Source organism: Neolamprologus brichardi, chromosome 14 (genome assembly GCF_056152115.1).
Source record: "Neolamprologus brichardi isolate AB-2024 chromosome 14, ASM5615211v1, whole genome shotgun sequence".
In the NCBI taxonomy this organism is placed as follows: Eukaryota; Metazoa; Chordata; class Actinopteri; order Cichliformes; family Cichlidae; genus Neolamprologus; species Neolamprologus brichardi.
Genome location: NC_142117.1, coordinates 34,603,765 through 34,845,235, shown reverse-complemented (window position 1 = coordinate 34,845,235; position 241,471 = coordinate 34,603,765). Strand labels below are relative to the sequence as shown.

The window sequence follows — 241,471 nt, the reverse complement described above, 5'->3', positions numbered from 1 at the left end:
ACATCGAGCTTGCATTGAACCTCCCTCCAGTGGCCAAAGTGAGTAACTACAACACTTACAATTCCACGATCAGCAGAGACGTTAAAACGTTAAAATTACCCTTTAACAGTCAGGGTATTCACAGTCTGAAGTTAACAGAGTTGTAAACATTTATATAATTCCATGTTATCAAGCTATATTAAGCAAACACGGGAAAGAAGCGGTGGTCTGTGCTTCTGATCAGACTGTTTTTAATTTCAAAATTAAAAAAATGTAAATTAAGAGATTTTTGTTGTTTTGACCATTTTATTCAATACTGTAGGAAAACTGAGACTTTAAACCAGGTGAAAATATAAATATATAATGTATAAATACAAAATTTTCATATTTTACGTCATGCTGAGAGATCACTAAAAGACTGCCAACTATATCACAATCATTGGAAGGCAAAATGGAAGAAAATACAAATCTGAATAATAGCCTTGAGCAATGCTCCCAGAATGCATCACTCATCTGGCTCTGTGGACAATGACTGGTTTGCTCGAGTCGTCACCATCAGGACGCTGTGAGTGCGTCCCCCAAAATTTTCTGGAATTTCTCGCTGCAGTTGTGTTTCTTCAGGAGCCTTGAGTCTGAGAATCCAAGTCCGCAGCTGCTGCAGGAGTACGGTCTTTCCCCCGTGTGGGTCTGCATGTGAAACTTGACGTGCCCGAGCTGCCTGAACCTCACGCCGCAGACCTCGCACTCATACGGCTTCTCTCCGGTGTGGATCAGCTGATGTCTCTGGTAGTTCGTGTACATGCGGAAGGCCTTGCCGCATTGCTCGCATTTGTGCGGCTTTTCTCCAGAGTGCTGCAGCTTATGGATCTTGAGCGCCTGACGGATGATGAACCTCTTCCCGCACACGTCACACCCGAAGGGCTTCTCTCCCGAGTGGACCCGCTGGTGGTAGTCATAGGTGGCTTTGTAGAAGAAGGACTTCCCGCACGGGTTGCAGCGGTACTGCATGTGACCCGTGTGAATGAGCTCGTGTTTCTTCAGGGAACACGCAGTGTCGAAGCCCTTGTGACAGGTGCCGCAGCTGAACGGCGTCACGTCCACTATCGTCCTGTCCTGCCGGTAGATTACTCTGCGCCTGCCCCGCTCCCGTGACCGTCTCCTCATGACCTGCCCGTGCTTCTCGTCATGAGTTACGCTCTGGTGTCTCCTGAGGTGGCAGTTGTACAGAAACGTCTTCCCACACAGGTCGCACATGTACGGCTTTGAAGCGCCGTGAAGGAGCATGTGTGCTTTCAGCTTGTTGGCCTGAATGAAACCCTTCCCGCACACCTTACATTTGAACGGCCTCTCGCCCGTGTGGATGTGCATGTGTCTCTTCAGGTTCTGAGGGAGGGTGAAGCCAGCACCGCACGTCTCACAGGTAAACATCTTCCCTCTGTGGACCGCCTGGTGCGTCCTGAGCGATCGTCTCTTTATAAAAACCTTGCCGCACACCGTGCATTTGTACGGGTGCTCTCCAGTGTGGATGCTTCTGTGACACTGAAGGGTGAAGGCGTATTTGAAGCTCTCTCCACACTCGGAGCATTTGTGCGGCTTCTCAACCGTGTGCACGAGCTGGTGGGACTTTAGGCTGTATTTGGTCTTGAAGCCCTTCCCGCAGGTGGAGCAGGCGAACGGCCTTTCGTCCGTGTGCACCACCTGATGCGTCTTCAGCCCCATTTTCGTTTTGAACTTCTTCTGGCAGAGCTCGCACTCGTAGCTGGCGTACTTCTTCTCTTCGTGTCGCAGCAGGTGGTACTCAAAAGTCGCTGCGTTCCTGAACTTTCTCGGGCACTGGTCGCAGGTGAAAGGCCGCTGCTCTTTGTGGATGTTCATGTGCTTCATCAGGTGGAAGAGTCGGTTAAAAGTCTTGTTACAGATGTCACACACAAACACTCTGCCTTTCTTCAAAACCTCTGCTTCCAGACGCTTTTGGCTCTCGGTGTATTCGGGCTCCGCTGAGTCCGCGGAGGTACAATCTGCTGTGGCGTCTAAACAAAAGGAAAGATTGAAGTTTACACATATGATGCAGGAGAAGAAGCTCATTTATCATCACTTCTTACTGTGAAATCACCACGGCCAAACATTCGTGATTGGTTTGTTAGCTAATGAGCAGACTCTGTATAATCCTCCTGTCTGACGGAAATATGTCTGTGAAGGTTCTCACTCATCCAGGTCATCGTAGTCCAAGGAGCTTGGAAAGAAAAGCGTCTGGATTGAAATCTGGGACTCTCCAGACGCTTTTCTTTCCAAGCTCCTTAGGCCTCCCGTCTGACTTTAATAATGAGAATAATTTATAAAGTTACCTTCATTCTTTACAGATGTCACAGAGCGGGAAACCCAAGTGTTCCCATTAAGACTAAGTTTTAGCAGCTTGCACACTGGCTTTACTTTTAAGACCCAAAGGCTAATTTAAAGCTGTCTAAGGTTAGGATGCCCAGCCCCACAGCATTACAAGTCATCCATCCAGCCATCTAACCATCTTCTACCACTTATCTGGGTGGTAGATAAGCTCAACTATATCCTGTCAGTATCTCCTGACATCATGCACATGCTCCTTTGCTCAGGGAGTTGATGTTCCAGGTGCCACAAGGTGATTTTGGAAGCCAGGGATCAGAGAGCCATAACCTCCATCCAATCCACAAATCACCAGACCCTACAACCCTTCCTGTGGGCCCCATGGGCTAAAACCCGCCCACCAGACCCCTCTAGCCCACAAAGGCTCGTGGGTAGGACCACAGTAAACAGGTCCCATGCAGGGTACACTGGACCTTTTTATACTCAGCACAGGGGATGTCTGAAGATCTGATCTGAACTGCTCTCAGTGTGAACGCTCACCCACGACCAATTTGTCATGTTTCTGGTTATTTTCTAATTTAAAATCTGAAATCACACATTATCAGAGTCTTTGTTAGTTTGTTTTACTGAAAATAATTTCTATATTAACCATTTAAATTCTCACCCGGTCCATTGTCTGGTAAAGAAACTGCTTCCATCAGCTCCTCCATCGCCTCTCCACCTTCTGAACCTGAAGAATCTATACAGAATGAAAACAAAGACAGATTAATCGTGGCTGAAATCAGCTGCAGGTTGAAAATTTGTTTTCCTCTCAAACTGAATTTGTGCAGGAAGCCCGTCTAGCTGTCAGTTGACGAGAGCTGTAAGATTTTCAGGGCTCGTATTTACACCTTGAACCAGGATTTGACACAACAGGTGGCTCGATGTATCTCATCAACAGATGTATCCACCGATCAGCTTTCAGAATGTCAACTGTGAAACAAACTGCCTATTAGCAGGCAATTTCTTTCTTGCTTCACCACCATGTTTTCAAAATAAAATAACAAAGCTTTTCTTGGTGCAGTGGAAAGCAGGAAGTCTGCGGCAATGGTGCAGGACTCCACAGTGGAAGCATTTCACAGGGATTTGTGGCTAAAATAGATGTGTGTATACTGGGAAAAGCATTCAGGACCACTTAAAGCTGTGATGAGACAGTGAAGCCTTTTATTGAAAGGACAGCAGCAGCACTTGTTACTGTAATCAACATCGACAAGAATACTTTATCAAAGCACCTGTTCAGCAAGTTAAAGGCAAAGCTCCCATCCACCAATGGTCTGTGCCACACAGTGACAAAGCTACAAAATAAAGAACAAATATAAAAAATAAAAGCTATCTGATTGGAGATAATGTCCCAACTTACTTTGCTAGAATATTTAAATTTGGGAGATTTTTTATGACCCTTGCTGCAGGCTGAAAGCAGCCAACCGCTCTGTGTTTCTAGGAGAGACACCTGCAGCATGCAGGGTTGAGTCTGAAGAGCAATATGGGATGTACCACTAAAAAAAGAAACAACCCGTATTTTCATCATCTGGGACCTTTCATGGAAACTGACCAGTATCGCGTCCACCATCCACTTCAGCAGCAGGAGCAGGAGATGATGTGGAGACGCTCGGCACAGCAGCATCAGATGTCTGGTTGACTCTTAGCACTTGTGCAGCAGCAGCAGGAGGTGCTGGTCCTGTGAAACCCTGCACCCCTGGAGCATCTGCAGAAGCAGGAGGACATATTTGACCGACTCTTTGAATTCCAGCAGGAGCTGGTGAAGAACCACTGCCTCCATCTGCTACTTTATCTGTCCTTATTTTTAACTTCCCCAGTGGCTTCAGAGTAAAGACCTGCCCGCTCTGCTTAAACAGGACTGGGCAGCCATTCAGGACATTTTCTCTCCACACTCTGGCATTTTCAAAGCTTTCAGTCACGGTCTTTAGCTCACTCTCCAACTGTCCCACTTTGGCCTTCAGAGTCCTGTTTTCAGCGAGCAGCAGCAAAGACACCTGGGAGAAAACGGTGCTGATCTTTCTTGTTGCCTCACATGCTAACATCTCCAGAGTGCTGTCAAAATCCAACTGTGAGGATTAAAAAAACAGAGGAAACAACATTTATTTAGGGACTAAACCAAAGCACATGTTATCAGTGTAAACACAACATCAGATACATTTACTGCCATCAGTAGAGCTTGTATGAAGCGTTATGATAAAAATCATAATCACAATTACTTCACTACTTATCACTGACTGCGTGATAAGTAAATATTGAAAGAAAAGCGAGAATTATCGCAACACATCACTGTTTAATCACTACAATCTTGTTTTAAAAACTGCCGGAAGTTAAAGCTAACTGCGCAGCCCTGGAAATATTTGAACAAAGTAAAAGCAAAAATTAAAACCTAGTACTATAATCTAGCTCCTGTAATCTTACTATAACATTCACTTTATTAAAAAAACAAAACAAAACAAAAAACAGATTTTTTTCTTTTAAGCTAGCTTTAGCTTGACGAACGTCCGCCATCTTTGTTTTGCTTGGCGTCGTTGCCCTTCATCGTGATTTTACTCCATCCGTCCACTCTCACCCGAACACAGCGTCTCTGGCGTTTTTAACGTATCTGGTGTGCGTTGATAATAAACCGGATCTCAAAAAAACACTAACCGCTGACTTACCTTACGGTTCATAGTCTGTTCCTCTGCGTCGTTTTCTACTTTGGAATTTCCAATAACATCGACAGCGACCCGGATAACAGTCTCCATGATACACTTTGTTTCTGAATAAAACACCAAGTTTTCTGACATTTTCCCTCTACGGATAAAAACTGTTCGCTACAAGCGCAGAGAACTTGCCACTGTGTTAGCCCCATTCATTCAGGAAATGGAAGTAGTCCAACTGTAGAAATTTCAAAATAAAACTCATACAAAGCGCTTTGACTGCAAATGTTATTTAATTGCAATTTCGAGCAAGAAAAATAGACATATCTCAGAACTGAAATATAAAGTTATTAGAAAGTCACTTTACACTTCGACTTCTATTTTAAAAATGATTACACCTTTCACTGGGATTTTTGGGAATTCACAAAACATAAATTACTACTTTAATTCTTAAAAAAAAAAAAAAAAAAAAAAAAAAAATCAATTAAAATGCCCAAATTTTCACTTAAATTTCAACAGGCAAAAACTCCTACATTACCTTCAGAACATTTGAAGATGTATCCTACCTTAATATCTCAAATTTTAGGTATCATACAAGTAACTTTCATGTTTCACCAGATTTTTAAACAGCTGAAGTTAAAGAAAAAATAATAATAATACAAAACATAAATGCCACAACAATACTGCTGACCTCTACTGATCAAAAAGCTGATATCGTATTGACAGCTATTAAATCACGCTTAATCAGTCCCTTAACTCTAACATCTAAAGGGTGAGAGGTGCCAGTGTTATAGCTGTTTTTCACACCCACTTTTCCCACATCATAAGGACGAATGCACAGATCAGTATCAGCTGATATCAGCAAACACAAGGACATTTATCTACATCAGTGTCTGTCTTACATTATATTAGGCTGGCATAAAACTTTAGTCGAGTTATTTGTTGATGCCCAGATTAGTTAACATTAGTTGGTTTTAACATAGTTGCTGGTCCAGGATTTCACCAAAACTTTAATACCTCTTCAATCACAGGTAACCCTACCAGCTCTCCCCAGTACATTTTATTAAGTTATTTCTGTGTCACACTGGAGCCGTTTTCATACATGCACTGCAGCTTGCAACTGATTTCCTAGTTGATTAAACTCGAGAATAGAAGACAACTAGTCGACTAATCTGATGGATGAAGATAAACATCAATCTTACAAATGTTGTATTTGTATTAAAGAGCCATTTGAACCAATTAACAAATTCTTTAAATGCCACTGAAATGTGTGACACCGTGTAAAACTTTGCTCAGTTTTTTTGCAGACCTGCTGCATAAGGATAAGTCAGAAATTCCTTAACAAAAATTAGTGGGAGGATTTTGCAAAGCCAGAGGTCCAAAGAGCCAATCAACAGCTGTACACCAGCAGCCACATGTGTTTACTCATTACTGTAGCAAATCTGTAGTTTAGCATACTTGTGGGTTATATCTAGAGTTACTGTTTGCATTTTGAATCAACTCAGAGCTGTCTGGTGGCAGAAAACAGACTCTGGCTTGAAACGTTGAGCAAACACCGAGCTTGTAAAGCTTTTAGTACCAATTTTCTTAATGTGACAGGTGAGTCAATAAATGTACCTTCAAAATAAAAGCCCAGATTCATCCAGAGGTGGCTGTGAAACCTTGTAGAAGCACTTTTTTTTGTTTCTTTCATGCCTGTGCAGAATGTGCTTATGCATCGCCCCAGTCAGAGTTTGATCTGACACAACATATAACCGTTCCTGTAGCACAAAGTCGTACAGCACTGTGCTGATTAGCGGGGCTGTCATCCATCTTTCAGTCACAGAGAGACATCGAGAGCTGAAATACAGTGCCGTGTGAGACCCAACAGTTAACTGGCATTAAATGAACAAAAGATAACGTTAGTTTAAATGATTAATATTGCCGGCACCATTTAGAAAGAGCAGCAACATTCAAATGTCTACTCTATTAACCAAGGACATGTCAAGATCAGTACCTCTTCTAGGTACCCATCTGCAAATTGTAACCAACCTCCAGGGGGCACTGTCTCACTATGTTTTCAGACGTGAGCTGCTCTTCTTCTAACTTTCGATATTTCACATTTTCCTCAAGAGGCTTTGCACTTTCAAGGCTGCCGCTGCCTCGTAATGATTTGCCTGGTTTACTCGCTGCATCGGCTCATGGTACAAATTCACACTACACAAAAGTACGACCCCAGCTGATCCCTCTTTAACACAGTACTCAGATGTTTCAGACATGAAGTCACAACAGCTGTTTTTTTAACATTTTGTTAACTGTTCTAGTTGATGTTTGACGGTTTTAACCAAGAATTTACAGAAAGAGCTGTTAAAAACCACCAAGGTCAGTAGGATTAGGGTTAAGCTGCACAAGCATACAGATGTTACAAACTTCAACCCTACGGCTAACCAAAAGCAACGACCAGGTGGCTGAAGAAGAGGTTAACTGATGGAGGTGCTTGATGCAGTCTGTGCAGTATAGAGTCCACATGATGTGTGATGGGGTGCATGTGAGAGAAGAGCAGACAATTGTCCAGTGAATTCACAGCGAGTGAATCGAGGTCAGGCGTCCGGTCTGTGGCCAGGGGGCATCCTCCACTTCACTAAACTGCCAGTTTCTAGAAAAGCGAAGCAAATAATTTCCTGCTCAGTGCTGCAGTTAAACTACAGATGGCCCCGCCTGATTCTCTGGACTTCATGTATGAAAACAGCTTTGTTCAGCTAAGCAAAAAGGCACCGGGCCATGGGTAACTAATGCCTCCATTTCATTTATTAGTCCTACGTGCTATCAGGTGATAGCAGCCCCACGTCACCTACGACCCGTCACAGCTGTGCTTCTTGAGCTGCCGTGAATCAGAGAAGCCTCGGCCACACTGCTGGCAGGAGTAGAGCTTCTGCCCTGTGTGGATTTGCAGGTGGGACTTGAGCTGATTGGACTGGTGGAACTTCCTCTGACAGTACACGCACTCGAACGGCTTCTCCCCCGTGTGGATCCGCATGTGTCTGTAGAAGTTGCCGTCCGTCCTGAAGGCCTTGCCGCACTGGTCGCATTTGTACGGCTTCTCGCCCGTGTGAATGCGCTCGTGCTGCTTCAGACTCGCGGCGTGGAAAAAGCGCTTCCCGCACACGTCGCAAACGAACGGCTTCTCGCCCGTGTGGCTCCGCTGATGATAGCTGAAAGAGTATTTGTTGTGGAAGGACTTCCCACAGATGCCGCAGTTGAACTCCTTGTGCTCGCTGTGGCCTTTTTCGTGAAGTTTGAGCGAGCACGCGGCACTGAAACCCTTCAGGCATATTTTGCAGCTGTACGGTTTAACCAGCGACTTGTTCTGCCGTCGGGTCTGGAAGAAATTCTGCGTGCCGTCCGACTGCTCGCTCCTGTCGGCGTGCACGTACCTCTGATGTATCTGCAGCCTGCAGTTGAACAGGAAGGTCTTCCCACACAGATCGCACATGAACGGCTTCCTGGCGCCGTGGATGAGCATGTGGGACTTGAGCTTGTTGTTGTCTGAGAAGCTCTTGCCGCACTCCTGGCAGCTGAATGGCTTCTCTCCCGTGTGGATGCGAAGATGCCTTTTCAGGTTGTTATTCAAGCTGAACCTCGCTCCACATATGTGACAGGTGAAGGGCTTCTCTCCCGTGTGGACCACGCTGTGTCTTTTCAGAGCCGTGCCGGTCCTGTATGACCTGTTGCACACGGAGCACACGAAGGGACTGTCGCCTGTGTGCTTCCTCTTATGCACAGTCAGCGAGTGGGCATATTTGAAGGTCTCCTCACACATTGTGCATTTATACTTTTTGGTGTTTGTGTGAACCATCTGGTGGAAGCGAAGCGTGTCTTTGCTCTTGAACTCCTTCCCGCATGTCACGCAGCTGAAGGGCCTTTCTTCCGAGTGCACGGCCATGTGACACTTGAGCTGAACCGACGTCTTGCAGGTCTTGTCGCAGAGCTGGCACTTCAGCAGCTGCTTCCATTTCTCGTGGCGCAACAGGTGGTTTTCCAGAGACTGCTTGATTCGGAACGTTTTCCCGCACTGATCGCAGGAGAACGGCTTCGGAGGCTTCGACCGCTGGTGCCGCTTGAGATGGTTCTGAAGCGACTCCTCTTTCCTGTACGATCGTTTACACTGAGGGCACGGGAAGGGCAGCGGGGCTTTCATTGCCTCGTGGCGCAAAACGTGATTTTCCAGAGACGCCTTCTCTAGGAAACTCCTGCCACACTGATCGCAAGGAAAAGGCTTCTTGTGGACCTTCATGTGTTTCTTCAGTTCGCCTTTCCAGTGAAAACCGAGGTCGCAGTGCTCACAGAAGAACCGCCTCGCTGTCTGCGAATCCGTCTTTCTCAGTCGTCTGCCGGGCTCTTCAGCTGACTTGCTTTGTTTCTCCTCGCTGCCGTTGTCAACGGAAACTGGAAATTAAGGCGCAAATGTACAGATCGTTATTGTCCATTTCCACCCACACAACCCCCTCCTAAATCTCAAATCAACATGTTTATAGTCACATCTGAAAGCAACACCGGTACCTGCTTCACTATTAGCAGCTGCTCTTCTCGTTCGTCTTGTCCTCCCTGAAGCTCCTCCTTCCAAAGACTTCTGTGACACAACAGAATAAATCTGAGTTTGCATGAAAAGACTTTCCAAGCATCTCAACTAAAACATCCTGACACGCTGAATGCAGCTGACAAGAATTAGGATCTACTGTTTTCCAAATGGAGACATGAATGTGTCAAACAGAAACATCTGACCTTCTCCTGTGTCGAGTCGAGACCGCTGACAGTACTGGAGTCGGGACTGGGGACATTTTGAGGTGTAGAGCCCGGCGAGGCCGCCGGTTTGAGCACGATTGCTGCAGCTGCCGTCGTTTCTGAGACGGCCGATGACTGCGCTACGATTTGGCTGGCACCAACCAACAGCACCGTGGGAGCGGAGCTGACTCTGCCCACGAGCACCATGGGGGCGACCGCAGGTTTGGGGACGGTCACCGATGCAGCCGTGGAGGTGGGGACGACTTCAGCAGCTCCTGCAGAAATGGGCAGCGGGTCTGGATTTGATTCTTCTGCAGCCGATTCTGGGGCGTCTGGACTGGTGGACACTGACAGCACAGGACCTCCTGCATTTAAAGACAAAGTTACACATGAACTCACTGCCTGAGTGGAGCTGCACTTGACTACTTGGCTTCTTCTTCTATGAAATATATGATAATCGACATTATGTTTAACATGTTTATCATCATCCCAAAAACTCTAATTTATTTGTTATTTAGTTGAACTCGAGCTGAGATGATTTGCTAAAGAGGTTCGATCTAGAAAGTTACAAAAAGGTTTCCACATCAGGAACAGCTGCCCCTGTAGATGAGCTTTAAAATAAACGTTTACCTACATGATTAACTGGTGTCCCCTCCAAAATTCCCTTTTTCCAACCATATTTTTCTTTAATTTGATTTACATGTTGAGTTCAAAGGGAAGAGACATGGTTTTAAATTCAATAACAGCATAAATAAACAGGCAGGATTATAATCCTGAGATAAATAAACATAAAAAGGAGACAGAACAAAGCCTCGCTACTAAAACTGTGTCTGAATGGATCAGATGTACAAGTGATTCACTTTTAGAAACTGAATCACTTGGCTTATTGTAAATTTTGCTGCATATTGCACAATTAATCAGCACACCAATTACAAAAAGGACTCTGCCTCGAGGCCCAGTTTGAAGCTCATGTGTTAAACTAACAGCATGTGGGGTTAAAACTTTAATCATATGTGCACATTTTCAGCTATATCAACTTTTGTAGCAGGAAATTAACTAGACATATAATTCTTTTCTTTCTTTCTTTCTTTCTTTCTTTCTTTTTTGCCATATTCTTAACCCTATATTTGAGAACAGCAAAATAAAATTGGAAATTATGTTTCTGGTGTGCCACCCCAATATTTTTATTAGCCCCCATATGGAGAAACGAAACATGAAAAAGAAAATGCTAGCGTGTGTATAGTCATATATCTGATTGATCGATTAGTTGATATGTGACTGCTTCTCACCCATCACTGAGCCGTCTTGCAGCAGGACGTGAGTCGGGCCCTCGCTGATGGTCTTCAGCTCCTTCTCCAGCTGCTCCATGTCTCTGCCCAGCTGCCCCACTCTGGCCTCCAGCTCCTGCTCGAGCTGCCCGGCTTTCCTCTGGAGCACGTCCTCCAGCTGCTCCACTTTGGCCCGCAGAGCCTCGTTCTCCTCGAATAGCTCCGAGGAGAACTCCGTAAACACTTTGTGGATCTGCACCACCAGAGACTTCTCTATCTCTTGGATCTCGCCCATCCTCGCCTTTTCCCACTCCGTGTTTGGCGCCTCTTTCGCCAACACATCCCTGAAGACAGACAGAGTCGCCTGGATGGCCACTTCCACAATCGACGCCACTTCGCTGCCGAATCTCGGCTCCATGTTTGTTCACACGAACTCTCCGCCTGCTGTGTCCGAAACTCCGCAGCGCATTTTGAGCCCCAGTGAGGGGTTAAACCGGGTCCAGCTGGGCTCAAACCACAACACTCCTTCTTCCGTATCAACCGTCCCGTCCTTTCGTTCCCTGTGCACCTTTGAAAACCTTCCGTGTTGCATTTCCGCCTCCGGGGCCACACGCGCTTAGAAAATAAAAGCCCCTTCTACTTCTCGTTTATTCAACTAAGATTCTAACTTAAAATAACTAAAATAAAAAGTAGCAGCTTTTTTTTTTTTTTAATTAAAAGTTTCAGTGAATTTCCGAGATAATGATTTTATTAATTCATAATATTCAAGTGAATGTTTTACACTTTTGTGCATAAAAGCCCCAAACACATTCAAATTGAGTGAATGAAAAAAACATAATTAATCTTTAAGATTTTAAATAATAACTGTGTTTTTTTTTCGAAAGGGTAAAGACCCGAATTCTTAAGTGTATAAAGCATAATCTGTAGTTTTTGATGCCAAAATACGACTTTTATTTATATTAGGCTGTAGTAGTAGTCATATTTGTGCACTTTAGGAGCTCTCCACACACATTCAGATATAAAATCATTGTCGAATCACTTACCTCAATTATATATCTTAAAATGATATTTCATTTTTTTAATTTATAAAAAAGCACTTTGAAGGCTTAAATTCTGACCACGTCCTATTTCCCCACTTTTCGCTCTTCTGCATCAATCTTAGATTTAAAGTGAACTGTACTCATTGATCACTGTGCAGAGAAACAATAAGAAAACCGAATTTGGGTCTGTTAACAGTTAAACTTGTTGTTGATGTAAATTTCTAACTAGCCGATCACGGGGGTGCAACTCAGTGCTTTTAGGGACACTTACATGTAGTCACTGAAATATGCTGACGTTGAACCTGAACATCAGAATGTGTTCGGGTGATTTATGTGACTCTGAACATGGCGTGGTTGTTGGAGTTAGCTGGGCTGGTCTGAGTGTTTCAGAAACTTCTGATTTACTGGGATTTCCCCACATTACCCGCTCTAGAGTTTACAGAGAATGGTCTGAAAAGGAGAAAGTGCAGTTTTCTGGGCAAAAATGCCTTCTTGATATCAGAGGAGATTGGCCAGACTGCTCTGAGCTGATAGGAAGACAACTATAACTAAAACAACCAATCATTACAAGCAAGATATGAAGAAGAGCATCTATGAATGCTTGGAGCAGATGAGCTACAGTAGCAGAAGACCACACTGGCTGCCACTCCTGTCAGCTAAGAACAAGAAACTGATGCTAAAATTCGCACAGGCTCACAAGCTAAGATTGGAGAATGATGAAGTCTGATGAATCTCAGACCAGGTGATATTCAGATAGCAGGGTCAGAATTTGTCAAGAACACTGTGATGAAAGTGTAGATCCATCCTGCTTTGTATTAATGCTTCATGCTGCTGCCAGTGTAATGGTGTGGGGGGATTTTCTCAGCACGCTTTGGGCTTCTTAGTACCAAGCGAGCATTATTTAAACACCGCAGCCTACCTGAGTGTTGCTAACCATGTCCATCCTTTTATGATGACAGCTTACCCGTCTTCTGATGGCTGCTTCTAGCAGGATAATACGTCAGGATGTAACTCAAATCATCTCAAACTGATCACTTGAACATGATAATGAGGAACTTTAGAAATAACTTTTTTTTGTGTCTATAAAACTGACTGACACAGTAGCCAATATGAATTATACTGACCCTCAGTCATAGTGGAAATAAAATAGGAGCCCCCAGACCTGCTTAAATGACTCACAAAAACACACACACTCACACACACACAAAAGATTATCTTTCAATCTGTACTTTTCAATTCAAAGAAACAACTGTACAGAGTCAGTAATTTGCAGTTGGTTCTGATCATTTTGTACATTATTGGTTCATTTTTTCACCTTTTTTCCATGTCGGTAGTTTGTGTCACCCCTGTGTGTTACAGTGATCGTAGAATGGGACTCAAAGACATGCACAGCAGTACTGTAATAGAGACTATGTCATTCATGCAACCTCTTTGTCCTGATCTGTTTGTGTGCAGGAGGTGTACATCACTTTCATCTAGGCTTGTGGCACAAATAAACAGTCACACTTCAAGACAGACTCAGACTCCAAGATTCAACATGGCAAAAGACAAGGGGCGGTTTTCCCAGTGTCACCATGGATAAATTATTTTCACGTCTGTTTTTACAGAAAATACTTCTGAGCAAATAGATTTGTACATTTCCAGGCTGCAGGTTGCAGACAGGCATACAGAGAGACAGGCAGGCTGAGGGCAGACAGACAGTGGTGCTCAGGGGCTCCTGGGAGGGGACACGCTGTGGCAGCAGATCAGCTAAAACACCAATTTATATTCAGTATTTAGTATTTTTTATCTTTGGCTGGTGATAAAAATGTCACCACATTAAGGAGGTGGTCAACAGCACCAAACTAAAGCCTAATATTATTCATGACGTGATGATAAAAGTGATCATTTCTAATGAGTATCCCTAAAGAACATCCATAAATTCAACCTCTCGTCCCACCTGAACATCCACTGAACTTAGCAGCCCTGATTGTCCCCGTTTGTGTCTGAGAAAATAACATTTCGCTTCAGTGTACGAGCCCTTTTAACGTCTGCGAGTTTTCTTATGACTTTCTATTCAGGCAGTGTGTTCACGAGGTCCCGTTTTTCACCGCTCCTGACGTGGAAACAGAAGCATCAGTGTTTTCCTATCAGAGGCAACATATCAGGATCAACAGTGAAACTAGCGGTGATTTCCACCCTTAAAATAATTAATTGTTTGGTCAGTAAAAGACGAGCAAATACATAATCCTCATCATTGTTACTTTGAAAAACTTTCAGATATTCAGTTAATCCTGTAATAAAAATATTTAAGAAATTTGAGCAAAAGCATGATGGTAGTTTTTTGGTTGTATAGAGAATTAAGACCTAAAGTTATAACAGGGCAGTGCAGTAAAGCTAAAGAAAGAAAGAAAGGCGTGTCCAGGTTGGGTAACAAACAGACCATATAAAAGACGGACAAAGCTTTAAACCTGCATTCTTGCTGATGGCCAGCAGAGGGCGACTCCTGTAGTTATAAAAACAGGTGGAGTTGCATGGAAAATGTCCCTCAACTCGACTGCTCTGTGATCTCACTTTCCCGATTAGATTATGGGCTCAATCACTATTTTTTTAAACTTTTATTCAACACAACAAGATGCCTTTTAAATTTTTTGTAAATTATGAATTATTAAAGTCACAAAGGGGGACCAATCCGAGTATGTCCAGTGTTGGTTTCACAGCGAGATCCACACTCTTTCTGTGACATCTGGTTTCAAACAACTAAAATAGCAAAAGGTTGAAAATATCTTCAGGCTTCAAATCAGAACTTCACTCACTAGTGGCCAAGTCCATCTATTATATACAGTCTATTTAATAAGTACATAGCACAGAGTGTTATGTGTCGCTAAATATTAGCTTCTGAATGAAAACAGGACTTCTTCCAGGTTTAATTTTTGCAGTAATGTCACTGAACTTATGTTTCAATATTAATTACAGTCAGTGCTGTCAAAAGAAAAATGTAGTATAACAAAAGTAGCGTTTGTTTAAAGTTTGTTTATAGATTTTTCTATAAAAGGCCGGCTCTGCCGAGAAGGTTCTAGGACCACTCGCCAAAACGATGAACTGATTATTAAGCAGTTCGTTCAGTTAAAGGTTTTAGCTCTTGCATAAATGTCCATAATCTGTACACGAACTTTGAAGATCAAAGTGAATTTCACGCCCTTCTCAAAGCCAAACTGCATGTGACTGAACCTGAAAGGGTCACTCATAATACTTTAATCTTCTCATTTTGGCAACTTTTAACTTGTCCGGGTCTGACGTCCCTCTGCTGGATCCCCAACACCAGTGAACACCAGCCCTCAGCCCTGCAACAGGCTAGCGTCCCTAGTGCAAAGAAAAGGTTGCATAAAGTTCCATTGCTACCACGGACATCATCCTCACCATCATCGGCAACATTAATCCCTGAACACACTGCTCTACAATCCTCATAGACTTCATATTACTGCATACTACTGAGTGGTTTTGGTGTACAAGATGCAACATGTCAAAGTCTGAAGTGTCTGAATGGCATCAGAGAATCTGCACCAGTGTTTCCCTCCGCTTAAAAAAAAACAGTGCGTTTCATTTTTCGGGGCCTTTTTGGCCCCTGATCGTGTAAACAGGAGGAAACACTGATCCAACATGAAACATTTTCAACATCAATGATCTACATTCATTTCCAGGCAGAAAAGAAAACACTTTCAATACATTAACAACAAACCAAAAGGTATTTTTATTTATTACTTCGTGTCTGCCGACAGAATGAGGCTGATGTGAGCACAACAGACAGACGGGCAGGGTATCGGCGCACACGCCCAAACCGTCGAGCTTTCATTTGTCCCAATGTTTACCTTTCATATATTATCTAAAGTGTAAAGTTATTTGACTTGTTATTGGTTCAGCTGTACCCTGCGCGATCTGTTCTGTGTGTATCAGCAGAAACAAATCATGGAGGTTTATTATGATGCTGGATTCACAATCAGTCAGCCGGCTGGCTCGGTGCCACTTTAAACATGAAACTCTTTTCACTCTTGGTGTGTTTGTTGTGTCTGACATGCATGCAAATGATTGCACTCATGTGGCATTCTCATGAAATAAATTACAAGTTCTAAAGACATATTTTATGAGAAACAGAAACGAGGTCTGTAGGTCAGGAGGGAATTTAAAAATCCAGCAATGAAAACCTAAAATAAATAAATAAATAAATAAATAAGACCCAACACAATCAGCTGACCGATAACCATCTTTAACAAGCCTTAAATATGAACTCTATCCTAGCAAATATAGACACGAGTTGGATTCTTGGGCTTTACAGCCTTCTTACAAATAAATGTAAATGTTTTCTTGTAAAATATTACTGAAGTTATGTGAAGTCCTTCATGTTTGAGTTAAAAAATAACCTGGTCTTTAATTTAAAAAATGTAAGTATTGGAGTGATGCGTCTTTGATGAGCTGGCAGACTCTGTGACATGCAGCAGAAAGGTGAGAGAGCAGGTAAAAACCATGGGCAGACGGCGTTTTGAAAACTAAAAACACCAAAAGGCTGCATTCGAAGCTCTGTGAAGCAGCTGTGCACTGACCAAAAAATCGAATCAAAAAGAGAAAACACCTTAAAAAAGACAACCTGTTAAGCTCATTTTCAGCTCCATAGTTTTACTCTTGGACTCTAACAGCGTAGCTTTGCATGATTTCCATTTATACCGAGCCCCGGTGGAGCCCTTTAGTTTATCTTCTGTCTGAAACAAGCTGTTGTAGCTCTTCTCCCTAAAAGGCCATGCTCTCTTTAGTCCTGATTTCTTCTGAATGGCTGCCGCTGGCAAACAGAAGAAGATAAACAAGCATGATCTCAATGGCTGAACACAAGTGCTTGTGTTTCCTGTTCTCCAGTGTGGCTGCAGGGATTTTTTTTTAATTTTCTCTTGCATCATTTCCAGTTTAGAAGTCATAGTTTGATTTGTTCTAGGCCACAGGTGTGGGTTAAAATGCACCACATATCCTGAAACTGTGCACACAGCATCAGGGAGCATCAGGAGCTAATGCTCCAAGAAACTAACTTGGACGTGTGCCCTACGACTGAGGCCTTTCTATTTTATCTAGCTTTCTGTTTCACATGCAGTACAGGAGCTGCAAATAATTAATTATTAAAAATAAAATAACAATTATGCAAATGCATTTCAGCTGAACTTTAACAGAGAGCATCTGAAACACGAGAGCTGGAATGAGTTTTCATACAGCAGCGGTGATAATAACGTACTTTAAAAGAAGTTTAAATGCAGTCTGGCCCGCATGCATCTAACGGGGCAGGAAATTAATGCCACCATCCACCGCTGGTGCTTCACAAAGCTGCATTTACCAGATAAACGTGATGATTCTCATTTCCTGCTGTTTATGGCATCGTGGTGCGTTACCATGAAATAAAACATACACTTGTAACAGAGATGCTAAACTGCAAAGACGAGCTTCTTTAGACGAGTGATTTCTCTCCAAGAAAAGCATGCAATCTCTCACTTATGAAATATTTTGTCAGTGCCGTGTCAGCTCATTCGCTTTTTTATTAGTTGATCGCTTCAGTCATTTCCACCTGATGACTTTTAAGACTCGTTTATAACCTCTAACATTTTCAGCCTGATGGGTTTCATGTGTGCGTGCGAAGATGTAAGTCTATCTTTGTGAGCGAGGACCTGACTTTGAAAGACGCTCGGAAAGGTTTATTTGAAGGTTCAGAATCAGGGTTAAATTAAGGGGTGAGGGAATGTAGCATCACAAAGATAGAAGTACAAATGTGTGCATGGGGTGTGTGTACATGTGTGTTGTGAATGGGACGTATTGTATCCGGAAGACTGAGGCGGCATCTGAGGGGACGAACGTACTGACGAGTGTGAAGCACACACCAACACAAATAACCTGAGAGCTATGGAGACCCTGGGAGCGGAGAGCAGCAGCGCACACACACACACACACACACACACACACACACACACACACACACACACACACACACACACACACACACACACACACAAGATTTTGTTTTAAACTCTGTATAAAAACAAATTTGTATGTATAATAAATCAAAGAGAATATCCAGTAGTTTGATGTTGTAAGAGAATAAAAGAGTAGATGAGGCCTGTTTTCATCCCTGAAGGCCTCATTCATTAAAAACATGCAGATTTTGTGCTTATGACCAAACCACGAAAAACTGATCTAGACGGTAAAACAAGCAGATGACAATGAATGTTTCATTTTTATTAGAAATATCAAAAATAAAGATTTTTTTCCTATTTTATTCATTAATTTAAGTGGACCTCTTAAACTTAAACCACCTGTTTAAGGCCAATGATCATACTAGGAATACCCACCTGCCCCGTGTTTAATATGAGCATTTATCTACCACCGTAAAAGTCTATATATGACAGAATATAAATAAAACTACAAGAGGTCCACTTTTAAAATCATTTTAATGAATGAGGCCCCTGGGAACAAGACTTTTTATTTCTTCTGACCACCTACTGCTCACTAGAAAATCTATAATGCTAAAATAAAATCCTACCCAAGGGAAGGGAAACTGCTCTGCATGTCCTGGGATCTTGATTTGATACATTTCTTCTTGTTTTTTGTGTGCGTAACAAAGTTCTGAAGACCGACGTCTACTCTTCTCTTCTCTTAAACAGAGTCAGCACAAACCTGGAGATCAGTGCTGACTCATCCAGGGCAAGTGCACGCATGTGTTTACAGTGCAGTTTGTTATCTAAGTAAAACTATTATAGTTTCTACATGTTTTCATGGCCAGACCTCCAGACAGATGGGATACAGCGGAGAAAGTAAAAGAAGGTCTGTAAAACATTTTGGCATAATTTCATTCTGTTTGTATTTCCAAGGAGTAATAAGACGTAGTGTAGGATGTCTCGACTTACAGACAGATATATACAGTAAATAGGACACACAGACGAGAAATACATACAGACGGAGCTCGTCTCATAGAAAAAACAAACATGGAACAGCATGAGCTACGTTTTATCGCTCTACCAGCCGTCAGCCTAACAGCCTTCCCGTTGACCGTGACGCGCGTCTCGTCTCTCTCTCGCGGCGACGCTGCCCGGGGCTCCGCAGCACAAAGCGCCACCCTGCTCTCAGGCAGTTCTCCGAAACGGCCACCAGGGGGCGTCGGTGACTCTGTGCGTTCTCACAGAGACACAGAAGGGAGAGAGAGAGAGAGATAGAGGGGGAGAGCGAGAGAGGTGTCTCCTGCTCCAAATCAAATCCGTCCCGTCCGTCCTATGAGTGAGCCCGGGTCAATCCTTCGATTTCCATCCAAACACGACTGCTCTGTTGACAGTGTTGGAGGCGAAGAGGAGGAGGGGGGCGTTCGCAACCAGTTTATGGCCCCGCCTCCCAGCCAGAGTTCATACTGTGAGCTTCAATCCCAGCTCCCGTCCAAGCTCATTTTTTCTTACTGGACTTTTCTGATCGTTTTGCGTCCGACTTCCCAGCCCGCTCTGACCTCTCCGACCGTTCGCCCCTCTCCCTCTCCTTCTCTTTATCCCTCTCCTTCTCCTTGTCCCGTTCCTTCTCCTTCTCTTTCTCAGCACGCTCGATTCGGTCACCCCGGTCCGAACGCTCGCCGCCGCGCTCTGACCTGTTGTCCACCTTGCTCCCGTCGCGGCGCGTGCCCTCGTCGGTGGATGAGGTAGTTGGTTGGGGCTGACCCCATTTGGCAATCTCCTCGTGCTCTGAAATACTGGCGGTGATATTAGTCACCCACGTTTTGAGGTCGTCCTGCGATGGGAGAGAGGGGTACACAGACGTCAGCTGGCCGGTTCAGTTGTTAACATGAATGTTTTTAAGGTTTTCGATGACGTGCAGATGCACATCTTGATGCATTCTCAATCATCCAGGAAAATAAATCTCCAAAAGTTGATTCTGTTCATCTGGATGTAGCGTTAACGCTACATCCAGATGAACAGAATCAACTTCAAATTCAAAAATTCAAAATTCAAATTTTTTATTTGTCACATACACAGTCATACACAGTACGATATGCAGTGAAATGCTTAGACAACTGCTCGTGACCTAAAGAAAAAAAGAAAAGGCTATGAATAAGATAGGAAATAAATATGAAAATTAAAAAGGGTAAATTTAACCAGGAAGGAATAAAATAAATAAAATATAAAAATATAAAAATTAAGTTAAGAATGAGATAACTGTACAACACAAATTAGAATGAAGGGTAAATTTAACTGGGAAAGAATAAGATAAAATATATAAATTAAAGTTGAAAATAAAATAACTGTACAACAAAATACACAGTATAGAAATATATTTGGACTTTTGGAGGTGCAGATGCACAGTTACAGCTGCTTTCACTATTCTGAGGCGTGCAGGAAACAGAAAAAATGTCTCACCTCATCTTTTGCATGAAACAAAAACTCGCTGCCGTCCTTCGTTCTGCAAAGAGAGAAGAAGAGTTAAACTCAGCTTTAGAGCAGTGGTCCCCAAACTGTGGGGTGGGCCCCATCTGTGAGCCACAGAATGACAGTGTGGAGAAGAGGAAAAGTGCGAGTCATTTGCTACTGCTCTGACTTTTACTTAACTAAAATTCAACTTAGATCAATTTGGAAATCCCCGTGTCTGTGTAGCTTAGACGAGCGCTCCCCAACCCCCGGGCCTCGAACCGGTACCGGTCCGTGAGTCGTTTGGTACCGGGCCACGAGAGTTGAGGCTCAGGTGTGAAATGTATCGTTTTCAGGGTTTTTATCGGTTTTCAGCGTTATTTTGTTATCGTTTTTATCGTTTACTCAGTTTTCCTTGGTCTTTTCACGTGTGTTACGAATACATTTTCTTTTTTTCGGTACCGGTACTAGTTTTATTTTGTTGTATTTATCCGCGACACCTTAAAGGCCGGTCCATGAAAATACTGTCGGGCATAAACCGGTCCGTGGCGCAAAAAAGGTTGGAGACCGCTGGCTTAGACTACTTTAAGTTCTTCTTTAAGATTTGGAAAGATGTTTCACCCTATCATGTGTTCTATTTTTAGATTTCTATTTTAGTAAAATATCTTTCTGTAATTATTATGAGGTGTCAGACACTTTAAGGCAGGGGTGTCGAACTCCAGGCCTCGAGGGCCGGTGTCCTGCAGGTTTTAGCTCTCACCCTGGGTCAACACACCTGAATCAAATGATTAGTTCATTCCCAGGCCTCTGGAGAACTTCAAGACATGTTGAGGAGGTAATTTAGCCTTTAAATCAGCCATCTTGTATCAAGGTTACATCTAAAACCTGCAGGACACCGGCCCTTGAGGCCTGGAGTTCGACACCTGTGCTTTAAGGCATTTGCCTTTTTAATTTCAGAGATGAAGTAAACAGCCTTCTGATCTCAGTCACCTTCAACCAGCTGCTTCTGAAACACGACTCTCAGCTGTGGTTTAACTACGCTTCTAACGTCTAGTTATCGTCTGTAAACAGGTTCCATCGAGGGAGCTCATCCCATCGTGAACCCTTAGCTGACCAATCAGCATGCATTGGCAGGATGCTAACGATTCATGGCCAAAAAAATGGAAGAAAGTGTTGTTTCATTTCAGTTTGGAAAGATTATAAGTGTCATATTTTTGAAAACTAAAAGAAAATGTGACCTTTTTTGTCTAGAAGCAGGTTTTTAGCTATTAGAATACCAGAATTATGTACAATGGGTTTACTAGATCAAATCTGGGTTTGTCGTTATGACCAAATAAATTACTCACAGTATTTATTTTTTTTGTGCCCAGGCCCTAAAGAGTGAAAACACACTAACGACTTTAGTTTTACCCGGGTTAGCATGAAAGTGCCTGTCTGCAGTACATGTGAGTGTGAAAACAGCCGATTACTTGAGCGTGAAGACGTTCTTCTTCTTCTTGTAGCCATTGGTGACGTCGCAGTGGCAGTGGGAGAGGTTGAGCAGCGGCTCGTTGTTGTAGGGCGTCGTGGTGTTCTTGGCGTCCTTGTAGAAACCCAGCTCCCCTTTATTCAGCACGCAGTACAGGTTGACCCATGATCTGCTGTGGTGGGGGGAGGCGGGAGGGGAAGAAGAGGAGGGAAAAGGTGGGAGGAAAAGAGGAGCATGGGGAGGGAGGTTGGGTGGAGGGGTGGGGGAGCACAGGAGGAGTCAGGAAGAGCTGCAGAATCACAGTCGCTACACTAACACCTCACTCACCTGACCAGAGCAGACAGGTAGGTAGGCGGGATGAAGCAGCCCCAAGAAGGGAAGAGGAAACACACTGCTGAACAAACACAGACGGACGGACAGACAGACGGAGGAGGTGGGGGGATGGAGGGATGGGGAGGAAGGCTACGTACAGCTTGTGCGCACCTGTGTGCGAGGCTTACATGTGACTTACCTTGGAGGAGACAAGAGGAGCAGCCAGCAGCACCGAGGAAGAGAGGAGAAAGGAGACAGAGGAGTTTGGTTAAAATGCCGTTTTGGCAACAACGCGGCTTAAAATCCAGACATGCTCGTTTTCCCTCTGTGAGCGTGTTTACATGCACACAGCATTCCAGTTAATAGCTGACATCGGCAGTACTGTGCACAAGTTTCAGGAACTTGTTTATATTTTTATCTTCAGTCGCCCAGACACACAGTCAGAGTCCTTAAGGGCAACTTTCAGCCACAAGAAGAACAAAGAGTTCTGCAGCAGATGGTGTGGAAGCCAGTGTGAGATTACATAAAGAGACAGCCAGGCTCCACAGATGATCTGTGGCAAATCTCCACAGACCTTAAAAAGAAGTTTAAGTTTTGTTTACTTCACTTTCTATTATTTTATTTTAAACATTCTCCTTTTACTTTTAGCAGCTAAAACATTTGCACAGTACTGCCAGTATTATTCAGAGCAAGTTTCCGTGTGCAGCTTAATATCCTGATTTCAAACTCAACAGTAGATACACGGGTAAATAAAACAATGGTGCAAGTGATAAGTGATGTCTGAACTGCTCACAACACCTATTAAAAGTTCATTCTTGAAATGTTTTTCTATTGTTGGCTCTGCGTGATGGCGGGGAGTGCAGATATCCCCGACGTGGTCATCTCCAACCACATCCAGAGCTTTGCTTTGCAAGGCAGAAGAAAAATGGCTTAAAGGAGCGGTAGACTAAAGAAAAAATAAGGAAGAGCCAAAACTGTTGGGAAGAGTTGGAAATGAGCGCAACAGGTTCCCTTGAGCTAAAAAAATGTTTCTTAAATCTCTGTTCCTTGGTGTGGTTTTTTTTTAAATGTATTTTCCTAGTTTACAGTAGCAGATATTACTTTTCTCTTCCTGTACATTATGAACAGGACACCTCGGGAAGAAGTTTAAACTTTTTCAGACAAAATTTGACATGTGAATGCGCTCACAGCTGTAACCTCAATTTAATGCGAAGCATAGACGTGGAAGTTTGTCGTCCACTTTCATACACCTTTCACAGGCACCATACCCTAACAAGGTACCAGAATATTAATGTGCACATCAACTTACTTAGTGTCTCATCGCGTAGAGATGTAACAGAGACAGGTTGAATCTCAGTCCTTCCCTAAATGCATCCTCGCTTTCTTTCTCGGCATCAACCGCTAACAACGAGGAGCACTTTGGAGATTCACACTTGTCCGGATTTAAGCCATTCGACATTGTGCTTTACCTTGCCATGTACATAACAGGGCATGTACATACGACACACTCATCCATTGCCTTGAGTAGGTGCGTGAGCGGGACTCATCCACAGCTGGGAGGGGATGAGCTTTTAGCTGTGCAAGGTCAGCCCAGCCCTCGGGGGGCAGTGCAGAGAGAGACTTTCTTGCTGGTGTCTCTCTGGAAGAAGCAGGGTGGTCATCAGTGGAGGGCAGGCTGTGTGCATAAGTGTGTGTGTTTGACCAGCAGCTCCATCCCACAGCATTCCTCAGCCAGTCAGTCAGTCTCCTGTGTTTTATTCTGTGGGCTCGCGTTAGATCAGGAGGCATCGTAAGCGTCATGCATGAAGTTTTCACATGCGGTGGGAATCCTGCAGGCCTCTGATCTAATAAAGTGCTCTAATTACATCCTGATAATCAGCACTGACAGACATAATATATTCAGAGGCTGACATAAGATTTCCTTATTGTGTCACCAGCATCACTTTTACATTAGCAAATCCTTTTCCTGCTTCATGTACTACTGATTTTCTTACTCTTCAGTACAAATTAACAACTGCAGGACTGGGCGATATCTCAGTATCTGCTATGAAAGAAGATCTTTATAGCAGAAAAGTGCAGTAAGCCTTCAGGTCCTTCACTACATGTACAGACTTATCAGTATAAAATGCATTTACAAACCATGTTGGACATGGTCATCAGCAGAATGTAAAAGAGCCAAAGTTAGTTTGTATGGTATATTCAGCATATACCTGCGTTACGTATTTAAAATACAGAATATGAGTAACTGTATTCCGTTACAGTTACCGTTTAAAAAGGTGGTATTTAGAATACAGTTACTTTGTTGAAATAAAGAAATTACACAGCTTTTCCTGTTTCATATGTTCGGCTATGCTCTCTCTATTTCTGGTAATTCCACGCTGGCAGAAACCCAAACAAAACACGCATTAAGAGGCTCTAATGTCTGTGTCTCAATCCCGCGGCCCATGTCACCTCTACTTGAGGCCCGCATAATGACGTGAAGAAACATTTAAAAAAATTATTGTTCAAAAAATGATTTCATATGAAAGCAATAGGCAGAGTGTTACAGGCATCGCCCTAAAGAATGCAGGCTCAGCCACTGTGTTCGTGTTTTCCTCCGAAACAATAAGTTAGTTGGAGCAGCCTTTCAACGCCTCTCTCTGTCTCTCGCTAGCAAAGTTGACCCAGACAACAAAGTAAAGCTAGTTTTCGGCTACGAGCCGACACAGAACCCACCGTATTAGCCAGAGGTCCCTTTACTACAGTTCGGAGCCGCAAACCTGTTTTATATACATGCAGAATAGTTTTAATACGAGATTGCTGAACTGTTACTCATTTAAATTAAGATTGAAACATCTAGTTAGTATTGGTATGGAGAGTAACCTGCAGTAATAGTAATAAATCACACAGCAATAGTACATTCATGTAGTTGTAAAAAGTACGATAATATATTAAGTAATCCGTTACGTTACTCAATGAGAGTAACGTAACGTAACACGTTACAGAATACATTTTGGGGCATGTATTCTGTAACCTGTAGTGGAATACATTTTAAAAGTAACCTTCCCAACACTGGGTATATTTAGCCTCCTAGGACCTGGTGTCCACATATGTGGACATCACATTTTGGGTTATTTAGACCAAAATACTCAATTTTGCTCTACAAGGGCCTGATATCCACTTACGAGGACATTATACTGCTACTGTTCTATCAAAATTTTAAACGAACATCCTCATATGTGGCTCTGATTATTCATAAAAACAAAAATAAGGTAAAAAAAAAAATCTGGTAATTCTTTGTTTTTACATTCATCGGGCCCCAATCAGCCCAAATATCAAAGAGAAACTAAAAATGCATGCCGTGGAAGAGTTCGGGTCTTAGGAGGTTAATACATTTTCACCACTATACTATATTTCCAAGCCCAGGGAGAATAGCTGCTGTGTTGCTGCAGCTAATGGGGATCTTAATCTATTACACTAAGCTATACCTGCCTTCAGACAGATGTTTCCAGCAAGGAACTACTACTCTTTCCCCAGCTGCAATGACCAAAACAGTTATTTACCTTGCAAAACATCTACTGCTACCTAAATTAATTTGTTAGTGTAGCTGTGTGATTATTCTAAAGCTGTAGCTCAGTTTGGCCTTAAACTCAAAAAGGTAAAAACCCTGTTTTTGAGGTTCTGAAAAGAGTATTTCATTGCATGAACTAAGTAGCTTTGATTTTTCTCACATTTTTAACCTCTAGTTAAATAACTCCTTCAGTTTTTATTTGATTTTATTTAGTTATTATCCATTGTTTGGCAACGCTAAACAGGAGCAAGCAGAGGTTGCATGAGCGCGCTGACAGGTTAAAAACTCGATATATCGCCCAGCCCTAAACAGCTGTAATCTCCCACTGCCAGGCACAGGCAACACCACAAACTGTGACTACCTCCTTCTTTCCACCACATACAAACACAAGACAATCTAGAATGTTTTTGTGTCACAGAAAAAGGTAAAAATTCAAACTTCATTCTCAATAAAAATATAAAAAGGTAAGCTTTTGCTTTCCTGAGAAACTCCAAAGCTCTTCTGAGTATTTTCATGTTGAACACACGATGGAATCAACCTGTGAGCCTGTGTGTGTCATGCATCTGTTCAACATGTCCGTGTGTTAGCCTGTTAGCTCAACATGCTAAAGTCATGCCTCTGTCACCCCTGTTGAATTATTAAACGGAGGAAGCAGCAGTGTCATGAGAAAGTGGTACTTAGAGGGCTGGAAATGCTTTGTTCAAACTAATATTTAAGAATAAGTCGATGAAACAATCATTTTTTCTGCACCTCAATAACCCCTGTGGAACATAAATAGCTTTTAATTGATTAACTGGAATCCCTAAAGTTTGATACTCATGACATCACTGTCCATCCTCCTTCTCTATAACTCCTATCAGGTATCAGCTATCATTATGACCCTGAACACCCACCTATTGGTGCTCTTCTTCAGGCTCTCGATGTCCAGCTTGCGGAAAAGGAAGCCCTCGTGGTGTGCCGTATGCGTGGGCGGTTGGGGGACGATCGGGCCGCTCTGGGCTGGTGCAGATCTGGACCGCCGCGTCGTTTCCCCGGGCTCTTTGGGTCGTGGCCGGCGTCGTGGTTTGGGTCTGTCCCGAGCTCGAGGGCGGTCGGGACGGGAAGACTTTTCTGGTATCCCGTTAGGCAGTCGGGGCACCTCACCGCGGGCCTAAGGGTCGGGAGAGGCGATGAAGAAAAACTATTACTTATCCCAGTTTTCTCTTTTTAGGAAGTTTAGTCAAAACTTAGAATTAACCCCTAAATGCCCCCAAATATCACACTTTATTTATAAAGACTAAACCCAGACCTGCGCTGCTTCTCTTTCTTGTAGCTGCTCTACGATCTCTGCCATGGTGGACCTCTTGTCTCTGTGGAAAAATACCTACTGTTCACATCACAATTGATTCAACTCCCAAAACTGACTACAATAACATTCACTTCTTTTCTGCATAAATATCCACATCCAGATTAAAATGCACTGCAGTACTCAAAGTCTCACCCTCCTGCTGAGCGTCTGTCCGATTGCTCCTTCCCTGTGTCGTGCTCACTGGATTCCTGTCTCTCCAGCCGGTGCCTGTCCCTCTCTCTCCGCCGGCCCTCGTGGCCCCCGTGACCTTCTTGTTCGCTGGAAGTTTGCCTCTCCAACGTCCGTCTCTCCCGCCTCCCAGCGTGTTCCCTCCACACCTCTTGAGGCAGCTCATCCCTGCGCGCCTGGATTAGCTGCTCGCTGGACAGCTGCCGTTCTATCCTGTGGTGATAAGTGTGTGTCTGGCCCTGAGGCTCAGCGTGGCCCAAAGGGTCAGTCCTGGATCCTCGAGTCCCTCTGGTGGGCTCGCTGTGCAGACGCTCCCGGCTCGGCTCCTGAAGCACCACCTCGGCCATCACTGCTACCTCTGCTCTCTCTGTCCCCATCATCATATCTCTCTCCCTCCCCCGCTCTCTTGCCTTCTCCAGCCGGCTGGCCACAATCAGAGGCGTCACAGCATCATCTAAGTGTTTGATTTTGGGTTGCCGGAGATACGGGGAGGATTTTGCCTCAATTTCCCTCGCCGCTTGTGCCGGATGCAGGTGACTCATCACCTTTGCTGTCTGTTCCCTTGCTGTGCTGGCACTTTCTCGTGCCTGGTTGGCTGACACTAGCATCGCTGCTGTGGCTATAGATGCAATCGAGGATGCAGCCGGGCGGCCTAGACCTGCAGCCACACCCACTACGCCTCCATCCCGGACATCCAGAGTGTTTCGGTAGCTGGAGCCGTTCATCACAGGGGTGTAGTTGGCGACTGTTGATCCCAGGCGCCGAGTTGCAGATGACGGAGAAGGCGTTGGGGTGGCTGGCGAGGGAGATGGAGGAGAGCTGGCTTCGTTCTGTTCATATATAGTCTGCCTCATGACGGGGGAGACTGGGAGGCGGGGGAGAGTGGGTGGACTATGTGAGGCATCTTGGGGATCCAGGAAGACTTTACGACCCAGGAGGGGAGTTGGGGGCAGTTTACTTTGCTCTGCTTTTAGCTTTTCTACCTGCAGAAAGAAAACAGAACCAAGTCTTCATCAACAATTTGAGCATGTTTGGAACGTGCTACTGATTTTGTCTAAACTGAGGACATATTTGCACAGTGAGGATGATGATAATACCGTGGTGAGCCGCCGCAGTGAGCTGAATCGCTCTTCCCAGGTGGCAGCTGCTTTGCGGAAGGCTTCATGTCGACGAATCAGCTGTTCCACCTCATCTACGCTCCCTCCAAGCTCGTTGCTGTTGATAAACGGCTCCTGAGCAGTCAGCCATGCCTCTGCCACCACCGCCTCCTGGGCGAACTGGTGAACCTCCAACACTGCAAACAGGACAAATAAGAACATTAAAAAAAAAGAGAAAAAGCATCTTAATTTACTTCTAAATGCCAGATTCCTGCACATCCCTGTCTTTTTCACTTTTTAAGCCATTGCATCCACTCACATTGCTGCAGGACTTCCCAGTGCTTGTCCCACTTCTCAGACAGCTCACGCTCCTTAGCGATCACTTTGTCCAGCTTCTCTTTGATCTGAGAATAAAGATATCACAATTACATCATGGGTCTGTTTAGCTCTAGGGATGCTCAGAAAAAATTGAAATATTATAAGGAATCAATTCCTTCTCAAACATAAAATATAAAACATTTCTTAACATGGATCTCTAAAGTTTTCTGTCATGCATATACTGTCACATGGGTGCAGTGAGATCAGTGTAATCATTAAGAGGAAAAAGCTCAGGCTTCATTTTGTTTTCCACACTTAGTTTCATTGTATAGCAGGCACATCCTTGCTGGTCAAACCTTCTGTTTGCAAGAGGCAGCCAATTAGAACAATTTTTCCTTAAAGGGGGAGGAGCTATAACAGAGATACAGGATGAATTGAGAAGCTGCACCAAGCCCCAGCACGAAAAACAAGGGTGATTTTAGTGAATCATGTAAAGCCCCTCTAATAGAGCCTAAAGCTAGCAATATGACTCTGCAGAGGAGGCTAATTGACTCGTGAGCCCACTCAACCAGAGTCTTCAAAGTTATAAACAAACTGAGGTTCAGATATGCGTGTTTAAATTGGACTTAAAGTGACAGTCGTTATCATGTTTACTCATCTCACCTCTTCAGCTGCAGGGTTTCTAGCCGCCAGCAGGGTTTTTCCCATTTCAATACACTCCAGGATGCTCTGACTGCGAGCTTCTACTTCACTCTTAAGACTCTGGTGATAGTTCATCAGCACCTCTACCGAGGACACGTCCCTGCAGGAACCACACAGAACCTGAACTCACTGAAGACTTTCACTATGCCCACGAATGCTGACTATCACATGTTATTATAATGAACCATAAAAAGCAAAAGGATATTTCATATGTACATTTTTTAAAAAGAAAATAAACGAGTTTGATCGTAAACAGTGCATGTGGTGAACAGATATTGCCATTTGCATATGTAGAAGGTATTGTAGATACCTGGGCTTCTCTCCTGTCCCTATCTGACAGATGATCGAGTCCATCCACATGATCTGATCTCGGACCATGCCGAAGAACCTCAGCTTGTCCGTCTCTGTGGTGATCTGCACACGACACTCTTCGCAGGACGTTAGCAGCTCTTTCCAGCACTGCATCACTTCGTGCTCACGGCACGCGATGGCTTCGACCTTCTCGCCAGCGTACACCGTCCTCAGCTGGGCTGCGCTCTCTTGCAGCTGACGCACCTGGCAGAGCGTGAAGGGAAGCTTTAGTAAACAGCTCAACTGAACAGGGAAGAAACAGAATCGGAAAAAAGGAAAGAGAGAGTTTGTTTTCCGAGTGACGCACGAAACACAGCTGCCAAGACAGCTGTGTTTCGTCAGGGCCAAGTGGTACAGGCTCTGTCACCCGAGTAGGCACAGAACATCTGTGCTTTTGCATCTTTCTTGAGTAAAATGTAGCACTGTTCCTGCTGCCCAGGTGCACAACAGAGACTAGATCAAGCTAAATTAAATGCAGAGTAAGAAGATGGTGTTGCCATGAAAATGGCAGACTCACAAAGAACTAAAAACTTTACTATCCAATGAAATAGATTTTATGTCAATTTGATTTAATATAAACAAATTCACATAATTTAGTTCAGTTCAGTGTTTTCTATTGGTTATAAAGATGCATTAAAGTCTATAATTTCTGGATTCAGTTTCTGATATACTGATATTCTTTACTTTTTAAATCCACATGGGGGCACTGCACCAATTAGGATTACTCAGTTAGCCAGGTAACTTCTAAAACAGCATGCAAAAAATGATTTACACTTTTGTAATCAATATTAAAAGTCAATGCTAATGATTAATTAATTATTTTTTTCAAATTCCAGATGTTATTCCTTTCACATTTAAACTGTTTGCAGTCAGTAGCACAACTGTCACGGGCTGCCGGGGCAGACCATGTGGAGAGAGTAGAGGCAGACAGAGGCGAGGAGACAAAATCTGGACATAACGAAAAGCAAGCCTTTATTTAGGGCTGAAAACTCACGAAAATACAACAAGGCTTGAACATAACCTGGGAAACTATGACTCTCACTGTGACTTTATACTATGACGAGACAAGATAACAACTATGACTTGACTGGGAAACTGTGACAACGGGTAGGGAAGGTAACACAGACGATGCGACAATGAACAAAGGGAGACAGAGGACTTTAATACACACATGAGGTGATCAGGGGAAGAGGAGACACACGAGGACACAGTTGACTAGAATGAGACATAATGACAAAGGGGAGAGTAAAACTAAACGTAAGGAACCAAGAACACAAGACTCTTTCAAAATAAAACAGGAAACATGTGGACATGACATGAGCAACATGAAAACACACAGACAGAAAATACATGACACAGGAAATTGGGACAGACTCATAACTAAGGACCTAAACTATACTGCAACTCAAGACAATAACAAAGCTAAGACTTAACAGAATTTCAGAATTTCATGAACAGAGCACAATGTAAACATAAGAAAACAATACAAAAATAAGACAAAACGCTGGTTCAGAGACCCAGCCCCTCACAGCTACTTGCCATATTGCATCTGTTATGGAATTACAAATAAAAAAATCACTAAATAAGTTTCTATAAAGATTCCTGCAGACCAAATATAGATAATATCAATCGTCTTCCTTTAAGTCTCCTTTAATTTTTCCTTAAATGAAGATTAGAGGAGGTTCTGCTGATCGATGTGCAGCTGTACCTGTGTGACAAGCAGCTGAATGTCCTGCTCGAAGGTGTGCAGGAGTCTCTGCAGGGTGCTGGTGTTGGAAGTGCTGCCCTGCCGAGCCCGAACCTCAGGCAACCTTCGATGTTTGTCATCAATCTGGGCTAAAACCTGAAAAAAGGCAGTGGAGACATTTTGCCTGTTTGTAGGAAAAATAGGATAAATATAGAGAATAAATGTGGTGCAGCTTTGGGGAAAGTGTAACCAGAGACTTTATGTACCTACCACGACACCACCAACTTGTTTTAGATTCATCCGAGTCAGAAATCACAACATTTGGATGAGAGCGTGGCATGCTGAGAAATGCTAAAGTTCTGCACACATAACACCTTTTGCAAGGCTGAAACAGTGATTGTGTTGCTTAAATAAAAAGGGCAGAAATGCTCTATCGGCACCTGATTTACATTTTTTCTATTTTCTTTCTTTTTCAAGCTGTTCTCATCACGAAGGCCGATGTACACTGTGGTGACCCAACAAAAAAGAAGATAAAAGTGTGAAATTAAATTAAATGGATCTGCTCTTTATCATATCCTGCATTATATGTGTGTGTGTGTCCTTTCGTTTAATTTGTAGGCCGTCTCGGCTTTGCTCCTCTTACCTCTCTGCAGTCGAAGAAGAACTTGTGCAGCTGGTGTGAAGCAGCGAGCATCTGACCGCGAGTCTCCATGAGCTCCAGCAGGTCGGCCCAGGCTTCGTTCACTCCGTCCTTCCATTCGGCGATGGTGGCTGCTTCTGAGTGGCCGTAGTCGATGAGCTCATCCACCATCTGATTGACGGCTGTCACTCGCTCCTGGCCCACGCTGCCCGTTTCTGACGCAAACTCTGTAAACTTCTCCTGTAAGACCTGGAAGTGTGGCAGGTTCTTTACTGTTATTCACCAAAAAATCATTATTCTTTGTACGTTTTATTTACTGCAGCAAATCGATCTGCTAATTTTAATGCATTCATTCATTCAGTAGTCATACAAGTCCTATTAAAGAACATAATTAGACATTACAATCAAATGAGATTTGAGATTTTACTTGTAATATTTAAATTTCAGGTAATAAAATCTGTTACCTGAATCTATTATTCATGTGCAGATGCCATCTGTCGACACACTTACTGTGACATGCTCATAGTCTTGACCCAGTTCAGGCGAGCTGGCGACCACCTCCCTCTGAGCGATCCACTGCTCCAACTCATCCACCTCCCTGTTGAGCTGGTACAGCCAGTACTGCTGCTCCAGACGGCTCTTCCTCTCCTCCACCAGGTCCTTCAGAGACACGTACAGACGGTCTATCTGTGACTGACGCTTGCTGATCTGTTCGCTGTGGGAGAGAGGAGGAAGAGTGTAAGGTAAGGCACAAAAAAGCTCGAGAGACAGACATCCCTTCTACTTTCACGATTAGGATTTAAACTTTCCTTTCGGATTATTTATGGATCAGGATCTCGCCATCAGTTAGTGCTTCCCCACTCTCCTCTTTTTCTTTCCCCACGTGGTTTTATTCCATTACTGCAAGTCATTAACGTCTACTTTCTGCTGATTGTGTTCTGTCTTTTCTCTGCTTTCCTCTCACACCTCCACACGGTGGCAGCAGACGACTGCCCCCGAGCCTCCTCCTTCCTGTTACAACAGAAATCTTTCTCCCCTTCATCAGAGACGATCGTTTTAAGGTTGGTTTTCTTTCTCAAGTTTCTTTACCTCACAAAGCTCTTGTTGTGAAATACTGCTATAAAAATACAACTGAAGTGAATGATGAAAAACCTTTTATAATCCAGAGATTCGGTGCTTTTCTGTATTTAAGATGTTGTGACAGAAATTTCTGTCAGATTTTGTGCACGTGTTTAACTCCTCACCAGTCTGGATGTCCCATCTCCAGCAGCTGCCGGCACTGCTGTGAAAGCAGGCCGATGGTCTCAGCGTAGTCTTCGATGGTCTGTTCTAGGACCAAATGCTTCTTCAGCAGCTGCAGCGTGCTCTGCTCGTCCTGGCAGGAGGAGGAAGCGACACACAAAAAATGACACTTTAATTGCAGTATACACACACACAGAATAAAACTGCATGTAAAAAATCCTGCTCACATTAGGGTCCAACAAACACAGTATCACATATTCATATGACAATCGCATATTCTGCATAGAACTGTATGTGTAAGACGGCTCCTGTGATTTTAAAGAGTTTTTTTTTACTTCAATAATAAATATTTCAGACAAATTTTACCTTTCCCTTCTCCTCATTCATCATGTGCAACTCCTGCTCACTCAGCCAGGCCTCGACCTCGGCTGTATCGAAGTAGTACTGCTGGGCCTGGTACATGGCATCCAGGACCAGCTGCCTCCTCTCAGTCTCGGCCCAAAGCAGAGCCCACAGCTGGGACAGCTGGTCGTGACCTGCCCTGATGCAGTCTGCCTCAGGGCTGCGTATGGAGCCAATGATCCCCGCCCTCTCCAGAACATCATCAATTCTGCTCCTGTGGCTCTGCAGCTCCCTCTGAAGATTCTACAGCACAGGCAGAAAGAGCTATTTAGATGTTGAGAGTGTAAACGGATGGATCAGAACTCAGAGGCTGGACATTATCTTTATCACAAGTCATCAGTTATTTAGTGACTTGAGCTCTGAGTTTAAAGCTTTAGGGTGCAGGGGGGTCTATCGTGAAGAGGAACGGGACCTCTGTTAAGGTTTCAGGCTAAGGCTGCAGTTTAATTAGCGGCTATTCAGGTTTTCTTACCTGGTTCTTCTTCATTAGCTGCTGGACAGCCTGCAGAGTAGAGCCGTGCTCCTGAGACATGGCCATCGGGAGGCGTTCCTGGACCCACAACTTCAACCGCAATGGTATGAGGAAAAGAAATGAATGTTTGTACATGTATGAATATGTGAACATGCATGTCCACACCTCATGTACAGATTAAAGAGAAGCCTGGTATATTTCGCCTCAATTACAAATAGATAAAAAAGTAACAATAACAAAATGACAACATGCAATAACACGACTCCTGTGCTTTGTGTAGTGAGTGTGAAGTGGTTGTGTTGTCAGCTCACAATCTCATCCTCCAGGTCTCGTCCAACTTGATGAACTTCCTTGGACGCCAGCAGGATGCGTCGCCTCTCCTTCAGCGGCTCGATCAAACGCACCATCCTGGCCTCCACGGCGGCCTGTCGCTCCGCAACCGTCTCCTTGACCTGCGTCTGCTGCGGGATGGAGGATGCCTGCACCTGAAGCTGCCCTACCTCCTGATACCATTCCTCCATCTGGGTCTCCAGGGTCTGAGGAGGAGGAAGAGGAGAGGGTGAGTGTAGTTACCGGGCAGAAGAAGCAGGAGAGAGGAGACAAGAGAAACTGGATGGAAGAAACATGTGAGAGAAGATAAAAATGACATGAGTGAGATGAAGAGTGTGGCAGAAAACAGAAAGTTTACATGATTTTAGTTTTTTCACTTAAATATAGTTGTTTTATTCCCTGCAATACTGATTTTATTTAACTTTTTAACTTACCATGTCAAAGTTTATAAAACATCTTTTTAAAAACTGTAATAAATTCAGTAGATTTATATGTATTAAGCAACAGATGGCTAAGATGAGACTGAGGAAAACCCAAAACAGCACAAGAACAGGTGGTTAACAGACATGAAGTGTAGTGAAGGTTACTGTACCCCTTGCCAGGATGGATGCTGGGTAGTGGAGTTATGATGATGTGGTAAAGCAGTGCTAATGGCGGCCTGTTAAAGGAAGCTGTAAGCGGCATGCTGTGGGAGAGGAGAGTGAGAGATGTCTGGTGAAATGATGAAGCAATGAACGGATGAATCTGTGCGTCAGCCCGGGTCGAACCTGCTGTATAAACGAGTTCCCGCTTTGCCCAAACCACCACAGCTGGAGGGCAAATTGAGAGTTACATCCCAAGATCACACGTTTACTGGCAGATGTAATACAAGTGAGCCCAAATTTGGATTCTTTTATTGAGGTGACAGACCAAAAAAAGAAATTAATGCATATTCATCAAACTAGTAACCCAGCTGTTTAAGAAGCTCAGGCTCCAGACTTTTCTAAACGCTCAGTTTTCTTTCACTCTTGGTTTTGTATGAGAGGGAATATCTCTAATATGGTTAACAGGTTGCTGCACCCATTTGCAGCTCCTTTCCTAAAGAGAGGGGAAAGGAGCTACAACAGTTTTTCTTCAGCGAGTAGATGAACTTCACCCAGGCCCAGTGTAAGATAAAGGAGGACACATGCAAAGCTTTAACCTTGATCTGATGAACGTTCACCAATTTGTTCTCTATGCAAACTGTCATGCATGCAACAGGCTTTTTTTTTTTACTAGATCTATCAACGAGTCCACAAATCTTGACAAAGAGGTCAAAGATTTTAGGTTTTTAGGAATAATTTTAGATTCACATCTTAAATTTGACAAGCATGTAAAGAAGATTTCTAAGACGGTCAAGGCTAATCTGAATGGTTTTAAGTTAATTCGTCACTATATACCCACTTCAGCAGCTCAGTTATTTATGCATTCTATGATATTTTCGCATTTTTCATATTGTATGACAGTTTGGACCCAAGCAGCACCATCTACAATTCAGCCAGTGGTATCATTATATAATCAAACCTTAAAAATAATGGATAAAAAATCGGTTCGGTGGCATCATTGTCACATTTTACAGAAATATAACTTACTTAGTTTTAAGAGTTTTAATCATTGGTGTTAAATTAGTTTGTAAATGTATAAATAGGATGGCCCCAGAGTGTCTCAATAGATACATTCAGAGACAAGACAGTAATCGTGTTACTAGGAGTAAAGGGAACGGCAACTGCAAGATATTATATCGCAGATCTACATTCGGTCAGTCAGCTTTTTCTATAAAGGCTGCCATCTGTGGAACACACTTCCAACCGATATCAAACTGATTACAGACATTAGATCCTTTACATTGAAGGTTAAAGTGTGGTTAAAGGGAAACCAAAGTTGTAGTCATTTTAATTTTATTTTAAATTGTCTATCAATTGTAATTGTATTTATGATGTAATTTGGTTTTATGAAAATGTATGTTTTATTGTAATATGTATTTATTTAGATTGTAAGCCCAACAAGGGACAATTGCTGAAAATTAGCAGTAGCTATAAACTTATGTGCGGTACATCAGTCTTATGTCTTGAACTATGTTTAACTGCACTGTCCCTTTTAAATAAATACATTCAATTCAAATGCAAATAAAAAAATGAGTCCAGTGCTGTAACAGAGACCCGTAAACTGTCTGACTTGCACAAATCTATTTATTTGCAGTGCTTTTGCAATGTTCGAAATATCACCTGGGTCCTGATTCATTGACCAAGCGTTTTGGTTTCTTGGGTTTTGTTTATTATTAATGATCCCCGTGGCGATGCTTAGGTTGTTTATTTTTTGCGTACAGCTTGTGTTCCACTGGTCGGGTCTTCTCTATTGGTTATCATGCCTGTGCTCAGCCTGTTTTATTTTGGTAGTCTCACGTCTCTTGTTCCCAGTATTAAGCTCCAATAAACACTGATCATGATTAGTGTGTCTCCACTCTGGCCAAATCGCCCTTCAGTGTATTGTATTGTATTCTATGTATCGTATTATGTGCTGTTTTAGTCTCCTCTTGTGCTTTGTCGAGTGGTCCCTCATCCCTTGTTCCATGTTCCTGAACTTCTAATGTTTCTGGACATTTATATCCTGCTCTTTATTTTGGATTCTTCTAGACTTTAGCTTTTGCATCAACAGCATTAAAAGCTGATGGTTTGAGGCTAGTACCTCTGTCCTGCAACTCACTTCTCACACAGCGACACATGACCAGAGTAATTTCACTTTCTTCATGGTAAACCGCGTGTGGACGCCTGCTGCAACACTGGATCTGTTTGTCTCTCTGAAGCAAACAGCTACAGTGATACTAGTACTAATAAACGTAACAGGGGTCAACTGAACATTGAAACTTACTAAAGTTAGAGTATATTGTGCTTACAAATAAATAAGCACTAGCTGCATCCACTCACAGATGCCATGTTTATGAATAAGCACAGATTACTATTTTTACTCAATAAAACATCACAGTTTTCCCACTACAGAGGGCTTATCTCTCACTCTGACAGAATTATACATGAACCAGATGTCTAGTGTTTAAAATGAAGATAAATGAAGATCAATTATTACCTTAATGCTAGTGTTTGCCATAAGTAAATTATAACAAAATAACCAAATACGCGACAAACACAGATTGAGTCCAATAAGTCACAAACAATCAGCCTTTAACCAGGCAGAACAACCAGCATGATACTGGCAGCTATATGTGAACATATTAAAAACTTGTCACCGTCTGTATTTGTTGTATTTGTAAAATGATCTTGGGATGAGACTTGTGTTAAAGCTCACCTGGTTTGCACGAACACTGGGGTGCAAAATGCCGCAGCTCGTCTTTTAACTGGCACTCGAAAGTTTGAGCACATTTCCCCTGTTTTAGCTTCACTTCACTGGCTGCCCGTTTCTTTTAGGATTCATTTTAAAATTCTTTTATTTGCTTTTAAAGCTCTCCATGGCCTCGCTCCATCTTATCTCTCTGAGCTGCTACAGCCTTATACACCCACCCGCTCTCTCAGGTCAGCTGATCAGCTGCTCCTGCATGTACCCAGGACTGGGCGTAAACTTAGAGGTGATCGTGCTTTTGCTGTAGCAGCTCCAAAACTGTGGAACGAGCTTCCTTTAGAGATCAGACAGGCCAGTTCTTTATCTGTTTTTAAGTCACTCTTGAAAACCCACCTCTTTACCCTGGCCTTTGACACCATGTGAGATGTTGGTTTTTATTTTTATTTTTATTTTTTATTTTAGTTGTTTTTAGGTGATTCGATGCTGTTTTATCTTGTTTTTGTTTTAATATAGGGCTGTTTTAATTTTATGTTTTATGTGTTTTATTTATTTATTTTGCTGTTTTCTGTTATTCTATTGTTTTAACTTATTTTCTGTACAGCATTTTGTTCCTGTGCTGGGTATTTTAAAGTGCTTTATAAATAAAATTGGATTGGATTGGATTGGAACACTGACGGCTTACGTTGTGTCCAAAAACCATCAACGCAAATTAAAGATTAATGCTGGCGCGAACTTATGAGAAGCTGACTTTGCTGAAATGAGATGGAAAGCAAACAGAAAGCTGTGCAGGCGCAGCGAGAAATGTTGCTGTTAGTCATTTTCAAACACGAGGTTTTGTTTGAATATTAATGAGCTGAGGCCATCTCTGTGTAGCGACAACAACGTAAACAGTGATTCACTCTGAGATGGTTCAACATGCAAGGAAGCAAAGATGCAGAATTACGTTAACAGTTTAGGGCAAAACTGGGCTAAAACTACGGAAAAACTGAGAAAAAACCCACAAACTCCCCAAAAAAATCCACCCAAGAATACAGTTATATAAGGATAAACCTCAGTTAATTTACCAGATGTGCTTTTCTGTTCATTTACAGTTAAATATCTATTATTATCAGGTTAAAATTCAATAAAAGTCTAAACTCTGGAAACCAAGAACTCACTACCTGACAGATGAAACAGAAAAAGCATCTTTGTGCAAAGAAATCATAACTTAAACCACTTCAGAGGTTAGAGGAACGCATCTGTGGGTGAAATGGCTGCAGCAATGTGCCAAAAACCACTTGAATGTTACGTACGTGCAGTTTTTTGAGCTGCTTGTTGACGGTGGTCAGGTCCTGTCCCTGGTCGACGTAGGCCAGTTGACCCTCGAGCTGGCCCAGTCTCTGGTCGAGGCTTTCGTAACTCTGCACCAGCAGGTCGGCCTTGTTGGCTTCAAAAAGCTGGCGGGCTTTTGCCTGAGTGGTGCTCTCCAGATCCTGCCAGCACTCCCTGATCTCCTCCAGCTTCTTCCGCACCACCGGGCTCAGCTCCGGCTTCTCCTGGATCAGTTGCTGGCCCTCCTGGATGGACAGGAAATGAGGGGGAACACAGAGGGAGACGGGGGAGAAAATTAAGACCTTTTATGTCTTAATGCGAAAGGATTATTCATTAACATACCGAAAATGTATAATTAGCCCAGAGTACACGTAGATCAGAGGCAAATGTGCAAATAGAACATTTACTACTGAAAACAAAAGGCAATTAAGCTACAAAATGACACTTCATAATCACAAAAGCATTAAAAACACACAACCTATTATGATAATAAGGCCATTATGTAGTTTAATTAACACATCAATCAGCGAATCGACATCTCTAAATAGCACCTGGGGAGTACCAACATGAACGTAAAATCTCTGAGAATATATCGCTTTCATGCAGATCGCTTTGTCTGCACCGCTTTGCAAATTTTATTTAAGCAAAAATCTAAAACGTTTATGGAGATTGAACTCATAAATCTAAATCTAAAATTTAATGTCAAGCGGACATTAAAATAGGGGTCAATTTCTCTATTTGTAATAAAAATAATTATTGATCTCTAATCCACTTTTCACAATAAAAGCATGGTTGAAAATCTGTGCAGTGTAGGATATCAATGACGTTGTACATAAATAAACGAAACTATGAACCTAAAGCATTGAAAATGAAAAACTCATTAGTATACCAATTTAGTATTCAACCACCAGAAAATTAAATAGTAACAATTTTAAATATTTTTAATAGAAATATCAAACTCGTTAGCGTCTTAACTCTTAATTTCATACATTTCTAGCTGTTTCTGGGTTTTATAAGTCATTTTTGGAAGCTTTGGACAGACATTTAGAGACTGCACAATAAATTGAGAAAATACTAGTAAACAACAAAATAATAATCAGAATCTTTACATGGAGATGTGACGTAATAACGTGTAAAAAATAATATATAAAATACAAAACATATAAAAAATGAAGCAGGTATAAATTTATAAATGTGTTTCATCGCATTTACAAGTCTTCCTGTGTTTGTATATTGATTTTGTGGAAATGTTGTAGGACGTGTGTGTGTGTGTGTGTGTGTGTGTGTGTGTGTGTGTGTAAAGAGATTAAACCTCCTCCTACTAAAATACCTCATAAATTACCCCACACGTCCCTTCCCCCATCTCTCTCGCCTTTTCATATTTCTGCCCCTTTTGTACCTCATCCCATTCAGAACCATTACACACACACACACACACACACACACACACACACTGTATGAATATCAATTAGATGGGGGAGGGATTTCACTGAGGAGGCGAAATGAAAAAAGTCTGGGAGCAGGTGAACATGAGGTGCTGGTTTGTGTGTTTATTAGAAAGAAAGGGACCTAAAAACATCCCCCAATACGAACAAAGAACAAAGGATTTCCTATAAACAAACATAGAAAAGCATTAAAAATCTAAGGAATTAACTGTGGGCCAAACTTCCACAGACTTTAAATTATTTGATGTACACTGGAATTAAAATTCCAGCTTAACTGTGAAAAACAACAAACTGCCACGCTCGTAGGTTGCCAACTTGTCTTTATCAAAAAAAATAAAAATAAAATAATACTTGGTAATGTGTAGCTTTTCTTTGCATCTCAGGTTCTTGGTCAAAAGTTACGGACTGAAGCCTGCTACAAAAACTCCTTTGACCGCTACGGATAATCTCCCTCTTTATAACAACGTAATAACAAATATACAGGGGGTGAATACTTTTATAACTTAATCATTTGTATTCTTTTAGTTACATTAAAGATTACGCTTTATCTGACTAAAACTATGGCTTGCTGTGTGACACAGACCATCCACAAAGCTCTTGCTTTAGTCACTAATTAGCTGATATGTGCATATGTGTGTTGGATGCAGTTTGCTAACATTAGCAGATAACTTTGATGAACAATATATGGTAAATTCTGTATAAAAAATTAACATGGCAGTGGCTAAATTGCTAATGTTGAAGCTTCAAAATGCACAGTCCAAAACCAAAAGTTGACATCAAAACGTGTCTATCCTCAGATCATATCTGAAGTCCTTTCAGGTTCCTCTGAGGACCACAAACATGGGTGAAAACCGCACCTGTTGGAGGCGCTAGGCAAAATATGAGACAACCATAGCCTGTAAGGTTCATGTCCAGTTTGAATTAAAAGAATAAGTAAAAAGGGTAAATCGTAAAGATGTGAAAATGTGCAAAACTTTATTTTAGATTTGATTTTACTGTGCAACAGAAACTTTTTTTTTTTGAGTTGTCTGACCTATTTTTCTGAAGAAAAGACTAAATTTTCCACCATTTGGTTCTGGGTGGGTGGTACTTTTCAGACTGCCTCGAATTTTCACCAGGATGCTAAAGTATCCTTGAGCAGTGACTCATCATCCACAGAGGACAACATCCTGTCTCACTCACTCGAGTTATCATAAAATCTGCAGACATACAGAGCTGCATCATGACTGGAAACTGGAGCCCAGTGATGAGATAAGACAGCTTCCGGTCCAGACACCGAGATAAGCAGGGCAGTTACGGTAACCTACGGCAACACCGAGGTGTAAATGTGAGTGAGAGTAGGTCATAACCCTTTTAACCCTTTTTACTTATTCTTTTAATGAGTGGCCAGACTTCCTTCTAGAACTAAGGAGGATGGCAGACAGTAAACTGTAGTGCATATGGTACTCTATATCTGCCGTATACACACCATATCTGCAACTGCTAACTTAATTGCCACTATCTGGGTACAAATAGAGAGGTGAGAAGAAAAAGAAGCAAATATCTTCACACAATCCTGCACTGTTTTTACATCAACACACACAAACACAAAGAAGGAGAAGTGGAATTATAAGCAGACAGACCACTTTCCGATCCTTTCCACTGCTAGCGCGCTACGTTAGCGTTCATTCTTGTGTGGTGTCCCTCCGGCTGCTGGTGCGTGCCATCCTCTGCGGTGAGTGGGAGGGTTTGTGTGGGCTCGAGCAGCTTCACCCACTAGCTCAGAGCTGCTACTCCACACTACTCATACTGTGTAAACTGAGTCTGCAGTTCAGAGAGGAGCACAGTATTCCACAGCGCATACAGACAGCATGACAACATCCCACGGCAAGCGGGGAAATCTGTGTGAGCCCCACCCCGTACACTGAGCTTAGAGTACCTTTACAAGATGGGTCAACTCACTGTAGAAATACTCAGCCTGTGAAATCAGTTGTATAATGTATCATTAGATCAGATTACAGATGCCAACAGGAAATAAAGCATTAACCTTTTTTTGGAGACTTCACGTTAGGATACTGTTGCACTGATGCTAACTATTACTTCTCCCTTTAAGTGAACACCCTTGCTATCAAAAATAATTATTTATTTCAGTAAATAAAATTATAAAATAGTTGTTTTTTTAGGAAATATTCCATTACTGAAGGCCGATTAAAACCCCTCAGTCACAGTTAGAGTTAAATCATCTGTTACGCAGCAGCTGCCTGCAGTCTGAGTCAGAACCGTCAGGATATTTTTATTCTGAAAGGACAGAAATATGTTGCTTATCGTTTTCTTCTTCTTCTTCAGTATTTGCAGTAGTGATTATGGTGCGTCAATATTTAGCATAGAGAGTGCAATCTCCATAAACACTATTAACAAATATAACATGCCAGCAGGGAGCGTGACAATGAATTATTTAACGTGGAACGTTATTATTGTGCCGTGGGGCTTCAGACTCAAATACACAGTGGTACTGCTCCATGTGGGAGGGCCAGTTCAGCAGTGACCAAAGCTGCCAATGCACTGGAAGCTGCCACACAATGTTCATACATAACTCCCCTCCACAGCCCACAGTGTGTCTTTTTCACACTGAACATAAAACGTGGAGATAATTAGGCACTAATATAAAATACAATGACACTATCGGTTGGTTTTCCTCCTGTGCTGTTCAGCTCTTTCAGGTCACCACCCACCTCTGCTCCATCTGTTACAAAAAGGCTGAAAAAGGTGTTTAAATGGACATATTTCACTTCTCTTTCATGTCTACTCATCCATAATCTTAACTGCTTTTAAAGCTTAGGGTTGCAGGGCAGCTGGAGACCAACCCATCTTACATCGTATATAGTATATAGCATTACAAATGTTGATACTATTATTATACATAAGGTTTCAGATAATGAGGGTAGTGTATATACAAGTAATCCAGTCAAAGCCAGAAGCTCACTCTTCAGACTGCTTTAAGGAATTGTTTACTACTTTAAAAAAGACAGGGGCTCCATAAGATCCACGTATATGGTAAAAATAATTATTTCAAACTAGAGATGGACCAATCCGATATTACGTATCGGTCTGATACTGACCTAAATTACTGGATCGGATATCGGATATTAAATATCAAAAAAGCACCTCACAAAACTTGCGACACGGCGTAACTCGGCTCATAACCGTAGCACGCTGGAGCAGTATGCATCACGTGATAGAGCGGCTGTGGCATGCCAGACCTGTCGGTGGTCTGGTTGAGCATTTGGAGCCTCGCTACCAAACCGGCATTTCATCTCCGAGAAAGTTATCCCAGAGAGAAGTGAAGCAAGTGTGTAAGTTCATCTCTGAATGTTTGTAAAGCATTCCAGCGTTAAGCTTAACAACAGATATATGGAGCGACTGCCTCTCTCTCTCCCCCTCCCTCTCCTGCTGCTACTTCAGTCGTGAAACTGATTAATGATCAGCTGATCGGCTTTTCTGTCGCGAGTCCGTCTCTCTTCTTTGTTTATTGCTCACTTCTCACCAGAAAGAGGAAACCAGCGGCTGAACAACAGCAGCACGTTTAAGCTTGATAAGCTGTTGTGAGAATTTATTTATTAATACTTTCTACACCAGGATCTTTTTCTACGTAGCCGACGGCTGGTAACTGTGCAGGGGCGGATCTAGCAAGGTTTAGCCAGGGGGCCCGATAGGGCATGAACAGGGAAAAGGGGGCACAAAGACATACTTAAAAATGTCGAGCTTTTAATAAATAATTATCTGAATCTTACACCCAAAGTTTTAATCTGATGTAAAATGTATAGAAGTCCATTACTGTATATAGTGACTATTAAGTCTAATATACCCTAGTAAGCTAGTACTTTTTCCTTTGGGAAGGTACCATCTGTGCAGTCTGCAATTCTGTTGAAGAAGGATGTTGAATCTATTTAATTATTCTTGGAAAACAATTGATTTCTGTGCATTTTTATTCACACTACATCAAATTAAAGTTGATTACGTCGACTAAGCATCATGAGGTGGAGGGTGGTTCCCTATTTTTTTTTTTTTTGCTGGGAGTTGCAACCCTATTAGTTAGGTTGCTTAATATTTCTGCTAAGTACTCTTTAAAATCCCAGAATAGGGAGGATGGTGCAGGTTTAATTTTATTAGATTGATCAGTGTTGAACTATGAAATATTTTGGGTGCAGTGTATTTTTTGCATACAAGTATAACAGAATAGCTTTAGTGTTTTGTTTTTAAACTTGAGTTTGAACTTATACAAAATGCAGCAAGATATTAAAAAACAGTTTTATTGATTAAAAAACACACTATATCGAATTCATATCGGTATCGGCCGATATCCAAATTTATGATATCGGTATCGGTCATAAAAAAGTGGTATCGTGCCATCTCTATTTCAAGCTACAAGTCACTTTAAAAAGGAAAAATATCGCTTTAAATCTCCTCTTCTTTAACCTCCTAGGACCTGGATGTCCACATGTGGACGTCACATTTTGGGCTGTCTAGACCAAAATACTAAATTCTGCTCTACAGGGGCCTGATGTCCACTTACGAGGACATTATACTGTCACTATTCTACTGAAATGTTCTCATATGTGGATCTCATTTTTCTCAGAAACAAAAATCAGGTAACAAAAAAAATAAAAAAATAAAAAATTAAATCATCATGTAAAGTGAAGAAAAGCAGGAAGTACAGTCGTGCAGGACAGACAGGGAGAGTCTGATGGAGCACTGATGCTAACAGCAACAGATCGTCCTCATTCTGCTGTCTGGTGTGCGCTTCACAGCAGACATCTGCTCCCGAGCCCCCCCTCTGCCACTCTGTTGGTCAGTGGGTCTGTCACGCTCAGGCCACTGAAGCTACCGTGTCAATATTTACATGTAAAAAAAAAAATCTGCTCATCCAGCCAAATGGAACTGCTTGCTTCAATCCAGGTTGAAGTTTTCAGATTAATACGCAAATAAACTGTGGCTTTTTTTTTGCATTAAAATAATCTCAACTCTGGGTCAACTCTGACATAAGGTAAGAAACCAAAAACAGGGTCCAATGAATTCTAAAGTCTGAAAACATATTTATAATATTTGCTACGTGTCCACAGTCTTCAAGGAGATACAACTACAAATCAACATTACTTCTTCAAAAGAAATATCCAATGGCAGCGACCCGGGGTGATGGAAAGAATGTGATGGCTGGTATATATAATATGAAACTGAGGCACTGGTCATGTGATTTTTTGACACCTTGCACTTAAATGGAGACTGAAAGAATGAACAATTAGAAGAGACCTGCGTGACCGTCGCAGGGTTTCTGTAGGGTTTGCAGACTCATTTATTCATATCAACACATGATTCCACTACTCATGCTGTTGCTCATAAGAAAAGCTGAGGATAAAGGCAGCCTGCTCTGGGGCACTACATGTACTCACTCACACACGCACAAATGTCCACATACCATCCAGAAAATGCACAAATACAGAGAAAGAGGACGGCTGTTCTTCCATCTACCTTAAAAATGCCCCCATTTATTCCTCTGTGCTGCTGTAAAAGCGTCACTTTGACTTTAGGAAAAGAAGGACTTTATTCATCTGCTGAGTGCCCTGTTGGCTCGAGAGCATTAGAAAGCCAAAAGTGCTCCAGGATTAGGCAGGCACTTAAATTGTATGAACCTAATAAGACTTTACTCAGACTTTACTTGGGTTAGCTACCTGTGTTTCTTACATCCTGTATTTTGCTACAAATGTTAGCATTTTTGGTTTATCTTTGCAAACATCCACTTCATAAACAGGAGACGAGAGGAATTAGCAGGAGGCTGATTCAAACTGTTTTGTCTGATGAAAGTCTAACACAGAAACATTAAAAATAAATGCATTTTTTCCCATTTCAGTTACACAGCATGCAGGACTGTGTTTGCTATGTTTGTTCTCACTTAAAAATTAGCTAGCTTCAATCCTTCCTGTCTGCTGTTTTGGAGGTCTTGGAAGTCATTCAGCTACCTCTCCACAAGGTCTTTTGTTTTGTGGTCGGGTGGACTCCAGCTCCACCATCAAGGTCTAGAGCAGCTGACAGGAGCCCTTATTCTGCTTTAGAGATGTGATGTGAGCTGGAGGGCTGCTCCAACCACAGAGAATAGGTTTATGTGCTGCTGCAGAACGACGACTGTCTCTTGTTACTTATTGCTTATAGTATAAACATAAACTATGAGTAAGTCATTCAAGAAAACACCTTTGGCATGCACACAAAGATTCAGAGCCACAATAGTAGGATTTTAATCAGAAAATATAAATAATTCTTATGCATTACTGCTTTTAGACATTTCATATTTGAAAACTTAATTGGACAATTTTGCTGATTTAGGTTTACACCATCTGCTTGCTAGTTGACACAGAGCTGTCTTTGAAGGCTAGGAATATCAGGGTTGCAGTGCAGATAGTGCAGACAGACAGACCCTATGGCTTAGGAGCTCTGTAATGAGCACATATATAGAAAGACACCTACAACAGGTTCCCTGCAGAAATAAATGAAAAGAAGCTCCACATAGTGATTGTAGGGTCAACATCATCTATCCAGCTGGGCTCTATAATATGAAAACACCTATCTTATACTATCTTTCAGGTCTAGCACCTTCCTCAGCATTATTCTCTGTGTTCAGTTCAGTTCTGTGTGCTTTAATGGGAGCAGCATGGTCTGAACAGAGCATTTAAATATAACTGGAATAAAAATATATACTGTCAGATCTCCATCTTAGCTTAACATCTTGCTCTGAGTGCGAGGGCCTCATTGATGTTTTGCTGCACTTACCTACACACCTGCCTACACACACACAAACCTGCCCATACTCCCTCATTCACGCACACATTCTCTTATATACTGCAGCACCACAGGTCAGAGCTTAATGCAAACTGTATACTGTATGCAACTCTATATAGTATACAGTTTGCACTCGCATACAGTTATAGGGAACGTAAAAAGGTGCATCAATGGCAAGACAAAGTCGTATTTTTTGCACAGCTGGTAATTTGTTTATAAAACTTTTATAAAGCTGTACCGTACAAGCCACACAGATTGTTTTATTCTATGCATTTCAAGCATTCGAACCTAACAGGCAATTTTTAATCAATAACATGACTATCGTTACTTCCTCACACCCCCTGGACATCCTGGGGAGCATAACATAGTATGTCTTTGGACAGTTTGCACAGGAAGGTTCAAACCTAAAAACCTCTTGATATAACTGTCCGGGTTATATAACTGTGTCGCAGGCAAGACTCGGACCCAAATACAGGACATTTAATGCTGAACTCTTCCCAGACATACAAAAACACCAATGGTAGCTGAGAGAATTGAGAATTCAATCCAAGAACTAGGAAACTCCAGTGAAACATGGAAGGAGGTGTTAAGTCTAATTGTTGAATGTTGTCATTGTGTTTCTTAAATTTGTAAGGTCTAAGTTCAATCTATAGGATCAAGACATTTGTCTCTGACCACCTCTCCAGCCACTCTGTGCTGGGGGAGGTTTTATTGCAGATACTAGAAGATCTGTTTCTTGTGATGTTGCTTCCTGCTTTTATAGTCCTTTTGGTGAGCAGGAAGTCATGCATACAGAGACACATGCATACAGTGAGACACACACACATTCTTGCACATGCATACAGATGTTTACACATACACACACATAGTACCTTGTCTTAGAACCATTGGGGGGTTTTACAGAGGGAGGTGCTCTTGCTGTGATGTGTATTGTGTGAACTGTTTTCAGCAAGAGGAGGCCGTCGTCGGGGTGATTTTGCGGTAGGATTCAGAGTGCTTTCTGAGACACCGGCCGAGGCCTCCCTTGCTAGCAAGTAAAAGATGTTCGTCTTGTTTTTGTCGTTAACGAGAACAAGTTTCTAAACTAGCAGGGATGTGGAAACACAGACCCAACAGGAGGAATCACACAGGTCAATCGATAGCTATACACACAAGCCAGGTAACGATGGGAGAGGAAACAGGTGGGAAGACTGCTGACACTAATTGGGAAAATGAGACACAGGAAGTGAAATCTAACACAAATCACAGAACAGGGGTCAACCACCCGCCTCCAGCCCAAAGAAACTGATTCAGCCCACCTTAATTAGAGGGCAAAACAATATAAATGGATAATGGACAACATTTCCATCCTTCTGGTCTTATTCGTTGTATTCTTTTAGTCTTTTAGCGCTCATTCTGAGTGCTTAGACCAGTTTGGTCTGCATGTCATTATCCACTTCTAACATCAACAGGACAGTGAAAACACAGAAGAAAACAGTCCAAAAAAGCACGCGAGCGTATCGAAAGTGGTTTCTCAATCCTGTAGCCACAATTAAACTTGACTCATAGAGAGAAGTGCACAACACACAAAACAAACCCTGTTTTGTTTTGTTTTTTCAGACCCTAAACACCACGACCATGATCATATATAAAATGTTTCTCAAGCTTTGGAGGCGAGTAGGCACTGTTTTATGCTTCAAACAGTGGATGCATCATGACCGGCATCACAGTGACTCAGTGGTTATCACTGTGTAGAGCCCTTCTCTGTGGAGTTTGCATATTCTCCCTGTGCTTGTGAAGCTTTGTCCAGTTTTGGATCATAGTTCTCCCAGATCCCCCCATTTATCATTATTACTATTTATAGAGTCATTAATTTCTTTATTATTATTACTACTACTAGTAGTGGTAGCACTAGTGGTGGTGGTATTATAATTACTGATGATATTGGTCCTATTATATTGTTGTAATTGTTTGAATTATATGTCTTAAATATCCACATAATGCACATTCACATACATACACATACAACTCACACATAATCTTCATTAAATATGCAATTATGTACAAATGTTTTGTTGCTGTTGTTATTAGTTTTGAGATTTTCAGCGCACATTTTGTCCTGTCATCTATTCCACAGTTTAAACAAAAAACTTTATCAGTGTACAGTTAAGAATGAGATTCAATATGCAACTTTTCTATACAATGAAATAAAAAGTGATATAAATGAAATGACAGAAGAGAATAGAAATATGCACTCTAAGAGAAAAACAGGGCACAGTGTGCATATAGTGCAAAAACGTTACTAAAATTGCTCAGGTTATGCAATATTACAGCTGCAGAGCAAGTCTGAAGTGTAGTTAAAACCACACTTAGTTATTTCTCCAACCATATAAAAACAATGCTTTCTGTGTCGACCCAGGACACAGTGAGATTCTTACTTCTGAGAGTTTTGCTTCATGGTCTAACGCAGCGGTCCCCAACCCCCGGGCTGCAAGAGTTGAGGCTCAGGTGTGAAATGTATGGTTTTTAGGGTTTTTATCGGTTTTCAGGGTTTTTATCGGTTTTCAGTGTTATTTTGTTATCGTTTTTATCGTTAACTCGGTTTTCCTGGGTCTTTTCACGTGTGTTATGAATAAATCTTCTTTTTTTCGGTACCGGTACTGGTTTTATTTTGTTGTATTTATCCGCGACACCTTAAAGGCTGATCCGTGAAAATATTGTCGGGCATAAACCGGTCTGTGGCGCAAAAAAGGTTGGGGACCGCTGGTCTAACGTATTTTTTTACATTTTATTCTTCCTTCAAAGGCCAAAGCCAGAACTGCGAGTGAGATATAACACAGGCTACTATTTGACTTTTCTTTGTTTTCTGGTATTTGCAATCTAATGCAATGGTGGATGATTAGTGATTTTTTATTTCTATTGTACTCTTGGTACATTCACCACAAACCAATCAGCTCCAGTCAGCCGTGATGTAACGTAGAGAGTGTGTGAAACTTGGTTCCAGCAGCAGACGCTCAGATTGCCATTCTTAACGAGTTAATGAGGCCAATTAACTGTCGAGGATAATAAGTGACGAGGACAGCATTCAAAAGCCCAGTGGGTTTTGGGCGAGCAACTGGGTGGGTTAAGAGGGTATTTTCACCGTGCATTCACACATCCCCCCCTCACGCTCACGCTCACACTGATAAGCACAATCTGCTGCAACTGAACCAAATCTCCACTAACAGCGAGCAGCCTCTGTTTTGGATCCATCACAGTGAAGCTACATCACAGACATTACAGAATGACTCGGCAGCTCTTTACAAACAGCACATCGTCTTAAAGTGCACAGATGGTAGTTACATCAATTCTGACCCTGTAAGCAGAAAGTCTCAGGTTTTATTTGCAGTCAGAAAGAAGAAACTTGCACTAGTAGCTCAACAAAACCATATTAGCACATCTGTGCTCTTTGATTCTGTTTAGTACACCCCTTTTGTCGTCAAGCTTTCACTTTTAATTGTCACTCAGGCCATCCATTCACAAACTTCACTACAGAGATTATAAGCCACACATATTTAGATTTGTTTATCCGGCCTGTCATCAGGAAGCCCAGTCATCCTGCAGCTACAGTACGGCTATTGATTAGACACTACATTACACATTCAGAACACTGCAAACCTCAGCTTATTAGATTTGGACCTCTATACTACACTACATTAACATCTATTGCAGCAAGCTGAATGCCAGCACACCAAGACCTTTGTGTCTTACACTGAGACTGAGCGAGAGGGAGCTTTACATATGGCTATAATGGCTCGTCCATCTCAGTCGTCTCAGATTTTCTGACATTGACAGAAAGATGGAGGAAAAGGAGACGCAAGAATGGAGTCAGTGTGATTAAGAATTAGGACGTCTTTCTCTCTCCTGAGTCATTTTGAGGAGACGACACCTGTCAAATGTTTAGAAATGAGAAAAGATGATTGTTTAAACGCAAATGTCTGGCATCCGATTACTGATGCTTCGACACTGATTATGGACATACCGAGGAGTCATGGCAACAAACAATATCATTTGGCAAAAGTATAACCAAAGAAGACAACAAATGCATTTTTTCTTCAGAAGAAGTCATATTTTAAGTTTATATTTGGGCATTCTGGCAAAAGACAAACTCTAAATAATACTTGGAAAGTCAGGTTTTTGCCAAATAAACTTTAAATCTCACTCCACCTGAAAACAGTAATTGCATCATGTGTTAACCAGCCAGATGATACCTGTCGGACTGAAAAGCAGCTGTCCACGAGCACTTCTGTCCTCCCTTTGTTTATTATTGAAAGTTAAATCAGAGTATAAATGATAGAACCAGAATAAATTCACTTGTGACAGATAGTTCGATGCCCTTTTATACTGTTAAACAGCTAACAATAACCACAACTGTAGAAATGTATACAACAGTGAGCTGTGGCATTAAAACTACACACAGGTGAAGTAAATAACACTGATTATCTGTCAAGTTCCTGATCTGTGTTTTTGATTTTTATTATCATTCTCTCTCATGTTTCTTGTATTCATGTCTGTGATGGCTGCAACTACAGCCCCACAGTGGTAATACCCACCATGTTTGTAGAGGCTTATAAGTAACATAACATTCACATTTGTCTTTCTTTAAATATAGGCATTAGTTTACAGGATAATAAATAACTGGTTTTTGTTTAAAGTTAATTCACATATCCACATGACACTGTATTCTAAAATAAGTGCGCACATTTTAGTTTACACTGTTATGTATGATTAATCTTTTGTTTTCCGAGTTACCTTAGTTGCAGCTGCTCCAGCCCCTTGATTGAGGAGCCAAGAGGTGGAAAAGGGGCGGAGCGAGCTTTAAAGGAACAATACAAATTGGTTCATGCCATAATTCGGGACCATGGGGGGGAATTGGAGTTTATTATGTTTGGTTTAGTTAGGTTTTGTGTATTTTACCCCTTTTTCTGTTTTTGTGGGCTGATCAGCCACTATTTAAGTTTCCCCTTTGTCTTGTTAAGTTAGGTCAGTTTGTTTGAGTTATCAGTACTTTGAGTAGAGTTTTGTTATTTTGACCTCTTTTATGGGCCCAAGATTTTGATTCTTTTGTCATGATTTAACTAATTATGGTTTTTTTGGGTTAAATAAAAAATCATTTTTTTGGACGTTAACCTGTGCCTAATTTTTCCTTCACTGCTCAGTCCATCACAATGTCCTTCTGGACAAGGTCAAGGTGTTTCCTCGTCCAGTTTAATTTTGTGATTTTTCCTCCCTTGCATGACTCGTCCCGCCTCTTATTCTTGTTCCACCTGTGTCAGGTTTCCCACTTTTAAACCTTTATCAGTTTGTGTGTCTAATCAGCTTCGTGTGTATTTGTAGTCCCGTCGTTCTCCCTGTCACATTGTTGCCGTGTGTTACTTGTACTTCTGTTTTCTGGGTTTCTGTTTTGGGATCTCCTACTAACATGTCTCCTACTCCTACTAGCTCCTACTAGCATGAAGGAGCGTTTCCGCAGGTCCTTCCTCCCTGCAGCTGTCAGACTGTACAATCTGAACTGCTCCCAACAAACATGAATGTTTACATCAATGCTGTAACTGCAATAAGTTAGTTAATTAACCAATTCGCACTACAACCTGGTTTGCCTCCTACCTGTAATTATTTTTATTTAATTTAATAACTGTACAGTACTCTCTGTTTATAGTAACCATTGTCCTTAATGTAAATATGTAAGAAAAATTGTGTATGTTTCTGTTCTGTGTCCTGTGTACTGTTTGTTTGTATATTTGTCTTTTTGGCTGCTGTTACAACCAAATTTCCCCCTTGTGGGACAATTAAAGGATTATTCTATTATTCTATTCTAACAGCAGAGGTGCAGGTGGTTCCTTTTTACTGTCCGCTCTGATCCCATCACTCATCCATAATCTGATTCATATCAGACGGGTGTTGTGAATTACTTTACATGGGATGAATTTGTTTCCTCACTCTGTGCTCTTTACCTCTTATCCAACATTTTAAAAGGATTTAAGCATCCTAAATGATGGTGGACCTCAATCGATTTTCCAGGTCACAAAGCCGCAAAGGCAGACACGAGGAAGCAGAATTAGCAGAACGTAAAGCACCCAGAGTGAGAGAGAAGGGGAGGGATGGAGGGATGACCTTCACACATGAGCTCTACGAGGAGAGGAGGGAAGATGGGGAGAAGTAAGAGGGGACTGGGCAGCAGTTGCTTGGCAACCGTCGCCAGTACAGGAAAGAGGGGACACATTGCTCCAGTTGCTGCTGGCGGCTTGACGTCACAGCAAGCTGACGAGGCACACGGTGCTTCGTGATGATCTGCTGGGTTATCCCACGTCACCCAGTCGCACATCCAAACTGAGGGAAGATCGATACTTTAGTCTTCATCGTGTTCTTTTCACACACGGTCAAGTCCTGATTGACGACACAATCGCACGGTTTAGTGGTTAAAAACACTTCTAAACTGAAATGCATTGTGGGTGTGTTGCTAAAAGACACACAGTTAGAGCTGAGTAAACATAGTTTGACTCATAGAGTTTATTTTTAAAAGTCTTTTCGGAGCTTTTTTAGGCCTAGATTTACTGTCTAAGTGCAGCAAATTAGCAAAAAAGAAAAAGAGAGGATGTGATTGGTGAGCTACTAACAATAAGTTAATTTATAAACACAGACTCAGCCAATTCATTTCACTAATGACCAATGCAATCTATCAGCAGCACAAATGATCAATTCAGACTTGATGAAGGAGCATCTAATCAGCCAATCAAATGATTACAGTGTTACCATGTTTAAACTGCGCGGACACTCAGATCAAGGCAGCTGATGGAAAATCAATATATTTATATTTTAAGGGCAAACTGTTCACTTTCAGGGAGCTGTCTGAGGTCTGAGGTCCCCCTGAAATATCAAATAAATCAAAATTCTGGGTTCTCCCATAAAAGGTCTTGAATAATCAGACTGCATCTTATCTTAAGGACCCAGCAGAGTAGTTTGATCTCAGATGCTGGTTTAATTGTGGTTTACGTAATATTTAAAAGTGGAATGGGAGGCAGCGCCTTCAGCTTTCAGGCCAAACACCCTCTCTACTTTTAAGATTAGCCTTCAAACTTTCCTTTTCGATAAAGCATATAGTTACTGCTGGATCGGGTGACCCTGGATCCTGGGGGATTCCCGTGATGCACATTTTTTCTCTGGCTCTCTTCCACAGCATGCACCCCTCCCCTCACCCCTCACTGTCAGGCCCTGCCTGAGCCTGGTTTTGCTGGAGGTTTCTTCCTGTTCAAAGGGAGTTTGTTCTTCCCACTGTCACCAAATGCTTGCTCAGGGGTCAAATGTTCCTTGAGGTGACTATTGTTGCAATTTGGTGCTATATAAATGTATTTATTTATTTGTTATTTGTATGTTTATTTTGAACATCCATCCATTTTCTTCCGCTTATCCGGGGCCGGGTTGTGGGGGCAGCAGCCCAAGCAGAGAAGCCCAGACCTCCCTCTCCCCAGCCACCTCCTCCAGCTTATCCGGGGGAACACCAAGGCGTTCCCAGGCCAGCCGAGAGATATAATCTCTCCAGCGTGTCCTGGGTCTGCCCCGGTGGGACATGCCCGGAAAACCTCGCCCATCCTTGTCAGATGCCCGAACCACCTCAACTGGCTCCTTTCGATGTGGAGGAGCAGCGGCTCTACTCTGAACCCCGCCCTATCTCTAAGGGAGAGGCCAGCCACCCTTCGGAGGAAGCTCATTTCCGTCTCTTGTTTTCGCAATCTCGTTCTTTCGGTCACTACCCACAGCTCGTGGCCATAGGTGAGGGTAGGGGCGTAGATCGACCGGTAAATTGAGAGCTTTGCTTTTACACTCAGCGATCTCTTCACCACAACAGACCGATACAGCGTCCGCATCACTGCAGCCGCTGCACCAATCCGTCTGTCGATTTCCCGCTCCCTTCTCCCATCACTCGTAACAAGACCCCGAGATACTTAAACTCCTCCACTTGGGGCAGGAACTCATCCCTGACCCGGAGTGGGCACTCCACCACCATATTTGAACATGTTAAAATATAATAACAACAACAACAACTGAGAAAAAAAGAGACCAATAGAGAAAAAATAAATAAACAAAATGAATTGAATAGTGCTTCTATTACAAGCACATATTCATGCAGTACCTAAAAAGGCCAGCCACACTATCAGCTGTGTTCTTTCAGTCAGAAAACTGGCACTGTGCTTCTTTGGTGCAGCCCAGCTGAAGCTTTTAAATGCTAAACGAGGTTCTTGCACCATCATAGAACATGTGTCACGGCATGCTTTGACCCTGATGGTAGCAGTAGGAATAAAAACGGAAAAAGAGCCGGAAACTTGGCTTTAACCTGCTTTATAGAGGCATGTCAATTTGAAACACGTGATCTAGAACTACCAAAGACTCTCTGCGGCATTTAAGGTGCACAGGTCAGGTAACACGTTTTGGGCAGCATTTCAATCCCATGTTAACTGTGCCAACTGAAATACAGACACACGGCTCCACAGATGGAAGCAACTTAAAAAAAAGACACTGTACTTCAGTTCTCTATGACAAAAAAGGGGTGCATAAAATAAGTGCAAAAATAAGCTGCAGAGTCTCAGAGGACCCCACACAGAGACACAATGAGGACACAACCTTCAGACTGTTTGGACAGGAAGTACTACAACGAGCTGGAGCACAAAAAGCTTCACGGCATTATGGCTTTGGCTTGTCTTTCCTAAGCTTTCAGTGTACCCTTCTATGCGTCTACTTCTTTGTCTGTTTAAATTGTTTTAAAAATTTCTTGCAAATGTTATTATTCTCTAGACCTTTTTATACAAAGAGAGAATAAAACCTTTCTGGGGGGCTATTTTGCATTGCTTTGACGGTAACTGAGCTGAGGGTATAAAGTGAAGGTGATGACATACAACAGCACTAATAAACTGATGGCATGACCGATAAAGATTAGCCCGGGATGCCTCTAAAACAATATTTCTAACACTCGTCACGAGTGAGTACAAATCCTTATCAGCACTGCCATTTAAAAAAAACAAAGCCAAATACTGAATATTATCTTAAAAAAAATGCAAGTTGCTAAGCAACAGCCACTGAGAAGTCTTGTGGGGTGAACATGGCTGCCACATATGACTTCAGAAGCTAAACCCTGTCTATCTGCCAACAGCTAGACATCCTGGTGTGACGACAGTCTGCTCCTGAAGAGCAAGACTTGGGATGCTAGTGCTGATCACGTTGGCATTACGCATCACTACCCGACCTAACCTAAAATCTCTGACACGTAAACACGTCTTTGAAGAAGCAAAGAAGTGACGATGAGCCAATGAAATGTTTCACACAGCAAAATTTAAGAAGTACAGAAACACAGCAAACCAGCTAATGTCTACGGTCTGTTCACTGCAGTGTTTTGCAAGCACTTCTTATATATAGGTCACACATTTCAACAGCGCTGTGTTTCGAAACACTTCAGGTAAACTACTCTTACAGGCTCGCACTGGATTAAAGATGGGTTAAAAACAAAAAGCAGGAACACATGCTGAAAAGAATTCATTTATATTATTATATTATATTTTTTCCAGCATGCTCAAAGTTGAATTCATTGTATTTCTATTTCTATTTTACACTCTTAACCGTCCCGCTAATGAGAAACTGCCAGATTAACCATTGGACATGCTGGAAAGGACTGGAGAGGAGAGGAAAGAGGCTCATCCTGCAGTGTGAACAGGCTTCACAGATGTCTCGCCACACTTTTAATTTAGTTGCATGCTGTCCTGTTGGTCCTGTTTTAGCATATATTATCTTTTTTTAGTATATCTATCATGTGGATAGAGAAAATCTAATTTGTAAAATTCAAAGAGAGGAGATGCTGCGAGATTCTGTAGCTCTCTGGGTTGTTTTGTGTCTCCCGGTGTCGTGTATTATTTGTCCTTACATGTCACTTTTGTGTGTATTTTTAAATCTGCAAAAATAAAACCAAACATGTAGGCTGTTATCGTTCATTACTGACAGCCGGACTACATATTTTTCCTCTGAAGATGAAAGCAAAGAAATGCACTTAGCATTATTCTGATACTTCAGCTTGTGGGCGTTGAAACTGCAGTGGACGCTTTTATACATCAAAGTGGTAGCATATGTGGTGTGTCTTAACAACAGCAACATAAGCTACTTTTAAATTGTTTTCCAGTGTAGTCACAGTGTATTTTTTGTCTAATCATTATTTACACTGATTATTTATCCCAGATTGGGTTACAAACACTAACAAAAACACGCTCCATTATTTTTTTCTTCGAGGACCCTGCTTTAATATGTGATGTGCACTCTAAAAGGTGAGTGACTGGGGCAGAAACATGGTCTCAATTCACCACTTTTGCTTATTATCAAACAATTCAGAAACTCTCTGTTTCTCATCTGTCTCTTCATCATCTCCTTCTCCATCTGTAAGCATTCTGCAGTAACCTAAATCTACCCTCAGAGCATATGTTCCCTAAATGCACGTGACCCCTAAACGTGCAACAGAAAGAGCTCTGTGGTCAGAACATGCAGTGCTGCACCCTCAACAGTGAACCAGCCCGTGTTATGATATGTTAGGACTCTGCAACCTGGCTCATGTGTGTTAGCATATACCAACCTCACAGTGCCCACTGTAGGAGAAGAAAGTAATCAGACATAATGAGCAGCTTAAAGGACAGAAATATGTGCAGCTGCCTACGTTTACAGCCATCATCTGCTATCTTACAGCGAGCTGATTGGACGAGGACACAGACATAATGTAAAATGGTAAATGGCCTGTATTTGTATAGCACTTTACTAGTCCCTAAGGACCCCAAAGCGCTTTACACAACCAGTCATCCACCCATTCACACACACATTCACACACTGGTGATGGCAGCTACATTGTAGCCACAGCCACCCTGGGGCGCACTGACAGAGGCGAGGCTGCCAGACACTGGCGCCACCGGGCCCTCTGACCACCACCACCACGGGTGAAGTGTCTTGCCCAAGGACACAACAACCGAGACTGTCTGAGCCGGGGCTCGAACCAGCAACCTTCCGATTACAAGACGACCTGCCAACTCTTGAGCCACGATCGCCCCACATGAAACATGAAAGTCACACGACAGCAACAGCATTTTGTTTTTGAACGGTGACCTTTATGGTTGTGCAAATACTATTCATCCCTAACGCTGCGTAAATGCTTTGAGGCTGACTATTGGTTGCTTCTGGACATTCCAGGGCCTGGTTGCCTAGGTAACAATATAATGTATTTACAACTAGGTCATATGTCAGTCCACGGTATTCTGTCCTTTCATTGGTGGTCGCTTCAAGTGCTCGCCTGAAAATTTATAACAGTTTATCTCCGGTCCTTCCCACTTCATGTCGCTGGTGTTATTTCACCCGCAATTGGCGATTGGTATTTTGACAGTTAGTTACTTTTATTAGAGCCCATCCATCTACTTTTGCTTATCCACTTTAGGGTCACAGGGGAGCTGGATCCTATCGCAGCTGTCACAGGATGAGATGCGGGTAGATCCTGAAATCCTACTCACTATTCAGTAAGATAAGGCAGAGCTATAATTTCTCATATTTCATCAGCTGGAAATTTCAAATAATTTGCATTTTTGTTGGACAGTTATAAGACTAGTTGCCAACAGATACTTAATCATTTCTGTTCTCGTCCCAACATATCAAGAGTTTATGCTTTACAGTACAGTATGTGCACAAATACGAGTGTTGTGCCTTGATTCAGTTCCCTCTGCTTCCTGCAGGGGCGTTCACGGTTAGCCCTGCCCAGTATGACACTGCAGAGGATTGAGCCCCTATGCCATGGTCAGTGGTGCCCCTTCATTGTGATGTGATATGACTGAACCACAATACACTCGGCATAGCCTTTTTCAGGTTTCAGTTATCAGCATAAGAGCTCAGACTGATGATAATAAATGTAGTGTCAATGTTGTCGCTTCACTAGAAATACTGTATCTCTGTCTTTCCTCAGAGCAGATGCACTGCCAGGATTTGTTTATACCATACAGTCCATCAGATATAACTGCAGCCTGCTTACTAAATAGTTGCATGTTTCATTTTCTACAACAGCCCATATGGGTCCATCGATGTCCATGTGTCCCGTCAAATTTCTTTTGGCTGTCATTCTGCAGGGCCATCACATAAAATATCTAATTTTCTACTGGCAAGCGCCGAACGCAACCATATACTCGCCCTGATGGTGTTAATAAGCCTCGATAGATCAGAAGAGTATCAACTTCATCGCAATATCGACCATAAGTGGATTAAAGTAATAATTTCTGGGCCCGACACCCAGAAATTAGCATTTTGCATGAGTGATTTCTTTGTCTCCAGTCAGTGTTTTGTTTTGTTTTTTTACATAATGTTTAAACACAGCAGCTCAGCGGTTAGCACCACTGCCTGACAGCGAGCAGATCCTTGTTCCAGACCAGGCAGAGCTCTTCTGTGTGGCATTTGCATTTCTCCGTTTAATCTTCAAAAGTATGAGGAAAAATATGTGTCAGAGATGGTTTTACCTTGGCATTTAATAACACACTAGTTTAATGCTGACCAAAGATATTCCTTATTTCAAGGGTTTCACTTTCTGATTAAATAAAGGTTAAAATAAGAAAAAAGTCTGTGGTCAACATAAGCTGCAAAAACGAAAGTGTCATAACAAAGAAAAGTGTCCACTGCTGGACTATTGTGGCACTTTGCAAACCAACTTTTCAACTATTCAGCACTCAACGTATGCAGAGTGTCATCATCTCTTTTTGAGGGATTGCATGGAGCACGTCCCCGTAGCCTCTGTGTTTATTGAGTTTGCACAAGCCCAATGCAAGCAGGCACCAATGCAGAACCACAAATTCTGCATGAGTATCATAAACATATATTTTAAACAGTCGATAATCTCGCTGGCTTTTTATCACAGATGACCAGAGAGATTCCATGTCGGTCGATAAACAAAAAAAGTCATCTCAGTTACTCATATTATTTTTAATTTATCATGTTTATTGGCAAACATAATAAAAACAAACAACATAAGAACAACATAGTGAGATTAAACTGAAAGCTTTCTGTGGTATTCCAGGATAAACATATGTCTTGAAGCATCACCTTCTTTACTCTTCAGGATAAAAACAGAAGCACACAAAGGAGTCACAAAGAGCCACTAAACACAGCGATGCGATAGCGACTGCTAAATGATGCATGGACTACAGCTCTACTGACCAGTGCATCCAGATTTATGTCACTGCAGGCAATCAGAGCCCTTAACACAACCGCTCAAAGTCAAACATGTGCAACCTTGACATGCAGCCTGGGAAACACTGGCTAACCCAATTACATCCGCAGCTTTAGACGAGAGACTGATGTGCTGTATAAATCTCCTTAATACGAAACAGATCGTATCAGGACAGCGAGCAGCACAGAGGGCCGCGGCGCTCCCCTGCCTATTTAAAAACCCCTCTGTAATACTTTCTGCCCTTGCCACAGGCTTCGTTACGCTTTAAGTAAGTTTTGTACTTGAGGGTTTAATACAAGGACTAATGCATGAATCAGTTTACAACAAATATGGCATTGGGGGTCATTTTTAATCTTCAAAATGATTCTAATGCATCTGAACCTTCTGCAAAATCCTTTAACGGGTATTTTTAAAACAGAGATATATCACCAGCTAATACAAGACACACACACACACACACATATATAAAGCCAAAATGATTCAGTGAACAGTAAAACACATCTTTTCTTTTGTTCCCATATGTACAGCAGTCTTGATGTTTTGTTCCTAAAAGCTTTTTAAACCGGAGGCTCATTGGTAAAATTGCAAAGAGGCCTAGTTTTCACTTTCCAGAGCAACAAGCTACGTGACAACAAACAAAACAAGAGCAATTTCCTGGGAGTAAGTTTATTATGTCAACCACATTTCTATTATTTACTCATAATCTGAACCATTCTTTTATTACGTTGGTATATAATTCTACAAAAAATGCCATTTTTATCAAATGTGCATGTTGTGTCTGTTCCTGTGTTTAACTTAATCCGACCTACGTACAACAAGCCTGAATTTGGAACTAGGGCTGCCACGATTAGTCGACTAGTCACGATTACGTCGACTATTAAAATCGTCGACGACTGATTTAATAGTCGACGCGTCGTTTGAAGCTTTGTAAGATCACAAAAGACGCAGGAATAAGTAGTAGGATTTAAGAGTGTAATAATGGACTGAAACAGAAGATGGCAGCACTGCATGTACAAGGATGCCAGCTGCCGTTAAACCTCGAAGAAGAAGAAGGAGCTGTGTCCCATAATTCATAGCGCAGCCCAGCGCAGTTGTCAAGAATGGCGGCAGCTAGTTAGTTTTAATATTACTCTTATTATTCTTTCTGGGTCACAAAATAAACGTTTAACATATTTTCAGGCGAGAATGTAGCTGTGTAAACCTCAAATATCTGCTCAGTTTATCAAGACACCACATATTTTCAAAAGCGCTCCGACGTTTTCGGAGACGTCTGTTAGCCACTAGCTCGATAGCTCGCCGGGGGCAAGGCTAACTAGAGCCGTGAGAACACCGGACTCCCAGCAAATCGTTTTCAAACCCACCGCCGTATTTCGCTACTCAGGTTAAATATATATAAGTTACTTAGATAACTTAAAAATGTTATTGTTTGGCTTTTTTTCAGTATTTTATTTGTTCCTGAGTAAATCGGTTTGGCTGAGATTAAAGTTATAGTTTTTACACAGCTGAATAAATGTCAAGCAGACAACTGATTATCAGAAGTGTGAGATGCTCGAGAATATACTCCGGTGTCCTGTTATATTTTAGATAGCAAGGAGTTTATTAAACTTCACCGAAACAATCTGCAAATTTCATTAAAATTTAATAAACTATCATGTCTTTATTTTTAGTTAGCACATACCTTAAACACTTAAAGCTGTAAGCTATTGATAGTTATATAAGAGCAGATGCTGCTGGTGCAATAAGCTGTAAGTTTTACGTCCAATGGATGATGATCTGATTAGTCGACTAATTGCAAAAATAATTGGTGACTAGTCGTTTGTGGCAGCCCTATTTAGAACCCATCGTTTACATTTCAAAATCAAGATGGAGAGGGAATTTCAGGAGCATTTCATGATAGTTAATTCCTGAATAATTTTCCAAATAAAAACACACACAAAAGATGCCATATTCTGTAGTACAAACAACAGGAAACCACTGATGCCTAAAGAAATTTTAGAAACACAACTCTGTGTAAACATCTGCTTTGCCGGTGTTGCACTGAGAGCATTTGTTCTGCTCTGATGACGGCACGCATCGATGAACGAAAAACGCTCCAATCTTTTCAACTTTCTCACAATTTGCAACTTCCTGTCTCCATTATTGTGTAGGTAAGTCATGCTGACTAGAGATTTGACCGTTCTGTCCTCCTGCACAGAGATTAGCTGCTCAAACACTTCCTGAGTAAGGTTTTGCATGTATGGGTAGATGGCTTTCATACATGACATTTGGATAGTATTACAACAATTATGGATACATGTATTGCCATTATTCATATTAAAGTCACACAAATTGTGAGAGAGTCACAAGAGAAACAGCAAAAGTGCCCCAGGAGATGTTGCTAAGATATTACAGGAACCCAAGAAAATCACAGGTGTTGTTACATCACTACATCAGAAGGTCAAAGTTCACATGAAATACTCCAAAACGATATCTTTTGTCATTTACTCTGTGTCTATCTTGACATTGGTCAAAGTCAGACTCTATAACATAATATTTGCAGTAAATTTCAGAGTTGCACTTTAAAAAAAAAAATTGAATGGCCAAAAAACCAAAACAAAAACAGAGCGACACTGTAAAAGGAAATGTGCCTGCGAGGCTACATCACTGGGACGGCCAGCTGCACTTACCTTTTCAATTTTGTCCAGCCATTCCTTATTCTGGGCCAACTCGGCCATAAAAGCCTGGTGCTTCAGCCATTTCTTATGAAGCTTCTGGGTCTCGTCTCGACTGCTGTCCCTCGCCATTAGCATCTTCTCATACACCCAATCCCCCAGCTGGGTGAGACACACAGATACAGAAGGAGGTGTCAGTACTGGACAGTTACAGTAAATAAATGAGGAGCTGATTCTGCACAGAGGAATTCCTCACTTTAAAAGACGTGACCAGACCAAAGCATTCATCAGTAGGTACATATATTATTCTAATTCATGCATATATGATTCCATTAATTTGTTATGCAGAAAAACTGAATTATAGATAAAGTGTACTGTAACTAAACAAAGTCAAACACACACATTAAAATTTAATGATGCACAGCAAGCACATGTAAGCAGACACACGTGTACCAACAAGCATGGCGGCAGGGATCTACATGTGCACAACCCCTCACAGACAGTATCCTCAGCTTCAACACACCCACGCAGAAATCACCCCCCTACACACACACACCCCCGCTCTCCATCAAAGAGTAAAATGTGTACATTTTCCACACGGGGACCATCTGCGAGAGGCAAACGGTGAAAAAAAAAGAGCCTCACGCCTGCGCTGAGAGCATCACCAAAATATTCAGGTCAGCATCGGCTCCCTCGTCTCTGCCTCATCAACATTCTCATTCCTGCGTGTAATATTTCCACCTGCACCGCCAGCCCCGCACCTAAACCAGATATGCAAATAGAATAACCCGTTTACCGGCAGTGTTTAAGATCAGCAGCCCACGGGGTTGTGGCAGCTGCAGGCAGCCGCTGGTATCCGCATCCTCGCTCGTCTGCTGTCTCACGCATGCAAAGATGCTCTTCACCGCAGAGCCAGAAAGCAAAAAAAGAAAAGAGAGGACGGAAAGAGAAGAGGGGTGCCTTCTGCAGAGCCAAATACCCTGGGCAGTGATGCAAAGGTGAAGGGAAAACGCCAGGCAGGAGGGTAAATAACAACAATCCTGGAGAGAAGAGACAGACTGGAGACTTCAAACTGAGGCTGCGCTACCCTCTCTTCCCTCTCGCTCTGTCTCTCTCTTGCACTCAAACAGGAGAGAGAGGAGGGGCGGGGGCAGAACAGTGACGAGGGAAAGAGTGACGATGACTGAGAGAAGAAGAAAAAGAACCCCTCCTTCCCAAAACAATAAAATGGCAGGCAGCCGAGCCAGTACGCGGGCGCCCCTCCCCTTTCCTCACACCTTCAGCGAGCGGGCAGCTGAGTGAGCGAGCGAGCCAATCGGCTGGTTGGATGGTTGGAGGAGAGATGAAGTGTATAAGGAGAGGAGAGGGAGGAGCTAAAGCCTGGGATTGGAATTTTTAGGGGGGCAGGGGGAGCAAAGCCTCCGGGCTCACCGGTCACGGCTAATGATGCCGAGCTGGGGAAGGCGGAGGGGCGGGTGTGGACTTGGTGCACAAAGATGGATGAATGAGAGGGGCTCAAAGCTTTAACTGATGGAAGCCCATCAGTGTGCATTAACAGCTGAGCTCACGACTCTTCTACAGCTGCTTTTGTTTCATGTTCTCCTCCGTCTCCATGTACATCACCCTCTTCTATCATCCTTCTCTTCCTCTCTGCAGCAGTCCCAGGCAGCTGCACTCTCTGTCTCCAGCTTGCCTGACACTGCTGCAGTGGTAAAGCACAGAGAATAGCAAGAGAGAAACAGCAAAGGGACACTAAAAAGAAGGGGCTGATAATGGGTAGAGAGGTAGGGAACGACTGAATGATATATTTATGTTTGACGGCTCTACTGCTCCCCTTTCCTTAAACAGGCCACCGTCAGATTTCAGTGCACTTTCCCTCAATCTGTCACCTCATCCTTCACCTATCATCACACAGAACAGACAGGTAACAGGCCTCACATATTTGCACACATACATGAATTTGCAGACAGATGTGTGTGTGCCACTTGCTTGCAAAGGTCATGGGTGCACACACACACACACAGACACACACACACTGCAACTATAGCGGTCATGGAGGGTCACAGGCTGATGCCTCTAGAGAGTGTAAATGAAATGAATGAGCAAGGAGAAGGAGAGATTTTAGGTGCATTGGGGGAAGGATGAATGAGAACAGCTGACGTAAAAAGCAAAGAGAGGGACGGGGTGGGGCGTAATGGAAGAAAGAAGAGTGTCAAAGGAAGACTCAGAGTCATCATCATGCTATCAGGCTTCATCACTACTTCATCACTGTCCCCTAATTTTCCACTAATAGACATAAAAAAATGTACATCAGGAAAGCCGCCCTGGAAAACCCACACTTTGTAAGTATATATACACACACACATATATATATATATATACACATATATATATATATATGTGTATATATATATATGTGTATATATATATATACACATATATATATATACACATATATATATATATATGTATATGTGTATATATATATATATACACATATACATATATATACATATATACACACACACACACACATATATATATATATATATATATATATATATATATATATATATATATATATATATATATATATGTGTGTCTGTGTGTGTGTGTGTGTATATATGTATATATATATGTGTATATACACACACACACACACACACACACACACATATATATATATATATATATATATATATATATATATATATATATATATATATATATATATATATATATATATACACATATAGATATACACTGATCCACACTACCAGGCTATACAGCAATGACATTGGAATGTCGTTCGGGCTGGAGAAGTGTAGTCAGATGGTAACAAAGAGAGGGAAGGTAGTCAGAACTGAAGGGATTGAACTACGAGAAGGCAACATTGCAGACATAGAGGACAGTTACAAGTACCTGGGGATCCCGCAGGCAAGTGGGAACCATGAAGAGGCCGCTAGGAAAGCTGCAACCACCAAGTACCTGCAGAGGGTCAGGCAAGTCCTGAGGAGTCAGTTGAACGGTAAGAACAAGATCCGGGCCATCAACACATACGCCCTGCCCGTGATCAGGTACCCTGCTGGGGTAATAGGCTGGCCAAAGGAGGAGATAGAAGCCACTGACATAAAGACAAGAAAGCTCCTTACCATGCATGGAGGGTTTCACCCCAAGTCCAGCACCCTGAGGCTGTACGCTAAGCGGAAGGAAGGGGGTCGGGGACTGGTGAGTGTCAGCACCACAGTCCAGGATGAGACAACGAACATCCAAGAATACATCACGAAGATGGCCCCAACTGACAGAGTGCTCAGTGAATACCTCAGGCAGCAGAAACCCAAGAAAGAGGAGGGAGACGAGGAACCATCATGGAAGGACAGGTATGTACCACCGGCAGATGGAGGAGGTGGCTGATATCCAGAAATCCTACCAGTGGCTGGACAAAGCTGGACTGAAAGATAGCACAGAGGCACTAATCATGGCAGCACAAGAACAAGCTCTGAGTACAAGATCCATAGAGGCTGGGGTCTATCACACCAGGTGCAGGCTGTGTAAAGATGCCCCAGAGACAATCCAGCACATAACAGCAGGGTGCAAGATGCTAGCAGGCAAGGCATACATGGAACGCCATAACCAAGTGGCCGGCATAGTGTACAGGAACATCTGTGCCGAGTATAACCTGGAAGTCCCGAGGTCAAAATGGGAAATACCCCCAAGGGTGGTGGAGAATGACCGAGCTAAGATCCTGTGGGACTTCCAGATACAGATGGACAAAATGGTGGTGGCTAACCAACCGGACATAGTGGTGGTAGACAAACAGAAGAAGACAGCCGTAGTGATCGATGTAGCGGTTCCGAATGACAGCAACATCAGGAAGAAGGAACACGAGAAGCTGGAGAAATACCAAGGGCTCAGAGAAGAGCTCGAGAGGATGTGGAGGGTGAAGGTAACGGTGGTCCCCGTGGTAATCGGAGCACTAGGTGCGGTGACTCCCAAGCTAGGCGAGTGGCTCCAGCAGATCCCGGGAATAACATCGGAGATCTCTGTCCAGAAGAGCGCAGTCCTGGGAACAGCTAAAGATACTGCGCAGGACCCTCAAGCTCCCAGGCCTCTGGTAGAGGACCCGAGCTTGAAGGATAAACCGCCCGCAGGGGCGTGCTGGGTGTTTTATATATATATGGCTAATAAAAATATACATTTGTTTTATTTTTAGTTTTTTTTAATTACCTCTTCATCTGCTTTCAGCTGCACAAACTCAAGTCTCACATATCAGTGACAAACCACAGTTGTGCTGTTGGAGCATCCACAGCCTCTGTGTGAGTGCACTGCAACATCATGACATGAAGAACACTGGACACTTGAACCCGCTTTCAGTCTAACTTTAACTTTTTATCGCCAATAGACAAGTTGGCAAAATGTAACACTCAGAACATGGAGTCAACAAATAATACTAAAATGTTTAATTATTACTACATTACCTTTGACTAAAACTCTTGTTTGCGAGCAGCTTATTGATTTTGATAAAGACGTGCTGCTTACTTGTGTAAAAACAGTGAAATATAAAAAGTGTTTACTAATTTGTACCAACGTGAGAGAGAAATGGATCTGAAACCACTGAAACCAGAGAGTTTGCAGACACACAGATAATGAAGACATGCTGCTCGGAAATGCTAGATACAGATAAAAATGGAGTGTGTGTGTGTGTGTGTGTGTGTGTGTGTGTGTGTGTGTGTGTGTGTGTGTGTGTGTGTGTGTGTGTGTGTGTGTGTGTGTGTGTGTGTGTGTGTGTGTGTGTGTATTGAGCCAAGATTGCGAAACTGCCTAACTGCCTCAGTAATTATGGACCTTATAGTCCTTACAAACACTGTTTCACTAACTTCAGTAAACATTTTACATACATATGTCACACCGTGAACGCAGCGGTGCACGAGCCACTGCAGTGGAGCTCACGTACAGGTTTGTGGTTCAGACTGTTATCACACACAAACAATCAATGCAGGAGAAATAGCGCGTGCACGTGGTAGATGCCGTCATTTACACAGTGCTTCATGCAGGTGTGCTAACGAGACTGTTTGACTGCTGCAGGAGAAGATTGTTGATTTATGTATCTGTGCATTTTCAGATTTTTGTGTTCCAGCTGTTGTATGTTTGTTTTTTCTTACAGGTGCAGCAGTTGGTGATTGTGCATTTCTATTTGGACTCTATTCTTTTATTACATCTTGCACTACGACCCCCATGCACCAATGCCGTGCACCGGGTGTGGTAGGCCTTTGTGTTGCTCAGTGAACGGAGTTGATTCAGCACAGTCCTCCAAGCGATGTGCAGTAAATGTACTATCGTCAAGTAAAAAGATTTTAAAAAATAACGCTGAAAAAATTCAAAGTTATTCATTAAAACATTTTAATTAATTAAAATAAAATATTTAAAAAAAACCCAAAATTTAAACTCTAACAGCACCAAAGATCGAAAAATAAAAATAATAATAAATGATGATAACATGTATTTATTATGTTGCTCTTTTTTGTTTGATTTCTCTTCTGTTTTTTTTCTCCATACAGGTGATCCAGGTGTTTTGTTTGTTTTTCTTTTTGTTCCTTCCCCCCTTTCTCATCATCTCTTCTGCCCTCTGTTTTTCTCTCTCCCTCTCTTTCTTTCATTCTTTCCTTCTCCCTGTCCTATCCCCCAGTCATGTCTGTCCCGTCTGTAACAACCGATAATAAAATAAAATAAATACACAATTATAATAAAGGTCAATCAACTGGACCAACATGGCATCTTTCTTGGCCTTCAAACAACAATTCTGATGGCTAAAGATCCAAATGGGACAGGCAAAAAAATAAATGAATAAATAAATGATGATAACCATGTGCAGCTTCTCTCGTCTTCCATTTTTCCATGATATGTTTCACTCTACATCAGACACGTGTTAAAGTGTGTTGGCTGCATATTAAGTTCAAAATGCTGATGAGCTCTGATCCAGTTGACTGATATACTCTGCTCTACATCCTGCACTGAAATATGAGGATTGTGTGTTTATTAAAATTTAATTCATCATGGAGTCATTGACAGAAGAGCATCAACATTCAGCCTGTTAAATTAGATTTAGATATTTTTATTTCAGAAATGATTCCTAACAAAAATGGAGAATATAAAAACACAATCAAAGCAGTACAGGCCATATTATGAAGTGTTTGCTGTATCAGACAATCATGTTTCCAGTCTGCTGCATCACAACAATTTGAAATGCAAATATAAATGATTCACAACAATGAAAACAATATAGTGCAGATAAACATGGTGCTGTAATGAATCTGCTCTTAAACACAATAACAAAATACATTTTCCCAGAGAGATGATAATGATTCACATCAGAGTGAAGAACGAATACATTTACAACTGGTTTCTAACATTTATTATAGATCGAACTGATCACTGATAGAAACAGAAGAATATTCAAAATGATACTCTGAGAGATACATGAATGAGATATGGATAAACATCAAATCACATAAAACAAAAAAGCACATAATCATTATAAATGAAATAAAATATGAGTACAAAAAAATAAGAATTAAGTCGAAAGATAAAAAAGGCAAAATGTTTAAAATATATAATCACATAAGAGACTGAACCGTCCAGTCAGGTCACAGATTCATATCTACAATAACATTTTTGTTTGTTTTTGTTTTGATTTCTTCACTTCTATGTATTATTATTATTATTATTATTATTATTATTATTATTATTATAATAAGCATATTAAGTGTGTGTCTGAGCTGAAAGCTGCTCTCCTCTCCTGGTTTTGTGTGTCACACAGACCACAACAACACAAAGCATCACCTGCAGACCGCTGAGCAGTATCCACCTGACTCTGTAGAAGGTCGAGTAAACCCCAAAGGGCTCTCTGTAGATCAGAACTGTTTTTTCTGCTGACAAACACTCATCATCTGACTTTAAACCTATACACACATACTCTCCTGCATCTTCCAGTGAGACATTAGAGATTATCAGGCTGTCAAAGAAACAAGTGATTCTATTGTCACTGCAGAACTCACCATCATCGTACAAAATGTTACCTTCTGTTTGAATCAACTTAATGAACTTCAAGGCCAAAGTACTAGTTTTCCAATCATCAGAGCATCTCATAGTGACTTCATCTCCCTCTGAGAAAACCTTTACTACAGGTGGACCAAATTTAGGGCACACCAAAAGCCTGTACTCATCTTTTAGTGTTTCACCTACACAGCTGTAGTAACCTGAATCATTTAACATTAGTGATGGAAGCACCAGCGAGAAGTTTCGACCAATTTCTTGAACAGTATTGTAGGAAATTGCTTCCAACCTCCAAACTGGGGGCTGGTCATGAATGGGGTCCATGAAGGGACACTCCAGCACAGCTGTGTCTCCCTCTGAAGCATAACGTTCCTTTGTTTGTTTGATCAAACGTACAGAGTAAGCGCTCACACACTGCTGTTGGTTCATCACCAGGCAGATGTAAACAGTTTGTTTTTCATTGAAGACATGAAGAAGTGATGTGTTTGTCACCTCCAGGAAACTTTCTTGGACTTTATTCACCTTCAAAATTCTGTCTTTGAAACTACTCCGCCTGGCTTGTTGCCGCTTACTGTCAGGTCTGATCCAACGCACCGTCAGATTCTCACCTGCTCCTTTACATTGTACGTCTACAGTGGCATCAGTACTTGTGATATATTCTTCCTCCCTTACTGTCTTGCACGCAGTCAGGCTGATGTTTCTCTCATATGTCATGTTGCCCTGAGTCCAGCACACATCTTGGTACAGTCCAGAGTCTGAGTGGGTCAGGTTGTTGAGAGTAAATGAAGGAGAACCATGAAATGTCTCAGGAGCTGAGAGTCGTCCTGTCAGGTCTTCATGTACTGTGAAGTTTCTGTTCCAGGGGTCAGAGATGTTCCACAGGACCAGAGTATCTTCACCAACACGTCTGGAGGTGATGCAGGAGCTGTTTTGATCTGGGAGCTTGAACTGTAAAGAGCCTCCTTCTTCTCTTATGGCGATAAATTCTTCTGCATGAATGTTGCTGATGAGAGTGAACAGCAGGGAGAAGCAGAGCTGTGGGACTGCAGCCATCCTGCTCAGAGGTCTCGTGGTGAGTGTCGTACAAGCACTGACACTGCTCGCTTCATGAGCTTCCTGTTTGTGGTTGGAGGAGGAACGCCACTTCTTTATCACATCATCAAGGAACACTTTGAAGCATTTGGCTCAATATCACGCCGTATATCTGCTGTCACTCTTCACAGGCCAAAGTGTGGACACGGGTTTTTTTATACTTCCTGCATATATATATATATACAGTGGGGCAAAAAAGTATTTAGTCAGCCACCGATTGTGCAAGTTCCCCCACTTAAAATGATGACAGAGGTCAGTAATTTGCACCAGAGGTACACTTCAACTGTGAGAGACAGAATGTGAAAAAAAAATCCATGAATTCACATGGTAGGATTTGTAAAGAATTTATTCGTAAATCAGGGTGGAAAATAAGTATTTGGTCAATAACAAAAATACAACTCAATACTTTGTAACATAACCTTTGTTGGCAATAACAGAGGTCAAACGTTTACTATAGGTCTTTACCAGGTTTGCACACACAGTAGCTGGTATTTTGGCCCATTCCTCCATGCAGATCTTCTCAAGAGCAGTGATGTTTTGGGGCTGTCGCCGAGCAACACGGACTTTCAACTCCCGCCAAAGATTTTCTATGGGGTTGAGGTCTGGAGACTGGCTAGGCCACTCCAGCACTTTCAAATGCTTCTTACGGAGCCACTCCTTTGTTGCCCGGGCGGTGTGTTTTGGATCATTGTCATGTTGGAAGACCCAGCCTCGTTTCATCTTCAAAGTTCTCACTGATGGAAGGAGGTTTTGGCTCAAAATCTCACGATACTTGGCCCCATTCATTCTGTCCTTAACACGGATCAGTCGTCCTGTCCCCTTGGCAGAAAAACAGCCCCATAGCATGATGTTTCCACCCCCATGCTTCACAGTAGGTATGGTGTTCTTGGGATGCAACTCAGTATTCTTCTTCCTCCAAACACGACGAGTTGAGTTTATACCAAAAAGTTCTACTTTGGTTTCATCTGACCACATGACATTCTCCCAATCCTCTGCTGTATCATCCATGTGCTCTCTGGCAAACTTCAGACGGGCCTGGACATGCACTGGCTTCAGCAGCGGAACACGTCTGGCACTGCGGGATTTGATTCCCTGCCGTTGTAGTGTGTTACTGATGGTGACCTTTGTTACTTTGGTCCCAGCTCTCTGCAGGTCATTCACCAGGTCCCCCCGTGTGGTTCTGGGATCTTTGCTCACCGTTCTCATGATCATTTTGACCCCACGGGATGAGATCTTGCGTGGAGCCCCAGATCGAGGGAGATTATCAGTGGTCTTGTATGTCTTCCATTTTCTGATGATTGCTCCCACAGTTGATTTTTTCACACCAAGCTGCTTGCCTATTGTAGATTCACTCTTCCCAGTCTGGTGCAGGTCTACAATTCTTTTCCTGGTGTCCTTCGAAAGCTCTTTGGTCTTGGCCATGGCGGAGTTTGGAGTCTGACTGGTTGAGGCTGTGGACAGGTGTCTTTTATACAGATGATGAGGTCAAACAGGTGCCATTCATACAGGTAACGAGTGGGGGACAGAAAAGCTTCTTACAGAAGACGTTACAGGTCTGTGAGAGCCAGGGATTTTCCTTGTTTGAGGTGACCAAATACTTATTTTCCACCCTGATTTACGAATAAATTCTTTACAAATCCTACCATGTGAATTCATGGATTTTTTTTTCACATTCTGTCTCTCACAGTTGAAGTGTACCTCTGGTGCAAATTACTGACCTCTGTCATCATTTTAAGTGGGGGAACTTGCACAATCGGTGGCTGACTAAATACTTTTTTGCCCCACTGTATATATATATTAGGGGTGCAACGATACTCGTATCGATATCGAACCGTTCGATACAGTGCTTTCGGTTCGGTACGCATATGTATCGAACGATACAACATTTTTAATTTATTTTATCAACTTTCCTTCTGACGATGCTGTCTGTGTTGAGCGCTCAGTGGATCTGCGCTCGACAGTGCAGCCTAGGCGGAGTAGTCGAACACAGATTCACTGAGCGCAGGGCAAGCTAGCTAGACAGAAGTTAAGCTCGTTGCAACATGGCAAATTGAACCTCCCCCACCCTCATTCAGATCTGGCGTTTGGAACTATTTTGGTTTTCATGTGACGTATGACCCTGAAGGTAAGCACGTCATGGACAAAAGTAAAACAGTATGTTGGATGTGCCAGCAATGCTCAATTGGTGGGAACTAGTGTGTTAGCGCAGTTAGCTCGTTAATGTGTTGACGTCTTCCAGCCCCACTCATGAGGCGATCCGCGGTAGCTCGTTAACGGAGATTTGCCGTGTTGTGACCTTAACGTCATTTCAGATTAACGCTGACAGCACTAGTGGGAACACAACAAATATGACTGCACATTTACTCCGACATCATCCTAGTGCAAAGACAAGTGGAAGCAGACAAAAACAAGCACGCATGCTACAAACTTTACCCGAGTCATTTAGACAGCCGTTAGCACATGATTCTCCTTATGGGGACCTGATATGTTTAATATGCTGCTGAGAATATAGCCCAGAAGAAGCCTATAGTATAGCTTTTATTTTGGAAAGAGACATTTCTCCATAATAAACTCTCTTTTCCAAAGATGAGTGATTCCTCAATCAGATACAGGGCTCGCAAAATCGCTAGCCCGACGTCCTGGGGCTTTTTTCCAGTCGGGCTACCAAAATCTATCTCTGCCCTGCCCGTCGGCCTATCGTAGGAAGGAAAAATATATGTCAATGCTTTTGCATTCTTTCGGAAATGTAGCTGGGTAATTATGTCATTGGCATCGGCCACTGTCAATATGTGACATACTGAAATCGCGTTTGAATTTGCGCTTGTTTTTTGCTTTCACTTTGCAATCGCGTGAACTGTGTATAGAAAGCGACAGTACTGATTGGTGAGTGATGATAATTTGCGCACCAATTCCTCTGACATCGTCTTATCAATCGTTAGCTTACTATGCAAACATGACAAGTGAAATCTCCTGCAGCTTAAACATGTGAGAGGTTGATCGCGCAGAGAATCGCTGAGCGTTATGTTAGTGCGTGTGTAAAAGCAGCAGGATATATATTTTAGTTCTGCTGAGCCAAATAAGACAGGTCAGGGTGAAGAAGTGACAAAACGGAAAGGTTATGACAAATCAGACTATAAGGCAAAAAGAAAGTGCAGCTTTATGGTTTCATGGACAAAAGAATTTCTGTGGCTGCAATATGACGAGCTAAATAACCAGGGCTGCACATAAGTGGTCCGCAGGTGCGTATTCGCTGTCAAAATAAAAACCCGCACAAGATAAGAAGTTGCAACGCGTGTTTGCGTACATAAGATTTTAAGGAAGAGGACAGACATTTGTTTAGAACTCTTAAAGATGTCGAAGAAGCTCCTTTAAGCAATTACTGTGATGTTCCTCCACCTCCAAAGAAATGTCAGAAGGAGTCCGAACCACAAAAGAAGCGCGTATTCTTGGAAAAGTGGTTGCAGGAGGTGAGCTGGCTTCAAACAAATGATGAACGCACAGAGATGTGGTGCAGAATGTGCCGTGAAAATTTAATAAATGACAAATTAATAAAAAGGCATGAACATTTTTTTTGTATCGAAAAAATATCGAACCGTGACACCAAAGTATCGAACCGAACCGTGAATTTTGTTGTATCGTTGCACCCCTAATATATATATATATATATATATATATATATATATATATATATATATATATATATATATATATATATATATATATTAGGGGTGCAACGATACTCGTATCGATATTGAACCGTTCGATACAGTACTTTCGGTTCGGTACGCATATGTATCGAACAATACAGCATTTTTAATTTATTTTATCAACTTTCCTTCTGACGGTGCTGTCTGTGTTGAGCGCTCAGTGGATCTGCGCTCGACAGTGCAGCCTAGGCGGAGTAGTCGAACACAGATTCACTGAGCGCAGGGCAAGCTAGCGAGACAGAAGTTAAGCTCTCCTTGCAACATGGCAAATTGAACCTCCCCCACCCTCATTCAGATCTGGCGTTTGGAACTATTTTGGTTTTCATGTGATGTATGACCCTGAAGGTAAGCGCGTCATGGACTAAAGTAAAACAGTATGTTGGATGTGCCAGCAATGTTTAATTACATGAGTGGGAACTAGTGTGTTAGCGCAGTTAGCTCGTTAACGTGTTGGCCGTCCAGCCCCGTGCACAGGGCAATCCGCGGTAGCTCGTTAAAGGAGATTTGCCGTGTTGTGGCGTTAACCTCGTTTCAGATTAAGGCTGACAGCACTAGTGGGAACACAATGAATATGACTGCACATTTATGCCGACATCATCCTAGTGCAAAGACAAGTGGAAGCAGACAAAAACAACAAGCACGCATGCTACAAACTTTAGCCGAGTCATTTAGACAGCCGTTAGCACATGATTCTCCTTATGGGGACCTGATATGTTTAATATGCTGCTGAGAATATAGCCCAGAAGAAGCCTATAGTATAGCTTTTATTTTGGAAAGAGACATTTCTCCATAATAAACTCTCTTTTCCAAAGATGAGTGATTCCTCAATCAGATACAGGGCTCGCAAAATCGCTAGCCCGACGTCCTGGGGCTTTTTTCCAGTCGGGCTACCAAAATCTATCTCTGCCCTGCCCGTCGGCCTATCGTAGGAAGGAAAAATATATGTCAATGCTTTTGCATTCTTTCGGAAATGTAGCTGGGTAATTATGTCATTGGCATCGGCCACTGTCAATATGTGACATATTGAAATCGCGTTTGAATTTGCGCTTGTTTTTTGCTTTCACTTTGCAATCGCGTGAACTGTGTATAGAGAGCGACAGCACTGATTGGTGAGTGATGATAATTTGCGCACCAATTCCTCTGACATCGTCTTATCAATCGTTAGCTTACTATGCAAACATGACAAGTGAAATCTCCTGCAGCTTAAACATGTGAGAGGTTGATCGCGCAGAGAATCGCTGAGCGTTATGTTAGTGCGTGTGTAAAAGCAGCAGGATATATATTTTAGTTCTGCTGAGCCAAATAAGACAGGTCAGGGTGAAGAAGTGACAAAACGGAAAGGTTATGACAAATCAGACTATAAGGCAAAAAGAAAGTGCAGCTTTATGGTTTCATGGACAAAAGAATTTCTGTGGCTGCAATATGACGAGCTAAATAACCAGGGCTGCACATAAGTGGTCCGCAGGTGCGCATTCGCTGTCAAAATAAAAACCCGCACAAGATAAGAAGTTGCAACGCGTGTTTGCGTACATAAGATTTTAAGGAAGAGGACAGACATTTGTTTAGAACTCTTAAAGATGTCGAAGAAGCTCCTTTAAGCAATTACTGTGATGTTCCTCCACCTCCAAAGAAATGTCAGAAGGAGTCCGAACCACAAAAGAAGCGCGTATTCTTGGAAAAGTGGTTGCAGGAGGTGAGCTGGCTTCAAACAAATGATGAACGCACAGAGATGTGGTGCAGAATGTGCCGTGAAAATTTAATAAATGACAAATTAATAAAAAGGCATGAACATTTTTTTTGTATCGAAAAAATATCGAACCGTGACACCAAAGTATCGAACCGAACCGAACCGTGAATTTTGTTGTATCGTTGCACCCCTAATATATATATATATATATATATTAGGGGTGCAACGATACTCGTATCGATATTGAACCGTTCGATACAGTACTTTCGGTTCGGTACGCATATGTATCGAACAATACAGCATTTTTAATTTATTTTATCAACTTTCCTTCTGACGGTGCTGTCTGTGTTGAGCGCTCAGTGGATCTGCGCTCGACAGTGCAGCCTAGGCGGAGTAGTCGAACACAGATTCACTGAGCGCAGGGCAAGCTAGCGAGACAGAAGTTAAGCTCTCCTTGCAACATGGCAAATTGAACCTCCCCCACCCTCATTCAGATCTGGCGTTTGGAACTATTTTGGTTTTCATGTGATGTATGACCCTGAAGGTAAGCACGTCATGGACAAAAGTAAAACAGTATGTTGGATGTGCCAGCAATGCTCAATTACATTGGTGGGAACTAGTGTGTTAGCGCAGTTAGCTCGTTAACGTGTTGGCCGTCCAGCCCCGTGCACAGGGCAATCCGCGGTAGCTCGTTAAAGGAGATTTGCCGTGTTGTGGCGTTAACCTCGTTTCAGATTAAGGCTGACAGCACTAGTGGGAACACAATGAATATGACTGCACATTTATGCCGACATCATCCTAGTGCAAAGACAAGTGGAAGCAGACAAAAACAACAAGCACGCATGCTACAAACTTTAGCCGAGTCATTTAGACAGCCGTTAGCACATGATTCTCCTTATGGGGACCTGATATGTTTAATATGCTGCTGAGAATATAGCCCAGAAGAAGCCTATAGTATAGCTTTTATTTTGGAAAGAGACATTTCTCCATAATAAACTCTCTTTTCCAAAGATGAGTGATTCCTCAATCAGATACAGGGCTCGCAAAATCGCAAGCCCGGGAAATTTCCTGGGCTAGCGATTTTTCCAGTCGGGCTGCCCTGCCCTGCCCGTCGGCCTATCGTAGGAAGGAAAAATATATGTCAATGCTTTTGCATTCTTTCGGAAATGTAGCTGGGTAATTATGTCATTGGCATCGGCCACTGTCAATATGTGACATATTGAAATCGCGTTTGAATTTGCGCTTGTTTTTTGCTTTCACTTTGCAATCGCGCGAACTGTGTATAGAAAGCGACAGTACTGATTGGTGAGTGATGATAATTTGCGCACCAATTCCTCTGACATCGTCTTATCAATCGTTAGCTTACTATGCAAACATGACAAGTGAAATCTCCCGCAGCAAGCTTAAACATGTGAGAGGTTGATCGCGCAGAGGATTGCTGAGCGTTATGTGAGTGCGTGTGTAAAAGCAGCAGGATATATATTTTAGTTCTGCTGAGCCAAATAAGACAGGTCAGGGTGAAGAAGTGACAGCCAAAGAAAAGCTTACTACAAAACGGAAAAGTTATGACAAATCAGACTATAAGGCAAAAAGAAAGTGCAGCTTTATGGTTTCATGGACAAACGAATTTCTGTGGCTGCAATATGACGAGCTAAATAACCAGGGCTGCACATAAGTGGTCCGCAGGTGCGCATTCGCTGTCAAAATAAAAAAACGCGCACAAGATAAGAAGTTGCAACGCGTGTTTGCATACATAAGATTTTCTGGAGGAGGACAGACATTTGTTTAGAACTCTTAAAGATGTCGAAGAAGCTCCTTTAAGCAATTACTGTGATGTTCCTCCACCTCCAAAGAAATGTCAGGAGTCCGAACCACAAAAGAAGCGCATATTCTCGGAAAAGTGGTTGCAGGAGGTGAGCTGGCTTTAAACAAATGATGAACGCACAGAGATGTGGTGCAGAATGTGCCGTGGAAATTTAATAAATGACAAATTAATAAAAAGGCATGAACATTTTTTGTATCGAAAAAATATCGAACCGTGACACCAAAGTATCGAACCGAACCGAACCGTGAATTTTTTGTATCGTTGCACCCCTAATATATATACACACATACATACATACATACATATGCTTTATTTTTAGTTTTTTTTTAATTACCTCTTCATCTGCTTTCAGCTGCACAAACTCAAGTCTCACATATCAGTGACAAACCACAGTTGTGCTGTTGGAGCATCCACAGCCTCTGTGTGAGTGCACTGCAACATCATGACATGAAGAACACTGGACACTTGAACCCGCTTTCAGTCTAACTTTAACTTTTTATTGCCAATATTCAAGTTGGCAAAATGTAACACTCAGAACATGGAGTCAACAAATAATACTAAAATGTTTAATTATTACTACATTACCTTTGACTAAAACTCTTGTTTGCGAGCAGCTTGTTGATCTTGATAAAGACGTGCTGCTTACTTGTGTAAAAACAGTGAAATATAAAAAGTGTTTACTAATTTGTACCAACGTGAGAGAGAAATGGATATGAAACCACTGAAACCAGAGTGGCTCAGAGAAGAGCTCGAGAGGATGTGGAGGGTGAAGGTAACGGTGGTCCCTGTGGTAATCGGAGCACTAGGTGCGGTGACTCCCAAGCTAGGCGAGTGGCTCCAGCAGATCCCGGGAATAACATCGGAGATCTCTGTCCAGAAGAGCGCAGTCCTGGGAACAGCTAAGATACTGCGCAGGACCCTCAAGCTCCCAGGCCTCTGGTAGAGGACCCGAGCTTACACACACATATATATATGTATGTATGTATGTATATATACACACACAATTTTACTGGAGCTGATGTTGGAACCATGTGACCATAGAAGTGTTTATAGGAGGGATTAATGCTAGAAGCTCTCTCCTGACTGGCCAATGCTGCTCAAAGATTCTGTCTGTCGTGATCTTCTTCCTTCTAAAGTTAACCCAACTTCTGTTGGTAATCCTATGTATTTCTTAAACTAAAAATATAGTGTTTCTCATTAGGCACCTATGCAGATCTGACTCTGCCCTGTCACAGCGTCAGCATAAACAAGGCTTTTGACACTCAGAGGTGTGATTCCTTTTCTGGGCTCGGCTACAGCTGTTGATGTCTTTTTTTTGCGCCATCACACATCCTAATGTGTCGATTCCTACATGCAATTACAAAATGCATTGCTTTGTTCGGGTTTGTTGCAAAATAAATCCCATTTTGTTGATGGCAGAAGACAACAGTGTCATTAAATGAAAAGACCCAATGAGTTCAGGGCTAATGCTAGTTCACTGCAGATATTCTATGAAAGACACCACAAAAGGCTCAAGATATCAGGAATGTCAAACTCAGTACTTTTCCTCCTCAGCATGCAAAAAGTCATCCAATCTAAAAGCCTATGTGACAAAGCAAAAGCACTGGCAGGCTTGAGGGCATTTACAGAGTAACTTAGCATGTGCTACATCTATCTTTATAGATACCCACTATATTTAGCCTGTCAGCCTCTGGGCATACACCTGCTCTTTACTGAGAACAGTTCAGGAAGGGAATCCAGGTGAAAAGCCACTGCATGATCTGTAACTCAGTGTACTTCTTTGGTCCCCTTTTGTCCTGAAGACATTGTTGGACTGTGGAAAAAGTGGAAGAGACAGGCTGATGGGAAACTCTAAAGATGCAAGAGGAGAAAAATCAGCTTCATTCTTTTCAGCTTTTTTTGGGCTGACGTTGACAACATGCAGCCACCATTTCCTGATACAGTGTCACATGTGCAAGTTCACTGAGGGGCCCACCATCACCACCCTGTAACACCATCTGTCCTGTAGCCCTGCTCCTTTCCATCTCCCCTTCATATCCAGGGCATTTCCAAAATATTCATCAGCCACAACCTCCTAGACTCTACAGGATCTTTTAATAATTGCACAAACTTCTGCACAAATTAAAAAAAAAGAGTATAAAGAAGTATAACAATTCTTTAAAGGAATATATTTTTATATGGTCATTTCATGTTGAACTGCTCTGTCCACAAATAAAGTGGTACATGGCTTTTGGGGCTGACAGTTGCTAGTAAGCACCTGGTATTATGGGTGATCCTATAAAGCGTTTACCAACCACTCCTAAATCAGTCAGTGGTTTTCTTTACAAGTCGGAGCAAAAGAGAGGTACTTTATTTAGTCTCTCACCTCAACGTTAGATGAGAAGAAAGGAAGTGCTGAAATTCACAGACGGTGAAATAGGTAAAAGCACAAAGAACAAAATCCAGGAACGCTCGCTAAAGATCGCGCGGTGCAAGTATGATCAAAGTTTGAATATAGGGGTGTCCTTCATCTACCCCACAGACCAGACCAAAGCATTCAGTATAAACTGCATATGTGATGCAATTTTGGATAAAACTATCTGATTTTGTTGTAAATGTGTCAGCCAGTGGATAGAGAGCAGCAGTGAGTAACAGGAAGCACGAGGACGCAGCCTGGCCCGAACAGAAGAACACACCCTGCTAGCAGAGAGCTCAGGTTCCTACAGACTGACGCAGTGTCACTCATCCACTGTACACACACACCGACACACACTCAGCCTCCTTTTGCATGCTTTGTTTCTAGAGATATACATTCAAGACTTTATGTACACACATAAACAAGTCGTTGACACACACACACACACATGCACACGCACACTCATGTATACAGTGAGATACACTCTTCCTCCTTTGAATTAGTGATGAGGGACTGAGCTGCTGAATTATGCAGGAGACACAAAGAGAGAAAGTTGCTGAAACTACACATGGTTTTGGCCCAGAAAGAAGGAGGTGACTCCGCTGGGTGAGAGAGCAAAAACTGCAGGGGCGAGCAGAGGGGAGCCGTGTGCAGCGTAAACACACACGCACACACAGGCAGGAGGTGTGGACCATATCAATGATACTTTCCAACAATAGCAGTATGATTAAAGCGGGCATGCTCAGACTCCATTTGTATCTCCGCTTGCTGTTAGCATGTGTTTGCACAGCATAAAGCTGCACATAAAGGACATCTTGAGGAAGGTAACACCTCCCCCAAAAACAAAAATATTTAAATCATTCTTTTTAACCAGTTTTGCTAACCGAGGCTTCATTTGCTAGAGCATAAAATACATTTTTGACTATGAAATGGTGTGAAATAGCAGGAGAACACTTTGTTTTCTTTGATAAGCAGCACAAACTCCTTGTCTTTACTGTATGACGGCCATGTGCACAGTCAGCCCCCAAAGGCCCATTCTGAGCCAGCAAAATCTCTGCAGTAACTTGAAGAGATGTTTACTTTTGAATCTAAAGAAACTGATAAACAAACACAGACACTAAACTATATATTAATTGATCTTATGGCAGAAATATTCATATTTATATTCTGGAAATTCTCATATATTTAATTCATTTTTAGTCCCAAAGAATTCAAATTCTGTTAGAGAGCCATAATTATTAATCTCACAGAGAGCCTCTGAGAAAGCTGAGATTGTGCAGCGTGTTGGCAGGAGGTTTCTTCCTGTTAAAAGGAGAGTTTTTCCCACTGTGGCCACGTTCTCGCTCATACAGGGTGGTGTGATTTTTGGGGTTTTCCTCTCTATTAACGTAGGGCCTTATCTTACAACATTAAGCGCCTTGAGGCTCCTGTTGTGATTTGGCGCTATATAAATAAAGCTGAATTAAATTGAACTGCATTTTTAGCCTCTTACCTCATGACAGTCCTGGAGAAACCTCTGAAGTTCCCACTGGTCATTCAGTTTTTCCAGCCACTGCTGGGCCAGCCCTCTGTTCTTGTTTCCCCTGAAAAAGCAAAAGAAAAGGAGACTTCAATCAAAATAACTCTGATTTCATTTCAGTTGTTTAAATGTGTGTGTACATTAGAAGCATTAGGTAATTACATCAGATTTAGGCTCAGTCTTACGCATTAACTGAGTATGTGCACAACAATCTCTACGGTTGCTGTAGATTATAGAATATTTCACAAGTGTGATCAGTATCAGAGAGACATGGTAATGTTGCTAAAAGAGATCCATGTTTACTGCTGTTAACTGTAGATAAAGTCAAATATAATCACTTTATTTCTAACAAAAGCTAATGCAGTAAAATTAATTATTACGCGAGCTAAATAAAGACCATAAATCGCACTGTGCTTTGTTCATTTGTCTGTCTCCAGCAGAAAAACAACAACAACATATGCTTCTTCTCATTTCTATTGTGAGGATACACATAGAAATCTATAGCCACAAATAACCAGCCCCACCCCCCTCACACAACACGCCGCACAATCTCAGCTTTCACAGAGATTTCACGGACGGGTGTCAGTCCTGGACCAAACACACCACACTCTGCTTTCTGTCTTTTGTCTTGCTCTTGCTTTGATTTAAATCCTTTAGCTGCAATTATTCTTTGTATTATGTTAGCGCGGCAGTTTTTGCGCTACGGACCGGTTTATGTCCGACAATATTTTCACGGACCGGCCTTTAAGGTGTCACGGATAGGTACAACAAAATAAAACCAGTACCAGTACCAAAAAAAAGAAGATTTATTCATAACACACGTGAAAAGACCCAGGGAAACGAGTTAATGAGAAAAACAATTAAAAACAAACAAACAAAAAAGATAAAAACCCTGAAAACCATAAATTTCACACCCGAGCCTCAACTCTCACGGCCCGGTACCGGTCCGTGGCCCGGGGGTCACCGGGACCGCTGCTTTAGAACGTACAGCTGGGACTCCGTGTTTACTACAAGTAGCCTGAGGCCTCTTGACAAATAGCAGCTAACTTTTTCAAGTTACCAACTGCTTGAAGTGCTTTCCTGTTTATAATTTGAGATTACTGTTATATACACTATGTAAATATATAACCGGTATAGTTCAATACAGTAAAGCTACACACAAAAATCTTCCAACTTTCATTCATTCTAAATGTGTTCATAGACAGTGTTAGCTGCCAATGAGGGAATTTAAATGTTTTTATGCCTTTTTGATTAACATTAAACCTCATCAAGGTTATTATCGTTAACGAAAACTAACGAAATAACGAAAACTAGAAGTGAAAAAACATTTTCGTTAACGGATGGCAAGTACGTTAGTCGAGTCGTCTGTGTTGCTGCTCCGTCCACGCGCAGAATCATGTCAGGGAAAGTTGGAAGAAAGCGCCAGAGTCCAATTTGGGATTACTTTGAATATGACTGTGTTTTGGATAAAGCAAGTGTCTTGTAGTGGAAAGACACAAATTATGAGGGACATTCCTAAAGGGAAAAAAATCCCACAAACCTTAAAGTGCACTTGAAAAGCTCACACAAGAAGGCTAACCTAGCTTACCTTGAGAAGGTAAGGGAGCACACTCAACCCTCATCCCCAGAAAACAGAAGCTAACCCCAGGCAAGGCAGCGTGATGCATCCCGAGACAACAGGACGGGGATATCTACACAACTGTGTGAGTCAATTACCTTCAAAAAGTTTATCAATTCACTTGAACCAAAATTACGAACACCCGGTGCTGCGAGAGTTAATAGTCTCATTGGGGCCAAGATATACATTTTATAGTTGCCTGGTATCAATGGTTGTTCATTTGCCTTTATTTATCTATTTATTTAAAGAACCCATAGGTGGGAATGTGAGTTGTCTGTCTCTGCATGTTAGCCCTGCGACAGACAGGCGACCTGTCCAGGGTGCAGTATGGTAGCTGGAATAGCAACATACCCAAGGATAAGCAGAAGAGAATGACTGATATGATGAAACTGGGATTTTGTTACACTTAATTATTGCAAACACAACTAAAACTATAACTGAAACTAATCAAAACTAAACTGAAACTAAGGATTTTCAAAAAAATAAAAACTAAACTAAACCAGCAAACAATTGGTAAAAACTAATTAAAACTGATATAAAATTGAAAATCTGAAGTCAAAACTAAATAAAAATAAAAACTAATGAAAATTCATGAAACTGAATCACTGATCATCACCGTCCTCTGTTTCAGAGCTTCTAGTTACAAACTGTCATCAAAGATGTACGCGAACAGTCCCATAAAAATCTGAACACCTTCCTGATTTCAGTTCGGCTCTTCTCTGGCTCACGATCATCGTCCTGTACCTTTCTGTACCATTTTTCAACCTGGCTGCTATTTCTAGGTCACTGCTCCTGGAAGTCCTGTGCCAAGCTCGTGTCACGCTTCGGGTGAGTTGCATGATCAGGATTGTACTCATATTTTTTTTCACATTAATGAGATGTTGCAACCAGAATTTGTTCCCCAGGGTCAGACTGACCATGCACAGTTTCGCTGAGCATGTCAAAATGATCGTGTCATCATGTGCTGGCACACCACGCACAGAAAGTTTTCTTAAGGTCAGTAGTCTAAGCAGGAATTTCCAGATTTCCTTCTCCACGGCTCCCTCCTCCAGCTTTTTTGGAGGGATACTGAGGCGTATCCCATGCCATCTGGGTCTGCCCCAGGGCCTCCTACAAGCTGGACATGCCCTAACCACCTCAACTGGATCCTTCTGATGTGGACAGGCACCAGCTACCTCTAAGGCTCATCTCCACTGCTTGTATCCATCAACTCTTTCAATCTCTACCTATAACTCATGGCCATAGATGATGGTAGGAATGTAGATTGACCAGTAAACCAGCAGCTTCCTACCAGCTGCATCACACTGAATGAGTTGAAGGTTTTTACTCAATGGGAAATTTGGTCAAATTTAAATCAGATCAGGGCTTTGATTTTTTTAATAGACACCTTTCTGTCATTTTTTTAATCATACTTCAGACTATTAGCACTTACATTTATTTTCTCTATATTGTTTTGCATGTGCAGCACGTGGTACCTGTTGGCAAGAGTGTCGATGCGCTCCTTAATGCGTTCGGAGTAGATGTTGTTCTGGCTGATCAGACTTTCTCCTGCCTCGATTACAGCTTTGATCCTGTGCAGGTTCAGCTCCATGGTGGTGGTGAAGTCCTTGTGTTTCTTTATAGCTGCTTCCACTGTTTCCACTGTGGTGGGCAGCTCCACGTGAGCGAGCGCAGACTCCTAGAAGATAAAGACAGGAGAAGTCACATGATTTCTTTTTCTGGTTCAAGAACTAAAAGTTAAAGTGAAGGAGAAGAATAAATCTGATTGATACGAGTTAATATTGTTATTTTCAAATACTGATGGGTGGATTGCTGTTATTTGAATCCACATTCAAGTGTACATGCTTTTAGATAGTCAGCTGATCATACATTATCCATGTTTATCAGAAGGCTATTTTTGAGGATATCTGCGTTAGTGGTATGGTAACATATATATGACCAATCACAGCTCTGATTGGTCAACTGATTTTATAAAGGAAGATAAGAGTAAGAATTCATCTCTTTGTAGAATTATGAAGCAATAACACAAAAATAGGCTGAGAGCAACACAGAAGTTGGGGTGTGTGCAAAAGGAAACACGCAGTAGTTCAGCATTAAAAGTGCCACATGAATGTGTGTGTGCTTGAAGTACTTTAATCAGTAAGACTGCAATAAAAAAAGAACATGTTGGATTTACTTAATACAGTGGTTGCACACAGATGTTTCGCTTTGGCAGCAACACAAACAATTGAGTTCAATCAACACAAGTTAGTCATATTTAATCAACTCTGTGCAATTTGTGTTGATGAAACGTGATTGAAACATGTTTAGATGAAGTAAATTGAGCTCTTGGAATATTTTAATCCTTCACAATTTTCTCACTTTATTCCAACACTATTCAAGTTATTGATTAGTGTTGGAATAAATACTCGGTCACTTAAATACTACACGTTATCTTCATATTACATAATGTTCAACAAAGTCTACAGTGGTTAACATAACATTTTAATAGATTTACAGCAACTTCCACGTCATCTATCCTATTACTTTATCAAGGTTGGGCGGGCTTATCATACATGTGATAAGTCTATCATAGGGCTAATATGGGGCGATCGTGGCTCAAGAGTTGGTGAAATAACACCAGCGACATGAAGTGGGAAGGGCCGGAGATAAACTGTTATAAATTTTCAGGCGAGGACTTGAAGCGACCACCAATGAAAGGACAGAATACCGTGGACTGACATATGACCTAGTTGTAAATACATTATATTGTTACCTAGGCAACCAGGCCCTGGAATGTCCAGAAGCAACCGATAGTCAGCCTCAAAGCATTTACGCAGCGTTAGGGATGAATAGTATTTGCACAACCATAAAGGTCATCGTTCAAAAACAAAATGCTGTTGCTGTCGTGTGACTTTCATGTTTCATGTGGGGCGATCGTGGCTCAAGAGTTGGCAGGTCGTCTTGTAATCGGAAGGTTGCTGGTTCGAGCCCCGGCTCGGACAGTCTCGGTCGTTGTGTCCTTGGTCAAGACACTTAACCCGTTTCCTACTGGTGGTGGTCAGAGGGCCCGGTGGCGCCAGTGTCCGGCATCCTCGCCTCTGTCAGTGCGCCCCAGGGTGGCTGTGGCTACAATGTAGCTGCCATCACCTGTGCGTGAATGTGTGAGTGAATGTGTGGATAACTGGATGTGTAAAGCGCTTTGGGGTCCTTAGGGACTAGTAAAGCGCTACACAAATACAGGCCATTTAATACATAGAGATCAGAGAGTACCCACTGCAAACTAAAAACCTTCTTGCTGTGAGGCAATAATGCTAACCACTGCACCACAAAGCTGTCAATCTAGACTTAACAAAAGTAGGAAAGCTATGATTACAAGGCTTTTGATGCTGAGCGTGTGTTGTCTGCCTTTTATCCAGGGATTTTCCTGTGGTTTGAAATCTCCTGTGATCTTGTGGATTTCATGAGTCGAGGCAACTAACCACTCTTACTAGATTGTATCATGTGATCTCAACAAGAACAAATCAAGTTGTTGAATTTCATACAGATCCCACATGATTTAATTACGTTCACCATAGAAACAGGAAATTATTTTGTTCAAATTACAAGTTTGACTTCTGTAAATGTAACAACCAATTTCCTTTTTTTGGGGGTGTGGACAACATGACTATAATAATGTGTAACCTATTTGAACCCGGGTAGCAAAGGCGTGAAGCAAAGATGGCAACTGTATAAAAGAAGAAGTTCACCTCTTTTCTCAAACATATTCTGCTCCACAGCATGTTAGGTTACAGCATAAGACACAATTTAAATTTAGCCTAGTAACAAGTGACCATCTTTTGTAACACAGAAAACTCAGGGTCAACCTAGAAGTTACTTGGTTTACTTTGGTTTAGGGCTCATTAGTTTCACCTGTTTGTTTCCACCTGCATCTTCTCATATGTATTTTTTTTTGTATATACTTTATATATATAATCATGTCTGTTTTGTTTATTTGCATTGGTTAATAAAAGCACATATTTGACTTTACCTTTCTCTGCCTCGTGTTCTTTATCTAAATGTTTTGTTTGTTTTCTGTTATTTGAACATCTTTAGGTTTTGGTATAATAGTCAGAAACTGAAGCCTTTAAAATTGACTCTGCAGGAAAATGAGTCAAACAGAATAGAAGAATAGGCTCATTCACTGATAATGAAATTCTTATTTTAACAACTTAACGAGCCCATATTTAAACTCTACAATTTAAAAATGAACATCCTCTGAAATGGGTTGTACCATAAGCAGGAAGGACTATTCCTTAAAGTAATTACTTTGTTCTGTCAACAGTTTAAGAGCTGATTGAACAATTGCATTTTGTCTGCATCGACAGTAGTCTTCACATTCAGAGAAAATAAATCAAACAGGAATTAAACAGGGAGATGAAGACAGATCAATGGCCTGGAACATCTTTGATACTTATTGGAAAAAAAAATGCTGCTCTCTCTAAATCAACTCCTCCAGGCTAATAAGAAGAGCTGGTCCCTGATAAAGATTTGTTAGCAAACTGAAAGAGACGTCCCGGCCAACACACACATACGCGAGCAGACGTACACACACGGTCAGTGTCAGTTTTGCCTGTGACATTTCAGATCGGAAAAATTAAACCTTTTTACATGTAATACAGACACAAATGCTGACTGCAGAGCCAAAACTTCACCCGTACAACAGTTGAGGCTTTGAAAAAATATTTATAAAGCAATATGAGTATGATTATGATGTTTTAATACAGCACTTTAATACATTATAAAAACAAAAGCCCGGACATTATTTGGCCATCTGACAATTTCTAAATCTTCTTTTCTCATCACTTTAGAAACACTGATCAGGGTGGGAGGTGGTCATATCTTCTGTTCGAAGAAGGGCAGTCAATTAGAATCAAGCTGTGGTCTTAAAGGGGGCGGAGCTTGTTTCACACAGAGGTTGAACTGAGGGGCTTCAACAAGGACAATAAACCATGCAAAGCTACTCTAGCAGAATTTGAGTATAAAAATATGAAGCTGAAAATCAGTTGTCACTTTTATTTTGTTAATGCGCTGAAAAATAAAAGGCTGATTTTTGCAAACAAACGCGTGCTTTCTATTTGAAGAAAATCTAGCAAAGTAGAACGTGTATAATTGGCGCAGTCCTATAAATACCACGGTAACATCATATGGTGGTAACACAAAAACAGACATGAGCATCAGATGCCAACATCTCTTCCTCCTACACTTCATCAAGAAGCTAGAAAATACATATAGAGTTACTAGAAGCTGCTGCTCCAACACCCCATAACACAGACACACTGCAAGAAGACACCTGCTGACGCACACGTGCACACACACACACCCTCCCTCTCCTCTTTCTTTTGCTGGCCGAGCTTTAGGCCAACGCCCAGGCTAGCTGATGCTCTGCTGCAGCCACCAGGCATCATTAAATCTGTTTACAGAGACTTCAAGTTGTTTTGATGCAATAAAAAGTATAATAACAGAGTTTATTCATTATCATTTAGGCTGACTTAATGTCGTAGTAGTGGTAGACTATTTTCTCATCAGATGCTGACCTCAGTTCCAAGTTTAGTGTATAGTAACATGTGTCCATTTCAGCCAACTCTTTCTTTTTCTATTCCTGCTCCTTACTTTGGTTCACTGTTATAGACGCAGAGTAAGTAGGATTTATTTCTGCTGCTCAAAATAAGGATAAACAAATGACGGCATTAGCTGGGCTGCATATTCTTTTTCTTTACTGATTTTGTGTGAACTATAGAGCTCACTCTGGTCTTGTCACGGTCCTGGATTGGTGACCTGGTGTTTTGAGTTTTGTACTTTGATTTGTGATGTCATCATGGTTTATGACTGCTAGTGTTTTGGTTTCTGTTTTGTATTTCTATCTCTCTAGTTCTTCTTTGTTCTGTGACTTCCAGTTCTTAGGTTTTGTTCCTGTGGCCTCATGTTTAGTGTAGGTTTAGTTCCGTCTTCATATTTATTTTCTTGCGCCCCAGTCAGTCGTGTCTCATGTCGCAGTTTGTTTCTCCTGTCTCTGTGCTCCGTGTTCCCTCTATTCTATTGCCTCTGTGCCTGTCGTGTGTTTCCTGTTTTATTTTGATAGTCCCTGTCCTGTGTGCAGTGTGTCTGGTTTTGCTTCCCCTTGTCTCGTTAGCTCTAATTACTCCTTCTGTGTCTCTTTCCCTCGTTATCCCTCGGTGTATTTAAGCCCTGCTCTTTGCTGTGTTGTACCCTCACGGTGCTGTGGTTTTCCTCTGTGTTTATGGTACTGTTCAGGTTCTCTGTCTCCTGGTTTCCTAGTTTAGCTTTCTTGTATCACATATTAAAGTTTTATCCAGCAATAAAGCTGCCGCTTTTACTTTATCATTCAGTCTCAGAGTCCTATGTTTGGGTCCTGCATTCTGCCTGCCACACAGCACACCATGACAGGTCTGCCACCTTCTGAAGGAAAGATATCATGTCAAGGTAAATAAAAGCACAGCGAATATGATTCGCTCCCTCTGTAGCAGCAGTCTTGAAAGGCTCGCCTAAAAGCTGCAGTGTAGAAGCATCGTCTAGGCTTTCTGTCATTGGAGTACTTAAAGAAACTTCATCAAGAACATTGGTCTACTGTACATAAGGTAAATAGTGGAGATTTACTCTTACACAGGGTGTCAGTGCCATAAATAGATACCCAAATTTCAGGCCAATCCCACTAAAATTTCATTTTGCGCCACTGAGAGATGAAGTGACGCTGCCACACACACCTGGTTGTTGAGGAAGGATTCAGCCTGTTTGACGTCACGCAGAAATAGATGGAAAATGTGAGCCTGGACCAGAACTTCTCTCCTGCTTTCCCACATCTCCAGCAGCTTGTTCCAGCCGACATCGAGTTTCTGGAGCCACTGCTGCAGGGCGGCCTGTGGGAGAGGAGCCTCCTCGGACTCCAGGAGCTCATTCATGGCTTGCAGGCGCTCGTAGTCCTCTTCGTACCTGCGTGAACAGAGCGCTGCCCAGTTATTCTCTACACAGCCTGAAATAACATCACGTAATATATTGTAGAAAACATTCACCTACCGTCCAATCTCTTCCTTGAGAGCAGCGTGCTCGTTGATGAGCTTCTCTGCCTCCTCCAGATTGTTGGGCAGCTGCTCTGAGGCAGCGGCGGTCTGCGTCTGGACCAACCAGGTGAGGAAGGAGTCCAGGTCCTGACAAGACAGGGTAAGGAGCACGAATCACAATTCATTAATTATACATTAGTTCATACTCTGGAAGTTTGTGTAGACAGAAAAACTTTCTTTATGACCTCTACACGACATCCGCATACTGTTTGTGCTTCTTCACTCTTGCAATGTGGAATTAAGGACAGCGTGCTTTCAGATTACCAGCTGCTCTTTTGTTAATCCACTGCCATTAGGTAGCTGAAACTAATTAATTATTTTTATAGCACCCGCTTCTCCCCTGCCACTTTCTCAGTCTTCACAGTACCAGAAAATGGAGTCAGTTATTCCTTAATAATGACAGGTTGGCTGATAATTTAGCTTGAGGTCCTTTGGCCCTATTTAACTTCTATTCTCTTTGAAACTTTTCAAGTTGGTTTCTTTATTGAGCCCTGCAACAACGCCCTCATTATTTATCTAAGAGTTTATAAACATGTTTGGGGTTTAATCGTTCATAAACATAATTTCAGATTTGATTAAAGAGTCAGCAACTGAAAGACAGGCTCTAGAATTTATATCTCTGTAGGATGTTGAAGATGGAGGTGCCAGGAGAAAAAGGGAGGATTGGTGTGACAGAAGAGGATGCTAGAGATAGGATGAGATGGAGGCAGATCATTTGCTGTGACGAACCCTAAAGGGGCAGCTGAAAGAATAAGAAATATGTGTACATGAAGTCTTACCACGGCCTTGGTCTTTGACAGTCTACCCTCCTGCTTGCTCCTTGCTTACATTTATAGCAACTTTGAATAAAGGTCAAGGTCATAGTGAGGATTGAACCTCACTTTTTGCTCGCTGATGAATTTCAGTAGCAAGTGGTGTTCAGAGTTAAACACTTCTTCCTTATTTGTACCTGTATGAAGCTCTGCAGCCTGCTAGCCACCATCAGTGAGTCCTCACATCCCTGCAGGGTCCGTTTGAGCTCCTCCCACTCCACACTGATGCCATCAAACTGCACAAGAACCTCCATTGCCCGAACCGGGTGAGCAGTGGCCAGATGCTCTGCCTCTTCCTGCATCACCAAAGAGAAATGCAATTATATGGTGCTTCTAGCCTACTGATACCTCAGAGTACTTAAAATCATATATATACTTTTATACCTGTTGTTTGGCTTCTTAAACTCACTTAGCCACTAAATTAAATCCCTGAAATACAAAAAAATCATCTCTACTTGTCTCCAGTTATGTGTAAAATATTACTTTAGGGATAGATTTCAATTCTACAGCTGAAAAACGTCATATAAATGTTTTTTTGTGTAAATGTCCTACCTGTAAGTGCAGTAGTTTGGGCTCCAGAACAGACAGGGCTCCCTCCATAGTAGAGAGGCGTCTCTGCAGGGCGAGGACCCCGCCCAAATCACTGCCCACATACTGGGTGGCGTCAATGGCTTTTCTCTTGTCCTGGATCTGGGACTTGATCTCGGCGCACTCCAGCAGGTAGTTCTGCAGACGTAACATCGAGTCCAGTTGATCTTTCTTCTGCTCGACCAGCTCCACGATGCTGTTCCACCTGGAGAGGTGTGACAGACGGCGCACAATAAGACTGCAAGTGCACTTCAGGAGAGGCGAGTGTTGTTGTTGTGTGGGGAAAAAAACGTGTGATTCACGCCTACCACTTGCTTTTTGTAAAAGATTTTTTTAGTTGTGGATATTTACTAAGTGTGTAACAGTTACACACTTAGTAAATATCCACGGTTTGATAAGATGACATCCTTAAATCTGGATGACATTTTTACCTAATAAGCAGCAAACATATCAACCACCGATAACATCAAGGTGAAGCGATTCAGATTCAGTCATCTTCGTGTTGATGACGTGACGCTGTTATCTTTGTAAGTCTATTTTTAACATTTCCTTTGTGTTACTCCCGACTTTGAAAGAACTCGTTGTTGTTTTGACCTGATATGACCTGCTCTGATTCACGTGAGACACTTGTTTGTGCTCCACTCTGCTGCGGCTTCGGCTCAGCCTCACACGTCGTCATCCAATATGTTCACCTGAATCTACTCCAGACCAACAGATCTCAGTACACACCCATTCAGCCAAGATACACGCGCACACACTCACGCACATGTAAACATATAAACACAAATCCTTGTGACCGTACTGAGGTAATGTCAGACAGAGCGCTCAGCAGGAAAACATCTCAGTGACCTCAGGGCTGGAAACCTGTTTTAAAAACGATCAGTGAAAATTTTCATTGAATAAATCTGTTATAGAACTGGAGTAGTTATAATAACCTGACTGAAAATTAGGTCACTAATACTGTTTTGATTCTGCCACGGTCTTATTTTTTCCTCCTTCTTCTTTCAGCTGCTCCTTTTATTCTTCATCCCAGTGGATCTGCTATGCTATCCCTAGCAATCTCCTCTCAAACCAAATCACTTCATGTCCTCCTTCACTGCATCCACGAATCTCCTCTGAGATCCTCCTATTCCTCCTGTCTGGCAACTCCACCTCCAACATCCTCTCTCCCTCTGATGTACTCATTTCTAATCCCGTCCATCCTGGTCAATCTCAGTGAAAATCCTGATATCTTTAATTCTGCCACGTCTAGCTTAGCCTCCTGTCTTTTAGTCAGTGCTACCATCCCCAAACCTTACACCGTAGCAGGTCTGTAAACCTTCCCTTTCCCTCTATCCTTCTGTCACAAATCACCCCTGACACACGACTCCACCCACTCCACCCACTCCACCCTGCCTGCACGCTGTTCGTCACACTGCATTGGCATTGATGTGTTTTTTAAATACCATATAATCAGTAGTAGTAGTAAAGGTAGTGGTAGTATTTATAAAATGTTATTAGCAAGTGTTAAATGTATGTTATGTTAAATATCAGTACTCTTGCTGACTCTTGTTTGGCTTTTTAACAATTTATAGATATATACCAAACTGTAGATATTACATCAGGAATCATTTTGAAAGACAGAGAGTAAAACTGAGTGAGCTGTAAGCACGATAAACGTCAGGAGATGAGACAACCGTGTGCTTTAGAGAGAAATACGCCTTGAATTTTCCCTCCTACTGTTATAGACGGATGTTCTTTGTGCCACTTAAGCTGGGTAGAGTCGCACTGTGTTTAATATCATCAAATTAAGTTAATATATTATGCATTTAGGCTTTTACTACTGGAACACAATTCTATTAACCAATACAAGAGAAGGCGGTGAATAAAGATGGCTGCTTGTATGTTTGTTTTTGAATTTGGGACTCTTGGCCAGCCCCGTCTTAAATGAGGAAGCCAACACAGATGGTCACCCCAAGACCGACTCTCCACGTGCCAAGGTCACCGGACTCACGAACACCCGGCTGTCACGGACTCTGCTGCCAGACATAACTGGTCAATGAAGCGGGCTGAGACGTTTAAGCAAAAAAACAAAAACGCAATCCTATCTCAGGATCGACGTGGACAGAGATCGGAGGGAGGATGGTTCCAAGTTGCTACGATGTAAGAGCTGCGTGTCGAATAACTACGATGAGAAGGCAGGTTCAACTCCCAAACACTGCAATTAAAAAAAGCTGTTAACAAACCCCACAACAATTCACACTCTTGGTGTTTCTCTTCTCTCCCTGTGTGTCAGCTGACTTCCCTCCACCTTCCTCTCCACCCACCTACTACGCCCCTCCCCCTGCCTCTGGAGACAGTCAGTAAAATCAGTTCGCAAGCTGCTCTCCACAAACATGTTTACGCTGTTAGAGCTCATTTTCTGAAGTTTGAACCTTTACTAATAAATATCGTTTGTCACATATGGCAGCGCTACATTACTACCATGTATGTTATGTACTACAGCAGCGGTCTCCAACCTTTTTTGCGCCACGGACCGGTTTAAGCCCGACAATATTTTCATGGACCGGCCTTTAAGGTGTCGCGGATAAATACAACAAAATAAAACTAGTACCAGTACCGAAATTTTTTTTTTTTATTCATAACACACGTGAAAAGACCCAGGAAAACCAAGTAAACGATAAAAACAATAACAAAATAACGCTGAAAACCGATAAAAACCCTGAAAACTATACATTTCACACCTGAACCTCAACTCTCGCGGCCCGGTACCAAACGACTCACGGACCGGTACCGGTCCGAGGCCCGGGGGTTGGGGACCGCTGTACTACAGTGCTGTACTTTCGCAACTGAGGCTGATTTAAATATAATGTATAATAGCATCACAAAATTCATCGACTTTGACCTTATTCCACTCAATCACATTTTATCTTATTTTTAAACGTACTCAGAGAAGTCACAGCACTCCAATCCAACCAATCAACAGCCGACACAGGAACTATATTAACTATATTACTAATCTAAGGTTCATCTGTGAGTTGGTAGGCACATCTCTCTATTTGTTACCGTGGTAAATGATGCAGCTGAGTCTACTTTCTTTTTACTGAATCTATAATGTGAATTCGCATGGCATTTGTTCATTGCTCTGGTGTTATGAGCAGATGTGCTGATGTGCTGGCACTAAGTTGTTAATGAAGCTGTGATGTGATACTGACCGTGCATTTTTAAATAGAACTTTCCAGCACTTTGAACAAAGTACTTTCTTATGTATGAAAACAGGCCTTGACTCACATTAGCTTGTGAGTCTCAACTCTTGAGCCACGATCGCCAAGAGTTGAGACTCACAAGCTAATTCGTCTTGTAATCGGAAGGTTGCCGGTTCGAGCCCCGGCTCGGACAGTCTCGGTCGTTGTGTCCTTGGGTGAGACACTTCACCTGTTGCCTACTGGTGGTGGTCAGAGGGCCCGGTGGCGCCAGTGTCCGGCAGCCTCGCCTCTGTCAGTGCGCTGTGGCTACAATGTAGCTGCCATCACCAGTGTGTGAATGTGTGTGTGAATGGGTGGATGACTGGATATGTAAAGCACTTTGGGGTCCTTAGGGACTAGTAAAGCGCTATACAAATACAGGCCATTTAGCAGTATTAGCATGATGATCAGCCGTGGTTGTGTTCCCAGTTTAGGATTTGAGTATTCAGTTACTAACAGATGGATCCAGCCAGTATTACTCATGGTAGCTGCAGTAATGGTTATAGTACTGAAAACATAATTTGTAATTACTGTTATCACTTCGATTGTTGCTTTTGTTTCAGTACCTAGAGTTGAGGTGGTCCTGACAACCTCTGACCTCTGTAGAAGATGGATGACCTCCATCCAGGAGCTGCTGAACTATCTCATTAACATCCAGGATCCTTCCCATCAGGCTGTTCATCTCCTGGTCCAGGCTCTCAAATCTGCAACGTGAGGGTTTTAGTTTTGAACTGCAAAAGTTGGACTCAGCCAATTCTTGGTAACAGTTTAGACAACAAGACAGACACTGACCACCCAGCTAAGCTTTGGTAGGCCTGAGATGGTAAAACCAACTGTTAGCCATTCTGTCCTCCTTCCCCTCCTCCTCACCTGTGTGCCACGACCTCCACATCCTCCAGTTTTTCTGGGATCTCCATCCTTTCCAGCCACTGCTCCTTCTCGTCAATCCACAGCTCGCAGGCGTTGACCTCGCTGAACATGCGGTACACAGCGAGGGCGTCGTGAAGCCACTGCTGTCTGAGTACTGCGATTTCAGCAACCTCTGTGTACAGCTGCTCCACCTCTCCCATACGAACCTGCACCTCCTGCAGAGAGGAGGATGGAAGAGGAGACGGGAAGAGATGGTCGGACGAAAAGTTTATTAAATAATAAAGACATGGGAAGTGAAACATTCTTTTTTTGTTTAATTGTTGCGCCCGTACCCACCTCCTGTTCACGGTACCGCAGGGGCAGCGCCACCATGTGTTTGCGCAGTGCCACTACATGCAAACGATGTTTGTCAATGGCTTCACTGACCCCTCTGTGTTTCTTTAGCAGCGATTGAGTGGAGTACTCATCGTGTCCAAAGTCTTCACTGGACACCAGGCGGTAAGCGTCCTGCAGCCAGGCCACGACGTCGTCCGTCTCTGTGGAGAACTGGAAGAAGTTGAGCGCCTCCTGCAGGTGGCTGAGATGCTGCGCAGCCTGGTCCTCCAGCCTCTTCCACTCGCCTTTAACCTCCATGATGCGCTCCTGGATCCCCGCTGTGCCAAAGCTCTTCTCACTCAGAATCTGCTTCCCTCGCTTCATGGTGTTCTGGATAGGAGGAAAGATAAATTTGACAAGCCCCTTCTGGCTTGAGAAAATGCTTGATTTGCATGTGGCTGAAAAACAAATAAGCCCTAAAGACTAGAGGTGGGAATCACCATACATCCCACGATACGATATTATCACAATACTTAATGCACGATACGATATTATTGCAATTTTTAAAAATATTTTGCGATATTCAGATTCTGTACATAAAGGTAAACTTTATCAATATTCATTTTCTCTAATATCAAAGTCTCACACTCAGTCTTTCTCTCATTTCAGTTTTATTGTTGACAAACTGAACGGTTTGTATTACAGTCTAGTCCAACTTAACTGAATCAACCATCTGGTACAATTATAGCTATTCTGAACTATGCAGTTTATAAAAACTATGCAGCCCCTTCAGCAACTGAAGAATGTGAAAGTAAATTAAAACAAAATATAATTTTACATTAAATAAAAAAGTTTTAAACTTAATTAAAATAAAACATGTCTTAAATTAAAATAAGTAAACTGTCATGTTTATTGCTGCCAAAAAATAGTTAAACACATTTGGACAGTGAAGGAATGTCAGGATTCTTGCTCAGAAAAAGGATCAACATGCTCTGAAATCAGAGCAAATTTGTAACAAAATATCGATTTCTGCTGTCCCTGTATCGATACATTATTAACAAACAAAATATCACGATACTACACAGTATCGATTTTTTCCCCCCACCCCTACTAAACACCAAGAGACCTGGAGACCCCAGATCTAACATATTCATATTGTTCTCTTTCTTGTTTTCATTAAAAAGACCACCTGGTGCTTCAAAGTAAAGTTAACAAAACAAGGAGAACATGAAATTAATATCAGCCAATAGCATATAAAAGCTATTAAATAGCTTTTAATGTGGGCCAGCAGATACATCCTCAAAACGTGAACTCCAAATGGTCTTGGATGGGTTTTTTTAGATAAACTAAAAGAAATGTATATAATATATAATGTAATGTATATATAATTATATATAATGTAAATGCAGTCTGTGAAGTTTGGAGAAAAACTCTTACAGCAGTACATTTACCAGGTGCAGAATTGAAAACACGCACCTGCAGCAGTGAGCGGTGAGCCAGCAGTTCCCCAGCCAGAGTCTTGTGCTGTTGCAGTAACCTCAGCACACTGCTCAGGTCCTTCCCGTAGCCCTGAGCTCCCAGGATAGAGCTTTTCTCTCTGATCCAGGCCTCCGACTCTTCCAGCTCCTAATAGGACAAAAGACAAGTTTTAAAGCAGGACAATATTTGTAATGGAAAACTGAACAGGTTTAATGATTGGGTGGCCTGAATCCAGGGTGGGGTCTTTCTCTGTGGAGTTTGCATGCTGTCGCCATGTCTGTGTGAGGACTCCTGGTTGCTCCCATAGACATGCATGGGGCATAAAAAAATGTTCAAAGCTTTCTGAAGCATCCAAGCTCCTCAGATACTGGCTCCTAGGAAAAATCCCGGCAAGTTAATCCCGCCATTTTCCCCACAACCTGCTGACCCATCTCACCTGAAAGAAGGCCCACAGTTTCCTTGACTCCTCGAGCTCAGCACGTCTTTTAGTTGCCAGGTGTTTCAGCTCCTCCAGACAGGAAGAGACATGGTTGACACGGTTACAGATCACCTGTGGGTCACATGGTTGGTAACCTGTAAAAATGAGACACAGCATTAAATTTATTAGAACCGTGAGCCAGACACAGGATATCAACCTACTCACACCAAGCCTTATATACCAATTTTCCAATCATTGCTAAAGACAAATAAAATAAGTGTTTTACTGCAACACAATGTGTGTGTACATGTGTGTACCCTCTATTGTGGTGAACTTGAGTGCAGCAGTGTTGAGCGTCTCGACTCTCTCAGCCTGCACAGTAATATCGGCCTCCTGCAGGCCGTGCTTCTGCAGCAGGTCGCCCACCTCCAGTAGATGTTTCCCAAAGTCCCTCGAGAGCAGCTGGACCTGAAAGGAATGAAGCAACGGGAGGGCAAGAGAAATTAATGGAAGAAGAAATGATGAAACCAGAGGTTTCAATTAGAGATGGCACGATACCACTTTTTTATGTCCGATACCGATACCGATATTATAAATTTGGATATCTGCCGATACCGATATGAATCCGATATAGTGTGTTTTTTGATCAATAAAACGTTTTTTTAATATCTTGCTGCATTTTGTATAAGTTTATACTCAAGTTTAAATAAATAACAACACTAAAGCTATTCTGTTATACCTGTATGTAAAAAATACACTGCGCCCAAAATATTTCATAGTTCAGCAACACTGATCAATCTAATAAACTTAAACCTACTCAATCCTTCCTATTCTGGTATTTTAAAGAGTACTTAGCAGAAATATTAAGCAACCTAACTAATAGGGTTGCAAACTCCCAGCAAAAAAAAAAAAAAAAAACCCCACCTCATGATGCTTAATGGATGTAATCAAATTTAATTTGATGCAGGGGGAAAAAATGCACAGAAATAAATGATTTTTCAAGAATAATTAAATAGATTCAACATCTTTCTTCAACAGAATTGCAGAATTCACAGATGGTTCCTTCCCAAAGGAAAAAGTACTATAGCTTACTAGGGTATATTAGACTTAACAGTTACTATATACAGTAATGGACTTCTATTCATTTTACATCAGATTAAAACTTTGGTTGTAAGATTCAGATAATTATTTATTAAAAGCTCGACATTTTAAATGAGAATAAGAAAGAAAAGTATGTCTTTGTGCCCCCTTTTCCCTGTTCATGCCCTATCGGCCCCCTGGCTAAACTTTGCTAGATCCGCCCCTGCACAGTTACCAGCCGTCAGCTGCTTAGAAAAAGATCCTGGTCTAGAAAGTAATATTAAATAAATTCTAACAACAGCTTATCAAGCTTAAACCTGCTGCTGTTGTTCAGCCGCTGGTTTCCTCTTTCTGGTGAGAAGTGGGCCAAAAACAAAGAAGAGAGACAGTCGCGACAAAAAAGCCGATCAGCTGATCATTGATCAGTTTCACGATTGAAGTAGCAGCAGGAGAGAGAGAGAGAGGCAGTCGCTCCATATATCGGTTGTTAAGCTTAACGTGGGAATGTGGGAATGCTTTACAAACATTCAGAGATGAACTTACACACTTGCTTTACTTCTCTCTGGGAAAACTTCTTCGGAGATGACTGGTTTGGTAGCAATACACACAGCTGCTCTATCACGTGATGCATACTGCTGCAACGTGCTACGGTTATGAGCCGAGTTACGCCTTGTAGCAAGTTTTGTGAGGTGCTTTTTTGATATTTAATGGATCGGATTACATTTTTTATTTCTCACCGATATCCGATCCAGTAATTTGGGTCAGTATCGGACCGATACCGATACGTAATATCGGATCGGTCCATCTCTAGTTTCAATAATAAATATTGATATCTGTGTTTATATACACACGTGAAAAAACTGAAGTGTATATAGGACTCTAGTTACAGAGTTTCTTTTGACCCCAGTACTCGTATTTTAGGTGTAGTGTCCTTTTCACGCTCTCTAGTACCTGCATGTCCTCCATCCAGTCAATCATGTACACCATGTCCTGGAAGGTCTTCTGCAAGGCCAGATTCTTCTCCAGCCGGGTCCTTCTCCCAGCCACCAGCTCCTTCAGCAGACTCCACTGGCCCAGGATATTCTCTTTACGTGCCAAGATACGCCGGATATCGTAGTATCCTTCCACCTCCATCTCTGCGGCGAGTTCCACAACCACGCCAATTCTTTCCTCGTATGAAGCTATGTCTGCCTCGATGGCTTCGTGCTTCTTCATCGCTGCCTCGACTGCTGGTAGGTCGTAGCCAAAATTGTCCTGAAGTCGAAGGGGAAAACAAAGAAAGTCGTGATCTTAGATTTAATGACACAAGTACCAGTAATACACTGAGACATTTGTCCCCCCCTACCTGCGATACGAGTCTCTGATTCTCATTGAGCCAGGCTTGCCTCATGGTGGTTTTGTGGTCAAAGCGCTGAGCCAACAGCTCAAGCTTCTCCTGACGAATCAGCTCCTTCCGTAAAGCTACACCTCTCTCGTGCTCTGCCTTCTCCAATCTCTCCCAGGCCTAGAAGATGAATGACAATAAACTGATTAACAGTGTTGGAGAAAGGATTAAATGTTGTATATAAAACGTAAACAACACAGCTTGTGGGTGTATGACCTTGTTAATGTCTGAGATGAGCTTCCCATCATTAGGCACATAGGGTTTCTGGTTATTGGCTCTGAGTTTGCTTTGGATGGTGAAGAGAAGGACCTCGAGATTACCCTTCTCCTGAAACCTGGATGAGAAGCAGGAAGCTTTAGTTGGTGGGTCAGTGTCACAGTATCACAGTCATCTCAGCAAAAAATCACTCAAACAGCACGAAAGCTTGTTGACAGACGTGTTTCTGTCTGCTGTCCAGGGTTGTGCTCATTAATTTCTCACAGAGAGGCTACATTTAGTCTGAGAACCGTCTATTAAAATATCCACTAATATGTTTGCACATCTGCTTTTGTGCCAGATTCACAAGTCAACAGCTGGCTGTGAGCTGCTTAAGTCACCCAGAGCCTAACAAGGCCTATTGGATCATAGCAAGAGTGTGGACGTGTGTGTGTGTGTGTGTATCTGCTCTGTGGGTATCACTGCTGCTGACAGTACACTCTGAGGTGTCATGAGTCTAGTACTCTGTGCTTTTTCACTGTAAAAAAACCAAACATTCAAATGTATAATTTTACAGTTAAGGAAGTGAAATCATCCTGTGAGCAAAAAAGGAGCCAACAAATTCACACACTGTTTAGGAAAGCTGCACTTTAGTAGGAGTCACATAAAATTACACTACTTCATCTAAAATACACACATAACCAGTGTTGGTCAAGTTACTTGAAAAAAGTAATCAGTAACTAATTACTGATTACTTCCCCCAAAAAGTAATCCCGTTACTTTACTGATTACTTATTTTCAAAAGTAATTACTTACTTAGTTACTTTTTAAAAACACGATTTACAACTCGAATAGGTGATAAAGCGATAGATCTTTCAGCCCAATTCTACTTTTTCTGCATAATCCATCATACAAAATGTAATCAAATGGAAAAGTCTCTTTTTTAACTTGTTTTATTATTTTTAATCTTTTAATTTTATGCATCAAGTAAAAATTAAATTATATGCAACATTCTCTGACTGGAAGAAATTTGTTTAACATTTAAACTTATTTTCTGCACATTCCAGCACATAAAATAAAATATTTTTTGTGTTTACACTCAGTCTTTCGAATAGATGCAAGTAAAACACAGCAGAAAATAAATAAAGTCAAAGACTCAGCGGTCCTTTTGCTCTATTTTCACCTGTAAAGCAGGAGTGGGGTAGGCGGAGTTTTACCCTGGTGCAGGTGTGCCACGGTCAGTGGAAGAATCCGCGAGTTTCTCTGTGAGTTTCCCATTACGTCGTTGCGCACTCTGTGCTTGTTTAGGGGTTTTTTCGCTGTAAAAAGAAGTTTTCTTCCCACGCACAACGGACGCTAATGTTTTTGTCACTTTTTATGGACTCAAACTCAAAGTAAGGTCAGTACTTCCACGCTTTAAACGCTGCACGCTCACATTCTCTCCCGCACTTGATATATGATCCATTGTTGATCTGCACACAGCTGTTGTCACGAACGTTACACTTGCGTACGTCACTGTCATGAGACATTCTCGCAAAAAAAAAAATCACGGTTTTAGTAACGCAGTAACGCAGCGTTCCTACAGGAAAGTAACGGTAATCTAATTACCGTTTTTGCGATAGTAATCCCTTACTTTACTCGTTACTTTAAAAAAGTAATCACATTACAGTAACGCCTTACAAGTAACGCGTTACTGCCCATCTCTGCACATAACTAATATAAAGTATAAACTGTCTCTAGCTACTGTTTCACATAATTCTGGCTTCAGACGCTTACAGTCCATCAGGGGAGTAATGTTTCTGACTGACACAGCTACACACATACACAGCAATCTTATTTTTCTCTAATAGGGTGAAACATAAAACGTATATGGTATAAGCACAACGGTATATTTTTCTCAAGACTGGCATAAATTAAATGCATTAATTACATTAATAAATAATAAATTACTTTGTAAAGCAGATATAAGCAACTAATTCTGACACTTGAGAAGCTGTAGATTAACTGTTTTGAATCACAGATGGTCAGAATAGCACACCAGGTTACTGGTAGCAGTCACAAACCGAAGCTTATTTTACTATATGTGATGTAGTACAGTGGTCAGTCGTTTATCGTGGGAGTCATGTTCCAAAAATAGGTGATAGATGAGTAGCAAAGTAGCCAACTTTATTTTTTCCAAATATTATAGACGTTTTAAGACTGTAAAACCCGCTTTATACACTTTTCTCAGACAGGCATGAACATTTTCACACTTTTCTCTCTTGTTTAAACACTCTCAAAGTTCAGTGAAACCAAAGGCTACCATGGTTGTCTTTGATGGTGCAAAACGTTTCGTTGCATTTGTTGGGAGAAACCTTACAAACATACTGTACAGCACTTCAGACTCACACTGCTAGCGATCAAAGATTTATGTAAATTTGACAAGCTGAACACATTCTGTACTGTACAGGAGACACGGCACCAGATTGATTGACAACGGTCTGCAGCCAATCAGGACGCAGAACACAATGCGCTGTTAAAAAAAACAAAAAAAAACAAACACCATGCAAAATCGCACCCAAAAAATCAGCGAAACAGCGAGGCTGCGAAAAGTGAACCGTGTTATTGTCTTTTATTCATTTATATCTTTTGATTAAGCTTTTAGTAGAGGTTCTTGATTAAAACATTTATTCAACATATTACAGATATAGTTTCAGTTAGGTAGACAAAGTTCGTGTGAGGTCGAGCCACACACACACACACCTGCACACACTGTAGGTAGGCTTATGTTCTAGGTGAGAGTTCAGATATATTTGCTTGCAACTGGATTTTTGTGCGTGCAGAATTGCTAGTTTGTCGCAGAGCATGGCCCGAGGTTTTGGAGAAGCGAGAGTCAGAAGATGGACAGGAAGCACCTGCCGTTCTTTTCAAACTGTGTTAAAAGTCATCGTGGTTTTGATTTGACGTATGCATGTATTGTATCTGATGACGCATGAGGGGGCGTTAACCCTGATGAATCAAAAGCAATCTGAAGTGTCTTTTTGGGCGGAGATCTACAGCTGATGTTTTGCCCCACGCTGCGTGTGGTCATTAAAATCAATTGTTTGACCAAGCTCTTCTGGACCATGGTTGTTTTTACTCTCCTCCTCAATACTGAACCGTTAACACAAGGGACCACTGCATTACATATTTACATAATTAGTTGGTGTCGTTCCTCCAGCTGCTTCTTTTTAGTATCACTTTGTTTCCCAGCTTTAAGTTGGCCCCAAGGTTTTGGAGATGCGTTGCTGTCGTCAAATTCTTCCAATTACACCGTTTCTTATGAGTTTAAGACATTTGCAAATCAAATCAAACGTTTTACACAGCGTCACAACTTTTTTGAAATTGGGTTTGTACATGTGGTGTTAAAAAAAAAAGACAAAATATGTTAATCTGGTATTTTTAAAGAATCATCAAACTTACTTGATGGGCTTCTCTATAGTGCAGTAGGTGGTGAAAGCCTGCAGCTGCTGCTGAACTCCGGTCAGCGAGTTGGCAAACTTCTGGTTGCTGATGACCGCGATGGTCTTCTCTATCCACTCGAGGAGCTCCGATGCCAGAGCGTCATAGCGGTTAACAATCTTCTCTGCCTCAACGCAGTTGTCTAGCACCTGGTTCAGAGAGAAGAAAGTTGCGAGGAGATTCTGAGAGCAAGTTTGAGGTATGAGGCTAACAAAAAAAAGGCAGGAATAACCAAGAAACCCTTTAAGAATCATAATATGTGCTAGTAAAGTGATATTACAGTGATATTATTTGTTTCAGACTGCCTGCCCTTCATGTTTTAAAGCAATAGTGGCTCATTCATCTCCTCTCTGATGCTGTCAGTATGCAGGTTTTGTAGGCATATTTGGGAGAGCATGTGCATTACCTTGCCAACTCGCTTCCCCTCCACAATAAGAGCCTTCATCTTAGAGAAGTAGTGGTAATAGGAAACCACGTATGTAATGATGGACTTTTCATCTGGGTTCTCGGTGTTCACATCTGCACAGGAGGGAGGTGAAACAGAAAGATAGAAGAGTTAGCATCACCTTTAAGACCCGCACTTCTTCCTCTTAATATACAAGGATCTGTTTCTAGTATAGATCAGCACCACGGTCACTCGTCCATAAGATTTGAGAGTCTGAGTAAGTCTGAGTAATGGCTCAAGTCTTATTAACCCTTTAAGACCTACCATAGAACCAAGTCCGCCAGAGCTTATATTATATTTTTACATGCTGTGGAGCCATTTATGGGAGCATTTCAAGTTGCTATACATCAATACAACCATTACAGCCTAGATTTTAATAATATGTATGCATTAAGTGCATAGTAATTACATAAATTGCAAAAAAGTGCAATAAACTAAAAAAAAATTGAAAATCGTTTTTGTTTTTTTAACATATATTTCTAGTTAGAGAAATTTAAGAGGCTTATCCCTCAAAACTGTAAATACAAAAAAGTTGCACAAAATAGTTTCCCACCACAGGAAATTTATTTTAAGTGTCTTCATGGTTTTATTTTTGAAATACACCAATTTTTATATACTGCAGGAAAAACGAAAATAAATATTATAATGCAAATTTGCAAAAAAGCAGCATATGTATCAAAATAAACTATTTCCAGCAGTGCAATATGAGTCCTAAGCATCCCAGAAACGACACAGAAAGTCATAAAGTCAAAGATAACTTAAAAACACCAGTATAGGCTCATAAGACCCCGATGGTAAAAAACTAAATTTCCGCAAAATGATGTCATTTCCGGTTCCGGGCAGGTCATGGCGGACATGCGATAGTTTGTGCTGATGGATGTAGGAAGTGTTACAAACAGCCGATCGGATCGGCAAAGTGTGTTTCTGGAATATTATGTTTTTGTTGCTGCAAGTGCTTTTTATGCAGTTTTTGCAAAGCTATATGTGGAAGGAAACTGTGACCGAGGACAAGCTGATGACATAAAATGTAAGTACAACTCCTCCGGTTTCATATGCAAAAAAAATTATTGCGCTAGCTCACGTGGTTGCAGTGCTACAGGGATTTAAAAATAGTTACGCAAAATGGAGCGTGCCGCTCTGACCGGCTTTAAAGGGTTAATACATCAGATCTGTGCATGTCTCTCCTGCATAATTCTGAGTTCACTGTAAGACGTGACTGTTTTGGAGAAACTAAAACAATGTGTGGGAAAAAACATGCTTTCAGCTGCCATCTCATGGCCTCACCCTTCCACACAACTCACAGAAGAAGAAAAAAAGCTACATACGTTTAAAAAACGTTTTTATTGCACACTGGACAAAGTCTGAGCACATTTTCAGCGCACACACGGTTTAGAAGAGTTAAACATTTTAAACTTCCCTTACATAGCCTTTATCCTTGTCTTTTTAATCCATCATAAAAAGATTATAATGGAATGAGTACTGTTACATGCTTCATGTTTTAAAATCAGTTAACTTATAATGTTTGAAAGAAGCTGTGAGAACCTTTGAAGTGTGAGTTAATCTCACGTCTCCCAAAGAAAAATGTTTTCTATCTTCCTGAGTGCAGCAGGTTTTGCACTGTTTTGGATGTTGCAGCATGGAGTGTGGTTTGCATGACTCTCACCCTCAGGGTCCAGGAGTTTCGTGAGGCCCAGGTGCTGCTCAGCGATGTTAAAGGCTTGCTGCAGGTTGTGGGTTGCATTGGATCGTGTCAGCTTGTGGAACTCTATTAGATCAGGTCTGGAGGGCACAACGTGAAAAAACAAAAATTTGTGTATGGTTGTGATTTTAAAATTAATGTCAGTCACACCGCTTCTCCGTGTTTGTTTAAAAGTGTGTGTGAATATTTTTCGTCTTTTTGTTGGTAACGTGTTTGCATCTAAACAAAGGAGTAAAAACACATACTAACAGTGAAAACATGGTGAACTTCTAGCTGGTTCTATGCTGTGTAGGTGTGTCCTACCTGTGTCGATGTATTAGGGCGTTGAAGGCAAGGCCGTCCCTCCAGCAGGTGGTGAAGTTCTGGATGTTGACCTCAGAGTACCTGCGACATGGAGAAATGCTTTCCAAACTTAAAGAGCTCCAAATTACTCTCACTACATCCTGACTAGATATACAGTATAACACCTAAATGATTATGAAATTTGCAGTTTGAGCTTCTAGTTTCTGTGTTTTTATTTCACTGCTCACCCTGCAGTCTTCATCTGGCACCAAAGCAGCAGCGCATCCTTGGCAGAGCGGGTTTCTCTGTTGTCCTCCGTCTCTATTTTGATCACCTGGATCTGAACAAGAAGAAGACGAACCAAGAGTTTAGTGTTTTCTGTCTGTCCCTGAGACTCATATAAACACGCTGCTGCTTCATTTTTGGAAGAATAGGTTCACCTTAAAGACTCCACGTCCTTAATTTTCTCTCACATGTGCACAGTTGTAATGATGCATTCTCATATTAAACATGGCCAAAGTTTTCCTGTGATCCCTATGATGTAAACACTCAGGTCTCTGACAAATGCAGTAATCAGGATATCAGAAGCAGTAAAAAGCAGGTTCAAAGTGATGACGGCCCTAAAGGAGAAGAGCTACAACAGTTTGCCTTACACAGATCTGACAGAGTGCACCAAGGCCCAGTACAAGAATCATGCAAAGCTACTCTAGCAAAGCCTCACTGAATATTTGTTGCTGTGTTCTGGAGTAGTTCAGTGGGTTGAGCAAGAAATCTACATGCCAAAATACCACTGCAGGGGCCCAGGTTCAATTCTGCTCCAGGCCATTTTGTGTGCATTAGCCCTTCTGCACTCTCTTCCTGTCATAGCAAAAAAAATACTTCAAACAAATCAGTGCCAGAATTAAGCAAAATAGATTCACTTTAATAAAAGTAAATCAAGCTGTAAACAATCAAAAATGCTTCTGAGTGGCCACCAGTTAACCTGATTACAAACTCAATGAATGAATGTGCAAAATGTATTGTACTGTCTGTGTATTGTAATTGTAGAGGATGAAAGCGTTAGCTGGTTAGCTTATTTCTTGTCCACCTGCAGCTGTACCTCTGATATTTTCAATAAACTTTATTGACACAACTAAGCAGTGAATAAATAAAATGTGCAAGATGTCAAGTGACAAAGCGTGTTTGCAAGAAACGAAATGGAGCAAACGTCTGAGCCCCGACTTTATTCCCGAATCCTGAAAAAGAAACAGCAAAGCAAGAAAAACTACAAGCAAAGGAACAAAGAGAAAAATGACATGAGGCGAGGGTTTGGGTGTTAGAAACACACGGCTCTGTGTGCCTCCTGAGGACAACACGCTGGCCGTTACAACGCCTGATGATAGGAGACAGTGACAGCCGTTCAACCAATCACATCACAGTGACATGATCCAAGGTAATTGGGGACGTGGCACCCTGGAATCAGCTGCTACCCTAGTCGTTAGCCGCAACACTGCACACACACACTCAACCTTTTTAGTGATTTGTCTGTTGTGATGTAAACTGTGTCTCAATAGTCTGCTTTCTTCTCTAAAAAGGTACTAGAAAGTAAGAAAACACTTATTATCTTTAAATTCACATTGAATGTATAAAACATTAGAGCCTGACATTAAATATACCTCCAAACTGTGTCAAATATCATCAGTCAATACCTGAATCTGCATACATGGCCTTTTTATGACAATAAGTTATTATAAAAAGGTAAAAGATGGTCAATAAGTCTTGGATCAGACACACTGCCAGTGTGTAAGCTAAGCAGAAAAGCCACTCAATTCAATTCAATTCAATTCAATTTTATTTATATAGCGCCAAATCACAACAAATGTCGCCTCAAGGCGCTTCATAGATACAGAGAAAAGCCCAACAATCATATGACCCCCTATGAGCAAGCATAGCCAACCATATACAGCAACACAACTGAAGTGACAGCAAATAATAAGAGTCTGTTATTATTTGTGTATGGCTCTGTAAATACGGTAGCTTTACCTCTTCCTTCGCCTGTCAGTCCTCTCCCTTCTTTACTGCTTTTCCCTCCCTCTCTCTTTCTGCCTGTGTACAGTTACTGCAGTGGTCTGGCTCTACCTGCTGACTGGGCAAAGTAAACTCTCACTTTCACTGCTGGGGAAAAGGTGGAGATGAGGGCAGAAAAAGTGCAAGAGGAAACGATAACTCAAAGCTACCGTGACAACAGAAACCTCAGCTAACCTTGGACCGGTCTCAGGCCTGCTGACGTTACTCTTAGCACCTAAATGTTTGATTAAATCACCTTACTGATGATCTAAAAGGGCCTCTGGATTTGAAATCCAAAAACACTCAGTGCTACAATTGCTATTTATTCCCTATTTATTTATTTATTTATTTATTTCCTCGCTGTGTCACTTCCTTTCTTCAAATTTCCACATCACAGATTCCTCGTTTCATCCCTACCTCATTTTCCCAGTTAAGTTCACCTGAATACTCCCCAAAAGTTTAAAGTTTAATTAAAGTTTAAACAGAACCTTAGTCTTCATCATTTTAATATGAAAATGAAAGATTAAGTTTAGCTTGTTTCCTTTTTTTCCCCAAGTTTACGACTCCATGTGTCTGTTTTTCTTATCTTAAAGACAGTTGAGCCTAGAAAAGCAAACCTTAAAAGTTCACGGCTATATTTATTTCCTGCATCTTATTTTGAGGCCACTGATAACGGATGACTTTCTTGGCTTTAAGATAAAAATGAAAATTGAGAAAAGACAGTCAGGAACTTAAAATGTGGGTGACCTGTAGGAAAAGTGTTCTTATTTAAACACGACTAAAAGAAGAGCAATTTTAGAGACATAAATACCGCTTGACACTGGTTTACTTATTACTTTGTAAGTACTGTCAAACTGTTTAATAAATTCATTCATTTTTCATTTTTGCTTCCTGTGAACGTTAAACTTTATTGCTGTGGCTCCTCTGAGTTCAGGTTTGTGTCTTTGTTTTGCATTTTTCCCCCCATTGACCTGAAGCAGCTTTTTGTCTGGTTGTCCTACAACTTAAACATGAAGAAGTGTGATAAACTTTACTTTATCTTGCAATAACCTTTCTGATTTTATTATTCTAACTGTGACCATAACCATGTGTGAGGTCAACAAGCTCTGAACTTTGATTTCTTCTAAAACGAGATGTCATGAAACAGTGTGCGATGCTCTTGAGAGCTTTTACTTTGAAAAGACTACAGAGGAATTCAACATAGCCTCTGACTGGATTGTTGTTAGTGAGTTAGGTTGACACATAACTTGTGAGGAAGTGAATCAGAAGTACCGTAGCCACTGAGAAAATAACTGTTTCTCTCCTAACATTTTAATATCAAGTAACATAACAGTTCAATTATTTGCATGTTGTTTTATTCATACAGCACTTCATATATCTGTATGCACAGCTGCTCCTGGAAAACGAGGAAGATGTACAAAACAAACCTTTAAAGTCTTTACAAGTTATGATTGTGACTGTATCAAAACTCTTGGGCCTAGTTTCTTCAGAAGTGTAGCCTTTTCTTCTGGCTATTGGAGCACAGGTGCTACACCTCAAATATGAAACATGAAGAAATATGTATTTCTAAACCCTGATTTTAATGTGTGTTAATTATTAAGTTCAGGGAACAACCAGCGCTTATTTATCGGAACATCTCTGCTCACCGCTTCCCATCAGCCAGCTATTCTTTCCCTATATGAGTACTTGTCTCATAATTAGACACACGCACGCACGCATGCACGCACACACACTCTTCTGCACTACTCTCCTTTCTCAGCACATGCAAAATTGAAGAGGCCATCGACTGGTGGCTCATGGGAGCAGGAGCACGGGACAACAGCCGAGCTCACGGCTAATGATGGGAAATCTAGCAGACAGCTAACACTATAGTAGCCTAAACTGTACAGATTCAGCTGGTTGGGTATATTCAGAAAGCACGTAAGCAGTAAGTCTACTGAACAAATTAGCTTATAAATATGAGCTAAATTTAGCATATGCAACGTTCACGTGACCTTCTCATAACCTTGTTGTGTTTGTGGTCTTCACAGCATGGCAAAATAAACAGGACAAGGTAATGAAGCTAGGCAACGTAGACTAGCACCAGACACGTACGCGTGTCCTGCATGTCCACATGCTGCAAGACAATTTCTGCTTTTTTTCCCTTTTGTATTATTATTGTGATGGTTGAATTCACATAGAAGCTAAAAAACAAAAAAAATGCATTTACAGCGATATATCTTTAATTCTCAACATCAAAATTTCTTTTTTTTTTGTCATGTTGTAAAATAAACTTGACTGTATTAAAAACAGCTTTTATTTATTTTTTTCTTTTTGTTTAAACAAACTTTTAATCAACTTATACAACTATATCTGGCTCATGACATCATTCACATTTCACATAGGCTGATATAAGTGAATCCTTATAAACAGCCTGGTTTGATGGTTAAATAACAGTTTTGCCAAGAAGCACTCAAACAGCACAAACCTCTGCCAAAGCAGCTCCCTCTCTGCACTGTATTTACTTTTAAGGGAACATTATTATATTTCATATATGTTCATTTTGTCTTCTTTGTTCTTTTTAAACATACAAACAAGAGGTTTGCAGTGCAGTAAAATCATTATGCAGTAGCAAGTGTTGGATAATTGGTATGGATTTGTAAAATACAACATGAATATACTAAAACTATACTACAGTATGTTTCTAAAAAACTAAGCTGCTCGTTCTCCTTCTCATCACAATGCTTTTTTAAAGATATAATGCATTTTTGGGGTCAATTTGAACATACAAGTTCCATTTGTTGTTTTAACCATTTTTAAAGATGAAGGGATTTTATGAAGGTTTGGTTTTATCTGACGTTGACCAAGGTCAGAGGTCCAAAGCGACATTTAGAATCCCCATATATAACGCCCAATATTCCTATATGTTGTCAATACAAAAAATTGCACTAAGAAACGTAGCTTTAATGTTTAGCTCTATTTTACGGAGCCCCGCAGGCACTGTTGCCAACTTAGCGACTTTGTCGCTATATTTAGCGAGTTTTCAGACCCCCTTAGCGACTTTTTTTCTAAAAAGCGACTAGCGACAAATCTGGCGACTTTTTCTGGTGTTATTGGAGACTTATTTATGACGTCTTTTTGATGTGAAAGCGTGTATAGCTCTTACTCTCAACAAGCAGCGGGTGCTGCCGTGGGCACCTCGCCCGTGCCAAAGCGCTCACGGGTGGAGGATAGTCCTCCCCCAGCTGCTATCAGGGCAGGAGACGTTCACACCTGTGCATCCAAACTGCAAATGAATCGCGCATGAGCGAAGCCGGTGCTCCAGCACTGACTGTAAGGCAATCAGTTCTTCTTTTACTGTTATGCTGTTTTGTGGATCAGGTTTAAAACACACACACACACACACAAAGTAACTCCACCAGAGTGCCTATTTCAGGTCACTTTTGCCGGTCCAAGCCCAGATAAAGGAGCAGGGTTGGAATTGTGACATTAAAAAACAATAAATGCTAAAATAAATTTAATTCGTAGTTCTAAATAAACTCTAAATGCATTTAGGACGTTTTTTACTCACTTTATGTCTCTCCAACAACGTAGGTTACAATTATATTAGCATGACCAATTATGCAAATTAGGCGATGACATCATTTAGCGACTTCTGGCGACTTTTAGGACAGCCAATAGCGATTTTTCTTACTGAGGAGTTGGCAACACTGCCCGCAGGGGACATGGGAGAAAAAAAAATTAAGACGGACTTTTGCGAGATCTCGCAAAACAAACTCGGGATCTCGCAAAACTTTTGCAAAAGTGCTCCGACGTTTTCGGAGATCTGACACCCACTAGCTCGAAGCTAACGGGAGGTCGAGACCTACTACAGCCGGGAGGAACACCGCTTTCCCGGCACATCGTGCCTCGACCTCCCGGTCGGCTTCGAGCTGGCGGCCTCCGAAGAATGCGGCTAAAACTTTTGCGAGATCTCGCAAAACTTTTGCGAGATCACGAGTTTGTTTTGCGAGATCTCGCAAAAGTCCGTCTTAATGTTTTTTTTCTCCCATGTCCCCTGCGGGGCTCCGTAAAATAGAGCTAAACATTAAAACTACGTTTCTTAGTGCAATTTTTTGTATTGACAACATATAGGAATATTGGGAGTTATATATGGGGATTCTAAATGTCGCTTTGGACCTCTGACCTTGTTCAACGTCAGATAAAACCAAACCTTCATAAAACCCCTTCATCTTTAAAAATGGTTAAAACAACAAATGGAAAAACATTAAGACGGACTTTTGCGAGATCTCGCAAAACAAACTCGGGATCTCGCAAAAGTTTTAGCCGCATTCTTCGGAGGCCGCCAGCTCGAAGCCGACCGGGAGGTCGAGGCACGATGTGCCGGGAAAGCGGCCTCCCGTTAGCTTCGAGCTAGTGGGTGTCAGATCTCCGAAAACGTCGGAGCACTTTTGCAAAAGTTTTGCGAGATCTCGCAAAAGTCCGTCTTAATTTTTTTTTTCTCCCTTGTCCCCTGCGGGGCTCCGTACCATTTAGCATTATTATCACTTTAACCTTCAGATCAATTTATTGACCTTCAAGGACTGGACAGACTGTCACATGATATTTTTAATCTTTATATGGTACTGTCGACATGTTGACAGTACACACCACACTTATTACAAACATAGTTTTGAAGTTATGAGGCTTTTTCATCAATTTGCAACCAAGAAATCATTAAGCTGACCTTGGAGACCTTGTTGGATGTTGGGCAAATTAGTTAATGGATTGCTAACATGACCCCCTATCTCTACACCCCTACAAATTTTTATCAGAATTCTTTCCAAAGGTCATGTTAGCACTTACAGATAGGATGACATGCACGTATGCAAACGCTACCAAAAACACAACCATCACGCGGTAATAATCAGCGTACAACAACACACTTATTGATTTCTGTATCTGCAGATTTCTGTATCAGTGAGCTGTCTTGCACACCGTGAACGTTGATCCTCTCCGTCTCATGAGCATGGCCTGCAGAGGGTTGCACACGCTGCAAGTTAATTCTATTAGCAGTGCTGGCAAATGTGCTTTGTGGTGGGTAGCCAGGTCTAGCATGACAATACTCAGTCCCAGGAGAAAAGCTGATAGGCGACTGTGCACCGTGAATGTTACAGAGGCATCAGAATAATGTCATGTTAGCAGTGTGAGCCAATGCCATGCTGTAGCACTGAAGCAATATAAAGAGAAGCCATAGATTTCTGCTGTACTTACAGGGAAGAAGGTGATCCTGTATCACTGCTGCTGAGGCCTGGAACCCTGTGCGTGAGTGTGTGCATGTGTGTGGTATGTACATGCCAGAGGGTGTGCGATGAGACAGATGAAAGCCGGCTCAGGTAAGGTAGATAAAACAGTGTGCCCGTGTGTCCTTGCTGAAGAGCAGACGGGAAGGCGACTGCTACCGGTCAGACACTGAGTGACATTAAGGCTTCATCCACTAAACACGGCTGTCGCACACTGGTGACGCAGCGCATGTGACAGCCTTCCCCAAACCACCGAGAGATAAACGATGCGCTGCTGATCACAGCAACTTTGCACAGCAAGTTTCAGCAAAACCAGCATTCAAATATTACATCCGTAAAGAAACACTTCATATCCTGGAATAGAATAAAAGCACCTTTTTTCTATACAGTGACAAAGTTGGCTCATGAGATGTCCACGCTGCTGAAATCTGTCACGACGAATCTGTGTTTTAAATTTAAATTTACCTGAAAGCGAAGGATGATGGTCCAGATAAGGCCCAGGGTAAGGCGATGGTTTCCGTCCACAATGTCATGGGAACCAACGTTTTCCAGGTGAACCCTCTGCTCTTTAAGAAACTGCAGTGCTTTGTCGACGTTCTCCAGGCAGTGGATCCGCATTCGACCTCGTGTGGGCCTCGGCTGTGGCAGGAAAAAGAGTTTGAGTACTTGTAATAAGATAACTGTTATTATTGACATACTACATGCGGGACTATAGCAAACATTGTTAAAATAATAACAAAGACAGTCAAAAGGTTGGATTTACTTTTAGAAATGACAGGAGTAAAAACCACTGAGGAGAATCTGGGGATATTTTTAGTATAGGGGCATGTCCTTTCTTACAAATGCCCCCACTGTGAAATAAAGGAAAACTTAAGGAGACATCATATACCAGGCAAAGTGGTAACTGACTGGTAACAAACAGACAGACAAACAAAGACAGAACTGATTACATGCTCCCTCCTTTCAAGTGGAAAATAACCAGAAAAGGGCTTTCTGCAGAGCCAAAGACCCTGGACACTACGGGTCATAGGATTTTTTAAATGTTCTAATCTGTGAAGTTTACAGACGCCCTTCAAATTTCTTTATTCAATTTTTTAAAAGTCCGTCAATGAGGGCAAATATTCAGTCAAAATGAAATCAGCCAGGAAGAAACTGACAGAATGAACAAAAATGAAGGATTACAAAACTAAAACCATGACGGCTCCTACCAGCAGCTCTCCACTGAGGACCTCCAGCAGTCTGGTGAGCATGTATCCATCCCTCAGGTCGTTGTAAAGGTCAGATATGCGACAGGACACCCTGGCTAAATGAGAGTTGACCCACTTTGTAAAAGTCTTCTTTTGCACTGCATCTCGTTCATCTGAGGGAAATTAGGAAAGAAACTTTAAGTTAAAGGAACAGATACAATAATATCAGCTTTATATGTGAAATGATTAGATCGGAATCACTTCAAATGGCCCTGAAAGACCTTTTGTTGCTTTCAGCTGCATGCACGCTCATGCTCAAGTCGATCTAATACTTTATGAAATATTTTCTTCAAATACCTAAAACACAAGGTGCACATAATTCACTATTAAACAGTTAAGAGATGAAAAATATAAAAATATAAAGCACTTTGAAGCAACTGTTGTTGTGACTGGGTGCTATATAAATTACATTTTATTAAACTGCATTTGATTAACTGTTTAAAAATGCCCTGAAAGTAGGTATTATTCATTTTGTATATGAACACACAATACGGTCAAATGTCTGTATTTGTGTAAATGTGAGTAAGCATGTGCACTGATCTGCTTGTGACCTCTGACCTGCCAGGGCCTTGATGCGGGAGCACTCGAACAGTTTGGAGCTGGTACACTCTGTCTCCCAGAAGCCAGAGCCGATTGGTCGGTTGTTGTTGTTAAGCTGGCGCTGGGCTTCCGCGTTGTCCAGGTCTGGAGAGGCATTAGCCATCGCGCCCGACGCCCTGCGAAAAATCAAATGCTGTCAAAATGTCTGATATCAGCCTGTGTGTGAAATAAAGGATGTGATAACGTCGTCCTGGTAACATATAAAAATTAAATTTAAAAAAATCATGTGTACAGTCATGCTTGATGAAATAGGTTTTGAATGAGCCAATATAAATATCAGTGGATCTGATAGACATATATATATGTATGTGTGCACACTGGCACATGCAGAGGAGAGAAAAAGAAGTGGCAAAGACAAGTGCTCCATCCTCACAGGTGAAAAGCCTTTCGCACCTGATAATTAAACTCTCACTGACTTCACATGTCCTTATTAGATATCTCTTAACCCTTATTCAACCGCACAAGTTTAGCCACTGAAGCAAATTCAGACTCAAAATTCACCGTTCAATAAGGAGACTTCTGCAGAAATAAGGAGTCAATAGGTCATTTCCTGTTCATGAATGATGCAGTACCTGTCCTTGGCATCAAAGCATTTTACAATAGCAAAGCTTAAAATAGACTTAAAATGATTTGGGCATCTCATCTCTTCAGCCCGTCGCTTTGACAGCTGAAAGCAGGTACATAAAAATAGCTTCTAAACCTCTGCATGAAATCACGCTGTGCCGGCTGAGAGTTAAGAAACGGAAACATTCGAAACAAACAACAATGGAAAACCTCCTGTTCAATTTTCTGATATTCATCAGCTTCAGCTGCATTCGTTTGAAGAGCTCACAGAGATGTTTGATATCAGTTAGAGGCTTCAATTAAAATTAAAATGAAACCTTAACAGTGAGCACTGGATAATGTGGTGTAAATAGTCTGCTTCGAGCAATCCACGGTTCGGTTTGTGGCACTCACGACAGAATTCAGAGCACACATTAAAAATCAGGTGAAAACTTAAACGCGTCTCTGCTAGAACAGCTTGGAGGCTCTGAAGTAAAAATTTGGGTTTTTCCAAATTAAGGCACCAAAAAGATGGTACTGTCTGTTTCAGCCTTCTTCATACACACCCTCTTCAAATTTTTTAAATACTTTTTTTCTTTTAACGTATAAAGGATGTGTCATGCAAAAAATAGATGGTACCTCCTGTCTTTTCCTGAATTTGACAGTTTGTTGTTTTCAGTGTGTGTACATGTTTAGACATCTTTGTGAGGACACAAAATTGGCATGCTACTATACTTGTGGGGACTAAATGCCCGTCCCCACAGGTTTGAAGGCATTTTTGAGGCTCAAAATGTGGTTTTAGTGTCAGGAGTACAATTAGGTTATGGTTAGGTTTAGGCTGAAGGTTAGAGTTCGCATTATTTTTAATGGTTAGGCTTAGGGTAGGAACTGGTCAGATGGACTGGTCTGACAATTTCAGAAAGTGCTGAACTGCTGAGATCTTCCCACACAAACCATCTCCACAGTTTACAGAAAATGGTTTAAGAAAGAGAAAATATCTAATGAGTAGATACCATAGGTCAGAGGCAAATTGCCAGACTACTTCAAGCTGTCAGGAAGGCAACAATAGCTCAAATAACCACGTGTTACCACCAAGGTATGGAGAAGAGGGACTCTGAACACACAACACAGACCCTTCAAACTGAACAAGAAACTGAGGCTACAGTTTATACTCACCAAACGATATAAAGAATGTTGCCTGGTCTGAGTCTCCGTTTCTGTGACATTCAGATGGTAGGGCCAGTCTTTAGCACAAACAACATGAAAGGATGGATCCATCCTATCCTGTATCAGCGATTCAGCCTGGTGCTGGTGTGTGGGGATATAATCTTGACAAACTTTGGGCCCCTCGGTACCATCTGAACACGTTTTGTGATCACAGTGTGCCCATCTTCTGCAGGATATGACAGTGAGTTCACTGTATGGGCTGATCTATGCATCACTGTGCGATGCTATTATGCAAACGTGGACCTCATTAAGTCTTTCAGGAATGTGTCCAGCACCTTGCTGAACCTCCACAGTGAAGAATTAAGGCAGCTCTTAATTCTTCATGTTATTAAGCACTTGCCAGGTGTACCTAATAAAGTGACCAGGGATTATACGTATCACAACAGGCATTAGAAATATAAAAGCTCGTGTTGGTAATGATGTATAGAGCAGTGCGCTGGACATTAAATAAATCATAAATATTTTAGATGCACATTGGGAATCTAATAAGAATTCCCAGGTAAATACACCACATTCATCGTTAGTTTTCTCATGTTCTCACTCTTTGTGTTACACACACACACGATGAATGGAAAATACATGCAATGGTTTCTCTTGGTGAGGAGCAGATGTGACCACGGATATAAAAGATGCCATTTGGTGCTCTTCTCTAAGGCTGCTAACAAAGGGGAGGGAGGGGGAAGAATACATGTTTGTTTCCATGGCCCCACTGGGAATCAAACCCACAGCCTACTGAGCTTTTACACATGTGGGTTCAAGGGGAAAGACTGATGATAGAAATGTATTCTCTGTATATTTATCCAGAGGGCTTCTTTTGTCATTCACTTATTTCTCTTTAAACTTCTTACAAAGATAGAAAGTGATGTTTAAAAAACTGCTGGCTCATTTTTGTGGCTACATTGTTTCAGTATGGTTCTTGTTTTTTAGCAGATGCAGCAGTATGTTTGGTGGTCATCCTTCAGCATCCTAAAATCATTGGCCTTTCCAGTGTGCACTCATTAAAACCCCTGTCCTTGAAATGCCTCACAAGATAACACAGAATGAAAAATGTTCTCCCCCCTTTCCCCTCCCAATCCCCTCCCCCATTTCTCCCTATACCCTTCTTTCAACACATAGGAAGAATTCACCCAACAGTTACATGGCCTGAATTTGTATTGTTACTTTTTTAGTTAATGTTAGTAACACTATACTCGCCCATTAAGTTCAATTTATGTGACTGAAGATTTCAAGTAAATAAAAGGTCAAATAAGCATTTGATGTTACCGTTTAGGAAGGTTTCTCTGAAATTTTCCGCCTCAGACTTTTTCCCTTTTCTCTGTAATCTCTTTTTCCTGGCCTCCCCTTCCCTCTGCAACAAAAACCCAAGCTCACGGTTGTCACTATACCTAAACCGCTGGAAAAACAACATAGCCATATCGAGTAAATGTCAGCGTGCCCTGCAAGACAGAAAGAGAAGAAGTAGCTGTGCACATGCACTTAGCTGTCCTCCCTGGAGAGGATAAATATTATAGAGCTTTCTATCTGGTGATGGTGCAGAAAGAGGACTGCAGTGAAATCCAACAAAGTGAAGCCTACAGTAAATCAGATAAATTCATAGGTAACCTGAGTGAATGAAAAGACAACAATACAAAATGTTCTTTTCAATTAACTTTAACCTCTAAATAACAAAATACTAATAGAATTGTTTTAGAAATGTAAAAAAAGAGATAAAATTAAGCCCAATCTTTCAATAGATACATCTTCTCTACTTTATACAGCACATTTTATTCCTCAACTCATCGTTATCTAAAAAAAATATATACAATTTGTGAGAAAAAAAAAATCATGAAAATGCTGTATTCTTTGAACATTTGGATACTTCTAATGAAGTATTTATTTATTTATTTGTTTATAATATATTACCAGGTTTATTTTGTTTTCAAAGAAGAACAAAGGAGTCAAATGCATATGTTTACATTTATACTACAATAATTAAACAGTTGGGTTGCAAAGGTCATTCCTACTGCAATCCTTCCAGGCTCTTGCATGACTGCTGAATATTAGTGCAAACTGATGGCTCGGGAAAAAAGACTTTTCTTTTTTCTCGACACAAAAGCGCGACCTTTCCTCTTAAACATCCCTAAAACACAGGCTCTCCCTTTACGGCCGCACTAAGAACATCACGCAGCGCTCTATTTTGTGATTAGTTTTCAGATGAGTGGCAGCTGATGGTGTGATCTCAGATGTTGTAAATGAGCTAGCCCCTTGTTTAATGTCCCTAAATCCCTATACAGTTTTCACTCTAATCCCCCGTGTGGACTAAAGTCACTCGCCAGCATTTTCCTTCAGAATGTGTGAGAGCCACCTTTGAGGTTGGCTGCAGAGTCCCACCGTGCTCTGTGCTGACTGATATCACAAGCCATGAAGCCAGCAGGCTCATGTGAATGTTTAGACAGAAACACCCCAGAAACAACCAGGAGTACGAACATGGGAACCTTCACTTAGAAATATCTGTGGCCAGACTGATGTAATGACTATAAAGCAACAGAAGAGGCCTGCAGGTGAATCGTGTATCTGCACAAAAGAGGTCCAATGTCTAACGTGTCAATAGTTTATCTTATGATTGCAGTTTTTACTTAATTTTTGCCCATTTGCAGCATTTAGACTGATCATGAAATCTGCAGGGTTTTCTTTTTTTTACTGAATTTCAACCAGATTTAATATCAGACAATATTAGTTCTTTACAGACTTACTGATGTTAGCATTTAAAACAGCCAACAATTTTGCTTTATTCAGGTAAAGGAAAGAAATAATCTTCAAACATGCACCAACAGCCAGATTAAGTTCTCCACAACTGTGCTGCCATTATATCTCATTAATACAGAAGAGGATTAGGGCCACTGGAAAAAAAACTGAGATAAAAGTCAGAATTCTGAGATTAAGGTCAGAATTCTGAGATTAAGGTCAGAATTCTGAGAAAAAAAAAAATCAGAATTCTGACTTTTTTTCTCTCAGAATTCAGGAAAAGAAGAAGAAGAAGAAGAAGAAAAAAAGACGTGCCCACTTTTTTTCCCCCCAGTGGCCCTAATCCTCTTCCGTACATTAAGCCTCAGAAGTAACAACACATAACAAATGTTAGCGAGATCTGCTTACGTTTGTGTATTGGATTTTTAAATCACCACATATTAGTATCAGTCTGACAACACAACAACAACCTTATATCAGCTAGCCTCTGATTTTAACTCACCTCTATCACCGCATTAGGTACTTTCATGCAATCCAAAAAAATAGTGTTGCTGTTTCTGTTTCATATCTAGCTCGTTTATGAAGTAGGCCAAGTTTCTTTCAAAGATGTTTGCTTTCTAAGTGCCTCCTTAGCTTGTGGCACCATGCTAGCATTAGCCCTCCTGACAGATGACCCACTTTGACCGAGGGCTGCTAACATCCACAGTCCAGCTAAAAGCTAAAAGACGTCTAACTTTAAAGATACATTTTCTTCACATGGTGGATCATCCAACAAGCTTTCCCCTTTATTAACCTCTTGTTGTGTCTTTCTCTCATAAGTCTTACCATTTGACGATGACTAAATAAAGCTGGTTGTCAAAATTATCCTGTATCCAAACTGTGTTAGGTTACCTGTGGTGGACGTTTAAAACCTCTTTAGTTGATGACGACTGCAGGAAAAACCCTGTAACTGTTTATTTTTGTAAGGCGATAAAACAAACTGAAATACGGATTAAAGCCGGTGATTGGATTGGAAAAGCTGAATCACAACAAAAGTCCGCATCAGTCAAACTGCAGCCAAAATACATGACTGCTGTATCTGCGTGTGTGTGCGCGCGCACGCACGCGTGCCCTCTATTCTCCTTGCCTTGTTCTTTGCCGAACCTCAACCACCTGGTGTCCTAAAATCAATCAAATCAAACACAAGGCTGCTCTGGTGTGTGTGTGTGTGTGCGCGTGTGTGTTATCACCTTTATTCTAATAATCAGACTCAGCTGTTCAGGAATCAGTCAGCCATAGGCAGTCTCACACACACACACACACACACACACACACTGCTGGCTATCTGTTTTATGCTCTGTTTTGACACACTGAACACAGCCTGCAGGAAAGTTTTAAAAAAAATGTGATACTTGTAACACTAAATTCATTCTAATATTGGCAACAATATTATTATTATTAATAATAATATTAATAATAATAATATCAAACTTCTCTAACATCATTCTGGAAAAGCAGTTAATGTCCATGAGATCTTAAGATACTGTGTGATGTGTCTTTGTTGAAGAACCAGGAAAATATGAAAATATATTTGCTCAGCATTAGGTTTTATAAGTTCTTGTATTTTGCAGTGGATTAATTTAGATTGGTAGTAAGGGGGAAGGGGGGGGGGGGGGGGGGGATTTTAACCCCCCAAACAGCTGAGGTGCCTACTGTGGAGTGTACATGCAAACATACACGTGTTACTACTTGTCCTAAATCCACAGGCAGCAATCCTGTGCTTCACTTGAATGAGAATCAGAGTCATGTATGATATCGTGACCTGATTCTGTGCTGTCTGTAGGTATGAATGTGAGCATGAATGGTTATCTGTCTGTTTATATTAACCCTGTGATGGACTGGCGACATGTCCAGGGTGTACCCCGCCTCTCATACAGCAACAGCTGGGTTAGGCTCCAGCCACCCCCTGACCATGAATTAGATAAGCGCTTAAGAATGATTTGATAAATGACTGACTGTGTCACAGAGTAGCAGAGCTTCACGGATCGTAACACCACTGTTTTCGGTCATTGTACATTCGTCTCCTTTTCCTTGTCCAACCTCAGGGAAAAATACCACTGTGGGCAGTAAGCTAGAAGGATCAGCACCCCCCTTTCTTTGTCTGTATGAAGTATAAAATCAAAAAGCAGAACAAGCTCACAAGCAGGAGAGACAAAGAAAACAGCTTTATTATTACTTCTGACATCTGTTGTTTTTCTGCTGTAATACATTTTAGTGCTCAAATCAGATGCATCTTCATCAACTATTGATGTAGACTCCATCGACATCTCTCTACATCACTGCATATCAAATATTTTTGTCACCAGGTTTTTTTAAAGCTGTCTTTTGTGCTTCTTTGACTATGATACAACTCAGAATATGTTATGGTTTAATGGTTTTACTAACCACTATATTAAGAACACTTTAACTACCAGGAGTGTGGTGATAACATCAGATGCTACTGGACAAACAGAAGACACATTTAAACTACTACAGCTTCAAAATAGTTCTGAAAATAATGAAAATCAAATCAGAACAAGTGCCGATGTTGCCTGGTGAAGTTAGCATGTCCATCATAATTACGCACAGTCATGTCCCAGAGGATCCTGAACAGTTGATACCGATCAGGGCTGGTGAGCTTCAGAAAGAAAGTGCTGAGTAATACTGCTGATGATCTTTCATTCAGCCACATAAATACAAAACACCTCCAAATGTTTTATTCTGTGAAGGCCACGACAGAAGCGAGTCCACCATAGTGTTTCACACTGCATTCAGCGCACATGCAGACATCTATTAATCTGACCGCACTGGTAATTCAGCAAATATAATTTCAGTAGTTTAAAAAAAACTGTTAAAAACAACAAACTTGGACCAGAAAGTTTTAATAAATAAAATCAAAAACACTGATTCAGAACGGGGATCTTGCTCTGATGTTTATGTTGAACTCTCGGGGTTACAGACTTCGTAGGAGGCAGCTGTGCCAACACCGAAAGATCAAACCTTTAAACAGCAGCGTCCTCTCTGAACTCTCCATGGTGTTGGAAGAAAGAGCATGAATTGCATCTGTGGCCATGTGTTCTCTTTGACATCTTCCATATATTGTTAAAGCCCAGTAGATGCAGTGGAAAACCGCACAAATAAAACCAAACACTGTCATATTCACGTATGGAACCTGATAATATGAAAGAAGTTATACAAAATAAAACACTCATGTTTGGTAAGTTTTTACTGCTTAAATAATTTGTTACAGAGTGACGTGTCCTATTTTATTTTGTAACTATTTTTATATTAAAATATGATATTATTTCATTCCAATGTCAAGATCTGCCTGTTTCACAGTAAACTAAATTATCTCAGTAAGTCACCTTGAACTTGGCAACCTGTGATGATAATACTGAAACAAATGAAATTAGCGCTGGTAAAGACAGGACAGCAAAAATGGGAACTTTGCCCAGTGATATCGTCTCATCTCTCACTTTTAGGAGAGAATCTAGATCATATGAAGCTTTTCTGTTTTTCTCCAGGTGGACCTGAACCCTATATCACTGTGGTTTATAGGACAGCATCTAAAAGGAAATGTTCTACATCCAGGGTGGCCATCTCTGTTTCTCCCCAGGTGGTTTGAGTGTGTTTGCGTGACTGCGTTTCAGCTCAGTCGTGACTCTTTTAGCTGTTCTCTTTACTTTGAGGTTTTATCATCCAGACTCGTATCTGTCAGTCTTATTGACATGGGTATGAGAGATTGTGTCTCAGTTTTTCCTGTACATTTAAACAAGCTTTTGAACATTAACCCTTAATCTGTTCTTTTAAGACATGCCTGTCACATTTCAGTTGATTTCTTTAGCTTAATCAATAGCCTAGAATCCACAGCTATCCATTAGGGCTGTTTGAGTAGAGCAGAAATGAAAACCACAATTAATTTGGTCAATATTGAGATTATGATCTTTTAATACAACTGCTCGTAGAATTCATTTCTTGGGAGTAAATTTTCTTGAACTTTCATCCAAAAATAAAAAAGAAAGATTTTGAATTAAACCCTCCACAGCCTGGTTGTAGTGGCGGCACCCCGTCTCTATTTCACTCTTCTGTACCACCTTTAGGAGTCAGTCCGGCAACATGCATTTGAAACGCGAGCAAGTCCAGGTACTTTTCTTGCAAAAAATATGTTTATTGAAACTTTTAATTTACATGGCAAGACTCGGTCAAAAAAACTGTGTTGCTTCCAGCTTATCCGACTCCCCAACTACGTAAGTACAGTGTGCCGGAAGCCCAAAATACTAAAAAGCGCATTAGAACGTCGCACTTCTATATTCTAAACCTTTAACAAAACAGTATTTTGAAATTAACTAGAAATTATATTCTTAACATCAAACATGTATATTTCTCCTCTAATTATTTTACAAGTACCAATAAAAGTAACCTTTAATTGGCTCTTACACTGGTAGTCGGTAAATTTAGAGAGTACCAAAAGCAAAGTTAGAACCAAGCACAATAATCATATAATCATATAATCTCAGAGATTTTGTTTTGCTAATCACTGGAAGCCAAAATTGTAACTGAAGCTTAAAATCTGACTAAATGCACAGGCATATTATCCCATTAAAACAAAAACATAAGCCGAATATCTACACAGAACTGCATTCTTTTTGACAAAAAAAACTAAATGGATTTATTCGGCTCACTTCCAGCTCTATTTTTATTTATTTTTTCTCTTTTTTTTGCTTTTAAAGTAGCACTGCGTGGTTCACAGTTTTCTTGCGCTAAGCCTCGACGCATCCACCGCTGTCTGAAACATGCAGTTTTAGCTCTCCTCCCTTTAAGACGACTTTCTTCTGACTGGCTTAAAAAGCAGGTGGGAGGGGCTTCTGTGCCACAGCCAGACTCGTTTGCCTGAGATGACCATATTTGGAATATCTGCACTTATTGACCATATTAGAAACAAGCTTTCTATTTTTAAATTTTTTTTTATTTTTACAAATGTTGGAACCTGAGTTTTTAGCTTACAGAAACTACTTGAAAATGTGTTCAAGTTTATTATAAACTTCCATTATTGTAACAATATACGGCCATGGTAAAGAGACAGCACAACTCTTTTATATTCTATGGTTTTACATATCAAGATACAAATAAAAATAATCTCACAAAGTCGACCATGACTTAGTTTGTCACTGTTGCAGGCCGGATATGTAAAACCTTGGAATTTAAATAGGATTCAAAATAGGACTTACTTTCTTTTCACCCAAATTTCTATATACACATAAAAACACTTTTACAATGTGAAATTTACTTTAAACAATGTATTATTGGTCAGAGTTATCATTCATAAGTTTCCTGTTGCTTTGTTATTCAGGGATCATCTAACAGTGTAATTACTACTGCATGTCTACATCCATACATGTGTGAGCGTGCAGAAATGTCAGTTGTTACATCTTCTCCTCTAAACCACTCAGTGTTATTATGGCCTTCTCTCACTAGCTATGCTGTTGAAGTGAGCCACCACAATAAATCACAGTTTCACCAACAGCGTAATGTAAACACCCCCACGCCCCTCGCCCCGCCTCCCTGCTCTCTCCTTTTATTATCCTTCACACTTTTGCAGCTGTCCTCTCTCTATTCCCAACGCTCCCTGCGTCCTAACCTCTCATCCTCCTTGTCTGGCTTCCACAACTTGTGTTTTGGCAATTAGTATCTGACACGGATGCCTCTAAACTAACTAAAGAATGACCATAGTCTAAATGCTAACCGCCCCGGTGTCCTTGAAACAAACACTTAACCCTGAAATGCTGCATTGAAGCAGTTCCGTCATCAATGGTAATGTACAGCACGCAGTGACCAGAGAATGACGGTAACGTGAACGAGTGCTAATATAAAGCTGAAAGAAGAGCTGATGGATCCCATGAGCTTCTCTGGGTTGAATGTTTATCCCATCATTACTAGTCTGTAAATTATATATAAGTTTAATTAAGTCTACTTCCAGTTTCAGTCACGTATTCCAAAACCAGGACAAGAATTTAAATGTCATTGTGCTTTTTAAACTTTACCACTTAGTTGAGTCTTGAGTGTAATTTTACAGCCATCTGTAAAACTCGGTGGAGGCACTGATCTTTAACATTACTGAAGCAGTGTGAGATCAGCTTGACAGAAAACAGAACAAAAGTCCTTCCAGAAGCCAGGAGAACTATTTCTAAAGACAACATAAAGAACTGACAAGAAAGCTGACAACTTATTCCCATTTTCCTTGGAAGACATAAAGAAATAAGGGATGGCTCTAGCACAGGGGTGGGCAATCTCAGTCCATGAGGGCCGGTGTCCCTGCAGGTTTTAGATGTGTCCTCGAACCAAACACAGCTGATTTAAATGGCTAACATTTAAATCAACGGTCGTGTCCAAATTCATGGGCTGCATCCTCCTGAGGCCGCATTTGTAGACCGATTACGTCACAGCGACGCGCCGAAGGCTGTCCAAATTCATAGACTCCTCCAAATGCAGCCGACAAATGCGTCCTCCTTTTCCCCGAATTTGAAGGATAGGTCGGGTGTGTCCTTCTTGGCCCACCATATCCCAGAATTCATAGCACGGCCCAGCCAAGCTCCAGTTTCCGGCAATGGCGGCCGCTACTAAGTTTTAAAATTACTCTTATTAATCTTTCTGGGCCACAAAATAAACTTTAAACATATTTTCAGGCGAGAATGTGGGTTAGCTCGTTGATAATTAAAAATGAACACAAAAAACGGAGAAAGATTTCGGGGTCCATTTTCGATTTTCGTGCCGTGGTGCTGACAACCGGAAATACTCTGAATTAAGGGCGGGAGTAGATCGAGAAGGCTAGACCGTCCAATTCCATAGCCGTTTGCTTCCGGCCTACCCGACCTCCTGAGGACCCGGCCCACGTAGACCGCGAAGGCTGGGTCCTCGGGAGGATGCAGCCCATGAATTTGGACACGACCAACATGTCCTGAAGTTCTCCAGAGGCCTGGTAACGAACTAATCATGTGATTCAGGTGTGTTGACCCAAGGTGAGATCTAAAACCTGCAGGGACACCGGCCCTCGTGGACTGAGATTGCCCACCCCTGCTCTAGCACCTACTGCCCACCATTCTCTTTTATACCACTATACTTTTTTTTTTTTTCTATCTTTTTTCCCATCTTTCCCAATGCATGTGTAACAGGGGCACCAACCAGTCATATAATATGTACCCACAATGCAGTTTAACAAAGCCAGTTTAACCCAGCTAGCTGTCTGTGACTCTGCTGATCATATAAAATAGGATGATAGCTCATGATGTTCTCCTCCATTCTGATGTTGACTGTAGCTCAGGTGGCAGAGCAGATCAGCCACTAACCAGAAGGTCGTTGGTTTGATCCCAGGCTGCTCCAGTCTGCATGCCAAATATCCTTGGACAAGATACTAACCCTGTTGCTCTCCGATGCATCCATCGGAGTGTGAGTGTGTATGAATGTTAGATACTTAGCACTTAAGCTTGTGTGATTGGGTGAATGAATTAGTTGTATAAAGCGCTTTGAGTAGAAAAGCACTATATAAGAACCAGTCCATTTGCCAAATAAAAGAAATGTCTATAGTGTTCTTGTTCATCTACTGTAAATATGTGGCTCATTGTGATTTTAACAGTTTTGGAAGGGGGAGATTAAGTTATATCAGGCATTTGCTACACACATATATAGTGGAACAAATTAAAACTACAATATTAATTTACATGGGTACATTTTCCACAGAGCCTGTCGACAGAAACTTCATAAACTTCCCACTAATTCATATTCACGCCACATTTCTACCTCAGACCTTGCGTACGGATCAATACAGCTCCCGTGCAATGATGAATTCTCCAGTCAGCAATTTCTTCTCTTCATATTACTCCACCAGTGATCCAAGAATAGCTTAAAGTACCTCACGGATGCAGGACTGTCCATCTCTTTTGATATAGAAGTTAAATTTAGAGATAGAGAGAATGAGGGAGAGACAAATATATAACCAGACGAGGTGAGAAGACAATAAACTAGAAAGATGAAAATAAAGTGTGAAATTGTGGAATATAGATGTTAGAGAGATAAAGGAAGGAAAATATGGAAGAAGAAGTTAAATAGAAAGACTTCGGGAAAATAAAGAAACTGATCTGAGACAGATATTGGGGCATATCACCAGAAAGATGAGTCGAGTAAGAAAGAGAGACAGCTGCCAGTGTTAATCAGTCAGCGGCAGCAGCTCTGTGTCTCTAAGGCTTAATCTGGACCAGACCCTCAGTGCACCCCCTCCCCTCTTTTCTTTACTCTTCATCAATATCGTCACATACACATCATTTGGGGACATTAATCACAGCCTCTGCTAGCTCGCTGATATCCCATCTGCCTATTGACAATTGTGAGGAGAACGCTCGGTTACTAAAACGTCTAAAGACTGATTAAGTGATTAAGTGTCAGACTTTGGAGGGTTTGAGAAAAGTTCAAGACGCCACATTATTCTCCATTAAAACATAACTTTGTCAAAAAACGCCAAAGTTAAAGATATTACAAGACGCGACTGTCTCACATCAGTGCATATGTTCTGTTTTTACAGTTTTACAAGCATTATTTTATCAGTAGGAAAGAACATCCTGTCAACCACTGCCAATAAAATCAATTTTCTGTGTGATCACAGCCATCAAATCAACAGGAAGCAAGATGTGAACATGTTCATGTTGAACATGTGAACTCAATTCTACCAATTGTAGTAGCTAAATCGCACTAATTCAGCTGTCTGTACAGGAGCAACAATGATGGCTCATTTAAGATCAGATTAGATTTAAATGCCTATTGTAAACACTACTGTCTTTTAATACTATTACAATAACCCTGAAATTAAATAATAGCACTCACCTGTGCTTTAACGATTAAGAATTTCTTGTCCTTTATCTCCACGTTGGTAGAATTGTTGAGTCATTGTCTTATATTTGTGTTTGTATGTTCGTGTTTTTACTATTGATCTAACTCAGTTTACTTGTTTTATGCAAAGACTGTATTTAAAAGATGATGCCACCCATTCATTAGTGAAGTCGAAAGCTACGACTTGAGGATTTGTTGGTGTTTCTACGTGCGAAGGGTGAATCATGACGCTCCTTTCTGAAACCTAGAAGAGCCAAAATTGACGAAATGGACCTCGTCTTTTACTTATTATAACCTGAAGTGAGCGACTGAGCTCATAACCCTATGGCAAAAATGTTTACAGAGGTCACGTTTAAGGTAAGTTTTTTTTTCGTTTTCCTTTTTCTGTAAACCTGGAAGTTTTTCTGCAGCCACAGGAATCAAGAGGAACGCAGGAACTTTCACATTTGGCTTCGCTTTTCAGACCCGGAAGCTACGTCCATCTTTTATGCTCTCTGAGTGTTAAAGTGCTGGTGGAAAAGTGGGACAGGTGAGCTTTTAGAGCATCCATGTGTTGTTTCAAATAGGAAAAATGTTTGCTGCCTCGTGACTATAACAGATACATAGCAGTTATAGAGTCAGTGCAATAGCTTGTAAATGTTAATTTAAAGTTTATAGCTACAGCTACATTTGGACATTTTTCTGCTGGAAATGATAAAAATGACAGAATGCTGACACTCAGCCTTATTTCTCCCTGTAATTTCATATTTTCTATACAATTTTCATTCTTTTGCTGCAGTCAGGTTTCTGTTATTGATCTGTGTACAAACTCAAATGTGTAGCAATAATGTTCTACAGCTCTTACATTAACATTTAACAGTGAGCCGAACGTTGAACATTTAATCCAATCTAACTTTACGTTTGACTGTCATTCTGACCCAAACACGACTCCAGGTTTAATCCCAAACTTTATCCACACTGATATTACCTGACAAAATATATGGAATCTGGATCATTCTTTGAGGGAGTGATGCTGTCTCTCCTTCTCTCCTTCACACTCACACACAAGATCCTTCACTGTGACGTCAGACAGTACGCACTTTACACACTGCACTGAGTCACTTTGAGTCACTTCACCTCAGCACAGTGAACCCGCATCTGTAAGCAAGGGCAGCAACCACACCCAAAATCTGAGTCGACAAGAACACACCTCTTAAGACAGTGACCTTGTGGTCTGATAAACAACAGAGAGCTTCGGTGTCCTAAAGATGCTGTTGAGCATCCAGAGAAGACAGGGACAACAAGAAGAGTAATTCTATCCATTCTCTAGCTGAGAAACACCATAAATGTGTACAATATACACACTGCTGTGCAAAGATTTTAGACATGGTGTTCAAATATGATTCCATCGTGCAATACAAACGAAGAAGCAAGCTTGTTCTGCAGCAAACAAAGTCCCCAAAACATGCAGCCAAGCACAAAAAGAACAAGTTGTGCCCCCAGTCGCTCATCCCAGCCCTAAAGTCGGAAGTCTAGGGTTACGGGAATAGACACAGGAACCACGATAAGTCCTCTTGGATGATTGGAACAATCCCCCAACAAGTCCCTGAAGAAACCTGAACAACCTGTGCCATTTTAAAGGTAAAGTGTTTCTAAATATTTAAAATACATGAAGTAATCTTGCTTAGCTGGGTTCAAACTGTTAAACTTTTTTTATTACATGAGTGACACAAGACAAACTGAAATACCACAAAATGCAATGGAAACCTGCTGAGCACCACATGTGGTATGAAAAGGTTCACAGTACTGTGCACAACATAAACCCACTCAGAGACACTGGAGTAAGGGGCTCAAATGGGTCCAAAAAAAGTCACAAAACTTACAGTAAGTACCGTTAGCGGTTTGGTATTAATGATTAAATGAATTCAGATAACCGCATACCTCTGTTCACTTCTTCCCTCTTCTTTTATTCATGTTGTTCCAGTACAGTCACAAAGTAGAGATAACCAACTAACTCCCACCTGCATGCAAACTCCAGATCAAGACAGAAAGGACAAACCATGGCCCGTGACATGTCTCCGTGCACAACAGGGGTTGTAGTCACTTTTTATTGCAGCAGTGATCAAACAGACATTAGACAGGCTGCACTGCATCTCCTACTTGTGTTGCTGAAGCAGTGCATGCTGCTTCAGGCCTTGTCAAACTAAAGCATGAATTGAGTCAATCTACAACCACCCCTTCCAAGACAGCAACATCCCTCCAGGATTTGGGAAGAAAGGTGCAGAAAAGCGAGAGTAATGTAAAGTCACATAACGAGACCACAGGCACATTTTAACTTCCTACTAAAATACTGCATAGAGCATTACTGTCGATATTTATTCTTGTGAAGTTCTGCTGCAGTGTGCATACGGGTACAGTGTGCAGTCTGTAGCTAGAAACCAAATAAATGATCTCTAATTTAAAGTAAAGGTTACACAGAAGCTAAAACATGCAACCGCGTACCATAGCCCACAAATAAAACTAGGCCGCTTTCTGTTTCTCAGCTTATTTCTCCTTTTAAATTAGACAATCAGATCCAGCAGGCATCATAAGCACCTTTCCAGGCGTGCATCACGTACACATGTAAGTGGAAATAAGACACGAAACGGTCCGTCCCTTTGCCGGATCACTGCGGTACCCTGCACCCAAATGCAGGCCGGCATCCCGGCAAAAAAGGAGGAAAAAAATCCCATGCATCTCGACACCTTGCTCTCACACGGGGAACGAGACGACAACCAAGTGAAGAGGAAGCATCTTTTTGCGTTTTTATCGGCCTTACCTTTAGCCTCAGTGTCAGTTTTTTGGTTTGGTTTCGTCCTCCTTCACCAAGACGTCGCTGGCTCGAATCGATGAGGAGCGCGGTTTATCAATGGAGGAGACTGACGCTCCGCTTTTATTCCAGCAGGGTTTTCCCTCGATTAGTCCCTATTACACGAGGAAGCGGCTGGTTTGGGTAATTACTGAAGCACCGCGGGGGGTGTGCACTGTGCAAAAACTGCGCCTTAGCGCACGTTAAGAGCGCTGCGTGCCTGCAGCGCTGACCGCCGGCCGGGAGATGCTGAGGTTCAGTGCCGGTGGAGGGTGATGGTGATATCCATAGAGGTCCCAGTTTCCACCTGACACAACCTCTCCTTCCTCCTCCTCCTCCTCCTCCTCTCCGCTGGTGATGCTGAGGAGAAATATCAGCATCAATGGCAGAGAGAGAGTGTGTGAGAGAGAGAGAGAGAGAGAGAGAGAGACGCTGACGGTGACGAATTTTAACAGATAACCACAAGAGGCCGTGTTTCAGCAAATTGATTCCAAGGCCAAAGAAGAACAAAAAAAGAAATATCACAAAAGTTAGAAATACCAGCACATAATACATCTATGCGAATTTCTCTTTGAGATCAATATTCTTATTCTTATCTGAAAACACTACACATTTAGGAAGAAAGTCGAAGTTAGCTGTTGATGTTTCCTTTTTTAAAACTCCCTTTTAACTTTTTATTCTCTTTTTTCAAATAACATTTAAGACATTGTCACATGAAATAAGGACGTTATTTCATGTCTTTTAAGCGTGACGAAGGCTACATATAAAAAAATTAAAAGAGTTGCAGTACACCTGCAAAATGTTCCTCTTCCTTTTTTCATTTGCTCTCTTTAAGTGTCACCACATAATCAGGCTCCATCTTGTTTTAAAGAGCCCATAGTGCTGTATTAGGGCTTACATGTGGTTCCTGGGAATTTTAAAAGTAGAATGGGAGGCAGAGCCTTCAGCTTTCAGGTCCGTCTCTATGGAGCCAGCTCCCAGTTTGGATTCAGGAGACAGACACTGTCTCTTCTTTCAAGATTAGGCTTCAAACTTTCCTTTTATATAAAGTTAGTTAGGGCTGGATCAGGTGAACTTGAATCCTCCCTTAGTTATGCTGCAATGGGTCTAGGATGCTGGGTGATTCCCATGATGTACTGAATATGATTTGGTGCAATATAAATAAAATGTAATTGATTTGAAAAGCATAGCAGATCATCTGCCTCCATCTCATTTAGTGTCTTGCATCCTGACACTCAAACTCTTTGTATGTCCTCCTTTGCTACATCCACACACATTCTCTGAGGTCTTCCTCTTTTCCTCCTACCCGTCCTATCCTATGTCCAGTATATCCACTATTCCTCCTCTGCTCATGTCCTAACTTTGTTTCCAATCTGAACAGTCATGCTGATATACTCATTTCTAATTGTATTCATTCTGGTAACCTCCAACAGAAATCTGCCACCACCAGCTTTAACTTTCATAGTTTCTAAAACTATTAGGAATAAATCAAACTAGGTATATCAACTATAGCTCACATAGATAGCTCACTGCAGAGTAGTCACAGGTGGGAAAAAATGTGAATTATATTTACACCTGTTAGTGATTCTGATTGGCTAATTTATACGTAATGAACTGTTTCACCTTCATTTTAAGATCAAATATATTTTGTAAATCTTTATATTTATCTAAAAACATTTTAAAAATGTCTCTTTCATGGTAGTGGTTGCTATTCCTGCCCTGGAGTGACGCACAGGAGCTGAACGGCTCCTTTAACTCTCCATATGGGCGGAGTCTAAGATGCGGAAGTGCCTTCCTGTCAGGCCAAAGAGGCGTTTCGTTAAAAGCCAGATGTATTTTTAAGTGAATGTATCTTCTACTCCGGACACTCTTCAGCTGACCAGGTGTTGCTCTCTCGTGGATCCCGCTTATTAAGAACGATGTCGGACTCCATTAAAAACGTCGCGATATTTGGAGCCACGGGAATGACCGGGCTGGCGACCCTGCCGATAGCAGTAGCTGCAGGTGAGGAATAAGAGTAATGAAAATAAGTTACAGACGAAATAGAAGAGATCATATATTTGTGTAACTGTGCGGGAGTCACACTGGGGTCTCTCAGGTGGGTTTCGGCAGGTTTTTCATGCATTGTTACTGTTGGAGTTAAAGTTGGGAGTTTTCCGCACAGGCAAAACAAACTTTGATGCTTCAGACTGTTTTCTGAGCGTCCTCGTGCACCTGTAACAGGGTAGTTACACGTCCACCTGTGGAGGTTACAATAGGGTGATAAACATGAGGTCACGGGATTCCCTTGCGTAATAACCACATCTTAACTGTAACAGTTTAACAAAAAGCTGGTAGAAATGTTCCTCAGCCTGTTAAAATCAGAAGTTTCACATGAATATTTATGACATAATTATTTTTTTGTTATATCACATGTATTTGGTCAAGTTTTGTTAATTTTTTTAAAGGGTTGAATGGACTGAATGAACACATTTTAAGGCCTGATTTGTAAACTGTAAAATGTAATCGCTGATGAATGTCACTCTCTGCTGTAACTTTATGTAACCTCCATTAGAAGTACAGCTGCAATAACCCACTGCTCCTCTCACAGAATCCCTTACACAAACACACTGTGTCATATGATTCATTCGATTTAGCAACATTTCCTTTCCTTTTGCTCACCCATGGCAAAAAAAAGTCGACTCATGTTTAACGGCACAGGCAGCGTTTTGCTGAGTCACAGCAGTTTGTGACACAGAGAGCTGATAGTAAAAAGCTGTTCGCTATCTTGCCCCCACAGTAAAGGGTGGGATCTCTCCTGAAGCTGTCACAGAGTCACCAGTCAACCTGCATTTGTATAGCACTAATTAAACAAATTTAATTAAAAGTACAGGGAAGACTAGAATACTGCTAAAAAACTACAAAATTACATAGGAACACATTAAAAACAGTACAAGCAATAAAAGCTTCTGAAGCAGTTTGCTCCTCGCAGTTTCTGCACAATAACCAAACAGGAGAAAGTGACATCTTGAGTGTGCTGGTTGGCACCCAGGTGAGATGATCTGTTGTCATTGTGTCACCAAGGCAAGTCCCTGCTCCTTTATTGCAGCCACTAGATAAAAACAACACATTTCCATGACTGTAAGATCCTGCAACACGCACAGAAACCAATGACTTCAATACAAAACAAAAAGCACAGTATGCTATAAGTGAAAGTGTTTCATAATTAGGTGTTTATGGTCGAAGTTCAGTTTTATTTCCATGGGTTTTTTTTAGGATACAATGTGACGGTGCTGGTGCGTGACCCCGCCAAGCTGCCTGATGACCACAAGGCATCCAGAGTGGTGGTGGGAGATGTGCTCAAGAAAGAGGATGTAAAGAAGACGTTGGAGGGCCAGGATGCTGTTATTATCATCTTAGGCACCAGGAATGACCTCAGTAAGGCTGAAGAATCGCACATACAAGCAAATATAATAAGACATTAAATCAAAATGCTCTCTTGCAATCATATCGCCAGCCTACCTGAACTCAAGAGGACTTATTTCAATGCTTAAACTAATACCAATGGAACTGCATGGATTTAAGTTTATGTGGTTTCATGTATTCATAGCAATTGTAATTGCATGGAGTCACTGAATCTTAAAATTCAGTTTCCTTACATGTTCACCTTTTAGGAGAACGACTATATATTTCAGTGATGTAATAACGTAAAACACTCACTAGAGGTCACCAAAGTATTCTTATTACATGTAAAACGTGACATTGGGTCGGTTTGACATAATCTAAAAGACACAGTATAGAGATGAATGAGAATCATAGCATAAAACTAAATAACATATGCATAGCTTATTGAATAATTTAATAAATTAAGGACTGTATAGAAACTACTAACGCTATAAAAACTTGAGAAGTCTCTCCCCTCCAGGGCTGAACATTTCCTCCACAACATGCATGAACTGAGTCCTTGTATCCAGAGGGATGTTTGGCTCTGCATTACTTTTTGATATTTTCTTCAGAACATCAAGACAGTGTTTCTCAATTTTTTACTATTTCCTATTTTACAATGGTGAAGAAGTCTTTCAAATATCCCTGGATGCAGATGTGCATCAAGCCAAAATATTGTATCACTTCAAATCTGGACCAAAACCCACCTCTGGGAACAATTTCATGCAAATCTATCTACGACCTTTGAGTAATCCTGCTAACAGACAAGCCAAACAATTGCATAAACAACATTTAATTGACTTAAAAATAAAAACCAGAGCCAAATTTCCCACCAAAAACAAGACATTTCTTTTAAATTTTAAATGAATATTAACTTATAAGATCAATTAACTCACGTTATTGATCTTTTAAATAATCAGTTAAGTCACTAAAGCACATAATAGAGATTTGAGTTTATATTTATGGTGCTCTCTGAAACATTGGATTTACTTTTACCCAGTGGAGCTTCTGTAGGAATGAAGCAAAACAACAATCAAGTGCTGTTCTGCAGTTTTGTGTTTTGTGTAATATCTCAAATCTAATTTGTATTCATTAGGCCCAACTACCATGATGTCTGAGGGCACAAAGAACATAGTGGAAGCTATGAAGGCGCTTGGAATCCGCAAAGTGATCGGCTGCATGTCAGGTATGCCTCGCTGCGTTAAAAAAAGGAAGTAGAAGAGCTCATCGAAGTCTGTACAACCAATCATTTTCTCATCTCTTTTCTTCCCAGCCTTCCTTCTGTGGGATCGCTCCAAAGTGCCGCCACGTCTGGTTCCTGTGACGGAGGACCACGACAGGATGTACACCGTGCTGAAGACATCAGGGCTGGACTATGTGGCTGTCATGCCTCCTCACATTGGAGGTCGGTAGTAAGAGGAAGCCAAGAGTTTTTGTTGCAAAGGTCCATTTTTCAGCTTTATTCAATCTGGAAAAATTGAAACCAGCTAAAAAGAAAGTCCAGAAAAACAGTTTCTGGTATAGTTCAATATAATTTTAACCTTTATGTTAAAACTTATAACTCATCTGTCTGTGCATAAAAATATAATACTAGGTTGGCAGCACAATTATACCAAAACTTTCTTGTTAAATGCTGCCCTCTTGTGGTGAATTCTTATACTAAATTTTGCAGACGGGTTTTACAAAAGGTGTCTTTAATCGTGGCCTTGCCTTCTACAACGACGTGAGACGATTAAGGAAAGGAGTTAATTTTCTACACACATTTCAGACTGCTCATAATCTCTTTTCTAAATCAATGGTTAAAGTAAATATCTTCAGAATGGACTTGTACTCATTTACACTCAATGAAGGGAAGATTTGAGTTTGTTCATCTGGCTGTTACTTAGCGGTTTTGCTCTTCAAGCCCATTTGAGATAGAATGGGACAGTATGTGGGTCGTGGTCTAAAATGAGTGCAGCGTCACTGCTGCAAATCAGGAGAGCATTCATACATTCTCTTGTATTCATTAAATGTTTTCTTCTGCCTTCATCTCCAGGTGACCTTCCTCTGACAGAGAATTACGTGGTGACAGAGAACATGCTAAAGGGAAGAGCCATCTCTAAACACGATCTGGGACATTTCTTCGTCAAGTGTCTCTCCACGTCGGAGTGGGACGGCAAGACTGTTGGAGTGTGCGGAGAGTACAAATAGTCCTGCAGTGCACACTGCTTATGCCCCGTTTAAAATCACTTCCTGTTATTGATTTTGAGCAATGAATGAAGGGAAGAGTTTTGTGTTGAACTGCTAGTGTGTGGGGTTTTTTTTCCTTGCTTCGGTCTTTTCTATTCCCTTTTGTAATTATGATTTAGCATCTTTTGCTTGGTGTTCCTTTCTTATATTTTCTTTCCTCATTAGCTGCATATATGGTCATCTTTTTTTCAAATAAACAAGTGCCAAACCTGTAGTGTTACTTCAGCTCTTTAATTGCTTCTTTTTTCTTCTGCATTTCAATCATTACATGAGATGTGTCTTACAGTTCTCACCATTGTCCTAAAAATAAAAGACTTTACTGTAGTAAAAGTTGTGTTGAACTTTACCACATTTTCACATTTAAAAGAGAACTAAATCTGTTTTCCACTCCTCCTCGATGTTCGAGCGGGTGAAGTGGTAGGGTGTATTTTAAGCCGAAATGGTTGCAGTCTCCCTTGTGTGTCTCCTGCAGAAAAGACAACCAAGCATATGTAGCTTTTGCACAGTTCTCTGACCAAGCTGTACCAAGTCCACCGTGAAGAGGCTGCACAAATAAGGAAATCTTTTCACTTCAAAAATAAACTGGGTGTTAAAAAGAAAAAAAAGTGAGGCGTGAATACGCCCCTTTACACCGTTTCTAGTTTCACACATTTTACAGCGCATAGCAGTTCCACTCATTGACATTTATAATGCAAAGGTTATATTCAGGCACATTATATTATAAAAAGAAGGGACTTTAATACTCCTGGATTATAACCTGTGAATTACAAACAATACTTAAAAAGTAACTGCCTGCAAGGATTCAAGGATGGCTGCCAAGTGGGAAGACATTTCTAACAGGACTTTAATATAATTTAATTTAATTTAACTGGAAACTGTAAGTGATCACTTTGAAACTTGATATATACTATTCATTGATTTATTTATTTTTAACACTATGAGGTCTTAAGTAATCTCTGACGATGATCCCGGCCATTCTCCCACCCTGACCCTTTATTTTGGAGAGAATCAAATACATACATAGATTTTTTTTTAAAATCCCCAAGCTTTACCCGAGCTAACTGTTTTATTTTGAAAGTCACAACCGGAACTTACTTTATATTTTGAGCACGTCATACTTCTCAGTGCAGAAGCAGAGGAGCAGCTACAGCTGTCCTTTTAAAGTTGACTGTCCGGTTCTTCATGTGACTGAAAGTCGGATGTTACAATTAAAATCGAAACCATAAAAACATAAAGGCTCGTGATCTGGGGCAGTAGAGTGGGGCCTTCACTGACGGTCGCTTTCAGGTAAATAACTCTCTCATCTGCTTTGAAGAAGACTGATTCAAACTAATTAATGTTACTGGGCTTAAAATGACCTTTGCTGTGTATGACAGGTACATGTGGGATCCATACGTATTTTCCTTTTCGTTTATTCTTTCTTGTTTTGATTTTTCAGTGCCATGCTCAGAAATGTGTAGACATTTATGTGTATACATTTTAAAATTCTGAATTGGATATAAAATCAAATCTACTGGAATCATTTAAATCTTAAAAGTCTAGCATTTAACTTAAAACACAGATGAATTAGGACTCGCTGAATTTTAAGTTTATTCAGCAAGTTTTATTCCAGTTTTCTTCTTCTTTTAATAAAAGAGTCTGTATCAGAATCCAACTTCACTTGGTGATGTAATCATTTAGGAATTAGTGCAAAGGATATTATATAATAAGAATTTAAACAAGCTGGTAATTGCAGCAGGGGTTAATTTACACCATTTCCAAGTTTAATAAATGTAAACTTCAGAATATATTAGCCGTACAGCTGGTTTAGCGTGTATTTAACGCGTTTCGTAGATGGAAACTACTCTGGTGGAATGTAACGTATAAAAACTCCATTACCCACAATGCCTTCCTATAGCCAACCCCCAACTCTGAACCTCTTGGTATGAAACTCAAATCACGGGCGGGAGAAGGCGAAGGCAGACGTGAAGCTAACGACGTAAGAGCGTTTGGGGATTTTTAAATTAGAACAAGAGTTTTAAATCGATGTTTAATCGTTAACTTATTTATGAATGAACCGAGTAAAACTTAAGGGTAAATTTGCCAGTTAAGGTCGAAGCGAAGGCAGCAAAAGCATTGACGACTGAACTCACGGCGGAGAGACGGGAAGTGATTCAACAGGTTGGTTTGCTTAAAACTACTCTTACTTTCCACATGTGTTTGATCGCGAACTTATTGTTTGGTGGGCTAATTAAGATCGGTTTTAACTCCGTTCAGTCGATTATTTCGACTGTAAGTCGAATTAATTTGTATTTTTACCCGATGGCCTCGGGCGAGACAGTTTCCCTCCTACACGGTGAAACCAGCGTTACAACCCCCACTCTCCATTTAAAGTACCCACATTGTTATGCTCATTTACAGGCTCACCATTTTAGTCTGAGCTCTACAAGGGCAGGCCCTGAGATCGTTTTAACTGTTATTTTAAAACCCATGTGTTTCCAAACTTTATCCAGGGGTGTAGTGTTACGGATCGTCTCATTAATTTGCAGTCTTTTAGTAAAAATGCTATTTGGTGGTGTGATGATTCCCACACAAGACTGAGACATGGTTTGAAAAGCTATTTTACACCTAGATAAGTTGTTTGGATTAGAAAAATGAATTGTCTAGTTTAATGCAGCAGTTTTCTCCTCTGGCCTAGAATTTTTACAGTAGTCAAATGTAAAGGCGAAAGGCTGAGATTCTTCGAAAATTGCCCCACTTTTTGCATCTTAACAGGCATCACCTGGTTTGTAAAATCAGATGTGGGGTAAACAAAAAGCTTAAAAAAGGAAACCAGTCAGAATTTTAGACTCTTGTATTGTTATACCTGACAATCAAAATGTATTTTATGTACTAGTAATTTAACTGTAGTAATTAAATATAAATTATTTGCAATTTTTTGTATTGAGATCGAACTTTGTAATTAATTAGTAGTTAAAGCTTTAAAATACATTTACTGGGGTAAGTGCTTTCTTTAGGCTTGCCCCTGTGCTGTTATCCTTCAGCAAAGGGTACAGAAAAATGAGTCAAATTTATAGGATTTATTTTATGATCTTATAACAACTATATTATAAACTAAGGAGTTTATCTGCATACAGATAACTTTAATTTTTGCTTCTTCTTGATTTGCACAGTAAACTATCTCAGCAGATATTTTGATAAAGGATATGGTTAATTTAGTCGGTTTGCTTCCGAGGTGATTTGAACAGCCAACACACTTTTTTTTGGGGCAGCAAGACGGGGACAGTGGTTATGTTGAACCCTGCTAGTTACAGAAACTCTGTATGTTCATATGTAAATATAAAGGTGAAAGGCTGAGATACTGCACTCTGTTTTGCATCTTAACATCGTTCGGGCATCATCTGGTTTGTAATATCATTTTTGCGGTAAACAAGAAATGACACCTTTTGGTGGCACATTTTTTAAAAGTGGGGTGAATTTAAACAGATCTTTCACAGGCTTGTGGTTTGAGTTTGTTTGGGTTTTTTTTTTTCATACATAAGGCCCGAGGGCCAGAATCGACATGGCCAAGACTCCAATCTGGCCTATGTCCGGTTTTGGAAAATGTGAGGGTGGGGATAGATTGTGTAAATTTATTTTCATACATTTTAGAGCTTCTCCTACTGATAAAGATTGGTATATGGTGTAGTATTACTAAAAAATGATTTTTTTCCCCACTAAATACTTTTGAAATTATTATTATTAGTTTTTCTCAGTGGGTTCATGGGGAGAGAAAATAGAAATAGTCTGTGAATAAATGTGAATGAGCAGTGAGCTACTGGAAAATGTTCTGTAATTTGACACATTTATTTATTTATTTTTTTATTTATTGACAGATTTGCTACAGCAGCATTTCTTTCAGGGGAAGGTGTGCTGGTTGAAATGTCACTTCTTTTTCTTACATTAAACATCTAGTTAAATATCTTCACATCTACAGAAGGAAGAGTTTCGCTGGCTCGGCCCATTTAAGATCAACGTGTCTCACAACCATAATGAACTTGGCATCCCTGGTCTAAATAATAATGGATTTGATTTATATAGCGCTTTTCAATGCCACTATTCATTCACTCTCGCATTCACACACTGGTGGAGGCAAGCTACGGTTGTAGCCACAGCTGCCCTGGGGCAGACTGACAGAAGCGAGGCTGCCGTATCGTGCCATCGGCCCTTCTGGCCAACACCAGTAGGGTAAAGTGTCTTGCCCAAGGACACAACGACCAGGACAGAGAGCCCGGGGATCGAACCGGCGACCTTCCGGTTACAGATACGCTTCCCAACCCCCTGAGCCCTAAATAGTCTCTGTTAATGAAATTCAATCTTCACAAAAATCCTATTAATTTCTCTAAATATTTACTGTCTTAGACCATATATCTGGTCCTCAATAGTACCTTTTTTATTTAAAATACATTATAATAAATGCTTACCACATCCCCCAAACTAAAACAAAATCCTGTAGTTCTTTTTTTATTGATGAATGCTAGTCGATTACTTTATTGATGGTTGCAGCATTTTGATATTCTTCTTCTGGAGCTTCAGTTTTTTAATTCAAGTGATTCTAAATGTAAAAACTACAAAATATGACCCGTGATATATTTATTACAACCCAGTAACATTTGTGCCTTATTTTGCAGCTTAATGACGACGATGATGCCGAAGGGGCAGAAGCGCAAACTATCAATAGAGGAGGAGTCTTCCGACTATAGAGCTCCCACCTGGGAGAGCCAGCAGCAGTTTCTGCTCACAGTTTCCCTCAACAAGTATCAGTTCTCCCAGCAGCTACGTGAGCCCAGCCTGCGACGGTCCGTTCTGATAGCCAACACCCTGCGCCACATCAGCCTGCACATGTCTATGGTGCCGTCAGTCAACGTGGAGGTGTCACAACCTCCAGGTATTGCTTCATCTGCACTGACAGCAAGTATTGCCGCTGCAGCAAAACGTCATTGTGCTGTAACGGTTGACAGCTGCTCAGCTCTGGCCACCTGCCCCATGGTTTCCTTAAATTACTCACCAAATTCTACTGAAAAGACAAACTACTCGAGTGAATCAAATTTCCATATCAGTGTAGAGGATGATGAGGACTGGGGATCGATGTCCACTGATACTGATTCATCTCTTTCAGCTGTCATTTCCTCTATTCTTGCCGCACTGGACTCTACTATAGACGGGAATCCTCAGCCAGCTCCACGGATACCCCTCAGGCCCTTGGAGAACATGTCCAAGCCCTATGAGGGAAGCGTGGCCTTGGTAAATCACGGACTCAGAGATCCCGGTGACTGCAGGGAGCAGCAGGAAGACGGCAGCATGGAGGTAATGAGGTCCAGTTACCTTGGGGATTTCACTGTGGAGGACTTGTTCCAGGATATAGACACATCCCTGGTGGACATAGACATGGGAGTGATTGGGCACAGAAGCACTGAAGGTGGACACACAGCTGGGGATGACCTGTTTATGTACCTACCACCTTTCTCCCCCCACTCCCCTTTCTCACCACACTCTATAACACCCACCTCCCAAAATGCCCAGCCCGCTCTGATTGGCCAGTTGGCATGATGAATAAAAGGCAACACTTATTATGTATAGTGACTGTTGTAAGCCCCCTAAGAGCTGTCGACCGCCTTTAAAACAGTATCTTTGGGCACAGTTAACTGTGGAGCGACTACTTGTTTAAAAAAAAAACATTTTGTCAAATGTTGTGGCCGTCATTTAAGAATTTTGATGTTGTTATTTTTGTGTATGAATTTTTAAATTCACCTATCTTTTACACAAAACTACAGCGCTCCCAAAGTCCTGTAAAGGTTCTTTCCTTCTTTTTTTTTTTTTTTAAAAATCCTGTGTGCACAAGCTTTTTTAAAAATGTGCAAACAGGACAAATAAGTCGCTGGACTAATGTTAAAAAAGAGGAGGAAAGAAATCACCTCACTGGACTTCAAGGTCTCTGTACAACACTGAGAAAAATAACGATGATGGATTTAATCCATTTTAAGTACAAATTAATGGTTTGTACATTACTTCGCAGTCTAATGATGATCCCGAGGGGGCAGAAGCATAAACTCGCATCCTCCTCTTCCCCTCAATCCAAGTCTGATGTACCCATCTCCACTCTCCACCAGCATCTGCTTCAGTCTCTTATCAAAATCATGTGAGGGGAAGGAATTAGCTCGAGCATCTTTATCATAAACTCTGGTAGAGCTTACAAAAACGGCTTGCGTGCATGAACACCCTTCACTTGCCGTCTGCTCTGTCGAACATTACACAGCCTTTAACCGCGGGGACAGGTAAAGGTCTGCACTGTCTGGTATTTGCGGTCTCAGCACAGCTCTGCGAGTTAATGTTGAGGACATTCAGGCCTGCAGTGCATGTGTGAGCTGCTGTGTTTTCAGTAAAGCTCTGGGTACATCCACATTAATACAATTTAGTTTTAAACTGTAACCTTAACTGTGTTTGGACCTAACAATCACACCGCTACAGAAGACGCCTGACACTGAGAGTTTTTAAAAATGCAGTCCGAGCTTGGATTGTTTTTTTAAATGGTCGGCGGTGATGGAGCAGGCAGACATGCTTGTTTTCTAATGTGTCAGAAACGCGTGTCTGCACGGAGATCTTTTTCCTTTTAAAGGACCATTTTAAGATTTGCATTAGCCCTCGGTGTGATTTTTCTAGAGCCTTCTACTTTCTCTTTACACCGACGCAGGCTCGCTCAGTTTACCTGAACAGTCAGCATGCTAGTTTAGACGAGTGGTTCTCAAACTGTGTGGCATTGACAACAGGGTGAAAAATTTAAATGAAACTGATGTTTTTTTTTCCCTTTGTTGGGTGGAGGAATACGTTTGATGCTGTTGCACTGATGATATGCACCTTGTATAAGTAAAATTCAACTTTTTCCCCCATTTTTTTTCTTTGTTGGTGATTGGGGTGTTTTTTTGGCTTCTGAAGTGGGGCATGCCACAAAAAGTTTGAGAACCACTGGTTTGGAGAGATTTATAAGAACTGCTAAAACAATCAGAACGGAGATCATTTTCATTTAAAAAGTGTTAGTGTGGATGTAAGAAAAGGCAGCTTTGAGTCATGCACTGGTGTTCATCCATGCAGCGATTTGACTGTCAGAGCAGCACATGAGACAACTCCTTGTTACCACAAATGTAAAGTGTGAGCTCTGAGATTTGATTTGACTGATATTGGATGGAGAGGATGGCTGAAACACTAATGTTATAGGTCAAATCTTCAGTAGAGAAATCACTTAACCTCTTTTTTTATTAATGTCAGATGCTAAGTGATCAGGTCAGGATTTCAAACAGTAGAAATGGGCAGGAATCAAAGATTGATCAGGTGGATTAGATAAAGATGTCCACAGAAACAGCATTTAGTTCATTATCAAAATAGTTACCGTGTTTGGTGGATTTTAGCGTTTCACGCAGAGACTGAAAAGCACGAAAGCAGAATTAGTCTCGTCTGAAGAGTTTCCTCTGAGTGCAGCTGTGGCTCAGGAAATGATGTGACAGATGGTGGTTGTGAACCGCTCTGTGCACTGTTGTATTTTAGTTTTTTTTTTTCCTTTATTTTTAAAAAAAAAAATGTTTTAGAGCCTTTACAGTACTGTGATGATATACAAAACATCCTCACCCACTCAAGCGTGACAGTCCAAAGCCACTGGTCACGTCACCGCGGGTATCTGCAGCCGTTATGTAACAGCACTTTGTTGTTCAGATGTATTATTGATCAGGTGATTGAGTCCAGATGGTGCTGACTTCCACGCTGTGAGCCGTTCATGAATCAGTAGGTCAGTTTTAGCGGGCTTCACTTTCTCAGTGGTTTCTTTGAAATTGTGGCAGTTTTGTCATAATATGGATTCATAAGTTTGTTCAACTAACAGTATTTATTTTAGAAAAGGCGACACTGCAGGGAACAAGTTCATTTTCAGTTCTGTTTGATGTTACTGTAGGAACATGTAGGAATTTATACCAACTTTGCTAAAATACCTGACGGGATGAAATGTTTGAGGAAGCACCCGCAGTGCTGGTTTTTGTATTTTTATATCCAGGTCATCTATTGAAGTTGCTTTCTATGCATACGTCCTTTCTGAGTAGCTGGCTTGCAGCTCCAAAATATTTATGAATGACACGTTTTGTCAACAGTGAGTAATTTATTATCGTACCACACTGACATATTACTAATGGTATATTAAAATACCGTCATGGCAGTTATTTTATTTACTTTTTTTCCCATCTACGCTTTAGAGATTTGTAAGATATGTTTTAAAGTGTAGGGCAGAATGCCCAGATACTGTGTATTTTTGACAACCTGTTTACCTGTACTGATGTTTCGTAATAAAATATGCAACTGTGTAAAGAAAAAAAAAAAAAAAAGACTACTTTCATTATCTTTGTGCGTCACATACCAGAGTATTTTTTTATGTTAACCTCGTGTTAGAGTGCAGGGAACTTGTTGTCATGAAGAAACCAGTTTGGACATGATAAGCGACAATACTCAGGCTCTGGTGTTTAAATGCCCTCAGTTGATACTAGCAGGCAAATGTCTGACACCAACAACCAAACAACATTCAAAGTCTCTTGAATATCTTTTGTTCCATATTCTCATATCCCTGCCTTGATGCAGGGGTATCGAACTCTAGCCCTCGAGCGCCAGTGTCCTGAAACTTAAATGTGTTCCTTCTGCAACACATCTGAATAAATTAGGTCATTAGTAAAACTATAGACCTTGACTGCATGCTGAGGGGGCAACCCCTAACTACTCAAGTAAATTAAAACAAATCTAAGTGTTTGGAAAAATGTACTTTTATCCATGTTCACTCACTCATGAGCTGCTGTAACGTGAATCAAATGCCGAATTGCCACCTCAGCATGCAGTCAAGAATCTAATTTTATTCAGGTGTGTTGCAGCAGGGACACATTTAAAAGCTTCAGGACACCGGCCCTCGAGGGCTGGAGTTTGACACCCGTGCCTTAACGCATCGAGCTGCTGCCGTGCGATTGGCTGATATTTGCATGAACAAGCAGATGAGCAGGTTTACGGTACAAAGTGGCCCCATGAATGCACATGGAAATAAGATTATGTAAGCTGGCCAACTACCAGTTCAGCATACCAGTAACTGAACTTAAAATGGATTTTAATGTATTCACACACACACTATTACTTAAAAGGAAACTGGCACAAATCCAATGTTTGGCTTTGCTCTCACTTAAACTCTTGAGTGAAACAGTTGAAATGAAACTAGTTGGGCATTAAAGCAGATCTGTCATTTTCATTTCCAGCATCATATTTTCCACTTTGACCTTTACTAAAATAGCTTTGCATGACTCTCAGGTCAAAAATAAACTTACCATATTCTAGGCTTTGGTGCAAACGCTCAGTTGCTTTAACACAAGGGTGGTGGAACTCCAGACTTCAAGCGCTGGTGTCCTGCAGGTTTTAGATATCATCCTGGGTCAATACACCTGAATCAAAGGATTAGTTGATTACCAGGCCTCTGGAGCACTCCAAGACATGTTGAGGAGGTAATTTAGCCATTTAAATCAGCCGTGTTGGATTAAGGACACATCTAACACCTGCAGGACACCATCCCTTGAGGCCTGGAGTTCCCCACTCCTGCTTTAACTCATCTACCTTAAGTCAGATTATTTGGTTTTTGATTGGCTGTCCCTTGAAAAAACAGGGTTGAAACACAGCTTTTAGCTCATTATTTGCACATTTTAATCTTGCACCGTTACACACATAAAGCTTTTAAACATCACCCTCATTTAGTAGCATCCAACCTTGTAACAGTAAGGCAAAATAAAAATCAGTTGTTATCCTTCTTTTTTGTAGCTTCTAAAGTTCTTATATGTAACATTTTAAGATTCTGAAAAGGTATAAATGCTGTGAATTGAAGAATAAAAAGACAAACATGGCAACATATTACAAAGTTTCTTTAATTTACAGCTTTTCATAGTGAATACAAGCTACATTTTACTACACTACAACACACACACATCTTATTTTACAGTATTGGATAACTTCACTACTTTTAACTAACTTAACTGTTCACATCAGTTTTACTATTAAAGTGCATTTCAAGTGTTTCTCTGATGGACACCATTCCAGATGTTTGAAGTCACAGATGTGGACAGGTTTCTGTTTGAAATTTGGTCCTCTCTTAAAATTATTCACCACAATTAAACGCTCAGTTTTATTTATCTGGTGTCATTTTCTTTTCTTCATCCTTTGTTCACTCCCTCCATTCTTATGTTGAACATTTAAAGACATAATTATCAATATGTTGCATTACATACAGGCAGACGCTAGGGGGCAGCAGCATAAAGCAGGAGGTAAACTGCTCATCTGTGGCTTCTTTGCTCTTCATCACCCACATAAAAACGACTACTTAAACAATGTCTGATTAAATAAGATTCCCCTTAACGCTCCTGCTGCTTCAAATACTCAATCTGAGGTAATGATCTCAAGCTTTAATAAGTTTAATTTATTGCAGTTGTGATCATTTGTGGTATAAAGATAGAAAGGTTCAAACTAGCTCAAGTCTGATCAGTGCTATGAACATAGATGGATGGATAGGTGGGAGGTGTTTTGACCAGGAAGAAGAATAAGGAGATAAACAATGAATGCACCCACATAAAAAATGTAAAATATTCAGCTTCAGCACAAATACATTAAAGACAATATTTGTTTGTCAGCGAGACAAACCTGTCGCAGAAAAGCAAGAAGACCAAAGAGGAAACAAAAAAGGTAAAAAAACAAACAACTAAACTGTATCAGAAGTTTTAGGCCGAAGCCCATCATGTGCAATCCTGACTGTAAACAGCACAGTTACACTGGTGTGTAAGAGGGAGATGTTTCCTTTTAGCCCTGGTTGGGAGAATCTGTCCCTGTGTGCAACACGAGGTGCAACACCCACTCCTGAACTCTTTGGTGGCCCTCTATTTCTCAAATACTCAATCCTGAAACTCCTCTCAATCCTCTTTAATATTTCCTCCAATGGATTTTTTAAATGAGTTGAAAAGGAAGAAAATAAACAAGAAGGAGGAAAAAAAGAAAACTGAGACAAGAATTCAGAATCAGCCCACCAAGTCCTCGTTCCATCAGCGGTTCAAGACGTAGGGATTTGTGAGAGATGGAGCTTCTTTCCCTTTTCTCTCCGTCCTCACAGCTCAGCCCCTGTTGATGGTGTTGTAGGACACCTGTGATCCCGGCTCAAGGTGATTGCTGGCACCCTTTTCTGTCTGCCTCTGGGGACTCTCGCCGTGATCCACGATGGGCTCTCTGTCCTCATCCTGGTCAGAATCTTCACAGCGTGGCAGCTGTAGCATGGTAGTCAGGCCATGCACATCAGACATCTTGTGGAAGGTGCGTAGCAAGAGGTACATCATCATCAGACCCAAGAACAGGTACACTGGAGACAGAGAGAGAAGCCAGGAGGGAAGGGATGGATTTTTTTTAAATGTAAGGATATTTAACAGAATTTGACGGGTGATTAATTTCGATAAATGTTTCAGCCTTTCTTCTGCTGTGGCTCCAAATACCACATAAAACCACATGTAGGTATTCTCTCTTTGACCGTGCTGGTGAGCTGCTTATTATGCAACACTGAGGTTGGAAAAAGCAACACTGCAGCAGGTGTGATACTAAATCTATCAGCTTATGAGAACCAGCAGGTTATGAAAATGTTAAAGCTCTTTACAGCTTTTAGGCATTGGTACACCACCAGTACATGCAACCACAAATAGCTGTGTGGTGCATTATGTGCAGAATTTCAAGTATATTATTTGTTGGTATTAATTAAAAATAAATACTACAAAGATGCATGGTTACTTTATGATCTTAGACAAGCAAGAAACTTAAAAATTCATGTAGCCGGTAAAGAGAAAATAAGTCAGAATACACTTGACTAAAAACCCATTTTTAAACCAAAAGGAGAACAAAAGTGCCCTCAAGGTGGCAAAGGTGAAAATAAAATCTCAACCTTTGTTACTTCTGCTCTGATTCTTGCGAGTGCCTTAAAGAAATCCGTGTGCTTTTACTGTGCAATGTGTGCATTAAGTGGTTCAGGCCATGAGCAGCAGTCACTCACAGCACAAGCAGGCCAGCTCTAAGAAAACATCATTCGATGTTACAAATGTAACGCATGTTTTATATGAATTAGTCTGACTAGGAGTTTGAATCTTGTTGTCACAGACTATAAAACTCATCATGGTTAAAGACAGCAGCTGGTGATGAGTTTAAGATTGGTTTAAACTCCAAACTTCCCAGAAGATTTACTTCTCACTGTATCTGTGTAGGTTGCCAGTCATTCAGGTTATGGTAGTTTTATTTAAAGCCAAGCAAGACTTGTTTTTTAGGTTCGGGGATTCCCGGGTATTTATTTGCAGTGCAGCGGAAGAGCCCTGCAGCAGTTTTGACTTGTTCTTACTTAGGCAGCGATCAGTCTGTTCAGTTTGCAAGTTAATAGGGTCAAGCTGGCAGCTACGATCAGTTTGTGATTATAGATATGATTGGTATAAGTTGTGCTTATTGGTGCAAACTAACTCAGACTGATTGCCAACATACTGGGAATCCATCTGTTTTTAAAGTAGACAGCAATCACTTGCAAACCTTCACAAATCAGAGAGCGATTCCAGTCAGTCACCATGACTGTTTGGAGAAAGTTTGTCTCCCACAGGCAACCTGTGGAGGTGGTTATCCAGAGTGGTTGAAGGTGTTGCATAAGGTTAACAAGGTTGTTCCTCAACTAACCGAGGTGCATATTTATCCAGCATGTCCTGGGTCTGTCCCAGGATTTCCTCCTACTTGGACATGCCTGACACCCACGTATGAGGGTATTAGGCCAAACTAAGGTTTTGTTTTTTGTTTTTTTAACTTGACTGCAGTCAACCAGTCGATTCAGTTGATTGGACATGATTTGGAAAGGCACACACACAGAATAAGTTAACAAAAACTGATGTATTCAACTGTACAAAATACGTTTCAACATGTCTGAAGCCTTTAAATAGCATAACTTTATAGTAAACATCATTGTACGTATTGCATTCAACCTTAATTTCACATAATCCTGCAAAGAATGACTTAAATACCACCAGCAGGAGCGACGGAAAACTCATAATTCTCATAATGCTTAAGAAAATGGCACGACGACTGAAAATGATAGAAACGTCTTTGCTAACAGAAAACTGCTTATACACACTTTCCAGAAGATTACCTACTTTCATTTACCACATCCACGTTATTTTCTGAGTTATACATACATATATATAATTGTATACAAACAGCATACGTAAAGTGACAGAACACAGTCCTATAGCATGCAAACGTAGGTCTGCAACGCTCTTCAAAGCACCTACACTGCTACCAATGCATAACCATGACAGCATGTTTAGAAGGAAGAGGAGCTAAAATAGTTTTTCAGTTTTCAAAAAAGGTTCCTTTTCAATTTTACCACACAGCACTTCGGCTGAGGAACAATGCATCAGGCTGCAGTCTGTCACTAATCCTCTCCAGAACCACCAGGGGCTGTTTGGGTTAATCTGACTCGACCTACACTGTTATATAAAGCAGCCTGAGGGACAAGAGAGCAACATCGCCGGCCTCTGTGAGCTACTCCACTCGGCCTCCTTCCAAACTGAAGCCAAGGGATTAGCTGTGGGCAACACGAAAGAAAACACAGCTTTCAGCAGAGCTCCTGAGCTCCTCATCAAAATGAAACACGTTAACAGGTGAGATCAAAGGAGTTTAAAGTACTACAGGGTGAATTTTCCTTTCTAGTTAAATTGTTGGAGGGCTCTGAGGAAAATTAAAGAAACTGTGTGAAATGCTGCATTCTCTCAACCCTGTAAACAGCAGACCTCATTCATCCCAGTGTGTGTTCGTCAGATATTCACTGTAGATATTCACTCTGACCGAGCCCACAGAAAAAAAACAAAACAGCAAGCCTGCTTTTAGACAAAGGTCATTCCAGCTCTGACTCGATTACCGAAAGGAAGCCCACAAATGGAAATAACCTCCATCATGTGACAACAGAGTTTTTTGATTGCCAGAAAAAACAGACGGGCACCTATGTAAGGTTTTAAACACGATGCACACATGCACATTTGACTCATAGGGGAATACCCGCCTACACAGCGGTGGGCAATTGCGAAACGGGGACTGTCGTGACAGACCTCAATTCTGCTCATAATTATCTCTTTATAAGCTTATTAGTGCAGCCCTCTCACAAATACCCCCTCCATAGTATCATATACACTAATAAACATGTTATGGAAATGCACTCTATAAAGAGCACAGTCTTCATTTACTAATAAAACAAACAGTTTAGAAGCTCAACTTTAACATCAGCCTGTTAAAATGCTCAGAGAGCCTTAACATGCAGATGTTAAGTGTGTATTGATCACCACGGTCACCTCCTTATTTTAGCTGCACTGTAAAGTATGGCGAGTGTTGGTGCAGAATGAAAAGGATTTGAATGCATGCACCAGAGTTCATAATTATCCCAATAATTCCAGCGATTTTCAGACACAATTGGGAGATGTTGGTCAAAGTCAGAGAAATGAAAGCCCTCCAGAGGGCGAGGCAGTCTTAATGCTTATAAGTAACCTTCAAACACCTGTGAGCATTTATCTGTCGTTTTTATAGAATTACCTAAATTAACTTATTTCATTGGGTCACAAGAAAAAAAACAAAAAACCCCCCGCACGCATAGAATAATAGATTTCAATTCAACTCCATCCTGAAGACAAGAGCTCTTTGTTTCCTATGCTCGGCATGGACATGGATGTCTATATACCACTAAACAAAAAGGTCTTCCGGGGTTATGTGGGCTATAATTACAGCCGATGATTGATCTAAGCACTTAAGGCCGACTTCACAGTCTGAGTGCTGTTGCACTTACCGAAGAACAAACGTCAAAGTCAGATATCACTTTGTTTTGTTTTTGTGCGATTCTCCTCAAAGTCAGCTCTACTTCAAACAAGTTACACAGAAGAGTGAACTTCAATTTACAATTTATGAGGAAGCGAGAAACCGAGAAAAAGGCAGCGAGAGGTGCTACTTCTCACATCAGAGGTGAGAATGAAGACAAAGCCACAAAGGTCAAATCTGTCAGAGCAGCAGGACAAAAAAAGATTCAAGATTCAAGAGATTTTAATTGTCTTGGAGTGTAGAACATATTGCCAATGTGTTCTACACTCACAGATCTCAATGCATCTCATGCAGTTCCTTTCTTTGCATTGAATCCAGTTCTCTTATAAAAAAAAATACTATCAACTTTTCGGCCCCCAGTTCTTCTCTCTTTAATGGTTTTTGGAAAGACCGCCTTCCTCTCACTCTGTGCCTCTGCAGGTGTTTCAGACATTGTGGTGGACCTGCTCCCCTTTACAGCTCTGCAGGCATGTAGCAGCTACGTGTGACCCTCACAAGACAAACCACAGCAACCTCGGCGTGTGCCATGTACCCAGGTTATCAACCATTGCTACCACACCCACAGGTGCAGTGGAATTTCAGCTATATTCTTAGCATCAAAGCACAAACACCATGAAACAACCGGCTTTCTATCACGCTGGAACAAATCTCTAATGTTTTATTTTAATTTATGTTAGAGTTAAATAAATGATACCTTTTCTTTTTAGTGTAAGTCACAGGTCACATACAGCGTGTTTAGTGGTTAGTTACAGGAGCTGTCCAGGTTAAAAACCCGGTTGCTCCCATGTATTTACTCATCTTTAGTCACCACAGTTCAAGCAATGCGTGGAGATTTTCCAGTAAATAAAGGTTCACAATAAAAGCACACTGTACTGGATGTATTATTCTACCCATGTTTACCTTCTTACCTCTCTTTGTTTATTTCATTTCACCCTATTCTTAGCATACTACTGTGCAAAATTTTAAAATTTTAAAGCAGAGTTAAAATTTTGGCCGGACTGTGTGCGGCATCACAGGCACGCATATCCTCGTGCACATGCAAGTTTTATACAGAAGTTTCAGACATGAATATAGTCACCTAAGCACTGAACCCCAACTCAGAAGGTTGCTTTTACTTATTTATGATACATTTACTGTGAGATTAGGACTAAGATTAAAAATGGTGGTATGCAATTTTAAAGCATGTTTGTAAGACCCGACTGGGAGCTTAAACATGCACTGATGTGAGCTCTGCTGTGCTCTGGGCCATGATGAGACAACACCTTCTTCTCAAACATACAGATAAGCAGTCTTAAAGGAGAGGTGTGCTAGCCTGGGACTGTGACTTCAGGGCCATGTCGTTACTAATGACTTCCACATAAGTTGATCCACTAAAGTGAAGTGGATCAGCGAGCAACTTTGCATAGAATAAATGAACTTATCCATTTAAAACATAGTTGGACAGCTTGCACTTCATCTGTGTTAGCATAAAATCCAAACCAAGTAAAAGCTTCACTTTTAGACCATAAATGAAAGATGGAAGCAGTTGCCATACCACCAAATATTAGTTTTGAATTTAGCATCTTAAAACCTCGCTCCTCACAGCCAGATGTGACCGTATTTGGATGAAAAGGTGGAGTAATACGTTACAGACTAGAGCTAAATTATAGTAGTGTCTGCTAATCAGTGCCAAGTAATAAGGGGTGAACAGCTGATAGAAATGTAGTCTTGATCAAGATAATCATCTCGATATCATCTGCTGTTAGGAATCATCTTCTTGTGGCCACTAGATGAGCTGCAGTTTCCAGCTCTTTGTTTGATTTGTCAGAATCAGATTAAGTTTATCTTGTGTGTCATTACAAAATTAGCTTTCTTTATGCTTTCTATTAGCTTAACTTAACCTTAGTCTGCTTCCTCCTAACTGTGGTTATCAGCAGTATACTAAGTGGATTCACATCAGTTTTTGTTTTTTCCATTTTTATTTTATGTTAGAATCTGGCCGATCTGATGATATTACACATTCATTTCTCTTTTTCTAAGCCGACTTTCCTAACTCTGTGTCCTAACTCAAATTTGAAAATTTGACCTGAGCCCCTTACACAGAAATTATACATGAATTGTTAAGCGTTATGTTTTAATCACAGGCAAGTCTGACATGATCAACGAGAAAATCTGTGTCTGTGAAAGTAATGTAACATCGGTTTGATTAGAAGCAAGTAAGAAAAAGAGCCAAAAATTACTTTAACAATGTGGTTTATCTGAGCTGTAACCTGGTTCAGCCCGTGGCTGCACAGTAATTGAGTGCACTGGACGAATGCATTTCTAGTCAAACGGACTCACCCATGACAGCACCAAGATACAGTGTCCTATACTTCTGCTCTGGCTGCATCCCTGGCACAAAATCCCCCAGTCCAATGGTGCACAGAGAGATGAAACAGAAGTAGATGCCATCCAAAAAGCTCCAGGACTCCTCCAACCTGGTGAAGATGGCTGCTGGCACCACAAAAAAGCACAGCACCACCAGAAACAGCAGCAACACAAAGTGGACAGCAGTGGCGGGCCGAGGCTCCAGGCCCGATCGCTGAAGCAGGGTCACCGGAGCGAGGACCAGAGGGTACAGGAGCCTCTGGACACAGGCGGTGAGCACCAGCATGGTGAAGGGAACTCCTAACAAGGCGTAGAAGATGGAGAAAGCTTTCCCAGTGTCAGACAGAGGAGTGGAGTGACCATAACCTGGAGGAACAGCAACATGACAAGTTTTAGAGGAAGTGGGAAATTAGATGAGATGATAGAAATTGTTGTGCTTTTTCTTTACGAGAGTCATTCAATAAATCTAAATGTAATTTAATTAAAAACATTAATGTAACACTTTAAAATATTTGAGCTGTTTTGTGATTTTGCAAGCTGCTATTTCTGGTGCTGTTGAACTGCGTTGGATTACAAAAAAGGGATCTTATGTATTTTGTCCTTACTGATATAACTCAGACGCGCAAAAACAATATAAACAGTATAATGCAGTCAAATTAGCAGCTTCCACATTGATCATCAGCACTCAAGTCAATACAACTCCAAAGGTTTCTAGCAAAAATGGAGCATTAGAACATTAATGAGTTACTGGACAGCTGTAGAGCATAAAAATAGATTAATATGCAAATGAGCGCACTGATGTTACAGAGTCAGGTAGAGTTATTGGCTGCAACAGCAGCACGTAATTTGCCCCAGACTATTTAACTTGAAGCTACAGAAAAACAGCAGCTTTAGTCAATGTCAGGGCACCAGTGCTGGTAGGAAGACAATAAAATTCAGACTCCGGCATAAGCAACTCACTGAGGATCTGTCACAACTGCCTACAGGGATTATCTACCAGCAGAAGTGAAACTACTGCAAATGAATCTTCTGCTGGAGCTTTAACCTGGTGGCGTGATATAAAGGCTTTACAGCAACACAAAGGAAAGGAATGAAAACAACAGCTGAGTTAAAAGTACCTCAGACTGAAAACACAGAGTACTGACCAGAGAAAGATAAGACCAGAAAGGACTGTATCCTGTAAAACTGTTTATACAGTGTAAATATATATGTAAATAATCAGCCGGGGTGGGGGTTAGGAGGTTCCTTTATATTTGGTTTGTGCAAACAGCACACCATCTGCTGTATGTGATCACAAAACATTAGGTTAGAAAACAGCTTTCATTGTAAAATGGAGCTATAAAACAACCATCCAGCCCGCCGCCTGTGCAGAACATCTGTAGCCCTTTAAGTTACAGCTGTTTGAGGAAAAAGTCTGAATTCTGCCTGCATTTATTTAAATGGTATTTTTAGCCTGTGAAAGAATGACACAAACATTCCTGAGTAATAAAGAAAACATTATTATCCAGTCCTGCCATAATAACGTTATCCAAATCACCGGCCACATTTGGATGATGTGTTTAAAAAGGTGCTGCCGGGTGTTCAAAGTACAAAGCTGTCTTTGTCAAAATCATCATCCTCTCCAAAGGACACGGGCAACACAACCAAAACAAACAAAAAGCAGCAATGCTAAGATGGGTATGGCGCTGAAATCACATGAGCTGTGTGTAAAGTGTACGACTACAAAAACCTGGGCAAATGTTTCTATTGCCACAGACTCGTCTGTCTGCAGCGTGAACGTGGTCACAATGTTGATAAGACAATGTTGATGTGCACGCTAAGAATGAGCACAGCCTTGGTTTTCTAGGGGTCGTGAACTCATGCTTTAAAAACATGATGTGTTTCTCAAACTAAAGACTTGATGTCACTTTGACTACAGAGCAGCTGAGATGATGACACGATCTCCTGTCAGTTAAACCGAAGCCTTCGGGCGTTTAACAGAGTTCAGCGTGAACTCTCGTTCAAAGCAAGCACAGGTTCAAGGCAGATGTAGCTAAAGTTACTGTGATGTTACACACACACGCACACACACACACACATGCAGTGGACTATACTCATCTAGACAGCAGCAAATACCATAGAAAGTACCATTTCCCACTTTTAGTGTAAACTGGAGGGCTTGTTAACGGACACATGGAACCGTTTATCTCTGACCGAAGCAGACCACTCCACACGATGATGCCCAGTGCTGATATTGCCCGTTGGTTTGATCTGACTTTGCAGTTGTCACTTCAATAGTTATCACAAATAGATTACATTGAATTAACAATAACTAACACCCTTTACCCTGTTTTGCCTCTGACACTACCAAAGCTCCACTTAGAGCCTCAGTGAGATTATCCGAATTAAAGTTTATATCCAGGGGCTTATTCAGTGAAAAGGTACACAATTAGATAAGACAAATACATTTATTTAAAGCCATGGCAGGGTCGGAGATAATGTTTCTCATATTTTTTAAAACCAGCAAAACACAGGAGCTTACAGGCCTGTCTTAGTACGGAGCTATTGTTCTTTGTGTTGTTTGTATTGCATATATACAGAAACATTTGAAGACTGAATCAAGAATGTAAACAAATCAGGGTAAAAAGTATCGCCCTGTAAAATGAATTTGGGAAATTGAAAATTTTGCTTCTCTTTGTGATCGTTTTCCATGTGTTATGATCATTGCACAGTTATTAGCACCTCACTCCTTTTTTTGGTAGCTTCTTGATAGCGCTGCAGTTTTGATGTAGATCTGTGGCCATCTTTCTGTCACACCTTAGTAGTTTTTGTTCCTGGTGTACAACAAGGTCACTTTGTCCTTGTCTGTCATTTCTGCTCTTATCTTTAATGCTTTTGTGTCCCTGTAGTAAGTGTTGCGTCTCTGGGTGTGTCGCAGTATGTTTGATCAATGATGTCAGCCTCTGATTAGAAGGCATTTAAAATCACACGGAAGCTGTTGTTTGGCGTTTAACATCTGACAATATGCCATTTATCCAATGTGCAGTGTAACATTTCATCCACTCGGTCCCAGCTATACCGCCTCATCAGCTGTTAGCTGCCTGCAGACTTTTTAGTAAGTCCCCCTCCCACCTTTGCTCTGTCCAAAAGTTCAACAGTGACACTGACAAACATTACAAAGAACATGAGCTGGATGTTTTCTTTGCTGTTAGGGAAACATGTCAGTCACTAAAGCAGGGGTGTCGAACTCCAGGCCTCGAGGGCAGGTGTCCTGCAGGTTTTAGCTCTCACCCTGGGTCAACACACCTGAATCAAATGATTAGTTCATTACCAGGCCTCTGGAGAACTTCAAGACATGTTGAGGAGGTAATTTAGCCTTTAAATCAGCTGTCTTGTATCAAGGTTACATCTAAAACCTGCAGGACACCGGCCCTTGAGGCCCTTGAGTTCGACACCTGTGCACTAAAGCTTAAATCTAGACATGGTGTGTGGTAAAGCAGGTTGAATTTTTTTTTAATTACTCCCCAAAATGTCCACTGATCGTAAAAAAAACAAAACAACTATTGTTCCTTCTACTCAACATACTTGTTGTAGTGAGAGACTATAATTTTCACTATCTAAGTGCATCTGCTGCTTCCTCTTTTTGCCTTGAATTGAGTACCAGCATGTTAAAAAAGCCTCAGTGACATCATAACGCAGCTAAACACGTTACACCATTTAAGGAAGTGTCACCCAGCCTCTACTGAACACAAAGGGCCATTCTGTTCTGCTTCATGCATGAATTTGCATTTCTTCAGCGATCATGCGCCAGTGTCATTTATAACAGCAAGCCTGTGAATGTGACCGCCTTCGCAGCAGTTTGCCAACCCAGCGGAGCGCGGTGCAAGAAGAGCAGCACGAAGACAGCTGCTGCAGATGTTTGATTGTGACATTCAGTCAAAAACTGTCAAGCTCAAGTCGCCAACTTGACAGCTAATTTCTGACAGTTTTATCTTAAACTGTTAGTTTACTCTTTAGGTTGGTTATACACACAGAGACACTGGGAAGACTCAAACATGAGGGCGCAGCAGACACATCGTTTGCTCTGTAGGTTGACCTTCGCCCATTATTTTCTAGTCATTGATACATGCATACTCTTTCTGTAACTTTAAAGCTAGAATTAAAATCTAAGTGTACAGGTTTGTATCTAGTATGTCTTTAACATTAATTCAGATTTGCCACCACATCACAAGCTAGTGTGAGACAAAGTACTTCAGTGGCAATATACTGCAATACCTTTGAAGTATAGCACAAAGGGGGGCAATATTGACATGTTAATATTGAATAATAATGATAATTTGCACAAAGATACAGCAACGATTATAGATAATTCCAGCTTTTTTGGGGTATTTATTTATTTTTCAGTTACAAAGATATACTGTGCATGATTGTTTTGCAATGTATCACAGAGTCACTGGATTGTCTGACCATACCGTGAGAATAACATGTCACGAGTTAATCTGAGTCCTACCCCTAGTCTCATCAGAAATACCCTGAGTATTCAATTCAATGTCATTTCATTTATAAAGCGGTAAATCACAACAACAGTTGCCCCGAGGTGCTTTATATTGTAAAATAGAGCCTCTACAATAATAGAGAGAAATCCCAACAAGCAAACAAGCCCCTTTGAGCAAGTATCAGTTAACAGTGGGAAGGAAAAGCTCCTTTTTAACAGAACCGGGCTCGGGGAGGGGCAGTTATCTGGACTGAAAATCTGTCACAGTTCCTACACTCTACAGAGGAACAGCAGTGAGTGTTTAAAACCGATCTGTAAAACACAGTGGAGACTCTGTTGTGTTTTAGATTTGCATTTCAGCCACAGATGTTGGAGATCTTGTCACAATTGATGGAATTACAAATGCAGAAAAGTACCGTCAGACTTTTATCCACCATGCGGTACCATCTGGAAACAGTCATTCCAAACACACTAACAGTACAAAAAAAAAAAAAAGCACACAAAGCTAGTTTTCCATTGTGTTTTTCTCTATCAGTCATAGGCAGTGTTGGGAAGGTTACTTTTAAAATGTATTCCACTACAGATTACAGAATACATGCCCCAAAATGTATTTTGTAACGTATTCCGTTACGTTACTCAATGAGAGTAACGTATTCTGAATACTTTGGATTACTTAATATATTATCATGCTGTTTACAACTATATGAATGTGATTTATTACTATTACTGAAGGTCGCAGCTCATAGCCGAAAACTAGCTTTACTTTGTTGTCTGGGTCAAGTTTGCTAGCGAGAGACAGAGAAAGGCTGCTCCAACTGAACTTACTGTTTCAGAGAAAAACACGAACACGGTGTACAGTCAAGTCTTAATAGCTTACTTACAACTGGGCTCGTCAGGCTCTCTTCTTGGCTGCAGTGGTTATTATTATATTTACATGCTTCCAGCTCCCGTTTTTTGCTCGATGACAGCTCGTACTTTTCCTTTTTCTCCCTCCTCGTGCTCACAGACACATAACGGGTATGGCAGTCCATTCTCCCTGCAGCACGGACTACACTGCCTATGATGCTACATTCTTTAGAGCTATACCTGTAGCATTCTGCCTATTAGCTTAGCACAACAACAACAAAAAGGCCTCTCTCACCCAGGAAACACACACAGAGAGAGCGGCACCCTGTAACCATGGCAACCGTAACGCTGCCACCTTGAACTACAGAACGTAGCTGTCAAACAAAACCTAAACAGTCCTGACCCGCCACAATATGAATCAGGAAAATACCGCCCTGTAATCCATTTATCTCAACAAAGTAACTGTATTCTAAATACCACCTTTTTAATCGGTAACTGTAACGGAATACAGTTACTCATATTTTGTATTTTAAATACGTAACGGCGGTACATGTATTCCGTTACTCCCCAACACTGGTCATAGGTTGGCTCCACCAGCGCCTGGACCTTAACATAATGCATTTCAATTCTGCTGTGTATCACATATGGTGATTCAAAGGGCTTCACATGCAAAAAGAAAAATAGTCCACATATAAAAATTCAAAAACTGCAACAGCTGGATCCCCAATTTTTCTGTCAGGAGTACTGAACAGATTACAGTTTGGCAGTGGAGGAGCTAAAAGGGCATGTTGGACTATGAGGAGACAAATTGTCAGATATGCAACATCGTACAAGTTCAAGTAAGATTTTATATATGAGTATTTTAACTTTAGTTCTGTAGGATACCAGAAGCCAGTGTAGCTGAGACTGGACCAATGCACTGTGTTTTATAACACAGAGATTTGCAAAACAGTTGCTAAAGAAACTGTAAGTACCAAAGTCCATCATTTTACATAAGTTGGTCTGAGTGGAGAATAACAATTCTTTCTTCCCAAACTGATAACTGCGATACCATGAGGACAGAGTGGCAGTTAGTGGAGCAGCGTGACAGAATAGAGCAAATAAATATCCAAACAAGAGCTTTTAATGTCCTCCAAGAAGCCTGAAGAACTGATCCTGGAGACTAATTAAAGAAATTACAAGAAAGCTTGGCTAAGAGAGTTCAGGCTGCGCTGGCGATTAAAGGCGATCAAACCGAACGTTGACTCTCAGGTTCATCAGAATTGTACAAACTCCGCTTTTGCTTTATGCACTGAATTTGCACAGGTTTCAATAAAACATTGCATTCCCATTTTCCTGGCAAAATTAAGAAATAAGGACAGGCTTGAGACTTTTGCACAGCACTGTACTTCACAGCAATTAAAAATCAAAACAAAAAGTAAGACCTGAATGCCATCTCATTTACAAACCGCCCATCTGGCTCGGCTTGTTTTTCTAGACATTATTCTTTCAGCTGAGGTTAATTACGTGGCTGAAACTGCAGCTTTAATCACAGACACAAGAACGTTGTGACAAACATTTTTCCTTCCTGTTACTTAACATCTCAGTATATGTCTCGCTGGCAGTGCCCACCATGCACTGCTTTTGCATTTTCTCAACATCCTGTTTAAACAGGATATACATAAAATTAAGTGCACATTGTACCATTTTACTGGGACTTGAAAAAAAAGTGGGTAAATGTGCATTTTTAATGGCAATAACTAAACCGGCTGAGAAGCTCTGGAAGCAGAGCGTGAATTTGTACCTCTGAACGACAGACAGCTCTGTGGCTCGGCTGAGAGAGTCCCACAGAGGAGTCCCAGTGTGTCTAATTAAATGTCGAGGGTGTTGTTTTATGACACTGTGTATCCACAGCAAACCTTCACTGGATATTTTCAACAACACGAGGAGCTATTTGGTAAAAATGCATGAAAAATAAAATGAAATGTGTAGAATGAAGGGCTTTTTTAATGCAGGATTTTGTTAATCCATGTTAGTTGCAGGTTTATTTGCCCAGACAAGGATCGAACCAATCTTTGCTCAAACCTTTTTTCAGCTGAAGTTTTCATTGAATTTTTTTTTCCAGCCTGGGACCAGAAAACCTACTGATAATGTACAGTCATGTGAAAAAGGAAGTTTTCACTGGTCTCTGCACAATCTGGTCAGAGCATTTGTGTCAACAATTCCACCAGATTCCCAGGAAGCATGTGGAATTGTTAACATCCCTGCAAACTCACCCTAAGGTCAGACTGTGCAATGCCCAACAACTACATCTGAGATTCCACAGGCCCCAGAGTGGGTGGCTTCATAAAGATGTGAGAGACTGCTAATTATACAGAAAACCTTTAAGTTACTGAATCACTTAGTTTTCTTTCTTTTCTTCTTCTTCTTTTTTTTTTTTAAAGAAACAAGAGTCCTTTGAATACTCTTTTTCACATGATTGTATATTTAACTGATTGCAATGACACCATAGAACAATTTGCCAAATGCCAAAGATCAAATTTTAAGGTTATATGTATTTGTAATGAAATTTCTAATGAAATTCTTGCATTGTCACTTAACTTCTCTCATAAAGTAGCAGGACTTAAGAGGAAGCCTAAACCCTCTGTTTTAATGTGAAATGATCTGATCCTACATTTCCCATCATGCAGCAGTATCTACTCCTCTGGTTCTGTCATAAGCTCTCCAGTTATGACTTTAAAGTCTCCAAGCCCATTTCTAACACACTGACACCACTTATATGAATTTTGCGTGTACAGAATACCATTTTCCGTCCAGCCTAAAGCCTGAAAAACAAAATAAATATATAAACAACTAACCTAATCGTATCATCAAACACTTAAGTAACTAGCATTTGGTGCAATGTGCTTTATATTTGGGCCTGCAGGTAAGCGAGTCGTTCAAGGCCAGCAGAACACCACAAAGAACCCAGTGTGGACAACCTGGCTGGTCCCACAAAAACCTCTGTGATGTATTCTGCTCTCACACAGCTGAACCTTCACTTCCTCTAACATCCAGGTCAGAGTGCTACATACCGAACAGGTGCTCAGATCACACAAGACCCACGAATATTTTGGTAACATCACCGATGTGTGATAATCAATTTATGATAATCAATTTCCCCTTTTCTTAAATACCTGCTTTCATACTTTCAAAGTAAGACCCGAAATAAATCACATGATGAGGGAATTTCCCTCATCTACACGCAGATTTGGGAATTTTACAGATTAAAAGGAAACAACGTATACCGGAAACTTTTTTCTCCCCTGAGCTCGATACATCGGTTTGCGTTTAGGTCTTAAATAGCTCAAGTTTGAGTCACAGCTACAACATCCATAACACGTGGCAACGTAACTCCAGAAAACTGCCACCTGCATTTAACCCAGCATTGTTTTTGTGTTTCTCTCCTCATACTAAAGCCACAGACGTCCCCTCATTAGACTGCAGACGTTCTTTGGTTCAGCCTGTTTGAAGTTTACAGTAACGCGTAACTGCCGAGGCTCCACTGTGCGCAAAAACGCCCTCAGGTGTTTCCTCGCCAAACTTTCTTCACACTTTTGTTTGCACTCACCGACAGTGGTGACCAGAGTGTTAGCGAAGAACATGGACGATGCCAGGTCCCAGTTTGAGGTAGCGGAGGTGTTTCTGATGACGAAGACGCCGTACTTGTTGGCCGCCAGCACTTTGAGCAGAAAGTTTTCGAGGGACGCGGCGCTGACGCAGCTCTGGTTCAGAAACTCTTTCTTCAGAACTTCCATATCATGTCGCAGCTTGTCCTCCATCGGCCGCTCGATGGTGGAGAAAATCAGGGCTCCGAAAAGCAGGTAGATGACATAAAACAATATAAAGCCTACGAGCAACAGCCACGACCTGCCTACTAAAGCCATGTCTTAGGTTTAGTTCTGGAGCTACTCTCTCTGTTCCTCTTTGTGTGAAAACTGTTCGGGGGCTGTCCTAATTGAACTTGAACCCCTCCTTGTCACTGCATCCTCCTCCCACAGCAGGAACAGGGGGTGTGTTCAGCTCGGAGTCCGTTGTGCATCCTGGGTCCTGCACGAATCCAGGTGTGTTTATTCGTTTAGTAGACTTAAATGATCACATCTTTCCCGTGACACACCCGTCCCTAATTTCAAGAAAAGCCTGAAAAATATTACCACTGTTCTTAAGAATCACCAGAAGAAAATAATCTCTGTGCTTGTAATTAAAAACGCCCGAAAAGAAAGAAAGAAAGAAAAAGACAAACTAGAATAATAGCGTCTTTTGGCTTTTTGTGTGTTCAGGTAAAACCAGAGGGAGACACGGGCGTGTCTGTCGCAGGGCCAACACACAGGGACAGACAACCATCCACACTCACATTCACACCTAGTGGTAATTTGGATTATCCAATTAACCTATCCCCACAAGCTGCATGTCTTTGGACGGTGGGAGGAAGCCGGAGTACCCGGAGGGAACCCACGCAAACACGGGGAGAACATGCAAACTCCACACAGAAAGACCCTGTGTGGAATTGAACTCAGGACCTTCTAGCTGTGCGGCAACAGTGCGGCAACAGTGCTAACCACCGTGCCACTGGCGATCGTGGCTCAAGAGTTGGGAGTTCGCCTTGTAATCGGAAGGTTGCCGGTTCGAGCCCCAGCTTGGACAGTCTCGGTCGTTGTGTCCTTGGGCAAGACACTTCACCTGTTGCTTACTGGTGGTGGTCAGAGGGCCCGGTGGCGCCAGTGCCCGGCAGCCTCGCCTCTGCCAGGGTGGCTGTGGTTACAACCGTAGCTTGCCATCACCAGTGTGTGAATGTGTGCGTGAATGGGTGAATGACTGATTGTGTGAAGCGCTTTGGGGTTCTTAGGGACTAGTAAAAGCGCTATACAAACACAGGCCATTTACTGTGCTGCCTTACTTACGGAACAGTAATACCGTATTTTTCTTGCGTATTACGGCCCAAAGTGTTTTTGCTTTTATTTTGCATGTTTTGGGCTCAGAGGAAGTCCACACCCTTCCACACATTTAGCCCTCCTGTGTCCTCCTCTGAATGTGCCATTCAATATTTTGATAAGCAGAAGAAAAGTCATTCTGTATCCTGATGATGATAAGAAGAAAACACCCTGTGAAATCCGCTAAATTCTTTTACCGTTCAAAACTTTGTTCAGTAGTTCTTCGTGTAAACTGAGTCTATTCTGCCACGGAGTTTAAAGAAATCTTAAGGAATTCTGGTCAATCAGTTTCCATGATATCCATGATCATCCCACTGACTTTCCACAGCATTTTTAATGCTCACATGGACAAACGATATATGATTTATTCTTGGACTATATCAGAACTGTTCATCCTGATTTAAAATTCAAAATAATCTTTATTTGTCTTACACTCGGCCTTTGTGTGGCACCTCAGTTCATCCTCTATCTGAAAGGTTGTTTTACTACTTTTACCCCTCCCTTTAAGAAAGTTTTTTGTTTTGCTGCTGATCAACTGCTGCTCACTGAACAACACCTGAACAACAGGTGGGTGGAGCTGTTGTGCCCGAGCTGACCAGGTACCGATGTCATCACAGAGAGCCAGGAAGAGAAAAAAAACCCAAAACTGTTTGAGCTTTTGGCTCAAAGGGATTGCTTGTACATTCATTGGTCTTATTTTTCAAAACTTCATGTCTCATCCATCCATCCATCTCTTCTGCTTATCCAATTCAAGGTCACAGGGGCCTCAGCCTTTCCAAGCTACAGGTCGTGACTATTACAGGTCCCCTTTAATTAAAAGTCCCTTCAGCAGCTACAAGTGTGAGTGTAGTAATTTTATCTCTAAGTACAACATGTTACAAAAACATATAATTTGTTCCATTTGTTTAGTTGAATCTATGGAAACTGCAAAAGATAAGGCATAAAATGGTATTTGTGCACCAACAAGGTGATTCCCAAACGGCTCTTGGCCAAAAACTTGGCATATATCAGCATACTGTAGTGTGCAGTGTGGACATAAAAAAAATTAAAGAAACTGGACAAGTTAGTCAATGTTTTGGGAAAAACAAAAGTTCAATTATCTGAAATTCATGTCCTTAAAGGGGAAAAAATCCTGCAAAGACCTGACACAGGCCTGAGAGACACATCTGGCACTTCAGTTGATCCAGCTGTTCATGAAGCTTCAGCAGAAATGGTCACGGTGTAAGGGTGGCTGTCAAGAAGCCCGTCTTAAGGAATCATCATGACAGAGAACAAGCTGCAAAGAAGCGCTTTGAATGTCCTTCAAGAAGCCTGGACAGCTATGCATGTCATCTGTACTGTATTTCTGGAGGAAACTTAGGAAACAAAGGCGGAAACTTAACTGAGCTTCATGTGAAGGTCAGATGGGAGTTCCTGGGCTGTTCGGCTCTTACCCAGCGGTTACTAGGTACAACAAAACACTCTCACTGTGCTCTGCTTGCTTCTCCTGGAAGTAATCGCTGGCTTGTCTGTGCTGTTTATGCATAAGGCCAGCTGACTCATGGGGTGTAAACGGTGAGGTCAGGGCAGTCTGCTGCTCATCTGCCTGTTTTCGACCCTGCAGTATAAAGCTCTGTTATGATAGCACAGCAGGCAGGCGGCTGCTGTGACTCAGCAAATAAAGTGCTTAACTCTCTCTGCGCCACTGATCTCGGAAAGAGGTGATGGTGACATGCCACACAGGATAATCTCGCTAATACTGGATTATTTATCACGTTAAAAAGTGAACCAGTCCATGTCTTCAGCTTCTGATAAAATAAAATAGACTTTATTAGGCGATAGTGCTGCTAAAGCTGAAATAAAATATGATCTTCTATAAATATGAAAAAATTCCTTTACGTTGTATTTACAGGCATCTGTATGCAGTGATTTTGTGAATCACTTCAGCCCCTCTCGCAGTCTGCAACATGAATTATTACATGCAAGAACGCAGCTTGATATTTTACACGCTGTTTTCCTCACACGATGTCCCAGTTGGTTATCACAATGTGCACTATTATATGTCCTTGTATTAATAGTCAGGCTGTGATGGTAAACAGCCAACAGGCCAGAAATCTTTTGCCGTGTGACCAGCAGCTTTTTACCAGTTCAGCAGCTGGTATCAAGTTTGGGTTTTTTTGAAGCCACATTTAAAACACAGGCCATCAAGTTTAGCAGACGTCTGGCTTGTTTTTTGATGTTCCACACCGTTTTGCTGGCATATGTTACAGAAGCAGCATTAAGTGTCATTAATCCTGCAGAAGTTGATGACTGTTCACATATTCAATACGAGGGATTTTATTCTAAAGTAGAAATTTACAGATTTTACTTTTCCTGATGATGTAATATTTTCTAAAAATCAACATAATGCAATGTTTTTGCATAACAGAGTCAAAGTGAGACTAATTTTAATTGCTCTGCAGGTAATTAACTGAATTCTGCCCTGTAGACTAATGAAACCTTTGACCTGCTGGAGGGTACGTGACAGTAAAAGGCAGATATAATAAAATGCATTAGGCTCTATGTGCCACAAATATTTAATGAAAATCAATTAAATAGATGTCATTAAAAGCCAACGTTAAATGGTGCTAGAATAACAGCGGGGACATTATCACGAGTCCTTCAAACATGGCCTGCAGCTCAACACCACCCAACAGTGGTGACCATCACACGGTGTTTAACTCTCCAGTTCCCAAAATACGACAGATTATGAAACTGTGAGGACAGAGCAGTAAATATTTACAGCTAGTGAGAGCAGATGTGTGTTACGCCCCCTGTCGGTGCAGCTCCTTTGCCTTGAACCGTGTGGAGTATCTCCAGAGGTGGAGACATGTTTGAAGCTAAATGTGAAACAGGATGATTGCGGAAAATATCGTGACCTCATTCTCCTCAAACTTCCTCAAGTGAAAGTGTGAAAATGACAGTCTATTAAATGTTTGGTCAGTTTTTAACCAAAGCAGAAAAAAATGTTTCTATTTTGGTTTCACAGTTAAAAAATAGTTTGGGAGTGAATTTTCTAGTTTCAGTTTTTTTTACAGCTTCTGTTTGTCAGGCGCACAACAGTTTCTATTCTCGAGAAACATTCGGATCAAAGCCTCTTCAGGTTAAGTTGTCTTGATAAATTATATCAATGGCTTTCACAAAGACGAGACATATTTTCTGTATCTATATATTTCCTGTATAAGTATAAGAAACATGGACCAAAGTTATGGACTTATGAACAAAGTCCCACGCTAATCCATAGAGCAATCAAGCAGATATATGCTAATATATTAATTAGAATAATGTGCAGCAATTTTAGCAAAGAGTAAACCTAAAACATATTTATGTTCATTAATTGTTTGGTCTGATTCCAGAAATCTGAGGATAGGTCATCACCCACTGACAGCTGGTAAGTGAATCTGATAAGTGGTTAGGAAAACAGATGGATGGGTTTGAATGTTTTTCATGACACGCTCAATGAAAAACCCTCATTGACTCCATGAGACGTTAGCTGAATTACGTCAGGTCTGACTTCTTCTTGGTCTGTCTGGGAAATATTTGTTCGTTTCGTAATATTTACAAAGGACTAGTGAGTGGATTTCAAAATGTTCAAACATGGCCCAGAAGAGCAGACCATGTGATGATTTTATCTGAGTTACTAACAGTGTTGGGGAGTAACGGAATACATGTACCGCCGTTACGTATTTAAAATACAAAATATGAGTAACTGTATTCCGTTACCGTTTAAAAAGGTGGTATTTAGAATACAGTTACTTTGTTGAAATAAATGGATTACACGGCGGTACTTCCCTGTTTCATATTGTGGCGGGTCAGGACTGTTTGGGTTTTGTTTGACAGCTACGTTCTGTTGTTCCAGGTGGCAGCGTTACGGTTGCCATGGTTACAGGGTGACGCTCTCTCTCTCTCTGTGTTTCCTGGGTGAGAGAGCGCCTTGTTGTTGTTGTTGTGCTAAGCTAATAGGCAGAATGCTAAAGGTATAGCTCTAAAGAATGTAGCATCATAGGCAGTGTAGTCCGTGCTGCAGGGAGAATGGACTGCCATACACGTTATGTGTCTGTGAGCGAGGGAGGGAGAAAAAGGAAAAGTACGAGCTGTCATCGAGCAAAAACGGGAGCTGGAAGCATGTAAATATAATAATAACCACTGCAGCCAAGAAGAGTGCCTGACGAGCCCAGTTGTAAGTAAGCTATTAAGACTGGACTGTACACCGTGTTCGTGTTTTCCTCCAAAAACAATAAGTTCCTTGGAGCAGCCTTTCGATGCCTCTCTCTGTCTCTCGCTAGCAAAGTTGACCCAGACAACAAAGTAAAGCTAGTTTTCGGCTACGAGCCCGACACGAACCTGAACCGTAGTAAAGGGACCTCTGGCTAATACGTCAACGTATTAGCCAGGTCCCTTTACTACGGTTCGGAGCCGCGGACCTTCAGTAACAGTAATAAATCACAGCAATAGTACATTCACGTAGTTGTAAACAGCATGATAATATATTAAGTAATCCAAAGTATTCAGAATACGTTACTCTCATTGAGTAACGTAATGGAATACGTTACAGAATACATTTTGGGGCATGTATTCTGTAATGGAATACATTTTAAAAGTAACCTTCCCAACACTGGTTACTAATCAGCCAGTGGTTCCCTCTTCATGAAATCAACAGGTCACATAATTCTGCATGTCAGGAGGAAGCATTAGCCAACACGCAGTATCATTTTATTACATCAGTCAACAAGGCGACAGCTGGATTCTCCTCATTGTGACAGAAAATATCCAATTTTTTCAAGAATTTGAATGTTGTATAAATGGCGCGCACTCACACACTCACACACACACACACACACGACTGATTCTGAATTTCATCACAGATGACAGAGTTAACAATTGAAATACACAACAGAGCGACTTAAAGTTTTCTGAGGTGACACAAATTAGAAACGCGGCGCATGATCGGCATAATGTGAACAATATTCTCATAAAATATCATTTTGACTGGCAGCTAAATTCAAGTTTTGCCCATGAAGTGGACTCGACTACAGAACAGCGCTGAACTAAAACGAATGCACTGAAACATTCGGCAGACAAGAAGCGAGACAGGAAGACAAAGAAAGAAAGAAAAAGGTGGAACATCACATGCTTTTGTTTGAGTCCACTTCAGTGTGTTTGAGAAACAAGACAAACATTTCCTCCTGAAATCACTTCCTCAACCTCGTAAACATTGGCACTTTCTCTGTTGGCACTAACTGGAAGACAAACTTGTTTCTCTGAGGAACCAGAACAAAGTTGAGACCTGTTCCTGTCACTGGCTTTTCAGTAGCAAATACACAATGAAAGCACATGCATCAAAATGTCAAATGTAAACAAAATTAAAACAAAAAAATCTTGATCTTTCTTTAGTACTCATTATTATATCTGCTCTAGGCTTTTGAAAAAAATAATAATGCTCAACTTTGATCTTCTGTGTGATGACACGACTAGACAAAAGGTTTTTCTGTTACTTCTACTGAGCGTGTGCATGAATCCAGGTGATGGTGACATCTGTAGAGGTTTCTGCTACAGACAGGAAAACTGAGGAGGAGTGAAGCTGTTACAAAGGGTCAGGCCACCACATTAATGGAGCTACAGAACAAAAACAAGCATCGTGTCATCGAGTCTTCTTCTCTAATTAAACCCAGAGATCTTTTCCAGGAGGAAGACTGGAACTTCATGCTACTTTCATAAAACGTGGCTGGAAATATAACTACAAATCTAGTTTTCTGGATAGTTCCCATTTACCTGACTTGGCACTCGATAATACAGACATGCCTCCATCACAATCACTTATTAGTCCAATTTGAAATAGCTGAAAAGCACAGATGCTTGGGTAATTTAAAATGTCATGCTGACACAGTTAGTCTTGTACCTGTTCTGCTCATTCAAAATTCACACTGGTCATTGATGCAGCCGCGCAGCTCATACTCTGTCTGAAAGCTGTATTAGAGCTGCTCCTGATTGGTTTGAACACGGGTAGGTGGGGCTTTAGTGCTCACAGCCACACCTGTGTGACTGAAATGATATGCAGGAAAAAAGTAGAAAATAAAACTGTGTTCGGAGTAGTCTGACGTCAGAGCTTTAGGCTCAATATTTGAACCCATGTTTAACATGAGCATCCATCAATGTAAGAGTATATACATGACAGGAAATAAGGAGAAGCCTTAAAGGCCCCTTCCATGAAGTAAAGCTGTGTCTTCATGAGTTATAAATGGCTTGAAACTTAACCAATAACCTCAGATGTTCTTCCCCTTTCAGCCTGACATATTCTATGAATATGCTTACAGTATACAGCATATAGTATATGAAGAACGCCAGTTTTTCAGAACTGGGATTTTCCTACTTAATAAAAAAATCTATTTCAAATTTAAACTGTAGTGTAGTGCAACATTATTTTATTTGTCTGTTAGATCAGCAACACTGGAGGCAATAACTTTTTGCCCCAATTACACTCTTCCATATCTGCACGACAAAAAAGAGAGACTGCAAATGAAAGCTAAACAACCGGCATGTCAGCTTTCCAAAATCATGACTAACAGGGCCGCCAATGTGTGTAAAATGATGTCTTATATACCCCAAAAGGTTGATTCTGTTCATCTGGACGTAGCGATTTCAGTGGGAGAAACGTTTCGTCGCTCATCAAAGTGACTTCTTCTGCCTTAAATATTTATTTTTATTATTTAAGTTCACCCCATGTGAGTTTTATCTCCTTTATATTTATTCTACCCTTGAGACAAAAAGCAGTGGTACTTCAGATCTATTTCTGTTTATGGAGGAATAAATTAGAGTGCCTTTAAGGTGGCGGCGTGTACCTTGTAACAGGTCACAATGCTCCAAAGAATCTCAGTAGATAAGGTGGAGACTTAACGGTTGGTAGTGGTGATAGTGAACAAGGTGATGAACACGTGATATAAAAAAAACACTCCCCCAGTATACATCAGCAGGTGGTGGAGGAGACACCAGCTCTCCTCACTGTCTCAGGCTTAAATAACCAGGAAGTGTGCAAAGAGTCAGCAGGTCGATGAGTGCTTGACTTGCAGTTTAACATGCTGTGAATCCGGCGCCTCGGGAAACATGTTAAAACCTGGAGTCCTTCATTGTGAATGCTGACAGCCAAACCAGAGCTGAGGTCCACAGAGTTACTCCATGATGTTCCTGTTGTAGTCATAGGACAGCCGTCGCTTAGCAGCGGCATGTTGAGCATGCTGATTGGCTGAGGGGAGGCCAGGGGAGAGGCGGCAGTTTGCTGTCGAGGAAGCAGGTCTGCTTTCCTGCAAAGATGAAAACTAAAATCAGCAACACAGCTGACTACAGCGTAGTTTATCAACTAGCCGGAGAGAAGGTTACAACAAACATGAACAAATGATAAAATCAAATCCATTATTCAAGAATAATTGACTTGTCGTAGGCTCAAAGCACACAGTGCCATTAGCTCTGATTAGGATGACACACCAGATGTGAGCGTGGTTTCCTTGCGGATCTTACAATGAAGACCAATTATCAGAACTGTGAGGTGTGAGCTCAGACGAGGAGGGGGAGCACTGACAGCCTTGTAGAAACAACACCTCACACTCCCCTCTCTCTTTCAGGACGCCTGATCTGTGAATAAACTGAGATTTCTAATGTGAGAGTTGAATTGGCCTCTGCCTCCTTATAACAAAACTTCCAGTTGGATCTGCAAACGCACACACAAACACACAAATCTGGAAAACATCAACACTGGATCGTACCCAGAATTCTGCTGGTACAAGTGTCCTCAGCTATGCTGCCACCTGCTACTTTTCCCTTTGTTATCTTGTATCTATTGTTTGAGTCTGTCCTTGTTCCTTGTCAGATTGTCCCTCATGGCCGTGCATCTCCTTGTTCTGTGTCTCCTTGAAGTTTGCTAGTGTTTGAATTCTTTGCTCCTGCTTTAGATTTTGTATTAATATGAATATTCAGTATTAAAACTGTTTTTTTTTTAGTTTTTAGTCACATAGCCATCATATAACACACGAATAGGCAACGACTGGACTTAAATATGAGACAGTTGTTCCCTTTGACCTACTTTTTAGTGATTCATCCACATATTTATATCTATGGCGGTGAGTTACAGTCAGTGATTACACTGCTATGTTGTCAGTTTAAAATGTAGCAATACCTATAATGAGCATGAACCATTAGCAGTAGTTCAGGCAGACCATAAAGTGGAGCTCTGCCACAAGATCAGCTGATATTGACAAAAGCTCCAATCAGCTGATGGTTCAGCTGATCCTCTTACGGGCACGAAATACATGCTGTGGATCTGCAGCCTGATTTGCAACCCAACAACAGCTTTTTTCAGAGCCATACCACCAAATATAGATTACTCCAGATAAAAACACATTATTTGACTCTAGCTGTCCTGGCTCCACATCAATCATCCAGTTCTAATAAGTCTGTAGAGATTATATAAAGCATTTGTTGGTGGCCTCTTTGTTACCGAAAGAGGCCACCTACCAAACCCCTTTCCCGAGTAACGATACGCAAACCTCTCTAAACCAGGTGGGAAAGGCGTGTCCTGAGGAGAGCACAGGTGGAATTTTGGGTCAGCTATATTTACTGCAATATACAACTTACAAAAAGCAATGAATCAAATTAAAATTGAACATATTTGTTCACATTGGCAGCTTTGATTGGTAGCGAGGAGGATTACAAAATTCGTGAGCAAGGGAAGTTATCTGAAAAATATGGAAAAAGACATTCCTGTGCCAAACAGAGCCATCTTTCAGGAAAATCTAGGTAATGCTAACAAGGGAGCCGAAGAGACAGCAAACATCCCCTCTGACAGAAACGTGGCCTACTTCAAAAGAGCACTCAATCTGAACCAGAGGCAGCGAGACTGCTGAAGGTACTGCGTTAGGTCCAGATGCTGCAAAAGTGCCTGCAATCAAAAGACATACTGACAACATTTCAGACTATTTTCTGCAGAAATAAACACAAGTTCACCTTCAAATTTTGGCTTGCACTAACCACCCGACAGCTGAAACACCACCCTACTTCATCCTGTCCTCCACTGTTGTCGCCTACGTAAACAATATCACTCTGACCTTCAGTGAACATTTGATTTGTGCATGCTTTATCATTGCTGCACAGCCAGTACGACACATGTAAACATCTATTGTCTGATAAACTGTAGGCCCCCATGTCAGCGCTGCACGTTTGCACATCTGGATATAACACAGATTTCAAATATACTACCTCAAGTACCGTCTCTTTTCAGCCGAGGGCATCTTTAACCTTAAACAGCAACACTTTGCTTCTCCTTTTTTTGGTCATTCCCTCCAATTACCTTAAATCTCCACACCTCTTTTGTTTGTTTTCTCAATGTGTCTAACAATATTCCTCTATTATAGCTCATCCCGGTGGTAATTTTTTGTAGCTTGTATCAATAATAGGGCTGCCACGATTAGTCGACTAGTCACGATTACGTCGACGATTTCGTCGACGACTGATTTAATAGTCGACGCGTCGTTTGAAGCTTTGTAAGATCCCAAAAGACGCAGGAATAAGTAGTAGGATTTAAGAGTGTAATAACGGAGTGAAACAGAAGATGGCAGCACTGCATGTACAAGGATGCCAGCTGCAGTTAAACCCCGAAGAAGAAGAAGCTGTGTCCCAGAATTCATAGCGCAGCCCAGCGCAGTTGTCAACAATGGCAGCAGCTAGTTAGTTTTAATATTACTCTTATTATTCTTTTTGGGTCACAAAATAAAGTTTAGCATATTTTCAGGCGAGAATGTAGCTGTGTAAACCTCAAATATCTGCTCAGTTTGTCAAGACACCACATATTTTCAAAAGCGCGCCGACGTTTTCAGAGACGTCTGTTACCCACTAGCTCGATAGCTAGCCGGGGGCTAGGCTCACTAGAGCCGCTGAGAACACCGGACTCCCGGCAAATCGTTTTCAAATCCACCGCCGTCTTTCGATACTCAGGTTAAACATGATATATAAGTAACTTAGATAACTTAAAAATGTTATTGTTTGGCTTTTTTTAAGTATTTTATTTGTTCCTCAGTAAATCGGTTTGGCTGAGATTAAAGTTAAAGTTTTTACACAGCTGAATAAACGTCAAGCAGACAGCTGATTATCAGAAGTGTGAGATGCTCGAGAATGTACTCCGGTGTCCTGTTATATTTTAGATAGCAAGGAGTTTATTAAACTTCACTGAAACAATCTGCAAACTTCATTAAAATTTAATAAACTATCATCTTGTCTTTATTTTTAGTTAGCACATACCTTAAACACTTCAAGCTGTAAGCTAATGATAGTTATATAAGAGCAGATGCTGCTGGTGCAATAAGCTGTACATTTTATGTCCAGTGGATGCATGATCTGATTAGTCGACTAATCGCAAAAATAATTGGTGACTGGTCGACTATCAAAATAATTGTTTGTGGCAGCCCTAATCAATCTGCAGAGGTTTTAGCTTTTGTAGTTCATAGCTTAGCATAATTTTATCGTACCAGTCTCAATTTGATTTTTTTTTTAAAAACATAGTTACCTTTCTTTAAAAAGTCAAAACATCATAAACGTTATCACATAGAACTATTCTCAGTCTTCTATCTTTATGTCTGAACTGTTAATTAGAAAGGTTACTGAAGACTTTATAATTTAATAATTGCTCAATTAGAAAATAACACCCCAGTCAAATGATAATGAAAACCAAAAAGTGATATTTTCACACCACATTCAGTAGCAAAGTAATTAAACAGCAATAACTTATATTTGAATTTATGTACAGTGAAAGATGCAGCATTGTGGAAAAATTAACAACAAAAACTATAATTGAGTAAAAATCGGGGCTGTTTGTGTACTGAGCGTTCTGCATAAAACAGCAGTCACATCATTTGAATGAGGCTGCAGGTTTCAAGGCTATCGGTCAAACAGCACTATGAGTTCATGTTACATGTTAAGGCTGTGTTGACGAATTCAATTTAAGAACCGCGAAGCTTCACAAATTGAAAGTGAACACTAAGTGCTCTGTGCTAATTCCCCTGCAGCAAATTATGAGCAAAGAGACGGAACATTTGCTGTAAAATTTGATTTCTTAAGTGTTTTCTATCAGATTGTGAACACTGAAACATGTCCGCAGCGAGCGATTAAGACGCACTCGTCTCCAAAGCTGCTGGGCTCGCATTTCCATGTGCATGGTGTCGGTCTTTACTCACAGTGTGCGGCTGCTCCAGGTGTAAAGTCTTCAGCAGCAGGTTACGAGACACGCCGTTGGCTCTCTTGTATCTCTGGCCGATCATTTTGTTCAAGTCGTGGAAACTGTCCAACAGCCTAAAGGTTCAAAGACACAGACACGCGATTTCATGCACAAGAAGAACATTTGTTTTAAATGATTGCTTTTCAAAGATTCAAGATCAGATACAGACTGAGTGCAAAACTTGTCTGCACCAGGTTTAAGGATTATTTCACATACAGACATCTTTTAAATCTGAAGAACATAAAGTGGGCCTGTTAAGATTCTCCTTTTTTTTCTTTCCCCATATAATTCTGTATGGAAGTCAAAAGCTCAGACTGCTCCAAACGCTTGGTTTCCTACTCTGCTTCAAGTGGTATAGTGGTTAACACATTCATCTTACACACAAAAGATCCCCAGTTCAAGACAGGGAGGAGACACATTCCCAGCCTGAGGGGTCACAAGCCTGGATAAAGAGGAGGGTATGTGGTGTAAAACTTCTACAAAATCCAATATGGATGCAATCTGCTGTGGCGAACCTTTGGGATAGAAGTACGTTTCTTTCTCTGTCCTATGTGACAGTGTGGTCAGCATGGTCATCTTTGTGACCACAGAAGCCCCGCCCACATAAAAGAAAGCCAGATCAAAGGTGTCCTTTAGTGCCACTCACATGTATTACACAGTGAATGTACTGAGGCAGTATACCAAGGCCAAATATAAGGGAAAAAAAACTATTAATAGCAACGTTATTTTACTAGAATCAAAGAAAAACGTAGAGTGCTGAAAATGACAGATAAAGGCCTCGTTTAAGAGTTTGTTTTCAAGTGTGTTCTTCTAGGAAATAGTTCATTTGATATAAAACTCTCCAGTTCAAGAAAACATCTCTATAATTAGAGTATGATATGGGAATCTATGTGTTAAGGTATCTGTGATAGTGAATATAACATACAACATATAACATACAACAGTCCATATTAGCTCAACTGCAAGTTGTATCAAACGCATTTTCTCCCATAAAGACGACATCTGACAAGCCCACCCATCTGGTGTGGTTTTACGACCACTAGAATAGTTCCCAGGTTTTTTTAAGGGTAGCTGCACAGGCAGAGAGCACCCTACCAACCCAGTCATTTTGTTCTGTAAGCATATCTGAAATTCAAGGGTTGCTCCTATTAGGCTGTCCAGGGGTACAAAGTTAAAAACATGTTTGCTCTGACAGGTTATAGTCAATTCTAACAGTTTTTTGAAATATAGTTGCACTTCACACAATCACCACTAGGTGGCCACATTTTCTTTCAACTTGTCAACGTATAGTGTTTTATCTCGTAAAACCACCGACACCATAAAAGAACATCAAATTATGCATTTTGTATTCATTCCTGTTTGACTCGAGTAAAATGACACAAATGATTTAGAGAAATATTCAGTGTTGGAGGGACAAGGAGGTAATTTTGTGAATAATTAAATTAAAAAAGGACCTGTATGTACAATGATATTTCTGTTTTTTAAATGAACCCATACAGATTGTTTAAAATGAAAGTTTCCCTGAATGATAGTTTTTGGTAATTGTTACGAGTATTTTCTTTAAAAACAAGTATGAATATTTAAGAAAAAGCGTCAACATTATGTAAGGAAAACACAGTATTTCTGTTAAAATGGTGAATTTATGGAATAGTTTTAAGAAGAAGAAAAAGTTCAATATTTATGAGAAAGATCTAAAAAGATTTTGTTCTCTTTTATCAAATCAGTTTGGAGAATTGAAGGGTTTGGTGAAGGATGACAATCTGTCAAAATACAATCATAAAAATTTGCAGGAGTAAAACTGAGTCTGATGATTTTGGGGGTCTGATCCATTCAGTACAGAGTACTTATGCAATAATATAGAAATAAAAACAGTATTTATGACTGGTTTCATTAGCCCTGAATCACAGCCTACTTTATCATCCTTCTAGACACTAGTGGGAAACATCCCATCCAATCTCTTCCGCTTATCCTTGTGGGAAACGGTGGGAAACACACGTTACTAAATTAAACTTGTGCTGTCTTTGGTGAAAGCTGAAACTAATGATTGAAACCAGGAAAGTGTTTACTGATGGCATGGATAAAGAGAGCTGAAGAATGTACATTGAAGGTACTTGTGCACCAACTTCACTCAGGTTCTTAGGTTTATTCCCATCCATCTTTTATCTAGAGCCATCGCTACACATGATGGCCTTCGTCAGCACGGTTCACCTACCCCTGGTCTTGGCTTGCTCCGCCTCTGAGGAGCTGGCTCAGTGTGGGAACAGTACTGAGGTCACAGGAGTCACTTGAGGATGAACCAGTAAATGAGGGGAAGGCTTCAGCAAAGACAGCCGCCTGCAGTAAATACAGAGAGAGCTCATCAAATACAGCTTGAGAGCTCAGCATCCGCAAGAAAACAGTCAAAACACAAGCATCAAAAACACATTTGCAGCATTTAGGAAAAAATATGCATTTATGGTTCATTGCATGAAAAGTTAATACTTTATTTTCATAAAGGCCTCCTTGTGGCACCACAGGCACCGACTTATTTAAAAACAGCCAGTCTCCTCCTCTCACTCTGCTTCACTGCAGTTTTGGGCAGGGCTCATTTTTCATCTGCATCTTTGCACTGTGCTTAATGTCCACTGGGAGACTCTCCCCGCAGTGCTGACTTCTTATTTTTTAATTTTATTTTTAAGGAAAAAAAAAAAAGCTGGGGTAAAGCTGGAGAAAATACTGATTAATTTTTACTCATAAAACGTAGTCACTCCTCCCGCAGGGTTACATCAGGGTGAGCCGTGTTTCCATGGTAATGGCACAGCCAACTTAGAAAAAGGGGGAAATTTTAGGTCACAGACATATGCACTTTCAACTGGATAAGAATTAGTGACCCACACAGATAACACTAAAATCACCCCATCTCTCACCAAAAAACAAAAACAGAGATTTGGACGTGAAACTAAACTCCTTCTCTAACTTATAGTCAACATACAATACACACACGAAGGTTTTTGCACATTCCACCCAGTGCCAGCTATATCTACCAGACACTAAGAATAGCAGATGGAACAAATAATGCATAGAATTACACATGAATAATTCTTTTCTACTGCATGATCCACAGGGGACTGAGTAACTACACAAATAACTCCCTGAATCCACCGAGCATCCCTGATCGATGGTACAGGAAGTGCAAACAGAGGTTAGAGTCACAGAGACAAACCACGCAAGACAGAAATTCAATGCTGTGACACAAATGAACCAATCCTGAGGAGTTTGTGGACTCAGTGAAGTGGATGTAATGGCCACTTTAGCTCTTACTGAACAAACAGAGCCGTTTTTATAGCAGTTACTGAAGGACAACTGTACCAGGTTCTGATTGGCTGAGAGTCTGTCTCTCCTCTCCTCCACAGCACTGGCTGGCCACCACTGCTCCACAACGTCTCCACCTTCATCTGATGAATCCTGAGGGAAGGCTGTCCAGGTGTCGTCTGACTGGTGGAACGAGCTGTCCGTCTTGCCTGGCGTCCAGAGGGTCGACTCACTGGTGATAGCATGCTTTCCAAGTGCTGTTATCAAACACACACACAGGCACATTAAGTCTTAGTACATACAATGTACTTTCGATGCTCTTAAAGGATATTAATGGGCATTAACCCTGTATTATAATACAGCAACAGCAGCATTGGTGCTAAAGGTGACAATAATTACTAGGATGGCTTCCAAACAGGGCCAGTTTATCCAAATGAATGAAGAATCCTAATAACTGTTTTGTACAAATGTCCACAATCGTTTTTAAATGCTGGAAAATTAAATTAAATTCTACAGACCCTACAACACATCTAACTAATAATTTAAGAAATCTCTGTCTGATCTTCACTAACGGTTTATTCAGTCTACTTAAACCTTGACACGTTTCTAAGATGCTTTAGATGGTTTCAATTCATGGAGTCTTACTGTTGCAGACTAAACCGTTCCTGTCGTCCTCATGTGCTCTGTGCAGATGGATGCAGCTAACCTATAAAATAGACCTGATGCTTTTTAAAGGGAAGTACAGACTTTAGTCTTCTGTGACCAAGAACTGGAAAAGCAGTTCAGAAGATGGACGGACAGACAATATGTGCATCCAAAATACTGTTGACCAGTCCTGTCCTGTCCAGTGCTCCCCCTCCCTTCCACTGGAGGGTTCTTCCTGTTGAAAGGGAGTTTTTCCTTCCCACTGTTTCCCAGTGCTTGTTAATAGAAGGTCGTCTGATTGATGGGGAGTTCTCTGTATTATTATTGGGTCTTTACCTTTCAATCTAAAGTGTTGTTTTGATTCAGTGCTATATAAACATATTTAATTGAGTTAAACAGAATTAGAAAGTAGTATAACACAGAAATACTTAAAGTACAAGCCCATTAATGCTGGTCAGGTTGGACCATCAGTTTTATCCATGCTCTCACGCACGGTTTTTGAGCAATGTAAGAATAACAACACTGTAGTCCAATAACATTGGTGGTTAAGCACTGGGGGGTTGCCAGTCATATTTTAGGGGTATGGTGTGGAGACATGCTCCCATTAAAAGGTGTATAAAGAGCAGGCTAAGGTCATTTACAAACTGCAATCGCTCTGATGCTCTAAAAATTAAACTGGATTCTCACAAAGATAGTGGTTATATTTTAAATTATTATTAGATGTGCCAGAATTAAAACCCACAGTTCTAGTAGCTCTTCAGCTTTCTATTTGTCAGCAGCACAGCAAGACAACTTGCATTTATTATTCTGTCCCTTGTCGTATCATTGTGTTGTCTATGGCTGTGACTGCTTCCTGCTGTTGCTTAAAAAGTTGCCTGCTGTACCAGACTCTGCGGGATTCTTTGAGTTTGTATGTTGGACTTTAATCTCACTGCGTGGAAACATTTCAGCGAATATTTGTATCTCTCTTCGATCCCTGCTGCTTTGACACGTCTACACGTCGCTCTCCATTGCTCGGTGCATTTATCCGACGATGTATCTATCAGACACTTGTCTGTGAGACTGTTTCCTTTTCACCCGTTGCCCAATAACCTGAGGCTAACAGGAGAGCTCACTGGCCTGTTTGCTTCCTCCCCCTCTCTTAGCTCGACTCTGAATGATTAATACCGCGTAGTGAGACGGGGAGATCAGTTAGGAATCCAGGTCAGGACAAACTAGTCTTATTTCCACTGTGCTGGTAAGTGATGCCTACCAAGGCAAGAAAGAACTCTGCATATTTATCACAAGATTAAAAGTACTACTGCTCAACAACTTATTTACGTCATCTAAGTTACAGCATGTGCTTGAGTGTACAATGATTAGCTGTATGATTATCAGGCTGCCTTACTTTAACTCTTTACCCCCATTTCAGGCCTGTTTACAGAACAAATTGACTAAGTTTGCATCACATGTTAGTGAGGGTGGTCGCTGCCTTTGCAGGTACCCTTCAAACTGCATCTTTATTGATATACACCGAGGGATCAAATGTATCATTATGGAGGAATGAGTTAAAACAACCTGTTCCGGAACACACGTCTAATCAAATGTTTTTCCATGTTTTTTCTGCCTCTCACTCCTTTTATTTCAAGCTAATTTTTTCAACCTTGTTGTTATATTCAGTGTAGATTTATAATATGTATTTTCCCAGATTTCACACAGGCACAGCCTGACCTCTGTTTGCAAATGCTATGAAAGGTGTTTGTTACACTCTACTGTAGCTATTCATTAAAAGACTTTTGGGTCATGGTGAACTACTTCACTTTATCCACTGTGTGAAACAAGTAGATTTATCTCCTCCTCCTTTTAAGCCAACATTTTCCTGATTGGCTGGCCCTCATTGAGATGCTTAAACAGAATGTGGGTGGGGCTTCAGTGCCTGAGATTGCCTTATTAGGGATGCCCATCATAAGTGACATCATACAGAGCCATGGATAGAAAAAAAACAACTTCAGCCATGTTTAATATGGACATTTGCTACTGTAACTCACATGTTTATTGAAAGCCCATTTTTATTACTAATAATTAAAACCAAAATAAACTAAAAGGCCAGATAAGTGTGAAAATATGCATAAGTAATATGGGTGAAGCAAGCCTTTAGGTTTTATAGCTGGTCCTTTAATTTTTGCCCTTTTACATACATCAGTCCATCTGATGATAAATGGTGACTGATAAGCCATCAGCAACATGTTAAAATAAACAGAAATACTTTTCAGTAGAACAGACTGAGACATAATTATGCACCAACCTCAGCACAGCCTCATTTAGCCCCCCTGTGGAAACTGGGCTTAACATGATTTAGGTGATTAGCTAAACGGAGCAGAATGAGGGATCATTACGACTGATTAACACCGGCTGTGAGAGAAAAACAACGAGGCGCAAGGAGTAAAAGATCTGACATACCTGCGCGTGTCTGCTTCAAGAGTGTAGCAGATAAGAGCCATCATACTGTCACACTACTAATTAAATTCATTGCTTTATTTTGTTCATCATACAGTTCTTTAAAAAAAGCCAATAAAAATATTTTCTTCTCAATTACCTTCTTGCACTGAATGATGGTGTCCAATATTTTTTAATTCCACGTACCCAGGAAGCTTTGAGATGGGTTTAGTTTTGTTCCTCCATGAGTTTGTTAGCAGGATTAGTCGAAAAGAATCAGGCAGATTTGTAGGAAAAGTTGTACCAACGATAAGGAAGGGCCCAACTGCCTTTTGGAGTTGATCTCAGTCCAGTATTTTATTTTATTTTTTGAATGGATCTTTTGAGGGCGACAATATTAAAAAACTGCAAAATATCTTGATGTTCTCTATAAAAAACTAACTTAATTCCAGATAATTAGATCTCAATTCTTGAGGAGGGAGTTAACAATGCAGTTTAAGTAAGGACTTCCAGCTACTTTATCAAACACATCTTCATAAAATAGAAACTACAACAGCAACAGAATTTTGGAAAGATAAAAGTAAATACCCACTTGTGCATAACTACTTGTGCGCTTCTTGAAAACAGATTGTGTGCACTTGCATTCCTCAAAGTGTACAAAAGGTTAAAAATGCACTAATTCTCTGAGGGAGTCGTTGCCATTCACTCTTTGTTTCCCCAACACAACACAAAGAGTGTTAAAGAGTCTAAATCTGCACATTTCTGACTTTTTTTCTGAAAATCCCTGAAGCCTTTCTGTGGCAGCCTTGTTATCCAGGACCAAAAGATCCAAGTCTACAGCACACAGAAAGGCAAATTTACAAAAGATCCCAAAGGAGTGAAAGAGATACTAAAATGAGAGGAAAGCCTGGCTCGTAAACACAGAAAGGGACAGAGAATGAACAACCACGAGACTCACCAACACTCTCTCTGCTCCCACAAGGCACTGAGGCAGACATGGTGAACTCCTCGCTCCAGGCTGGCTCTCCCTCCGCCTGCATGAACACTCCAAACTCATCTTCCTCCTCCTCCTTCCTCCCTTCGTCAGTGGCCACGGTGGAGCCACTCTCCACCTCACCCTGCTCCTCCAGCTCTCTTCTCTTCCCTTCTTGGCCTCCTTCTCTGTCTCCTGCTGTTGCACTGACTGCCTCCTCCTCCCTCTCCTGACAGGGCAGGCCGGTTGCCATGGATCCCAGGGTGGGCAGGGAAGGGGCAGGATTAGCCTGGGAGAGCGCAGGGGAGGTGGGGAGATTGGTGCAGGCAGTGTTAGTGATGTTAGTCTCTCCACTTGGTTCAACAGGAGCATTACTTGTTTGTGCACAGGTGTATCCATCCTCCTCCTCCCACTTCCTGTGTTCATCTTCAACCTCCTGTAACCTCCAGTCTTCCTCTGAAGCACAGTTTATCTCTGTCCCTTCATTATTATCTTTGAGTGTGACTTCTCCTTTACCTTCATCCGACTTCCGAATTTCCCCAGCTCCGTCTCCATGTTCAGGATTGAGGCTCTCTTCTAAATTTCCTTCTTCTGACTCCGGCTCATCTTTCGTCCCACATTTGCTGCTCTTGTCTGCCACAATCCTCTCGCCTGACTCAGAGATGGAATGATCTCCATCTGTGAGGGGTGAAGGTAACACTTCCTCCTCATTTTTAAACACAGATTGAGGTTTATTATGTAATACCTCATTCACAGTGGTTTTCTCATTGGCCTGTTCTTCTTCACCTGCGACCCCAGAGTTTTCTTCCTCTTGCTGATACCCCTCAACGTGATTCTCCTGCTCAGCCTGAACCCAACAAGTTTCACGGTCAGCACTGCAGACGCTGCCCTCTATGGGTGCGGCTGACTTGTTGAAACTGAGGGAGACTGCAGTGCTGCTGGAGGCAGGCGTAAAGACTGCACACCAGCTGGAGAATTCATCAAGAGCCTCGCTGATGTTCTCCTTTTCATCTTTAACATCTGCACACTCAGCCCTTTTCTCTGATTCTTCACCTGCTTCATCGAGATCAGAAAATCCGTTTACATTAGCCCCTTCTTCTTCTTCACGGGGACATTCACTTGGTTTTCCCTCAGTAACGCTGTTCTTATGTCTTAAACTATCAGTCAACCCAGAATGTCCATGGGTGACGATATCTCCTTCAGTGTATCTGTCCTCTTGTTCCTCTGAATAGCCATCCTTGCTCTGAGAAGCTTGTGTCTTCTGCCCCTCGCTGCTCTCAGTTTCTCTCGTTTCTCCCACATCGCAGCTGTCGTGGGAGTCACTGTAAGAACGAGTAGATTCTAGGTCAGGGTTTAGTTCAGTCAAAACAGAGCTGGAAGACTCTAACATGCCGAGGTCTCCCTTATCCTCCTCTTCATTCTTTTGCCTTTCCTTCCTCATTCCCGTCACCTCACTGTTCAGCCTGTTCGGGATGCCTCCCTCGTGTCCATCCTGGCTTTTCCTCCTCTGTGCTCTCCTTCCACACTGGACGCAGGATTTAGGAGAAACGCTGTGGCTGCATCGGGCTCGCCTGCTGTCCTGCTGTGGGGTGGGAAACTGTTTACAGTCCAGGCCTCCTTTGTCTTGCTCTTCCTGCCTTTCTTCCACAGCGATTTCACCAGCAGGAACTTCCCTGCTCCTCTGCTGCCTCTCTCTGCTCACGCCTGTTTTCTCCCGGCACGCTGCATTGCCAGACTTCCTCCATCTCCGCCCCGATCGCACCCTAACCCGGTTTGCTCCGGTCTGTGCCGGTGGAGTTGGCCCAGCTGGAGTGTCTCTGCGTCCTCCTCCTACTCCAGTCTTTCCTCTCAGCCATCCTCCGACCACGCTGGATGCTGCACCGGTTGTCACTCCAGAGTTGGGCTTAGCTGCTGAATACAAACAGCTTCCTTTCTCAGTCCGGAGGAACAAACACTGAGTCTGAGTCTTCCCGCTGCCCTCTGAGGTCTTCAGAGTGGCAACTGTTACCAAAGCTCCGATTCCAGCCTGCCTACTGTCCACCCCCAGCGGAAGCCCATATCCCATGCGACCCCACTCGCCACTCAGGCAAACATCTGCAGGCCTGGGGCAGGACGCTGAACTTCCTCGACCTGCAGGAGGAGCTATGGGTGCTTGTCCTCCTCCCAGCAGATTAGCAGTCTTGTGGCGATTCCTGGAACACAGGGCCCAGGCACGGAGACCCCGAATGAGCGGCAGATCTGCCAGTCCCAGCTCCAGTCGGCTGGGGAAGGGCAGAGAGGCTCTGGAGCATTTCTGGAGCATCTCCCGGCTAGAGCCTGACATGCTCAGGCACGGGTAGTTGTTGTTGTTATTCTGCTGGAGCATAGTGCTTGTTGTGGGCCTCATCTATGTTTTATTAGTTGGTTTTTGCTTATCCTTTATTAAAATGCAGCCTGTCGGCTCAAGTTCAATTCTCATTTGTGAGAGGGAGCGCTGCTACAATCAAGAATCTATTCTTGATTCACAGCCTGACAGCTCAAAGGCAAAAAGATCATCATTTAGAAAAACATCACTGGGCAAATTTCTCACTGATTAATTCTGACAGTGGTACCGAAGACAATGTTTTCCTAACATGGGCGGAGGGAGATGAATCTCCTTGTAATCTCATATCTTAGCAGATTATTCTGACTGCATCTGAAGACAGAATCTGTTGTTTTTCTGACAGGCGACCTGCCACTGTTTGCATCTATAACTCCTCAACTTAGAAAGTCTCCTGATGAAGAAGAGAAACATGCAAGTGTGATGTCCAGCTGTCGGTGCTGATGAGAGCAAGGGAAATGAGAAGTTTGTTTTCTTCCAGGCTGACGCTCAGTGACGCCGTCTCCGGAGCTTCGCCGCCCTCCCCGTTCACTGGCCTCTCCTCACTGAGGACTGACTCAGCTGTCACAGAGCACCCTGCAGGGGAATGGGTAAAATAAATAAATAAATAAATAAATAAAACAAACATGGAAATTAAAGACTCATTGTGCAGACTTATTATAAGGTAGTGTGATATGATTAAAGAGCAAGGATCCTGCCAAGAGGAGGCCCAATCCAGTAAACCAGGATGAGCTAATGAATAAAAAGCTTAAATATTAAAATGATTTAATGCTGACTTCACTTTGGTTTGGCTCAATGAGTTGCAGCTATAAGTCAGTGTGGGAGGTGTGAGTCTGTCAGAGGTCATGCATTTGAATCCAAAGTGACTTCTTTTCCCACAACTCCGACCCAAACAGGCTCTTTTATATATATGAAAATGGGAACTGACACCATTTGCATTGTGGTGAGAATTAGATTAGTTGTTGCATCAGCCACACACAATCATCCAGTAGACTAAAAACGAAACACAGGTGGCCATAAACCCATAAATCCACTTCTCCTGCCCACACAGCTTAAAGGATTTACCCGAAGAGCATCAATAACCCGCCACATAAGCGACAAAAATAGGTTTGAGCCACGTATGTCATACTTAGCCTACTCCTATCAGCACCACTGTGATGAAGATGAGCCACGTCAAACCACACAGTGTACCAGCACTACCTGTGTTCCCAGCCAGCATGTCCTGAGAGGGATGCCCACAGCCGAGTGCTCATTGTTTCTTACCTTTTTTGAAGCCCCGGGGTCTCAGGTCCAGGCTCTGGATTGAGTGTCCTTTACTTAATGCCCCTCTGCTTCCTTATTGTTTACAGACGAAGCCTATTCTCCCTCCTCTCGGGCTCTGGAGCATCCTAAAGTGGAATCAGCGCCGCCTCATCTTTCTACTCGGCCTGCACCGCAAACGTTACAAATCGCTCGAACATCCATTCAGTCCTGTCCCATCGTTTAAATCAGAGCACAGCCTCTCCTCCCGACTCGTTCAGCCATTGCGCATCATCTCATCCGCCGCGGCTCGGCATCGTGCGCCGCCGCATCTTACCGCAGTAGCCTCCGGTGTGCACAGCGAGCAGGATGACGAAGAGCTAATTTGACTTACAGCCCACTCACTGATAGGAGGCGTGATTCGTGCCACACAGAGCAGGGAGAGGTGAGGCGAGCGGAAGTGTATGGAGGGTTCGTGATGCCACACTTAGGGAGAAAGAACACACTGGTCTAAAATACAGAATCTATTTGTTTGCTACTGGGAGCTTCAGACCTAGAGCTAGAATTTAACACAAATTTATCATATGTACGTTGGTTTCTGACATTTTCAGAGGTGAATATAACATGTAATAAAAACACAGTGTCTGGACTTTTAACCATTCCCCATTAAAATAGTTTTAATGTGTTCATTCTGAAAAAACAACCAAACAAAATGGGACATTTGAGACGAAATGTGTTTTTTAAGTACAGGTGAAAGAATCCCAGTGGCAAAATTATTATTGACTGGTGAGTTAATTAAAATAACTATTAGAAAAAGTAACAAATCACAGAAAAATATGGCTACTTTTGCTTTTTCTGGGCACACTCCCAGTTTCTCTGATGTATTCCTGAGATATGACAAGCAGCTTTCTCTGAAAATAAATAAATAAAATCAATAAAATTAGTTGATTTTTTTTCAGTGTGCAGCAGAAAAATATACACAAGAGAAACAGTTACGGAAAGTGAAAATGTCACCCACAGGTCACCTATGAAAGTATTTGTGTTCTCTCCATATTTCTATAAGCATTTGAAATAAAGGAGTAAATATTCTGAAATTTTAGAGGTCATTTTTTATATTACTTGTTAGCTTAATTTGCCAAAATTACCAGTAGAGGCTGTGTTTACATAAGTCACTTGGTCTACAGTGCTACTGTTTATGTAATGGTTGAGTTTCATTGCATTAATAACTGTTTATTTTTCTACTCACTGTATTATCTTCATTATCTATATTAGGACAGTGAGTTAGTCACCTATCAGAGAGCCAGTACCTGTGCTTGTTGTAGTAAAAGTGCAGACTAGATGCTACTTTCACCCATAGTTTATGATTTTACCGTTTTTTTGTGTGTGTGTGTGTTTGTGACAGCATATTGGATATTAAGGTACAGTGTGGAGTATGTTTAAATTTTTATGACACCATCTAAGAGGTGTTGATTTTAGTTTCAGTGATTACAATTCTAGTAATTTATGTTTCCATTGCTTAGCATTAGCATTTACCTTGCTAACCCCTTGCTAACGGAACTTGCAAGGATTCATCCAAATATGGTTAATTCCAGCTCCAAACAAATACAACAACAACAAAAACACCCTGGTATCAGCCAAAAGAAACTTTATTTTAAAAGGGATGAAATTATGAGATTTTAAAAATGCTGAAATTGTTCAGTGAACTGAAAACAGTAAGTTTGTAGCTGGTGATGCTGCACTCTCCCCTGTCTCTGCTTCATGGCATTGTTTACTCCTCATACAGCATTAGTGTAGCCTCACATACTCTCACCAGAGCGCCTACGTTTTCACAGCATCATCACAGCAGCAGATGAGTACACACACACATAGAAAGAAGACGTCATACATCCATGTGCACAATTTACTTTTTTCCTCCAAAGTCCTCCTCTCCAGACATTTTCAATAAGCCTCATTCATGTGCTATGCATCTTTTTCATAACTCTAATATAAACAGGCCAGTAAAACCGAGCTTTGGTATTATATAGTCAAAATATTCAAAAAGAAATACATTAAAGATTATTAAGAGTCTTAATTATTTTTCTGGATTTAAATGGGCTTCCAGACCGCTGCGTTTCTTATATTAGGAATTTAAAATGTACATGTTGTGCTTTGTTCATATGTTCTGTCATACTCTTAAATGGTGTATGCTTATATTAAATAAAGCTGTTTTCAAATGAGGCCAGTATACACATACCATAAATTGCTATATACTGCTTTAAATAGCCTTTTCAGTCATTTTTTTATACCCTTGGCTAGGGATGATGTCATAGAGGAAGGATCTCCCTAATATGGTCAATTAAGGCACAAAGTGCTACACACAAGCTCCACCTACCCGTTGCCCCTGTGAGGGGCATCCATTCAGGGGGCAGATGGTTTATGAAAGTTGGGTGGCCTTAAAGTGAAGATTTAAAAACAGCTTGTTTCAGACATTTAATGAAGTGAGGATCTGCACCAAGGCCCAGCTTATGATGACTCTGAGACTAAAAGAGACTAAAAGATGTGAATTATGCAATATAAAAACATGGAGTAGGAAATAATATTGTCTCTTTGAAAATTTCACTGAAATTTATTAAAAATTTGACTACAGGACAGAAGAGTTTTTGTGTGAATATTACTTTATTTAAGTAACATCTTTACAAACATTCTTTCAGTGCAGCTCTGACAAAACACTTGCCACTGAAACCCTTAGAATCAAAAAGAAATTCGAAGACCTCGTTAAACCAGAAAGTTAAAAATCTCTCTGCATGTACATCCTACCTCAGTGCGCGTTACCTTCACATGTCACTGCTCGTCTCAGCTTTTTTTTTTTAAAGCTCTAGTTCTCAGCTGCAAAAAAAGGCACTGTGCTAAACGTTGTTAATGAGACAACTCTTTTATGGATTCATGCATTTTACCACGCAGCTTCATTCCATCAGTCAACCAAATAAAGGAAACACAAAAGTGTTTATTCTTAAATGTTTTACATCTACTTGAAAACAGAAAACCGTTCAAAAAGCCTGATTGGTGTATCCTCTAAGGTAGGACGTTTTAACAGAATACCAGAAAAATTACAAACATGTTTATAAATGGTAAGTTCTTTGTTTATAAATTAAACTTAAATATCAAAATTTAGAGACATAAAAACTGATATTCAAGAAGATTATTCCATTTTAAAACAGTTTATACATTAAATAGTAGATACATTGTTTAAAATGTACTGGGTAAAGGCACTTAAAGTTTCAATCACTCTGACAGTTACTTTTGGTGTTTTTAGAAATAAATATTTGTTTTCTGGCCTTTTTTTCTAACACGATTGCTTTGCAACAAGATCAAGACACGCCACCCCCACTAGTCTCACTCTAGCAGCCTTTTAGCAACTTGGATCAACAGAATAAACTTTACAGTTTCCTCTCTAAAATTTCTGAATTTCTGGTTTAAATCCCCAAATTTCCGTCCAGCTCACTGCGGATGTTTTGAAACGCAACAATACTTAACAGCCGAGCTTCATAAATATCAGTGTATTTTAAAGCTACAGCCTCATTCACAGAAAATACAGTGGTGCCCTTTTTTTTGGCATTGTACAGTAAAAACATTAATAAAAAATATATTAGCAGCAGGTTGGGCTAAATATTTGAGAGCAACCTATAACCAGATAGTCACAGGTTTGATCCCCACAGCAGAAAAAGAGTCCAGAGCGTCCTGCTTACTCACTGACCTCTGGAAAAAAAAAAGCACAGGCTAAACGTGCTAATATATAAAACTATGGCAAAAAAAGCCCATAATCTCAGAAAGTTCACACTTTTTCTTCAAGATCAACAAAACATTGTTTCAGGTCAAAACAATATCATTTATGCTTTGGTAAATATGAAAATACATTATGAACTGAAAAGGAAACAGCTTCAAAAAAGCAATTATATTGTTTTATTTACATAAATATTCCTCTGGCCTACGTTGTGATGGTTCATAATGAAATATTTTTAAATGATCATGAAACTGAATCATGAACCATGAAGTCTATGTGAGTAAAAGACTCTTTCCAGCGCATTTCAAACACAAAACAAAAATAAATAATGAAGCAGTCCGACATGTTGACATTCAGAGTGAAACCTTTAAAAACCAAACAAAATCGGATAAATAATTTGGACTAAACTAACAAACTGTAACAAAAAAAGTCGTCACATGTAAGATGAGAGAAGGAAGTATATAGTAATCTTTAGCTATAATAATGACAATAATACTGCTTGATGTAATGTTATTGTAGTTCATCACATTCATACATCATCTATGAAAATATAATATAATTTTTTTGTTAAGGCACAGATGAACCCCAAATTAATATACATGGTGTTCCTCTGGGTTGTGTTACTATTTATCCATCTAAATTGATTTGGTTAGAGTTGCCCAGTTTTGGCGATATTAGCTGGAGAAATGATGCGTGGAGCCCACAAATAATCAGTTCAAAAAAGTTCAGTAGATAAACAGCACTACAGGTCAGAAGAAAAAACAAATGTATCATTAATTTGGGGATGAACTGTCCTTTTATTAGAGGTTTACTTTATATTAACACGGCAACCTCACAAAAAAACATAACAACAATAACAAGAAAAGTAAAATACATTAAAGATACCATTCCAGCATCTTCAGTACTTTGACACCTGGTGAGCTGCTGTTGTTGTTTTTGTTGTTGCTGTGGTCGTTGAAGACTCGTCTGTTCGTGTTTCAGCCAGGTGGGTGATTCTGGTAGTCTTTGTCACCATGGTGACAGTTCCCTCCTTGGAGGAAGAGATTTGGTGCTCTTCGGTCATTTGCGAGGTGGTAAAGTCGAGCCCTGAGGTGTGGAGGCAGAAAGACCCCGAGACATCTGCCTCACCCCCTACCTCACCTTTCCGCTGGGCCTGAGGAGAACCCTCTGGAGTTATCTGGAGGAAGCCTGCGAGGTAGGCCAGGAAATAAGAGAGAAATGAAAGGAAAAGAGGAGGATAGGTGAAGAAATCAAGAGGGAAAAGAAACTTAGTCTTATGTAGAAGAGACAAAACAGAAGAGTATATAGATTAGAGATTTATTTACCAGGCACACAAAAAAATATACAAAAAACATCAAAGGTAGCAGCAAGAATAAAGTATAGATAGTGTAAAATATATTCTAATAAATCCTGTGGTAATATAGTGAAAAAAACAAAATCCAGACATAACATATGAAAACCACATGCAAAATTGATTAAACATCATTGTTGAATGTGTAGACTTTTACAGTTTTTCATTTTCTCATTTATATGCTGATCTATCGTCTCGAGTCTTACAGTTTTCATAATGCAACTAAACGGGCAAATTTAATAGACGGAGTAGATACAAATTTTGATTTTTCTAAATTTTCCATGTAGTGCTTTGATAAAAAAAAAAAATCTCTATTTTCTTGTCCTTACTATATTTATTAATATATATATGAGCTCAGGCTATGCATTTTTCTTAAAGAAACATCAAACACTGGCTGACTAGTCTTTTAGTGTGGCAATGCACAGTGATTCAAATGAATGCAGAAGAATTTAAAGCTGACTGGGTTGGGTTCAAAACCTGCACAAAAACGTTCTGGTAAAATGCTGCCATCTTGTGGTGAAGTTTTTAATTAAATATCTCAGAGGGTTTTTACAAAAAGCGGCTTTAATAATAACATTAACAGCAGTATTAACGTAATGCCAGCCCAATAGCATCTCCTTTAGCCTTACCTGTGGCATGTGGCTTCAAGGTGACCTTTGGGACCTTAAACCATGAGGAAGACTCTCTTTCTTCTGATTCCCTGCTTTTGCTCTCCACCTTGCTCCAAGCTTGAAACTTTGTTGAGGTGAACTCCGTGGCAAAACCAGAAGGGGACTCTGAGCTGTCCCTGTCCAGCATTTCTGTTCTGGCACGAGAAGACACCAAATCCTTCAAAGGCTCCTCAGTGAAACCCCCTGGTAACATTGTGCTTGATTGTACTTCTTCTGGTGATGAATGCTTTCCCAGTCCCCCACTTGTTTCCATGTCTGCTCCTCTTGCACCCATCTTCCCATATAGACTGGTGAACTCCACCTTTGGGAGTTTGACTTTACCACTGAATGCCACCTTCTCTTCCTTGGAGCCCTTGTGAGGGCTTTCACCATTGAGACTTGAACTTGAACCTTCTCTTTTGACAGTGTCACCACCAAATGATGCAGATTTGCCAGACGAAAACGACACTTTAGGCATCTTTATTATTCCCCCCTTTGACTTTTCTTCTTCTGCCCCTTCTTTTTCTGCACTTGCAGCAGCTGACTTTTGGCTTGGCTTCTTTTCGATTTTGGGCATCTTCACTTTGACAGTCTCTGTTGCTTCCCCTTTTAAGGGACTTGTGCTTGTAGCAGGCTCATTTGTTGTAGGAGTGTCTACCAAGACAAAAACTGCTTTCTTTACTTTAGGCATTTTAGGGCCCTCATACTGAATTTCTGGCCCATGGACATTCACACTTTCCTCTGGTGAGGATAGGGAAGGTAATGGGATGCCAAACTTCGGGATTTTGATTTTCTTGCCTTTTTCTGTTTTGCTGTCATCTCCATCTTGAGATGAGCCAATATCAAACTCTATGTCTGGTATTTTGGGGAGTCTGATTCCTGCATGTGGAGATGAGGAGCCACCCTCTCCTTTCACTTCTGTTTTTAGACTTACACTTGGTAATGTAACTTCTGGTACTGGATGGTTAACACGATTTTTGTCATCTTTATGACCATTCTGGGTTTTAACTTCAAAATACTCAAATCTTTTTCCACCGTTTTTCTTTTTTGGCATTCCAATCTTGAATTTTGTTCCTTTGACTTTAGGCCCTTTTACTTTGCTGCTGGTTTCTGTAGTGACATCTAAGTCAGGTAGATCAACCTTTTTCCTGTCCTTTTTTCCCTCCCCTTTATGAAGTCCAGTATCAAGTTCTAAGCCTCCTTTTGGACCTTTGATATCTATTGTTGGGACTTTTAATTTTAGGCCTTTGTGCTCACCCTCAAAATGCAAATCAGCTTCTCCAAGAGCCCCAGTGTCCAGATCAGCCTTACCACTTGGTAAGTTAATCTCTGCTTCAGTGGTTTTAGCCATTGGCAGTAGTACTTGTCCCTCTGGAACTTTAATATCAGAACTGGTTACTTTCATCTCTACAACAGGTACCACACTACCTTTACTTTTGCCTTTCGGAAGTGAAATATCAACTTTTGGCATCTTGATATCTGGCAGTTTGATGATTCCTCCCTCTGTCTCCATTTTCTCTGCTGGTGTATCAATGTTTACTTTTCCCTTGGGAAGTGATATGCCCACATTTGGCATCTTGAACTCTCCTCTATCTCCCTTGATATCTGCCTCAGGACCTTGCACTGAAGGTTTTCCTTTAGGAAGAGAAATGTCAACTTTTGGCATCCTGAATATTCCTCCCTCACCCTTAATTGCAGCGTTGGCACCTTCAGTCTCTCCCGTTGGAAGTGAAATATTGACTGAAGGCACTGTCATATGTGGCATTTTGCTGTCATCTCCCTCAATTTCCATCTCTCCTTTAATTTTGCCAGCTTTTCCTTTGGGTAGAGAGACGTTAAAACCTGGCATTTTGACCTGAGGCATTCTGATCCCCCCCCCTGCACCTCCTTCCAGCTCGATCTCTGCACCTTCTGTTTTTCCTTTAGGTAGTGAAATATCAACTGAAGGCATATTGATGTGGGGCATCTTGAATTTTCCAGCTTCTCCTTTGATCTCCACATCTCGAACTCCTGGACTTTCAACTTTTCCTTTAGGTAGAGAAACATCAACATTCATTTCGAGATCTGCACCTTCAATCTTTCCCTTGGGTGCTGAAATATCAACTGAAGGCATTTTCATTTGTGGTGTTTTGAATTTTGCTCTTTCATTTCCTTCTGTTTCAGTCTCTGCATCTCCAGTCTTTCCGCTGGGCAGTGAAATATCAACAGAGGGCATGCTTAGATGTGGCATCTTAAATTTTCCACCTTCCCCCTTTAACTCCACTTCTGGACCTTCAATCTGTCCTTTGGTTAGAGAGATATCAACATCTGGCTTTTTCCAGTGAGGCATCTTAAATTTTCCTTTGCCATGTCCTTCTACTTCAACATCTGGACCTCCAATCTTCCCTTTGGGCAATGAAATATCAACAGAAGGCATGCTTAGATGTGGCATCTTGAATTTTCCACCTTCTCCTTGAATCTCTATCTCTGGACCTTCAATATGACCTTTAGGCAGAGAAACATCAGCATTGGGCATTTTCAGATAAGGTGTTTTGACTTTTGCTTCTCCTTGTCCATCCACTTCTATTTCTGCCTCAGTACCTTTGAGTTTTCCTTTAGGAAGCGATATGTCAATGTTGGGCATTTTTATGTGAGGCATTTTTAACTTTCCCTCAGTAGTCTCCTTCATTTCTAAATCGGGTGAATCAGTCTTTGCTTTTGGAAGTGAAATATCAAGTGCAGGCATATTAAAATGAGGCCTTTTGAATTTTCCGTCACCCCCTTTTAGCTCCAGGTCTGGTCCTTCAATCTTTGGAGACTTTCCTCTGGGCAAGGACACATCAAGGTCTAATTTGGGGAGAGAAACATCAATCGTTGGCATTTTGGGAATTTTAAGGTTTCCCTCATAACCTCTTATATCAGCCTCTGTGACATCAACTTCTGCTTTTGGGAGAAGAACCTCAGTCTCTGGTGTTTTAGCTGCTGGTAGCGAGAGCTCAACAGAAGGCATCTTAACCTTGGTTTTAGCTTCAAGGTCACCACTTGGCTTACCTAGGTCTTTTTCTTTAGAGACAAAGCCTGGCATAGAAAACTTTGGTAGTTTTAAAGAGACATCAGGTGCATGGAAGCCACCTTTCGCCTCTACATCTGCATCCAGTTTTGCTTCAACTTTTTCCGCTGGGAGTTCAGTTTTGGGTGATGATATTTTTAACTTGGGAAATTTCATTTTGTATTTTGACATGTCATCTGAGTTGTCAACATTGATATCCGGTTGATGAATGTCAATTTTTCCCTTTTTCCCTTTAACATCAACATCAGGACAAGAGACTGATACATCTGCAGCCTTCTTGGACATGCCAAATGAGGGCAGTTTGATTTTAGGTTTTTTCACCTTGACTTTTCCACCTCCATCAAACTCCACCGACGGTGCTCTGATCTCTCCTTCTACATGTGGTGAACTGAGTGAAGTATCTCCCTTAGGTGCTGGTATTTCCAAGTTACAGCTCTTTGTCTTTCCCCCAAACCTAGGAAGAGTGAAACTAGGTACTTTGAGGAAAACAGGTAGATCAAAGCTGCCCCCTGAAGAAGGCCTTCCTCCTTCTGCTTTCAGAAGTTCTACTTCCACATCATCACCTTTGGGTTTTGTAAGGCCAAAATTGAGATCCATCTTTGGAGCTGAGATGTCAACTGTTGGTAGTTTTACTGTGGGAAGTTTTAGGGATGCACCTGGACCTTCTAGACCACCTGTCCCTATATCTTCATTCTTAACTTCCAATTTGGCAGGATTAAGGCCTCCTGTAAGACCAGACATCTCCAAATCTCCAGATGCATCAGGACTTGGAGTATCAACTTTGAAGCCTTTAGCTTTTACACCAGAGGGCAGGCTGAGGTCAAGGTCAAATTTGGGCAGATTTATGTCAAGAGTTGGCATGTGGAATCCACCTCCTTTTTTATCAACTTCAATCTTTGGGATATCAAACCTTCCTTTTTCAGAGAGTCCTTCAATATTGATATCTCCCTCTACTTTACCCTCTGGAACTGTGACCTTTTCTCCCTTCACGTTGGGTCCTTCCACTTTGATATCACCTTCTGGGAAGTTCATCTTTGGAAGTGAAATATCAACTTTGGGCATTGTGAATTTGCTTCCTTTATTGCCAGGACCTTTGATGTTGAGGTCAATTTCTCCGTGTGCTTTTGCTTTAGGGAGTGAAATATCAATTTCAGGTATCTCAATTGTCCCACCTTTAGTATCAGGGCCTTTTATTTTTACACCACCTTCTGGGAGACTGACTTTAGGCAAAGAAACATCAAATTTTGGCATTTTGAATTTGCCACCTTTCATCTCGGGGCCTTCGATATTTATGTCACCCTCAACCTTTCCTTTAGGAAGTGAAACATCAACAGATGGAACTTTGATCTTCCCTCCCTTGACATCAGGACCCTCAAGAGTGACATCTACATCCGGAGACTTCATTTTGGGTAGTGAGAGATCCAATGATGGCATGTCGACAGTGGGCAATTTAAATTTCCCCCCTTTAATATCTGGACCTTGGAGGTTGATATCTACCTCTGGAGACTTGATTTTAGGGAGTGACATATCACCTCTGACTTCAGGTCCTTGGATATCAACATCAAGTCCCTTTGCTTTAATTTTAGGAAGAGAAATATCAACTGAAGGCATGTGAAACTTGCCACCTTTACCAGTATTTCCTTCAATGTCAATATCCACATCTGCTTTTCCCTTTGGAAGAGAGATATCAGCAGTGGGCATTTGAAGTTTCCCTTTGAAATCTGGTCCTTCAACATCGACTCCAGCCTTTGGGAGACTGACTTTAGGCAAAGAAACATCAAATTTTGGCATTTTGAATTTGCCCCCTTTCATCTCGGGGCCTTCGATATTTATGTCACCCTCAACCTTTCCTTTAGGAAGTGAAACATCAACAGATGGAACTTTGATCTTCCCTCCCTTGACATCAGGACCCTCAAGAGTGACATCTACATCTGGAGACTTCATTTTGGGTAGTGAGAGATCCAATGATGGCATGTCGACAGTGGGCAATTTAAATTTCCCCCCTTTAATATCTGGACCTTGGAGGTTGATATCTACCTCTGGAGACTTGATTTTAGGGAGTGACATATCACCTCTGACTTCAGGTCCTTGGATATCAACATCAAGTCCCTTTGCTTTGATTTTAGGAAGAGAAATATCAACTGAAGGCATGTGAAACTTGCCACCTTTACCAGTTTTTCCTTCAATGTCAATATCCACATCTGCTTTTCCCTTTGGAAGAGAGATATCAGCAGTGGGCATTTGAAGTTTCCCTTTGAAATCTGGTCCTTCAACATCGACTCCAGCCTTTGGGAGACTGACTTTAGGCAAAGAAACATCAAATTTTGGCATTTTGAATTTGCCCCCTTTCATCTCGGGGCCTTCGATATTTATGTCACCCTCAACCTTTCCTTTAGGAAGTGAAACATCAACAGATGGAACTTTGATCTTCCCTCCCTTGACATCAGGACCCTCAAGAGTGACATCTACATCTGGAGACTTCATTTTGGGTAGTGAGAGATCCAATGATGGCATGTCGACAGTGGGCAATTTAAATTTCCCCCCTTTAATATCTGGACCTTGGAGGTTGATATCTACCTCTGGAGACTTGATTTTAGGGAGTGACATATCACCTCTGACTTCAGGTCCTTGGATATCAACATCAAGTCCCTTTGCTTTGATTTTAGGAAGAGAAATATCAACTGAAGGCATGTGAAACTTGCCACCTTTACCAGTTTTTCCTTCAATGTCAATATCCACATCTGCTTTTCCCTTTGGAAGAGAGATATCAGCAGTGGGCATTTGAAGTTTCCCTTTGAAATCTGGTCCTTCAACATCGACTCCAGCCTTTGGGAGACTGACTTTAGGCAAAGAAACATCAAATTTTGGCATTTTGAATTTGCCCCCTTTCATCTCGGGGCCTTCGATATTTATGTCACCCTCAACCTTTCCTTTAGGAAGTGAAACATCAACAGATGGAACTTTGATCTTCCCTCCCTTGACATCAGGACCCTCAAGAGTGACATCTACATCTGGAGACTTCATTTTGGGTAGTGAGAGATCCAATGATGGCATGTCGACAGTGGGCAATTTAAATTTCCCCCCTTTAATATCTGGACCTTGGAGGCTGATATCTACCTCTGGAGACTTGATTTTAGGCAGTGACATATCACCTCTGACTTCAGGTCCTTGGATATCAACATCAAGTCCCTTTGCTTTGATTTTAGGAAGAGAAATATCAACTGAAGGCATGTGAAACTTGCCACCTTTACCAGTATTTCCTTCAATGTCAATATCCACATCTGCTTTTCCCTTTGGAAGAGAGATATCAGCAGTGGGCATTTGAAGTTTCCCTTTGAAATCTGGTCCTTCAACATCGACTCCAGCCTTTGGGAGACTGACTTTAGGCAAAGAAACATCAAATTTTGGCATTTTGAATTTGCCCCCTTTCATCTCGGGGCCTTCGATATTTATGTCACCCTCAACCTTTCCTTTAGGAAGTGAAACATCAACAGATGGAACTTTGATCTTCCCTCCCTTGACATCAGGACCCTCAAGAGTGACATCTACATCTGGAGACTTCATTTTGGGTAGTGAGAGATCCAATGATGGCATGTCGACAATGGGCAATTTAAATTTCCCCCCTTTAATATCTGGACCTTGGAGGCTGATATCTACCTCTGGAGACTTGATTTTAGGCAGTGACATATCACCTCTGACTTCAGGTCCTTGGATATCAACATCAAGTCCCTTTGCTTTGATTTTAGGAAGAGAAATATCAACTGAAGGCATGTGAAACTTGCCACCTTTACCAGTATTTCCTTCAATGTCAATATCCACATCTGCTTTTCCCTTTGGAAGAGAGATATCAGCAGTGGGCATTTGAAGTTTCCCTTTGAAATCTGGTCCTTCAACATCGACTCCAGCCTTTGGGAGACTGACTTTAGGCAAAGAAACATCAAATTTTGGCATTTTGAATTTGCCCCCTTTCATCTCGGGGCCTTCGATATTTATGTCACCCTCAAACTTTCCTTTAGGAAGTGAAACATCAACAGATGGAACTTTGATCTTCCCTCCCTTGACATCAGGACCCTCAAGAGTGACATCTACATCTGGAGACTTCATTTTGGGTAGTGAGAGATCCAATGATGGCATGTCGACAGTGGGCAATTTAAATTTCCCCCCTTTAATATCTGGACCTTGGAGGTTGATATCTACCTCTGGAGACTTGATTTTAGGGAGTGACATATCACCCCTGACTTCAGGTCCTTGGATATCAACATCAAGTCCCTTTGCTTTGATTTTAGGAAGAGAAATATCAACTGAAGGCATGTGAAACTTGCCACCTTTACCAGTTTTTCCTTCAATGTCAATATCCACATCTGCTTTTCCCTTTGGAAGAGAGATATCAGCAGTGGGCATTTGAAGTTTCCCTTTGAAATCTGGTCCTTCAACATCGACTCCAGCCTTTGGGAGACTGACTTTAGGCAAAGAAACATCAAATTTTGGCATTTTGAATTTGCCCCCTTTCATCTCGGGGCCTTCGATATTTATGTCACCCTCAACCTTTCCTTTAGGAAGTGAAACATCAACAGATGGAACTTTGATCTTCCCTCCCTTGACATCAGGACCCTCAAGAGTGACATCTACATCTGGAGACTTCATTTTGGGTAGCGAAACGTCAAGGGATGGTATATTTAGTTTCCCACCTTCAACCTGAGGGCCTTCAACATTAATTTCAGGACCTTTGGGTTTGATTTTAGGAAAAGAGAGGTCAACAGATGGCATGTGAAACTTTCCACCTTTTCCAATATCTCCTTCAATTTTTCCTTTTGCTTTTCCTTTGGGGAGTGAAATATCGATTTCTGGCATCTCAATCTTTCCAGTTTTAATGTCAGGACCTTTTATTTTGACACCACCTTCTGGAAGACTCTCTTTTGGTAAAGAAATATCAAATTTTGGCATTTTAAACTTGTCACCCTTCACTTCAGGGCCCTCAACCTTTCCTTTAGGAAGTGAAACATCAACAGATGGAATTTTGATCTTCCCTCCCTTGACATCAGGACCTTCAAGAGTGACATCAACATCTGGAGACTTCATTTTGGGTAGCGAGATATCCAATGATGGCATGTTGACAGTGGGCAATTGAAATTTCCCCCCTTTAATATCTGGACCTTGGAGGCTGATATCTACCTCTGGAGACTTGATTTTAGGGAGTGACATATCACCTTTGACTTCAGGTCCTTGGATATCAACATCAAGTCCTGTTGCTTTGATTTTAGGAAGAGAAATATCAACTGAAGGCATGTGAAACTTGCCACCTTTACCAGTATTTCCTTCAATGTCAATATCCACATCTGCCTTTCCCTTTGGAAGAGAAATATCAGCAGTGGGCATTTGAAGTTTCCCTTTGAAATCTGGTCCTTCAACATCGACTCCAGCCTTTGGGAGACTGACTTTAGGCAAAGAAACATCAAATTTTGGCATTTTGAATTTGCCCCCTTTCATCTCGGGGCCTTCGATATTTATGTCACCCTCAACCTTTCCTTTAGGAAGTGAAACATCAACAGATGGAATTTTGATCTTCCCTCCCTTGACATCAGGACCCTCAAGAGTGACATCAACATCTGGAGACTTCATTTTGGGTAGCGAGAGATCCACTGATGGCATGTCGACAGTGGGCAATTTAAATTTCCCCCCTTTAATATCTGGACCTTGAAGGCTGATATCCACCTCTGGAGACTTGATTTTAGGCAGTGACATATCACCTCTAACTTCAGGTCCTTGGATATCAACATCAAGTCCCTTTGCTTTGATTTTAGGAAGAGAAATATCAACTGAAGGCATGTGAAACTTGCCACCTTTACCAGTTTTTCCTTCAATGTCAATATCCACATCTGCTTTTCCCTTTGGAAGAGAAATATCAGCAGTGGGCATTTGAAGTTTCCCTTTGAAATCTGGTCCTTCAACATCGACTCCAGCCTTTGGGAGACTGACTTTAGGCAAAGAAACATCAAATTTTGGCATTTTGAATTTGCCCCCTTTCATCTCGGGGCCTTCGATATTTATGTCACCCTCAACCTTTCCTTTAGGAAGTGAAACATCAACAGATGGAACTTTGATCTTCCCTCCCTTGACATCAGGACCCTCAAGAGTGACATCTACATCTGGAGACTTCATTTTGGGTAGCGAGATATCCAATGATGGCATGTCGACAGTGGGCAATTTAAATTTCCCCCCTTTAATATCTGGACCTTGGACGTTGATATCTACCTCTGGAGACTTGATTTTAGGCAGTGACATATCACCTCTGACTTCAGGTCCTTGGATATCAACATCAAGTCCCTTTGCTTTGATTTTAGGAAGAGAAATATCAACTGAAGGCATGTGAAACTTGCCACCTTTACCAGTTTTTCCTTCAATGTCAATATCCACATCTGCTTTTCCCTTTGGAAGAGAGATATCAGCAGTGGGCATTTGAAGTTTCCCTTTGAAATCTGGTCCTTCAACATCGACTCCAGCCTTTGGGAGACTGACTTTAGGCAAAGAAACATCAAATTTTGGCATTTTGAATTTGCCCCCTTTCATCTCGGGGCCTTCGATATTTATGTCACCCTCAACCTTTCCTTTAGGAAGTGAAACATCAACAGATGGAATTTTGATCGTCCCTCCCTTGACATCAGGACCCTCAAGAGTGACATCTACATCTGGAGACTTCATTTTGGGTAGTGAGAGATCCAATGATGGCATGTCGACAGTGGGCAATTTAAATTTCCCCCCTTTAATATCTGGACCTTGGAGGTTGATATCTACCTCTGGAGACTTGATTTTAGGCAGTGACATATCACCTCTGACTTCAGGTCCTTGGATATCAACATCAAGTCCCTTTGCTTTGATTTTAGGAAGAGAAATATCAACTGAAGGCATGTGAAACTTGCCACCTTTACCAGTTTTTCCTTCAATGTCAATATCCACATCTGCCTTTCCCTTTGGAAGAGAAATATCAGCAGTGGGCATTTGAAGTTTCCCTTTGAAATCTGGTCCTTCAACATCGACTCCAGCCTTTGGGAGACTGACTTTAGGCAAAGAAACATCAAATTTTGGCATTTTGAATTTGCCCCCTTTCATCTCAGGGCCTTCAATATTTATGTCACCCTCAACCTTTCCTTTAGGAAGTGAAACATCAACAGATGGAATTTTGATCTTCCCTCCCTTGACATCAGGACCCTCAAGAGTGACATCTACATCTGGAGACTTCATTTTGGGTAGCGAAACGTCAAGGTTTGGTATATTTAGCTTCCCACCTTCAACCTGAGGGCCTTCAACATTAATTTCAGGACCTTTGGATTTGATTTTCGGAAAAGAGAGGTCAATAGATGGCATGTGGAACTTTCCACCTTTTCCAATATCTCCTTCAATTTTTCCTTTTGCTTTTCCTTTGGGGAGTGAAATATCGATGTCTGGCATCTCAATCTTTCCAGTTTTAATGTCAGGACCTTTTATTTTGACACTACCTTCTGGAAGACTCTCTTTTGGTAAAGAAATATCAAATTTTGGCATTCTAAACTTGTCACCCTTCACTTCAGGGCCCTCAACATCAAGGCTGCCCTCAACCTTTCCTTTAGGAAGTGAAACATCAACAGATGGAACTTTGATCTTCCCTCCCTTGACATCAGGACCCTCAAGAGTGACATCTACATCTGGAGACTTCATTTTGGGTAGTGAGAGATCCAATGATGGCATGTCGACAGTGGGCAATTTAAATTTCCCCCCTTTAATATCTGGACCTTGAAGGCTGATATCTACCTCTGGAGACTTGATTTTAGGCAGTGACATATCACCTCTGACTTCAGGTCCTTGGATATCAACATCAAGTCCTGTTGCTTTGATTTTAGGAAGAGAAATATCAACTGAAGGCATGTGAAACTTGCCACCTTTACCAGTTTTTCCTTCAATGTCAATATCCACATCTGCCTTTCCCTTTGGAAGAGAAATATCAGCAGTGGGCATTTGAAGTTTCCCTTTGAAATCTGGTCCTTCAACATCGACTCCAGCCTTTGGGAGACTGACTTTAGGCAAAGAAACATCAAATTTTGGCATTTTGAATTTGCCCCCTTTCACCTCAGTACCTTCGATATTTATGTCACCCTCAACCTTTCCTTTAGGAAGTGAAATATCAACAGATGGAACTTTGATCTTCCCTCCCTTGACATCAGGACCCTCAAGAGTGACATCTACATCTGGAGACTTCATTTTGGGTAGCGAAACGTCAAGGGATGGTATATTTAGCTCCCCACCTTCAACCTGAGGGCCTTCAACATCAATTTCAGGACCTTTGGCTTTGATTTTAGGAAAAGAGAGGTCAATAGATGGCATGTGGAACTTTCCACCTTTTCCAACATCTCCTTCAATTTTTCCTTTTGCTTTTCCTTTGGGGAGTGAAATATCAATGTCTGGCATCTCAATCTTTCCAGTTTTAATGTCAGGACCTTTTATTTTGACACCACCTTCTGGAAGACTCTCTTTTGGTAAAGAAATATCAAATTTTGGCATTTTAAACTTGTCACCCTTCACTTCAGGGCCCTCAACATCAAGGCTGCCCTCAACCTTTCCTTTAGGAAGTGAAACATCAACAGATGGAATTTTGATCTTCCCTCCCTTGACATCAGGACCCTCAAGATTGATATCAACATCTGGAGACTTCATTTTGGGCAGTGAGAGATCCAATGATGGCATGTCAACAGTGGGCAATTTAAATTTCCCCCCTTTAATATCTGGACCTTGGAGGCTGATATCTACCTCTGGAGACTTGATTTTAGGCAGTGACATATCACCTCTGACTTCAGGTCCTTGGATATCAACATCAAGTCCCGTTGCTTTGATTTTAGGAAGAGAAATATCAACTGAAGGCATGTGAAACTTGCCACCTTTACCAGTTTTTCCTTCAATGTCAATATCCACATCTGCCTTTCCCTTTGGAAGAGAGATATCAGCAGTGGGCATTTGAAGTTTCCCTTTGAAATCTGGTCCTTCAACATCGACTCCAGCCTTTGGGAGACTGACTTTAGGCAAAGAAACATCAAATTTTGGCATTTTGAATTTGCCCCCTTTCATCTCGGGGCCTTCGATATTTATGTCACCCTCAACCTTTCCTTTAGGAAGTGAAACATCAACAGATGGAACTTTGATCTTCCCTCCCTTGACATCAGGACCCTCAAGAGTGACATCTACATCTGGAGACTTCATTTTGGGTAGCGAAACGTCAAGGGATGGTATATTTAGTTTCCCACCTTCAACCTGAGGGCCTTCAACATTAATTTCAGGACCTTTGGGTTTGATTTTAGGAAAAGAGAGGTCAACAGATGGCATGTGAAACTTTCCACCTTTTCCAATATCTCCTTCAATTTTTCCTTTTGCTTTTCCTTTGGGGAGTGAAATATCGATTTCTGGCATCTCAATCTTTCCAGTTTTAATGTCAGGACCTTTTATTTTGACACCACCTTCTGGAAGACTCTCTTTTGGTAAAGAAATATCAAATTTTGGCATTTTAAACTTGTCACCCTTCACTTCAGGGCCCTCAACCTTTCCTTTAGGAAGTGAAACATCAACAGATGGAATTTTGATCTTCCCTCCCTTGACATCAGGACCTTCAAGAGTGACATCAACATCTGGAGACTTCATTTTGGGTAGCGAGATATCCAATGATGGCATGTTGACAGTGGGCAATTGAAATTTCCCCCCTTTAATATCTGGACCTTGGAGGCTGATATCTACCTCTGGAGACTTGATTTTAGGGAGTGACATATCACCTTTGACTTCAGGTCCTTGGATATCAACATCAAGTCCTGTTGCTTTGATTTTAGGAAGAGAAATATCAACTGAAGGCATGTGAAACTTGCCACCTTTACCAGTATTTCCTTCAATGTCAATATCCACATCTGCCTTTCCCTTTGGAAGAGAAATATCAGCAGTGGGCATTTGAAGTTTCCCTTTGAAATCTGGTCCTTCAACATCGACTCCAGCCTTTGGGAGACTGACTTTAGGCAAAGAAACATCAAATTTTGGCATTTTGAATTTGCCCCCTTTCATCTCGGGGCCTTCGATATTTATGTCACCCTCAACCTTTCCTTTAGGAAGTGAAACATCAACAGATGGAATTTTGATCTTCCCTCCCTTGACATCAGGACCCTCAAGAGTGACATCAACATCTGGAGACTTCATTTTGGGTAGCGAGAGATCCACTGATGGCATGTCGACAGTGGGCAATTTAAATTTCCCCCCTTTAATATCTGGACCTTGAAGGCTGATATCCACCTCTGGAGACTTGATTTTAGGCAGTGACATATCACCTCTAACTTCAGGTCCTTGGATATCAACATCAAGTCCCTTTGCTTTGATTTTAGGAAGAGAAATATCAACTGAAGGCATGTGAAACTTGCCACCTTTACCAGTTTTTCCTTCAATGTCAATATCCACATCTGCTTTTCCCTTTGGAAGAGAAATATCAGCAGTGGGCATTTGAAGTTTCCCTTTGAAATCTGGTCCTTCAACATCGACTCCAGCCTTTGGGAGACTGACTTTAGGCAAAGAAACATCAAATTTTGGCATTTTGAATTTGCCCCCTTTCATCTCGGGGCCTTCGATATTTATGTCACCCTCAACCTTTCCTTTAGGAAGTGAAACATCAACAGATGGAACTTTGATCTTCCCTCCCTTGACATCAGGACCCTCAAGAGTGACATCTACATCTGGAGACTTCATTTTGGGTAGCGAGATATCCAATGATGGCATGTCGACAGTGGGCAATTTAAATTTCCCCCCTTTAATATCTGGACCTTGGACGTTGATATCTACCTCTGGAGACTTGATTTTAGGCAGTGACATATCACCTCTGACTTCAGGTCCTTGGATATCAACATCAAGTCCCTTTGCTTTGATTTTAGGAAGAGAAATATCAACTGAAGGCATGTGAAACTTGCCACCTTTACCAGTTTTTCCTTCAATGTCAATATCCACATCTGCTTTTCCCTTTGGAAGAGAGATATCAGCAGTGGGCATTTGAAGTTTCCCTTTGAAATCTGGTCCTTCAACATCGACTCCAGCCTTTGGGAGACTGACTTTAGGCAAAGAAACATCAAATTTTGGCATTTTGAATTTGCCCCCTTTCATCTCGGGGCCTTCGATATTTATGTCACCCTCAACCTTTCCTTTAGGAAGTGAAACATCAACAGATGGAATTTTGATCGTCCCTCCCTTGACATCAGGACCCTCAAGAGTGACATCTACATCTGGAGACTTCATTTTGGGTAGTGAGAGATCCAATGATGGCATGTCGACAGTGGGCAATTTAAATTTCCCCCCTTTAATATCTGGACCTTGGAGGTTGATATCTACCTCTGGAGACTTGATTTTAGGCAGTGACATATCACCTCTGACTTCAGGTCCTTGGATATCAACATCAAGTCCCTTTGCTTTGATTTTAGGAAGAGAAATATCAACTGAAGGCATGTGAAACTTGCCACCTTTACCAGTTTTTCCTTCAATGTCAATATCCACATCTGCCTTTCCCTTTGGAAGAGAAATATCAGCAGTGGGCATTTGAAGTTTCCCTTTGAAATCTGGTCCTTCAACATCGACTCCAGCCTTTGGGAGACTGACTTTAGGCAAAGAAACATCAAATTTTGGCATTTTGAATTTGCCCCCTTTCATCTCAGGGCCTTCAATATTTATGTCACCCTCAACCTTTCCTTTAGGAAGTGAAACATCAACAGATGGAATTTTGATCTTCCCTCCCTTGACATCAGGACCCTCAAGAGTGACATCTACATCTGGAGACTTCATTTTGGGTAGCGAAACGTCAAGGTTTGGTATATTTAGCTTCCCACCTTCAACCTGAGGGCCTTCAACATTAATTTCAGGACCTTTGGATTTGATTTTCGGAAAAGAGAGGTCAATAGATGGCATGTGGAACTTTCCACCTTTTCCAATATCTCCTTCAATTTTTCCTTTTGCTTTTCCTTTGGGGAGTGAAATATCGATGTCTGGCATCTCAATCTTTCCAGTTTTAATGTCAGGACCTTTTATTTTGACACTACCTTCTGGAAGACTCTCTTTTGGTAAAGAAATATCAAATTTTGGCATTCTAAACTTGTCACCCTTCACTTCAGGGCCCTCAACATCAAGGCTGCCCTCAACCTTTCCTTTAGGAAGTGAAACATCAACAGATGGAACTTTGATCTTCCCTCCCTTGACATCAGGACCCTCAAGAGTGACATCTACATCTGGAGACTTCATTTTGGGTAGTGAGAGATCCAATGATGGCATGTCGACAGTGGGCAATTTAAATTTCCCCCCTTTAATATCTGGACCTTGAAGGCTGATATCTACCTCTGGAGACTTGATTTTAGGCAGTGACATATCACCTCTGACTTCAGGTCCTTGGATATCAACATCAAGTCCTGTTGCTTTGATTTTAGGAAGAGAAATATCAACTGAAGGCATGTGAAACTTGCCACCTTTACCAGTTTTTCCTTCAATGTCAATATCCACATCTGCCTTTCCCTTTGGAAGAGAAATATCAGCAGTGGGCATTTGAAGTTTCCCTTTGAAATCTGGTCCTTCAACATCGACTCCAGCCTTTGGGAGACTGACTTTAGGCAAAGAAACATCAAATTTTGGCATTTTGAATTTGCCCCCTTTCACCTCAGTACCTTCGATATTTATGTCACCCTCAACCTTTCCTTTAGGAAGTGAAATATCAACAGATGGAACTTTGATCTTCCCTCCCTTGACATCAGGACCCTCAAGAGTGACATCTACATCTGGAGACTTCATTTTGGGTAGCGAAACGTCAAGGGATGGTATATTTAGCTCCCCACCTTCAACCTGAGGGCCTTCAACATCAATTTCAGGACCTTTGGCTTTGATTTTAGGAAAAGAGAGGTCAATAGATGGCATGTGGAACTTTCCACCTTTTCCAACATCTCCTTCAATTTTTCCTTTTGCTTTTCCTTTGGGGAGTGAAATATCAATGTCTGGCATCTCAATCTTTCCAGTTTTAATGTCAGGACCTTTTATTTTGACACCACCTTCTGGAAGACTCTCTTTTGGTAAAGAAATATCAAATTTTGGCATTTTAAACTTGTCACCCTTCACTTCAGGGCCCTCAACATCAAGGCTGCCCTCAACCTTTCCTTTAGGAAGTGAAACATCAACAGATGGAATTTTGATCTTCCCTCCCTTGACATCAGGACCCTCAAGATTGATATCAACATCTGGAGACTTCATTTTGGGCAGTGAGAGATCCAATGATGGCATGTCAACAGTGGGCAATTTAAATTTCCCCCCTTTAATATCTGGACCTTGGAGGCTGATATCTACCTCTGGAGACTTGATTTTAGGCAGTGACATATCACCTCTGACTTCAGGTCCTTGGATATCAACATCAAGTCCCGTTGCTTTGATTTTAGGAAGAGAAATATCAACTGAAGGCATGTGAAACTTGCCACCTTTACCGGTTTTCCCTTCAATGTCAATATCTACATCTGCTTTTCCCTTTGGAAGTGAAATATCAGCAGTGGGCATTTGAAGTTTCCCTTTGAAATCTGGTCCTTCAACATCAACTCCAGCCTTTGGGAGACTGACTTTAGGCAAAGAAACATCAAATTTTGGCATTTTGAATTTGCCCCCTTTCATCTCGGGGCCTTCGATATTTATGTCACCCTCAACCTTTCCTTTAGGAAGTGAAACATCAACAGATGGAACTTTGATCTTCCCTCCCTTGACATCAGGACCCTCAAGAGTGACACCTACATCTGGAGACTTCATTTTGGGTAGTGAGAGATCCAATGATGGCATGTCGACAGTGGGCAATTTAAATTTCCCCCCTTTAATATCTGGACCTTGGAGGCTGATATCTACCTCTGGAGACTTGATTTTAGGCAGTGACATATCACCTCTGACTTCAGGTCCTTGGATATCAACATCAAGTCCCTTTGCTTTGATTTTAGGAAGAGAAATATCAACTGAAGGCATGTGAAACTTGCCACCTTTACCAGTATTTCCTTCAATGTCAATATCCACATCTGCTTTTCCCTTTGGAAGAGAGATATCAGCAGTAGGCATTAGAAGTTTCCCTTTGAAATCTGGTCCTTCAACATCGACTCCAGCCTTTGGGAGACTGACTTTAGGCAAAGAAACATCAAATTTTGGCATTTTGAATTTGCCCCCTTTCATCTCGGGGCCTTCGATATTTATGTCACCCTCAACCTTTCCTTTAGGAAGTGAAACATCAACAGATGGAATTTTGATCTTCCCTCCCTTGACATCAGGACCCTCAAGAGTGACATCTACATCCGGAGACTTCATTTTGGGTAGCGAGAGATCTAATGATGGCATGTCTACAGTGGGCAATTTAAATTTCCCCCCTTTAATATCTGGACCTTGAAGGCTGATATCTACCTCTGGAGACTTGATTTTAGGGAGTGACATATCACCTCTGACTTCAGGTCCTTGGATATCAACGTCAAGTCCTGTTGCTTTGATTTTAGGAAGAGAAATATCAACTGAAGGCATGTGAAACTTGCCACCTTTACCAGTTTTTCCTTCAATGTCAATATCCACATCTGCCTTTCCCTTTGGAAGAGAAATATCAGCAGTGGGCATTTCAAGACTTCCTCCTACATCTGGTCCTTCAACATCGACTCCAGTCTTTGGGAGACTGACTTTAGGCAAAGAAACATCAAATTTTGACATTTTGAATTTGCCCCCTTTCATCTCGGGGCCTTCGATATTTATGTCACCCTCAACCTTTCCTTTAGGAAGTGAAACATCAACAGATGGAACTTTGATCTTCCCTCCCTTGACTTCAGGACCCTCAAGAGTGACATCTACATCCTGAGATTTTATTTTAGGTGTAGAAAGATCTATGGATGGCATGTTTGGTTTTCCACCTTTGACATGAGGACCTTCAGTATTTATATCTGGTCTTTTAGATTTCATTTTAGGGAGAGAGATGTTAATAGAGGGCATGTTGAACTTATTGCCTTTGCCAGTGTGCCCTTCAATTTTCTCCCCTACTTTTCCTTTGGGGAGTGATATGTCAATATCTGGCATTTCAATCTTTCTTCCCTTTGTTTCAGGTCCTTTTAATTTGACATCACCCTCAGGAAAATTTACCTTTGGTAAAGAAATGTCAAATTTTGGCATTGTTATCTTTCCCCCTCTACCTTCAGGCCCTTCAGTGTTTATGTCAATGCCAGTGTCAACTTCTCCCTTTTCTTTACCTTTTGGAAGTGAAATATCAACAGTTGGCATTTTTACAACAGGAAGATCAATGTCAACAGATGGCACGTTGAATTTGCCTCCTTTTCCATTACCTTCAAAGGTAATTTCTGGTCCTTCAACATTTATATCACCTTGCTTTGATTTGATTTGAGGTAGAGAAACATCAACTGAAGGGATTTGAAAAGGTTCTCCTTTACTTTTTACTTGTATGTCACCCTCGGCTTTTCCTTTTGCTTTTCCCTTTGGCGGAGAGATGTCAAGAGAAGGTCCTTCTAGGACAAGATTTCCCTCAGGCATCTTCATCTTTGGTAGTGAGACATCCAAAGAAGGCATCTGGAATTTTCTTCCTTTGACTTCAGGGCTCTCAATCTTTACCTCTCCCTCTGGTGATTTCATTACAGGAAGAGAGAAGTCAAGTGATGGGACGTTGAACTTTGCTCCTCCTTTGGCTTTAGATTCAATATCAAATTCTCCTTCTTTGGTGGGCACCTTTGGAAGTGAGATATCAAATGTTGGGAGCTGGAACTTGTCACCACCACTGCCACTGAGCTCCACATTGGCCTCAGTGTTTGGCTTGGATAGTGAAAAGTCAACACCTGGAAGTTCTGGTCCTTCAAGTTTGACATCTGGGTCAGGTAGCTTTATTTTTGGATGAAAATTTCCTTCCCCTTTAACATCAGTCATTCCTGCTTTGCCTTTGGGAAGGATCAGGTCCACTTTTGGTAACTTGAATTCCCCTTCCACACCTTCTCCCCTTATGTTTACTTCTCCTGGTTGAGAAATGTCAAAATCAGGCATTTTGAATTTTCCATCACCACCAACATAATAGTCCATATGGACATCTCCACTGTCTGATTTGACCTTTGGGAGTGAGAGCTCAACAGAAGGTAGAGAGAATTTTCCTTCCACTTCTGGGCACTCAGTGTCCACCGATGATCCCATCTTAGGTAGTGAGATATCAACCTTTGGCATAGAGATCTTGGGCCCTTTAAAAGTGCCCTCGACCTCATCGGGAATTCTCCGTCCGCTGTCTAATTCCAAATCAATATCAGCTACAGAGATGTCACTGGCAGGCATGTTGATTGCAGTCTTCCTAATTCCTTCGTAATCTTTGATCAATATGTCAGTCTTTCCCTTCACTTTAGGCAAAGAAATATCAACAGAGGGAAGACCGATCTGCCCGTCTCCTTTGATTTCTACCTCTGGAGGTTTTATGTCAGTGTGAGGCATTTTGATGCCTCCAGCTTTTACCTTGATGTCACCATCAATTTCATCTGAATGGTGTGAGAGTCTAACTTTGGGTAGTTTCAACTTTGGCATTCTGACCTTTGCATCTCCTTTGTCTGCATCTACATTAACTTTTCCTTCAGCTGTTTCAGCTCTTCCTTTGATGTCCATTTCAGGAGCTTTGATTTTGATTCCCTTCACACTGGGCAAAGATGTCTCAGCTTTTCCTGAAGGGAGAGCAAACTCCACATCAGGTATGCTAACTTTAGATGCTCCCTTCTCCACATCTTTATTAGCAGACAAACTGAACTCCACAGATGGCGGCTGGATGTTTACCCCCGGAGGCTTCAGCTCCACAGATCCAGTTTCCAAAGTAGAGCCTGACTTTGTGTGTTTGCTTGTAGGAAATGTGATGCCAAACTTGTGTCCTTTTTCTTTGCTTTTCACTTTAGCTCCAGGCATTTCAGATGGGGAAATATTCACTTGTCCTTCAAACCGTCCTGTCTCCACTTTTGCTCCCTTTTTTGGGAACCTTGGAAAACAGTGTTTTCGAGAGGAAAAAAAGAAATAGGAAAGAACATTGTAATATTTCCCCAAAAGATTATATCTAATTTAAAGCACAACATTAAATTAGATATAATTTAATGTTGTGCAATTTAATGTACAACAAGCATTGTATTGTATTATTTGGAACTACCAAAAAGAAACAAACAAACAAAAAAGGCCAACCTCATCCTTTTCTTTGCCTTCCTCTCAACTGCTGCTCCTCTGGCTTCCTCTACTTCAACTTTTGGACTTTTCCTTTGTTTGAATTTGGGAAGAGAAAACTCTACATCACTCATCTCCAGCCTGGGAGGTGTTCCCTCTACCACCAGCTCCTCTCTTCGCTTCTCTTTTAGCCTTTTCAGACCAAAACGTCCACCTCGTTTCTTCTGAGTCTTGAATGGTTTGGTCCCCTTCACACTCTGAAAGAAACACGTGTGACAAGTCATCAGGTGATCAGTCAACAACATTTGAAGACCTGCATCTATCTGTACTATTTGATCACTCACAATATATTTTTTCAACACAATGGCTTTCAGGATTAAAAGTGATTACAATAAATTGATAAAGCTACTTTACCATTTTGGCCATCTTGACTTTGGGACCTTTGACCTCCACACTGGGAACCTTTGGGCGCACGCTGCCATCCGCTCCAAGGATGGTTCGCTTAAGCTGGAAGCTGACCCTATATGGCTCTGCGCACTGAAGGATTTTTAAAGCGTCTTCATACCTCACATTGTCAAAGTAGACTTTGGCACTTAGCAGCTGGTCACCTTCATACAGAAAAACAGTATGAACAATATATTCATGTACATCAGTTTGTGATGTATATTTAGTATAGGATGCATTTAGTGGAAAAAGTTGAAAAAGTAAAAGTATTAAATAACAAATAATTAAAGTTCTGTCAAGCTTGATTAATTGGCAAATTTAAATGTACACCTAAATCTGTTAGTAATCCTGAAACCAGTTGATTTTTTTTTTTTTTTTACAGTTAGCCATGACAATTAGGGCTGGGTATCGTCACTGATTTCTAGAATCGATTAGATCCACGATTCAATTCTATTTGAATCGGGGAAATTTTGCCTTAGACAGTCAGAAATATTATAATTCTGATCACTTATCAGTACATATCTATATTTTTATATCTATAAAAAGAAAGCTGACACAAAGTGAAGCAGAGCAAAGTTACAGAGGTTTGATTAGAGACACAGTTAAGCATTTTGCAATTTTGCATAATTTTAAAAAGTTTAAATTTGTTCAGAATTGAACAGCAGAAATGAGGGTTTCTTGTCGGAAGTAAGCAAAAAACCCAAAACAAACCAAAACGAAAAAAACAAACAGCGGCCGACACCTAAGACTGTTGGGTAAGTAAGCGACTAACGCAGAAAACAGAGATTTTTAAATGGGAAACTGTTCTTGAAGTGAGTCAGGAAGTGTGATTTTATCGTGGTGGAAGCAAAACAGCAAAAGTAAGAGGAAATTTGTGACGATGTTTATGTGAAGCGAAATGTGAAGCGTAGCTTGGATCTTCTTTTGCTGCTGGTTCAGTCAGTATTGTTTGGAGAGAGATAAAACCTGCAGCTTCAGAATCTAGCACAAAAAGCACAGAAGCACAAAACGCCCGCCGACGCTTCAAAATCAGTGAGCTGTCGGCTTTCAGCCCCGACGGCGTATCCGTGTCCGTGTACGTGCCGTCGGGTGAAAAGGCGACATCTCACTGATTCAGATGCGTTGGGTTGTGTTTGTGTTTACGTCTTCGTGCAGAATCCGTTTACCTGCTCTCATTTACTGTTTCAGCTGTTTGGTGGTTGTAGAAATTTTGTGAGGTTTAACCTGAGATTCTGGCGTTTCGGGCAAAATAAATTTAGATTTAAAAATCGATTCAGGATTTTAATGAATCGATATCATGTTATCCAAGCCAGAATCGTTTTTAATTGATAAATCGATAATCCCCCCCCCCCAATGACAATGTCATCAGAATAAATGCATTCAAAAAAAAAGTGGGTTAGAGACTCTTTGGAAATTGCAGACTCCCTGGTGAGTCAGGAAGTGTTTAATCAATATTTGAAGATTTTTATAAAAATTCTGCAACAAAAATAGGCTTCAAATGTTGTTGGAATTTGTAGATTTCCACCTTCTGGGTCAAGACTTGTCCTATTATCTTCTATTGATATTATGTTACATTAGATTTTTTTCCCCTTTTAACTTCAACTTAAATTCACCTTAATTTTATTTGCTTTATTTGGCCCCAACATTTTGGCTTTTTGTTTCATATTTCATTATATTACTGAAGCAATTCATGAACTCTATTTTTAAAGGTGGGATATAAACAAAGCTGATATGAAATAAAATGAGAACAGATGATGTGGAAAATGTAATATTGGGCTTTTCCCCCAAAATAATAAAGCTTTCTGTGCAAACTCCTTAAAAGAAGTCTAAATATCTTTTTAATTACCTTTTAAATCTTATATAAATGTTATGTATGCTAGTAGTGCTTTATAAAGGAATCAGGTGTGCTTGCAGGCACCTTGCTGTAGACTGAGGTGTTTAGCAGCTGGAGAGTCTTTGAGGACGTCTTTTACAAAGATCCCTCGCTCTCCTCCACCAGTCACACTGTAGCCGCTGGCTCCAGCTCCTGCCTCTGTCTCCACCACAATCTCCACAGATTTAGAGGCTTCCTCCACACTCTGCGACACACAGACACCAACACAAAACTCCGGTTATCCACGAGATTCTTTTTTTGTTTTCTTATTACCAATTCTAGTTTAGTAATAGCAAAAATATAGTTAAACACAAAACTAGTCATTATTTCAGTCTTTTAAAAGAAGTTAGTCAGTGCATAAATCCTGTGGTTTTGTCAGCCTGCATCACACTACTGCATCAGAATTGAATAGCAGGTCAAAAGCAAGTAAAAAATTGCTAAAACCACTTTTCGGTCTTGAATTTTAATTATTTTTGGGCTCCAATGCTGAGTAAATTTTGCACTTGTTTGAGTAGGTGCATGTTTTACTGTACTGTTCTCAACTTTACTTCAAAGTTCATTTTATCCATGAAGCTGTCGCAGAAGAAAGGTCATTCTATTCTTAGACTACATTCACTTTTCTACAGGCTGAAGAGAGGAAGTAAAATGCAGGAATAAGTTTTCTGTGTTTAGCTGTGCATCACCTGGCACATTACAGCTTTAAGCCATTGATACATAGAAAGGTAATATATTTCAGCCTGAAAAGTCTATCAGACTTCTGCTTACTGTCTGTTCATTTGCTGGCTCAGAGTCCATCTCTGGTTGGGCCAGCTGGCAGGTCGACTCTCTCAGATGACTTCTCTTCTGGCTCAGTACCTGCTTCAGCTCGGCATGGAGCTTCTCCTTCTGCACCTGCAACAACACAGATGACAGGGGTTAAGGTGCCATATCATGATGCAGCAAAAAAAGAAGAAACAAAATCACCAAAGTGGATTTGTTATGCTTTTTCTTGTTTTCTTAGTTTGTTATTTATGTTTTTTGTTTTCATGTGCTTTGAACTTCAAATTCTTACTTCCAGGTTCTGTTTGTAAGTTGTCACTTGCATTCCCTTCCTCCCTGCATCCTCCGATGTGTGAAAGTTCAAATCTCTACATCTCCCGTGTCAGTTATCGTCACTCACTTCCTGATTTATTTTGGTAGATATTTGTGTCTCGCATGTAATGTTTCTTCCTCAATTGTCTCACTGTCTAGATTAAGTTCAACTGTGCTGGTAGATGGAAGGAGAAGCGTTTCCATCTACCTGACATCTGCCTTCATGTGTAGAAACAGTCTATCTTTATACAAGCCTTTGTTGTCTTTTCAGCATAAGTCTCTGTAGTCCTGTTTATAGCCTTTTGGGAACCAGCTTCATATTCTTGGATTACACTTTATCTTTTCCCTTCCTGGACTAAAGCTATCAGCTTTGGAATAAAGCTTACCCTTTGTTTGTCAGCCAACAAACAAACATTTGTTTGTCTGCTGCTTAAACTTTGCAGTTCATGACACTCTACTGTATATCCCAAATTTTGCCTTCAGAGTGCCTTAAATCTTCAGTTTTAGACATTTTTCTCATGGCATTTTAGACCCACCACTTTTTCAAACTACTAGTAACTTCTGGCAGCCATAATGAGAAAGCTGACTCAAGGTGTGAGGGCTTAAAATGACTTATCATGCATAGGTACTTCAGTAGTGCCAAGAATAATTGTGTGAATCTTTGACATAAATGTAGTTTAACATAATGAAGATAAAAATAGATATATTTTCAGCAGTTTATTGTGTTACTTTCAAGCCTCTGGAAAAAATAAAGGACAAAACTATAAAATAACTGAAAGCTAAAAGATAACTAATATTATTATTTAGTGTAATACCTGTAAATGGTAATCAAGGAAAATAAACTTAAAATCAATTAAATTTTAAAAACAAACAAACAATGTAATTAATTGGATACATTTGTTATAAGGCACCCACTTTTGTTTTTGTATAGACTGTCTTGTTAATTGATAATTACATAAGAATGCAAATTTACAACATGCTTTTACACATCTAAATGTGAAAAATAAGAACTGAATTTTATTACATGCATTGTTGAAACTACATATTTAACCATGTAACTAAAAATATCACCTAGCTAATATTCAAATAATTTTGGCTAATTGATCTCTCTCCCCCCCCCCCGTCCTTCCAGCTGTTGTTGTTCCCACATGATAACAAGATAAATCCCATTCACATTGTTAGCAATGCAGACAAATGGGCACAAAATAACTGAAACCAGTATGTGTTACTGTCCGGTTCCATCCAACAGCAACCGCTTTTTGCAAAATCCTCCTAAAAGACCTCCTCCTAAAGTTGCTAACATTCTAGTTTGTGCGTTGGGGTGTTTACAGAGTCCCAGCACCTGCACTGTCACTTCAGCTTCATCATATTTAGACATTTTGTTGTTCATTTTGGGGCTGGCGGTCACCTGCTGCCGCGTGAAAAGACTGTGGAGTGACATTCCTGCTGAGCTGGGAGAAAAGAGAGCTTGTTTACGTGTGGGACAATGACCTCAGCATATCTGTCCTGGGCTATTGTATTCCAGTTTGAATGGTCCTGGTTTGTGTCCAGGTCAGGAGGTCAGTCACCTCTCTGCTCTGAATATATCCATATACCAAAATAGTTTTTTTTTTAATAGACATTTTCTGAATGTGAGTGGAGCTGTGATGGCTTTGACCCAAATATGAACCTAGCTAATAAAATTAGTGTTACCTAACTGAAATAAAGCAAAAACTAACTAAACTGATACTGTGTATAAGCTAAATAAATAAAGATTTTTTGGTTTTTTGGTTAAATTTTTAACACTAGCATCGAGAATCTGATATTTACATGACCAGAGATGGGCAGTAACGCGTTGCTGTAATCCGATTACTTTTTTCAAGAAACGAGTAAAGTAAGGGATTACTATTGCAAAAACCGTAATTAGATTACTGTTACTTTCCGTAGGAACGCTGCGTTACTGCGTTACTAAAACCGTGATTTTTTTTTGCGAGAACGTCTCATGACAGTGACGTCAGCGAGTGCGACGTTCGTGACAACAGCTGTGTGCAGACCAACAATGGATCATACATCGAGTGTGGGAGAGAGTATGAGCGTGCAGCGTTTAAAGCGTGGAAGTACTGACCTCACTTTGAATTTGATTCCATAAAAAGTGACAAAAACATTAGTGTCCGTTGTGCGTGGGAAGAAAACTTCTTTTTACAGCGAAAAAAACCCCTAAACTTCCAAGCAAGCACCGAGAAACTCGCGGATTCTTCCACTGACCGCTGTGGCACACCTGCACCAGGGTAAACCTCCGCCTACCCCACTCCTGCTTTACAGGTGAAAATAGAGCCAAAGGACCGCTAGTCTTTGACTTTATTTATTTTCTGCTGTGTTTTACTTGCATCTATTTGAAAGACTGAGTGTAAACACACACAAAAAAATATTTTATGTGCTGGAATGTGCAGAAAATAGGTTTAAATATTAAACAAATTTCTTCCAGTCAGATAATGTTGCATATAATTAAATCTTTGCTTGTTAAAAGATTAAAACTAATAAAACAAGTTTTAAAAAGGGACTTTTCCATTTAATTACATTTTGTATGATGGATTATGTAGAAAAAGTAGAATTGGGCTGAAAGATCTATCGCTTTATCACCTATTCAGGCTGTAAATCATGTTTTAAAAAGTAACTAAGTAACTAAGTAATTAATTACTTTTGAAAATAAGTAATCAGCAAAGTAACGGGATTACTTTTTTGGGGAAGTAATCAGTAATTAGTTACTGATTACTTTTTTCAAGTAACTTGACCAACACTGTACATGACTGATCAGAACCCTTTACACATACAGAAAGCTCCACAGCTGAAAAACGTTAATATTTAAATGCCTGTCAGTTCCTTCAGCAGCCACTAGAGGCTGTCTCCAAAGGTAAATCAATTCCCCCTAACCAAATTTAATTCAATTTATTTTTATTTATATAGTGCCACATCACAACAGCAATTACTGCAAGGTACGTTATTTTGTACGGTAAAGACCAATTCTGTAAAATTCATAAAGCTAGTGTAAGATATTGCCTGGTAGGAAGTGGCATTTGTTATTATACTGATCACAAAAAGATGGATTACCTAAAAGACTTTTCAGATACACTTTAAAATGACCCAAGGTTTTTACCTTTTATGAAAAATGGATGAAAAAGATGATTTGTCAGCGCTGTTGCTTTTCAGACAACCTTTTTTTTCCTTTATTGACAATTAGATTTGTAAACACCTTTATTCTGACACATGGATGCATGGCAGTAAAACTGAGTTTATGCATGAAACCTTCATGTGCATCCTATCACTGCTGGTCATTTTCTGTGTCTCACCACTCTCTCAGGGCTCTCCTGTTCCTCTGTGGAGCCGCTGTGGTGAGGGTTGCGCTGGGGGGCGGAGGGGGATCTGGAAGACGGGGGTGACCGCCTCTTATCTTTTACCTGCCCAGACAACAGAAAGTGAGATGTTTAAGCGCGTGATGCAGCAGTTTCTGGTGGTTTTACCCTTTAACTCAATTAATAAGATTATTTTGGCCCTGTGAACAGCTCTGCAGTGGAAGCTGTGGGAAAAATCTTAAGAACAGGGAGACGTATGTTTTAAATTTTAACACATATTGACATTTCTTTCTCTGCTGCTCCAGTGAAGCTGTTTAACAGAGGAAAACTGTACTGGGAATCTCCCAGATGTGAAAAAATGTAAGCTACAGTGTGCATGTCCAGCTCAGCAAACGTCCTCTGCATGAGCAAAATAAGATTTACAGTACAAGCTGTAGTCTTGTAGCTTGTTACTTTTCTGACTCTGTGTGCTAGTCATGCTTCAGTACCATCCAGTATCAGGATGAAAATCACAGTATTAAAAAGTGATGCAGGTTTTATTGCAAACAGTATTTGCAAAATACAGAAGCATTGTGAAAAATATACGTTTCTTTCTGAAGCAGCTACATTTTTTAATGTCCCACAGATGACTGGTGATCCTGTTGTTTGCATTGGCTGTGTTCTCCTATTGAAGCAGGTTTTTCAGAGACAGAAAAGATGAAGGTATTTTCTTTCAGGTGACTATTAACCACTATAAATTGAATTATGAAATAAACTCTTTGTGATCTACTTTATAATTTCATTTTATCTGATTAAATTTACCATGACATATTGTTGTTATTATGCTGCTGCCTCTAATTTGCTCCCTTTGGACTGAAACGGTGTTTCTCCCCAAGACTAATTTTAGACTAAGTCAAAGTTAAAAAAGGGGGCATTTACCTCTCGCCCCCTTTTCTAGAGGAAGCACGCCATGTCCAACCCTCCTATATCTCCTTCCTCTGCTTGTGACATGAACTCTTGCACAGATGATCTTGTCAAAACATTATGTTCCAACACTTTGACAGTGTAACCTCTGACACAAACTATAAATTCCCAGCACACAGTGAAAGCTGAATGCCTGTGATAATAGATCTTATAATTGTTCCCATTAGAAAAATTCCGTTTTAAACCATTTTGCTTACCAAATGTAATATTCCTGAAAGCTGTCTTACCATGCTCATATCTTTAGTGCTCACCCCGCAAGCTGCTTGTTCACAGACACATAAATGCACACATTTCCTCTCACAGAAACACAGCAGTCAGCAGGCATAAAACTTAAAGCTGTAATGACTTAGTGCTCTGTTTATGAGGTGCTACGCCACCAGAGATAATGTGCAGCTCGCTTCATAAAGTGCAATAATGCACTACATTTAAAATAGATTTGATTACAGCAAATGAACAGCAACAGTAAAATACGAAGCTGCGCAACATGACAAACAGTCACGTTCGTCGACGCTCGTTTCAGTTAAACAGCAGTCGCATAGAAGAATCGCTCCACTGACTGAAAGTGTCTGCTGGGTACTTAGAGCTGAAATGCTGCATGTTTTTTATAGTTACAGAATTATTATTATTATTATTATTATTATTATTATTATTATATACAGTCAAATGGAAATTGCTCAACTTTTTTCTTTGTGTATTGGGATAAGCAAACAGTTGATTCTTGGTCAAACACTGCAGTTACTTAATTAAAATCTAATATACTCAATTGACATTGAAAAATTACCTTTTTGTTTTTATGTTGTAATTTAAAGGAGACCTGTTCAGCTCATTTCCAGTATCGGATTTTTGTTGTTGGACAAAAAGTAGCATTGCGTGATTTTTTTGTGCAAAATCACCATTATTTATTTAAGACTGATTCCTTGGTTTCCTTTTTAAGGTCAGCTTTCTTCTGATTTGCTGCTTCTTGTAAACAGAGGGTTTAAATGTCAGGTGGGCGGGACATCAGCTAGAGCTGTTTGCCTGATATGACCACATGCCTTCACTATGACATCATACAAATCCAAAAGCAGAAAAAAATGCATGAAACTGAGCATTTGGTGGAGTCTGAATTATTATTATTTTTACTTAATGTTTGAGTCTCTGGTGGCCGTGTTTCATATGATCATCGACATTGTGGACAGAAAGCAAGAAAAAGGTATAAAAAAAACAACAACCCAAAACTGTCTAACGGAGAAGTGAATATTCCTTATATTTATCATGCCTAAAAATCTATAAAACTTTAAAATCACAATAACCTTTATGTATGAGATTATTTGCCACTGATTAGGAAATGATCTGCTTAAATCTCTTGCATGTCAGCTCTGTATTTTTAAGAATTCATGAATTTATGCCAAGATCTAAAGAAAGTCTGGTACGGGTTCTTAAACCTTTTTGACACCAGGGACCCTTTCGTGCACATAGATGTCATGAATTAGTTGCCATTTCTGTCTCTAAGGGAATGATGCATGTGGAGTTGGTGAATTATAAGTAAGGCAAGGCAAGTTTATTTGTATAGCACAATTCAACAACAAGGTGATTCAAAGTGCTTTACAGAGACATTAGAAACAAAAACAAATAAAAAGCATGATTTAAAATTGATTAAAACAAGCAAACAAACAAACTAATTAACAAACAAACAAACAAACAAACAAAACAGTATATAAAATCAAAACAGATAAAATCAGAACAGTAGATAAAATCAGTAGTTAAAATGTAAGTTTTGAAATTTAAGCTTAAGTGCGGATTTGGTGTTTTATTCAAATGCAACTGATCAACCTGGATTTTATTCAAATCCAGGTTGAGTCTTCAACCTGGATTTAAATAAACTGAGTGTTTCAGCTGATCGGAGGCTTTCTGGGAGTTTGTTCCAGATATAAGGAGCATAAAAGCTGAATGCAGCTTCTCCGTGTCTGGTTCTGACTCTGGGAACTAATAAAAAACCGGATCCAGATGACCTGAGGGATCTGGAAGGTTCACACTGGGTCAGGAGGTCGCTGATGTATTTTGGTCCTAAACCATTCAGAGCTTTATAGACCAGCATCAGAACTTTAAAGTCTATCCTCTGACGGACAGGCAGCCAGTGTAAAGACCTCAGAGCTGGACTGATGTGGTCCACTTTTTTGGTCTTAGTGAGGAGTAAAGTCCAGATGTCCACTTGACATCTGATGATGAAACGAACAGACTCACGGATACAGAATTATTTTTTGGAATTCTGACACTAGTTAAGAATTTGTCTCCTTTGTATTCTTATTTTCTATTCAAGCTGTTCAGACTTTTAAAAGCTAAACATGATAGTTTCTGCGTGCACCAAGATAGTTTAGCTTTTGTTTGGTTGTTTATGTGCAGATCTGCATATTTTAAAGTGACAGCTCAGTTTTTACATACACCTTGTTTAGAGTAAATTCCAAATTTCATTCATGCAGGTAACTCTTGGTACTGTTCGTATCAAACATTTTCTCTGTAACACCTGTAACATGACTTATGGGTGTGTTTGCATGAGCAGGAAGAAGGCTGTGTACTTACGGCTGGATCTCTGGTCTGGTTGAAAACATGGCTGTCCTCTTGGTCTCTGTCTAAAAGATTAAAAGAAAACAACTCATTGTTAATTTGTTAATTCATTGATTATCAATCAGTGATGAACAGAATGTCTTTGGTATTATCGTTAGATTGTACGGAGCATGTTAGTGATTTGTTGAGCGGCATAAAGAATGAGAGTGGAAGACCATTTTCCTGCATTTGAAAGAAGATAAACAAGGAAGAATGCAATTACCTCAAGTTTCTTTAGAAACAAAATGAAGATGGTTCAGATGTAAGTTCATTTTCATGTATAAATCAAAAGCAATGAAAGTGCGGATGCTTGGGAAAATTTGCCCAGCAAAAAGAGCAGAATATAAGTAGAACAAAAAACGCCAATAATTGTTGTTTCAGTGGACATTTGGTGACATAAAGCACTTTCTTTAAGACAGCACGACACCAGTCACTATTCACATGCCATCGAAATATCACAGCATCATGTAACAGTAAATTAGCCCCTTAGTGCTCTTGAGAAAATGAACATCTGGTATTCATGTCAGGTTTAAGTATATGGAGTTAGAGGCTCTGATATAGTGACACAGCTGTCAGTCTGAAGCTTCTGGAAGGGTTTACATTCTTTCCATAGTCTCAGTTATTGCTCTGCACTGACTGCCCGAGCCCAGCCATCTGCACAAACTGTCCATTCACACCTTTAGGAAACCAGTGGTCCCAACAAGTCTAAACTAGTGTCTTATAAATGTTCTGTAGAAATACTAAAATGCCAAAATTGTTTATTTTGGTAACTTTTCATGTCAGCAGCTGCTCAGAGGTGATGCACACCGCTATGCTCCCTGAAGGCTGATTAAATTATACTAGGAAAGAACTGACCTCCTTACAGGTGCACCGTCTGACTCTACTCACTCTTGTTGCAGTTAAAGGTGCCACAAGAGTTAAAATGGATGATAAAGCAGGGCATTTTTTTCATGTGACACTGCAAGCTTCTAGCCTATGAGAGTGCAGCGTTTCTTGGTTTTTGAGTTATATAAACTGTTCACATGGCACAAATGAACTTCATTAAACAAAGGCGATGTCCTAGAGACTGCAGTGCAGATACAAGCATGACAAATCAAGCTGTTTGTAGGCCAAACAGTAAAATACAGGTTTAGGTTTGTGCGTGTTTAAAATGAGGATTGATCAAGGCAAAAATACTTCCACTGCTTGTCTTAACCCTGTTCATGCTGAACCTTTCTGTTTATCCAGTGTAACTTGGCTGACCCTATGTGAAAAAGTGCCTAAAGTACCACCCTTGGCGGCAGGAACTGCAATCAGGCATTCGCAATATTGGAAGGATTTTCAGCATGAACAGTCTGTTTAAAGTCATGCCAAAGCTGTTCAATTGGATAAATCCAGACTTTCAAAACGATCTTGGCGTGTTTTGGATCATTGTCCTGCTGTATAATCCAAGTGCTCTTGAGCTTCGCGGCACAAACTGATGCCCGAACATTTTCCTTCTGGATTTTCTGGTACAGAGCAGATTTTCTGGTTCCATCAATTATGACATATGGTTCAGGTCATGAAGCAGCAAAGCACTTCCAGAACATCACTGGCGCCCACAAGTTTGACTGTTGGTGTGATGTTCTCTTTTTGAGATACTTTGTTAGTTTTACACCAGATTAAACATTAATCAAATCTTCTAAATAGTTCAACTTTTGTCCCATTAGTCTACAGAGTCCTGGGGTTCATTATTATCTTTTTTTTTTAACAAACGCGAGATGTGCCTTTGTGTTCTTTTTGGTAGCAATGATCTTCTCCTCTGAACTCTCTCATGGATGCCATTTTTGCCAAGTCTTTTTCTTATTGCCGAATCATGAACTGTGACCTTAACTGGAGCATGTAAGGCCTGCAGTTCTTTACAAGTTATTCTGGGCTGACTTGTCAATGCACTATTTTTGAAATTTCGGTAGGCCAGCCACTCCTAGGAAAGTTCACCGCTGTTCCAAGTTGTGGATGAAACCTCTCACTAGGGTTTGCCTTAGAAATGGTTTTGTAACTGAGTTTCTTTCGATCACGGCACGATGTGTTGCTTTTTGAGATCTTTTAGACTCCTTTGGTTTGTCAGACATGTTCTCTTTAAGCATGGCTAGAGAAATTTGTCTCAGCTTTGCAAAAGCTGTTGCTAATCAGAGTCAATTAATGATTGAAGGAGGTAATTATTCACACAGGGTCAGGTAGGTTTGATTAGTTTTTGTTCCCACACTGTATTCACTCATGATGATCTGAAACATTTAAGTGAGACAAATATGGAAGAAACAAATAAACTAAGAAATCAGGAAGTGACTGTGCACAGTGCATCTCCTGGACAAAGTTTGGTTTGTTGGAAATATTTTTAAGAACGTTCTTGAATTCATGGACTTGCCAACAACAGCACAACTCTGCAGGAATCACGTCTGTTTCTCTGCAATCATGTGGTTACTTTTCGGTGCCTCAGCTCAGCTATGTGCATGTGTGTGTGAATTTGAGTGCGTGTGTTTGGGAGTGTAGTGTCAGCGTGGATGCCGTGCCTGTTTGGGTGGGTAGGGGGTATCTGGTGTCTAGCGGGTCACAGGAACACATAACATACATTCGCTGCATCCCAGCCGTCAGTGTATCAGTCACGGAGGAGCAGGGGCACGAATTAATGTAACAGAACAACATTTTGAAGAGACTGATGCTTTTAAAAGATCCGCGGAGACATCAGAACCATCCCAGAGTACCTGCTAATTCACTGAATGGTGCTCTAGTAGTGACAGAGACTTCACCCTCACACATGTTTATTCTTCAAGGTTTTAAGACAATTATCTAAAAAATAATGATCTACTTTTAGATACTGAGCTCTGGAATAAGATGTTTTCACTCTCCTGTGTTTTCACGTGCATTTGAATATAGTTTAAACTTAAAATCAGACACGGACTAAAGACAAAATATGATCTTTAGAAACAGAATATTTTTATTTAGGATATTCTAACCCTTTCTGACTTGTTTTTGTGCTACTGAGAGGGACTATTTATCAAGTGCAGCGGCAGTAGCAGGTGTACCCACTGCACTGCTGTACTAATGGACCATAAGTGGCGTCAGAGTCTAAATGAGCAGTTGTTACTGAAATGTTTTATTAAACGAAAGTAGGCAAAACGGTGACAGAAATTTCCAGAGAGTGATGTAATTTTTAAATGTATATACAAACTATATAGAAATCGGTTCAATTATTGAAACTGTAATAAACGAAATAAAAATAAAAGACACTTAAAACACATTTTTACATTTCCTGATCTGTGAAATTAGAAAAGTGAAGAAACATTTTCAGGTGAGAATATTACAGTGAAAGTGTAAACATGCAGATGACTGGGGATTGTTAAGCTTGTGTAGGTTTTCACCTACAGCAGCTTTAAACTGCAGCTCTGTGCTGCAGATGGACAGCAACAGGTGGAGGAGGTGCCACTCCCTGGATGGAGCGAAGGAATGGAGGCATGGCAGTGGAGGAGGAGGAGAAGATTTGAAATGCCTCACAGAGTGGTCTTATTATAGATCAGACTCACATCTGCAGGCCCCCACACGCCTCACGACTGCCCCACAGACACCCCAGCATGTGTAGGTGTAAAGTAGTGAAGTGGGAGGGATTTTTAACCACAGTTTAAAACTTCCTTCAATGAAAAGAGGATGTTAGAAAAGTATCATTCCTCATACCTTACTACATCACTGCTTGATTGCCTCTTTGCTGCTGCTCTGATTAGTAAACAACCAGGCAAAATAGAGACATAACACTCGATTTATGCAGTCGCCTTGATGCCAGCTTTCGGGTGACGACACCCTGGAGTTCAGCTATGTATCCCCTATGTATAAGAACCAGAACCAACTCGTTCAGGCATTAAGGCGTTACACAGTGCAGTTTTATTTTCATATTTTTCATAGTAATTCACATAAATTACTTTCTGATTATTAGTTTTTCTGCCAATGTGAGTCTAGTTGGAGCAATATCAGCAAAATTACAAGGAAATTACCGAGCAGAGTTTCATGAAACATGCTGAGGACCTGGAGAGTGAGCAAAAGGATCCTTTATATACCATCAGGAAGTGTTTAGAAAGGCAGCCGAGTATAATTTGCAGTAAATAACACAAAAACGTGACGTGAAAACACAGGAACTAACAAACAACTAACAGAGTATGGCTGTTTATTGGTTTCAAACTGATTCCCAAAATGTTGACTGACCCCCATCCTTTCAATTTTAATGCAACTATGGGCAGTGGGAATATATTTAAAGCTAACCACACAAGTTGTTCAATTTGCACTGCAATGTTAAAGGGGAAACTGCAATCAAAAATAACAATAAGATGCTGGATGTTCACCCACTCAGGGGTCGGGAGTCCAATGTCCAATGTCACAGCCAATAACAGCATCTCTATGCTTTGGTTGTCCCTGAGAGAGATTACAGTTGGCAAAAGCAGCACTGCAGAGGGAGTCTGCATGGCAGCTGTTCATTCATTTTTGAGGGAGTGCCAAACTACTTTGAATAATACCCGCTAGGTGGATATTATGTAAAATTGGTACATAGTGGTGCAGATAAATCAAGAAAAATGTGGACTGCAAAAAAAGCAGGCGCAGTTTAGAAGACCTGTTTTCTTTGGGAGAAAACTTCCTTGATTAGGACTTTGGAAATTTGTGGCACTCATAAAAATGTGAAAATTAGCCTCTTTTAACAGTGTTCTAAAAAGCATTTAAAGTAATATTTACATAAAACAGGCCAGGGTGTGCACAGGTAAAGCAGTTTTGTAGTATTGTAACTGTATTAGTTTAGTTATAACTGCAAGTATTGCAACCATACTTACTGCTCGTTCGTGTAAATAACTATTCTGCTGCATCACAGGATCCACTCTTTTATTTTTCTTCAAGGCAGAATCACAGGGTATGGACTGAAACAACAGCCCAGGCTGGGAATTTGACTCATCTCCAGACCACTGTGTTCCTGTAAACTACCAGACTGCCGGTTTTGCAGTCTATCCCTCTGTTACCCTTTTTTGGGTTCTTCTACATTTCTACTTAAAACTACGAGAGGAAAAGGTTAAAGTGGATCACTGTGTTTGCTGTAGCTCACATAAATATACGAGGCTCAGCACACAGACTAGTCACACAAACCAATCTGCCTACACAGATGAGGTGGAAATATTAATGATTGCATTAACAAGCAAACCATCAAACATACTGAAGCGTTCTAAAACTTCAGGTAAAATCATTTCTTGAAATTGAAAACTACAGGCCAGAACAACCCTCGGGCAAGCGGGAAATGTTCAACATCATAACAGCAGCTGGAAGCCATTCAGGGATAAATCTCCTGGTTAAGACTAAGCATGTGTGTACGGTTCTCCTTCACACTCATCTCCTCTCTACACTGTGGATTTCACGGCCACTGAAGTGAAGACAACACACAGAGAGCATAATGAAACTGTAATGCACTTTTTAAAAGACGACATGTAAATGTAATCATGGCCACAGCTTTGAATTTGGAGATGCACATTATACAGGTGGTCTGGTATTTTCTGTATTCTGGTGAATTTTCAGGCAGTTTATTTAAAATTTCGAGTCCCTGACCTTTAGCGCAAATGGCCTGAGGTATGAAGTGAATGTTTAAAGCTTCTGAAGTGAGTGAAAACAAAATGAACAGGAAATACTTCCTTAAATTAAACCTGAAAAAGGTGGCCAAAAAACTTTGCCTGTATATGCACAGAGTCAAAGGTTCTTGGTTAAACCTGGGAGAACTTGTTTCATTTCAAACTATCCGGTCGTTAAGTCTGACGTCATTAGCCGTGTCTGGACCTAAACTCCGCTGCAGGTCCATATATCAAACGATCACTATGGCATTACTGAGAGTTGAAAAACTGTCTAAAGTCTTTCATCTTTAATAAAATGATCAGCGTTCTGCTCTACCAGGTGTAACAATTGAGTTTAACATCCAGGCATCCATGAAAACGGAATTTATGACATTTAACGGAGTTAGAAGTTAGCAGGAAGTTAGCTCGCTAGCTTCTATCTAAATACAATATAGCATGTCCTGACTGCGGGGTTTTGGCAAAAATTAAAACGTACAGCCCTGTTATCACTTCAAACATAAATGAAGACAGAAAACTAAACAGCAGTGACGTTTGTAGGGTTACTGAAGTTTGGCTAGCTGGTATATAATGATGTGCTACGTGACCGCTAGCGACACAGCTATGTTAGCATAATATAAACAAGCTAACTTTTTTTCCACTTTATAAAAGTTAACGTGAGTGTTCTCGGTGGTCAGGAACAAATGTAATCGCATGGCAGGATGCTGTAAAAGGACCAAACTTCAGCCAGGAGAACAACTGAGATAATCCAGAAGTAGGATTTGACACGTCATCACTTAACGACCGGATTACATCCATCCATTTACTCCCATTCTGCCTCCACCACACATCCGAGTCTGGGTAGTGGAGCTAGCACTCTAAAGAAAGACCCCAAGACCTCCCTCTCCCTGATCAGCTTGTCAAGCTCGTCTGGAGGGAAACAAAGGTCTTCCCAAGCCAGCTGAGAGATGTCCTTGTGTATGTACAAAATCAAAAAACTGTGTAGTGTGTATGGCTAGTATAAACACAGGCTCCTAATCCAATCAAAGTGCTTTGCACTGTGCACCGCAGCAATGCTGGAGTCAAAATGACAAAACCATGAAAAATATCCAGGAGGTTACAATTAAGCCCAAACGTGCACAGTCGTATAATTTCTAAGCAACATGTCCAAGACAGATACAGTAATATGTATTTAATAGTCTTATTCCTTGGTGCCTGACTGTTCTTACAATGGGCTCTGAATCTGAGGAAAAACTTGAAAGCCAAAGAGTGTGTTGGTGCTGTCAGCCACTCTGCATTTTGCCGAACAGGAGCTGGATTAAGTTGTCTAAAGTATATTTGATGGTGTGGGTGGGTTTATTTATGAAGTCAGAGTGGAAAAAAACTTAAACGGGCCTGACAGTACTTCACAGCTTCACTGCTAAGTTTGGGCAAAAAGCTTCTTTGCCAGTTTCACATGTAAATCGTTATGCAGTGTTTATCAAAGTCTGCTGGGATTAAGTGGATTTATATGCCAACTACAGCTCTGCAACATTTCTATGTCGCTGTAGGTCAGTGCACAGTAAAAACTCATAGATGCAGCCTTTCCTGAATAGAGAGCGTTACTTGGTTTGTCTTTACCTGTTGCACCAATATTATGATCAAGTATTCACACTAATAAGAGAGATGTCCTCTCAGAGAAAGATATTGGAACTATTTTTCTATTTTTCTAGTGTTTGGATTAAAGAAGCAACAAATTCTCATGTCCCTTAAAATGCAGTGGTTTTGTGTTGTTTGTGAAGTAATTATTTAAAAGAACAAATCACCTTTCAGTAAAATATATTGACCCCAATCACGTCCTGAGATGATCCATTCTTTCAGTTTAACTGTCAGTGAGCTGCAAGGAGAGCAAGGAGTTAGTCTTGTTCGTCACAGCATTTCTGGTTTCAGAGTCTACACAGTAGGGAAGTGAGTGATTTGGTGGACAAATCTTTTAAACAAATGTGTCTAATGGTCTGTGAACTCTAGTGATAGAGAAAAGAACTGCTTTCCATATTAGCCATGGTACATGTAAACATTTGGACGTCAGTAATGCTGAGCTCTCTGACACCCTGCTGCCTGATTTTCACATATTTTAAAACTATTTTTTTTAGGGATTAGACTTTCTGTACCTACATTTGTTCCAGAACATTAAATGAACAAAGTTGGGACATTATGGGAGTGGGAGACATTAAAAAAAGTCCTTAGTAGAAATCTGTGGGAGAATTCTGCAACTGCAAAGATGGTTGTTCCACTCTTACCGCTTAACACGGACCACACATCAACCAATCACACTGCTCCACTAACATGTGTGGGAGAGGTTCACGCTGTTTCTGAAGCAAAGACTGGCTAAAATAAATGACTGGCTTTTAGAAAGGTTTTGCCCAAAATCAAAGCCAAGATTCCTAAAATACCACATCAGCATCTTTAGCATTTACTTCCAAAGCTTAGTTAGATGGACTAGGATTTAATGGGTGTTCTATGATGTCCCTGGGATTTCTCTGCGTCTTTCGTGTGTATTTTATGAATAAATCTTCTTTTTTTTGGGTACCAGTACTGGTTTTATTTTGTTGTATTTATCCGCGACACCTTAAAGGCTGGTCCGTGAAAATATTGTCGGACATAAACCGGTCCGTAGCGCAAAAAAGGTTGGGGGCTGCTGTCCTACACTAGAAACAGTATTAACCCATTCACACCAATTCATACAAGACCTTACTTTACGCATTTTAAATGGTCTTTTTTTCCAATCATGTACATGGGCAGAGTGTTTAGCTGGTAGGAGCCTTAGTATCAGCATCCAAAGACATATGGGATAGCCTCCAAGCTACCCCGTGACACTGAACTGGATACCCAGTTAAGAAAATGGATAAATGGGCATTCATGGGACACCATATCTGTTTTGAGTTATGCAGAACTGAGCTCCAGTTCAGCTCCAGGTTACCACGACTCAACACATACCCATGTACCACTTTACACCACAGGTAAACGCGGTTGAATTAGACATTTTGTCCTCACAACCCACTGATTTCTTTTTCTATCACTTTAACAATGTACAGCTGCAAGAAGGCACTTGTCTGAACAACCAGTTTCGCTTGTCTGCTGTCAGTGTGTGACTGATAGCTGTGATTCCTTGCACTAGTTTGGACATCCATCACAAATTGTGATGATGTGATGTCAGCTGAATCGTTTTTGTTGTCCCGCAGTGCCTTAAAGCCGAAGCCTCATGAAACCGACCCTGCTGCTCTAATCCTGTTCAGCGGCTGCTTTAAGCCTATTAAAGATGGACAAGTTAATGATGTTATAGTTGGCTCAATGGCGGCCGGACTTGAGCATCAGGTGTCCACGCAAAGAAAACAAGTCTGCCCTTTAAAAAGTTGATAACATGTCTTTGACGTAACACATTACATAGCGCCTGACAAACAGCTGAGGATGTGTTTGTGATTTATTTCTAGAGAGGAGTATTATCAGCACAGGCCACATATAAAAATATTTTTTCTCCTCACGCAAGAGTTCACACACAGAGGAAATACCGCCACACTTTTTTACAATTGGTGGGAGACTGAGCAGATAACACAAAACTTACCGGGTCTAAATTTAGGACAGAGAGCAAAGGAAGGAAGCTGTTTCTATTCCAGTCTCCAGACTGACTGTAAATACTTCAAAACACATCAGCTCTTAAAAAAAGGAAAACAATGAAATCTGTGATTTAGCATCACTGGTTTGTTCTGACACAGTCTGTTCACGGACCTGATGTATGAAGTTGAAGTGGATCTACTTAGTCTAAACCAGGGGTGGGCAATCTCAGTCCACGAGGGCCGGTGTCCCTGCAGGTTTTAGATGTGTCCTCGAACCAACACAGCTGATTTAAATGGCTAAATTAGCTCCTCAACATGTCCTGAAGTTCTCCAGAGGCCTGGTAACGAACTAATCATGTGATTCAGGTGTGTTGACCCAAGGTGAGATCTAAAACCTGCAGGGACACCGGCCCTCGTGGACTGAGATTGCCCACCCCTGGTCTAAACAATTTCTTTCAAATTTTTAAAAACCTGTACAGTGGTCCCTCGCTAGAACGCAGTTCACCTTTCATGGTTTTTGTGCAATTTTGCATGCTTTTCTTAGTTTTTTTTACAGCGCATTGTGTTCTGCGTCCTGATTGACAGTGGTCTACAGCCAATCAATCTCCTCCATGCCGTGTCTCCTGTACAGTACAGAATGCGTTCAGCTTGTCAAATTTACATGAATCCTCGATCGCTAGCAGTGTGACTCTGAAGTGCTGTGCTGTATGTTTGTAAGTTTTCTCCCCAACAAACACAACAATATCGACAAAACGTTTTGCACCATCAAAGGCGCCTGTGGTAGCACCCAATAGGCAGAGGAAGATGCTAACCATCGCACAAAAAGTTGGACTTCTGGACATGCTAAAGGAAGGTAGAAGTTAACGTATTTTTCAGACCATAAGGCACAACAGGTTATAAAACGAAACAAAACAGTCAGATAATTCAAACTTTACTCAACTCATTCTTCTTGCTTCTTCTACTTCTGTACAATTGATTCATTGACGTTGAATTCTCTGGCAGCTGCTCTATTCCCAGGTTCTGAACCTGAAACCAGGGTTTGATCTTTGGTTTCATTCTCTAATACTGGACTTATTTTTCTACAAAGGTTTGAACTTTGAGAGTGTGAAAATGTTCATGCCTGTCTGAGAAAAGTGTATAAAGTGTGTAGTGAGGGGTTTTACAGCCTTAAAGCATCTATAATAATTCACCTATTATTTTATTATTTTTAGAGCCTAACTCCTGTGATAAACGAGGGACCACTGTATGTGCTTTAAAAAAATTGTTCTTGTCACCACTGGAAATGCAAAACTGCTAATGGATATGTAGAAAAACATTCACTAGAACATTACTGTCCACACAAATGAACAGAAAGAAAAAAAACACTGTTTTGTCTCATTTCATAGCGTTTGCTCTAAATCTACAAGCCATTTTGCAACCCACCTCCGACACAGCTCCTTCGTGTCTGATGCCACTGATGTTTGCTTTATTTTGTCCTCACTATTTTTCTGCACATGTGAACGAAGAAGCTGAGATGTCCCAGAACAGCACCATGGTGCCAAATGTAAATGACTGCAGATGGAAATAATCTTCATTCGATTGTTTTCCAGGAAACAGATGTTTGTCTTGGGGAGTGATAACAAACCTTCTGTTTGCCTGTATCATGACATATGTACTGGACTCTAATACTGAGTTGACTCTACTGGTATGTTGGAGCTGCAGGTGGAAAATCAGAAGAAATGCACGATGTAAGTGAGTAATTTAGTATTAGCAAAGAGTACAAGTTCTCCATGTTTAACAATAATTTAAAACAAATGCCATACTTGTTGTTCAGGGTGTGTTACATACAATGTTTTTCATATATCTTTTTTCCCATAATAGCTAACTCCCTTCATGTATGATGCTTATACTGAATGTCATCTGCATACACTGTAAATTCTGCATTTTGAAACAAATGGTATGTGAAAATGGAATATATCAGAAATTCAAAATATGACAATTTAGAAGTGATGCAACAACGTTATATCATGCAAGCCCACACTGCGTTGATTTTATTTCAACTTGCACGTAAGCCAGTGAAGCACTGTCCCAGAAACACATATTGGCAACAAACAGTGAACAGGAAACAGTATTAAACAGATTATAGTGAGAGGGTCACTTCAACCACATTCAAAACAAAAGTTTCCCACCTAAAATATCAGCACTTGTACGTGCAGAGAGTTTTGATGTTTGGATATGTGCAGCTCTGTGTTTTTATGAGGGACTCTGGATTAGTACCTGCAGTATAATACACACTGGAGTGTTTATAATGAGGCTTGTCATCATTCAATCTAATAAGGACATTGTTTTAGGAAAGATGCTCCACTGGTTTTAATTTACAGATAAAGGTTAGTTTACAGCTTAGCTATTTTATCGCCTGTCTAAATGTTACATAATATCTTTTCCACTGGAAGTCTGCAGAATACGTCAGTGGTGCAAAATTCAGTGGTGGACTTTGCTACTGGTAACAATATGGAAAATGTACAATTTAGCATTTTAGCACCCAAGAAATGCTTCAGCTTTTTTTTGTCCTGTTGGATATTGAACATTGATTGCAAAAAGACTGATTACCTGAATCTTAAACCTGTAATTTGTTACAACAAACTGGAGCCAAAAGGGAAAATGGTCTTCAACAGGTAACTTTAAACACACTGTGATTGGGTGACTATGTGCTGTCCTGTTTGAATAAGAAGAAAGAAACTGTGGAGCTCAGTGGCCTCTAAACCACGGGTGGCCCCGACTCCCACCGGGTCTTTTCCAACTGAAAATTTCAGAAGTGTTGCCGCCGTGCGCCACTTTAGATAAAAGCACCAAGCAAACAGCATCATGTCCAAACCATTGAAGATGAGAGAGATAGATCCCAGTGTGTTTCCTGCCCCTTTGAGACATCAGATGGGCAAAACAAGGCACACCCGGAGGCGTTAGCCTCTGGACAGGAAATGCCTCTTATAAACAGAAGTTTGTTTTTATTTTAAACGATTGAATTTTCACATAGTGAAAGACAGTCACGGCTCAGGTTAGCTTAGGATAAAACACACAAACTATAAACATCTTATAATGTGAACAAAATCTTAATTAACTGACAGAGAAAAGAAAAGAAGGGGAGACCAAATTTGAGGGGGGAGTTCTGTGTTCACACAACAATAAAAATTTTCTGTATGCAGAAGTTGTGGAACAGACTGAGTGATTGCACAAGCATGACACAGTTTAAAAAGACATAAAATAGTAGAGGTCGTTTTTGCAGGCAAGGAAGGAACAAAGAAAGGTTTTGATTGGATGTCTCACCAATTATTTATACTTATTTTCTATTTTTGATTTTTTTTAATGTATATATAGATGCATGTGCATGTATATGTATTTATAAGTGTGCATATCTATGCATACCTATTTCTATCTGTGCATCTTTTTGGTGTGTTATTGGGCTTATACAATAAATTTATAGAAAGATGAATGTAAACAAGGATTTATGAGCAAGAAGGAAAAAAACAGGAAGTTAAGTTACTAAATATTGAAGATGGGGTGTGATTAAATAACCTTATGCTTCTTCCCACTCCTTCTTCCTTATGTTTTATTGTGTTATTTTACCATGTTTAAAATAAAGCCTCAAAGAAAAGCGAAGCAAAGCAAAACAAGTGTGCTTTCAGGTCTTTTGTTTACAGGAGTCTTCCTTCCTGTAACATCCTCTCAGCTCTCTGCGTCCACCAGAGGAAGTTCACCCTGCATGTACGTCAAGTGGTGTTTCCTCGTGAGGTCTCCCCCATGAACTACCCCGTCAGCTCTTAACCCCACTCGACCCCTTAAATGCCGGTCTAAAACTGACCCCACCCATAACTGCAACCACCACCCAAAATCTGTCGCCAGGAAACTGCTATCATCATCCATCATTTCATTTCTGACGTCATTTATTCTCAGTTCAGTGTGGACACACACATCCACACACAGCAAATGTGTTCACCTAAACTAGTGGAAAAATGAAACCATTTTAACCTTTAACCTTTAGGGCGCTGGTGCAAATGTTGCTGGAAAGAAGAATCTGCCTTCTGGTTTCGCTGGTCTATTTTGGTGTTGTTGTCAAAGATGTAGCTTTTATCGCCTAAAAATGTCCAGTGCATGCATTATGTAATCCAGAGGGACGTATTTGTTTGTGATCTTCAATCACAGAGTGGGTGTGTTTTGGCTGTGATACCTCTGTACCCGCTTTAAGCCAGCGTACATACCAGGCTGGTAAGCGGTGAAGTTGGACCTGGGAGCCAAACAGATCCTGTGACCGTCACACTGCAGCTGTCACTGTGTGTAACATTAAGACAGGGACTACTGGAAATGACTGCGTGCTCTGCAGCATAAAGAGGTACTAGTACGTACACCAGGAGCTGGGTCACTTGGTGTTTTTACAAAAAAGCCTTGCTGGGACAGTTGTTTAAAAGAGCAGTAAACTACTTACAATGTTGAGTGGTTTATTTATGATGAGGGCACTCTGTTATGTGGGCTGAACAAATGGCACTGCCAGATACACAGTTAAAATAAGTGCTCTGATTAATTTTCAAGTGTTATTTCTCTTGGGTCTTTTGACAAAACTCCCTTATAAACTTGGAGCATAACGACATGTCATGCTGCAAATAGTTACCATAAACCTCAGTGAATACTCGAGTGTTTGTAACCAGCAACTGGCATGTTGGAATAAACACTAGCAGCAGCTGTCTTACTAAAACTGTCTTTGCTTTTAAACAGCACACTATTGTTATGCTCTCCAATGTCAGCAAACTGGAGTCTACAGGCAGCTCCATAAACTATTCTGCTCAGCTCTCAGCAGCTCCTGAGCTGCCAAATGTTAAACCAACCTTTCAGAAAAACAACAATGTGTTTTCAGGCAGATTTATAGCTAAATTATACAGACGCAGAGCAAAAAAAAGGGGAAAAAAACACTGCTGCTATCAGGAACACATGCTTTCATATTTGCTCTAACCAGCAAAAATCTTCCCCATCTTTGAGCACATTTTCCTAACAGCAACAAACTGGTATCCACAGACTGCAGTGTTGCATGAGCACAGACTTTATTAAACCACATCCACACAGCCTACCTTAATTTTCAACCTCAGCGTGTCCTCAAAGGTGACAGGCCCTCCACCTGCAGCAGCAGCAGCAGCAACAGAAGCAGAGCTCCTCTTCTCTTGTTCTTATGACTCTTTCACACTCACTTCGTGTTGGTCGGCTGCTGTCATTAATTTGTTGTTGGTACTTTTTTCTCTTTTCCCCCTCTCTTTGCTTTAAACATTTGCCCCCTGTCACCAGCCAGCCTGTTGCTCCCCTCACTGAAAGCTCAGGCCTGGCCAGTGCCCCATCTCGAGGAGGGATGCATGCAGCCACCCGATTGGCTGGAGGGTAGAGATATGCCCCCATATTAGGGCACCTGGAGGTGGGGCTGAACGACCATAGTAATAAAGGAGGGAGGAGAAGAAGATAACAAAGTTTGTGTCATAATAGACTGCAGGAGCAGCGAGTGTTTCTCTGTCTCTCAGTGCCTGCTGCAAGCTATTAAGACAGTGAATGAGAACAATAGGAAAGATGAACTTTATCATCTTAAATCTAAAAATGAGAACTTGTTAAAGCTTGCAGAATACATGATGCCAATTAATTATAATTATGATGCCAAGGAGATAAGCAGACTTAACTCTTAGCTTCTATAGAGAGACCCCTTTACTTGTTTCGAAGAGGAATGTAAATAATGCCTATAACAATATTGAGTTAATGATATATCATTTCTGAAACACAGACAACAGGCTATAAAACAAAAGCTCAAAGGTCACTCTTTACTTTGAAAACGCTCCTCCTACTCATCTGCTATCCAACTGCACATTGCTGAGCTTGCAAAATATGCCAGAGTCATTGATCTTCCAATAAGTTATAATGATTTAATATGCAAGAAAAATGGGACTGTTTCCAAAGAAAAGTGTATTGAGTTTGTGTAAGCGCCTGCTGTGTGACATCTGAAAGGTGGATTTTCTTTCCAGCAAGACGCCAACTGTTGGTTGCTTCGGCGTTTCAGCTGAGCCAATATAAACAAGAAAACAGCTCTAATAAAAACTCAGCTCGTCTGTGCTTCCAGTAAGTATCAGGATGAATTTATCAGTGAGTGATGTTTCTTCCTAGAAGCTATTTTTATCCCAAGTGGCTGAAAATAGGAACAGCAGGCCTTGGATCTTGTTTTAGAGAAAGTGTGATGTATTTCAAGGAGGCAGCTGCTGTTGTGAGCTGGATGTTGTGTGTGTATTTATATATGCTTGTCTCTGTGTATTCCTGCCTGAATTTGAGCATTGCCGTGCGTGTCTGTCTGTGTATTTGTGTATGTCTCTGTATGCTTCCTTGGATTCACTGATGATTTGCAGTAATCCAGCTGGTTGCAGAATTTATACAAGCCAGCTGGCGAGCCAAAGTCCTCTCAACTGTCATCTAGAAACCAAAAGATTACCTGCTGCTGAACTCGCTTTTCCTTTACACCCACTGAGCTGGTTGGGATTCAAGGATCTTCAACACTGTGGATGTTGTCCAAATATTAATGCAGTGGCACTGGGAATGTTTTTCTCCTCTCCTTTCAGAAGCATTAAAACATCTACACTGACATTTTCTAAATAAATCATTAACAGTATTATATTAAAAAAGTTCAGATTCCCTCCATATTTCCTTCCCTTGACATCCCCACTCATCTGAGAACTTGCATGTTAGTGTATACAAACTCATACTTGGCAGCTGCCACTTACAGAAGAGATTCAAGGTGGCACTCGTGCAAACCAAAACACAACCAACAACTTCACACTCACTGAGGTGAAACGAAGTGGAGAGGCGCTCACTCCAGTGGAAGTAACTCAGCTGCATAAAAGGAATTTGATCCTGGAAAGTAAACAACTTCATCAGCCGTAGCTGCAGGTTCCACTCCTAAATGCTCAGCTAAACTCTCCAGAGAAGGTGCTCCTACCCAAAGGATTCATAGTGAATATATTAAATGGACTGGTTCTGATATGCGCTTTTGCACTCAAAGTGCTTTATGCAACATGTCTCATTAACCTTCACACACATTCATTTGTAAGCAACTCCGATGAATGCATTGGGAGCAACTCAAGGTTCAACATCCAGTCCCATGAAGACTGGAGCAGCCAGGGATCGAACCGACAACCTTCCAATTAGAATATGACCTGCTTCCTGTGCCAAAGCCACCATATAATATCGTTTAGTCCAAAGATATGGGCTACTGAAAGAATGTGAAAAGGTTTACTCACATGAAAAAGGAATTCATTTTCAGTAACTGCATGGATAAATAACCTGAGGAGCAGAGAAGGAGGGATACTGTTTTTGGCCGCAGTGAGTCCATACCAAATAATCAGCAATAACAAAGTATGTGAAGAAAACTTTGGATTTAATTTACACCATGTAGAAACATGCATCTTGCTGTACCACCTCCAAAAACTCAAAATATTTCTTGCAAAGCCTTCTTTTGTCCCAGGAGGTGAATTAGTTTCACTTGGAAACACAAGGGTCTCACCCTCTAGTGAACTTTGTATAGTAGAATTATTAATTGCAAATGCTAAAGGTGTCTTCAACCAAAGTTTATGTTTTCTCCTCCTCTTCACCAAAGTTTCAAGAAATTTAGTTTAGTGATTTGTACAATTCCCTGCTGAC

At 41.1% G+C, this 241,471-nt stretch overlaps 8 protein-coding genes across 20 annotated transcripts; 2 read left to right on the top strand and 6 right to left on the bottom strand.

The window, feature by feature from the left end:
- Positions 1-265: 265 nt before the first annotated feature.
- LOC148098994 (uncharacterized) lies at positions 266-5,203 on the bottom strand. The gene is made up of 4 exons (XM_087851212.1): positions 5,013-5,203; positions 3,908-4,421; positions 2,981-3,055; positions 266-2,009 (listed from the first exon to the last, which is right to left on the bottom strand). Exons 1-4 carry the CDS (start codon positions 5,139-5,141, stop codon positions 535-537), a joined length of 2,193 nt encoding a protein of 730 aa, XP_087707338.1. The 5' UTR covers positions 5,142-5,203; the 3' UTR covers positions 266-534.
- Positions 5,204-5,280: 77 nt separating this feature from the next.
- On the bottom strand, positions 5,281-11,607 carry LOC148098993 (uncharacterized). Its single transcript, XM_087851211.1, has 4 exons — positions 11,045-11,607; positions 9,756-10,120; positions 9,534-9,603; positions 5,281-9,419 (listed from the first exon to the last, which is right to left on the bottom strand). Exons 1-4 carry the CDS (start codon positions 11,439-11,441, stop codon positions 7,825-7,827), a joined length of 2,427 nt encoding a protein of 808 aa, XP_087707337.1. The 5' UTR covers positions 11,442-11,607; the 3' UTR covers positions 5,281-7,824.
- A 1,667-nt stretch (positions 11,608-13,274) lies between these two features.
- On the bottom strand, positions 13,275-133,300 carry sptbn4b (spectrin, beta, non-erythrocytic 4b). 2 transcript variants are annotated; one of them, XM_087851208.1, is made up of 43 exons: positions 132,905-133,300; positions 116,677-116,834; positions 116,080-116,231; positions 115,337-115,510; positions 107,813-107,904; positions 107,586-107,666; positions 107,247-107,362; positions 105,545-105,657; positions 105,100-105,287; positions 101,680-101,797; positions 101,425-101,583; positions 101,031-101,333; positions 99,317-99,467; positions 99,018-99,154; positions 98,579-98,728; positions 97,124-97,492; positions 96,788-97,002; positions 96,484-96,621; positions 92,658-92,898; positions 92,243-92,401; positions 91,250-91,380; positions 90,940-91,165; positions 85,672-85,874; positions 82,552-82,642; positions 63,316-63,462; positions 39,139-39,402; positions 34,519-34,743; positions 34,208-34,297; positions 33,700-33,978; positions 33,336-33,466; positions 32,602-32,806; positions 32,095-32,340; positions 31,473-31,607; positions 29,724-29,968; positions 29,375-29,513; positions 28,713-28,797; positions 28,394-28,590; positions 27,261-28,279; positions 27,069-27,129; positions 26,674-26,930; positions 21,920-22,090; positions 20,463-20,505; positions 13,275-19,836 (listed from the first exon to the last, which is right to left on the bottom strand). In XM_087851208.1, exons 2-43 carry the CDS (start codon positions 116,819-116,821, stop codon positions 19,501-19,503), a joined length of 8,127 nt encoding a protein of 2,708 aa, XP_087707334.1. In that variant the 5' UTR covers positions 116,822-116,834; positions 132,905-133,300; the 3' UTR covers positions 13,275-19,500. The 2 variants fall into 2 exon arrangements, with proteins under 2 accessions (XP_087707334.1, XP_087707336.1); XM_087851210.1 differs by having other exon boundaries at positions 21,920-22,087.
- A 1,441-nt stretch (positions 133,301-134,741) lies between these two features.
- On the top strand, positions 134,742-138,806 carry blvrb (biliverdin reductase B). The gene is made up of 5 exons (XM_006805188.3): positions 134,742-134,938; positions 136,190-136,351; positions 137,454-137,543; positions 137,631-137,762; positions 138,393-138,806. The coding sequence occupies exons 1-5, from the start codon at positions 134,854-134,856 to the stop codon at positions 138,545-138,547; spliced, it is 624 nt and encodes a 207-aa protein (XP_006805251.1). The 5' UTR covers positions 134,742-134,853; the 3' UTR covers positions 138,548-138,806.
- A 925-nt stretch (positions 138,807-139,731) lies between these two features.
- sertad3 (SERTA domain containing 3) lies at positions 139,732-152,107 on the top strand. Of its 4 annotated transcripts, none has more exons than XM_006805192.2 (3): positions 140,496-140,746; positions 143,236-143,911; positions 152,053-152,107. In XM_006805192.2, the coding sequence occupies exons 2-3, from the start codon at positions 143,240-143,242 to the stop codon at positions 152,062-152,064; spliced, it is 684 nt and encodes a 227-aa protein (XP_006805255.1). In that variant the 5' UTR covers positions 140,496-140,746; positions 143,236-143,239; the 3' UTR covers positions 152,065-152,107. The 4 variants fall into 4 exon arrangements, with proteins under 4 accessions (XP_087707355.1, XP_006805255.1, XP_006805254.1 ...); XM_006805191.3 differs by lacking the exon at positions 152,053-152,107 and having other exon boundaries at positions 143,236-143,492; positions 143,724-144,420; XM_087851229.1 differs by lacking the exons at positions 140,496-140,746; positions 152,053-152,107 and adding an exon at positions 139,732-139,873 and having other exon boundaries at positions 143,236-144,420.
- Positions 148,532-165,253, bottom strand: kcnk6 (potassium channel, subfamily K, member 6). Its single transcript, XM_006805189.3, has 3 exons — positions 164,779-165,253; positions 155,843-156,235; positions 148,532-150,005 (listed from the first exon to the last, which is right to left on the bottom strand). The coding sequence occupies exons 1-3, from the start codon at positions 165,092-165,094 to the stop codon at positions 149,764-149,766; spliced, it is 951 nt and encodes a 316-aa protein (XP_006805252.1). The 5' UTR covers positions 165,095-165,253; the 3' UTR covers positions 148,532-149,763.
- Positions 165,254-170,852: 5,599 nt separating this feature from the next.
- On the bottom strand, positions 170,853-188,719 carry si:ch211-14c7.2 (uncharacterized). Its single transcript, XM_006805193.2, has 6 exons — positions 188,360-188,719; positions 184,723-187,672; positions 180,762-180,961; positions 179,626-179,747; positions 177,373-177,487; positions 170,853-173,454 (listed from the first exon to the last, which is right to left on the bottom strand). The coding sequence occupies exons 2-6, from the start codon at positions 187,121-187,123 to the stop codon at positions 173,323-173,325; spliced, it is 2,970 nt and encodes a 989-aa protein (XP_006805256.2). The 5' UTR covers positions 187,124-187,672; positions 188,360-188,719; the 3' UTR covers positions 170,853-173,322.
- A 2,235-nt stretch (positions 188,720-190,954) lies between these two features.
- prx (periaxin) lies at positions 190,955-224,632 on the bottom strand. Of its 9 annotated transcripts, XM_087851199.1 has the most exons (8): positions 224,584-224,632; positions 221,059-221,166; positions 217,427-217,552; positions 216,707-216,866; positions 214,759-214,952; positions 214,366-214,601; positions 194,076-214,168; positions 190,955-193,283 (listed from the first exon to the last, which is right to left on the bottom strand). In XM_087851199.1, the coding sequence occupies exons 3-8, from the start codon at positions 217,454-217,456 to the stop codon at positions 192,994-192,996; spliced, it is 21,003 nt and encodes a 7,000-aa protein (XP_087707325.1). In that variant the 5' UTR covers positions 217,457-217,552; positions 221,059-221,166; positions 224,584-224,632; the 3' UTR covers positions 190,955-192,993. The 9 variants fall into 9 exon arrangements, with proteins under 9 accessions (XP_087707325.1, XP_087707332.1, XP_087707331.1 ...); XM_087851206.1 differs by lacking the exons at positions 221,059-221,166; positions 224,584-224,632 and having other exon boundaries at positions 194,076-202,317; positions 202,858-214,168; positions 217,427-217,546; XM_087851205.1 differs by lacking the exons at positions 221,059-221,166; positions 224,584-224,632 and having other exon boundaries at positions 194,076-204,252; positions 204,706-214,168; positions 217,427-217,546.
- Between the last annotated feature and the right edge of the window lie 16,839 nt (positions 224,633-241,471).

Bases quoted from the DNA above. Each gene is read 5' to 3' on its own strand.
- LOC148098994 (XM_087851212.1), bottom strand. From the start codon at position 5,141: ATGTCAGAAAACTTGGTGTTTTATTCAGAAACAAAGTGTATCATGGAG. The intron at 4,422-5,012 runs GTAAGTCAGCGG...TAATCCTCACAG, and splicing joins AACAGACTATGAACCGTAAG to TTGGATTTTGACAGCACTCT. The intron at 3,056-3,907 runs GTCAGTTTCCAT...CATTCTGTATAG, and splicing joins GGATGGTGGACGCGATACTG to ATTCTTCAGGTTCAGAAGGT.
- LOC148098993 (XM_087851211.1), bottom strand. From the start codon at position 11,441: ATGGAGCCGAGATTCGGCAGCGAAGTGGCGTCGATTGTGGAAGTGGCC. The intron at 10,121-11,044 runs GTGAGAAGCAGT...CTTTAAATGCAG, and splicing joins GCAAGACGGCTCAGTGATGG to GAGGTCCTGTGCTGTCAGTG. The intron at 9,604-9,755 runs GTCAGATGTTTC...GTTGTGTCACAG, and splicing joins TCGACTCGACACAGGAGAAG to AAGTCTTTGGAAGGAGGAGC.
- sptbn4b (XM_087851208.1), bottom strand. From the start codon at position 116,821: ATGGCTAATGCCTCTCCAGACCTGGACAACGCGGAAGCCCAGCGCCAG. The intron at 101,334-101,424 runs GTAGGGGGGGAC...CTTCGACTTCAG, and splicing joins ATCAGAGACTCGTATCGCAG to GACAATTTTGGCTACGACCT. The intron at 96,622-96,787 runs GTGAGGAGGAGG...CTCACGTTGCAG, and splicing joins GTGGAGGTCGTGGCACACAG to ATTTGAGAGCCTGGACCAGG.
- blvrb (XM_006805188.3), top strand. From the start codon at position 134,854: ATGTCGGACTCCATTAAAAACGTCGCGATATTTGGAGCCACGGGAATG. The intron at 136,352-137,453 runs GTAAGGCTGAAG...TGTATTCATTAG, and splicing joins AGGCACCAGGAATGACCTCA to GCCCAACTACCATGATGTCT. The intron at 137,763-138,392 runs GTCGGTAGTAAG...CTTCATCTCCAG, and splicing joins CATGCCTCCTCACATTGGAG to GTGACCTTCCTCTGACAGAG.
- sertad3 (XM_087851229.1), top strand. From the start codon at position 143,240: ATGACGACGATGATGCCGAAGGGGCAGAAGCGCAAACTATCAATAGAG.
- kcnk6 (XM_006805189.3), bottom strand. From the start codon at position 165,094: ATGGCTTTAGTAGGCAGGTCGTGGCTGTTGCTCGTAGGCTTTATATTG. The intron at 156,236-164,778 runs GTGAGTGCAAAC...CTGTTCCTCCAG, and splicing joins CACTCTGGTCACCACTGTCG to GTTATGGTCACTCCACTCCT. The intron at 150,006-155,842 runs GTGAGTCCGTTT...CTCTGTCTCCAG, and splicing joins GTATCTTGGTGCTGTCATGG to TGTACCTGTTCTTGGGTCTG.
- si:ch211-14c7.2 (XM_006805193.2), bottom strand. From the start codon at position 187,123: ATGAGGCCCACAACAAGCACTATGCTCCAGCAGAATAACAACAACAAC. The intron at 180,962-184,722 runs GTGAGTCTCGTG...GTTTGATAACAG, and splicing joins TGGGAGCAGAGAGAGTGTTG to CACTTGGAAAGCATGCTATC. The intron at 177,488-179,625 runs GTAGGTGAACCG...TTGAACCTTTAG, and splicing joins GGAGCAAGCCAAGACCAGGG to GCTGTTGGACAGTTTCCACG.
- prx (XM_087851199.1), bottom strand. From the start codon at position 217,456: ATGGACTCTGAGCCAGCAAATGAACAGACA. The intron at 214,169-214,365 runs GTTGGCCTTTTT...CTGTTTTCCAAG, and splicing joins AAGGCAAAGAAAAGGATGAG to GTTCCCAAAAAAGGGAGCAA. The intron at 193,284-194,075 runs GTAAGGCTAAAG...CCTACCTCGCAG, and splicing joins CTTGAAGCCACATGCCACAG to GCTTCCTCCAGATAACTCCA.